The sequence below is a fragment of the Leptodactylus fuscus genome, chromosome 7 (assembly GCF_031893055.1).
Source record: "Leptodactylus fuscus isolate aLepFus1 chromosome 7, aLepFus1.hap2, whole genome shotgun sequence".
In the NCBI taxonomy this organism is placed as follows: Eukaryota; Metazoa; Chordata; class Amphibia; order Anura; family Leptodactylidae; genus Leptodactylus; species Leptodactylus fuscus.
The window spans coordinates 103,228,578-103,516,935 of NC_134271.1; the positions used below are offsets into that span (position 1 = coordinate 103,228,578).

Consider the following 288,358-nt stretch of genomic DNA (forward strand, 5'->3'; position numbering starts at 1 on the left):
GAAATACTATATGAGGGTAATATTTTAGCTCCTTTCTTATAGATCATAGATTGCCGTTTTTGGCAAAGGGTAAGATATTAATATGGATTTCATTTAATTGCTGTATAATTAAGGTGTCAAGAATAGATTTTTTTGACCATGCAGATCCGCTACCTACAAGTATGGAAGAAAATTATCACTGGCTCAGTGTTTTATCCTTGTCACAAGAAGCAGAGGTAGAGCTGAGGATCTGAGAATCCCAACAAACAGCTCCCTACTGATATTAACATGAGTACCTATGACACGATAAATTGCTGAATCACATAATGCACCAAAAGTGAATTAAAAGTCATGAAAATATTTTTCAATGACTTTTCATTGACATTTGTTGCCTTCTGCGTATATTTCAGTATTCATGAACCCTGCGGACATGGTGGAAAAGAAATACAAGGGTTTTGTGCTGTCACTTTGCAGTGTTTTAACTTCCAATACTTAATACTATATAAGTGGTGCTATCATAGTTGGCACATTTTGTATTTTCAATGCAAGGTAAAAGGTTTTATTTTTAACTACTCTGTTCTCTTGGTCCATTAGTCTCTGACATGGAAGGTGAAATATATTTGCATACAAGTATTCTGCAGTGGTCACTTAATATTGCTTTAAGTGCGCTGCATTACATTGTATAAGTTTCTAAATTGGAATGATTTTGCTGGGATACTGCAGTACATGATTTCCTGAAAGGGAAGCTTTTCTCCCCGCCCATCTGCTGGCTAGGAGCCAATGGCTGAACGCCGCCAAGAATCTGTTTTGAAAAACACAAAATGACTGCCAACGCAACCAATCATGTTTCCCCAAGGAATCCTGCAAGGTTTAGTCAGCTACATTAAGGCTTTTAAAAGAAGAAAATATAGATAGTGCATGACATCCGAAAATCAGCAAGCAGGATTAGATGATGATATCAGGAGAAAAACTGTGAGAAGACTTAGCAGCATAAAAAGATGGAAACGTAGATAGTACAATAAAGCAACACCATAGCATTGTGATGATTTGTTGTGATGGTTGACTATGGAGTGATACTTTTAATGAAAATACCTTTCTTCATCCCTATTAATCTGATACTTTGAAGGTGTAAGCTCTTCTGTCAATGACATCACTTCAGGACGGACTACAGATATCTCTTTTTCTTGCTTATAGGTTGTCAAAGATTAAATCCACAATGGCCACACATACCAGAATTGTACATTTTTCTCATGCTGCCAGCTGGGCCACACTTCTCTGGTTACTTACACTCACCGGCCACTTTATTAGGTACACCTGTCCAACTGCTCGTTAATACTTAATTTCTAATCAGCCAATCACATGGCGGCAACTCAGTGCATTTAGGCATGTAGACATGGTCAAGACAATCTCCTGCAGTTCAAACCGAGCATCAGTATGGGGAAGAAAGGTGATTTGAGTGCCTTTGAACGTGGCATGGTTGTTGGTGCCAGAAGGGCTGGTCTGAGTATTTCAGAAACTGCTGATCTACTGGGATTTTCACGCACAACCATCTCTAGGGTTTACAGAGAATGGTCCGAAAAAGAAAAAAACATCCAGTGAGCGGCAGTTCTGTGGGCGGAAATGCCTTGTTGATGCCAGAGGTCAGAGGAGAATGGCCAGACTGGTTCGAGCTGATAGAAAGGCAACAGTGACTCAAATAGCCACCCGTTACAACCAAGGTAGCCAGAAGAGCATCTCTGAACACACAGTACGTCGAACTTTGAGGCAGATGGGCTACAGCAGCAGAAGACCACACCGGGTGCCACTCCTTTCAGCTAAGAACAGGAAACTGAGGCTACAATTTGCACAAGCTCATCGAAATTGGACAATTGAAGATTGGAAAAACGTTGCCTGGTCTGATGAGTCTCGATTTCTGCTGCGACATTCGGATGGTAGGGTCAGAATTTGGCGTCAACAACATGAAAGCATGGATCCATCCTGCCTTGTATCAACGGTTCAGGCTGGTGGTGGTGGTGTCATGGTGTGGGGAATATTTTCTTGGCACTCTTTGGGCCCCTTGGTACCAATTGAGCATCGTTGCAACGCCAAAGCCTACCTGAGTATTGTTGCTGACCATGTCCATCCCTTTATGACCACAATGTACCCAACATCTGATGGCTACTTTCAGCAGGATAATGCGCCATGTCATAAAGCTGGAATCATCTCAGACTGGTTTCTTGAACATGACAATGAGTTCACTGTACTCCAATGGCCTCCACAGTCACCAGATCTCAATCCAATAGAGCATCTTTGGGATGTGGTGGAACGGGAGATTTGCATCATGGATGTGCAGCCGACGAATCTGCGGCAACTGTGTGATGCCATCATGTCAATATGGACCAAAATCTCTGAGGAATGCTTCCAGCACCTTGTTGAATCTATACCACGAAGAATTGAGGCAGTTCTGAAGGCAAAAGGGGGTCCAACCCGTTACTAGCATGATGTACCTAATAAAGTGGCCGGTGAGTGTATATAACAACCAAGTCCCTGGACTGGATATTCCTTTGTCAGCTTTTAGATGTAAACCCTCAGCATCCATTATTTATCAATTCTCCAAAGAAATACGGAATCCAGATACAAGATTCTGTGGCTACCTTTCTCCATAATTCTCATATTTGATTCTTATTCTATACTAGCCTCTGCCCGTGACTTTATCTGTGTGTTGTTGGCGTCGATGACCCACCTATATTCAGCAAATTGCTACCATCGATGGTTTGCCTGCTCTGGCGTTTCAGCAGCTCTTAAGCTGTCCTGCAGCTGAACTTGCTCCTCATGCCATGCTTGTGATTGTTTCGGCATCTCAGCAACTCACTGGGATGCCATATAATGAGCGTGTTGTTGGCGTTGATGATCCGCCTGCTCTGGCATTTCAGCAGCTGTCAAACTGGCCTCCTACTGAACTTGTTCCTTGCACTGTGCCCGTGATTGTTCCGGCATCTCAGCAGCTTGCTGGGAAGCCATATAATCAGCGTGTTGTTGGCATCGATGATCCGCATGCTCCAGCATTTAGGCATCTCTCAAGTTGGCCTGCTGCTGAACTTGTTCCTCGCATTGTGCCTATGATTGTTCCAGCATCTCAGAAGCTCATTGGGTTGCCATATAATGAATGTGTTGTTGATATGGATGATTCCCCTCAGCTCCGCTTGAGGAGAACTCTGTGACTTCTTCTCTAATAATATGCAAATACATGTACACAATGGACTGAGGGTTAGTGTGTGTTTATATACTGTAGAGAGATAACAGACCTGGCTTTATCAGAAGCTGAGATAAACTGCTGCCAAGAGATGCTTAATATAGTATATGAACATAAATTCAGAACAGTCGTGAAGCCATGTCATAAAAAGTAGTCTATGTTTCAATTGAGGTTACAATCTATCGATGTGCCAAATTTCATTCAAATCCATTCAGCCATTTTTGCATGATTGATTAACAAACATCCAAACTTTCACATTTATAATATTAGTAGGACAAACTTTCACATTTTAGGATTAGTAGGATAGGATAGGATTCTTATTTTTTTAATGTCTTTCTTTATTTTCCAAAGGTTATAACCATGTGATAGCCACTTATCCTAGAGATGTGTTGTGCATTTCACGATGCTGCTAACTGTATATACTATTCTTCTCATATGTCCAGGTTCAATAGCCCTATGAGAGCGACCCAGTGAAGAGACATATACACAGCAGTAACACTGATTTAACATTACTGACGATAGCACTCACTTCAGATGGATACCTTTGTAATGGTGGTATGGTTTAGGATGGCAGGTGTTTATCTCAGTCACTCCCTTACAAATACCTATTGCTTGAATGCATTTACATTTCCTTGGTACTTATCCACATTAACATGACATTGCAGCAACAGGGTAAGTTCTATTACAAAGTCTAGTGCTGGGTATGAGCATTTGTGGGAATTTTGTGTCCTGATAAATGGCGAGTAAATTTTCCAGTGGTCATCTGACAAACAAGCGGTTGCATATTCCATGTTGCATAACAAATTATTGCTTATCGGAAGCATATTGACCTGTTTGCATCTATCTTTTGTCTCTGTAAAAGGTTAATGCAAATAAGTGCTTATTGTGTTATCTTAGGTCGACAATGGCCCTTCCCTTTCTCTGTAATAGGACCTTTATTCTTGTGCTCCATCATCTGAAAGTCATACGTGAATCCAAAGGCAGTTCCTTTCTCCCTTTCTTTAGAATCCAAAAAAGTCATTACTTCAAGGAGTCCAGGAGTCTTAGATTTGAAGATGTGAAGCTACTGTGTTGGCCCAAGCATTTGGCCCCAGAGTTTATTTCCATTTTTTAACTTTTTGTTAATGATCCTCAGCGCTCATTGACTGGTGACTCGCCAAGCAGAGACTCTGGCTAGAACACAATGCTGCTCTAGAACTCTCAATACAGTAATCAAATCTTATGTAGGCAAAGCTACATAAGCAACTCCTTTAAGAAGAATGTTTAATCTAAACTACAATAGATGAGCAGTAAGATGTGTATTGGATTAAGAAAACAGACAGTTTTGTACGTGTTCCACCTCTTTGACACAGTGACAAACCTCTTTCCAGTTAGACAGGCTCCTGACAATGCATAAAAGAGAAAACATTTTGCTACGGGCAAATTCATGTAGCTTTGCAGTTTGAAGGACAGTACAGATTACTAGGAGTAATGGTCAGATATGCAGGACAGTAAAGATTTGCCTGTCCATAAGTGATAGATGAGAAAGTTTCCATATTTCAGGTCCCACTGAACAGAAATAAAAAGGTCACTCCACTTTAATGATTAGATATTGCAGAATCAGAAGGTGAAGGTGCACAGCGTATTCCACACGGAAAAGAGAAAGGTGAAGAGTTCAGAGAGCAGATAGTCTGAACTAATGGGAATGTGGTCTGTGCTTGTTGGCCCATCTAATACAGTTAGAGACAATCCCTTCCTCTTCCATTCCGCCAAATGATGTGAGCAAAGAAGATTATTTTCTTCTCCACTGTCTCCTCTGGTACTCAGCGAGGTGTTTTACATTTACTGATGTCACCACACCAGTCTGATGATGTCATTCTACCCCTTTAATGGGTTTGTGACCTCAGTTTTACCACAACCATGCTCTGTTACCCATGAACCTTTAGAAGTAAAATTATACTTATGCTACTACAGGATTACAAATACATCAAATACATCCTACAAATAAATCAGATCATTTCAGTGTTTTAAGAAGCTTTTTTACACTATTTTAAAAATTCCCTAAAAGCCGTTTTGCATTTTCCACAATATTTGCCAAAAAATCCCAGATGAGTATAAGATGTACTTCCTCTAATGTCAACCCTTTGCATATGCTTTATAACCACTTCACTATATGTATAGTAGGGTAAGATAATATTGGACTCACTTCAGTAATAATACTTAGAGATGAGCGAACAGTGTTCTATCGAACTCATGTTCGATCGGATATTAGGCTGTTCGGCATGTTCGAATCGAATCGAACACCGCGTGGTAAAGTGCGCCATTACTCGATTCCCCTCCCACCTTCCCTGGCGCCTTTTTTGCTCCAATAACAGCGCTGGGTAGGTGGGACAGGAACTACGACACCGGTGACGTTGAAAAAAGTAGGCAAAACCCATTGGCTGCCGAAAACATGTGACCTCTAATTTAAAAGAACAGCGACGCCCAGCTTCGCGTCATTCTGAGCTTGCAATTCACCGAGGACGGAGGTTTCCGTCCAGCTAGCTAGGGCTTAGATTCTGGGTAGGCAGGGACAGGCTAGGATAGGAAGGAGAAGACAACCAACAGCTCTTGTAAGAGCTAAATTCCAGGGAGAAGCTTGTCAGTGTAACGTGGCACTGACGGGCTCAATCGCCGCAACCCAGCTTTCCCAGGATCCTGAATGGAATACACTGTCAGTGTATTCCCGTATACCCGATATATACCCCGATACCCGTTCCAACGGTGTGCCCCCCCACCTTCACCCCAGAAATACCCTGCAAGTCCCCTAGCAATAGAATTGGGGCTATATACACCCACAATTTTTACTACTGGTATACAGTGCCATTGTCTGACTGGGAATTCAAAGAATATATTGGGAATACAAATACCCTCATTTCTTGCTACTGCCATATAGTGCCAGTGTCTGACTGGGAATTCAAAGAATATATTGGGGTTACGTGCACCCACAATTTTTACTACTGGTATACAGTGCCATTGTCTGACTGGGAATTCAAAGAGTATATTGGGAATACAAATACCCTCATTTCTTGCTACTGCCATATAGTGCCAGTTTCTGACTGGGAATTCAAAGAATATATTGGGGTTACGTGCACCCACAATTTTTACTACTGGTATACAGTGCCATTGTCTGACTGGGAATTCAAAGAATATATTGGGGTTATAAATACCCTCATTTCTTGCTACTGCCATATAGTGCCAGTTTCTGACTGGTAATTCAAAGAATATATTGGGGTTACGTGCACCCACAATTTTTACTACTGGTATACAGTGCCATTGTCTGACTGGGAATTCAAAGAGTATATTGGGAATACAAATACCCTCATTTCTTGCTACTGCCATATAGTGCCAGTGTCTGACTGGGAATTCAAAGAATATATTGGGGTTACGTGCACCCACAATTTTTACTACTGGTATACAGTGCCATTGTCTGACTGGGAATTCAAAGAGTATATTGGGAATACAAATACCCTCATTTCTTGCTACTGCCATATAGTGCCAGTTTCTGACTGGGAATTCAAAGAATATATTGGGGTTACGTGCACCCACAATTTTTACTACTGGTATACAGTGCCATTGTCTGACTGGGAATTCAAAGAATATATTGGGGTTATAAATACCCTCATTTCTTGCTACTGCCATATAGTGCCAGTTTCTGACTGGTAATTCAAAGAATATATTGGGGTTACGTGCACCCACAATTTTTACTACTGGTATACAGTGCCATTGTCTGACTGGGAATTCAAAGAGTATATTGGGAATACAAATACCCTCATTTCTTGCTACTGCCATATAGTGCCAGTGTCTGACTGGGAATTCAAAGAATATATTGGGGTTACGTGCACCCACAATTTTTACTACTGGTATACAGTGCCATTGTCTGACTGGGAATTCAAAGAGTATATTGGGAATACAAATACCCTCATTTCTTGCTACTGCCATATAGTGCCAGTTTCTGACTGGGAATTCAAAGAATATATTGGGGTTACGTGCACCCACAATTTTTACTACTGGTATACAGTGCCATTGTCTGACTGGGAATTCAAAGAGTATATTGGGAATACAAATACCCTCATTTCTTGCTACTGCCATATAGTGCCAGTTTCTGACTGGGAATTCAAAGAATATATTGGGGTTACGTGCACCCACAATTTTTACTACTGGTATACAGTGCCATTGTCTGACTGGGAATTCAAAGAATATATTGGGGTTATAAATACCCTCATTTCTTGCTACTGCCATATAGTGCCAGTTTCTGACTGGTAATTCAAAGAATATATTGGGGTTACGTGCACCCACAATTTTTACTACTGGTATACAGTGCCATTGTCTGACTGGGAATTCAAAGAGTATATTGGGAATACAAATACCCTCATTTCTTGCTACTGCCATATAGTGCCAGTGTCTGACTGGGAATTCAAAGAATATATTGGGGTTACGTGCACCCACAATTTTTACTACTGGTATACAGTGCCATTGTCTGACTGGGAATTCAAAGAGTATATTGGGAATACAAATACCCTCATTTCTTGCTACTGCCATATAGTGCCAGTGTCTGACTGGGAATTCAAAGAATATATTGGGGTTACGTGCACCCACAATTTTTACTACTGGTATACAGTGCCATTGTCTGACTGGGAATTCAAAGAATATATTGGGGTTATAAATACCCTCATTTCTTGCTACTGCCATATAGTGCCAGTTTCTGACTGGTAATTCAAAGAATATATTGGGGTTACGTGCACCCACAATTTTTACTACTGGTATACAGTGCCATTGTCTGACTGGGAATTCAAAGAGTATATTGGGAATACAAATACCCTCATTTCTTGCTACTGCCATATAGTGCCAGTGTCTGACTGGGAATTCAAAGAATATATTGGGGTTACGTGCACCCACAATTTTTACTACTGGTATACAGTGCCATTGTCTGACTGGGAATTCAAAGAGTATATTGGGAATACAAATACCCTCATTTCTTGCTACTGCCATATAGTGCCAGTTTCTGACTGGGAATTCAAAGAATATATTGGGGTTACGTGCACCCACAATTTTTACTACTGGTATACAGTGCCATTGTCTGACTGGGAATTCAAAGAATATATTGGGGTTATAAATACCCTCATTTCTTGCTACTGCCATATAGTGCCAGTTTCTGACTGGGAATTCAAAGAATATATTGGGGTTACGTGCACCCACAATTTTTACTACTGGTATACAGTGCCATTGTCTGACTGGGAATTCAAAGAATATATTGGGGTTATAAATACCCTCATTTCTTGCTACTGCCATATAGTGCCAGTTTCTGACTGGTAATTCAAAGAATATATTGGGGTTACGTGCACCCACAATTTTTACTACTGGTATACAGTGCCATTGTCTGACTGGGAATTCAAAGAGTATATTGGGAATACAAATACCCTCATTTCTTGCTACTGCCATATAGTGCCAGTGTCTGACTGGGAATTCAAAGAATATATTGGGGTTACGTGCACCCACAATTTTTACTACTGGTATACAGTGCCATTGTCTGACTGGGAATTCAAAGAGTATATTGGGAATACAAATACCCTCATTTCTTGCTACTGCCATATAGTGCCAGTGTCTGACTGGGAATTCAAAGAATATATTGGGGTTACGTGCACCCACAATTTTTACTACTGGTATACAGTGCCATTGTCTGACTGGGAATTCAAAGAGTATATTGGGAATACAAATACCCTCATTTCTTGCTACTGCCATATAGTGCCAGTTTCTGACTGGGAATTCAAAGAATATATTGGGGTTACGTGCACCCACAATTTTTACTACTGGTATACAGTGCCATTGTCTGACTGGGAATTCAAAGAGTATATTGGGAATACAAATACCCTCATTTCTTGCTACTGCCATATAGTGCCAGTGTCTGACTGGGAATTCAAAGAATATATTGGGGTTACGTGCACCCACAATTTTTACTACTGGTATACAGTGCCATTGTCTGACTGGGAATTCAAAGAGTATATTGGGAATACAAATACCCTCATTTCTTGCTACTGCCATATAGTGCCAGTTTCTGACTGGGAATTCAAAGAATATATTGGGGTTACGTGCACCCACAATTTTTACTACTGGTATACAGTGCCATTGTCTGACTGGGAATTCAAAGAATATATTGGGGTTATAAATACCCTCATTTCTTGCTACTGCCATATAGTGCCAGTTTCTGACTGGGAATTCAAAGAATATATTGGGGTTACGTGCACCCACAATTTTTACTACTGGTATACAGTGCCATTGTCTGACTGGGAATTCAAAGAATATATTGGGGTTATAAATACCCTCATTTCTTGCTACTGCCATATAGTGCCAGTTTCTGACTGGTAATTCAAAGAATATATTGGGGTTACGTGCACCCACAATTTTTACTACTGGTATACAGTGCCATTGTCTGACTGGGAATTCAAAGAATATATTGGGAATACAAATACCCTCATTTCTTGCTACTGCCATATAGTGCCAGTGTCTGACTGGGAATTCAAAGAATATATTGGGGTTACGTGCACCCACAATTTTTACTACTGGTATACAGTGCCATTGTCTGACTGGGAATTCAAAGAGTATATTGGGAATACAAATACCCTCATTTCTTGCTACTGCCATATAGTGCCAGTTTCTGACTGGGAATTCAAAGAATATATTGGGGTTACGTGCACCCACAATTTTTACTACTGGTATACAGTGCCAATTTCTAACTAGGAATTCAAAATGCGCAAGGCTCCCGGAAAGGGACGTGGACGAGGCCGTGGGCGAGGTCGGGGGAATGGTTCTGGGGAGCAAGGTAGCAGTGAAGCCACAGGGCGTCCCGTGCCTACTCCTGTGGGGCAGCAAGCATTGCGCCACTCCACAGTGCCAGGGTTGCTTGCCACATTAACTAAACTGCAGGGTACAAACCTTAGTAGGCCCGAGAACCAGGAACAGGTCTTGCAATGGCTGTCAGAGAACGCTTACAGCACATTGTCCAGCAGCCAGTCAGACTCTGCCTCCTCTCCTCCTATTACCCAACAGTCTTGTCTTCCTTCCTCCCAAAATTCCGAAGCTTTACAGAACAATAACCCAAACTGTCCCTGCTCCCCAGAGCTGTTCTCCGCTCCTTTCATTGTCCCTCAACCTGCCTCTCCACGTCACGATTCCACGAACCTAACAGAGGAGCATCTGTATCCAGATGCTCAAACACTAGAGTCTCCTCCATCTCCGTTCGATTTGGTGGTGGATGACCAGCAACCCACCCTCATCGACGATGATGTGACGCAGTTGCCGTCAGGGCATCCAGTTGACCGGCGCATTGTGCGGGAGGAGGAGATGAGACAGGAGTTGGAAGAGGAAGTGGTGGATGATGAGGACACTGACCCGACCTGGACAGGGGGGATGTCAAGCGGGGAAAGTAGTGTGGATGTTGAGGCAGGTGCAGCACCAAAAAGGGTAGCTAGAGGCAGAGGCAGAGGTCAGCAGCTTAGGCGAAGCCAGGCCACACCCGGAATCTCCCAAGATGTTCCAGTTCGTACCCAGCCCCGAAAAACTCCCACCTCGAGGGCACGTTTCTCGAAGGTGTGGAGTTTTTTCAAGGAATGCGCCGAGGACAGATATAGTGTTGTCTGCACAATTTGCCTCTCGAAATTGATTAGGGGCTCTGAGAAGAGCAACCTGTCCACCACTTCAATGCGCCGTCATTTGGAATCCAAGCACTGGAATCAGTGGCAGGCAGCAACGGCAGGACAAAGGCCGACTGCCGTTCACGCCACTGCCACTGCCTCTGCCTCTGCCTCTGCCACTGCCACTGCTGACTGTGCTGGCGATGCACTCCAGAGGACGAGCCAGGACACCACTTCATCTGCCTCCGCCACTTTGTTGACTTCTACCTCATCCTCCCCTGGTCCTGTCTTATCTCCTTCTCCTGCACCATCAAAGGCACCATCAGGCGTTTCTTTACAACAACCCACCATCTCTCAGACATTGGAGCGGCGGCAGAAATACACTGCTAACCACCCACACGCGCAAGCCTTGAACGCCAACATCGCTAAACTGCTGGCCCAGGAGATGTTGGCGTTCCGGCTTGTTGAAACTCCCGCCTTCCTGGACCTGATGGCAACTGCGGCACCTCGCTATGCCGTCCCTAGCCGTCACTACTTCTCCCGGTGTGCCGTCCCCGCCTTGCACCAGCACGTGTCACTCAACATCAGGCGGGCCCTTAGTTCCGCGCTTTGCACAAAGGTCCACTTGACCACCGACGCGTGGACAAGTGCATGCGGACAGGGACGCTACATTTCACTGACGGCACACTGGGTGAATGTAGTTGAGGCTGGGACTGCTTCCCAAACTGGCCCGGTGTACCTCGTCTCCCCGCCTAACATTCCTGGCAGGGACACGAGAAGAACACCCCCCTCCTCCTCCTCCTCCTCTACCGCCTCCTCCTCCGCCACCGCCTCCTCCTCCGCCACCGCCTCCTCCTCCGCTGTTAGATTGACCCCAGCTACGAGTTGGAAACGTTGCAGCACTGGCGTTGGTAGACGTCAGCAGGCTGTGCTGAAGCTGATCAGCTTGGGGGACAGACAGCACACTGCCTCCGAGGTGAGGGATGCCCTCCTCGATGAGACGGCAATATGGTTTGAGCCGCTGCACCTGGGCCCAGGCATGGTCGTTTGTGATAACGGCCGGAACCTGGTAGCAGCTCTGGAGCTTGCCGGACTCCAACATGTTCCATGCCTGGCCCACGTCTTCAACCTAGTGGTGCAACGTTTCCTAAAGAGCTACCCCAATGTTCCAGAGCTACTGGTGAAAGTGCGGCGCATGTGCGCCCACTTTCGCAAGTCGACAGTAGCCGCTGCTAGCTTAAAATCTCTCCAGCAACGCCTGCATGTGCCACAACACCGGCTTTTGTGCGACGTCCCCACACGCTGGAACTCAACGTTTCAGATGTTGAATAGAGTGGTTGAGCAGCAGAGACCTTTGATGGAATACCAGCTACAAAACCCTAGGGTGCCACAAAGTCAGCTGCCTCAGTTTCACATCCATGAGTGGCCATGGATGAGAGACCTTTGTGACATCCTACGGGTCTTTGAGGAGTCCACAAGGAGGGTGAGCTCTGAGGATGCGATGGTGAGCCTTACAATCCCGCTCTTGTGTGTTCTGAGAGAATCCCTGATTGACATCAGGGATAACTCAGATCACACAGAGGAGTTAGGGATAGCATCCGATCCGTCACAGCTGGAGAGTAGGTCCACACATCTGTCCGCTTCACTGCGTTTAATGGAGGAGGAGGAGGAGGAGGAGGAGGAAGAAGAGTTGTCCGATGATGTGATGGTGATACAGGAGGCTTCCGGGCAACTTCGAATCGTCCCATTGTTGCAGCGCGGATGGGTAGACATGGAGGATGAGGAGGAAATGGAGATTGAACTTTCCGGTGGGGCCAGAGGAGTCATGCCAACTAACACTGTGGCAGACATGGCTGAGTTCATGTTGGGGTGCTTTACAACCGACAAGCGTATTGTCAAAATCATGGAGGACAACCAGTACTGGATCTTTGCTATCCTTGACCCCCGGTATAAAAACAACATCTCGTCTTTTATTCCGGTAGAGGGGAGGGCCAATCGCATCAATGCTTGCCACAGGCAATTGGTGCAGAATATGATGGAGATGTTTCCAGCATGTGACGTTGGCGGCAGGGAGGGCAGTTCCTCCAGTAGGCAACCAAGTTCTCACCGGTCCACACAAACGAGGGGCACACTGTCTAAGGTCTGGGACACCTTGATGGCACCCCCTCGCCAAAGTGCCGCCACGGAGGGTCCTAGTGTCACCAGGCGTGAGAAGTATAGGCGCATGTTGCGGGAATACCTTTCCGACCACAGCCCTGTCCTCTCCGACCCCTCTGCGCCCTACACGTATTGGGTGTCGAAGTTGGACCTGTGGCTTGAACTTGCCCTATATGCCTTGGAGGTGCTGTCCTGTCCTGCCGCCAGCGTCCTATCTGAGAGGGTGTTCAGTGCAGCCGGTGGCATCATCACTGACAAGCGCACCCGTCTGTCAGCTGAGAGTGCCGACCGGCTCACTTTGATAAAAATGAACCACCACTGGGTAGAGCCGTCATTTTTGTGCCCACCTGTGTAAAGCACCCCAACATGAAACTCCATGTCTGTACTCAACCTCTCCAATTCCTCCGCATCCTCATACTCATCCACCATAAGCGTTGCACAATTCTGCTAATACTAGGCTCCCTCCACCCTGATTTCCCCCAACTCTGCTGGTTAGAGGCTCCCTCCACCATGAATTTGCCCAAACTGGGCTGTTTAGAGGCTCCCTCCACCATGAATTGGTCCAAACTGGGGTGGTTAGAGGCTCCCTCCACCATGAATTGGTCCAAACTGGGGTGGTTAGAGGCTCCCTCCACCATTAATTGGTCCAAACTGGGCTGGTTAGAGGCTCCCTCCACAATTAATTGGTCCAAACTGGGCTAATTAGAGGCTCCCTCCACCATGAATTGGTCCAAACTGGGTTTTTTAGAGGCTCCCTCCACCATTAATTGGTCCAAACTGGGCTGGTTAGAGGCTCCCTCCACAATTAATTGGTCCAAACTGGGCTAATTAGAGGCTCCCTCCACCATGAATTGGTCCAAACTGGGTTTTTTAGAGGCTCCCTCCACCATTAATTGGTCCAAACTGGGCTGGTTAGAGGCTCCCTCCACAATTAATTGGTCCAAACTGGGCTAATTAGAGGCTCCCTCCACCATGAATTGGTCCAAACTGGGCTGGTTAGAGGCTCCCTCCACAATTAATTGGTCCAAACTGGGCTAATTAGAGGCTCCCTCCACCATTAATTGGTCCAAACTGGGCTGGTTAGAGGCTCCCTCCACCATTAATTGGTCCAAACTGGGCTGGTTAGAGGCTCCCTCCACCATGAATTTGCCCAAACTGGGGTGGTTAGAGGCTCCCTCCACCATTAATTGGTCCAAACTGGGCTGGTTAGAGGCTCCCTCCACAATTAATTGGTCCAAACTGGGCTAATTAGAGGCTCCCTCCACCATGAATTGGTCCAAACTGGGTTTTTTAGAGGCTCCCTCCACCATGAATTTGCCCAAACTGGGCTGTTTAGAGGCTCCCTCCACCATGAATTGGTCCAAACTGGGCTGGTTAGAGGCTCCCTCCACCATGAATTTCCCAAAACTTGGCTGTTTAGAGGCTCCCTCCACCATTAATTGGTCCAAACTGGGCTGGTTAGAGGCTCCCTCCACCATTAATTGGTCCAAACTGGGCTGGTTAGAGGCTCCCTCCACCATTAATTGGTCCAAACTGGGCTGGTTAGAGGCTCCCTCCACCATTAATTGGTCCAAACTGGGCTGTTTAGAGGCTCCCTCCACCATTAATTGGTCCAAACTGGGCTGGTTAGAGGCTCCCTCCACCATGAATTTGCCCAAACTGGGCTGTTTAGAGGCTCCCTCCACCATGAATTGGTCCAAACTGGGCTGGTTAGAGGCTCCCTCCACCATGAATTTCCCAAAACTTGGCTGTTTAGAGGCTCCCTCCACCATTAATTGGTCCAAACTGGGCTGGTTAGAGGCTCCCTCCACCATGAATTGGTCCAAACTGGGGTTTTTAGAGGCTCCCTCCACCATGAATTGGTCCAAACTGGGGTTTTTAGAGTCTCCCTCCACCATGAATTGGTCCAAACTGGGGTTTTTAGAGTCTCCCTCCACCATGAATTGGTCCAAACTGGGGTTTTTAGAGGCTCCCTCCACCATGAATTTGCCCAAACTCTGCTGGTTAGAGGCTCAATCCACCCTGATTTTCAAAACAAATGTTGGTGCCAACCTCAACTTACTACAAGGGCCAAATTCACTGCTGGTGACAAGCTCTCCTCACTGCAAGTGCCAAATACACATGTTTCAAGGTGTTTTCCTACTGTCAGAGAGGTGGTATTGAGTGTGTAAAGTGTGTAGTTGTTAGGCTGTGATGTTGGGGTAATAGAGGGTCTTTGGTGTGTTAGATGCCCCCAGACATGCTTCCCCTGCTGTCCCAGTGTCATTCCAGAGGTGTTGGCATCATTTCCTGGGGTGTCATAGTGGACTTGGTGACCCTCCAGACACGGATTTGGGTTTCCCCCTTAACGAGTATCTGTTCCCCATAGACTATAATGGGGTTCGAAACCCGTTCGAACACACGAACATTGAGCGGCTGTTCGAATCGAATTTCGAACCTCGAACATTTTAGTGTTCGCTCATCTCTAATAATACTCTGTCCATTGTGATATCTCATTCTGAAGAAGCATTGCTTAACCTAAGATGAAAGCAACTCTTCTACCCACTAGAGACTGGTATGTGCTTCTTTGTGTGGTCAGCTTGGCACTGTATACTTTACATCCGTGTGACTACTTAGTACTGAGATCAAGTGACTGAAGTCATCTGATTCCCACTGCCACAGCTGGAAGTGAGATAAAGCAATACTTCTTAAGGGTTTCATCTGACATGTTGTTTATATCCTTTTAGTATAAAGACTACTTTGTGAACCTATGTATACACAACTCCTCTGAAAGCAGAGCCATGAGAAGGGGTTGGCAGGGTAGGCAGTTCCATATCATACCACTGGGGGTAGAGATTCAATTATTGGATTAAGAAATCAGAGCAGCTATAAATAATTGTGTACTCCCAACTGGATATAATAGCATCATTTCGCTGTATGATGGTGCCTACATGAGAGGTGACAGATAAGGATTGGAGACGAGCTGCAGGAATCGGGGGAAAGTCTGTCATCTGCTAAATAGTTTGCTCACACATTTTGGATTTGACACAGATTTTGACATATATTACACTACTGTGCATATGATTTAGGCAGATGCAAAGTAAGAATGTTTTAAAAAAAAACTGAATTAATAGTTTATTTTTGCTAATTCACAATATTGTAAATGATGTCAATGAACAAAAGAGAAATCTAAATCCTATCAATAGTTGGTGTGACCACTCTTTGTCTTCCATCAATTCTTCTAGATACACTTGCAGACAGCTTTTGAAGTAACTTTGCAGGAATATTGTTTAACTATTAGGGGGCATTCACACGGAGTAATGCCGGGCGTGTATTACAGCCGTACACGCCGGCGCTACGGCAGACTGCCGAACACTTCCCATTCACTTCAATGGGAGCGCTCGTAACAGCGGCGTTTACAAGCGCTCCCATTGAAGTGAATGGGAAGTGTTCAGCAGCCTGCCGTAGCGCCGGCGTGTACGGCTGTAATACACGCCTGGCGTTACTCCATGTGAATGCCCCCTTAACCCTTTTGTTTTTGATAGAATTCTTATTATGTAGCATGTTTCCACCCCACGTGCCCAAAACACAGCCTATTTTAGCTGTGTTCCGTAACATGAGACCGTAGCACATAGTGGGCCACAGCAAAAAAGCACTACGGGAAAAATCTCGGTGGAAAGGCACAGCTATGTGTTTCCGCTGCAGAGAAAATGCCAGGGTTTCTGTAGGTATAATGGATATGCTGCAATTTACAAAAACACAGCAGTTTTTGAAATCGCAGCATGTCTTCTGCAGATATTTTTATGTAATGTGTCAATTGGAATCTAAGCCACTTTGCAGGTAAACATGAAAGGCTGCGGTTTTTGGCAAAATTGCGGCATTTACGCTACGTGGAGCCTTGGCGTAAAGGAGTAAATAATATAAAGAAAGAACTTATTCTTCTCTCATATGCGAAATCAGTTCCTGGCTTTGGCTTAAAAAATACAGCAAAATCTGCAACAAAAACATGGCTTTTCTGCATTGCATGGTCTCACCTAAGGCTGAGGTCCCACATTACGGAAATGCAGCTTTTTTCGTTGCAGATTTTGCAGCGGTGTTTTGAGCCAAAGCAAAGAATGACTACAAAAGGAATGGGAAATACAGTCCTATGAAAAAGTTTGGGCACCCCTATTAATCTTAATCATTTTCAGTTCTAAATATTTTGGTATTTGCAACAGCCATTTCAGTTTGATATATCTAATAACTGATGGATACAGTAATATTTCAGGATTGAAATGAGGTTTATTGTACTAACAGAAAATGTGCAATATGCATTAAACCAAAATTTGACCGGTGCAAAAGTATGGGCACCTCAACAGAAAAGTGACATTAATATTTAGTAGATCCTCCTTTTGCAAAGATAACAGCCTCTAGTCGCTTCCTGTAGCTTTTAATCAGTTCCTGGATCCTGGATAAAGGTATTTTGGACAAACAATTCAAGTTCAGTTAAGTTAGATGGTCGCCGAGCATGGACAGCCCGCTTCAAATCATCCCACAGATGTTCAATGATATTCAGGTCTGGGGACTGGGATGGCCATTCCAGAACATTGTAATTGTTCCTCTGCATGAATGCCTGAGGATTTGGAGTGGTGTTTTGGATCATTGTCTTGCTGAAATATCCATCCCCGGCGTAACTTCAACTTCGTCACTGATTCTTGAACATTATTCTCAAGAATCTGCTGATACTGAGTGGAATCCATGCGACTCTCAACTTTAACAAGATTCCCGATGCCGGCATTGGCCACACAGCCCCAAAGCATGATGGAACCTCCACCAAATTTTACAGTAGGTAGCATGTGTTTTTCTTGGAATGCTGTTTCTTTTTGGACGCCATGCATAATGCCTTTTTTTTATAACCAAACAACTCAATTTTTGTTTCCAAAATGAAGCTGCCTTGTCCAAATGTGCTTTTTCATACCTCAGGCAACTCTATTTGTGGCGTACGTGCAGAAACGGCTTCTTTCTCATCACTCTCCCATACAGCTTGTATTTGTGCAAAGTGCGCTGTATAGTTGACCGATGCACAGTGACACCATCTGCAGCAAGATGATGCTGCAGCTCTTTGGAGGTGGTCTGTGGATTGTCCTTGACTGTTCTCACCATTCTTCTTCTCTGCCTTTCTGATATTTTTCTTGGCCTGCCACTTCTGGGCTTAACAAGAACTGTCCCTGTGGTCTTCCATTTCCTTACTATGTTCCTCACAGTGGAAACTGACAGGTTAAATCTCTGAGACAACATTTTGTATCCTTCCCCTGAACAACTATGTTGAACAATCTTTGTTTTCAGATCATTTGAGAGCGGGCTGTCCATGCTCGGCCACCATCAAACTTAACTGAACTTGAATTGTTTTGTAGAAAGAAATGGTCCAAAATACCTTCATCCAGGATCCAGGAACTGATTAAAAGCTACAGGAAGCGACTAGAGGCTGTTATCTTTGCAAAAGGAGGATCTACTAAATATTAATGTCACTTTTCTGTTGAGGTGCCCATATTTTTGCACCGGTCAAATTTTGGTTTAATGCATATTGCGCATTTTCTGTTAGTACAATAAACCTCATTTCAATCCTGAAATATTACTGTGTCCATCAGTTATTAGATATATCAAACTGAAATGGCTGTTGCAAACACCAAAATATTTAGAACTAAAAATGATTAAGATTAATAGGGGTGCCCAAACTTTTTCATAGGACTGTACATAGGAAGTTCTTATACTTCTCCCATCTGCTAAATCTACTCCTAGCCTTGGCTCAAAAAAAACGCAGCAAAATCTGCAACAAAAAAAAGCTGCATTTCCGCAACGTGGAGCCTCAGCCTAAGACTCTTGATTTCTGCTGGGAAAAGTGAGTCTATGTAATTGATGGTGGGTGGGCAGCCGCAAAAATTCCTGCAGCTACCATCTTGGCTGTAGCAGCTACAGTAATGTATCTAACTGTACATTAAAATACTGCTGTAAAAGGAAAAGGTATAGATTCAGGGTGGAGCAACACTTATCATTAATTCCAAGAATTCTAGCCTGAAGTTACACAGATATAAGAGAAATATTAGACTCCTTGATGTCTTTCATCCGCGCACTTCCTGCAAGTTCTTTCTTGCTCTTGACTTTATTCAAGGAAGATGAAAAAAAAAACGACTTTTCTTGAAAATTCAGTGTAATCATTTAAATTCACAATCTTCTGGAATGTAGAAATTGGCGGAATTCATTTGCATACATTAGATTTGATTTAGTGTTCAAAATTTACAAATAAATTAAGCTAGTTGAAAGTTACGTGAAAGGCAACATAATAAATTGATGATATATATATAATACCGGTAATAATAATAAATTTTATTTATATAGCGCCAACATATTCTGCAGCGCTGTACAATTTGTAGGGTTCAAATACAGACAGAAAGATACATTACAAAGAAAGTCATTTCACACAATGGGACTGAGGGTGTATATATATATATATATATATATATATATATATATATATATATATTAATATCGTTACCAAATATCAATATAAAATGTTTCAGTCATAGTGATGGCAAATCCGACCTGGGAACAAATAAATGGAGGCTCTTTGACCCTGTTGCTTGAGGAACCATTCTTAAATGGAAAAGGTCATCAGGGGCCTCTTGCTACAATTGTTTTATGTATGTAATCTTTTCTCTGATGTTGGATATGTTTTATGTATTTTAAGAAGCTGTAATAAAATAACACTTTTATGGAGATTATATATGGCTCAATGACTTTTTGTATGATGTACTATTAGTTATTGTTTGTGATGTGTCCTTTGAGTATTTTCTAGTTTACACTAAAACTTTGCTAGTTTTGAATATTGTTCATGCGTAAACGCCAGATGCTGGCTGAGACGTTGGCTACTTTGCTGTGTTTGTCATTTATTTTGTGAATTTATTTTCATGCCATGCTGTAATAGAAAAACCTCCATAGACTAAGGCCCCACCTAGTGCCTCCCAGCAAAAAAGTGCTGTGGGCAGCAACGCATCGTGCTTTTTCCTACAGCACTTCTCACAGAATGTCCACAGAGGTTTCCTCTGCAGACTTTCTGCTTCCATGAAACCTATAGGGAAACTACCGATGTTTCCGTAGATATAATTTACATGCTGCGATTACAAAAACCGCAGCGTTTTTGGAAATTGCTACATGTCTGTTGCTTGCAATTTCCCACAATATGTGAATACGCTGGAGTCTCGCTATATCAGCCCCAGATTCCTGACTTAGGCTCCGTTCCCCGAGTGACTAACGAAACAGAAGTAATAACCTCACTATACGTGTGGCTTACTACCAGCCACATGAAAAAACAAACACAATTTGGTCTCACCGGACTCAGGGTTACAGGACAGACCAGCCATCTCCTCACCTCCTGGATTTGCCCTGAAATGCAGGATCTGCAACCTTTTGTTGCCCAGTAATGAGCGTCCGTACCCAGACATGGGACGGAAACCTATTCCGGACCTGCCCTAGATCACACATAAGGCTCCGTTCCCACAGAGTAATGAGCCGCTCACTTAGAAACATAAACACGTGTCAGAGCGAGGCGCTTCAAAACAGATCCCATTGACTTCAATGGGTGCCAGCTTACGTGCGCTACCCATTGAAATCAATGGGTTATAAAGCCTCCCATTAATTTCAATGGGTAGCGCACAGGTAAAGTGGTCAGGTAATGGAGGGGGTGTACATCTCACCCAGACTACTAAGGTGGGTGAGATGAGAAAACTCCAGAAGGAGTGTTTGTTGTCAGCAGACAACTTTCGTCTGCTGAGCATTTTAGTAAATGCTCAGTATTGGGCTGGATTTTGAGGAATGGCAGGTAGGTTGGTAGTGGGACCTGTCATTCCACCCCCCTCCAGTCCACACTTTGGGGATGTTCTGGCAGCGCCTCAGCTGCAGAGAGTCTGCTCATCAAGGGAGCTTAAGAAGCCAGCTCCAGCAGCAACAAAAGGCAGAGTTTGGCTGGAGAGCCAACAGAGAGGTCATATTTTTGGAGCTGTGTCCTGAATGATTCTACTGGCTTTTGGATTTCTGTTATTCTAGGTGAGGTAACCTATTCTATGTTTAGTTAGAGCCTAGCCGGGCAGGTATTTATTTTTGTATTGTTTCCTTTTGTTGCTGCACTGTTTTTTGGAGTGAAAATAAAACTCTACCTTTGTTTTGGACTACAGAAACTAGACTTTTGTGTCTATGCCACCCCACCTAGCAACCCCAGACCCTGACATTGCATATAATGTGTCCCTGTCTTGACTGTTTGGGTCTGCACCACTCCTTCTACTGAGCTACCTTCCCCACAGTATATAGTACAATTACTAAACCTTTACATCAGGAAAGTAACTTACAATATACCCATTTTAATATTACACTTTATTAAATGATCATTACAAAACATAGGAATAAACATAGACCTATTCAATGAGCGCATTAAGTATGCTATAAATAAAAAATTCCTCTTCTTAAACTCAGTGACATGGGTTTTACTTTTTCTGTGAATCCGCTGACAAAGATGACATTTTCTAATTAGGACTATTGCAGTCATTATATTAGCTAACCACTGAAAATTGGTAATATCCTTCTGGGACCACAACTAGGTTAACCAAGATCTTCTGCAACAACTACGTATCATGTGGTGACTGGTACCAAACCTCTTTGATCATAAAAAAACAAAGATGTAAGTCTCAATATGGATGGATTTCTAACAAGTACACATTTCATGGCTATACAATCCCTTAGATACTAAATATAAAAGTGCTTACTGGTGGTCTGTCATGTTTAATCCACTGAGGACACATCGAATTTCCTTTTTTAAATTTTTGTCTTTCCAAATCCAGAAAAAACCTTGCAATTTTAGCATTGTGCCTTTCTTTATATTGTTCACTTTATGAGATAAAGTTTGTCAAATGAGGAAGGGGGGGGGGGGTTGAATATCAATTTTTTTATTTTAAAATATATTTAATAACTTTATTTACCGTATGTTTCAGACTATAAGACGCACTTAGATTTTAGAGGAGGAAAATAGGGCAAAAAATTTGGAGCAAAAAATGTGCTAAGATATTTAATAACATAAATAACATAATAATTCACCAATGTCTTTTTTTTTGTGGGATCAGGTGTACTTTTTAGTTATACCATTTTGGGAAATGTCTATTGCTTTGATCACTTTTCATTCAAATCAGGGGTGACACTGTGAATATAAGGCACATACAGGCGCTGCAGGCTTTCTGGTCTTAGGGTCCATTCACACGGAGTAAACGCGCACTCATTTTGGCAAAATACAGGTGTAACGAATACACGTGTAAAAATAAGACTCCCGTTGACTTCAAACATGTCACGTTTTTTGGCACGTTTTTTTCACGTGTAAAAAATGTCATTGAAGTCAATGGGAGTCTTATTGTTACATGTGTATTCTTTACACGCGTATTTTGCCAAAATGAGCGCGCGTTTACTCCATGTGAATGGACCCTTAATGTGCCTGCACAGCCTGTACCCTATTCCCTAACACTATGGGATGCCGCTCCACCCACCAACAGCTACATTCGGACTGTAAGACGCACCCTTATTTTCTTCCCACATTTGTGTTTTATAGTCCGAAAAATACTGTACTTTGTTTTACCTTTCTTTTAGTCCTCCTACTATCAATTTGCAGATGTTTAATAACACTATTACACCACCTGAGGCAGGGTGTTATAAAACTTCCATGATGGCATATGTTATTGTGAGCTGTCATGACAACTGTTGGTGGCAAGTTGGCAGGTCCCTTGTAATCTAATGTTTTATATTCCATAGTCACAATTGACTGCTCCAATTCGTACTATCACCCCTGGCTGTTTGCAGTGTCTGCTGTATCACAGCTGGCACCCGCCACATATGGTGCAGGCTCAGCAGATGTGCTAAGGGGTGGAAGGGGCTGCCTGATGTAGAAAACACACAAAGGTACTGTCTGGAGGACAGAGGGACATACGGCATGGGATCTGGGCACTAGCCATATAAACAGTGTCATAAAATGAACACAGTAGTCCTTTTTCTCCTCCTCCTTGCAAGAGGTTCCAGCACAGTCTCAAACATCAACCCTCATCTGAATTAGACCTAGACAATTAAGGTAACCAAACCTAGAAAAACCAAAAAAACTTTAGTAGCAGGGTGCAGTTGGGTCTAATATTATTAGAAGGGAAGATGAGATTTCATTAGACAATTAGGGGGCTCCCAATCATTTATGGATACCATAGTTACAGTGCATACAAGGTTTAGTGTTAGCTTGTTATTCTGCAGACACCAAACTATAACAAAGTATTAAGTTTTGCCAGTTTGATCTTCATAAACCTTTCATTAGGAAAATACAACATATTCATTACGATGACTGAACCTCTTCCTGGAAACTTCGTAGTGGAGTCTTTGTGGTAGGGTATGTAATATAGATGTTATATAATAAAATACAGCATAGTGTGTTTATTGGTGTCTGGAGAGTTTACAGTGGATTGTGGTGGATATCACTACAACTTCTGAAGCCGGACTGATAATGTGGAGTTATCTTGTAAATGACTCCCTAATCCTGTAGCAACTTAGCAGTAGTAGTATTATTAATACTGTATTAATATTTATAGATCAAAGAATGTGCTTCCAAACCAGCATTGCCTTGTATCAGCAACTCTCATAATGTCTTTTACTACCTGCATTATGTTTTATTCCTACTATTCCTTAATGTAACAAACAGTGATGCCAATGTAGCACTGAAGGGGAATGAAATTTCAACACAGTGCTGGACATTTAGTACTACCGTTGTACTGTGCCATGCAATTGGTGCAGTAGTTGCCCCAAAAAACCAAATAGTACTTGGACTTGTAATGGTGGTTAGGAACTCTGAGGGTATGTTCACATAGGGTTTTTTGGACCAGAACCTGAAGCAGAGGCTGGTCCAAAACACTGGTAGCCACGACTGAATGCCGGTGTCTTCAGGGCGAATCGCGAGGTGAAACGGCCTGAAGAATGAGCATCTCGCTTCTTTTTCCGGGAGACGGAACAAGTCGGCTCCCGGAAAAAAACACCTGACCGGCTCCCATTGATTTCAATGGGAACCGTCTTTTTGGTCAGGATTTTGAGGTGATTACGGCCACAAAATCCTGACCAAATAACCCCATGTGAACTTACCCTAACAGTTCTTCCAATTTTCCTCATGGTCTGGTGCAGTGCTGAGGGCCCTGTAGTTTACCTGGTGGTGATGGTGGTCTCTCCTTGGGACACATCCTAGATGTGTTAGACCTTCCTGAGCCTGATTAGAGTGCCCATGATGGTTCTGGAGGAATAAGACTTAGGAAATATGAGGTATGCAGGAACAGGGTAATTTGCAACTTTACTCGAGGTAGAACTAGGCAACACAGCACACAATCAATAAAAGTGTGATCATTATAGTATTTTCTCTGCAGGCTGCGGCTCAGCTGGAAGATGGAGCACTCTTCTCTGTGTCTCACTGGCCGGGGAAGTGTTCCACATTACTCAGTGTGCCATGACCTGAAAGGGGATCTCCAAGTCCTTAGGCTAGGTCATCATTATCAGATGATGGGAGTCCAGCCCCCAACTACCAATCACCTGTTTTCAGCACAGTGTACAGAGCCAGAAGAATATGCCTCAGTATGCTATGTAGTGGCCCTGTCATGTAATTGCAGTTCAGCTCCCATTCAAGTGAACTTCACAGTGTATGGAGCCACCTGCTATGATAGGCCATCAGTATAAAAACTAGGAGAACTAGGTGTGCAACTAAAGTGCAAGCTTTAACCAGGGTCCCTTACCCTATCCTTATAGCATATTCTTGATAGTGGCGGTTGAAACTTGAAACAGATATAACTATAGTACCCTTAACTCCTCTTATCAAGAATATGGTGAGTGGGCAGCATAGTGCCCAGCATGGAAACAATACTGGGAACTGCATGCTCTGGTAAATAGCTGATCTGCGGTGTTCCTAATTGATCTTAGTCAATCTGATCCAAGGTGAATTCTAGTTCCTTAGTATTGATAACCTGTCCTGATCAGCTGTTTAATGGGACCACAGTGTTTGTGTAAGCTCTGTGACCCCTTCACTATTTACATTGTATGCTATCTATTATATAGCGACTTTGGAAGCAGAGATGAGTGCCGATCATTGCTGCTGGAGGTGTACTAGCTGTACAGAGATCGTATAATCAGGTTGTCCCCAACCGCTGTCATGATGCTGAGGGTCCCTGACTAACTTCAGCTGGCTAGGGGCCCATTGCCACTCTGTGACCATTTTCATCTACCACCACTGCATTATAGAGCAACTTACAGTGATAAATAATTTACCTTAGTTGTGTCACTTTCGTAGATTTAGAAAAAAACAACTTTACGCTAATACCCCATGTTGAAGAAATGTTACATTTTGTTTTAGCCAAATTCAGGAATGGATATAACATATGGAAAACATCTAAGAACTTCCGATATATTTTCCATTCCTTTTTGAGCCACTCCTGACTTTGGTTCAACAAAACGCAGCAAAATGTGCAACAAAAAATGTTGTGTTTCTGCAACGTGGAGCCTCAGCCTTAAAGTCTTATGCAAATGAGGCCTGAGCTCACTCTATTGCTAATTAGGAAGGATGGGTCATAGAAGTGGGTGGATTAATTCTCACATCAAGCGGTGGTGCAGGTGATAAGGCTCTGAGTGACAAGAGCAGTGCTCCAGGGAGCTGTAAGCCTCGCCCCAGTGCACCAACTGCCTCATTTGCATAAGATTTCAAAGTAGTTTTTTTTCTCCAAATCTACAAAAGGGGCATACATAACAAAGGTATATTATTTATCACTGTATTGTGCTCTGTAACAGGCAGGGCTATAGAATTGGTAGGCCAAACCACCAAGTCCAACAGTGGTGAAAACGCATTGCCGCAAAATCTTTCTGTCTCTATTATACCTATACAGGAAACACCAGCATCTCCATAGGTTTAGTTGACATACTGTGATTTACAAAAACGCAACAGATTTTGAAATCACAACATTTCTGCTACGGATATTTTTCTGCAACGTGTGGATGGGATTAGCCAGAAACCCATCCAGTTTGCAGGTGCTGTAAAATGCTGCAGAATGAGGGGCCCCAGCCTAAAGGATTAAAGTAAAATTCCACCAAAAATCATAATCATGTCAAGAGATAATATTGGTGGGAGTCTATGAGCAGAAGAGGTCACAAAGTAAGGGTGCATGCACACTACGTAACGCCGGGCGTGTATGAGAGCCGTACACGCCGGCGTTACAGCAGGGCTGCCGAACACTTCCCATTCACTTCAATGGGAGCGCTCGTAAACGCCGCTGTTACGAGCGCTCCCATTGAAGTGAATGGGAAGTGTTCGGCAGTCTGCTGTAATGCCGGCGTGTACGGCTCTCATACACGCCCGGCGTTACTCAGTGTGCATGCACCCTTAAAGGAGCGAAAGTCTATTGTAGAGTGTCTGAACTCCTCAGTTGGTCACTCAGGGTCACATTCTCCATGCATTATTGTGACTCTTTCAAATGTTTGAAAATTTCCATTACTATACTATTTTGGTCATTTTTGGGATTACCAGATCACAGACCTCTCATCAATATCCACACCATACAGCAGAAAATACATTCTGCTGAAAATCTTCTTTAAGCAATCCCATATAGTCAGGAAGTTTCAGTGGGTCACTGGTGTTAAAGAAATCATCATTGTCAAAGTGTAGACTTCACGTGGTGGGCTCGTAAATAAGCTTGTAATGAAGATGTAGACCTCATCATGTTCAACTCATTATATAAGGTAATAATAACATTGGGCTACATATTTATGAGTGTTTATCCCTTGGGGTAATTATTTCCTTCTAAACAGGAACATGCAATTCTTTAAGATCATGTAAAAATGTGGCTGTGATCCCAGTCTTCAGAAGGAAGATCGTCTTAACCATCACGTATCCAATTGTGTCAAAATGAGCTCATTCCACTGTTTGTTCTCCACATACTCTGGCGAGCATTCAATCTCTGTAACCTCAAGCTACACATACATAGAGAGATCTCTGTGCGGGAGATGGCAGCATGGACAGCCATGCCTGTTGAGTTAGGGAATCTTTGTCATCTGTCATCCCCTAAAGAGACTTCATTCATGTTTTCATTAGCCCAAATTCCTCATTGTATACATTTTTACATACAACATACTTTAGTTTCCTTAACTCTTTTCCAACATCCGCTGTCATATTACGGTAGATGTTTAGTATTTAAATATGGCGGCTGCTCAGAAGCTGAAGAGATCTTGGGCATTAACCTTCATGAAGCCTTAGTCACAGCTAACCCAGGAGCTAATTTCCATTTTGCAGTAGATCGCCAGCCCTTGTGATCCATTACAATGACAACCAGGAACCTATTGAAGGCTCCTAAGCTTGTCACTGTATGTATCATACGGACCCATAGAATACAAGTGATATGTCATTTTAGCTGATGAATGAACACCATAAAAACAAAGCTGTAAGAAAGTTTTTCTCCAATTCCACCCCATTCTGAGAGTTTTCCAGCTGCCCAGTACATTGTATGGACTATTAAACGGTACCATGTTCAATTGCAAATTGTCACATAAAAATTAAGTGTTCAAAATGCTCTGTGAATGGAAAAATAAAAAGTTATGGCTTTTGGAGGGCATGGAGTCAAAAACAAAAATCAGAAAATAGCTGCAGCAGGAAGGGGTTAAAGCAGGGGTGGGCAATTAATTTTCCCATGGGGCCGCATAAAAAATTGAAACTATGCTAGAGGGCTGCACCACGGCAAATTTAGCTCCACCCACTTCTATGTTGATTCCGCCCATTCCCAATCATCTTCCCATGTGCCCCCACAAAGTATAATCCTCCTACAGTCACCCATACATTATATGCCCCACATTATAATGTTCCCTTCCAACTGCCCCACAGTATTAAGTCCCTCTCCTGGTGCCCCAGTTTAAACTGGTGGAAACTAGAGGGGACATGAAGCTGGGACAGCTGGAGGGGGACATTAAACTGTGGGGGTAGTTGGAGGGGGGCAATAAATTGACAGCTGGAGCGGGACATGAAACTGGGGGCAACTAGAGGGGGACATTAAAATCATGAAGCAGGAAGCAGACATTAAACCGTAGGGGTAGCTGGAGGGTGACATTAAACTGGGGGCAACTAGAGGCAGACAGGTCCCCCTCCACCTACCTCCATGGTTTAATGACCCCTTCAGTTGTCCCCATTTTAATGCCCCCCCAGTTTAAGTGCCCTCTTCATCTACCCCCAGTTTCATGTCCCGCTCTCTGTCTCTCCCCCAGTTTCATGCCCCCCCTTCCATCTGCCATCTCTGCCCTAGTATAGCATTCCCCTTCCATCTCTGACCCTAGGTTACTGAGACACACACATAGAGACAGACACATATAGACACACACACACACAGACACATACAGACAGACACATATAGACACACACACTCCCCCCTGCATCTCACATTCCCCAGTACCTTATGAAACACACCACATGTCTCCATCTTCCTGCACTGTCCTGCCGGCACTAAGACACGCCCCCTAGACATGCCCCCCTAGACAAGCTGTGCGGGCCGGTTTGAATCAGTCAGAGGACCGGATATGGCCCGGGGGCCGTGCTTTGCCCAGGTCTGGGTTAAAGTGTACCTCTAGCAAAAATGGCAACATGACTGAACTTCTGTGTAGTAGTAATGCAACCAAACCAAGGGTGTTAGGAGTGGGCGCCACTTTGCAGGTGGATGACGCAGCAGTAATCTGACAAAAGATACCTAGGAGTAACTGTTAAAATTTTACTCTTTCTTGATATTCACAGGCTTGCATAACTTGGCCATTTTATCAGCAAAGCACTTGGTTACAACAGGTACCTTTATAACAGTCTAAACAGCAGAACCATATGCAGCCTATAAACATGGTATCATACTTATGGTGTGAGGGAGCTTCATCTGCCAGCCATAAATTCATAGGCTAAGACAACATCTTTTGTACTATTCTTGGCATTGACTCAAAAACCTGCATCGAAATCTGAAACATTAAAAGCTGTGTTTCTGCAACGTGGGGCTTCAGCCTAAGTCTAAGGCCCCACTTAGTGTCCCGCAGAAAAATTGCATTTTTTTCTGGGAGTGCTTTTCACAGAAAGTCTACAGAGGTTTCTTCTGCAGACTTTCTGCTTCCATTATAACCATGGGAAAAATGCCGCTAATTCTATAGGTATAATTGAGAAGGTGCAATTTCCAAAACCACGAGGGTTTTGAAAACTGTAGCATGCCCACAGTGTGTATTTTCCTGCACTGTAGGGATAGGATTCGCTAGAACCCCATCCACTACTAAGTGACTGTAAAATGCTAATTTTTTTCCCGTAGCATTTACACCACCTAAGGCTCTATCCTAAACGGGTTTTTCAGGTCATTTTTGTACCCAATAGAGGCTTAAACACATATTGGAGAGTTTTCTGGACATTTTTCAGGTGGGGTCCCAAATGTTGGACTTCTGCTGATCTTTGATGACCTATTGTTTAAAATTCTGAATTGTTCTTTTCCTCTGCTATTCCTACTGAAAAAATATGAACAAATTAACAACAGTCACTAGGTTCACACTAGTGTCGATTGTTCGTTGTCTGGCGGACTCAATACCACAATTGCTGTATTTTGGTTATGTTACCACCACTGAATAAAACACTATCAAAAACTTGGTACTAATAAAAACTACATTTGCAGTTCAAAAATCAAGCCCTACAAAAGTTATGGCGAGAATATGGAGACACAAAGAACTGATTTGTAAAAGTTTATTTTGTAAAAGTAGTAAAATATAACAAAAAGGTTATACCTATACATATATACATACTAGCTGGTACCCGCGATTTCGTCTGCGGTGATTGTAGAAGTGGGTATATACAGGCGTGGGTAAGGTTTTCGTACTGTGTATAAGGTATGGGATATGAAATGTAAGTTTGTATCTTGTTTTTGCTGTAATTCAGAGAATACGTGAGACTTTTGTGTTGAAGTTAATTTGTATTTGAGCCGCTATATATACGGTGTTGTGAGAAACTTTACATAGTGACTTTGGGACAGAAGTATTTGAAGTTAACCCTTTCCGGCTGATGGCATTTTTTGATTTTCATTTTTGACTCCCCTCCTTCTAAACCCCATAACTTTTTTATTTCTCCGCTCCCAGAGTCATATGAGGTCTTAATTTTTCCTGGGACAAATTTTTCTTCATGATGCCGCCATTATTTATTCTATATAATGTACTGGGAAGCAGGGAAAAAATTCAGAATGGGGTGGATTTGAAGAAAAAATGCATTTCTGCGACTTTCTTACGGGCTTTGGTTTTATGGCGTTCACTGTGTAACCAAAATGACATGTCCCCTGTATTCTGTGTTTCGTTACGATGCCAGGGATACTAAATTTATATGGTTTTATTTACATTTTGACCCCTTAAAAAAAGGCAAAACTGTGTGAAATTTTTTATTTTTTTTGAAAAGTCGCCATATTCCGACAGCCGTAACTTTTTTATACGTGCATGTACGGGGATGTATAGGGCGTCTTTTTTTGCAGGACCAGGTGTACTTTGTAGTTCTACCATTTTCGGGAAATGTTATTGCTTTGATCACTTTTTATTCAAATTTTTATCAGAATCAAAACAGTGAAAAAATGGCGGTTTGGCACTTTTGACCATTTTTCCCGCTACGGCGTTTACCGAACAGGAAAAATATTTGTATAGCTTTGTAGAGCAGGCAATTTCGGACGTGGGGATACCTAACATGTATGTGTTTCACAGTTTTTAACTACTTTTATATGTGTTCTAGGGAAAGGGGGGTGATTTGAATTTTTTATATTTTTTATTTGTTTTTATATTTTTTTTCCTTTTTTTTTTAATTTTTTTTTTTTTGCATTTATTAGACCTCCTAGGGGTATTGACATGGGTGGGTGGTGTCGCGGATTGTCAGAGCGGTGGGGGTCGGCAAACATGGCTGCTCCGGAGCGTTAAAGAGAGCCTCCTGGAGTATCGTTAAGGTGAGGGGCAAAGTGGTAAAGTATATGTATATGTGATTGTGTGGGGTTAGGGGCGAGGCTGTAGAGGGCAATATGAATTTTGGGGCTTGCTATGGTCCAAAGTGTGTGAGATTGCAGAGATGGTGGTGTGAGTTTTTTTTTTTTTTTTTTTAAATGTAGATTGTGAGCCCGACATAGAGCTCACAATGTACATTTTTCCCTATCAGTATGTCTTTTTGGAATATGGGATGGAAATCCATGCAAACACGGGGAGAACATCCAAACTCCTTGCAGATGGTTTTATGCCCTTGGTGGGATTTGAACACCAGGACTCCGGCGCTGCAAGGCGGCAGTGCTAACCACTGAGCCACCGTGTGGCCCCGGTGTGAGTTTGGGTTTTGTGGGGGTCCTGGCACAAACGTATGTGCGCTATTGTGACAAAAAGTAGCCTATTGCGCAATCGGGTGTATTAACTATGTTTGAGGAAAATTTCAGCCAAATCGGTCAAGCGGGTTTTGCGTGATTGAGGAACAAACACCCAAACATCCAAACACACAAACCCACAAACATCCAAACTCACAAACTTTCACATTTATAATATTAATAGGATATATACATTATATATACATTTGGTGCTGCTGTGATCATATTACAATCTGAACGTTGTTAAAATGAAACCTGAAAAACAATGGTGAAATTGCAATATTTTCCCATTACACCCACAGACATTATTTTGTCTCCCAATACATTTTATGGAATATTAAATCAAGTCATTAGAAAACGCAATTTATCTTGCTATAAACAAGCCCCCATGCAGTAAGGCCGGGGCCCCATGGGCCAGAAACGCTGTGATTTGCCCGCAACGTTTTACAGTATCTGCAAAGTGGATGGAATTCATCCGAATCCCATGCCTTCATTTCAAACCGCAGTGCAGACACGCTGTGATCCAAAACCAGCGCTGTTTTGGAAATTGCAGAATGTCAATTAGATATACAGAAACGCCGATGGTTTTCTTGTAGATATAATTGTAACAGAATGTCTGCAGAGGAAAACTTTGTGAACTTTCGGCTCAAAGCTCTGCGAGAAGAACTGCAATGCGTCTCACTGTGGTTTTTCCCACAGTGCTTTAGCGCTGCGTTTTGTCCCTTGCGGCCTTAGCCTAATTTTTAAAAAGCAAGGATAAAATTAACCCCACCTGTTGTATTAAGTAGATTAAAGATTGTCATACTCGAAAATGAGATTCTGATGAACTGACAAGGTAACTAAATAAGGCTAGGTTCAGACCTGCATCTGATCTCCACCTTGGGATTCCGTTCCCCATTCCACTTTAGAAATGCAGGGAGAAAAGTCCTGCAAGCAGCGCATTTATCTTCACATTTTTCACCCCTTTTTGGGCGGAAACCCAGCGGACCCCATTAAAGTTCATAGGGTTCACGGGTTTCTGAAGGTAACTGCTTTTTTATACGGATTAGGTTTCTGTTTGGGGGTTCCAAACATAGGTGTGAACCTAGTGTAACAGTAGAATTTCCCCCGCTCCCCAGCTGTACAACCAGAATAATTCTGCATGTAGGGGATGCATAGTAAGACATTGCTGCTTATGCAACTCTATAATACATATGTTCAAGTTCAACACTTTAAAAAAAACAAAAACAGGGAAATTATCAAAATGAACCCATTGCAAAACGAATACACTGGTTTTTCATTTTGATAAAAAGCCCTGTATCTTCCGATTTATACTTTAGCAAAAGATCCAGATGTAAAGAAAATAATTAACACGGACCAAGAATGGCTCATCTGCAGCTAATCCCTATTGTTGAAATGATTACAATTTGACGCCAATGATATCCCAATCTCCATTTTCTCTGTGAGCAGCTGTTAAATTTGGGACTGTTCAATGGGGCTATCAACTTTTCTACAAAGATGCTATAATACTTTCATTATCTCTTTAACTTAATTATACTCTAAAGGGTCTGGATCAGCAAATACATAAAATATCCAGAAAGTGTATGTAGCGAGTGAATCCAACGCAAATTATGGGTTAGTCTAACTGTCCCCAACCTGCCAAAATGGCTTATAAACACAAAGCCCCTATTATCAGAATCAAGAGGGACTATGTTCTGCCAGTCTTTGGACACACAGAACAGCCCATTTGTGAGTTTCCGTCACTCTGTGGATTTGTAGCAAATTATACATTTAAAGTAACACAGTCATTTGCGGATATAAATAATACCTGTCCGGTCACATTGCTGCAAACAGATTTGGAAACACAAATAATTCTGTATCTAATGCCAAGTTATGGGTGTTGCCACCCAGATGATAATTATATTGGAGTCAGAGAAATTGTTTAGACATGCCTGAGGATAAGTTCAGAATGGCTTCAGAAGTGTCTAGTAGGAACCTTAAGATTCTATCGAAAACATGCGTGACATACGGCACTAGGCGTCATTGGAGGATAGTGTCAGGGTAGTAACTATGAACCCTCTTTTCTGCAGAGAATGGATTATCAAAATTATGTTTTTTTTTATTGTTTTGTTCCCAATTACTATCCACATACAACATCAAATCCTGAAGTGCTTACACTGGCCAATAGAGCAGTCCCAATAGGGACAGGCGGAATGTGAAGCATCTGGGAGCCAATGCCAAATCTGTAATGGTGCCCCATTCCCACTTTGTGCCATTCAGAATAGTGGTATATTTAATGTGATAGAGGTAACTTTGCCCCTCCCCCCAAGGTCAAGGGCCCAATGGCAACTACAACCGATGTACCCCCGTAGCTAACACCCTGCTCATCACCTTGGCATTTCTTACATAAAAGATTTCCTTTAATCTGTTTGGCTCCAGCCCTCTTCTATCTGCAGTTTTTGAGCCCAGTACTAGCTATGTGTCTTTTCTGGCGACGTACAAGGAAGGCTATGCTGTCTGCCAGCTGGTGATCTCGAGAGCTTTTCTCACTTCCTCTCCCAGACAAACTATTGCCTTCACTCTAAGTGAGCGTACTTTGACTTTTCTGGATAAGTTGCAATGTGTATTGAGGAGTAACACCTTTTATTATATGATGTGTATTATGTATTATTTAGTAGTTTTCTCCTCTGTATGCTGTAACTATGTGTCAGGAGCAGGGCTGGAGTCTCCGCAGTGCTGTACGGAGGCTGCCAGCCCACTCCTCTCTGCGCTCGTGAGTCCCCTACTTCTGGGTCTTGGGAGGCAGGCCGGAACCTCCTGAGCCAGATGGGGGACTTGCAGTTTTCGACCTATTTAAGTTAGGCTCTGGACCGCCACTGACTATTAAGTTGAACTTTATTGTCTTGATAGTAAGAATTCTCTTAGGGCGGGTTCACACCTGTACCGTCTCCGCTTTGTGGGTTTCCATATTCTGCCGACAGGAGATGGAAACCCGGCAGTCAGTGTCCACCTGTGAGCGTTTTGTGGTCTTCGCGGCGAAACCGTTTTTTTTAACTGGACACAAAGTCCTGCATGTCTGACTTTGGGTCCGGTTAAAAAAAAACAAAAACGGTTTTGCCGTGGAGACCAGAAGACGCTGACGGGCGGACACTTTGCAAACCCATTCAAATGAATGGGTCTGAAAAGTGACTGCCGGTTTCCGTCTCCTGTCCAGTTTCTCAGGCAGAAGACGGAAACCTGAAAGCGGAGACTGAGCACATGTGTGAACCCGCCCTTATCTTGTTCGCTTGTGCTCTGACCCTCTTGTTCTGCGTCTACTCCTGTTTATGATCCTAGCTTGCTTCCTGAATACCGATTTTGTACTGCTCCACCGCTCCTGTTACCAACTTGGCCTGCATGACGTTCCCTTTGGATTTCCCACTGTACTGCATTGCCCTCTTGTTGACGACCTGGACTGTACGACTATGTTTTGACTCTTTGCTGCCACCTGCTGACCACCCGCCACAACCTTCTGGATCCTTGGACCTGTACCACTACCTGAAAACACCTGCTGGTAAGAGTTCTCAGTGTCTGGTTTACTGTGGTTTGTGGTGCTCTGTGTGTTTGGTGTTTCCCAACCCATGCTGCTCCACCCAATAGTGCATCAAAGTCCATCCCCACCAGGGATTATGAACACCATTGTGGGGTTGGAGTTGGTGCCGTGGCAGGTGGGGGGGCTTTCCAGCAGTATATAGAACTGCCTGTGCCCCAAACCATAAAAGGTCCTCTTTAAAGAGGGATTCAAATGATAGACTTCCTTTAATAAAGTCATGTACAGAGTTCAAGGATGGAGATAGTTCATTCACATTTGGAATTTAGTGATGCTGGAGTTAATACAATGTATTAATATAATATACAGCGAGACACAAGAGTTAATACAATGTATAGGGATTATGCAGGAAGTATTTTTATTTTTTTTATATGTGATCTATGGTTTAATTCCTTTGCTTAGGCACATACTTTTAACTATACCCCTTATAATGGTCACCGCCCTCTTTTTGGCATGACCTGTTATTCTGTAAAGGGGTCTCCTAAGTTGTTGTTTCTAATAGTGACATCGGCGACTGAGAAAGTGATTATCCTCATGTTTGGGTTCCATTTATCTTTGCATCCCCACTGTATAGTGGTCTATTCCTGATGGAGCAGAATTCTTTTTAGTGCCAGTGTGCATATTCTTCTTTATGGAATACTATACATTATACACTCCCGCTGCCGGTGCCGCATTCTCTTCTCTCACAGGACGTCTGGGTATCAGCGTAGGCGGCGTGATGACGCTGCCTATGCTGATACGTAGATGTCTGAACCAGTGCAAGGAGAGTGGCAGCTCTCCTTGCGCTGGTTCTGAGGGAAAAAAAAAATCGCGGCGAGGTGCGGCACTGGCTACAGTACAAAATGAGCATGGATCCCCCGTTATATCTGTTCTAGTGGACGAAATCACTGCTAGGACCGTACTGTGATCAAGTCATCTTTGGGAGAAGTTGGATTTAATATGGGTTCTAAACAAGAAGCTCTCATCTTTCTGCCTTAATTCCCATTGCAAGCAGATTTCCACGGTTAAAGAGACATATGTAAGAATTATTTAAAGAGCCAGAGGCTCATGTCACATAAGGGCCATGAGAATAGCATGTGCGGAAGAATCTTATGCAGTCCAAACAGCTCCAAGGCTAGTTACTCTGAACAGCAAAAGCATTAAATATGTGAAAACTTTTTGATTTATAACCACATGCATTTTTGTGGCTGCGCGTGCTTATGTCCCTTATGTCACTGCTATTTCTTCAATATACAGATGGAAATTAGTCATATTTTTCTGTTTGTTGCAGAAGTAAAGTTGTCTTGTATTGTCTTATTTTATGTTATGCTAATATACCCTCCATGATGTGCTATCAGACCTATTTTAGTTAAAACCACCCCTTGCTGATCCTGGGGGCCTCTCTCAAGAGTAATGAAGTCCAGATGTTGGAGAGTATGGGCACTGGTATGGAGAATATTAGTGGTCTGACTGCTCATACTATACAATGCATTAGGAATCTATTGCAGTGTATAGTAAAAATCCATTTACTTCTATTACACGCTGCCTCTTACCAAACTTGTTAAACCCGAAACAAATCATGGACCTGAAGCTGAACTGGTTTGTCCAACTCCTACAACCTCATTACTGACCATCAACTTTTGCTGTTAGTGTGAGACTGGGAGTGAGAAATTGCTCATAATTATGCAGTTTTTCACTTACTTATAAGTGCAAACAATGGTGGTCGTAGCCTGGAGTGCAGATATACTGCAGCTTGGAAAAACCATGTGGCAGCACCCCAAAAATATCAGCCACTCATACTGTAAAAGGGCAGCATGGTGGCTCAGTTGTTAGCACTGCAGCACTGGTGTCCTGGGTTCAAATCCTGCCAAGGCCAACATCTGCAAGGAGTTTGTATGTTCTTCCCATGTTTGCATGGGGATACTTCGGTTTCCGTCCACATTCCAAAGACATACTGATAGGGAATGTAGATTGTGAGCCCTATATGGGAAAGTATCTGACAATGTCTGTAAAGCGCTGCAGAATATGATGCCGCTATAGAAGTAAGCATAAAATAAAACAAACAATATACTCTCTATGACATGATGCTGTTATTAATATTCCATGTAAGATTGGGTTGGGATACTATTTTACTGACTATAATATGACTGGTGTATAAACCTTGTCATATAATTTCTTTGTGGAAATGTTTCCTATAAACCACAAAATATACAACTTCCGCTCTAAGCTTATTGTATTGTACAATCATTCAAGTCCAAGTTTTTAAGTTCAGAAAGTTTGCACAGTGTGTCTATGTTCTTTCATTGAGAATTTGATCATATATGGGTTCTGTGTACGGGACAGTGGAATTGTAAGAATGACACAGATTAGTATCTGTGTGTCATCCGTGGAATGGAAGTGAATGGAACGGAATGAGCCACGAATACAGACAAGTGTAGCACCTGCTCTATATCACGGCTCCCTGTCACTACGGCCACAAAAACTATGGCTGTTTGTATGAACCCATGTAAATGCATGTGCCCATACTTTGATCTGCAATTGTTGATTCACAAAGTGGGTCAAAATTATGGTTGTGTGAAGAAGGCATAAATCTTTTTTAGGCCAGGGCCCCACGAGCTACATACGCCGCAATTTACCCCCAGCAGAAACGCCACAGGAATAATTGAGGCATTTTACAGTAAGGGCAAACTGGATGGGATTTGAGCGAATCTCATACCCACCTTACGGTAAAAACCACGGGGCAGACCTGCCGTAATTTCCAAAACTGGTACAGTTTTGGAAAATGCAGCAGGTCAATTATATCTACGGAAATGCAGCGGTTTTGCCATAGATATAACTGTAATAGAAAGTCTGCGGAGGAAAACTCCAGGAACTTTCTGTTTAAAGTGCTGTGGGAAGGACTGCGATGTGTTGTCGCCGTGGTTTTTCCTGCAGCACTTTTTGACTGCGGGTCGTCCAGTGGAGCCTTAGCCTTAAGGCAGAAGCCCCAAGTTGCGAAAGAGTTTTACATTACCTGCAAAGTGGATGAGATTCTGGCTAGATCCATCCACACATTGCAAAAAAATATCCGCAATGGAAAAACCGTTTTTGAAAATCACAGCATGTTAATTATACCAGCAGAAATGCGGATGATCTAAATCTTTTGCTGACAGATGATGGATATTCAATATCTTTGCTATTTTTTACTTTACGGAGCATTTTTCTGAAATTGTTCCCCAATCTTTAAACACAGTTTTTTGTTTGTTTGTTTTTTTTGCAGATTTTTTAACCTCTGACCATTTTTGCTTCTGAGGGACTGTGCCTCAATATACTACTCTCAAAAGTTATTTTTATTGAATAATTTTTTTAAAATACAAATGATGTTCAACAGAGAAGTGGGGACAAAAACATAGAGTGGAATATAGGGATTGAGGAAGGGAGAGGAAAGGGGAAACACAGCAAAAACATGATGAAACGGTAACAAGTCAGTACTACTTTTACAAAAGTGGAAGCAGCTAACCAATAAATTAGTCCACAGCACAATAATGGTCCCACATAGCCCGGACTGTCATAAATATGTTTGTAGATCCATGAATAGTGACAGTAAGATGTTCTATATTGTTTTTAATCCTGGCATAAAGGTCCAAATGAGATGATGGGACCATCCTCTGCCAGTTCAATGCAATAAGGCACTTTGTAGCTAAAATATGGAGGAACAGCCTGGCAGCCATCTTTCACATGGTCCTCGGATGCAGAGGGGAGATTCAGGAGATATAGCTCTGACGTTACGGTGAGATCGGTATCAAAGATCTCTCAGAGGAGTTGGCCTCTGTCCAAAACAAAGCTATGAGGGGCAGCTCTATACTATGTGATATCAGGGTCGGACTGGCCCACCGGTGTACCAGTGAATCCCCCGGTGGGCCCCAGGCCCCGACTGTTAAATCCTCATTTTACTAATGCAGATACATTGGTCGGGGCCCCCAATCGAGCACCTGACCAATGCATCTGCATTTGCCTCAGAACACAGGGGCCTCCATTAGCTGATGCTGCACATAGTGTCCTCCCGATATATAGGGAAAGTATATACCGGAGGACACGTGTGCAGCTTCAGCCTCAGCTACAATGGCTGCTCGTACTCCTGTCACTGAGCTGCTGCTCTCCTGTGAGGACCTGCTGTGCTGCCCGCACTTCCTGCTTCCCTCCCCCTCCCCTCACAGTGAGTTGTCTCTCACATCGGATCGTGTGGGGAAGACAGGAGCCGTCTCATGCAATGCTGTGCTCTTCTGGAAAATGTAAGTATATCATTTTGGTAAAATCTGTCTATGTAATATGTATCTATGTGTACATTTGTGTACTGTATGTGTCTTGTATATTGTGTAAGTACTGTATCTTTGTATACAGGTATGTATACAGGTATGTATACAATATACTACAATAATGTTTATGGGTGAGTGTATGTATGTATATATGTGAGTATATATAGTATTCATACATTCATATTAGTATATATATGACATATATGGTATCAGGGGCGTAACTACCATAGAGGCAGCGGAGGCGGCTGCCACAGGGCCCGGGCCATTAGGGGGCCTGGTGACAGCCGATACCGCTGCGTTTTTTTTTTTAATAGGCTGTTACGGGCCCTATTCACTTGCCGATCCTGGCTGGGCTGGGATCGGTAAGTGACACCGCGGGTCCCACAAATACCATCATTATACTCGGGGGTCTTTGCAGACCCCCGAGTATAATGATCGGCGGATCGGGAGAGGTAAGGGAACATAACAAACATTGTTACTTACCTCTCCACGATCCTGCCAGGCCTCCTTCCTGACGTCTCTGACGTCACATGAACCCGGCCTGCATCCCGGGTCATGTGACGTCTGACGTCATTTCAGAAGGACAGCAGCAAAGAAGACAGCGTAGGAGCCGGAGACAGGTAAGAAACAGTAATTTTTTATGTTTTTATTCCCCCGGGTCTCCGATTATTATACTCTGGGGTCTGAAAAGACCCCAGAGTATAATAACTGTTTATGGGTGTCCACAGTGGGGCATAATACTGTGTGCAGGGGCTACTATGGGGGATGATACTGTGTACAGGGGCCACTATGGGGGATAATACTGTGTGCAGGGGCCACTATGGGACATAATACTGTGTACAGGAGCCACTATGGGGAATAATACTGTGTGCAGGGACCAGTAAGGGACATAATACTGTGTGCAGGGGCCACTATGGGGGATGATACTGTGTACAGGGGCCACTATGGGGGATAATACTGTGTACAGGGGCCACTATGGGACATAATACTGTGTGCAGGGGCCAGTAAGGGACATAATACTGTGTGCAGGGGCCAGTAAGGGACATAATACTGTGTGCAGGGGCCAGTAAGGGACATAATACTGTGTGCAAGGGCCACTATGGGGGATAATACTGTGTGCAGGGGCCACTATGGGGGATGATACTGTGTGCTGGGGCCAGTAAGGGACATAATACTGTGTGCAGGGGCCACTATGGGGGATGATACTGTGTGCAGGGGCCACTATGGGGGATAATACTTTGTGCAGGGGCCACTATGGGGGATAATACTGTGTGCAGGGGCCACTATGGGGGATAATACTGTGTGTAGGTGCCACTATGGGGGATAATACTGTGTGCAGGGGCCACTATGGGGGATAATACTGTGTGCAGGGGCCACTAAGGGTCATAATACTGTGTGCAGGGGCCACTATGGGGGATAATACTGTGTGCAGGGGCCACTAAGGGTCATAATACTGTGTGCAGGGGCCATTATAGGGGAAAATACTGTGTGCCCCCATAGATTAGATTTCCGCGCGGTCTCTGTACGGAACATGTGGACAGGAAAGTAGATAATGAAGTACTTTTCTGTCCGCATGTTCCGTGTGGACACCGCACGGAAAGTACACGGACTCCATTTTAATCTATGGGGTCCATGTGCTTTCACAGCACACCGCTTGCTAATGCGTTCAGTAGTCTGTTCGGGGGCCACCATGCGGACTCCCCAAATAGATTACTGAACGCAGATGTGAACCAGGCCTGAGTGTGTAGGTATATAGTGTTGCAATCCCATCCACACATTGCAGAAAAATACATGCAGTATAGGTGTAAAAATAAAAATAAAATAAAAAAGTATACTCACCTGTCCACAGCACCCCGCTGTCCTTGCCTGTGTCTGTTCGGTCTCACGGTCTCATTTCTGGAAATTCTTTACCTAACTAGTCTCAGCGATCACACGAGGTGCAGGACTCCCAGCAAGGAGGCGCCAGTACGAGACTGAATGGACACTGGCAGCGCACAACAGAGTAACGGGGACAGATGGGTATGCTTTTTTATTTGTTTTTTATTTTACACCTCCCGCCCGGCACATGAGTTGCTCCAATTCCTGGACAACCACTTTAAGGGCTAGTTCACACGGGGAAGTTGGCAGCGGATTTTGAGGTGGAATCCGCCTCAAAATCCGCTGCCAAAAATGACTCCCAATGACTTCAATGGGAGCTGCTCGCTTCTTTTTTCCGCTAGCTAGTAGCGGAAAAAAGAAGCGAGCTGCCCTATCTTGCCGCAGATTCCGCGGCTGAATCAATCTCAGCATCTGCGGCACGAGGCTCCGGCCCATTCATTTGGGTCTAATCCGGAGCGGAATGCCACGACGGGATGCCTGGCATCTGCGACAGAATGTTCACACGCAGAGTTCATGTATCTCCGTGTGAACTAGCCCTAAAGGATTTATTCATCTTTCTAATATTGATGGTCTGTCCTTAGGATAAGCCATCAATATTACATCTACGATGATACAACAGCCAGGACCTCTGCAGATCAGCCTTTTCCAGGACCAAGCAGCTACAGGGAATAGTAGCATTTCTAGGAGCCGCGCTGTTCACTTGCCATACAAGGTGTAGCAATACATTTAGGTAGTGCACATGGTATAGTGGGTGAGCAGCATGGCTCCCGGCATGTTATTACCTTTAGACGTCATGTTTTGGTACTGCTGATCTGCAGGGTCCTGGTGGTGGGCCCCTAGAAACAATTCCACTGGTGGGCCCTAGACACCCCAGTCCGACCCTGTGTGATATACAGAACCATCTGGGGAATTACATCTCCAACATATATCTGGGATATTATGGTCCAGTTTATGAAGGTGTGGTACCATAACATTAAGAGCTTGAGTTGGGTCTTTCAGCATTGAATACAGGTAGAGCTTTTCTTAGCCTGTGACCCAATAATGGATAGTTGAGTTCTCAAGTGAGCCCTCTTTCCTACTCGACCACATATGCATGTTTAGGCGCCGGATAAGGATTGTGCCCTAGCAAAATTATATATATCTATATATGAGGCCAGGAATGTTGGGTCTGATCAAAAGCACTGGGTAGGGGCAAAGGTGGACGTGCCAAACATAGAAAAGTGGAAATGTTAGATGTTCCGATAATTGCAGTGGAAGGCAGGTGTGAGGGATAAATAGGAAAGGAGTTGGTGGTAAAGTTAGGGTAGCGAGCAGGTAGCGTAACCCTACAGGTCAGCCATATGTCTCCAGAGAAGGTCAAAGGGTCCATGAGGTTTGAAGGCCTCCCTTTGAGAGAGTTTCCAGGTGTATGGGACTAGCTTCAGCTTCTTCACCCTCCAGCTGTTTATCACCAATACCACTTACATTTCCAGCCTTTTCTTAACCCTGTCCCTGCCTGCTTCCTGCTCCATTCTATACGTATCTGTGGTTGAAAACAGTTAATTGATGGGGGTGCGGGTAGCAGACACCCACTTATCTGGCACTGAGGACTTATCCTTAGGCTACGTCATCAATATTTTTAGCCAGGAAAACATCTCAAAGTGTAAAATAAATGTGAAGAAGAATGGAAAAATCAGCAAAGATTTACATGTCAGAGCAGGAAAAGCGTGTAATAAATTCCGGGATGTTTTCTTGACAGCAATATATTTTCTCTCCAAACTCATATGTTGTGGATGCCCTCTAGTGTTCTCACAGGGGAATGATATACTATGTCAACTTAGAAAAATACAGCAGTGGTCTCCAACCTCTAGCTTTCCAGCTATTGCAGGAATACAACTCCTAGCATACCCTGACAGTCACACCTTGCATGCTGAGTATGGCAGAAGCTGAAGAGCAACAGGTTTGAGACCACTTTAACCCCTTCCTGTCGATGGCATTTTTTGATTTTCGTTTTTGACTCCCCTCCTTCTAAACCCCATAACTTTTTTTATTTCTCCGCTCCCAGAGCCATATGAGGTTTTAATCTTTGAAAATTTTTTCTTCATGATGCCACCATTAATTATTCTGTATAATGTACTGGGAAGCTGGAAAAAAATTCAGAATGGGTTGAATTTGAAGAAAAAATGCATTTCTGCGACATTCTTACGGGCTCCTGTTTTACGGCGTTCACTGTGCAGCCAAAATGACATGTCCCCTGTAGTCTGTGTTTCGGTACGATTCCGGGGATACCAAATTTATATGGTTTTATTTACATTTTAACCCCTAAAAGTCACCATATTCTGACAGCCATAACTTTTTTATACGTCCGTGTACGGGGAAGGATAGGGCATCTTTTTTTGCGGGGCCGGGTGTACTTTTTAGTTCTACCATTTTCGGGAAATGCTTTTGATTTGATCACTTTTTATTCAAATTTTTATCAGAATTAAAACAGTGAAAAAACGGCGGATTAGCACTTTTGACTATTTTTCCCACTACGGCATTTACCGTACAGGAAAAATATTTTTAGAAATTTGTAGAGTGGGCGATTTCGGACGCGGGGATACCTAACATGTATGTGTTTCACAGTATTTAACTACTTTTATATGTGTTCTAGGGAAAGGGGGGTGATTTGAATTTTTAATACTTTTTTAAAAAGTTTATATTTTTTTTAATTTTTTTTTATTTATTTTTTTTGCATTTATTAGACCCCCTAGGGGTCTTGAACCCCAGGAGGTCTGTTCACTAATGCAATGCATTACAATGCTAATGCATTGCAAAAAAAACATCAATTCTTTTGCAGGCTGCATAGACCAGCCTGCAAAAGGAAATCACTGCAGACTAGAGATGAGCGAACACTGTTCGGAACAGCCGTTCCGAACAGCACGCTCACAGCACGCTCCCATAGAATTGAATGGAAGCGGCCGGCACGCGGGGGAACAGTGTTCGCTCATCTCTACTGCAGACAAGCCGAGGAGCCTTTATAAGGCTCCCGGCTGTCATGGAAACGTGACGTCGGCCCTGGAGCTTACTCCAGGCGCCGTTGATCACAGGCACAATGGCGGCGCCCATGCGCCGCCGGGAAAATGGCACCTCCAACGTCTTTGACCATGGCGCCGGGGGGGTTAATGTCTCTGATCAGTAACACAGTAAACACCCGGCGGCTATGGTGGCCGCCCGACTCCCAGGCGGCCGCCATAGTTAGACACCCGACATGTGCCGTACTAGTACGGTGGATGTCAGGAAAGGGTTAAAAAGTGATACCATGTAATATTCAGGGACCAAATATTTCCCCAATACCATGAGTGAATAGGGCTTAACATGCACAGACCAAATAATATTACTTTAAAATGACTGGATAATACTTTTCTACAGTATTCAATAATACAACTATACTGCATAGTTGCCAAATTTGCCAGAACATTCCCTAGTTTTCACAAATGGTCCCAGAAAATTTGGGCAGGTCCCAGCCTGAAAAGGGCACACAGTTTACAAACCCTACCCAAGTGGGAAGTCCAGGAGTGGTGCAGGGGCACCTTTCACCACATCTAACAATTCAAGTTCTTAGTATTTGTTTACAGGCGTTGTTCTACTGATTCCAGTGAAGGTGAAATCAAAGATATCAAAGATAACAGCAATGATTGCTCAGGAATGGTGGGGGCTAGAGAAAAAAAATTTAAACACTTTAAACAACCCTAATTTACCAACTTCACACATGGTAAGTATGTATACTGTCACTGAATGCTACCTTACAATGACTAAATAATACCTTCATAAGTACAGTTATAAAATACTGTCACACTGTATACATTAATATGACAATACTGCCATTCTGTGGCCAGATGAAACTGCTATAGAAACACTACATTACTTTGGCCAAGTAAATCATTATGTACATGTCCATGAACCCATGATTTTCAAAGATAGTGGATGTCAGTTTTTATGAAGTCTGTAAAAAATGGACAGTCATGTGAATAAGCCCTAATAATGTTATAAAATGAGTCTTCAGGTCTGACAAATATACTGCAATAATAACCAGACCTTCATCAGACATTGTAATTTAGATTACAAATAAAGAAGACAAAACTACTTTACAATCAATATAGTCCTATAGTACAAGACACTGTGTGACATTGTAATATAGACATATACTGTAGTATAAGGAAAATGTTGTTTTTGTACCGTGTTAGCCAGTGGGTAGGAAATATCAAAAACAAAAAACTTGAAAGTCTTCAGTAGAAGCTCTCGGCTTCTTCTTCAGATATAACTAAAAACAATTTCTGAAGGCTGCATATTTATGTACAACAGGACACATAGGGATAGAATTTTAGGAGAGAGGGGGGAACAGCTCCGCCCCGCCGCCCCCTTCGTCCCGCCCCTCGACTCCACCCCCTCCTCCGGGGGGGGGGGGGGGGGGCGCTTTCTGTCGTCCGCCTCGGGCACCGAAAAAGGTAGGTTCACCCCTGGTGGGGAAGAGGCTTATTGGTATGTACAAGTAAACAAATCCCCAGTGATTTCTGTAGGATGCCATGAACCCATGTGAAAGGTTCATTCCATTCTCCAGAGTGTTAAATAGGGTCATGCACTTGTACTCATAAATACGTCTGCTCTTCTTGGATTTAAAATTCCCACTTAAAATCAGAATGGACCTTCCTGTGTCAAAACATTTCTGCAACGAAGATCATAATATCACCAGTGACATGAAAATTTTGATTTTAAGAGGGAATTTTAAATCCAAGAAGAACAGACTAGTACAAGTGCATGACCCTATTTAACACTATTATGTAGCCTGTGTGACATAGCAGGGGATCCTGAGTCTCACCACACAGCGCCACCTAGTGAGTCTCACACATGCATCACACCTCCCATAGGATTGAATAGTAACCAAATGTCCAATGGGAGGACATCAACTGTTAAAGGGGAGGAGTCAGTTTATCACTGGTTCCCATGGTAACACCACAGGCAGGAAGTTGCTGTGTGTATATGTGTGTTTTGTTTGAGGAGAATAATAATAATAATACATTTTATTTCTATAGCGCCAACATATTTCGCAGCGCTGTACAATTTGTAGGGTTCAAATACAGACAGAAAGATACATAACAAAGAAAGTAATTTCACACAATGGGACTGAGGGCCCTGCTCGCAAGAGCTTACAATCTATGAGGTAGAAGGGGTGACACAAGAGGTAGCAGGGGCGGCATTGCTTATACAGAGGTCAGACACTTTTGTAATAGAGGTGACTGTCATTACACAAACATAAAACTTTATGAACCGTCATCAGTCGTGTCCTTTTACATGTGGATGGTGCTTGGACAAATAAAGTTAGCCTGAAAAGGCATCATATCATGTGGGGTAATGTGGGAGCAGGAACAGAGGAGGGTTACATTTTGGGGATACGGAAGGGTTTACGTTAGAAATTGTGATAGGCCTGTCTGAAAAGAGAAGTGAAGTAAACAGAAAGCTTAGTGCAGGTGTCTCAAGTTCTAGACAGACCAGGAAGTTTGGGGAGCTGACATACTCCAACTATTCAGAAGATCCTGTCCCCTGTCTGCCTTGCCATCGCCCTGAAGGAAGTCAGGCATCATCATCTTGTAAGCATGAGCCTGTGGAGAGAACATTCTAGAACACGAGCTCCATAGCAAGTATCACAGGATCCAGGGGCCAAGGCCAGACCTGTGGAACATCGACTACCCTGATTATTGCACCCCTAAACTCTGAGCTATCAGGACCACATAACGTGAGGGGGGAATATTGTGTGCTATTATGGTAGTGGGCATCCTCCTATGAGCCAAATAAGAACCCAGACTCACCTTAGGACTCTACCAATGACATTTAAAGGGCTAGGCACACCTTTCATCAAATCTTCCCTACACCCCAGGCCTTTGCTGTGTCACCCGGCGTCCCCTGTTATTGTGTACAGAGGAAACTGTTTAAGCATTTGCGCCTCCACACCTGTGGAAGAGTTTTAACCCCTTAAGGACCAGGCCATTTTTTGGTTTCGCATTTTCGTTTTTCCCTCCTCACATTTCAAGAGCCATAACTTTTTCATTTTTCAGTTCACAGAGTCACATGATAGCTTATTGTTTGCGGGACAAATTGTACTTTGTAATGGCACCATTCAATATGCTGTGCAATGTACTGGGAAGCTGGAAAAAAATTCAGAATGAAGCGCAATTGGAGAAAAAATGCATTTGCGCCATTTTCTTATGGGTTTAATTTTTACAGCATTCACTGTTTGGTACAAATGACATGTTACCTGTGTTCTACGTGTCAGTACAAACGCGGTGATACCAAATTTATATAGTATTTGAAATTTTTTGATACTTTTAAAAAAATGATAAACTTTGCAAAATAGAAAAAAAAATTTGTGTCATCATGTTCTAACACCTGTAACTTTTTCATATTTCCATGTATGGAGCTGGTTGTGGTGTCTTTTTATGCGGGACAAGATGACGTTTCTATTGATACCATTTGGGGAAAGATCCGATGGTTTGATCACTTTTTATTCAATTTTTTATAGGAGGCAAAGTGTTGAAAAAAACGCTTTTTGGCTGTTTTTATTTTTTTTGCCGCTACGCCGTTCGCAGTACGGGATAAATGTTTTAATATTCTAATAGTTCAGGCATTTTGGAGCGCAGGGATACCTAATATGTTTATGTTTAATGTTCTTTAATTACTTTTATAGCTGATCTAGGGAAAGGGGGGTGATTTGAACTTTTATATTTTTTTTATTTTTTTAATACTTTTAAAAACTTTTTTTTTTCTTCTGTTACATTTATGATCAGACCCCTTAGGTAACTTGAAACCTAGGGAGTCTGATCGCTCATACTATTCACTGCAATACTACAGTACTCTGGCCATCGTCTAATAGATCTCGTGCAGAGACAAGCCTGGAAGCCTTCAATAGGCTTCCGGCTGTCATAGCAACCGATCACCGCCCTCTTGTGACGTTCAGGAGGGCGGCGATCGGCGAAACATGGCGGCGCCCATGCCGCCTGCGCTGTTTACACGCTGCGGTCGCGTTTGACCGCAGTGTGTAAAGGGTTAACAGCAGCGATCGGCTCGGGCACCGACCGCTGCTGTTAGTGGCAGGTCCTGGCTGTATTATACAGCCGGCATCTGCCGTGTATGGAGCGAGCTCAGCGTGTGAGCTCGCTCCATACATCCCCATGCGACCCATGACGTACAGTTACGTCAAGGGTCGCTAAGGGGTTAAGTAAAAGTTCATGTCTGTTTGAATGTTACAACGGTTTCTGTGTCTGACTCTGCACCGACAACATCAGGGCACCCCGAATACCACAGTCAGCACAATATAGGGGAAGCGCTCCGTGGTAACAATCCCCACCAACATTTGTGCAGCCCCTTCATCACCGTTACCAGTGGTGTAAGATGGCACAGCAAAAGTGCTGTGCCCTTGTGCCCAGAGACTGTGACAAGTCTGCACCCCGCAATTCCATCTGCAGTGTTACCGTCCATCTGGTCACCGCACTGAGAAAACACATGATTTTCTCATAAAACAAGATCCTATTATTCCTGGTTTCTGTGTCCTATCTAAGATCCATAAAATACTCGATAAGCCACCAGGAAAGCTAACAGTTACATCAACAAATTCTATTCTATTTCCCCTGTCTATTTTCTTGGAGAAAGTTTTAACTCTCCTTAACAAGGAATCCAGGTCATATCAGTTATACATTGACTGCGTCATCAGAACACTACAATAGATTCCACCTACATCTATCTTGGTAACCTACGATGTCATAAGTCTCTACTATCAAACATCACAGTGGTATAAAAGCTGTAATATGCTGACCATAGCAGGCACATATGGTCCAGTGTTACATTTGTGTATTTACTTATTAACTATGGTACTGCAAGATAGTTTTTTTCTATTTCAGGATGATGATTTCTACCTCCAAATCCAAGGGACTGCCAATACGCTGAACGTGCGCCCCCCATATGCTAATTACTATATGTCAGAAATTGAGGTTTGTTATGTCTATACTCATTCACTCACACATTGTTTGGTAAAGATACATAGATGGCATTTTTGCACGTGGGCCCTCTCGACACTCTCATCTTAATGAAACCTACCTTACTATATAGAAAATAACAAAGCAGTTATACAGGTATAGCACCATTAACATTTACTTCCAATATTTACCACTAGCCTCTGCCCGCGACTTCATCTGCATGTTGGCGTCAATTATCTGCCTATATTCAGCAAATTGCTGCTGCTGGTTTGCCTGCTCTAGCGTTTCAGCAGCTCTTAAGCTGTCCTGCTGCTGAACTTGTTCCTCACGCCGTGCCTGTGATTGTTCCGGCATCTCAGCAGCTCGCTGGGGTGCCATATACTGAGCGTGTTGTTGGTCTCGATTAACCACCTGCTCCAGCGTTTCGGCAGCTCTCAAGCTGGCTTGCCACTGAACTTGTTCCTCGCACCGTGCCTATGATTATTCAGACATCTCAGCAGCTTGCTGGGATGCAATATAATGAGTGTGTTGTTGGCGTTGATGATCCGCCTGCTCCGGGGTTTTGGAAGCTCTCAAGCTGGTCAGCCACTAAACTTGCCTGTGATTGTTCCGGCATCTCAGCAGCTTGCTGCGACGCCATATAATGAGTGTGTTGTTGGCATCGATGATTCCCCTCAACTCCGCTTGAAAAGTCTGTGACTTCTGGCTAATTTCATAGCTCTCGTTGTTTTAGAATTTTGCTACAAATTATATTTTCTTTTTCCCGTCCTGTTCAAAATGAGCAAACTGCCAATTTGGATTATAGGTGTTTTCCCATCTAATGTGTCAGCACTGCCTGGAGCAGATCAAATAATATGCAAATGCAGGTACACAATGGACTGAGGGTTAACAGTGTGTTTACATAGAGAGATAACAGAGCTGGCTTTATCAGCCTGCTGCCAAGAACAGTTTAATATAGTATGTGAACATAAATTCATAACAGTTGTGAAGCCATGTCATTTACCGGAATAAAAAAGTAGCCTTTGTGTTAATTGAAGTTGCAATCTATCTATGTACGAATTTCATCCAAAACCGTTTAGATGTTTTTGCTTGATTGAGTAACAACCATCCAAACCCACAAACTTTCACATTTATAATATTAGTAGGATGTACATCAAAATGGCTTTCAGTAGAGGCAACATGGTGGCTCAGTGGTTAGCACTGCGGCCTTGCAGTGCTGGAGTCCTGGGTGTTCGAATCCTAGGTGGCGGTTCAAACAGGAACATTGCTATAAGTGCTAGGTCTACTGGCTTCATATACACTGTGTCCTATACTCTGTAGATATACCGTATATACTCAAGTATAAGCCGAGTTTTTCAGCACAGTTTTTGTGCTGAAAAAGCTCCCCTTGGTTTATACTCGAGTCAAACAAATTATTATTATTTTTTTTTTAGGGGGGAAGGGGGTCTATGACCAGCCACAATAGTAATGTATAGAATCTCCCATAAAATAGTGAAAAAAAGAAGCTTTAAAAAGAATATAATAAAAAATAAAATAAAGGTTCTAAATCACTCCTTTCCCTATAATACATATAAAAGTAGAAAATTACTGTGAAACACATACACATTAGGTATCCCTGTGTCTGAAAGTGCCCGGTCTATTGAATATAGGGTATCTGCAGTGCTCCTGTTCCGTTGGGAAGGGGTTAATAGGAGCACTGCAGATACCCTATATTCACCCAGGCTGAATTCCAAGTGAGGGGAAAAAAAAAGTCCTCAAGCTCAGGGAAGGGGCAGACAGACAACCAAAACACCCCCTCCCCTTCCCCAGCAACTACTGCACCCAAAAACTCCGACCATTTTAATTTTTGAAATTTTCCAGTAGCCGCTGCAGTGTCTAACAGGTTTCTCCTACAAGAGACGACCACACCCCCTTCTTATGGTCAACCTCAGTGCTTTAATAGCTGACCACTTGGGTCAGCCAGCAAAACCAGGACTGGAGTATTGGCCTGGGTTTACAACAATACCTAACTCCTGGTCCCATACTCCAGCCAGTCACCTTGTAGATACCAACCACCTCAGTGGAAGATACCTGCCCTCTACCACTTTACCATCTGCCTGTTTACAATACAGTAAGGATACATTGAAGAAAAATGGCAAATATGTTTACTACTAGATACATTTGATATAAGAAAGATACATTTTATCCACAATAATAATATTAAGATATGTTTTTTGAATGATGTTTGTGTTTGGCAGCATCAGATCATGATTGTTGGTTACGTCGAGTATGTGGCTTAACATTGTCAAAGCAGCTTATTATAAAATCTCATTACCCTAATGCTGTTTTTAAAGAATGTTGGAGGAAGGGAAGTGTAATTTTCCTACAAGCAATAGTCACCTTAAATAAACTGACTTAGATAGGTTGCCGTTATAAATTCTGATTTTTTTGGTAACTTAGAGACAATGCCCATGCATTGAAGAAATGTAAGCCTGAGTTTGTCCACCAAAGGCTCTTGTTCTGCACAATGCCTTCCAGAAATAGTGACCAATACCCAAATGTCCAGAAGTTCCAGAGCAGTACTGCACAACATCACATAGCAAGGACAGAGTATTGTCATAGACAGGAAGTAGGTGATGTAGTATTACTCCTGATGTAACTGGACGGTGGAATGCATTGAGATACTTTCTCAACACTTTCTTGTGTAGATCTTGGAGACCCTAGTGTGACTATGGTGGCAGGTATATATGTATACATTTCTATATCTGCTAGTCTGGCTTTTTTTCTTTTCTTGGGATCAATAGCTACTATTTAACCCTATATGTATATGGTATGCTTGTGTGTTGTAACTAGTCATATAGCATCTGGACACTGTTATATAAACTTAGCGTTTTATACTTATGCATATTAACTAGTTGCACAGTACCTGTGCACTATTATCTGAACTCTGAAGTGTACTATATGGATTCTAACTAGAGATGAGCGAGTAGTGTTCGATCGAGTAGGTGTTCAATCGAATACTACGGTATTCAAGATACTGGTACTCGATCGAACACTACTAGCTGTTTGAAGTTTAAGGTTCGATGCAGAACCAGCGTTGATTGGCAGAATGCTATACATTCTGCCAATCAACGCTGGTTCTTCTCTTACCTTTAGAAGTCTTCTCCATGCAGCGTCCCCGCGGCGTCTTCCGGCTGGAATTCACTCTACCTAGGCATCCGGCCTAGGCAGAGCCGACTGCGCATGTCCGCGCATGACCACGCATGCACAGTCGGCTCTGCCTAGGCCCCGATGTGAATTCCAGCTGGAAGAAGACGCGAGGATGCTGCACCGGGAGAAGACTTCAAGGAGAATCCAGCCCGACCGTCACTCGTGGACTTGGTAAGTATAACTTTATCGAATTTTGCTTACCCCTGAAACGAGCATTTCCCCCCATAGTCTATAATGGGGTTCGAAATCCGTTCGAACAGTCGAACAGTGTGCGGCTGTTTGAATCGGATTTCAAACTTCGGACATTTTAGTGTTCGCTCATCTCTAATTATAACCTCATTATAATAAGCAACTGCATTGAACTTTATCTTGTGGGAGAGAAATAAATTATTAAAATGCTTTTTTTTTCCACTATTCGGGCTATTTATGGATGTGGTGATCCCTAGCTTTGGGAGTCCCATTTTTTTGCATTTTTAGCATCTATGCCATCTATACAGATCGTCATTTCATATATTGAGTTTATATAGTTATGTATACTGCTGCTATTTTATTTAACGTTCTCCACTTAGTGTTTCATCCTTTGTCTCACATACCTTTTTCAATCTGGCCTGTTTTTTTTAACTGATTGTGTATTGTGTATCCATCTTTTTTTCCTATATATCTATTGTAAATAATAAAAATATTAGATTTTTTTATTTATTCCCTTTTGCGATCAATTTTGTGATGACATTCTGTTCGTTGTTTATTGAGTTGTATAGTATATATAGATGTAGTCATTGTTTTTTAGTTTTTAATAAATTCTTTATTTGTATCAAAGATATAAACAAACAGAACAAACCATGCAAACAGGAAACAGCCACCATTGAAATAGGAGCTGGCAGACAAACTGTATAAACTACAGATATAATCATCATAGTAAGTTTAACGACAATACGATCGATATGGGAATTACTATTTATGCTATTTCTGTAAGAGTGGCATCACACAGGCAGGTGTAGTACCTGGGATTACCCAGACCAAACCCTTAGGGTAAGTTCAGATGTGAGTTTTTTGGACTGGAATTTGGCATGGAGGCTGCCTCAGATTCCGGACCAAATAAAATGCTATCTGTAACTGGTGGTGCAGTGCACTGGCATCCAGTTGTGGCAGTCCGCTCCAGATTAGGCTCAAATGAATGGCCTAGTTGGGAGGGAGGTGTCTCGAGGCAGATGTCCACAGCAGAATCAGCCGTGGAATAAACCTGAAGAAAGGGCAGGTCGACTTCAATGGGAGACAGTTTTATGAGATGGACTCTGAAGCAGATTCCACATCAAAATCCGGCCCCAAAAACCCTGTGTGAACTCGGCCTAAGCAGGGACCCAGGCTCCCGGGATCATAGTCATGTATGCATTCCTGTGGCTCTGTTTCCTGTATTTTCTGTACACGACAGTAGTCCTGCGGAGTTGCAAGGACTTCTACCATCATAGAAGACTTTAATGCTGGAAGTATGGGTCTCAGATGAGTGTTGAGCCTCAGATATATGGCTGAAATCTGGTCCATATATAGACCTAACCATGGGAAGTTGGCCTTAGGCCTCTTGCAGATGACTGTGGGCGAGATCCATGTGCTATCCTTGTTTTTCGTTGATTGCACCCTGACCTATTCATTTCCACGGGCACATGCACATGTCCATGATTTCCACTGATCAGTGTGGGGGCTGAGAGTCCGTTCTGCAAAGTACAGAGCAAGTCACATTCTGTTCAGTGTTTGCAGAATGGACTCGCCCATAGAAGCCTATGGGAGACTAAAAACCTAAGACAGCACACTGATGTACTTGGTGTGTCATCAGTGTGCCGTCCATTTTTGTGGACAAGCTAGGGATAGCATTAGATGTCACCTGTGTTTTGTGGGGTTTTTTGTGGATCTGCAAGCTAGGATCACACACTGATGGCACAATGTCCGTTTTTGTGGACATACAGCATAGATACTGAAGACACACTGTCTGCAAAAAAGGAACACTGATTACTAATTTGAGGACCACAAAATACATACGGTCGTCTGCAAGCGGCCTTATACTGTGTATTCTCATAGATTTACAATAAGAATACAATATATCACGTTCACAGAACGTAGATTGATTTACTCAACTGTCTTGAATGGGGTTTGAAGCAATCCATGCACATTTTGCAAAAACACATGAAAATTAATATTTTAAGTTGCAAAATTTCCGTTTGTTGTAAATTTAGCTTTACTATTATATCATGACTTTTTCAGATTTCTTTCTTGCTACGCACTAACATCACGTTATCTTTTTAGTTTACAGTGGGTTAAAACAGGCTTAGTGAGAAGACACAAAGGAGAAGAAAAGAATCTCCGGGCGTGTAGTCATTAACCTACATTGCAAAAGTGTTTCTGCGTTCCGCCCTCAGTGCTGGGTCATAGAGACTCCACCTGCACGTCACAGGCACAGGCACACCTCTATGACCTGCAGCTGAGCCTTCAGGCAGCCACAAGGAAGTAGTCCCATTCGTAGCTCTGTTTCTTATGATACACAAAAGCTGCCGGCTTCAGCTATCCACTATGGTAAGAGATTTCAGCTTTCTAATGTAATAGCAGAACTTGTTGTTCCTTACTGTTGTGTCTAATATTAGAGACTGTAGCATCAGTACAATACAAGTCGCTTGTAACAATCTATGTTGTCAAGATGCGATTACTAATTACATAGGAGATAATCGACTCCCTAATCCTGTGCTCACAAGGGAATTCTTAAAGGGGCCGCCTATGGTGGACCTGTGCTAATATAGTTGAGCATTGCATAAAGAACAATTACATATTGTGTATTTATTGCAGAAGGAACCACTTAATATATTAGTGGGATGGTCCTCTCATAGAAGTGTGTGTAAAAAAACTTGGAAGCTGAAATCTGTCAAAGGTAATCTGGCCTGGGTATGGTAGTGGTTTCTCAAAGAGATGTTGCTGTATTATAGTTGCGTTCTTTATAAACAGTATCTTCCTCAGTTAAAAATGGCAGGTTGATGGTCTCTCAGGATAATTGCCTTTTCTTGTAGAGGGAGTTAATTTGGGGTCAGCACAGCTGAGAAAGGGGCAGATGTAGAAATTGCACTTTGAGGTCCCTATGCTACACTAATATATATGGGGGTATATATATGCTGGCCTAGAGATATATTGCTAAACAGGCAAAATACCTTGAGAAAAAAAAAATCTATTATATATAGATATATAAAAAATTTTAAAGATCAAAATCCTATGAGTATCATCATAGTCACAGAAATATAGCATATCAAACAAGAGTAAGAATAAAAAAATCAATGCTAATGTGTTATCTATTTTATGGAATTTAGCACGTGTGAGTTACAAATTAACCCCTTCCCGCCGATGGCATTTTTTGATTTTCGTTTTTTACTCCCCTCCTTCTAAACCCCATAACTTTTTTTATTTCTCCGCTCCCAGAGTCATATGAGGTCTTAATTTTTGCGGGACAATTTTTTCTTCATGATGCCACCATTAATTATTCTATATAATGTACTGGGAAGCAGGAAAAAAATTCAGAATGGGGTGGATTTGAAGAAAAAAATGCATTTCTGCGACTTTCTTACGGGCTTTGGTTTTACGGCGTTCACTGTGCAGCCAAAATGACATGTCCCCTATATTCTGTGTTTCGGTACGGTTCCAGGGATACCAAATTTATATGGTTTTATTTACATTTTGACCCCTAAAAAAAATTCCAAAACGGTGTTAAATTTTTTTTTTTCTAAAAGTCGCCATATTCCGACGGCCGTAACTTTTTTATACGTGCGTGTACGGGGATGCATAGGGCGTCTTTTTTTGCGGGGCCGGGTGTACTTTTTAGTTCTACCATGTTCGGGAAATGTTATAGCTTTGATCACTTTTTATTCAAATTTTTATCAGAATTAAAACAGTGAAAAAACGGCAGTTTGGCACTTTTGACTATTTTTCCTGCTACGGCGTTTACCGAACAGGAAAAATATTTGTATAGATTTGTAGAGCGGGCGATTTCGGACGCGGGGATACCTAACATGTATATGTTTCACAGTTTTTAACTACTTTTATATCTGTTCTAGGGAAAGGGGGGTGATTTGAACTTTTAATACTTTTTATATTTTTTTTTTTTTTTTTTTTTTTTGCATTTATTAGACCCCCTAGGGGTGTTGAACCCCAGGGGGTCTGATCACTAATGCAATGCATTACAATGCTAATGCATTGCAATGCATTGCAAGAAAGCATCATCTCTTTTGCAGGCTGTATACACCAGCCTGCAAAAGAGAGAATTTGCAGACCAGCTGGGAGCCTTTAACAAGGCTCCCGGCTGTCATGGCAACGGGGGGTCGGCCCTGGATCATGCTCCAGGAGCCGGCGATCCCTGCCAAAATGGCGGCGCCCATGCGCCGCTGGGAAAATGGCGCCTCCGGCGCCTTTGACAGCAGCGCCGGAGGGGTTAATGCCTCCGATCGGTCCGGGGACCTATCGGAGGCATTAGAGCCGGTTGTCTACTGCTTGAAGCAGTAGACACCCAGCGGCTATGACGGCCGCCCGGCTCCCGGGCGGTCGCCATAGTTACAGACCCGACACGCGCCGTACTATTACGGCGCATGTCGGGAAGGGGTTAAACCAAGAAAAAAAAACCACTATCAGATATGAGGAAAAGTTGCAAAGCATTAAGCGGTGCTTTAGAAGTCTGTAGTTATACAATATACAGTATTTCCTCTATGCAAACAGAGCTCATAGTGGTTTCTATGATCATTTGTTCTGACTTTTGTGAACTCTGCTGAACTCTGAGATCATGTTTGATAAACTGTAAATCTGCGGCGTTTCCTATTTGTTACCGCCACAGATTTTCACCGTTATGTGGTCAGGAAATCAAGTTCGCCACAGTTGTGCCAGTAATAGATTACTGATCGCTGAGTACATCTCTGGTCCCTCTCTAGTGGCTCCCGAGGTTGTAGATTGGCCAAATGGGGCACAGGGCTTGCCAGAAAGGAAGCAGATCTTAAAGGGATTCTACCATTAAAACCTCTTTTTTGTGTGGATAAGACGTCGGAATAGCCTTTAGAAAGGCTATTCGTCTCTAACCTTTAGATGTGATCTCCGCTGCGCCGTTCCTTAGAAATACCGCTTTTTACCGAGACTTCTCCAGCCTATTTAGTAGGGATGGAGAAGGATGAAAAATACAGGAAGAACGAGAAAAGACTTTAACCAGACTGTTGAAACACTGAAATGGAAAAACCCCTTTAAGTGGCTCACATGTGATGCAACACCTCCCCTGAAATTCAGATACTAGACATATAGCAAGTATAAATGGTATTGTTAATGCCAATATCCAATATGAAAATTAAGGCCAGTATTTGCAGAAAGTAAACCAACACCATCTTACAACTTTTCACGCCACCATCTATCATTTCGATGTTCTCCTATTTACGGTATTGGGAGCAAACCTCAGCAGAAGAATGAAGGAAATATGGACCAGATATACAGACCTAAGATTAAAGACATATTCGCACAAACAAGTCCTGTCCAAGAAGCATGGTCTGTGTGTGTGGGTCTTATCTCCTGGACTGACCATGGCTGTTTGCAGATGAGTTGAATGCAATGGTAAAACAAGTAGCTGTCCTCTCCCCTAGTCACCGTTCAGCTCTTGTCTCTGAGCCGACAGGGGTGAAATAATGACATTACTATATTATTCCTGATGTTGCTGGCAGCAGAAAAAGGAGTGGACTGTGGGAAAAGGGGTGAGGTGGGTGATAGATTTTTTTTTTTCTTTCATACATTTTTTGCTGGGGCACCAGAAGGGGATATTATAATGCAGGGACCAGATTAATGGGGGCATTATTCTGTAGTGGCTACAATGGGATTATACTGTGTGGGGCTACAATGGGTCATGATATAGTGTTGGGGCTACTAAAGGGGAACTGTAGTATGTGGGGTCACTATGGGAATGGGTGAAGCTAAAAGTGTACAGGGTTGCAGGCTGGGCTTACAATACCTACATTCGCCATGGCACGATACAGGTGTACTTCATGTCAATTCAGTACTGTAGCTATTGGTCTATTCAGGAACTCGCTGCATTGCCCAGCCGAGGTCAGTCTATGAAATATGGCATGCACGTGGACAGTGTTTTCCTGGAATGGATTCAGTCATCTGAATATTACCTAAAGACTGTGCTCCAGAGTATGTGGTTAGCTCACTCTGAAACTGATTCAACTACATAGCATTAGGCTTACTGTGTTTGCAGATTTTCTTATGGCAACCTCTCATCCTCTTTCTCATGTTGTTACATGTCATAAGACTTTCAGGTCTGCCTTAGGGTGCATTCACACTGAGTAAACGCTAGCTTATTCTGAACGTAAAACACGTTCAGAATAAGCGGCGTCTAAAGCAGCTCCATTCATTTCTATGGGAGCGGGGATACGAGCGCTCCCCATAGAAATGAATGGGCTGCTTCTTTCACTCCGTGCAGTCCCATTGAAGTGAATGGGGAGTGCCGGCGTGTACGCTCCGGCATGAGCAGAGCTTGCCGTATACGGCGGCACTCCCCATTCACTTCAATGGGACTGCACGGAGTGAAAGAAGCAGCCCATTCATTTCTATGGGGAGCGCTCGTATCCCCGCTCCCATAGAAATGAATGGAGCTGCTTTAGACGCCGCTTATTCTGAACGTGTTTTACGTTCAGAATAAGCTAGCGTTTACTCAGTGTGAATTCACCCTTAGGCAAATGCTGTTAAGCCGTGCAGAGTCGTAGAATGGCACACACAGTGCCTACAAGAATCTCACAACCATAGGGACCCCAAGTGCTGCTGTTTGGACTTTGGTATGTATATCAGGGCTAAGACATTGAGATGGAAGAGGATAGGCCTCATTTCTGTCTGCGGCTTTTATAGTAACACTAAGGCTCCGTTTCCACGGAGTAACGCGCCGCGCATTCAGACACGTATACGCGTGTCAGAGTGTGAGCTCTCAAAACAGATCCCATTCACTTCAATGTGTGCTGGCTTATGGGTGCTACATATTGAAATCAATGGGAGGCTTTTTAACCCATTGATTTCAATGTGTAGTGTGTGTGAGCTGGCACACGTTGAAGTGAATGGGATCTGTTTTGAGCACTCACACAGTGACACGTGTATACGTGTCTGAATGCACGGCACGTTACTCCATGGGAACGGAGCCTCACACACAGTAAGTTCCTAAGTAATAAGAAGAGGGGTGGGTGAGTGCCTTTCCCAGGTGGGGGCATACTTCAGCACCAGTCAGAGGAGGCTATTTTAGTATTGCTTTCAGGCTCTATTCTCAGGAGACGTGTGGTTTCTTGATTTATTTTTCTTTATTAATAATTGGCACGACTTCCTGTTGTTATTAATGGAGGAGCCTTAGAAATGTCTGGCTACTCAAGAGACAAGAAGAAGCCATTATTTTAGAGTTGTATTATGATTTTTAGATCATTAGGCACAAAAGGCTAGTGTGCTGAACATTGCCTAAGGCTGCTGGAACAATGCATTCAGCTGCACAAAGAAAGCGTGTGATATGGAAGCCTGGATTTAGATAGCATACAGATCCCCAGTGGGAGACTCTCTACTTAGCTATAGAGCCGTTCCCGGGTTGCCAAGCAATTCTCTAGCTTGTGCTAACAGTGACTAGTGTAATACCAAGCGGATGTCAGGGAAATCTGTACATATACTAAAATCTCTATAATGGATTAGCAGTGACTGCCACATGCTACATGCCGCTGCAGTCTATTACATAGTTCATAGATTTATCACATATACATGTACATGCGGCATCATAAAGAAACGTTCAAGCAACTACAATAAAATGATGATCGTGCATTTGTTCTACACATAAATGTTAAAGGACACCCATCATTCTTAGATTATATTACAGAGCTTACTGATACCAATGTGAGAGGTTATAAATGTGGTAGGTGCCAGCACTGTACGTACCTGTTAGGGTCCGTTCACACGGGCACAGAGGGGGCGGATTATGGCGCGGAATCCACATCATAATCCACCCTCTCACAATGGTTGTCTATGGAGATCGCTAGCTTTCTTTTTTCCGCTAGAGGCATGTTGTAACTGTGTTACTTACCTTTCCACGCTCCGGGCAGGTTCGGGCCTACTTCTGGACGCTCCCTGATGTCACATGACTGTGTCCCGGGTCATGTGACGTCAGGGAGCGTCCAGAAGTAGGCCCGAACCTGCCCGGAGCGTGTGTCATGTGACGTCCCGGATGTCATTGAAGGTGGCCGACACCACTGAGGGGTGCAGTGGAGCCGGAGATAGGTAAATAACAGTGTTTTTTCTGTTTTTATCCCCCCGGGTCTCCGATTATTATACTCTGGGGTCTGAAAAGATATTATGGGGCATAATAGTGTGTGCATGGGGCCAGTATGAGTCATAATAGTGTGTGTAGGTGCCACTATGGGGCATAATAGTGTGTGTAGGGGCCACTATGGGGCATAATAGTGTGTGTAGGGGCCACTATGGGGCATAATAGTGTGTGTAGGGGCCACTATGGGGCATAATAGTGTGTGTAGGGGCCACTATGGGGCATAATAGTGTGTGTAGGGGCCACTATGGGACATAATAGTGTGTGTAGGGGCCACTATGGGACATAATAGTGCGTGTAGGGGCCACTATGGGACATAATAGTGCGTGTAGGGGCCACTATGGGACATAATAGTGCGTGTAGGGGCCACTATGGGGCATAATAGTGCGTGTAGGGGCCACTATGGGGCATAATAGTGTGTGTAGGGGCCACTATGGGGCATAATAGTGTGTGTAGGGGCCACTATGGGGCATAATAGTGTGTGTAGGGGCCACTATGGGGCATAATAATGTGTTCTGGGGCCATTATAGAGCATAGTACTTTGTGCAGGGGCCACTATGGGGCATAATAGTGTGTACAGGGGCCACTATGGGGCATAATAGTGTGTTTTGGTGGCCACTATGGGGCATAATAGTGTGTGTAGGGGCCACTATGGGGCATAATAGTGTGTGTAGGGGCCACTATGGGGCATAATAATGTGTTCTGGGGCCATTATAGAGCATAGTACTTTGTGCAGGGGCCACTATGGGGCATAATAGTGTGTACAGGGGCCACTATGGGGCATAATAGTGTGTTTTGGTGGCCACTATGGGGCATAATAGTGTGTGTAGGGGCCACTATGGGGCATAATAGTGTGTGTAGGGGCCACTATGGGGCATAATAGTGTGTAGGGGCCACTATGGGGCATAATAGTGTGTGTAGGGGCCACTATGGGGCATAATAGTGTGTGTAGGGGCCACTATGGGGCATAATAGTGTGTGTAGGGGCCACTATGGGGCATAATAGTGTGTGTAGGGGCCACTATGGGGCATAATAGTGTGTGTAGGGGCCACTATGGGGCATAATAGTGTGTGTAGGGGCCACTATGGGGCATAATAGTGTGTGTAGGGGCCACTATGGGGCATAATAGTGTGTGTAGGGGCCACTATGGGGCATAATAGTGTGTGTAGGGGCCACTATGGGGCATAATAGTGTGTGTAGGGGCCACTATGGGGCATAATAGTGTGTGTAGGGGCCACTATGGGGCATAATAGTGTGTGTAGGGGCCACTATGGGGCATAATAGTGTGTGTAGGGGCCACTATGGGGCATAGTACTGTGTGTAGGGGCCACTATGGGGCATAGTACTTTGTGCAGGGGCCACTATGGGGCATAGTACTTTGTGCAGGGGCCACTATGGGGCATAATAGTGTGTACAGGGGCCACTATGGGGCATAATAGTGTGTACAGGGGCCACTATGGGGCATAATAGTGTGTAGAGGCGCCATTATGGGGAATAATAGAGAGCGCAGGAATGTGGGGGGAGGGGCGGTCGGGATCTTTGGCAGGCGTCGGTTGGTGGGGGGGACATCTCAAAAGTTCAACCCTTGGGGCCCACCGTTCCTAGTTACGCCACTGATTGTGTGTGTGTGTGGTATTCTGTTCCTGTAACCGAATGTATATCAGGAAAACACATCGACAGATATCAGTGTAGTTTAGGAAACATTTCAGATCCATTTGGGGTCTGGGGATGGGGCGTACGATTGATTGATCATATGTGAAGAATTCACAGAGGGGGTACTAATTCCCTCACTTTTGCTGGTATTGAATATAAGTATATTCTTGTAAGAGGTGGAGAAAAACATAATGCATAAGGAGAAGATTTTCAAGTTTCAGGCACTGGGGCTATTGGATCTCAATGATCGTAATAATTTAAGTTCTTTTGTTTATGTGCAGAATTGGTTTTATGCAATTCCACATACCTATGGGATGTTGGGAATTAATGGACAGACACCCATTGCTGCTGTTTTATACTCCAGTCCAAGCCCTAATCTCTGATGGATTGTAACAGTTGAAGTGCAAATAAAATAGATTTACAAAGTTTGTTTCACAAGATGATTTATGGTCCTTTCACGGGGACCTAATCTGTCAATAATGAATATTTAGGTAAAAATGGGTGATTAGAATTTTTACTTGTGTGGGGTTTTTTGTGTTCTTTTTTGTTTGTTTTTGTTTTTTAAAGCCTACCATTTTTTTAAGGGATCCGTAAACTAGAATAGTACCCCAATGTCCACAAAACTGACCAAAGGAGAGCATGTCTCTAATCTTTGGACGGTTGATCTGGAAAACAAACAGACATCTGTATGTGTCAAGCAAAATCAATGGGTGGACATGCAGTTTGTGGTTTAAGAGGGCATCACACATCTATTGTAAATGGGCAGGTAAATAAGCACCTAGGGCATATGCTCACGTTGCACCAGCCACATACAGCCAAAACCCTGCAGATATGTGGGTGTGTGAAATTGTGTGATAATTGGTGGCCGCATGTAGGTAGGGTTTCAGCCATATACACACCCATTGTAGGTTTTGGTGGTATGAGTCCTTTTGTTTTTGGTGCCCACATGTTCTGATCACTATAAAAACCCTATGATTATCTAAATTTGGTTCCATAGAATCCCAACTGGTTCTGAGGACATAATACCTAGCTGCTTTCTAGACTATCCAGGCAATGTTTCACCGTCCTGTTGGGTATATAATTATAGGCAAACATGATAATGACTAGTTTAATAAGAAGAATAAAACAACCTCTGTTATCACAGTTCAGCCCAGAAGAATGATGTGAATGTAAACAAGTAATATTGCAACATTTCCTATGCTGAACTGGCAACTGTGTGCAGGACATTACACATTGTAATCTTGGTCATTACAATAACCTTGAATACTTCCCATTCTATCTCCAGAATTGTTAGCAATGTAATTGTATTGTTTTATACACATAAGAGCAACTATCTGAAAGTGTTTTCCAAGGGTTCTGCTTTTTATGCAGTGTAATGGAATAAAGGTAGTCTAACATAGAAACCTATTAAGGGTAAGTTCACATGGAGTTTTTTGGACCGGAACCTGAGGTGGAGTGCATCACTCACGTCTCCCCTCCCTGTACCCGCCCACACTCTCCTAAGCTACAATAAGCCCCGCCTACTCCCAGCATCAGTAACTCTAGCCTAGGGAAGCGGGGCCGTGCACAGCACTCTGCCGGCGTTGGAATGAGAGAGGAGAGGACAGAGAACGACGGCCCGGAGCTCTGGGGAGCGGCAGCAGCTCTGTGCAGGAAACTAGGGTTAAGCAATCGGGATCGGAATTCCATTCCTGTTCTTTTTTTAGATGGGATCGGAACCCGATCATGAAATTTACTCGATCGCCGATCGGGATCTGATCTTTTCCGATCCCGATTGCTCAACCCTGGTTGCAGAGCAATACAGAGATCTCTGGTCGCCATGATAGGAATAATGATCAATGTCACCATGTAGAGATAGCCTTAATTAAGCAAATTTGTGACTCTGTACTGAGAAGGAGCAGAAATATTAAATAGATCATTGTCCTGTACACAGGGGTGAGTTAAGGCTACCATGGGCCCTTGTATTACAATTGTAAGGTCCCATAAGGCTAAAGTTTTAAAAGTCATCTGATAGGAATGATTTGTTCATAGGAACAAAAAACAAAACGTCAACAGAAGGGGCTTTTAGTTTTTTACTTTAACATTCAAATCAATAATGATGTATACAAACAGTCTTCTGTTTCTATATCTTCATCTGGCATTTTCCAGCAGAGAATCAGAACAACAAGCATAAAGATTGTGGTGTGACCCCAGCCTAGTAGACATTGTACTGTGCAATGTCTATACATACAGAATAAGAGAAGACACAGTGTGCAGTGCCTAAATATGCAGAATGGGTAATGTATTTTCCCATATATGCGGGATTAGGAAAGTGGTACTGTTCAGTGCCCATGTATGCAGGATGAAATAACAGACCCTCCGCAATGCTGAATAGGCAGTATAAAAGTAGTGGTACTGTACAATGCCCATATAAGTGGATAAAAGAATTGGTATATATGTAGTCCTGTGAAGTGGCCATATATAGGATAAAAAGTTAGTTTCAGATATTGTCATATTTACAGAGCAAGAGAGAGGGAAACACACACACACACTTTCTCCATCTTCTTTCTGCAGTGGCTTGAAGACCTTTGAACAGATCCTAGATACAACTATGTCAGGAGTCAGCATATGTGTAGGAATGCAAATTGCAGGGATAAATCAAACTTAGAGAGTGGTTTCAGCTGCCATGGGCCCCCATGAGTCTTGGCCACTAGATGGCCCCCCAAACTGCCCCAGCTATGATTCCTGAGTTCAGATGGGTGGTATCCGTTTGCCATTCTCTGAAGCCAGCAAAGGAAGGTACAACGTGCGGCCCTCTAATAAGTTTTCTGAGTGCTCCTCAAAACAGGAGCAAAAAAGCAGAACTAGTCCTACCAGAGCTATTTCATAGCACTATGGTAAAATGGCTGGTTTCCCCTTCCCTTACTGACCCCCTTTCATTATGGGCTCTACAGCTGCCACCTTAGTTGTCTCTATGGTACTGTAAACTGTTGCCAATCACTCCAGTTGGAAAGAGGAGAAATCTGAGCACAGAAATGGCATCCCATGAATTGTAATTCTGTACATTTGTGCTTAGAGGCCTTATTAAACCATTAAAGGATGGATGCTCTATAATTTGGTTAAATGACAACAGGCTTTCATGTCAACAAAGCTGTGAAAAAATTGTTTGTTTCCTTGTAGTCTCTAAGAACTCTGCTTCTAGCCTGTGAATAAAACATATTTTAATGTCCTCCTTTTTAAACCAAACTTACTGTATTCATCTCCTTCATTTTCATTCAATTTCAGGCTTATATCTAGTAGAGACTTCACGGGTCACAGCTTCAGGTATATTCAGGCCTGGATACCTCCAAACTCCATGAAGGACAATGAAGGATGGCAATGATGTTATTACTGGATGTAGCGATGATGGAAAAACATTACCTGTGCCAGCTGCTATGGGCTTTGTGTGTCTAGAGCATGTGCCTAGTGATTCCCTAGGTCTACACAAGGACTGTGATACAGATAACTCGTCACTTGAGGTCACCAATACATGGGGAGACTTTGAGACTTTTAATGAGTTTACACCCCAGTCTGAACAAGTTCTCTACGAAAATGGACCATTAGATGAAAATATCACATCAATACCTAATGGAGATGGCTGCACTGACAAAACAGATGGAAACGCCCAATGGAATGCATTTAACCTAGGAAATGAGGTATGTGGTTGGCTAAAAACAGCAAATACATTCTTTAATGTGGGTTAGGCTCTTGGACACTCCAGATGAGTTTTGCCAAGCCAGCCATGTAGTATCATGTGCTATCTCGCTAATACATAAACAAGCTAGGTTCACTTGAGCAGAAGCCATTGTTTTTAGGTTTTCTTTGCTTTGGCTAATACAGTACAAGGGGGGTCTCTCCCACTCAGTCGGGTCAACGAAACCCAATAGCACCTTAAAGGCAATCGTTGCCAGAAAACGACCTATTTTTTAAAACAAGTTTTATGTTAAACATTTTTGAAAGACTTTTTGGTGAGGTTTTACATTTTTTTCCATGTTATTCTCTATAAAAAAAAATTCCTAAAAATCCTGTATATGCTGAGACTACCAGTTTTATGCAGGAGACTTTTTTTCAGCAGCCCTCTCGCTTATCAGCACACTGATCTCAGCTATCATGTATATAAAGATAAGATGCAGAATCCTCCAGTCACTATCAAGGATTTCACAGCTTATCTAGTGTCTACACCATGACCTCTGCCCAGGTCACAGAGTGTGCCTAGAAAACTCTCCTATAAATCTGCTTCAGGCCACTGTGCCTATGATCTGTGGTCCTGCTATAGGCAATAGCAAGTGACAGAATGTTTGTTTTTAGAATTGGTGGAATTGCAACATTTTTTGTATTCTTAAAAAATCTAGATATTTGAAAAATTAAATGCAACGTCACCAAAATTTTTTTTAAAAATGTTTAACATAAAAACTTGATCTAAACAATAGGTCATATCCTAATGGTATATTCTCTTTAACCCAATGTCAGAGGCATTGGGTTCTTCACATATGGTCCTCAGCAGAAGTATTTTGATGGTATGGAATCTGGATACCATTCATAGACTTCAGACTTCCATGAACGACAGCCTTTGTAGGGTTAGGGTTTGCTTCTGATACTGATGCTTCGGATTCTGATACTGTGTTCAGATGGCTCTTGCAGGCACCTGGAGTGAGAGAGGCAATATTTTTGGGTATGTTGTTCATGTATTGTGTACCAGTTGGGTGCAGACAGTGTTACAGTTGGATGACTAGAAGTGTGTAGCTATAAGTGGTGCGAATGTGGACATCATACCCGTGGCTGAGAGGGCCTAAAGCCCTTTTGCTAAACACAAAAACATCAGTATGGAGAGCCCTGAAATGAATAATGAAAGGGCTCTAGACATATTGGCCAGGAAGATTGTTGATGCTCAAATCCTGTGTGAGGTGTCTATGCAAGGGGAGGAATTTTAAGGAAGTCCTTATAATCAGGGGCATGTTGGAGGGGGCTTACCTTCTGCCAGAAACTTAGTGAGAGGAACACAGGACCTGCAGGGCGCTGAATGGCTGCTGGAGGTTCTTCAGAACAGTGGTGACTTCACTGGCAGAGGGTGCTACATCGCAGAGAGATGGCAGACCATAGCAGGAATCTCGCCCACCTTCCACCTCAGCCCCAGCCCACCAACACGGGTGGGTGAGGGGGACACAATGTTCTGGTACAAGGGCTGGAAGGATGTCTAGGACCCTCCTGTCATCTGCAGGGTCAAATAAGAAGTGCAGTGGGCCTGTAATCCTGAGCTGGCTGCAGGTCTGTTGCTGTGAGAGTTGGGGGGAGGGGAGGAGTAGTTTTGGCTGCTTTGGCCACCTTGCCGAACTACCAATCCAGGGAGACATTGGCTTCAGACACAGAGCTTGCTTGGGGGAGCAATGCTGCTTCTGGCATAAATAGCACATGGACCCCGTTACGGATTCTACATTGGGGTCCTTGAGCTTCATGTTACACCATTTTTCCAGGGCCAGTTGAGAAGATATGATTCCAATAAGTCACTGACTATGGCCATACATCGACATACTTAGAATATAATCTCTAGTAAATGTTATGACTAAACATAACTTGAATATTTTCTCTCTTTGTCATCTTGTTGTAGAACCGACATGAATGTGAACGAATTTTCAGGTTGAGCTTTCCAGCCATTGCAGCAGGAGATACAAATGAAGAAGTGAAAAGCCTGCAAGCACAACTGATGTCGTCTCATGATGAAAACATCTCCAAATTAATAAGGAGCCGATTATGGTAACACAATTGCTTTAGGCTCTAATATATTCCATTTGAGCCATGGGAAGTTTTACTGCAGTCATATATCATATATGCCACTTGAAAGACACATGACACACTGTCACGTGTCTAAAAGTTATTTCCTGTCTATGATGGCGCATAGTGCTTTATATGTTAAAATACTCCAGTAGTTTTCTTGTTTTTTTAATTTTTAGAGCGTTTCGATACGTGTCCTTTTTTCTCTATTGTAATGTAATCTGAAATGGAAGACTCTGCAACAGATTTTGAAACTTGTTACATGGCTTGTCATTTAAGCATATTGTCAGAGAATGGGTTAAAGACACCATTCCTAGTAGTGTTTGTCAGGGAAGGGCTTAATGTTTAATATTTGTATCCCTGATGGTTTACACCAGAAAAGGGATTAATTCCAGAGTCTGGGGTGTTTATGGCACAAGAACGGGTTTATTTTAGTATCCGAGTTTAAGGCAGAGAAAGGGTTTAATGCTAGCATCCCTGGTGATGTAGGCCTCACGTTAATTGAAAAAATCTCTGATGTGTCCAATGGGCTGTTCACACTGAGTTTTTTGCAGGTGGATTTTGATGCGAAATCCACCTGAAAAACGGCTCCCATTAATTTCAATGGGAGTCGCTAGCAGTTTTTGTTTTGATTTTATTTATTTTTTCCTGTCGCGTTTTTTTTCAGCTAGTGGAAAAAAAAAGTGACATGATCTATCTTTAGGCGGATTCCACCTGGAAAAACCCACTGAAGTCAATGGAAGGTGGAAAAAAAGTGACTTTTTTTTTTTTCCTTTGTGCGGTTATTAACACATTTTTTGCAAAAAAAAAATACTGCGTCAAAAACTGGTAGCGTTTAAAAAAAAAAAAAAAAAAAGTTTCCAGGTCCACACAGTGTGCTGGAGTAAAAAAAATAAAAAAAAAATAAACCATGTCATGCCAAAAACCACATCAAAATACTGTTTCCTAATTCCTGAAGCATTTTTTCCGCCTGCAAAAATCTGTGTGAATAGACCCTTAGGCAGAGAAGGTTCATCCTGCCATTATCCTTGGTGGTCTAGAGCAGTATTAATGGCACCACCTCTGGTAGTCTAGTGCAGAGGGATTAAAGGGGTTGTCCCATCACAAGGATCCTATCTATACTGCTTGTTAATGTGGATTTAAGACTTTTCCTAAATACACTGCTTCAGCAAAACTGCTTTGTTTGTCCATTATCCTACTTTATTCAATTCTTTGTTGACACAGCCCTTGACTTATCTGCTCAAAAGTCAAGTGATGTATCTGCCTGCTGTCAGGGGGGAGGGAGGAGGGGCTAAGTGCAGGGAGCCAGCTTGTGTATCTAGCTATTCCTGTGTCTACACCCAGGGCCACCGATAGGCCAGTACTACTGCTACTGGCATCAGGGGCCCGGCCAAATTGAAAAATGGGGGGGGGGGGGGCCCGGTTTTGGCCCGCCACCGTGTGCTGGCGCCCGTAGCAGTCATTGTATGTCCTATTTCAACTCAGATCTGCACCCAGAGGATGCAGATCTGAGTTGAAGACATACGCGGCTGAAGCAAGGAGCTGACACAGGTCAGCTCCTCGCTTCGCTGCTGCGCGCCTCTCTCGCTGACACATATGCGGCTGAAGCGAGGAGCTGACCTGTGTCAGCTCCTCGCTTCGCCGCCGTCGCTGCTACTGGCTTGTAGACGCGATGTGATCACATCGCGTCTACAAGCCAGTAGCCGGCGGCAGCGGCGAAGCGAGGAGCTGACACAGCTGCTACTAGCATAGCAGCCTGTTTGGGGGTGGGACTTTCACTTTAAAGGAGTGTTCACATTGCGTTTTTGGCCTCCCTTGCTGGAATACGTTGGAAACCAGTCACAATCAGCTCCCCACTTATCCCTGCACGGAGAACTGCAGGACCCCCTTTTTTTTAAATGGCCAGTTCTTCGTGCAGGGATAAGTTGACAGCTGATTCTGACTGGTTACCAACGTATCCCGGCAAGGGAGGCCAAAAACGCAACGTGAAAAAGCCCTGAGGATTTATTAAGAGGGCTCTTATAAATGGTGTTGGCTCTCTATAGGCGCTGTCACACGTAGCAGATTTTACCTGCAAATAGAATCTTGCGGGCGGGGGCCCAGGGCCCAGACACTTAGGCTGTATGGGGCCCCAAAATTCCTGATGGCGGCCCTGTCTACACCACATGACCTTGCTTCCTGCTATCAGATAGGGGAGAGGAGCTGCTTTCAATTCTTCTGTTCTCCCAGTTATCAGGCTAGCTAATTCAATTGTGTTCATTATGGCAGAGACAGGCAGTCTCTGTATTAACACAGAATGGAGTTGTTCCTTCCTGTACTTCATAGTCCAATGTGGGTGGAGCTACATGATAATTTGGGGGCGGAGCTAAACGGCAGGTTGCATGTGAAACTCCGCCCACCAAATGATGCAAGAAACCAGGAAGAAAGAAGATTTTACAGCAGTGAAGACTGGTGAGTATGCGACGTGGGAATACCCCTTTAATATTTGCATCCACAGTAGCGATACTTCAGCACCATGTTATCTTGGATTGGGTCTCTTTACTTTTTGGTGCACATAGCAGTGGACATAACAGCTTTTCATATTAGAAAAGTTATTATTACTTGTAGTTGTCATTGAATATATTCTACAGTATGTTCCTACATAGTGGCTTTGTTGTAGAATCTTCATGCAGCATTTCTTGAACCCCCATTCAGATAAATGAAACAATTACAGAAACTGGTACAAATCAGCAGGTATAAATATAACCTTCAGTATTGTCTGTTTTCCAGGCTCGAATGTGACCCAATGTGGCAAAGTAGTAATGGCGTGGGCACTAAATCTGGATTCGAGTGGCAGAATTCTAAGGGATGCAAAGACCTCATGAAGCTGCTTGGATCTACTGCTGAAAATGTAAATTAGATATAAAGAAACCTAGGAGATTAATGGCCTAAAAGCCCTTTAGGGCTAGTTCACACAGGGGCAATGAGGCAGATTTTGACAGCAGATTTCACCTCAAAATCTGCCTCCATACAATGGTGGTCTATGGAGTCTGCTAGCTTTCATATTTCTGCTAGCAGTTTTTTGGTGCTAGCAGAAAAAAAGAAGCCACATGTCCTTTCTTCAGGCGGATTCCGCTTGAGGAAAGCAATAGAAGTGAATGGGAGGCGAAAAATGCGACCGAAAACGCCAGCGGTTTTTTTTACAGTCCATTCACTTTAGGGGAGGGGAAAACCACCTGGCATTTTCTGAAGCAGTTTTTACCAAAAACTGCTCCAGAAAACGCTCCAAAAATTGCCTCATGGTCAAAAAAACGCCTCCTAATTAGGAAGCAGGTTTTTTCAGGACCAAAATAAGCCAGGCGGTTTTTACGTGTGAACTAGCCCTTATATTTCTTTTTCTCTTTGAAAAGATGTGTTTATTCTGGGCATGTTTAAAGAGCACCTTTCAACACTTCCACCAACTCTTTGCGTCCTTCAGTAGGTGCTGCCTCGCCGATTCCAGCACAAGGAACTTTTTTCTCTAGCCCCCACCATTTCTGAGCAATACTTTCTGATAATGTGAACACAATTATACTCGCTCCTATCAGATGGGTGACCCCAGACTTTTCGCTCTAGCCTAGGACCGCCCACCTGGCAGTGGAGCGCATAACTGTAGAGAAACTAACAGAAACAAAAAATTCCAACTGCACTGGAATCAGTGACACTCTATTTACGTAGTCAATGTTAACCCTTACCTGACTGAAGCGCATGAATGCTGCTATTTTGAGATGGATCACCATCCCCATGAGTGATTGAAAGCTTCCAGGCTTATAATTTTATTAGTTTTATTACAGTACTAGGCACCTTGTAATAGAACTATAAGTAATGTATTAGCATTGTAGTGTATTGAATTAGACCCATAGCGATCTACAAAAAAAAGTATAGAAAAGATAAAAAAAATAAAATAAATAACTGTATATACTCAAGTATAAGCCGAGTTTTTCAGTACAGTTTTTGTGCTGAAAAAGTCAGTCTCGGCTTCTACTCGGGTCATAACGGTAATTCAGCAATATCTTAGTTACAGACCCGGCATCCGGACCTGACATACAGACACCGGGACGGGTGCCAGGCCGCAGCATCGCCACGCTCATAGCAGGAGCATGGCGATGCTGTCAATTTCAAACTGCAGAAGTACTTACGGTACTTCTGTATGCCGGGTCCGGATGCCGGGTCTGTAACTATAATGGTGCCGCTCTGCTTCAGAGCGGTCACCATACCAACCGGCACCTCTGCTGTAACTTTTACAGCGGTAATGTCGGAGCTCCCTGCAATCATATGCAATCATAGATTGCAGGCATGGGGAGCTAGGACTTCTCCACTGTAAGTGTTACAGCGGAGATGCTCTACGATGTCCCGGTACGAGGGGTCCGGGTAGGTGCCACTATGCTGCTGGAGGGAGGAGAGAGCGGGTGCGACCGCTCTCTCAAGTGCGATCCTTTAGATAGGAACTGCGGCCGGCCACCGGCAGAAGCGTTGGGAATTCCCCTCAGAGCTCTTGCCGGGGATTCCCCTCTTTTGCAGGCTGCTCTATGCATGTATGTATTTTTCATTAAAAGCTCAAATAATGATGCTTTACAGGATCTAACAGCAATACTTAACAAGTTTGCCAATTTCAGACCAATATTGTATTAATGTATAATAAAAAGTTGTACAGTTTCCAATATAATTTCTGTAAAAATTTCTCATGGTTATCTAGATCTCTGCTTTCTTTCATTCCTTCTGCTTATTCCCAGTGGATATAAATCAGTCTATGGTTACGTGATATACCATCCATGGTCATGTGATGGTCACCTGTGTGTCCATCACATGACCATGGACTGCTTTGTATCCACTCGGAATAAGCAGAATGAATGAAAGAAAGCAGAGATCTAGATAATCATGAGGAATTGATACAGAAAGTATATTGGAAAATTGTACAACTTTTTGCAATACAAACCATAAAATTTGGTCTTTTACTATTTGTCTGTAGGTGGACACCAACCCCTTTAACACTTAAATACTTGATCAATAGTCAGTTTTCCTTGAGCTCCGTTTCGGTGAAGGTGGAGTCTACTTGTTATGATGTTGCTTATACAGTCAGAAAAGGGGATGCAACTCGTCTATCTTTCTGTAGCTATACCTTTAAAAGCAGAAGCAACATGGAGGACATTATACAGCAGTACTAAGCAGGTTAGCTGTGAATCAAGCTTTGGGGAAAGATTACAAACAAAATGTCCATCTGTCTTTGCTTTCATCTCCTTCAAGTTTCTACTCTTCTATGGACTTCTAAGGGGACCTTGTAACCTGAGGGGTAGAGAACCTTCGGCTCTCCAGCTGCTGTGAAACTACAACTCCCATCATGCTCCATTCACTTCCATGGGAGTTCCAAGAACAGCCGAGTAAGTATGCATGCTGGGAGTTGTAGTTTTGCAGCAGCTGGAGTGCCGTAGGTTCCCTTCCCCTGCTGTAAATGATCAGTGTGGAAAGTCAGATATTTTACAAAGTTTCTTACATTCACTGGTATTTGTAGTCTATTTGAGCTTTTAAAATGTTGCTGAAAGTGCAGCGACCATTTAAATGAGTGATATTAGCAAAATGCTACCTGAGCACAGAAGAACATATTTCTGAATACTATGTGAAGTAACGCATGTATTCCCTTGGCTTCCAATCACACCAGAGCTTTTATTTATCAAGGGTATTAAAAGAAATAAAAACTAAACTGTGGTTGTTATGGAAACAAAAAGTGCTTTTTAGACCGGCTTAATAAATCTGCCCAATGTCTCATATCTGATTATTTTTGTGTTTTTAGTCTTCCAACGATGGAGGGAAAACCAATGATACCTTAATGGATATTCAACAGCTATATGCTAACGAAAGCACACCCCCTGCTGGCAATAAATACTTAATACAGACTAAGGTGAGATGCTGGTTCTGACTGATTTTCATGATCTATAATTTTTTTTTTCAATAAAATTAATTTTGAGCAAAGTGGCAAGCACCCATCTATTATACTGTCCTCTATAGCAGTCATAGTATATTTATGATCACTGCTGTATTTTTAATTCTATATACTTACTTATACCTAGTCATTATTATCCCCTTCCCGACATCCGCCGTAATAGAACGGCGCTGCCAGGAAGGACTTCCCGCAAGAACCTGTGTGCGTACTATGCCCTGCGAGTGTCAGCCGTATGTTACGGCTTACAATGCCCTGTAACACTCGCGGTTGGAACTGGGTTAACACCAATCGCAGGTGTTAACCTCTGAGTTGCCGGCGGTCAAACATGACTGCCGGCATCTCAGGGGTTTCGGTATATAATGGTGCCCCTGCGACTGTTTCGGGGATGCCGGTGTTGGTAATGAGCAGCCCGGGGTCTGATCAGTGACCCCGGGTCTGCCCCATCAATTTCCCCTCCACGTACCTGGTTGATCCTGCCAAAATGTAAGCTTTCAGCCCCGTACGTCTACACAGGATGACAGCTTCCTGTACCCTGCAATACATGTGTATTGCAGCGTACATCTAGTTAAGCAGAGATCAGCAGATCACTGCTTCAATCCCCCATGGGGAAAGAAAAAATGCCAATTGATAAGTATGGTGGAAGAAGGGTGATGATCTTACAGTTATTGAGCTGACAATGAACAACTCTGTCAACAAATGTGTTCTAGAGTCAAATGTAAGACCCTCTCTCACCTAAAACAGCAGCAAATCTGCAAGACAATGGCTGAAAAAGAAGGTGTTGCAATGTCACAGTCAAAGTTCAGAACTCAACCCAATTTCTATGCTCTCCCCATGTTTACTCCATTTCCCTCCTACACTCCAAAAACTTGGATGGAAAAGTTCGATTGTGAGCCCTATATGGGACAGCGTTGACAATATCCCAGTAAAGCGGAGCACAATATGATGGCGCTATATAGAAGTAAGCAAAATAAATGACACTTGACAAATTTTATAAAACTTTCTAAACACAATTTTCTTTTTTTTTTTAATGTCCTGATATACAAACCATCGAATTCAACGAGGGTGTACTTTCTATTTCTCATGACTGCATGTTCTCACTGCCAGGGCCTATATCACATATGTCTGATTTTAGTGTGGCAGTCCAGAAATAACGCCATGAGTAATAAAACTGATGTCTGCGAAGTATAGTGATATACACAAGAGTTCAAGGGTAGTGTAGAACCCCATTACCATCCCTTCATCATGTCTGAATTTCCTTGTACATCGCTTACTTACAAATTAATGTCTTTCTTTCTCTTCTAGTTGGATGTTGCTCCAGGTTCCAAGAATGGTCACATTTTTTCATATCAGCTGGTTCTAAAAAAGTCTGATGTTCCATTGCCTTTTCTTACTTTTTCAGGGAAAAAGAATTTTTTCAGTGCAAACCAACTGCGATTTAATTTTTAGGCATCATCTTTGTGAGCTTGTTCTGTTATTTGTTTGGTTTTTTTAACTTTTGCATAAGAAAATCTGATATTTATACTTGTAAAATTTTAAGCAAATATTTGTTATTGCACTGTATATTCCAATCACTCTTACCAATGATATTTCTCAACTCACTGTGTGACCTAGAATTGTGTTGTGGGTATTTCAGGCCCGGTTCACATCTGCACATAGGTGTCCATTCCCCCCCACCAAATGGAATCCTAATCCACATAAAAAGTGGTTACCTTTGGAAACCCACAGAACCATAGACTATAATGGGGTCTGTGTTGTTTCCCCACAAAACATGCGGGGAGAAAAGTGCTGCTTGCAGGACTTTTCTCTCCGTATATCTCATGCGGATAGGGGAATGGAAAGGCCCTGAACGCAGATGCGGACTGAGCCTAAGTTGTAAGTAAAGCTTTGTATTGAAGACCCATTAAGTTTTCCATCTAGATGACTGGCATCTCATTCTGCTACAGCTTTACAAATACTATCAGAACGGATACCACTGCATTGTAGACTCCGCACTGCACATCTGCGGCAGTTTATAGTACATGTGCACAGAGGTGTTAAAAACAAGTGTGGAAATATGAGCATGCACCAGACTTTCAATTGCATAGCATGGTCGTGGATGTGCCATTTTGTAGATTTGCACTATTACAATATATAAGATGAAAATGGCAGTCGAATTGCTAAGTATCACCTCTGGGCACGGTTTTAAACCCAAGCGGCAGACAGATTCCTAGGTGCTGTTTCTTAGAAATGCATAGCCAGTAAGAGGTCTCTACTAAAAAGCTTACATAGCTTCCAACAAGAGGGATAGTGACACTTGCTTCTATGATGTGCCGCTAGGTGCTCACTGCTACACACAAGCTAGATTGCAAATGTATGATTACTGAGCCCCCACCCCCCATTAATCATGAGAACAGGGGTCTACATGTTCCCTGTGTGAGTGGAGTATTGGTGCACATTTGTGACTGCTGCTTCATTGACTTTCAGGGAACGGACATAGATAGCCAAGGGCAGCACTCCATCAGCCTCACAAACCCGAATACAGAGGCGGTCTCACACACACTCCATTCCCTCAGCAGACTTTTCATTGATAACTGAAGGTTTACTTTAAATGGTTTGTCCAGTTTGTTTTTTATTGATCACCTATGCCACTGATGTACTGTATGAAGAGACCGCTGTTTACATTGCATGCCCTGTGATTCATAGTGGCTGTTCGTATACGTTAGTATAGTTGATAATTACATCCTTATCACTTTCACTTCTATGAAACGAGGTTCCAATTACGAGAATTAAAAGTCATGCAGTATAAACAGTGAAGAGGTTACGTGCTGCAGCCACGTCACAGCTGATCAGCAGGGGTTCCAGCTGCTGACCCATCCTTGCCACTGACCTCTTATTGATACACTATCCTTTGGATTGGTCATTGATAAAAATGAACTGGATAATCACTTTAAAGGAGTCTGCCACCATAACCGTTCTTATTGGACTATAATATCAGTCTGAAATCTGGGGCAAGCATAAATAAAACGCTTATTTTCTGCTGCCTGATCGGTGTCACCATTTCTGTAAGATAAGCTTTGTTTCTTTATATGCTAATGAGCTGTGTTGGTGCGACATGGGCGTCACCATTGCTTACATAGCACCAATGAGCTATGCTTACCAGCGCCCCAGCTACCTGATTCTGTTCTGCTTGCAGGCTCCAGTTAAATATTACCATAAATATCAGCAATTCCCATTGTGGAGCACTGTGGATCTCTCCTTGCTTACAGTCAAAACTGAGAAGAAGTCACTTCTGTTTTCCTGAGCCTTTTCAATGTATGTACATGCTTCTTTCTGTCCAGGGTGGACGTGCTGTAACCATGAGCTTGATCATCACATGATCTGGAGACTCAGGACAGATTTTTTTTCCCACTGGAAATTCTGTACCTTTTCATTACCCAAAGATTAAAGGGGTATTCTCATTTTGGCCAAACTTGCGACTCCGTGTGGTCGGGAGTTACAGAAACTGCCGAACTATGTAACTCCTATAGAGGTAAATAAGAATCCCAATACAGCAGAGCAGAGTGAGCTATGCCGTTTACCTCTATGGAAATTGCAGAAACAGAGTAGAATAACCACGATGAGCAGCCTCTATAACTCCAGAGCACCTCAGGGAGGCAGAAACAGAGCAAGCTCCATCTTGGCCATGAACTAATGTGATGAGAATAACCCTTCAGGCTGAGATCCCATGTTGTGGAAACACAACTTTTTTTGTTGCAGATTGAGCCAAAACCAAGCTTGTTTACAAAAGGAATAGGAAATGTATAGGAAGTACGTATAGGTCTACTTTCTGCTCAATCCACTCCTGGCTTTGGCTCAAAAAACCGCAACAAAATCTGCAACAACAAAAAGCTGCGTTTCCGCCACATAGGGCCTCAACCTCAAATTTTATTTGCAAACTTCACTTGCATAGTCGGTAAATGTCAAATCTCTCATTTATGTCATACATATTCATTATTTATTTTGTTCTCACCTTTATTTCTCTATTCTGTGCAATGACAAATGTGAATTGTAAACCTGACACCAGTTTGTATTCGTTTTTGAAAGAAGTTTCACTGTTAAACTACGCACTCCTGCTTCCACATAATGTACTAAAGCAATTGTCTATGCATATGTTAATGAAGGTTTACATTAGAAGTGAATGGCATTTTTCTGTAATAAGATGTGAAATTTACATTTTTATCTTTTGTTATATATTTAGTAGAATGAACCTTGTTGGTTGTGTTTATGTATAATGTGAGGGCTCCTGGAAACTGGAATTGAAACCTGCACAATGTCACTATGCAAATAATTTTCATTGAACCATAAAGATTGTAAAATATTCATGGATAATCTGCCTCCAGGGCTGTTGGCACTTTCTCTATTTGTTCTATCCTCTGCTCCTTCAGAGACTTGCTGCTATCTTGCATACGACTATTACCCTGCATGCGACTTTGTAACTGCACTGAAGCACCATATCGGTCACTGGAAGAGTGTAGAACAAAATACATAGTCATTAATTCATTTTTAATGTAACAGCCTATTAATTCATTTACATATCTGAAATAAGATGCACAGCATTATCTTGATGTAATATTTTCTGATGAACAACTTTTTTGCACAATGATGCATATAACTATTTATATAAAATACAAATAAAACATTTTGGTAGTGTTTACTATATAAACCTGTATAAGAGAATGGATGAAGCTGTATTTTGTGGCAATACACTGCAAGTTGTGCGGATGATTGCAACTAGTGAATGTGGTTCTACTGTGGCCTGACCGACTGTGCTGAATTTCCGTGTGAGCACGTTTACAGTCGCTAGTATTGGCTAGGAGTGCTACATTTGATATATTAAGTGTTGGAAGGCAGCAAGTCACTGTGTAGTAGTCCTAGCCTAAAGGATGGTGAACCCCACTCTTTGTAGTCAACTCTGACATCGGTATAAAGTGGCAGCTCCCAGAAAATGCAAAGGTATTCCTATTGGTGCAATGATTAGTCACACCCAGGACACCAGCATAATGGGAAGGGGGGGGGATAAAGACTTTATCTCTGTGTTGAATAGCAATGCAAAGTTAATTTTTTTTTCTCCTACCTCCCTAATGTATGTCTGTGTGTGTGTGTAAAATATATATATGTGTGTGTGTTTGCATATATATAAATATACGATATACATTTGTTGAGCACCCTTTGTAGTTAGTGAGCAGGAAAGATGTGTCCTCAGTGCTGTTCCTCCTAAAATGGCTGATCAAAAACATTGACAAGTAATATTGCTATATAACCCCAAATAATTTTGCCATAATTGGTTAGGGCCAGGGGTGGAAACAGAAAGTAAAGGGCTCCTATTGAGGACAGAAGTATGGATCTTCTGTCCCACTATGCTTTGTATCAGGCCTGGTCCACATCTGCATTTGGGCCATTCTGTTACTCTATCCGCATGAAATATGAGGGGAGAAAAGTCCTGCATGCAGCACTTTTCTCTCTGCGCTTTTTGTGTAGAAGCCATACAGAATCTATTAGTCTATGGGGTCTACAGGTTTCCTTAGGTACCCGCTTTTTTATGCAGATAGGTTTCTGTTCAGGGGATCCCCAAGCAAACTCTCCGAATTAAAACCCAAATGCAGAACCGGGCCTAACATATATACTTGCATGTGTTAAAATGTTATACAAGCACATCACCCTAATATATTGCAAATAAACACATGCATATAGCAATAAGTCATAAGGCTAAGTTCACCACTGAAACCGCCAGAAGGTGGTAAAAATCTCAATAAAACTTATAGAGATTATATAAAATCCTGGTGGGAGATTCAGGGCTTTAAAAAATATATCAAATCTGAAATGTGAAATATAAAATCTGATATGCAAAATTTCAAATCTCAAATGTGAAATTTCAAATACGAAATCTCAAATGTGAAATCTAAATTCTGAAATCTGAAATGTGAAAAATAAATTCTGAAATCTCAAATGCAAAATCTAAATTCTGAAATTTCAAATCTGTAATACAAAATCTCAAATGTGAAATCTGAAATGAGAAATGTCAAATCTAAGGCGAAATTGCAAATGTGAAATCTCAAAACTCAATCTCAAATCTGAAATGTGAAATCTCAAATCACAAATGCGGAATCTCAAATGCAAAATCTCAAATGTGAAATCTCAAATCTCACATTCGAAATCTCAAATCACAAATGCGGAATCTCAAATGCGGAATCTCAAATGCAAAATCACAAATTCAAAATCTCAAATCACAAATGCGGAATCTCAAATGTGAAATCGCAAATCACAAATGCTAAATCTCAAATGCGTAATCTCAAATCACAAATGCGGAATCTCAAATGTGAAATCGCAAATCACAAATGCTAAATCTCAAATGCGTAATCTCAAATCACAAATGCGGAATCTCAAATGTGAAATCTCAAATCACAAATGCGGAATCTCAAATGTGAAATCGCAAATCTCACATGCGAAATCTCAAATGTGACATCTCAAATCACAAATGCGGAATCTCAAATGCGGAATCTCAAATCACAAATGCGGAATCGCAAATGTGAAATCTCAAATCACAAATGCGGAATCTCAAATGTGAAATCTCAAATCACAAATGCTAAATCTCAAATGCGTAATCTCAAATCACAAATGCGGAATCTCAAATGTGAAATCTCAAATCACAAATGCGGAATCTCAAATGTGAAATCGCAAATCTCACATGCGAAATCTCAAATGTGACATCTCAAATCACAAATGCTGAATCTCAAATGCGGAATCTCAAATCACAAATGCGGAATCGCAAATGTGAAATCTCAAATCACAAATGCGGAATCTCAAATGTGAAATCTCAAATCACAAATGCTAAATCTCAAATGCGTAATCTCAAATCACAAATGCGGAATCTCAAATGCAAAATCTCAAATGTGAAATCTCAAATCTCACATGCGAAATCTCAAATCACAAATGCGGAATCTCAAATCTCAAATGCAAAATCTCAAATCACAAATGCAGAATCTCAAATGTGAAATCTCAAATCACAAATGCAGAATCTCAAATGCGGAATCTCAAATGTGAAATCTCAAATGCGGAATCTAAAATCACAAATGTGAAATCTCAAATCGCAAATGTGAAATCTCAAATCGCAAATGCGGAATCGCAAATGTGAAATCTCAAATCACAAATGCGGAATCTCAAATGTGAAATCTCAAATCACAAATGCTAAATCTCAAATGCGTAATCTCAAATCACAAATGCGGAATCTCAAATGCAAAATCTCAAATGTGAAATCTCAAATCTCACATGCGAAATCTCAAATCACAAATGCGGAATCTCAAATGCAAAATCTCAAATCACAAATGCAGAATCTCAAATGTGAAATCTCAAATCACAAATGCAGAATCTCAAATGCGGAATCTCAAATGTGAAATCTCAAATGCGGAATCTAAAATCACAAATGTGAAATCTCAAATCGCAAATGTGAAATCTCAAATCACAAATGCAGAATCGCAAATGTGAAATCTCAAATCACAAATGCGGAATCTCAAATGTGAAATCTCAAATCTCACATGCGAAATCTCAAATCACAAATGCGGAATCTCAAATGCAAAATCTCAAATCACAAATGCAGAATCTCAAATGTGAAATCTCAAATGCGGAATCTAAAATCACAAATGTGAAATCTCAAATCACAAATGCGAAATCTCAAATCTCAAATGTGAAATCTCAAAACTCACATGCGAAATCACAAATGTGAAATCTCAAATGTGGAATCTCCATTTCAAAATTTCAAATCTCAAATGTGAAATCTCAAATCTCACATTCGAAATCTCAAATCACAAATGCGGAATCTCAAATCTCAAATGCGGAATCTCAAATGCAAAATCTCAAATCACAAATTCAAAATCTCAAATCACAAATGCAGAATCTCAAATGTGAAATCTCAAATCACAAATGCGGAATCTCAAATGTGAAATCTCAAATCACAAATGCGGAATCTCAAATGCAAAATCTCAAATGTGAAATCTCAAATCTCACATGCGAAATTTCAAATCACAAATGCGGAATCTCAAATGCAAAATCTCAAATGTGAAATCTCAAATCTCACATGCAAAATCTTAAATCACAAATGCGGAATCTCAAATGTGAAATCTCAAATCACAAATGCGGAATCTCAAATGCTGAATCTCAAATGCGGAATCTCAAATCACAAATGCGGAATCTCAAATGTGAAATCTCAAATCACAAATGCTAAATCTCAAATGCGGAATCTCAAATCACAAATGCGGAATCTCAACTGTGAAATCTCAAATCACAAATGCGGAATCTCAAATCACAAATGCAGAATCAAATGTGAAATCTCAAATCACAAATGCGGAATCTCAAATGCGAAATCTCAAATGCGGAATCTCAAATGTGAAATCTCAAATGCGGAATCTAAAATCACAAATGTGAAATCTCAAATGCAAAATCTCAAATGTGAAATCTCAAATCTCACATGCGAAATTTCAAATCACAAATGCGGAATCTCAAATGCGGAATCTCAAATGTGAAATCTCAAATCACAAATGCGGAATCTCATGCTGAATCTCAAATGCGGAATCTCAAATGTGAAATCTCAAATCACAAATGCGGAATCTCATGCTGAATCACAAATGCGGAATCGCAAATGTGAAATCGCAAATCTCACATGCGAAATCTCAAATGTGACATCTCAAATCACAAATGCGGAATCTCAAATGCTGAATCTCAAATGCGGAATCTCAAATCACAAATGCAGAATCTCAAATGCGGAATCTCAAATGCGGAATCTCAAATGTAAAATCTCAAATCACAAATGCGGAATCTCATGCTGAATCTCAAATGCGGAATCTCAAATCTCAAATGCGGAATCTCAAATGTGAAATCTCAAATCACAAATGCGGAATCTCATGCTGAATCTCAAATGCGGAATCTCAAATGTGAAATCGCAAATCTCACATGCGAAATCTCAAATGTGACATCTCAAATCACAAATGCGGAATCTCAAATGCTGAATCTCAAATGCGGAATCTCAAATCACAAATGCGGAATCGCAAATGTGAAATCTCAAATCACAAATGCAGAATCTCAAATGCGGAATCTCAAATGCGGAATCTCAAATGTGAAATCTCAAATCACAAATGCGGAATCTCAAATGCTGAATCTCAAATGCGGAATCTCAAATCACAAATGCGGAATCTCAAATGTGAAATCTCAAATCACAAATGCTAAATCTCAAATGCGTAATCTCAAATCACAAATGCGGAATCTCAAATGCGAAATCTCAAATCACAAATGCTAAATCTCAAATGCGTAATCTCAAATCACAAATGCGGAATCTCAAATGTGAAATCTCAAATCACAAATGCGGAATCTCAAATGTGAAATCTCAAATCACAAATGCGGAATCTCAAATCTCAAATGCGGAATCTCAAATGCAAAATCTCAAATCACAAATGCAGAATCTCAAATGTGAGATCTCAAATCACAAATGCGAAATCTCAAATGCAGAATCTCAAATGCGAAATCTCAAATGCGAAATCTCAAATGCGGAATCTAAAATCACAAATGTGAAATCTCAAATCACAAATGCGAAATCTCAAAACTCACATGCGAAATCACAAATGTGAAATCTCAAATGTGGAATCTCCATTTCAAATCTCAAATGTGAAATCTCAAATGCATTTGAGATTTCAAGATCTCACATTTTGGGATTTCGAGATCTCACATTTGGGATTTCGAGATCTTGCATTTAGGATTTCGTATTTGAGATTTAGGATTTTGCATTTGAGATTCTGCATTTGAGATTCTGCATTTGTGATTAGAGATTTCGCATTTGGAATTTTACATTTGAGATTTTGCATTTGAGATTTCACATTTGAGATTAGAGATTTTGCATTTTAGATTAGATTCCGCATTTGAGATTTCGAGATCTCGCATTTGGGATTTCAAGATCTTGCATTTGGGATTTCATATTTGAGATTTCGCATCTGAGATTTGGGATTTCACATTTGAGATTTTGCATTTGAAATTTCGCATTTTAGATTAGAGATTCCGCATTTGAGATTTCAAGATCTCACATTTTGGGATTTCGAGATCTCGCAGTTGGGATTTCATATTTGAGATTTCGCATCTGAGATTTGGGATTTTGCATTTGAGATCTGAGATTCCGCATTTGAGATTCCACATTTGTGATTCCGCATTTGAGATTTCGAGATCTCGCATTTGGGATTTCATATTTGAGATTCCACATTTGTGATTAGAGATTTCGCATTTGAGATTTCTCATTTAAGATTCCACACTTGTGATTAGAGATTTTGCATTTGAGATTTGGCATTTGAGATTTAAGATTTCGCATTTGGGATTTCGCATTTGAGATTCCACATTTGTGATTTGAGATTTTGAATTTTAGATTAGATTCCGCATTTGAGATCTCGAGATCTCGCATTTGGGATTTCATATTTGAGATTTCGCATCTGAGATTTGGGATTTCACATTTGAGATTCCGCATTTGAGATTCCACATTTGTGATTAGATTTCGTATTTGAGATTCCGCATTTGAGATTTCGAGATCTTGCATTTGGGATTTTGAGATCTCGCATTTGGAATTTCATATTTGAGATTTTGCATTTGAGATTTGAGATTCCGCATTTGAGATTCCACATTTGTGATTAGAGATGTCGCATTTGAGATTTAAGGTTTCGTATTTGGGATTTCACATTTGAGATTCCGCATTTGTGATTTGAGATTTTTCATTTTAGATTAGAGATTCCGCATTTGAGATTCCGAGATCTCGTATTTTGGATTTCGTTTTTGGGATTTCGCATTTGAGATTTGGGATTTTGCATTTGAGAGTTGAGATTCTGCATTTGTGATTTGGGATTTTGCATTTGAGAGTTGAGATTCTGCATTTGTGATTTGAGATTTTGCATTTGAGATTTTGCATTTGGGATTTCACATTTGAGATTTTGCACTTTGAGATTTGAGAGTTCGCATTTTGAGAGTTCACAATTGAGATTTGAGATTTTGCTACTGCAATACAATCCGCTTTTTCCGTATTTGGTGAAGGAGGTTGGATATAAATCACTTTGGAGATAAAGAAGAAGGGGCTTTTAGCAGCAGTGTTACCTTCTCTGGCATGCTAGACGCTAGGAGGAGTCTATCACAGTGTATTTCAGTGTGTTGAAAACTGCTTGCAGTATTAGATGCTGGAAGAGCTGCTCTGCAATTCATGATGCACTCCACAGGTAGTGTGCAGGAAACCCTAACAGGGCCAAAGGCAAAGGTGGTTGCAGGTCAACATTCCCTCTGACTCCCTCATATATTTGGGTGTCCACCCTGTCATCATTCAATACATATAGAAAATATAAATGAATAATATCTAGTATTGGAAATTACGATAACCATCAGTACATGCAAAAATAATAAACTCTGTTAAAAAATGACTGCTCAAATCCAAATACAAAAATTACTAGTGACACATGAATAAGTTTCAGATCATGGTCCTCAGTGAATTCTAAGATCTTGAGTCTATTTGGAAGTTTATGGAGACACACAAAGGTGGGGAGGTGGTGGTTTTAGATGAAATAGAAGCTTTGATATTTTATCAGATGATATATATTATTTATCTTATTCCTCTGAGAATTATTTTCTCAAACAATTCATTGTCACCAGGGTGAAGCATATTCAGGTTTGGACTCGGATGTTTAGGACTCAACACCAGGACCTCTTCAGATCAGCTGCATCCTAAGGACAAGCTATCAATATTAGAAAAATGGATAAATAATTTAAATATGTTGTCCAGGAATTGGAGCAATCAATGTGGTGAGTGGGAGGTGTAAAATAAAAAAAATAAATTATAAAAAAAGCATACTTCCCTGTCTCCAGTGTTCTGTTGTCCACCACCAGTGTCTATTCAGTGTTGTGCCAACGACTTCTTGCCTGCACATCATGTGATCTCTAAGACGAATTAGGTATAGAATTTCCAGAAATGAGGCGCCGCCATAAGACCGAACAGACACAGGTGGGGGACAACGGGGTGCTGGGGCAGGAGAGTATGCTTTATTTTTTGGCCTGGTAGCCACAGAGGTTATTCCAATTTATGGACAACCTCTGTAAAAGGGGTTGTCTGGGTCAACTTTTTGTATGGCCACTTCACTGATCCTGTAGGGGGGACATTAAAGGGGTGGCCAGGGTTATTTTTTTATGACCTATCTACAGGATAGGTCATAAATACCTGATTGGTAAGGGGGCTGACACACGGCCACATCAGGCCAGTAAATCTGGCAAACACACAGACCAAATTTTATTGAGGATGCAATCTTGCGTGAGCTTTTCTCTAATATGGTATTAGGATTCAGCAAGAGTATCAATAAGTTCTATATAAAGTTTTTTTTTTTTTTACAAGCTCTTCTTCAAGAAAGAGGAGGTGAGCAATTATTACCATCACCTATTAGTAGTGGGTGTAATAGATATATATATATATATATATATATATATATATATCTATCTTATAAAAATGAATTCTTGTCTGTCTGTCTGTACTCTAATGCGAACCAAACGACTGGATCGATCTTCACCAAATTTGGTACAGAGATACTTCAGATATTAGGGAAGGTTTAAGACGAGACTCCAACTCACTCGGACATACCGTTGCTGAGATACAGCATTCCAAACACAGTGCCACACCCCCCCCCCCCCCCCCCCTTAGCCAATACAAACCTGCAAGTCTTTCACTCATATTCCAACTGCAATACACACGGTCACTCCACATACACAACCCAACACTGATATCCAAACTGAGATACACGCATCAGAGGATTAGATACACAGATCAGCACACAGTGTCACACGCCAGAGGATTAGATACACGGGTCTGCACACAGTCCCACATACCAGAGGATTAAATACGCATTTTTGCACACAGTTCCACACACTGAAGGATTTGATACGTGCATCTGCACACGGTTTCACATGCCGAAGGATTAGATACAGGCGTCTACACACAGTTCCACACTCCAGAGGATTAGATACGTGCGTCTGCACACATTTGTACACGCCATAGGATTAGATACACGCGTCTGCACACAGTTCCACATTCCAGAGGATTAGATACACGCGTCTGCACACAGTTCCACATTCCAGAGGATTAGATACGCACGTCCGCACAGAGTTGTACATGCCATAGGATTAGATACACGCGTCTGCACACAGTACCACATGCAATAGGATTAGATACGCGCGTCTACACATAGTTCCACATGCCAAAGGATTAGATACGCGTCTCTTCACACAATACCACACAGGGGAGGATTAGATACATGCCTCTGCACACAGTACCACAAGCCAGAGAATTAGATACGCGTCTCAGCACACAGTATCACACGGGGGAGGATTAGATATGCACGTCTGCACACAGTACCACACGGGGGAGGATTAGATACGCGCGTCTACACACAGTACCACATGCCATAGGATTAGATACGCCCATCTGCACACAGTTCCACACGCCGTAGGATTAGATACGCGCCTCTTCACACAATACCATACAGGGGAGGATTAGATACACGTGTCTTCACACAGTTGTACACGCCATAGGATTAGATACACGCGTCTGCACACAGTACCACATGCCATAGGATTAGATACGCGCGTCTACACACAGTACCACATGCCATAGGATTAGATACGCGCGTCTACACACAGTACCACATGCCGAAGGATTAGATACAGGCGTCTCCACACAGTCCCATACGCCGAAGGATTAGATACAGGCGTCTCCACACAGTCCCACACACCAGAGGATTAAATACGCATTTCTGCACACAGTTCCACACACACTGAAGGATTTGATACGTGCGTCTGCACACGGTTCCACATGCCGTAGGATTAGATACACGCGTCTACACACAGTTCCACATTCCAGAGGATTAGATACGTGCGTCTGCACACAGTTGTACACGCCATAGGATTAGATACACGCGTCTGCATACAGTACCACATGCAGTAGGATTAGATACGCGCGTCTACACATAGTTCCACACGCCAAAGGATTAGATACGTGCCTCTTCACACAATACCACACAGGGGAGGATTAGATACACGTGTCTTCACACAGTTGTACACGCCATAGGATTAGATACACGCGTCTGCACAGTACCACATGCCATAGGATTAGATACGCGCGTCTACACACAGTACCACATGCCGTAGGATTAGATACACGCGTCTACACACAGTACCACATGCCGTAGGATTAGATACGTGCCTCTTCACACAATACCACACAGAGGATTAGATACACGTGTCTTCACACAGTTGTACACGCCATAGGATTAGATACACGCGTCTGCACAGTACCACATGCCATAGGATTAGATACGCGCGTCTACACACAGTACCACATGCCGTAGGATTAGATACGTGCCTCTTCACACAATACCACACAGAGGATTAGATACACGTGTCTTCACACAGTTGTACACGCCATAGGATTAGATACACGCGTCTGCACAGTACCACATGCCATAGGATTAGATACACGCGTCTACACACAGTACCACATGCCGTAGGATTAGATACACGCGTCTGCACACAGTACCACATGCCGTAGGATTAGATACGCGCGTCTACACACAGTACCACATGCCGTAGGATTAGATACACGTGTCTCCACACCGTACCACATGCCGTAGGATTAGATACACGTGTCTGCACACCGTACCACATGCCGTAGGATTAGATACGTGCCTCTTCACACAATACCACACAGAGGAGGATTAAATACGTGCGTCTGCACACAGTACCACACGCCAGAGGATTAGATAAGCGCGTCTGCACACAGTACCAAATTCCTTAGGGTTAGATACGCACGTCTGCACACAGTACCACATGCCGTAGGATTAGATACCCACGTCTACACACAGTTCCACATGCCGTAGGATTAGATACGCACCTCTTCACACAATACCGCACAGGGGAGGATTAGATACGTGCATCTGCACACAGTACCACACGCCAGAGTATTAGATACGCGCATCTACACACAGTACCGCAAGCCAGAGTCATTAGATATGTGCGTCTGCACACAGTTTCACTTACTGGAGGATTAGATACGCGCCTCTTCACACAATACCACACGGGGAGGATTAGATATGTGCATCTGCACAAAGTACCACACCAACAAGGATTGGATACTTGCATCTAAACACAGTACTACACGGGGAAGGATTAGATACAGCTTTACTCCAGGTATCCATAACAACTGATCACAGGTTTTTCACTGACATCCAAAATGAGATACACATAATCACATGACGCTTATGGACATACACACAAACCACATACAAAATACATCAGTGCAAAACTGGACAATTCTTATTGGACCACTACACAAACATAAAATGTAATATACCCGTGCGAAGCCGAGTCCTCCCTCTAGTATATATATATATATGATAGATATTGGCATGGAAAAATAAATGTGTCATCCTGTAGTGACACAATGTCAGGACCTGAGTTGTTTAATAATATTGTTGTGTATTTTCTGGTGGAGTTTGTCTGAGAATTTGAGCCGGTGTGCTGTGACATCTGGTCATTCTCTTTGCCACTGAGCTGTTCAGTTAATGGTTTGGTATCTGCCTCAGTGTATACTTGAGCTGGCTGGGTGTCTCGGTAGATGCGAACTTCAGGTGTTTGACATGGTCATTGTGGAGGATGTCAGCTTGTGTAACCTCCATTTTGGATACCAGACGTGGTCACAACCACCATTTTAGATTTCAGACCTGTGCTGGCCATGTGGTCTTTTTACAACTCACAGAGAGCTCACCCCCCCCCCCCCCCCCTCTCAGGGGGTGTGTGACCTCTCTCCAGTTTCTTCCCACAACGATTTAAACAGAAGGGTAGCAGAGTTTTCCTCCACGGACTTTGTTACAATTATATCAACTGAAACGTTGGCGGCTTCCCTGTAGACATAATTAACATGCTGCAATTTCCAAAACCGTGCTGGTTTTGGAAATCGGAGCGTATTACACTGAGGTTTTTACCACAAAGAATCCCATCCACTTTGCAGTTACTGTAAAATGTTTCCCAAAATTCACAGTGTTTGTATCCCATGGGGCCCAGGTTTAGAGGCAAAAGTAAATAGCAGGTAATGTTCAGTAAAGAGCACCCATGCAGACTATGCTGCTTGTCAGATCGGTAAGAACTCTGGCCATGTGCACACAGCAGGAGTACTGTTGGAGATTACACAATTCCAGAAGCATTATATCCAAATTTTTCTGCAGATTTCAACCTTTGTAAGGTGCTGTAACGAACATACCGTTGCATCAAAAATGTAAACTTTCCCTGCAGTATATGTAAGGGATATTGCAAAACTTAATTCACAAAGATTTCATAATGTTTTTTTCCTTTTCCTATATTGTGGATTTTTTTTTAATGGTTTTGTGTTGCTGCTTTTGAGCTCCAAGTGCATACCTGGTTTTGGTGATGTTCATAGGTCGTATTCCCCATGTGATTAATAATAGAACCTCAATAAACGTTAAGCACACCAATACCATTCATGAATGATGGGGATTCAGTGACTTATTGCTTTACCTGTAAGATCCGTCTGCTGCATTAAGCTATATGTATTCAATGCTTAGTCCACCTAGAGAACACAAGTAAAATTCTGTCACAAAGTGCAAATCATCTTCTTGGCATTCACAAAACGGATGTCACTCTATAGGTTTTAATCATATAACTTTATTGAATTAACAGTCGGCAACAATCTGTTGTAATTCTGTCCTTTAGCAGCATATTTCCATAGGAAACCTGTGATTTACAAATGTCATTACCAGCGCATACATAGAAATGTTCCAGATTTCTGCACAAAAGAAAAATAAAATAATTGTAGCCTGGATTTCTGCTGAAGTTGCCATCTAAACGCTATAGAAGAATAGAAATAGAAGAAAAGCAAATCTATACAAAGCACTCCGAATTAGGTAGCTATATAGTTAGTGAAGATGCATCCTACAGCCTCCCAGAGTCCTGGGCTGCCTTCTTTACTTTGGACTGTGCAGGCTATACAACATGAGCTAGAACACATTGGCATGTATCAGAGACTTTACAAAACTGTACATAGAGTAGTGCAGAGAAGAAAGTACAGGGATTTTAGCGAATTCCAGAGACTGGTAGTAGTTAGCATCATATGAAATTCCTGCATTTGTAGTTTGACTTCTTTTCACACAGTCTATATATGCATGCTCTTAGAAAACATTATAGAAACAGATAGCAGCAATGGCTTATATGCAGGGGACTTTTTAAAATTTACATGTCACATACACATAATGGAGGCAAAGACTTTCTGTTCTGAAGTGTTACGACACACCCAAAAGGACAGGGCTAAACATCATCTCAGTTGTGAAATACATTATATTATTGGTGATTAAAGGGAGTCCGGCGCTAGTTTTGACCCTTATGAACTGCCGACAGTGCTATCTATAGGACAGGGAGAGAAGTGTAACCATACCAGGGGTGAAGGGCATGCAGACTGCATGAATAAAAGGTCAACAAATGGTTCTGGGGCTGTGAATGCCAATGCCAAGATAGCAGCCCCTTAACGTGCAGCACCAGGGTTCTCTGTCCCAGCCCCTCCCTTCTGAGGGGCAACTACAGCATCCAATCAGGAGACTGAGGAAAGGTCAGTGCAGAGCACTGCAAATAAAGGGGTCACAGCTTGGGCATTTGCAGAGCTTGAAGGAATCTGCATAACCATCACCCCAGTACGATTATACTACTCTCCCAGGCCTTAGTTCGGAGGTGCCAAAACCGCTGCCTTAAAACAGTTCATCAGCTACACCATAATAATGTGTAACACATGCAGTTTCATGCTGGAAGCTATATTCTACAGAAATTGTAAGTGTAAATTCACACACAAATAAAACATTGCAGAAAATCCACTGCATTACACAGAATTAACAAAGTGAAGGAGACTTTAAGAAATCTCATCTACAAGCTGCATAAACAAATGTGCATAGAATACATGCAGAAACTGACCTAGGGTCAGTCTCATCAAGTAGCATCATTTTAAGGCTGGTTGCAGACGACAGTGGTCAGTGTGCTATCCGTGTGTTGCCCAGATAGCACACTGACCCATTCTTTTCTATGGGCCGGTACACGCGACCATGAATTTCATAATCCCATGTACAGACCGACGGTCCGGGCTGCAAAATATATAACAGGTCCTATTTCTGTCCTATTTTGTGGCCTGTGCTTCCATGGCTCTTATTCATTTAATGAAAGGACCCGCACAAGCACACATGCCATATGGGGCGGCACACAGGGATCATCCCCATGTGCTTTTAATTCACGGCAAGCCTGTTGCAGCACGGTTGTCCACAACTGATCTAAGTCTGCAGCAGGTAGTTTATAGACAAAACTTATGAACCCCAATGCAAAATCAAGGGCCCCCACTTACACTATGCTATCTCCAATACTGGTGTTGTAGAAAGGCCTTGGAGAACCCCTATAGCTATGTCCTTGATCTCAGTTGTATACTGTGGATTTCACCCTTTACCATGCATCCTTTGTGTCCGGTATGGTCATACCTTTAATGTTTTTTACTGTATCCTTTTTGGATTTGCACAAGAGTGGTCTTTTACATTGGGTTATCATCTATGAGAGTTGACAAATACTGTTGCATTGTAGTTAAAGAATGTTAACACATATCCAGAACATAAATAGCTCTTAATAAACAATCACCATGTTCATAGATATTAGCCAGAACATAAAAGGTTGCCTCCAGAGTGTGTAGGTAGACTGATGTGTAAAATGTACCCTAGAAATAAAACTCATGATTTCTATGACAATGACTATTGTATCAGCACCTCCAGCTAGTTAGAAAGAGCAAAGCGTCATACCACATACTACATACACACAAAAACATAACTCATACAACACATTACTAATGACTAACACAGAAAGCAATAAAGAAACTATAAAGTGAGGACAACATTATACGGTAGTTCATCATCATTGGATGGTAACTTTGCAGCACAAAGAAATGGGTGTAAAGATTGAATACTGTTCATATCATTTGCACAAAAATAAAAAAGAAGCCCAGACAACATATTAGTCATAAAATTAAGTGAAACATTATACTTTAAAAAATAATAATAAAAAAAAAAGCCTCCAACAATTTTAGAGCAATTCCAGCCACTAAACACTAACTATGGCCGTTGTAAATTCTCAGCTTATGTACTATGGACAGGACGACTACTCTGGTGTAAAACAGTGACAACTACGGAAGTGTCACAGTGTGGGATTACATGGTACAGCTGAGAAGCCACTAACTGATCATACATGGACGGCCTATCCTGAGGATTGTTCATTAATATAGGAGCCCCTTTAAAGAGTCAATAAACAATTCTTTTTTAAGTTTGTAATTGAATTAAGGGCATACGGTGGCAATTCATGTGGCCACCCACTTTCCATCTGCACCGTGGCCATGTCATGGTACCCTTAGGGTATGTTCACACAGAGCTTTTTGAAGCGAATTTTGACACTGAATCCGCCTCAAAATCTGGCTCCCAAAGTCGTTAATGGGAGCCGCTTGATACTTTTTTCCGCTAGCTAGTAGCGGAAAAAAGAAGCAAGCTGCCCTATTTTGCCGCTGATTCCGTGGCTGACTTAGCCGCGGCACAAGGCTCCCTCCCATTCTTCGGCCCTAATCCGGAGCGGAATGCCATGACTGGATGCCGGTGCAGTGCAGCAGCATCCTTTCGCAACTACAGAATGCAAATTCTGCCGTGTGAACATACCCTTAGGGTTCATGCAAACATGAAGCCTCTCTTAAGAAGCTGTAAGTGCACCATGTTCCAATGTATGTTCCCCCTATGTGACACTGTGCTTTTTCCAAGCAGTGCTATCCATGACTGAAAACTTTAGACGGTAAGGTCATATGTTGTGGAAAATCTGTGAAAAAAGATGCATATTGCATATGGGGGTAAAAAAAAAACATAACAGAAAAGCAGGCTTTCAGGAGACAGAAGAAACATGTTGCAGCAGCTTTTTTTCTACAATGTGTGGCTGACACTAAATGAAGTCTCATTTGCTGGGATTGTAAAACACAGTTTTTCACGGCTAGCACACAGACCCATTCATTTCTATAGCCCCATACACATGAGCACGTATTTTCACGGTCCAGTGTATGAAGCAGTGAGCAAACCTCAGAACAGGTCCTATTCCTGTCTGTTTTGCGGAGCATGCTCACTGGCCCCACTAAATTCCGGTGCCTGAGTGGTATACAGATGTCATATATACTTACATACTGCATAAAACAGATGCAAATTCCATTAAGATGATGTAAGCTGGAAAGCAGTGCAAAATAAGAGACCCAGAAAGCAACAGAGAATTCTGATATTGTGGCTACTGGAAATTCATGAGTAATGTTAAAAAAGTTTCAGACTGACAGTCCTGACTTTTTTTTAAATCATGGACTAACATAATGCATGATGTATATGTCATATTGAGTACCAAGGCAGGCAACTTAACCCCCAGTTTAAAAAAAAAAACAAAAAATAAAAATACTATAAAATGAAGATAGACCGTTACACAATTACCACGGTTGAGTTGTATTTGCCACCAATGAGACAAAATGTGGACCCATATTCTAGCAGGTCAGCCTCCCCCTGCATGTGGCAGATTTCGATTGGGGGGGGACGGACGACAGATTCATTTATATCTACTGTACATCATTTTATTTTATATATTGTTGTCAGATATGTAGTTTTACCAATCTTCAGATTGTCAAATCAAGAAGAAATGCTTTACTTCAGAATTTTAAGTCAATCTATATGTCACTTCTTCTAATTCAATCCTAGAAATGTACAAACAGTGCCTCAAGCTAAATATGGACCACGTATGTAGATAAGGATAGGCTCAACTCTCCCCAACTGACAGACGTCTGGGGAGAGAAGACTTGGGCCCAACTCTTTTGCAGTGAAGGGACACGTCTGGCTGGAGTACATGCGCCCTCTTTCTTTGAGAATAAGAGCATGCACGTGTATGGGAGAAGTAAAGATGCGCTGTTCATTGGTTTGAGAACCAACACGGACAGAGAGTCCATGGTTTATTATCCAAGTTCATATCGCAGAATGCAAACCAAGTACTAACAAACAATTTTTTTCACTGGGCAGAGAAGGATAACCAGCCAAGAGCTTTTCGTCTGGCACACATTGAAGTACTACATGTACGACTCTCCCTGAAACATTAAAAGCAGCCAATCTGATACTGACTCAGCATCGTGTGATGCGTTACTCCCAAGAAAATGCATTTCAGAAGACTAAGTGCATCCATTAGAGGACGGACTGAAAAAAAAAAAAAAAAAAACCACCACCTTTAAAAGGCACTAGCGTCTGCCATTTCAGTCTAGGCCAATATCGAGCATTTCTCTTTTTTACAATCTGAAGATCGTGAGAACTGTTTATATCATGTTGGAGATACCAAGATGCAAAATCTGCTAAAGATAAGCAATTCACCATCATCAGTGCTACAAATGAAAACCTAGTTTGCAAGTTAAGCAGAGTATAGGTTATATACTACATTTGGAAGTCACTGTCATATATGGGCCTAATGAATACGAGCGTTTTGTAGCCCAAACAGCCACAGAATTGTACAGACCTAAAATAAAAGTGCTCATAGACTTTTATAGCACTCATATGTACCACTTTCATTTACATAAGGATTTGGATCATTTTGTGTGTGTTTGTTTGGAAGATGGACTGCACAAAAGGATAAAGTTTCCCATTTTGAGGCTTTACCTTCACCCCTCCAAGGGATCTGTTGTTTATTGAAGATCTTATCTCGATTTTTAAATCTGTGTCACACAAATCTTGCATATCACTCCCCCACAAAAACCAGAAAGGTAAATGATGCATAACAGGAGCACCACATATTGGCACACCTTGTGCCTACACTTCTATATTGGGACTCATAGTAAAGTCCATGCACTGGTGTATATATGTATATCTATCTCACACATATAGAGAAAGACACACATTGCTCTTGTGCAATCATACTAAATACAATATATTCCATTCATGTACAAGTTATTGCACCCAAAAATACTCAAATTTCAGACGTGTCTGTAGAAATAGTACAGCAAACCAAACATGGATCAGCGACCATACCTTCAGGCTCACTGCATAATTCCTGATCTCAAGTGGGATACAGATTATGAAGACTGCATTTAGGGAAGAAAAAACAAACAAACAAAAAAACAACTTTCAGAATTAGATGGAAAAGGAGGCATAACTATTAGAGATGAGCGAACACTGTTGGGATCAGCCGATCCGAACAGCACGCACCCATAGAAATGAATGGAAGCACCTGTGACGCCGGTCGGCCACCGGCAAAGTCAGCGTCACAGGTGCTTCCATTCATTTCTATGGGAGCGTGCTGTTCAGATCGGCTGATCCCAACAGTGTTCGCTCATCTCTAATAACTATATCAAGTTCCTATAAAACACCCATGTGTGGATGAAAAAACAACAACACCGAATAAAAGATTCAGAAAGCAAGTCAAAAAGGATGAGCCCCACATGAAAATACTAATCTACGAGAAAGTCTCTGTCTTTGCACATTTCTCAGTCTCTGCTATAAAGTGTTCAATTCTTACATTTTTTTTGTTAAAAAAAAAAAAAAATCAACAATTTTCGATAGAAAGATGTACATCAAGAAATAAGTGCTTTCAAAAGACCTAAAAAAAGCGCTGCACTACTTGCATACATGCTCACTGCACGTTTGGAACGTCTACAAATGCATAGCTCGGAAAAATGTTGTAAAAAGCACAAGAAATATTCACAAGCAAAATCCGCAGGTTTCTTCTTCTAGACTGAATCAGAAGTTTAGAAACATTGCCACAAAGGAACATATCTGAGGTAGAAAAGAAGTGAAGAGATCAGATCAAAGAAGAAAAGCCAAGGACTGCCTCGGAAGTAAAGTGCCAGCATGCTAAGAACGTGTACCTGCAGGCTATACTCAGCTAATATTTGGGGTGATCTTTGGGGTATTCATATATATATGTACACTACACCAGCTTTACTACGAACCACTGACAACATTAGGGCAATTTGTGCTTGAAGGTTCATCCAGGATTAGAAAGAGAAAAAAAAATAAATAAAAAAACCCTCTGCATCTGGGAATGGTAAACAAAAAATAAATAAATCTACTTTTCTAACCCCAGACAACTCCTAATTTCTCATTGGCATCTCTAGTTCCAAGTGATTCAGTAGGCTGATATACTGGTTTTGATCACCGATAAGAACATGGCTCGCATGCCAAGCACAGAACAAGGTACACGCCATCACCAGTAGAACCACATAAACTAATAAACCTTATTACAATTCATAAATTAACAAAATAATAATCTGAAATGTACAATATCAATACCAAGAGATTGAAAGAAAAGAACATGAAACAAAAAAAAACACAAAAGCAAACAATTAGGTTTTTGCACTTCATCTTGAAGGAGGTAGTGTCCACTATATACAAGAAGTGACATCCTGCGTTGGCTCTTGTAGGTTATTCTACTATCCGAAAAAGGTTTACAAATATTGTCATCGTTAGAAAAATATTGGTTTTCTGCAGAGAGTTCACATTGCAGTTTTCTTCACATCTCCAGTTAGAAGAATATGCATAATACTGAACGACTGGAGCTAGGCAGTTTTGGATTCCATAGGCATTTATATCTATAGAAATATATCCTGATCATTTGTGCATCTGTAAGTAAAATTGCCCTTTCTGAGTTTCCAAACTTTGTTAAAATCCACTTCCCCTTTATGACCACCCAGGTCTGGCTTTTATTAGCTCGTATGATGTCAGGACCCAACTAGGATCTCCATGATATGGTCCAGATCATTCATATCTGTCCTGCAGACCTGCAAGTTACTGTTTGATGAATTATTGCACATAGTATACAGCTTCAGGGGTTCTTCCACTGTAGGCTGCATTCTTGGTGACATCAAGGAGGAAAAGCTAAAATCAGAGTCATACATTGAAGTATCAATGTCATCAAAAATGTCATCCACGGACAGATCCTTTAAGTAACTGGTGGAGCTGGTCAGTTCAAAAGAACCAAAGACACATTCTGTTCCCCTTATGTCTTGCTTTTCACCTTTGTAGCCGCTTTCCATTGGTTTTGGTGGTTCATCCATGGCAGGACCCTGGGTCGGAGTTGGGCTGATGTCCTCAACAAAATCGAGATCCTTGAGAATTGATGAAATGGCAGAAGACATGTCATCGTCTGTCACTTCCATCAGGCTGTCCAATGGATTCTCACTGGGCCAAGACTCTCTGGTAAAATCGGCGTTGATTCCAAAAGGTACGTTTAAGGAAGGGTCTAAGGAATCGCTTCCTGTGTACATTAAGTTGTTGGAGGGAATGTCGCCTCCGATAACTCCTGGCAGCTGGCCGGCCTCCTGCCTCGTCTCCTCCTGAATTTGACGTACTGTATTGGCTATAAGAACGGATCGATGCAGGTTGGGTTCAGCCAGCATTTTATAGCTTTGCAGTTTATTGAGGCACATGTTGAGCACCAGTTGCCTTTGATGACTGTATGGCATGGTTCGGTTGCAATCGTAGGCACAAGAAAAGTCGGTCATGGTTTCTTCACAATCATTCAGTTTACGCTTATGTCCTCTACCGAGCATGGGTCTGTTTAACAAAAAATAAAAAATGGAAGCATGTCTTATGTTAAGCGGTTTATCAGAAAGCCAATAGCATAACAATATAACCAACAAAAGGACATTGATGTAGCAATACTAATAATACCATAGAAGACGTGGATACAGTTTACAGTAACAAGTCAATCTATTGCATAGAACAGTAGCAACACTTGGTAGACAGGCACCAGGGGCGAATAAAGCCAAACCAAACCCATAGCCTGGCAGAGACTGATGTAGTGCTTAGAGAGGGTCACCCCTGTATCAGTGCAAACATTTAGTCAATACAGCAAAGGCTCAGGGTCAGCCGAAATTCTGACCTATAAAAACTCCACTAGGAAACCCAAACACCACTTAAAAAACCGGTTACCCGTGGAAACTCATGGACCCCTTAGACTATAATGGAGTCTCTCTGGTTTCCGCTCGAAAAGGGCGAAAAATGCAGAGAAAAGCGCTGCTTGAAACACTTTTCTCACTGCATTTTTTAAAGGGATCTTTCAAACACATTTTTTTCTAAGTAACACGTCAGAATAGCCTTAAGAAAGGCTATTCTTCTCCTACCTTTCGTTGTCTTTTCCACGCCGGCGTTCACTTGAAATCCCGGTTTTTGTCGGTATGCAAATGAGTTCTCTTGCAGCACTGGGGGCGTCTCCAATGCTGCGAGAGAACCCTCTCCAGCGCCGCCTCTATCTTCCTCAGCAACGGCCTTTTCACATGTCTTCTTCTGGCATGTGGGGGGGTCAGAATTCAACGCAACTACAGTAGCATACTGTGCATGCTCGCATAAGCGGCCACAAAAAAATGGCCACCCACATGTGAAGTCAGCTCTGCCCGAGCCGACTTGCGCATGTGTTGAATTTTGACCCCCGCCTGCCGGAAGAAGATGCATGAAGAGGCCGTTGCTGAAGAAGATAGAGGCGGCGCTGGAGAGAGTTCTCCCGTAGCATTGGGGACTCCCCCAGTGCTGTTTGAGCGCTGGGGCCCGGACCCATTGCTGCGAGAGAACTCATTTGCATACCAACAAAAAACGGGATTTCAAGCGAACAGCGACGCGGAGAAGACAACGAAAGGTAGGAGAAGAATAGCCTTTCTTAAGGCTATTCCAATGTGGTAGTGAGAAAAAAATTAGTTTGAACGATAGGATGCCTTTAAGTAAGTTTTTGGGATGGAAACCTCAAACGGAGTTCAAGCGCTGGTGTGAACACAGCCTAAGGGTGCCCTCATGTGATTTCAGCTATAGAGGAGTCACAATGCAAAGACAGGAACAACATTCCTACCTGTTGTATAACAGAGGAACAACAACCCATACAAGTCAGTGACCATCTATGGCGAAAGAAAGTCAAGTTCCACAAAGCACAAATACCATGGTGAACCAAGGCCGTGTTCACAGATGGGGCAGGGGTTTCATCTATCAGATATGAATACAGAAAACCTGGTCTTGGTGATCATAGCTACCGATAACAATGGTGCTTTCACTTTTCCAGATCAGTTTAGGCACTGCCGCCATGTTCTGACTGGCAGAGCTTTGGAGTAAGAGTGGAGACTGATTTTGGCTGGAGTCCGAAAAAAGTTACAGACTATGGCTTCAAAGAAAATTAATTATTTTTCATAAAATTATACAATTATTTATATTGTATAATAACTAGATGTATAGTTTGTAACATATTTACTTTTATGGGAATCAATTCCTGAATTTGGTTTACGTCTTTTGACTGACCATGTCAAAATCCGCCCAGAAGGAAAACTAAAGCTAAGTTCACAACTGTGTAGGAGACTCGGCCGCAGATTCTATCTAAAATCAGAAGGGAAAAGGGTCCTGCACGGAGGACATTTCTCTCCACTGGTCTCAGTATAAAACTGTCAGAAATCCAGCAGACCCCATCATAGTCTATGGGGTCCTCGGGTGTCTGCTTTTTAAGTGGACAGGCTCTGTGACTTTAGGGTTCTTCACACTACAGCCATTCAGCTTTCAGTTTTATTTAAAAAAAAACCAAAAAAAACACCACAACTTTAATGGGTATCCACTGCACGTTTCTTTTGCACCAGTTCTGACCTTTGCGCCTGGTCTACATGTCACTCAATACGATTATGTAAGGGTCACAACACACTGTTCTGCCACACAAATTGTGGGTAACAAAGAGGTATTACCATCAAAATAATGTCCACCTTGGGTAGGTGGGGATCAGATGTGTGTGCGCGCGCTATATGTAAAAGGTCTTCACAGCAAATCCGACTTGTCATTATAGAGGAACAGAATGTAGACCGTTGCATGACAGATTTCAGATTACCATGCTGTGACTGTCTGTATAATACCGGGGCTTCTATTGCAGGCCACGTACCAGAACTCACAATAGAGGGACTGGTTTAATGCAATACATTGCATAATACCTGTCGGTGGCCGCAACAATCAGCGACATTAACTCTTCCTGCGCCTTGGCCAGCTGTCACTGAGGCGCCGGAAGGGTTAATGTCACCGATCGTTGCGGTCACCGACAGGTAGTATGCAGTTCCTCCGGCAGCGCGTGAGTGCTGCCATGATCGCTGTTATCGCCATAGCAACGTGACGCCGCCACCCGCCTCAACCTCCGGGAGCTTTGCACTGGCTCCCCGGCCTGTCAGTGTTTTGCTTCGATTGCAGCCTATGACAGGTAGACTGCAATTGCAGCGCCAGTTTTATGCAATGCACTACATAATACCGGCGCCTCTGTTGCAGGCTACGCAGCCTAGGCTGCAATAGAAGCGAAAGACTGACAGGCCTGGGAGCCAGCGCAAGACTCCCGGCTGTCATAGCAACCCGACGCCGGCCCCAGAGACTCCTCCGGGTGCCGGCGTGGAGAGGGGTCATGGCTGCGCCGACGGAGGAAATGTGTTCAGGGTGAATGTGGTTGATCCCTGGGGACACCGACCTGGGGCAACCCCCCTCAACCCCCCACCCATCGCCCTGTATCCGCTGCACTGACCAGTTATGTGGTGTGTCGGGTGCACCAGCCGCCGGCATATGCGCTCCTCTTTAGCCGTCCGCGAAGTGACAGTGTGTAGGTGGCCTGGGATAGCTGCGGCGCCGGGACCATGTGGGCTGCCGCCATCTTCCTCATTGTTTCCCTGCTCTATCGGCACACCCACATTCAGCCCCCAACATATGGTGCCGCAGCCCTGGCTGCATAGCCTGCCCACACCCAGCCATGCACCAATAGAAGGTGCGTGGACTTACCAGTGCTGGCGGAATGCCAGCTTGTACAGCAGAGCCGGAGGGTTCTTTGGAGGGTCACGGTGGCGATTTGGGGTGAGTGACCCACATTTAAAGTAGCCTATCCTTCCTTCCTGGGCAATATGTCTGTGTGTGTGATATTTCAACAAAATCTGTGTGTGGTGGGCCACTGTGGAGCATATATACTGTGTATCATAGAATACTGTGTGTGGGGGCCACTGTGGAGCGTATAATATTGTCTGTGGGGCAGATTGTATTGTCTGGGGGCCACTGAGGGGCAGAATGCCCTTTAAAGTAAAAGCTTATGGGTGATGTTTGATGGCATATATTCATCCGTGATGGTTAACCTATGGCATGCGTGACAGAGAGGGATTTAACTAATAGATCTAACTTCACTGCATTAATTTCAGAGTCGAGAACCTTCAAACCTTCCTACTATACAGATTGTATTGACTGGGAGCCACTGTGGGGCAGACTGTATTGTCTGGGGGCCACAGTGTGGCATATAATACTGTGTGGAGGCCACTGTGGGGCAGATTGTACTGGGTGGGGTCCCCTTACTATTTATATCACACAGTATCCGTTTTATAACAGACATAATATAAGTACAGAATGTAATAACCTTGCACGGTCACTATAAAGCAGATCCTGTGCGATGTAAATAGTGAACATTAATTGTTCCAAGTACCAAATGCAGAGACCTTTACATTTCAGAACAAGCTCTGTAAAGCCCCATTCACATGTCTGTAATTTGTGGGTCTGTAACTTTCCACAATTGTAGATCCGCACAGTATTAAGGTTAAATTTCAATGTGGGCACTTTGTGATAATTTAGTGGGTTTTGGGTTGCAGTTTGTCAGTTTCTAAAAGGTAATTGGTATAGAGCAGTGATGGCGAACCTATGGCACGGGTGCCACAGGTGGCACTCAGAGCCGTCTCTGTGGGCACCCATCTGTGGCACAGATCATACTGTGTGGCGGCAACTGTGCAGCAGATTGGACTATGTGGAGGCCACCGTGGAGCAGATTGGACTATGTGGGGGTCACTGTGGGGCAGACTGTACTGAGTGAGGGCCCTTCACTATTTATATCACACAGTAGTGGTTTTAAAGCAGACATGTAATATGATTACAGGTCATAATAACATTGCACGCTCACTATAAAACAGACCTGTGTGATGTAAATAGTGAACAAGAAATGTTTAATATTATACCAAATGCAGTACAAAAATGTTTCTATACCTGAAAGCTCTGTAAAACCCTATTCACACGACTGTATTTTGCGGGTCTGTAACTGTCCACACTTGTGGATCCGCACAGTATTAAGGTTAAAGTGATGTGTTGGCGCTTTGCAATAATTTAGTGAGTTTTGGGTTGCTGTTTGGGCCCTCGGTCGCCATCACTGGTATACAGCCTAACAAGGGTGTGTTTTAGGGCCAGTATTATGGCCACTACACCTGGATCCCTGGTACCAGTACTGAACCCTATGGTGATCACAGTGATCACAGTTCAATGGGGGGTCCAGAATAGGGTTTTATTACACCGCCATCCAGTCAGTCATGTGATGGTGTAACCTAGTCATATGACCAGGTGACCTGCACTGTATACATGGAGTAGTGGAAACCTGCGGGGCCCCACTGTTTACTTGCCCTCTCCCGGGTTAGATCCTTCACTTGATGGCCGATACCAGATCAGTTCTTTCCTGTGAGTCACCCAGAGGACCCCTGAAGATACTTCTTATATACACGAAGTACAAGGCGCCTCATGTCTGACATTTCCTCATGGTATAAATGGCTGAAGAAGGCATGCGGCTAGAGAAATGTCAGAGTGTGAATGATGCCATACAGAAGTACCGATGCGGCTCGTGCCGTCAGTGAGGAGCTGTCTGACTTACCTCACACACAGCAGTCGGTGACACTTCCTCCTCGGTTTCTCCGTCTCTGACTGCGGCTCAGGAGCTGCCTTCTTCTTCTTCTTCCTCCTCCCTGTGTCACCTTAATCATCAGGCGACAACTTCTACAAACGGGGGCGCCAGGTCCGGTCACATTCTATCTTTACCCCCGACAGCCGCCGGGCTCACGGCTGTGTCCCCACCACCCCCCGCCCCGAAGTCCCCTCTCAAGTGTGCGCATCCGAGGGATCTGCTGCCAACACCAGGCATAGAAAGTGCGTGAAGGATACCCAGCTGATTGACGGCCCTTGTCAGGTGCGTCGTCTCTGATTGGCTGTCAGCTAGCAGGGCAGCACAGCAACTATTTTCTGATTGGTCAGGGGGCGGAGTCACGGTGATAAGCAGGCTGCGCAGTTTAGGCGACGAATGAGAAGACAGGGCGGGTACGGTGACGTCACAATAACGTCAGCACTGTTCTATAAGCCCAGACGGCGCATATGCAGACAGCGCGGTATTATCGCCTGTGCGCTGGCTGGTAGTTGGTATTAACCGCGCGTTACTTTGTTCGGTTTTGCCTATGTGACTGAGAACATAAACTATCTATACGCAGGCTACTTGTACATGGTAAAGTTAGGGCTGGCACATGGGCAAAGCTCCCGTTTAGTAGGAATGGCAGTGAATGAGGTTGTGTTGCGGTGTTGTGCCCGTAATGGTCGCAAGGAAGCCAAGAGCCAGACGAGCTTTCAGTCACGACAGGGACAGCTTCAAAGTCACAGCTCGGCCTTTAAGAAAGGCACATGCAAACAAGTCCTCGGTGAACATGGGGAACTTGCTCTAGCGCCACCTTTTGGAAGGTCCCTATAGTTCAATGCCTGGCCATTCTTTGAAACCTGGTGGCATAATATGGGATGAAAGCCAATACAGAATAGCTCCTACAAAAGGAAGAGGAGGCCATGTGCAGAGGACGGACTCAAGGTTATTGCTGGCTGGATGAGAGTTCCTAGGTGATGAGGGTCAGGAGTACTACACAGTCTACCAATAGGTACTGGACACCTGTGCTAGAATAGAAAAGGCAACATTTATTCAGATTCAATAGTTTCCTTACAGATGTTATTGATGGACACAATACTCCCAGATGCCTGGTGAAACTCCTGGTGTATATGAGCTATCGGTTGGGTGCGGTTTCTCTGGCCAGCACTCGTCGGCCTCTATCTCCCAGTTTCGGGGGTCTGCCGACTCTGGACACATTCCGACAATCACCATTAACCTTCCACTTTGCAATCACATAGGCCGCTGTCGATTTTGGGTAATTCAGTTCGCTTGCTATGTCCCTTAAGGATCGACCATTTCTGTGGTTCCCCACAATTACCCCTTTCTCAAAATCAGACAACTCTGCATTTCGTGGCATCTTGCATGCGACTAATGCCGATGCTGTTTCCTATCTAACGGCGGAAGGCGTGACGTACATCACGACCGCAGATATCTTCATTTGCATGGATGTCCAAATACTTATTGGTAGACAGTGTACATCTCAAGGAGGAGCTGGTACCTGGCGATGATGAAGTATACTATGTGATCAGAGGAGAGGAGAACCACATAGTGATACATCACAAACATCTCAAGCTGAGTAGCTTCAAAGCCTAAGGTTCAAAAACTGCTCCAAGAGTGGTGACCCTGGGGTGCCTGAACCTTCGGACTAGAACATTTCTAAGGAATTTTTATATAGCTTGTCAGATGTCTTTGTTGTCATCATAATGTATTCACATGTCACAAGAACAATGGAGGATATGGTGCCCTTTTGGGGCGTCCATTCTGAGGTCTAGGGGTGAGTATGTAGCCTTTCGACTCCTCACTTCCCTGCATCTCCAGCCACTTTGTTTTGAGCAAACATATCTCAGTACTGAACAGTGGAGAGGCAGTTGGTATGGAAGCCAGGAGCAAGACTGAGTTTTGGTGACTTTTGCAGGGCCTTTTGGATGAGAGGGTTGGAAGGTTTGTGGATGCTCATCTTTTTTGAGCGCCTGCAATAAACTGCATTCTTGTGTGGGATGCTGCACTTTTGTATTTACTTAAGTGAGAGAGAACATGTTCTCTGTCTTAGCCTACAACTACCATGATGCATTGCTCTTCACTCAGATCCTCCTCTCACCCCCCCCCCCCCCCCTTCTCTAGATACTCTAACTACTAGCCCTAACAACTTAGCTAACAGCCTCCAACCTAATCCACACCCCATCATACATACCTGTCTTCCTATCCTGGAGATCACTTTCTCCACCGTCTCATCTTCGCTTGACTTCTGCCCACACCTGCGCAATAGAGACGTTCTGTTACACATTAGTGGGAGGCCCGCTTCTTGTCCTGTTCATGTCTGCCAGTGTTTGCGCAATAGTCCCAGAGTGCTCTATTGCACAGGCTTTCCTGTAGGAATTGATGCTTTGTGCCAGGCAGAAGAAGAGGACATGAAGACAGGTAAGTATAATGGGGTGGGGGAGCATTGTTTGTTTTTTTCTTTTTAAAGAAACAGGGAAACGGATTGTCACCGGAAAATCAGAAAATTTGCCTGGGTAATTATACGCGCGTATCACATTGAAAGCTATAGAGAAGAAAGCAGCCCATTCAATTCTATGGGGAGCGCATGTATGCCGGCACCCATAGAAAGCAATGGGATCTGTTTTAACGCCACTGATATGGAACGTGTTACACGTTCAGAATCAGCAAGCGTATACTCCGTGTGAAGGGGCCCTTATTGTGATATATGCTGTCCAGGAGAACTCATCACCTATTGATCAGTGGAGTCACTCCCACTAGTTAACTTCCCATACACTCAGGGAAGAGTAATACAGCTGTATCCTAGCAGACATCTGAATAGGTTGGAGAAGTAGGGCAGAAAACTAGTGAAGGTGCGGCTCATATTTTCAGGGTTTTTTTTTTCCATATATGGGGTTTTGAGGTCTATTAAAAAAAAAAAAAATTTCATTCAGATTATTCATAGAAATTTTTGCATTTTTTGGTGATAAATAGGGTCTTTTTACATTGCCTTTTTCTTGTATATTTTCCTCATTTTAATATCTGAGAAAAGATAAACAGAGGGAAAACTTATTTTTCATACATTTTTTTTCTTTAAATACCGCACAAGTGCTACAAAAAAGAAAACAGCGTTTCCTCTTGATTATCGTAATTATTTTTCATAGTGTCGTTGGGGGGGGGCAAGGCTACAATCTTCTATGCTGCTTTACTGGTGATGTTCACCCTGTGGAGTCACTTGTTTATCTCTTCTTACCACGTCAATCCTGTGTGACCCACAAGGTGGATTGGATCATGGTATATTTTATTAGTACCTCTTTGCACACCTGATCTTCTGGATGAAGTTTTGTCTTTATGCTTTTAGTGTATACTGGAACTGTCAGTTATATCTCATAGCATAGCACGCCAGTATGTGAGGCTCAGTAGCAATACATGGTGGGATAGACAACTAAGGAGGTTTATTTGTCTAGGAAGGGCCTTACATGGTCTGAGTTAGGGATAGGTTCTTGTTGGGGTTGTAACGCCAAAGTTAGGAATTTTAGGCATCCTGTTTCAGGGCTTAATAGGGAGAGTAACAGTAGATCTATTCACCCCAACCTCACATTGAAGTGACCAAAGAATATCAGGGTTCGGGGGATATTGTCACTCCTTAGGGAGAGACCACCATATAGGTGTGTGGAGACTTGTTAAGCCTTTAGCACTCCACTTTGCAAGGAACTATGGGAAGAATATGCAAATCCGCCTTCCATGATGTAATTAGGAAGACAGTTGCTGCCTCATTGTTGCAAACCAATAGAGGGCGCTCACTGGAATGTGCAAGCCTGTCTTAAGACAGGATTCCAGTGAAATAACCCAATAATGGCTGCTCCCTTTAGCTTCATGCCCGACCTTCCAAGAGGCCTTTGTTTAGCAATGACGCTGGGATTATTACCAGGTTATAGTCTCTCAATCAAGGACAGCTGTTTCGATCTGGTTGGATCTCATCAGCCCGATGTAGAGAGGACTATAACCTGGTAGAGGTGAGAGGCTTAGACAGGGTTCGGGGGATATTGTCACTCCTTAGGGAGAGACCACCATATAGGTGTGTTGTGGTGGTCTCTCCCTAAGGAGTGACAATATCCCCCGAACCCTGTCTAAGCCTCTCACCTCTACCAGGTTATAGTCCTCTCTACATCGGGCTGATGAGATCCAACCAGATCGAAACAGCTGTCCTCGATTGAGAGACTATAACCTGGTAATAATCCCAGCGTCATTGCTAAACAAAGGCCTCTTGGAAGGTCGGGCATGAGGCTAAAGGGAGCAGCCATTATTGGGTTATTTCACTGGAATCCTGTCTTAAGACAGGCTTGCACATTCCAGTGAGCGCCCTCTATTGGTTTGCAACAATGAGGCAGCAACTGTCTTCCTAATTACATCATGGAAGGCGGATTTGCATATTCTTCCCAAAGAATATCAGTCATGTAGTGTCTGTACAGTAAGACCAATTACATCCTTTACTACTATTGGACCTCTGAGTTGGTGATTTGGATTAGTGACTCTCATTCAGTTGTTTCTATGCTTTTGAAGACATAAATGACATTTATATTGGTGCCCTATATAGGGTTACCTATGTATTTGTAACCAATTAAGATTTTTATTGCTGTATATTTTGAATTTTTTTTTTTGCTTTAATTTTCTGTCGCGTACAGAGATTGTGTTAGTTAGATGGATGATTATTAGGAAGGAGTGTTCTTCCAGGCAAAGGATTTATGGAGTCTATTCTAACCTTTCCTGCAATGAATGCATAATAATAATTTGGAGAAAAACATAATTTCTAGTACCATAGGTTAACCAACTGGTCATGGATGGTTGTTCGAGGGGGAAATGGCCTGTAGAATAACAGCATGTCCCCTCAGCCTGCTAAGAAACTATTCCATCAGGAACAATCAATGTACATTGATACCTTCTCTCCTTGCTGTGTCTTTCAATGGCCTCATCGCTTGCCCGAAGGTTAGTTGATTGATGTGTGAGGCTTTATTACAATGTTGGTGTAATATATAGTGTAGGATCTGTGCCTATACTATATTGTACTTATGTGCTGAAAATATCTTACCATGCCTCATCACCCCATGTCTGCAGTTTGAATAGCTTTATTTTACAGTCAGTTTTCAATCCACCGGAGCCCGCGGTCTGTGAATGCGCCACTTATAGGAAGTTAGCTACCAATGGTGTGGGGGGGATGGGTGCGCTAGAGGAACATATTTCTTTTACACCTAGGATAACCAATTTGCTTTTCCCAGTCATTTTCTCAAACTTATTATAGGGTCAAATGTGAAAGCACAAATGAAATACAAACAATTGAAAAAAGACTTGTTTATTAAAACATACTGAAACTACATTCATTGCAAAATTGTATGTGTAATATTACAAAGCAGGCTATGAAAAAGGCAAGATAATCCAATACTGTATAAATGCAAAAGTCAAGTGCACATATTTAACATGCGAGGGAGGCATGTGTAACGTTTGTACCAGCGCCCATACGGTCCTCAATTATTTTCCAAATGCATTTCTATTATTTTATGGAGTGTATAACAATAAAAAAAACAATTAAAAATAAAAAAACCCAGCTGATTAACCTGATTTATGGAAGACTTAGAGGCACATTTTTTTTTTCTTTACAGCCAACTTATTAACCAATAAGTCTCCATTATAGAGAACAGTGCGTCTTGGCCTTTTTCCGCATCCCCCTCCCCTTCACCCACAACTACAAGTATTTTAAAATGGAGATTAAACGGGTACCTCTTGGTATCCATATTGAACAAAACAACTGTATAGAATAGTAACATGTAAGTTGCTGCTTTGATCAAGGGAGGGTCAAACAAGGGGGGGGGGGGGGATATCAAGGTCTTCATATTTTTCATTGTTACCTTTAGTGTCCCTTTCAAACAGATGCCTAAAGCACCCGTTTAATGCCATTATAACAAGCAGGATATGCAGGGCAATATGTAATATCTATTTAGACATAATGCTTGAAACAAAAAAAATGCTAAAAATGGACTCTTGCCACAGAAATATAAAGAAAAATCCTGTACATATAGGAGATCCTTAGGAACTAGGAGGGTAACATACACTCTATAACGAATGTATAAGTACGAACCACATAAACATTTGCTCTTCTACTATATATGTTAAGTTCCACCCCCCACAAAAACAAAAAACGACAATCTGTAAACATTGTCTAAATGCACAAAAATGGATGTATTTCAGCCTGTACTTTAAGAAACTATCAACCTGTAAAATGGGGTCTTATAAATGTACTGAAACAATCCTGGCAGGAGGAATAAAAGGGAATGACTGGACATTTATATATGGTCCCACGAGTAAGGGTGCATTCATACTGAGTAAACGCTAGCTTATTTTGTAGAGTAAAATTACACTTGTAAATTTTGCTATCCCATTGACTTCAATGATATTTTTTTACAAGTGTAAAAATACGCCTGTAAAAAATACGCCTGTAAAATGTCATTGAAGTCAATGGGATAGCAAAATTTACAAGTGTAATTTTACTCTACAAAATAAGCTAGCGTTTACTCAGTGTGAATGCACCCTAAGGGTGCATTCACACTGAGTAAACGCTAGCTTATTCTGAACGTAAAACACGTTCAGAATAAGCGGCGTCTAAAGCAGCTCCATTCATTTCTATGGGAGCGGGGATACGAGCGCTCCCCATAGAAATGAATGGGCTGCTTCTTTCACTCCGTGCAGTCCCATTGAAGTGAATGGGGAGTGCCGGCGTGTACGCTCCGGCATGAGCAGAGCTTGCCGTATACGCCGGCACTCCCCATTCACTTCAATGGGACTGCACGGAGTGAAAGAAGCAGCCCATTCATTTCTATGGGGAGCGCTCGTATCCCCGCTCCCATAGAAATGAATGGAGCTGCTTTAGACGCCGCTTATTCTGAACGCGTTTTACGTTCAGAATAAGCTAGCGTTTACTCAGTGTGAATTCACCCTAAGATGCAAATGCTGTACTTTACTATCTACATTTGTGTGTGGTATCTTTGGATGTGCCTCACTTATGATATTCCACTATATGAGGTGTATTACAGCCATCAACATTGATCATTAACCTTAATGAGCACCATTTCTTTTGGCTAGATTAATGTAGATGGCTGAAAAACCCCTTTAATAAAAGTGGTATTGCCATCTACAGGATCATATTTAAAAGTTGAAGCTTAAGCTAACAAGCATTTTGACGAATAAATTTTCACTGTTGCCCAAGCTTGTTGCCCAAGTGTCAGACTACTGGGTTGGTGACATCAGTCCCTGTTCCCGGCCACCTATATTCTCTTTTCTCCACTGCGATGGACAGCTTATGAAGCAGTCTGTCAGCTCTAGAAAGTGCATTTCACTGCTGAGCCCTGATGAGGGCTAAGACAGTGCTTTATCGGTGCCCGTTATCTCTGCATGTACACATTGACCCACTCACACCCCAAAAAAGCACCAAGGAGGAGTTGGAATAAAATAAAGTGTAAATGCAATCATGATATATGCAAGATCACAGTATTAGAGCAAAAGGAAATGCTCATCGGGGAAAACAATCTGAAAGGAGGCTTCTAGTACCCTGGTCTGTCTCTAGCCTAAATACAAGGGGTACATTGGTTGGGCATGGAAGTATACAGGTTCCATATGATATGCTGAAGCATATTTGCCCACAGATGTATGTGGTCCTGTAGATCACTTGTAGGTTGGTGGCATCCCAACTTAATTGGTGAGAATTCCATTTATTAGGCAGGGCAAAGAGGTGTTGAGGTCTGGCAGAGACCTTCCTGGGAAACTCTTGCTATGAGTGGGTGGGCATTATGATGAAAAATCATAATCAAAAGCTTTGCCATAAGAGGAAACATGTGGCTTCAATATGTCCTACACATCGCAAAGCTGTTAGCATCCCTTGAATTACTACTAGGGATGCATGACAGTCACTACCCAAAAGTACTTCCTGAGTGCCTTATTATTTTAGCCCCTCTTGGGATAAGACCCCCTGTCTAGTCAGACCACATCTGTCATCATTCACATGTATCGGACCTAACTGCATTCTGCAGGTTTTGCAGCAATCTGAAATGTCTACGTAGGTGCAATATTGTCAATGAATGTAAATGCAGAGATAACAGTGTGCAGTCTACAATCTTAAGCCTGTCCACCATTCGGTCACTAAAACCAGCAAGTGGAGGATAAAGGAGACAGGAGAGCAGGTAAAACCCTTAGATGAGAAAACCCATTTAACATTACAGTTTGCATATATTTGCCATGAGCACAATGACAACTACAGAACCGTCATCTCAAAGGCAATGCTTTCAGTAATTATTGCTGCAATAAACAGGTTAAGTCACTGTTCAGTTCTGCATACTTTATAGCAAAAATTATTGGCCGATCCTAAACTGAAGGTATTCTTTTTTGGATCCAAAAATCAATTTTTAGATATTAGCAGTTGTGTCAGTGTTTAACAAAAACTGAGGTCCAATTACATGTTGGTACTACCCAATAACCATCATTTATAAAGAGATTTAAGGGCAAGGCCACAAGATGCAGTAAAATTTGGTTATGATACCCAAACTAGAGATCTCACTTTATTTATCTGCGAGCTTTATCTCATTCACCTTGTTGGGACTATAAAATGAAGCACTTCTGACTCTTCTTCAGCAGCCAAAACCACTTTTTTTTTCTAAATGTAGATTGTAAGCCCCATATAGGGATCACAATGTACTTTTTCCCCCCTATCAGTAGGTCTTTGTGGAATGGCCAAAACCACATCTTGTTGCCTTAAACACCTTTGGGCAGATTAGAAAGATTGCATGACTGGAGAACCACAGCAGTACACAGGTTGCATGTGGTATTGCAGCTCATCCCCATACATTTCAGCACCACCCACAATCTATGGATAGGTATAGTGCTAAAGATGGAGAAAGCAGCCATGTTTTCCTAACCCTTTAGGTAAATGTCATGAACCATTCCAACCAATACAAAAGGGAAGATAGATTTTGGTTGTAAATCAAACAATATGGGTGTATATATTATTGCTGGCACAAAATAGGTGCCGCACCAAAACCTCTCCCTGAGCAGAGAGCACCAGCATTAGGGATGAATCTCGCATAGGCTTTAAAGAGTTACTTCCATCTCAGACATATGGAATATGTAAAGCATTGTGGGGGGAGGGGGTTCTGGAAATAGCCCCACTAGCAAGACTACTACAGTACTTATCTATGACAGAAAACTGGTGTCCTCATCATGGTGCCTGGGATAGTCCTGCGTAACTGTGCATCACATATAAAAGGTAGTAAGGCAAATAAATATTGGATTATGGATGAAAAATACAAAACTATATGAAATAAATACTGCAGATTAGTGTACCTAGAGAAAGTTAACATACATAGATGTTATTTGTGTAACAATACAGTATCCCAAATGATGGCAGCATGCAATGCTCAAGCTGTTGCAATTCGTAGCATGCAGGGAGTTGTAGTGTCAGATCAGGGCTCATTGCAAGGCGGCCTGGCTTGTATATGAACAAGTAAATTCATAGTTTGTATCTTGATAGGTTACTTACATGACTGACAGCAGCTGGGGAGCCAGTAACTATAGAACTACAATTCCCAGCATGGGGAGAGTTATAGTTTAGCTTACAGTTTAAGGATATCTGGGCTTTAGGTAAATATAACTTACATTCTTGTGGCATTACAGGACCATAAGAAGGATTAAGGTTGACATTTGATGTAGTTAGTAATTCATCACAAAGTGCAGAAGGGGGGAATAAAACCTGACGTAGTGATGTTCTCATTTCATATACAATCTAACCTACAACAAAAAAAAAAAAGTCATTACTATATTTGGGAGAGGAGGGGGCTCTTAAAGGGTTTTATGACATTTCAAGACCAAAACCATAGCTGCCTTATTTTCAAAGACAGCGCCACCGTTGTTCACTGACAGCATTTGGTATCGTCGTTCAGCCACAGTAAAGTGGACAGGCTGGACTACAATACCAAGGGCAGTCGCTCCCTCCCCTTCCCCCTTTCATTTTCAAATACACATTTTATTGGTACTACAATAAAGAGTAAAACTACAGGATACTGAAAATATACGAGCTGGCCACAGGAGGAATAGAATGAGGGGCATTTCCAATACAGCTGCCATATGGGTTGTTACCCATCAGATTTAGACTCGAACAAGAAACCGGCCTAGGTACATGACATCATTCCATACCTATCTTAACTACGTGCCACTTCTTATGAAACACAGAATGGCCGCCGTCATATTGGTTACTACTTTCCTTCCCAGATATAACAGAATCGCTGGAATAACCTGGCAGAAGACAACTCAAGGTGGAAATGATTTTAAATTAAACCATAGTTCAGAAATACACCATCATGCAGAATGGAATATAATCTTCAAGACTCTACAAGGATCTCCACAATATGATCGATCTCATTGAGTTCTGCCTTGCAGTGAGTGGATGCAGTTGACTGAGATAAGCTCTCGAGCATATCACAGTGGCCCAGTTTAGAACTTCCCATCATCCCAGTCAGCACTGTATCAAGGTCGTAATAAGAAGTGTCAACCTCAGAAAACAAGTCTTCCACTGAATTTGTATTTCTGTTCTCCAAGCTCTCAAATATATGGTCTAATGATTTTTGAAGGTTCGCTCTATTTTCCTGGGGACCTTCCATCTCCCAGAAGCCAGATGAACTATTTTGCACCGCTTTAACAGAGGCTATAGTCGAGAACTCCGAAATTTCCTCCGTCTCTTGAACCTCTAACTCTTCGCTGTATGTAATATAGGAGTCATCAATGTGTTTCTCTTCAGCTTGGTCCTTAGAGGAACGGCACAAGATTTCTGTAGAAACAAGACGATCCAGAGGAGCTGGATGATCAGTTTGGTGTGCATGAAAAAACTGCCAGCTCCCATCTTGAGTCATTTCCTCTTGTATCTGCCTTACCGTGTTGGCGATAAGAACTGATCGGCAGAGGTTTGGTTCTACCAGCATGTGGCACAGTTGAAGCTTGACTAGTGACATGTCCAACATAGACTGACGTTCTAGAGTATAAGAAGGAAGAGTCTTTAAGTCAACCAAGGAGCCATTGATCACTTCCTGTTCGAAGCACTTTCTTTTAAGTCCTCGAGTAAACATGGTGTCCTATAAGGGAGTAGAGAGAGCGGAACAAGCATAAATTAAGGCTCTAAAATGTAGACGACTGCTCAGATTACACGAGATACACAGAAGGTTATACCAAGACAATGCACGAGTATATATAGGCTGCCAATGTAATCACAACCACTTACGTTCTAAAAAAAACCGTATACCTCTTTAGAAGGCAATTACAATGTTTTCTTCGTGTGTGTACTGCGGCACATTGAAGTAAAGAAAACTGGCAAACAACTTTGGTCCTGTTCATTTCTAGGCCAATGATAAATAAAGTCTGCACTGGAGAATGCATGCTGCTTTACAGATCCTTGATCCACGGCACAATAAAGCACTATGGATGATCCTCAAAGAGCGTTTCTGAATGATAAGGCATCAGGAAACGCCAGAGCATTAACTCTGCACTGCACAGAAAATGAAAATACACCAGTTAGTGCAAAAAATAAACAGAAGTCATACAAAATAGTAATAGACGATGGCTGCTGCATACAGAAATTGACAGCTGCTCTTATGGAGGTTTTCACACTCCCATTCAGTTCAATGGACGGCCATCTCTGCACTTGGGGATGTCATTTGCTGGACTGCCATTATAAACTTTACACACTAGAGAGAGACTAAGCCATGGATTGGGCTGGAGATTCCCTAGTAGAAAGTTATCAGTATCGCCCCTTTATAACTCCAAACTGTAGTTATTATCTTTGTTCAGCCAATTCACAGGTTACAGGGTGACATATGGCTTTGTTAATCTGATGGGGGGGGGAATTCTCAGTTTATTATTAGTTCATACTCTCTTGTAAAAAGTAGTAATACATTTATACTAGAAAGTCTTCATGTATTGCAAACAGTCTTTTCACCACTGTGTCTTTCTATTCTACAAGGACATAGACATGCACGTCATAGCCCTGGAAAATGGGAACTACAGCAGTGAGGTCTTTGAGGACCCCTGGTCTATGTTAGAATAATGTCTAGGGCCTGGTTCACATCTGCGTTCGCGAAGTCCGCTTGGGAACCCCCCCCCTCCTCCGAACGGAAACCTATACACATAGAAAAGTAGTTACCTGGGAAAACACGCAAGCCCCATAGACTATAATGGGGTCCATGTGGTCTTCGCTCGGCTTCCTGAACGCAGATGTGAACCAGGCCTTAGCAGAGCAGTGAGAAAGTTACCTGACAATTCACTGACATTTTCCAATCTTACTTATTAAAGAGGACGTTTCACAACCTCCTCCAAGTCCAACTCCACCGATTCTGACGCAGTTGGATTTTCTCTCTCTAGCCTGCACCATTCCTGAGCAATCATTTGTTAGAGTTCTATTGGGAGGCTTTTTTTAAAGGCCGATTCCTGACCAAAAAACTACGTGTGAACTCAGCCTCACCAAACTAAAAACTCCAGAATTCTAACTTTCTTTACATCTATAAGAAAAAAAAAGAAAAAGTAGTATACATGCAGTGCTAACATTTGTTACAGTTTTCTGTCAGCTTAATTGCCTGTGCCAACAACGATGCAGGGCTTGGTGACAAGAGTGCTCCAAAAGTGTACCCCCTTTCCCTTCTCATTCAATGTAAATTTGTAGTAAAAACAACATTAAGCGTAGAGACGAATGCTGTTCCTCAGTCTGCAGCATTTTCTGCATGATCGTGACAAACAGTTTTGCAGAGAGAACACAGAGGTTAGTTTCCTGCTGATCTCCTGGGCGTGGCTTCACATTCTTTTGTCCTACTGTAGGGGTGGGGGGAAGCTCCTGCTGAAGCCAACTGTCTAAGGTTACATGCACACATACGAGTGTGCTGTAAGAGCTGGACTATAATAGAGCAGGTCCTTTCCTGCCAAGTGATATTGTATAGATCGGACCCCCATAGGAATGAAGCACAGAATGCATATCATCTGAGTGTGATCCAAGTGTGTTCTGTATACAAAAGGCCTCAAACTAATGTGAAGGCCCCTCCCCTGTTAGGCCTCAACCTAATGTGCACCCATCTCCCTCAACCTTGGCCAGCACATCAGGCTGAGGCCTAACAGTGAGGTAGTGAAGGGACATAACTGATCTACACTTCTCAGTTTTAACCAAATGAAAGGCAGGAGGAATTAATGGTGTCCTTCACTAGGTTTTCTTGATTATTGGACGCTACAGGCAAGGGTCATGGACCCAGAAAATACTTATTACACCATTTTTAATTTATTTCAGGAGACAAACAACAGACATTGCTTTGTGACTGGAATTTCAGGACCCTAGTCAAGCAGCAGGTCTAGTTGAAAGCTGTAGCCTGTGGGGACATACTGTTACAAAATAGCAGGAAAGGTTTGAGGGTCCAGTGCTGAGAAATAAGGAACAAGGTTTCAGTATCTGTTAACAGATAAGCAAAACACAGTCACAGGACAAATGCATTTCCTACATTATAACCTGTCTGTATATATAAAAATAAAAAGCAAGATACATGCTTTATACAAGTTTGTAATTAAATAAAAAAAAAAAAAAAAAAAAAAAAAAAAGCCATTATGAAATGTGACAAATTGACATGTTATACTGACTTACATCAGCTCCATAATCTCAGCTGAGGGATGCTACGATGATTTCACTCAACTCAGGCTGCACTGTGCTGTATATACAAATAGCAGAGGGAAAGAAAAATACAGTGATAGAAATACTACGCAAGCGGTGCTCAAGTCTCATGCACATATACATATCCATTCTGGGGTCGAAAAGGGATGTTATAGACTGACTCCCGCAAACTCTTTCACTTTCCTATCAATAATATATATATATATATATATATATATATATATATATATATATATATATATATATAAATAAATTCACATACATGACAAAATGTAACATACAATGAGGACTGCATCATTTACTTCCAGACAACGGTTTAGACAGACACACAAAAACTGCAATACACCTACCTTACCGGTAGTGATATCACTGCATCGGCAGGCAAGTGACCACTCTGGTTACCAGATGTACGAATGTTATGTTTAGCTACCCGGAAATAGACAAACTCAATATTAGCAATACTGGGTGGAATTACAGATCGATCCCTCAAAGGATGAATGGTGCCAGGAATTCCGGACGCTTACCCCCTCACTATGGCAAGTAACCTACTGGTCTTTTCTGAGCATGTTCCTTTATGAGGAATAAGCTAATGGCTGGGCCATCCAAGTTTGGAGTTAGACCATGTGTGAGGTATGGGACATTTCCTGGACAGAAGACTGCTAAACTTGAAGGACAATTCCTATTAAAAGAAACATGGCTCAAAACACACAGTCACAAAAAGATATGTGCAATAGAGCATTATGAAAAAGAAAGCAGAATCAACATGCTCACCTAGTTTCCCATGGTATGAAGTTCTTCCTCTATCTGGTTGCAATAATGACCACCAGTGGCTGTGAGATAGTGGACGCTAGTCCACCCCTCAAACTGGCTTGTCCTGTAGGTCCCTGCCAAGTCCTACCTGGTTTAACATTCATGTTTCTCTGCTCTCTCTCCTTGAGCTTGTTCTAGGACACAACTGGGGGGGGGCTAGTAGTCAAGTGGGATAATGTTATCTAGCTAGCCTGCCACATTGTACACACAAATGACTGCCCACAGAAAACAAAAGGACCAGAGATAAATACAGGCGAATAAAGAGGTGTGTGGTTTTTTTTTTTTTTTTTTAATAAAGGGGGAGGTGTTTGAAAGAGACATTGTGAAGATTTTTTTTTTTGTTAGCACAATGGTGTGCATCACTACAGTGTTTTGTTTTGATTTTTGCTACAAAACATGGAAAAACCCCTTTAAGAAAACTCATTGCATCATAGTACTTTAGAACGTAGTCCATACATCAGATTCACCATCATGCCAGTAGTATGGGACAGTATGTGGCTGGGACACAACTATAATGCTAAGAGTTCAGGCACATATATGGACCCTTCAGACTTGTGACACTACGTTGTGCGAATCTGTATAGCTGCAGATACCAAATGTCACGGTTGTGGGCATGTGTTTGTATTACCAACACACCAAGAAAGTGCCCATCATTTCCTCAGTATTGTATGACTTATCTGTTATTTTTCCAGGTGCCTGGGGTAGTCGAACAGCCATTAAATAGGACACTTCACATCCTTATATAGATTTCCCGGTATGCACCTCAGTGCTGGAGATATATTAGTTTCGGCACTGATCTCTCCACTGGTGCCTTAAAGCCTAACGTTATTGCTAGCGAACCCAACAACTCAATGATGATGGTAGACTACAAGGTCCACCTTTCTGACAGGACCGATATCTCCAGCACCAGGGTGCATACAGAGAAAGCCGAAAGTGCGCTGAATTCAGAACACTGACACTTGTCTAGCAACATATAACACCGTACATCTTTGAGGATGTGAAGGATCCAGTTTAAAAGGTTCGCTGTTTCCAACCACAGTTTTCAAAGTGAGTGACAGTAAACTAATATATATGCCTAGGTTCAGACCTTATGCACAAGCCAGTGTTTTTCCCCACAAGTTACAAATCTGTACATTATATGAGGTGTGTAGCTTCTGCCACTGCTTGAAGAGGCTCTTTCATGGGTGTGGGCACAGGCAGTTCCATATACTGCTGGAAAGCCGACAGTACGCTGCATTTAGCGCACTGTCTGCTTTCCCGATCTGTGCCCCGGGTAAAGCGCTATCAGTACAGTAGCTCTTTACAGTCAGAAGGGCGTTCCTGACAGTCAGTCAGGAACATCCTTCTTCACAGCAGCGCCTATCGTGCTGTACAGTGTGAGCGGGGAGGAACGCCTCCTCCCTCTGCTCACAGTGCTCATCCATAGATGAGCATTATCAGGAGGGGAGGGGGCGTTCCTCCCCGCTCACACTGAACAGCACGATAGGCCCTTCTGACTGTAAAGAGCTACTGTACCGGGACCAATAGCTCTTTACCCGGGGCACAGATCGGGAAAGCCAACAGTGCGCTGAATTCTGCGCACTGTCGGCTTTCCAGCAGTATATAGAACTTCCTGTGCCCAAACCCATGAAAGGTCCTCTTTAAGGTATAGCAAACTCATGCAATACACTGATGTGAATAAAGCTTTAGGAGTATAGAAACCTTACAGAGGTAATCTATAAAATATGTACCCAACAAATAGGTTGCATATGATTTTTATGACTTGGCTCCATGTTAATTTCTTGTTTTATTAAACTCCAAACATACACAATCCATGTGTTCTATTAAAAGGCAAAAATCAGCCACTTGGGTACTATCCACATCCCCAACTAGCCAAAGCAGCTCCCAATATGACAAGTGATATCACATTTTTAGGATCTCTCTTTTCCATTTACTCTCCATAGTTTTCCTTGCTTTAAATCGCTGCTCAGTAGACAGCAATAAGTTTCGGTTTTCACAAGGCAGGATTTTTTTTTTTTTTTTTTTTTTTTTTTTACATACACAGCCAGTTAAGGAATCAGATTACATGTGACAGAAAACAGACACTGTTTACAGAGAAAAACTGCATTATGCAAGACCCCCTATACAGGAAATACAGGCAGTGAATTATTGGGCAAAATAAAGTGGGCCGCAAATCTCTCAGCTGGTAACTGCTTGGGGACCAGAAAAGTGGAAACCCACTTAAGCGGTTACTCGCAGAAACCAGCATACTCCATAGACTGCTTGTAGGACTTAAAAGTGGAATGGGGGACGGATGTGAAATGGGCCTTAGAGGTAAGGGGCTTTCTCTCCCTTATTCTAGATCACTGCTGTAGGTTACAGGTTGGTGACTTATTGAACTTCTTCAACTAAGTTGGACTAATAGTCCAACTTTATCACTTTTTAGACATTTTACTTTTGATGAGGAAAGGGGCGTGGCTAAAAGGAAACCAATAAGAAGCTGCCAAATGTTTTAGGCTAAGTTCACACTGCCGTTGTTCTGATCCATCTGTTCCATGGACAGGACTATTGTCCATTTAAAATAATAAACCAGACAGAAAAAAGCTGCCATCTTTGTTTTCAGAGTGAATGATGAAGGATGCAAAGAGAAGGTGCCGTGTCTGAATCTCTCAGCTTTTCAGTCAATTGTTATACTATGAACAGTGCCTTAAAGGGCAAGTCCATTTTTGTTGTGCAAAATTCTTCCACAACAATATCAGTATTGCTTGCCATCAGTGCCTCAACATTCCTCAGATCTGACAAAAAGGATCCAGTCTAGGAAATTCTCTGCATTAAAGAGGTTGTCCCATCTCAAGGATCCTATCTATACTGGTAGCTTATGTAAATTGAAGACTTTTCCTAAATACATTGCTTTAGAGATGCTGCTTTGTTTTCCTGCTATGTTAACTTATTCCTCCCATTGTTTACACAGAGTTTCCAGAGTGCTGCTCCTGTGTGATAGGACAAGTGACATCACTGGCTGCTCCCATCATTACCTAAAGCTCTGCTGGCAGGACAATCAGTTCAGTTAATTGCATAATTGCTAATAAAGTCTTGTCTGTTATCTCTCTATGTAAACACACAGATAAGACCAAGTTCATGTGCATATGATCTGATCTGCATACCTATTGTGATACTTCATAGTGTCTTATTCAGCCAGCCGGGAGGGAGAAGTAAAGGAAGTGAGAAGAATAGACAGCAGGCAAACTGCTGAGACAATGAGATGGGAAAACCCCTTTAAACAGCCTATACACCAATATACTGCAATGAGCCATCAAGCAAGTATATGGAAGGGTCAATGCAGACATAGTGTTTATGTGGAATAAGTAAAAAGGTGTCTAGTATGCCATGCATCATACATACATGTCAACTCATCCAGATTTCTTAGGACTCATCCAGCTTTCAGCCGGGTGAAATTTTGGGCTTTCACCCGGCTGCCGACTCATTAGTATTCACTGCTCTGTTCCATTCCCTCAGTGCAACGCATACTAATGAGGAGCTTGCTGGGGGGTGGGGTGAACCCTCCAACTCTCTAAAGATTTATTGTATGTATTTTTTTTCCATTAAGTGTGACACTGATCACACCTGAGCCACTGCCTTCATTCTACATTATGCAGAAACAGAAAACATACTGTACTATTGAAGTTTGGTAAGCTAAAACCTCCACCATTGAGAGCCGTGGCTTAGTCACTATTGTGAAAGTCTTCTCTACATCCTTAGGTGAGATCCCAAACCACACCTAATATAATTACAATTTTTTATGCAATTAATATTTTAGCTAGTAGGAAAATATTACAATAAATCATTTTAATAATACACTTTATTATCAGACTGTCACAAAACAGAGGAAGCAACAGACATTTTTGGGATCGCCATAGCTGTTAGGAGCAACACAACAAAATTTACATTTAATATAATCACTAAATGGCATAAATAAAAATTGTTTAACCAGTTCAGGTCCAATATTATTATTTGGTGGACTGAGTATATAACCGTGCCCTTTTATATAGATCACGCCCCAGGAGAAGGTCACTCCCACTTTTTCAGTGATAATACATTTTATTTATATAGCACCAAAATATTCTGCAGCACTTTACAAACTGTGCTCCAGGGCTGAGCATGACAACTACAATATAACACAGTGATTAGGTGCATGGAGTGTCCCTTTAAGCAGGGGCCCTTCTTGTGACAACACAAGGACACTCCTGATACTGTAAGACGTCCACCTTACACTGCTGCAGATAATCGCACTATAAACTGCTACAGGGTCGCCAGTACAATGGCCATCTATTCAGAGCACCACTGATGCAAGAGCCAGTTTGAACAGCGGAGGTTTCCGTAGTGACGTCACACATAGCTGCCCGATGACTAGGGAGCGAGGAGGCGCCATTTTACAATCGTCCATTGTTACATCCCTTCACAATTTCGGTTACACAAAAGTTACACGGTGCGACACTGACGAAGCCATTAGTTACCGGAGATCACGAGCCGCACCACCAGGCTCCAAACACCTAGGCCTCTCACAAAGCCTCCCGGCCCGCAGCCACCGCTTCCCTCCCCTTTTCCGACTCACTCACCGTGGTATTAGCCCGGTTCGCGGGAGAGCGGCATACACAGAGAAGGGAGTCGCGGCTCGGTAGGGAAATCACAGCGGTGCTCGTAGTCCTGCAGCCGAGTCAGGTTCCGGGGCTGCTTCCTGTCCCGCTCTCTCTGCAGACACCACGGGGTATCAGCTCCGCCCTCTTTAGCATCAACCAACTGGATGCTACCGTGGCCCTCTAGTACCCGCCCCCTTGCTTCTTTCTGATTGGTTCGGAGAATTAGGCACAAGGTTTAAAACTCAGCGGGGAGGCCGAGCCGGCTTCTGCATTACAAAGGGCCATTCTGTGCATTGTGCTGCTCCGTGTGGAGGATACACAGAAAGTATAGGCCTAAGGGGAACACCAATGGCTGATTCTTATAACTATCAGTACGTTTCCTCAGCCTTTAGGCTACTGCGACTTTGGCCATAACACCCATTATGCAACTAAAGAATACTGTATGTTAATGGAGACGCATCGCGACCCCTGTGGTGCTGCGACTGTGATTTCTAATCGCAAAGAGATTGAGCAGCGTTTGATCTTCTCGCAGCTGGTAGTCGCAGCACCCTGGGGGTTGGGATGTCACTCCATTCACATACATTAGTACATACCTCCCAACTATCAAAAGACAGCAAGGGGGACTAAATGTGCACGTGGCAAATTTATCTCCACCCCCTTCTATGTTGACCCCGCCCATTCTCATCCATTTTCCCACGTGACTCCACAGTGCCCATAATGCTCCTACAGTCACCCTAACATTATATGTACCCACATCATAATGTTCCCCTCCCATTGCCCCCAGTATTAAGTGCCTCTCCTGGTGCCCCAGTTTAAACTGGCGGAGACTAGAGTGACATTAAACTTGGGCATCAGGAGGGGGACATTAAACTGGGTGCAACTAGAGGCAGGTATGTCCCCCTTCAGCTATCCCCATGGTTTAATGTCCTCCTCCATTTGCCCAAAGTTTAATGTCACCCAGTTTAATGATCCCCCCAACCCGCCATTTGTTCCCATTTTAATGTCCCCCTCCATCTATTCCCAGTTTAATGTCCCCCTTCATCTGCCCCAATTTAATGTCCCCCTCCATCTGCCCCCAATTTAATTGTCCTCTTTCAACTGCCTTCAGATTAATTGCCCCTAAATCTGCCCCCAGTTCCCCCCTCTTGCCCAGACATGTCTCTTTTCTCCTTCTTACCTTCCATCAATCTCCGCTCCAAGCAGCTTCCTCTTTCTGTATAACACCACACTGTCCTGTAGTATCCAGAATAGTGCCCCCCACACAAGAGTCTGATCACATGGTCATGACGTCATCAATGGTCCTTTATCCCACTAGGATTTAGTATCTACTATTTAACCTTTACCCTACCCTAACAAAGTTTGTTAACAACAAAACACTTCAAGGGCGTTTCCGCAATGTGGGGCCTCAGCCTTAAGGCTAAGACCCCCACGGGCAGTAAACGCAGTGCTAAAGCGCTGTGGGAAGAACCGCTGCATGAACGCATTGTGGTTCTTCCGCAGCGCTTTGAAGAAAAAGTTCATGGAGTTTTCCTCTGCGGACTTTCTCTTACCATTATATCTATGGGAAAGCCGCCGGCATTTCCGTAGATATAATTGACATGCTGCAACTTCCAAAACCACAACGGTTTTGGAAATTGCAGCGTGTCCGTGCTGCGATTTCTTCCGCAAAGTCGGGATGGGATTCGCATGAATCCCATCTACTTTGCAGATACTGTATAACGCCGCGATTTTTCCCACGGCATCTCCACCGTGGGCAAATCACGGCGTTTCCGACCCGTGGGGCCCCAGCCTTAGTCTGATCCGCGACCATGTGCCACAGTAGGGATGGTGTGTTCAGGGTGATGAGCAGTGTTGCTCTTCTGCCACATATAGCGCTCTGCATTTAGGCCAAAAAGCTTATTCTTCCACATGTTTGCTGTGTCCCCTATATGACTTGTGGCAAACTGTAAATGGCAGTTATGTCTTTCTTTCAACAATGTCTTTCTAGCCACTTTTCCATAAAGGCTAGCTTTGTGGAGTGCACGATTTATAGTTGTCCTGTGGACAGATTCTCCCACCTGAGCTGTGGATTGTTGCAGCTCCTCCAGAATGACCATGGGTCTGATGGCTGCTTCTCTCACCAGTGCTCTTCTTGCTTGCTCTGTTAGTTTAGAGCAGGGGTGCCCAATACGTTGAGCGCGATCTACTGGTATAGGTCGATCGCGGGATGCAGCAAGGCTGCCCCGCCTGCCAGTGTCCGTAGATGACTCTCAGCCTGCGCTGTGAACAAGCACTTGCAGGCCGCTCTTAGGGATGGAGGGAGCCGGGGTGCTGCTTGTTCACAGCGCAGGCTGAGAGTTATCTACGGACACTGGCAGGAGGGGCAGCCCAAGCCTGCCAGTGTCCAGAGATAACTCTCAGCCTGTGCTGTGAAGAAGCAGACAGCAGGGATGCCTGGGCGGCCACCTCTCACGATCCGCCCGGCCCCGCCCACATGCCCCACCCATAGACACGCCCCTCCCCACCCACGGGCCAGCCCCGCCTCGGCCCCGCCCACAAGAAGTGGGTAGTAGATCTTAGGGCTTGGTCATGTTAAGAAGTAGCTCACATGCTGACAAAGTGTGAGCACCCCTGGTTTAGAGCCTCCCTCAGGCAATTAGAATCTGAATAAGAAGGCGTGATGGCTGTCGCATATCTAGCACAAATATATTTCTTGTGGGGCCCAGGAGAACTGATCCTGGTAAGGAACCCAAGGATGAGGGAGATGTATGCAGTGGCATAACTAGGAACAGCGGGGACCCATGGCGAACTTTTGACATGCCCCCCCGACCGATGTCCGCCGAAGACCCCGACCGACCCTCCCCCCCCTCACACATTCCTGCGTTCTCTGTTATACCCCATAGTGGCCCCTGTACACAGTATTATGTCCCATAGTGACCCCTACACACAGTATTTTGCTCTATAGTGGCCCCTGCACACAGTATTATGCCCCATAGTGGCCCCTATACTCAGTATTATGCCCCACTGTAGACACCCATGAACAATTATTATACTCTGGGGTCTCTGGGGTATTATACTCTGGGGACGGGTCATGTGACGTCAGGGAGCGTCCAGAAGTAGGCCCAAACCTGCCCGAAGCGCAGAAAGGTAAGTAACAGTGTTTTTTATGTTACTTTACCTGCCCTGGTTCTCCGATCTGAAAAGACCCCCGAGTATAATAATGATGTTTGTGGGGCCCACGGTGTCACTTACTGATATCGGCTGCTGCCAGGATCGATAAGTAAATAGGGCCCATTATCGGCTGGAAAAGAAAAAAAACGCAGCGGGGAAACACATGTAACGTTTGTGAATTCCTGGACGAACAATTCCCTGGGAAATGGATCAGTCGTCGTGGGCCAGTGGAGTGGCACTCACGTTCACCTGATCTGACCCCATTGGACTTTTATTTGTGGGGTCACTTGAAGGCGTTGGTTTATGCAGTGAAAATCCACAACGTGGAACACCTGGAACAGCGAATCATTGAGGCCTGTCAAAGCATTACCGCTGATGTGTTACGTGCAGTGCATCGGGACTGGGAGAAGAGAATTGCATTGACGATTAAAAACAATGGACAGCATTTTGAGCACATTCTGTGAGCTGCGTGAGTGAGAGTCATACCACACAAAAATGTCAATAACATGTCAAGAAATAAAGATATGTCAAAACCAAGCACACCTTTGAATTCCTCATCAAATTCTCTATCGATTTGAAGTATCACAACACCCCCTTCCCATTTGAAAAAGTACAGTTGCATCCAAGATGGATGCATACTGCACCTACCTCCCCATTCTCAAAGCTCCTACTTACTACAGTAGCCAGAGCTAAGAGTTTGCCTGCCAGTGAGTAAGAGGAAAGGACATGGAGAATTCTTTCTTCCCATACACAGACATCCACATCCGCTGATTCCTCCATGTACCACACAGCTCTGCTGCATTCATCTCCAACCCAACACACAGCTCTCAGGAAAGGTCCTATAAGTTACGGCAGGAAATGTTCTATCTACAGTGGAATGGGATGTGCTATATACAAAATACCATCTATGGTATTTCCAGTGGTGTAAATACCGCCATAGCAGCAGAGGCAGCTGCCACAGGGCCCGGGACATTAGGGGCCCGGTGACAGCCGCTACTGCGGCTGTCATTATACTTGGGGGTCTTTTTGGACCCCCGAGTATAATGATTGGCGGACCGGGAGAGGTAAGAAACATAAAAAACACTGTTACTTACCTCTCCACGATCCGGGCAGACTTCGGCCTAGTCGTCTGATGTTCATGACCCCGGCCTGCGTCCCGGGTCATGTGACGTCTGACGTCATTGAAGATCGACTACTTCGGAGGCTGACAGCGTAGGAGACGGGAGATAGGTGAGTAACAGAGGGGTTTTTTTATGTTTTACTCCCCCTGGGTCTCTGATTATTATATTCTGGGGTCTGAAAAGACCCCAGAGTATAATAATTGTTTATGGGTGTCCACAGTGGGACATAATACTGTGTGCAGGGGCCACTATGGGGTACAATACTATGTGCAGGGGCCACTATTGAGGATAATACTATGGGGGATAATACTATGGAGGATAATATGGAGGATAATACTATGGGGGATAATACTGTGTGCAGGGGCCACTATGGGGGATAATACTGTGTGCAGGGGCCACTATGGGGTACAATACTGTGTGCAGGGGCCACTATGGGGGATAATACTGTGTGCAGGGGCCACTATGGGGGATAATACTGTGTGCAGGGGCCACTATTGGGGATAATACTGTGTGCAGGGGCCACTATGGGGGATAATACTGTGTGCAGGGGCCACTATGGGGGATAATACAGTGTGCAGGGGCCACTATTGGGGTACAATACTGTGTGCAGGGGCCACTATTGGGGATAATACTGTGTGGAGAGGCCACTATTGGGTATAATACTATGTGCAGGGGCCACTATTGGGTATAATACTGTGTGCAGGGGCCACTAAGGGACATAATACTGTGTGTAGGGGACACTATGGGGGATAATACTGTGTGCAGGGGCCACTATTGGGGATAATACTGTGTGGAGGGGCCACTATTGGGGATAATACTGTGTGCAGGGGCCAATATCGGGGATAATACTGTGTGCAGGGGCCACTATAGAGGATAATACTGTGTGCAGGGGCCACTATGGGGGATAATACTGGATGCAGGGGCCACTATGGGGCATAATAGAGTGCGTAGGAGGGGGTTGGTCGAGGTCTTCGGTGTCGGTCGGGGGGGCATGTCAAAAGTTTGCCACGAGGCCCCGCCATTCCTAGTTACGCCACTGGGTATTTCATCAGTTTAATCAAACATTGGTAAAAGGTCTGACAAATCTTCTTTTCTAGGGTTCAATACTGGATTGCTATCTTGTATTATGTAGGTGACTTGACTCCCTTATTTACCTTATTACCATTTATACCTGACTATACCTGTATAAAGACACTTCTGCAGTTAGAATTCCTTAAACGAACCTTCCTCTGTTCACGCTCCCGCATTACCCCACAATATACAATTCCGTATCGGACTGTAACTTTATATCTCCAGGCACCATCTGCACATTAACAGTGACTGGTGACGGCTCATACAGTTTTATTTATGTGTAATGAAAGTAACCTCTATCACATAGATGCCTGGACCACTGTACAAGAAATACTACTGCCTATTCCACCCCTGCTACTTCTTTTGTCACCCCCACTCTACCTCATAGATTGTAAGCTCTTGTGAGCAGGGCCCTTAGTTCCATTGTATGAATTGACTAATACTTAGGCTACGACTAAGGAGATGAACTTCTCCAAAATGAGTCAGCCGGACGTTCCTAATATGGCAGTGGTTATTTTTGCTTGTTAGCAGCCCACAAAATTTTTTATTTTGTTTATATGTCTTCGGATTAAAAGTTACGTTTTAAGGAACACGTTGTACTGCTGCACTTGATCTAAGAAGTTCAGTACCCATATACTACAACAAAGCCATTATATACTAGTTATGGAACTAACTACACAGAAATACAACAATATGTATACTGCAAAGAGAAGTATAAATAGCTTTCTGCCAAAGCTTATTTTTCCTCCAAGAGTTTGCGCTGGAGATGATATATGTATTAAGATCATTCTAAAGAAATCACTGTAATGTATCTTATATTGTGAATACACTCTAGCTGCTGCAGAGCGAACTAAAAAAAAAATCACATATTTGTCATCTTGTCAGACTGCACGTTGTCAGTGCTGCTATGTATCATAGTATATGGCCAGCCGCTCTACAGTAACAACTGTAGTGTGCCCTCTAGTGGCAGAAGTATATATAAAAGTGTTACCATTGCTAATTGCATCTTCATTCATTCATCATCTTCTTCATCATATTAAAAGAGTTTTTCCCACTATAGGAAAATATGAGATATCACTAGAATAAATTAAGACTTCTAGCACATCCCTCAGAATAAAGGTGCCTGCACATGAATATTTGCCATAACACAATATTCCATAACATTATAACATGGTAATACCACTATATCTGAGTAAAAGGAAAATGTTCGTTGTTGTACCGTGTTAGCCAGTGGGTTGTAAATATAAAAAAACACGAAAACTTGGTGATCTTCAGTAGTTGATACCTTTTTAATGGCTAACTCATAATGATGACAAATGGCTAATGTTTCGAAGCGCAAAGGCTCCTTTGTCAAAGCAAATTTAAAAACATTTTTGAAGGATGCATATATATATATATATACAGAGCAGGCACAAAGGGTGTTAAATTTCAGGAGGAGAGGGGGGGGGTTGTTAGTAGTTGGTGAGACAATGTAAGCAATTGGTGGAGACATTTGGTAGAGACAATGTGGTAATTGGTGGAGACAATGTAAACACTTACAGGTCCTTATCAGATCACACGCTACTGTAAAAAGACATGAACCCCTGTGATGCATTAATCCCACACTCTAGTGTCTGAAACAGTGTCATGAATTTATATTCATGTATGCGCCTTTCTCTCTTAGATCTGAAATTCCCTCTCAAAATCAGAATTTTCATGTCATTGGTGATGTTGTGGTCCCCCCTGCAAAAATGTTTTGATACGGGAAGGTCAGATCTTTGTTCTTTAATAGTATGGCGATGTGAGTTCATGCGCAGTCTAAGCTGCTGTCCGGTCTCTCCAACATACAGATTTTCAGTGGAGCATTTGGTACACATAATTAAATACACTACATTGGATGTGCTGCAGGTGAAGGTACCTGGAATGTTATATTCCCTGTTAGTTTGGTATCTCTATCCTGTCAGTGGTCAGTATGTGGGGGCAGGTTTTGCACCTCTTATTTCCACATGGAAATGTTCCTGCGTTGGTTGGGGATGATAAAGAGCTACTGACCATCATATTCCTGAGGTTTGGTGGCTGTCTATAGCACAGGAGAGGGGGGTCCGGAAATATGGATGTTAGACGGTTGTCTTTTTGTAGTAGTGGATGTAATTTGCGTGTGATTCCTCTCAGCGTCTCCAGGTGGGGGTTATAAGTGACAACCAGGGGCACTCGGTTGTTCTCCTGTTTGGTATTGTATCTTAATAACTCCGATCTTGGTATCCTGGTGGCTCTGGTGATTTGGTTATCAATCGTTCTTGGATGGTAACCCTGCCTCCAGAATGTGTCTCTGAGGACTCCGAGGTGTTCTTCTCTATCTGCAGGGTTAGAGCATATGCGATGGTATCTGATGGCTTGGCTGTAGACAATGGAGTTTTTTATGTGTTTCGGATGAAAGCTGTCCCATCCTAGGTAGGTTGGTCGGTCAATCGGCTTCCGATACAGTGATGTCTCAATTTTGTTGTCCTGTATCTTGATGACTGTGTCTAGGAAGTTTATTTCCGAGAACGAGTGATTGAGCGTCAGGTTGATGGTGGGATGGAATTGGTTGAATAGTTCATGGAAGGTTTTCAGCTGTTGTTCAGACCCAGTCCAAATGATTAGGATATCGTCAATGAATCGGTAGTAGGCCAGAGGCCTGGTGGTGCAGGTGGAGAGGAAGTCACTCTCCAGCTTGGCCATGAAGAGATTAGCGTACTGTGGCGCCATTTTACTCATTGCGGTGCCAGTCTGCTGTAGATAGATACAGTCACCAAAAGAAAAGTAATTGTGGGTGAGGATGAATTTCGTGAGTTTCACCACTGATTCAGCTTTCATACCTCGCTTTTCCATGAAAAACTGGCAGGCGTTTACACCATCCTGGTGTGGGATATTGGAGTATAGGGATTCTACATCCATGGTGGCCAGGATGGTTCCATCTGGAAGGGGACCTATAGTGGCTAGTTTATTTAATAGGTCTGTGGTGTCCTGAAGGTAGCTGGCTGCATCCTTCACACGCAAATTACATCCACTACTACAAAAAGACAACCGTCTAACATCCATATTTCCGGACCCCCCTCTCCTGTGCTATAGACAGCCACCAAACCTCAGGAATATGATGGTCAGTAGCTCTTTATCATCCCCAACCAACGCAGGAACATTTCCATGTGGAAATAAGAGGTGCAAAACCTGCCCCCACATACTGACCACTGACAGGATAGAGATACCAAACTCGAACAAGGAATATAACATTCCAGGTACCTTCACCTGCAGCACATCCAATGTAGTGTATTTAATTATGTGTACCAAATGTTCCACTGATAATCTGTATGTTGGAGAGACCGGACAGCAGCTTAGACTGCGCATGAACTCACATCGCCATACTATTAAAGAACAAAGATCTGACCTTCCCGTGTCAAAACATTTTTGCAGGGGGGACCACAACATCACCAATGACATGAAAATTCTGATTTTGAGAGGGAATTTCAGATCTAAGAGAGAAAGGCACATACATGAATATAAATTCATGACACTGTTTCAGACACTAGAGTGTGGGATTAATGCATCACAGGGGTTCATGTCTTTTTACAGTAGCGTGTGATCTGATAAGGACCTGTAAGTGTTTACATTGTCTCCACCAATTACCACATTGTCTCTACCAAATGTCTCCACCAATTGCTTACATTGTCTCACCAACTACTAACAAACCCCCCCCCTCTCCTCCTGAAATCTAACACCCTTTGTGCCTGCTCTGTATATATATATATATATGCATCCTTCAAAAATGTTTTTAAATTTGCTTTGACAAAGGAGCCTTTGCGCTTCGAAACGTTAGCCATTTGTCATCATTATGAGTTAGCCATTAAAAAGGTATCAACTACTGAAGATCACCAAGTTTTCGTGTTTTTTTATATATCTGAGTAGTATGATGCACTCTATAAGGATATGTTCACACATAGAGGTCTAGATACTGGCATAACAATGGTGCGTCTTTGGTGCAAAGGCGAATATAGTTTTGATTAAAATTTTTCAATGTGGTAGATAAATGGATGTGGATTTTCAGAAAATAGGAGAGTTGACGTAATACCACAATGTGCGAAAATAATTTTGAAAAATTCTGGCTCCAACTAAAAATTGGTATATGTAGAATAGACAGTTTAAAGATATGCAAGATTTATCATTCAGCATACGCAACTGTGATAAATTTGGTGTATTTTCAGACTACCTTCCTAAATTGTAGTAAATCTGGGCTAGTATATACGTGACCTTACAGAAACTACAAAGTGGATGAGATGGTAACAAATCTTATCTACATACTGTGAGTAAAAAACAGTGTGAAACTGACGTGGTATGGATTCCAAATCCACAGCATGTCAACTTATGATTTTTACAGCAAATTTCACCGTTGGCAAAACATAATGTGAAATCTGCAATAAAATGTGTAAGTAATTTTTTTTCCTGTTTGACTTACTGTTTGGCTAGTGTACATGCATCCTAATAAATAACTGCAATATAAAGCCTATAGATAAATTGTGGGATCCATTATATTATATGTGGTCGGCACTGAGGGGCCATTATATTTGATGGGGTTATTATGCTACATATGGGGGCATTGAGGGGGCTATTACATAACTTTTGATGGAGGTTTCAAACAAAGCCTTATTTTGTTGACATGTATAAATGATCTCTAAATTGGGGGTACACGCTTGGAACATTTCCGCACTAGTTCTCTTGAAATGGTTGAGAAACATTGATATATATATATATATATATATATATATATATATATATATATATATATATATACAGTCCTATGAAAAAGTTTGGGCACCCCTATTAATCTTAATCATTTTTAGTTCTAAATATTTTGGTATTTGCAACAGCCATTTCAGTTTGATATATCTAATAACTGATGGACACAGTAATATTTCAGGATTGAAATGAGGTTTATTGTACTAACAGAAAATGCGCAATATGCATTAAACCAAAATTTGACCGGTGCAAAAGTATGGGCACCTCAACAGAAAAGTGACATTAATATTTAGTAGATCATCCTTTTGCAAAGATAACAGCCTCTAGTCGCTTCCTGTAGCTTTTAATCAGTTCCTGGATCCTGGATAAAGGTATTTTGGACAAACAATTCAAGTTCAGTTAAGTTAGATGGTCGCCGAGCATGGACAGCCCGCTTCAAATCATCCCACAGATGTTCAATGATATTCAGGTCTGGGGACTGGGATGGCCATTCCAGAACATTGTAATTGTTCCTCTGCATGAATGCCTGAGGATTTGGAGCGTTGTTTTGGATCATTGTCTTGCTGAAATATCCATCCCCGGCGTAACTTCAACTTCGTCACTGATTCTTGAACATTATTCTCAAGAATCTGCTGATACTGAGTGGAATCCATGCGACCCTCAACTTTAACAAGATTCCCGATGCCGGCATTGGCCACACAGCCCCAAAGCATGATGGAACCTCCACCAAATTTTACAGTGGGTAGCATGTGTTTTTCTTGGAATGCTGTTTCTTTTTGGACGCCATGCATAACGCCTTTTTTTATAACCAAACAACTCAATTTTTGTTTCCAAAATGAAGCTGCCTTGTCCAAATGTGCTTTTTCATACCTCAGGCAACTCTATTTGTGGCGTACGTGCAGAAACGGCTTCTTTCTCATCACTCTCCCATACAGCTTCTATTTGTGCAAAGTGCGCTGTATAGTTGACCGATGCACAGTGACACCATCTGCAGCAAGATGATGCTGCAGCTCTTTGGAGGTGGTCTGTGGATTGTCCTTGACTGTTCTCACCATTCTTCTTCTCTGCCTTTCTGATATTTTTCTTGGCCTACCACTTCTGGGCTTAACAAGAACTGTCCCTGTGGTCTTCCATTTCCTTACTATGTTCCTCACAGTGGAAACTGACAGGTTAAATCTCTGAGACAGCTTTTTGTATCCTTCCGCTGAACAACTATGTTGAACAATCTTTGTTTTCAGATCATTTGAGAGTTGTTTTGAGTAGCCCATGATGCCACTCTTCAGAGGAGATTCAAATAGTAGAACAACTTGCAATTGGCCACCTTAAATACCTTTTCTCATGATTGGATACACCTGGCTATGAAGTTCAAAGCTCACTGAGGTTACAAAACCAATTTTGTGCTTCAGTAAGTCAGTAAAAAGTAGTTAGGAGTATTCAAATCAATAAAATGATAAGGGTGCCCATACTTTTGCACCGGTCAAATTTTGGTTTAATGCATATTGCGCATTTTCTGTTAGTACAATAAACCTCATTTCAATCCTGAAATATTACTGTGTCCATCAGTTATTAGATATATCAAACTGAAATGGCTGTTGCAAACACCAAAATATTTAGAACTAAAAATGATTAAGATTAATAGGGGTGCCCAAACTTTTTCATAGGACTGTATATATATGCTCATACTGAGCTAACTAATAACAAATTTCCTACAGAATAGAATTTGTTAGTCCATTATTAATCTATGTTGCCTGAGTCAATACTACAGGAATTTAGAATAAAAAAAACCTAGATATTGACTTGGAAATATATAAAAAAAAAATCAACAAAAAAATCTTAAAAATGTAACATGTAACTTTATTTGTAAAAAAAAAAAAAATAGTAATTTTACTGATGCATTCCCTTTAACCCCTTAGCGACCCTTGACGTAACTGTACGTCATGGGTCGCATGGGGATGTATGGAGCGAGCTCACACGCTGAGCTCACTCCATACACGGCAGATGCCGGCTGTACAATACAGCCAGGACCTGCCAATAACAGCAGCGGTCGGTGCCCGAGCCGATCGCTGCTGTTAACCCTTTACACACTGCGGTCAAACGCGACCGCAGCGTGTAAACAGCGCAGGCGGCATGGGCGCCGCCATGTTTCGCCGATCGCCGCCCTCCTGAACGTCACATGAGGGCGGTGATCGGTTGCTATGACAGCCGGAAGCCTATTGAGGGCTTCCAGGCTTGTCTCTGCACTAGATCTATTAGACGATGCCAGAGGCATCGTCTAATAGAAGTGCTGCGATTTTGCTATTCACTGCAATACTGTAGTATTGCAGTGAATAGTATGGGCGATCAGACCCCCTAGGTTTCAAGGTACCTAAGGGGTCTGATCATAAATGTAACAGAAGAAAAAAAAAAGTTTTTAAAAGTATTAAAAAAATAAAAAAATATATAAAAGTTCAAATCACACCTTTCCCTAGATTAGCTATAAAAGTAATTAAAGAACATTAAACATAAACATATTAGGTATCCCCGCGCTCCAAAATGCCCGAACTATTAGAATATTAAAACATTTATCCCGTACTGCGAACAACGTAGCGGCAAAAAAAATAAAAACAGCCAAAAAGCGTTTTTTTCAACACTTTGCCTCTTATAAAAAATTGAATAAAAAGTGATCAAACCATCAGATCTTTCCCCAAATGGTATCAATAGAAACGTCATCTTGTCCCGCATAAAAAGACACCACAACCAGCTCCATACATGGAAATATGAAAAAGTTACAGGTGTTAGAACATGATGACACAATTTTTTTTTTCTATTTTGCAAAGTTTATCATTTTTTTAAAAGTATCAAAACATTTCAAATACTATGTAAATTTGGTATCACCGCGTTCGTACTGACACGTAGAACACAGGTAACATGTCATTTGTACCAAACAGTGAACGCTGTAAAAATTAAACCCATAAGAAAATGGTGCAAATGCATTTTTTCTCCAATTGCACCTCATTCTGAATTTTTTTCCAGCTTCCCAGTACATTGCACAGCATATTGAATGGTGCCATTACAAAGTACAATTTGTCCCGCAAACAATAAGCCATCATGTGACTCTGTGAACTGAAAAATGAAAAAGTTATGGCTCTTGAAATGTGAGGAGGGAAAAACGAAAATGCGAAACCAAAAAATGGCCTGGTCCTTAAGGGGTTAAAACAGGTCATTGCATTGGATTGCTTCAACTGTATACATAGCGTTAGCATGTCACATTGTTATTTACTGCATGTTGCTATGTCTATTGTGTTTGCTAGTAAATGTCCTGAGACCTAGTAGCCCCCCTACCCTCATATTATGTGCCTTTGCTGTTACAATCATTTGCTCCTTTTTTCGAAATCCCTCTGTTGATAGGTGCCATCTTCCCTAGACTATTGTATTGTCCATTTTCATAAATGTATATTTAAGGAAAAGATTACTTAGCAAAATGCCACACTTATGTAATACATACCCTGTTTCCCCGAAAATAGGTCATCCCCGAAAATAAGATATACAGTGGGGCAAAAAAGTATTTAGTCAGTCACCAATAGTGCAAGTTCCACCACTTAAAAAGATGAGAGGCGTCTGTAATTTACATCATAGGTAGACCTCAACTATGAGAGACAAAATGAGAAAAAAAATCCAGAAAATCACATTGTCTGATTTTGTAAGAATTTATTTGCAAATTATGGTGGAAAATAAGTATTTGGTCATTAACAAAATTTCATCTCAATACTTTGTTATATATCCTTTGTTGGCAATGACAGAGGTCAAATGTTTTCTGTAAGTCTTCACAAGGTTGGCACACACTGTTGTTGGTATGTTGGCCCATTCCTCCATGCAGATCTCCTCTACAGCAGTGATGTTTTGGGGCTGTCGCTTGGCAACACGGACTTTCAACTCCCTCCAAAGGTTTTCTATAGGGTTGAGATCTGGAGACTGGCTAGGCCACTCCAGGACCTTGAAATGCTTCTTACAAAGCCACTCCTTCATTGCCCTGGCGGTGTGCTTTGGATCATTGTCATGTTGAAAGACCCAGCCACGTTTCATCTTCAATGCCCTTGCTGATGGAAGGAGGTTTGCACTCAAAATCTCACGATACATGGCCCCATTCATTCTTTCATGTACCCGGATCAGTCGTCCTGGCCCCTTTGCAGAGAAACAGCCCCAAAGCATGATGTTTCCAGCCCCATGCTTTACAGTAGGTATGGTGTTTGATGGATGCAACTCAGTATTCTTTTTCCTCCAAACACGAAAAGTTGTGTTTCTACCAAACAGTTCCAATTTGGTTTCATCAGACCATAGGACATTCTCCCAATACTCTTCTGGATCATCCAAATGCTCTCTAGCAAACTTCAGACGGGCACGGACATGTACTGGCTTAAGCAGTGGGACACGTCTGGCACTGCAGGATCTGAGTCCCTGGCGGCGTAGTGTGTTACTGATGGTAGCTTTGTTACATTGGTCCCAGCTCTCTGCAGTTCATTCACTAGGTCCCCCCGCGTGGTTCTGGGATTTTTGCTCACCGTTCTTGTATTCATTTTGACCCCATGGGGTGAGATTTTGCGTGGGGACCCAGATCGAGGGAGGTTATCAGTGGTCTTGTATGTCTTCCATTTTCTAATTATTGCTCCCACAGTTGATTTCTTCAATCCAAGCTGGTTGCCTATTGCAGATTCAGTCTTCCCAGCCTGGTGCAGGGCTACAATTTTGTTTCTGGTGTCCTTTGACAGCTCTTTGGTCTTCATCATAGTGGAGTTTGGAGTCTGACTGTTTGAGGGTGTGCACAGGTGTCTTTTTATACTGATAAGAAGTTTAAACAGGTGCCATTACTACAGGTAATGAGTGGAGGAAAGAGGAGCCTCTTAAAGAAGAAGTTACAGGTCTGTGGGAGCCAGAAATCTTGATTGTTTGTAGGTGACCAAATACTTATTTTCCACCATAATTTGCAAATAAATTCTTACAAAATCAGACAATGTGATTTTCTGGATTTGTTTTCTCATTTTGTCTCTCATAGTTTAGGTCTACCTATGATGTAAATCACATACGCCTCTCATCTTTTTAAGTTGTGGAACTTGCACTATTGGCGACTGACTAAATACTTTTTTGTCCCACTGTAGCAGAGGTTTTGTTGAATTGTCTAATATAAGGCACCCCCCGAAGGAAAGACATTCCCCAATAATAATAAACCTTCTGTGCAAAGATTGTATGAAGAAAAACATTGCTGACGCCGCTGCGATACGTTGTATCCACTGTTCCCACTACTGTAGGATGAGCTGGGAGATGCCCGCTGTGCATACACTAAGCATCGTATGCGGCGGGGGGTCCACTGTCCCAGCTCATCCCACAGCAGCAGGAACAGTGGATACAACGTACGGTATCACAGCAGCGGCAGCAGCCAGCTTTCCTGTGCACACGGAGTACCGCACATAGCGTTCAGCGTTGCAGTGTTTTTCTTCATACAGTCTTTGTGCAGCAAGTACATCTCAGTGTAGCGCAGTGGTGACAGCAGCACACACAAAAATAAAATAAGACATCCCCTGAAAATAAGACATCATATTTTAGGACCAAAAATTAATATAAGGCACTGTCTTATTTTTGGGGAAACACAGTATATTCATATTAGTATCCATATGTATACAAGCACAATCCCTACTCATTTCCATAGTATAGTACAAGCCACATCAGCACATCCACGTAATATTGAACAACAGTAACTTTCATAATGATCTGCAAAATTGGATGAGATGTATTCTGATATGACCCTTCTAAGAAGGTAAAGCTACCTGTGGTTTTCCTGTGCCCTATTTCTTGTCCTCTATGAGTGATGTCTAGTCACACAGTATATCACTTCAGACTCAATAACACATACACATATATGGTTTGATTCAATTTTTTGGTGATATATAAGCAGTAGGATTATATGGGCCTTAAAGATGTTGCTTTATATGACCACTGTATGGCACCGTTATTTGTATACATGCAGTTAACAGTGGTTTGGAAGTGCAGTATGTATTCAGAGAAATTCCTGAAGAAATATTTTATAGCAGGACTAAATTCTGTAAAGTTGCAGTTGCCATTGACCCTGGGAATATATGGATTCAGCAAAGATCCACATTGATCACTTGTACTGCAAGCATTGCTTATCAGCGTTAAGCCCCTTGCAGACAATCATATTCCGTGTGCTATCTGGGTTTTTCCTGGATAGCACACTGACCCATTCATTTCTATGGGCCCATACACATGACCGTGAATTACACAGTCTCTAGTGCTAGCTTATAGTCTGGGCCACGAAATATGGAACAGATCTTATTCCTCTGCGATTTTGCGGCCACGCTTCCGCAGCTCCAAATCATTGAATGAAAGGGGCAGCGGAAGCACAGCCAGTACACGGGTGGCATACAGATGACATTCATGTGTCGCCCGTGCGCCGCCCATGCCGTTCATTCATGGCTGCCAGTGAGAACACAGTTGTGTGCAACTGGCTTTAGGGTTGTGTTGGTTCTGGGTGTGATTTAAGAAACTAAGTCTGGCTCTTAATGTTGGGACATTATGGTTATGGTGACACTGATATTCAGATACGGGGCTGTATTTGGATAATATGGTGGACTGTATTACATTCTTTATAGGGTTCTATAGAGAGTCCAGTGACAACACGTGAGTAAACACTTTTCTTTTGGGAACAGTCTGTGACTGATGGTGGTATGGTAGCACTGACTGGAGAGTGCCTGCTTGCCTGTTTGGTACCTGTGAGCCCCTTTGACATATCCTACATACTCTATTGCAAGAGATACAGGTTTGCTAATTCACATACATTTAATGACATTAAAGTCGTTTATGACACCTTTATATTGTTTCTCCTGGAATTTATTAATTAGAAGCTTGTGTAAGAAAAGAGAGCAGTGATGGATAATTACATACAGAAAAATAAATAACATAAATAGAATAAAAATCATGAACATCTCAAATCCTTAGCATTTGGACAGTTCACAATGGTTTAATTCCTATCCTGCAGTATATCTGCTATTCCAAATCCACTTTGTGTTGAATACTCTTTGTCCAAGGGTTGATCTCTAGAATTGTGAATATGAGGATAGGTACTGTCACTCCTGGTATTGATGGAGAGTTGTCTTCTCCAGACCCTGGCGGCCCTACAGATATCTTTCCTTACGTTTTCGCTGACCAATACATAGATAAAAGGATCCGCTATACTGTTTACAGTGACTAGGCAAAGAAATACAGAATAGGCTGTATAAATCTCCTCTTCAAAATCACAAAAGTTTTCGGAATTATCCTTTAAGTAGTAAGCAATACCCCGGATGAGTAATACAAAGTGATATGGAGCAAAGCAAATCATGAATATGATTATTATGGCCATAGCTAGATACTTGACTTTGGTCTTCTGCTGATCTGTGAAGCTTCCGCTGGTCTCGATTCTCTTTTTTATCACAGAGTTGGTATAAATCAGTATTAATAGTGGAGTTAAAAACCCAATGATGAACCTAGCAACATAGAAATGAGCTATGTATGATGGTATAGGCAAGGTTTCAAAACAAGTAGTTTGGTCTTCTGTTTGTTCACCATCACTGATGATGAACACTGTTGAATGAATTAGTGCCACCAAGGTGCAAAGAACCACAGTGACAAGAATAGCGATTTTTTGCCTCCGAACCCCTCTGGACTCCAGGGCATATTCCACAGCCAAGTAACGATCCACAGAAATGCAACATAAAAGCAGAATACTGATATATATGTTGTTGAAAAAAATATATCCTGTAATTTTGCAGGCCAGAGGTCCCCATTGCCACTTATGGTCATTTTTCACATACAGGATCCAAAGGGGAATGGTTCCAAGGTACATGAGTTCGCTTAGAGATAAGCTGAATAGGTACACAGCCAGTACATTTTTCCGCCATATTTGTAAAATTGTGAGCCATAAGGTCAAAATGTTAGCTGGAATTCCAATTATTAGGACAATGCTATAGAGTATAATGATGAATAGGGTGCTATCATCGTAGGGCGGCAGGCACTTTGGTGTGGTGTTGTTCAAACTCTCCATTGTAGTATGTACGTCCCATGAAGCATTGCCTCCTGCAAATTCCTGCTTCATCTTTGGCTACTGGAAAATACAAATGGAAAAGTTAGATATACAGTCATGGCCAAAAGTTTTGAGAATGACACAAATATTATATTTTCACATGATCTGCTGCCCTCTGGTTTTATGTGTGTTTGTCAGATGTTTTTATCACATACAGAAATATAATTGCAATCATATTATGAGTAACAAAAGCTTATATTGACAGAATGAGTTAGAATGAGATCCAATCACTAATATAATATACTGCAATGCTAATGCAGTGTAAAACCCCTATACTTCTATTGCAGTCTGCCTAGAGCCTTCAATAGACTTCCAACTGTCATGATAACAAAAAGGTGTCTAAGTTCCGGTTTGACCAAGGCATCAGTAGGGTCGGCGTCCACATTCAGTGCATGCACTGTTTGCGGGCATTACACTAGGTCTCTGCTGTATAATGCAATGGAGACCATGCTATTGAGGTGATTGCTCAGCCAATATAATATACTGCAATGCTAATGCAGCGTAAAACCCCTATACTTCTATTGCAGTCTGCCTAGAGCCTTCAATAGACTTCCAAATGTCATGATAACTAAAAGGTGTCTAAGTTCCGGTTTGATCGAGGCATCAGTAGGGTCAGCGTCCACATGGGTCAGCGTCCACATTCAGTGCAGGCACTGTTTGCGGGCATTACCACTGTGTCTCTGCTGTATAATGCAATGGAGACCATGCGATTGAGGCGGCTGCTCAGCTTCTAAGTGTCTGCCATAGTTTAATACCCGACATCTGCTGTAATAGTATGGCAGATGTCGGGAAAGGTTTGAGGGTGTTTCCAGCTGCACGACAACTTATTTAAGGCTAAAGCCCCAGGTTGCTAAAATGCAGCGTTTTGTTTTTGCAGATTTTGTTGTCATATTTAGAGCCAAAGTCTAGAGTGGGTTTAAGAGAAGGAAAACGTCTAAGGCTGAATTCAGACGGGGTTTTTTGGTCCGAAATTTGACGAGGAGGCCGCCTCAGATTCTGGACCAAAAATCAGTATCTGCAACTGGATGCCAATGCAGTGCACCGGCATCCAGTCACGGCACTCCACAAATGAATGGGCCTAGTCGGGAGGGAGTGTCTATAGGCTGAGGTCCGCAGCTAAACCGGCCGCAGCATCCGCCTGAAGAATGAGCATGTCGCTTCTTTTTTCTAGGAGCCAGAATAGACCACTCACTTGATTTCAATGGGAGCCATTTTTTGATCAAGATTTTGAGGTGGATTCTGCCTCAAAATCCTGTCCAAAAAAACCCATTTGAACTCAGCCTAAGAGCTTCCCTTATATTTTCATTTCTTTTCGAACCACTCCCAACTTTGGCTAAAAAAAAACGTAGCAAAATCTGCAACAAGAAAAGCTGCTTTTCTACAATGTGGGGCCCCGGCCTAAAGCGGTATTCCAGTAACAAGCAGTTACCTCCGATACAAAAGGATAGGAGGTAACTTGCTGATTGGTGGGTTTCTGACTCTTCAGACCCTTGTTAGACATGATTACACAAGTTATTCCTACATTGAAGCAATGCTAGAGGAGATAAGATATCATTAAAATGATGTCAATGAAGGAACTATATGGCAGCATATGGTGTCAATGACTCCATTCTATGAAGCTGTAGGGACTTTATGTCCCCATACTGTGCACACGGCTCTATAGTGTGCAAGAGGTTTAATGTCTTATAAATGTGCTGAATGAGGTGTAAAAAGTAATGATGAGTACTGTGATAGTTAAGTTTCTCACACAGACAGTTACCTAGAAGTGTGATTCTGAAATAACGTATGAAACTACAGTTGTTAAATTCTTATTCTACTTTGCTGGGTTTGGAAATGTTTGAGGTTATAATTTGTGTTAAAACAACCACAAAGCTGTGTATCTTCAGTATTGAGACGTGGTGTCTTGTACGTCTTATACCACATATATATTATAGATGTGGGGAGTTGTATGATATATTTTTATTGATCACCCATAGATGTGGCTGAATAATACCCAGAAATACTAGAGTCTGCTGACTGGTTCGCTGACATGCTAACTAGCTGTTTGGTGCAGTGTGGGGGTTACCATCACTCTCATTGCAATTATTTCTTTACATTTTTTCAATGTGGATTTTACTGCTGTGGATTTTTTTGTGGTTTTCAGCTTTTGCCATGCAAAGGTTGAAAGCCAATCTAGCTGTGCAGGAATAGCAGGAGAAACCACCTTGCAAACCAGTCAATTTCAGCTGTCTTTGGCTTGGACTGCTGTAGGATGTCTGCAATGGACATCCAGCAGCAGACATGTTCCATGTGACCCTAGTCTAAGGGTGCATTCACACGCTCACACGTGCATATCACATTGAAAGCAATAGGGAAAAAAGCAGCCCATTCATTTCTATGGGGAGCACACGTATGCTGGCTCCCATAGAAAGCAATTGGATCTGTTTTAACGCCGCTGATTCGGAACGAGTATACACATTCAGAATCAGTTAGCGTATACTCAGTGTGAATGCACTCTTACACGTTCAGAATCAGTGAGCGTATACTCAGTGTGAATGCACCCTAACTCTGCATTCACACGATTGAGTTTCAGCTGTGAAACTTGGTCCTCGTGTTGATTTTCCAGCTTGAACAGGGTGTCGGGCGAGGTTCTCCTAGAAATACATGATGCTAAGAGTACCTGCTTTCAGTGGCATAAATAAAGGGGTAGCAGCAATAGCTGCTGCCAAAGGGCCCGAGGCAGCAGAGGCAGCTGTGATCAGAAGTAGGGATTGGTAAGTGACATTGCGGGCCAGCAAACCCCAACAAATACTTATATCATTATACTCTGGGGTATTTTCAGACCCTGAAGTATAATGATTGGAGGGCCAGGGGAGGTGAGGGAACATCATAAAAACACTGTTACTTATATCTCCTGTGCCCTGGCAGTCTTCAGGTCCTTTGATGAAATCCCAGACGTCATGTGGGCAAGGCCAGCATCATTATGTGTGGTGATGCTGGCCTAGCTCGCATGACGTCTGGTCCAACATTGAAGAGGGCTGAAACAAGGAGGGAGTGTGGCAGAGCCCAGGAGAGATAAGTAACAGTGACTTTTATGTTTGTATCCTCCCCTGGGTCTCCTATCGCTATACTCTGGGATCTAAAAAGAGGGGCCACTATGGGAAAATATACTGTTTACTGGAACTAATCTATGAAAAAATTTAGACATGTTCTATTTCTGGCCATTTACAGAGATCAGGCTAAAAACTATAAGGGCTCCAAAAACACGGATACCACACAGATGCAAACTGGCAACAAAAAATGGCTGTTTTTCTGAACGTGCATTATGTTTGTGTGAACGAGTCCTTAGACCAGACTAATAAAAAGCCTGCAATATTCTTGGGAGGTCTGCCTTGTTTATCTTGCTGTATGTTTATGTTTGTGTTATGTATTGCAGATAGCACATTCACATGAATCATGTTTTACAAAATGTTAGCTTTGGCAAGCTTACAATTATAATAATATTGTGGAAAGAAATTCCTAAATTCCTTGTTATTCAGTCATATTATTTTACAATTTTATTATATTATCTACAATTCTAATTATTATATTGTACAATTATAAGTGATTATTAGAAATTAAAACAACAGAATAGATGAGTGTGCTCAGGAAATCATGGACAACCACAGCATTATTTCGTAGAATTATCAGTCTCACCGCACTTCATTGTAGTATAGTTTTATCATACTACATCCTGTTATCAGTGTCTATCACACAGACAATCAGAAGTACAACAACTGCAATTTCTATATGACAGCCATGTACTGAGGCTTATAGTGGTTTACTGTTCTACGCAGCACATCTCCATAAACCCTATTAAGACATCTCACGCTAACAGAGACCTATGCAGACCATTTCCATTTGTTATAGGTGAGAGACAATCTAGCTCCATTCTTGGACTCCATTTAAAGGGGTTGTCCAGAAAAAGACAGACCTGTCCATAGGTTGTGCCTACCCATGGACAGGTATGGAGTTATTAATCATGGTAATCCACTATAGTCTAAGGCCCCATGTAGAGAGCCACAAAGACTGTGGCAGAAATGCATTGTGTTTTTTTCTGCAATGCTTTTCTGCAAAGGAAAACTCTGCTGGGCTAAGGCCCCATGGGCCAGAAACACAGCGCTAACTTTCTGTTCGTATGAATCCCATCCACTTTGCTGATACTGTATAACGCCGCGATTTTTCCCACAGTGTTTCCACCATGGGCAAATCGCAGCATTTTTGGCCCATGGGGCCCCAGCCCTAAAGCCTCATGTTACGGAAATACAGCTTTTTTGCTGCAAATTTTGCTGTGTTTTTTTGCAACCAAAGCCCACATGGACACCCCCTGGATGGAATACAATCACAATTGTAAGTGGTGTGCTGGAAAAGGGCACAGACCCCATAGACTATAATGGGCTCCGTGTGCTTGCCACGCACTGCCCGCACTAATGATTTGTACGGACCCCATTATAATCTATGGGGTCCGTGCGCTTTGCCAGCACACTGCTTACAATTGCGATTGTATTCTGTCCGGGGGGTGTCCATGCGGACTCCTTCCGGATGCAATACAAGCGCTAGTGTGAACCCTAAGGCTAAAGCTAGATCTACATAAAAACAGTAAATGTCCAGCTCACCCCGTAATTGGAGACCCTATTCCTGGGCTGCTTGGATGTGGAAGGACTTGAATCCGCATTAACCAAATCACCGTAAGTAGAAGAATTCAGCGTTACCAGGTGGTTAAAATATAACTTTTATTCTTTCATCATAAAAGCATTCTTTACATGCCCTGAAGACAATAACAAGTAACTGCTTAACTATATACGCAGAATGCTTTTATGATGAAAGAATAAAAGTTATATTTAAACCACCTGGTGATGCTGGATTCTTCTACTTACAGTGATAAGGCTAGATCTACATGACCAAATTTCACCTGAGAAACTCAGTCCGTGTGTTGGTAGGGTTTACCATCCTGAACAGTATACCGGGAGTGGGACTCTTAGCATCATAGTTAACTATTATGGTAGGAGTTCCTGCCTCCCAGCAACATACTATGCTGTACCGATTACCATAAGGGACAGTATGTTGCTAGGAAGCAGGCACTCAGAGTAGATAGCTATGATGCTAGATGTTCTGCACCCAGGATGAAATTCAGAGCGGACCACGTTTTACAGGTGCCACATAGTCAACCACAACTAACAAATGCAGTGGAAATGCTAAGGCCCCACATTGCAGAAACACAGCCTTTTTGACTGCTTCGGAAACACTGCTGAAAAAGCGTCCATTCATTCCTATGGGAGCATGCTGTTCGAAACTGCCGTTTCGAATAGTACTTGCTCATCTCTAATAACCACATTTGTCAGAATATGACTGAATTACTTTCCTTATTTCAAGTTTTGAGAAATGAGGACATTCTTTTATGGTCACGTTCCAGTTACTTTATAACATATTTTTTGAGTTTAGCTTAAAGAGGACCTTTCATCAGATCGGGCACATGCAGTTTTATATACTGCTGGAAAGCTGAATGTGCGCTGAATTCAGCGCACTGTCGGCTTTCCCGATCTGTGCCCCGGGTAAAGCGCTATCAGTCCCGGTACCGTAGGGCTTTACAGTCAGAAGGGCGTTTCTGACACTTAGCCAGGGACGCCGTTCTGCCCAGCAGCGCCTATCACGCTGTACAGTGTGAGCGGGGAGGAACGCCCCCTCCCTCTGCTCACAGTGCTCGTCCATAGACGAGTATTATCAGGAGCGGGAGGGGGTAGTTACTCCCCGCTCCACAGTACAGCGCGATAGGCGCTGCTGGGCAGAAGGGCGTCCCTGGCTAAGTGTCAGAAACGCCCTTCTGACTGTAAAGCCCTACGGTACTGGAACCAATAGCGCTTTACACCAGGCACAGATCGGGAAAGCCGACAGTGCGCTGAATTCAGCGCACCGTCAGCTTTCCAGCAGTATATAAAACTGCCTGTGCCCAATCTGATGAAAGGTCCTCTTTAACATTCTAGAGTTTTGCTCAAGTTGTCTTTTCAATGAAGAAAAAACGTCTGCAATTCCTAACAATAGGGCTGATGATGAAACCAAGTTTACATAGAACTACACAGGAAATAAGTGTAAGGCATGTGTCAGACTCTATCATACTTAAAAATCTCTCTGTATCCCCATCAAAGCACTAACTAACAAGACTAGATAAACTGTGATACTAGCAAAACATCAAAACATGGCTGCCTTCTTCTTTCCGAATTGTAAAATCTACAGCAAGTCAGCGACAAATCCATATCTAAATCTGCATTCATGGCTTGTGGAATTTCTGGCATGTTTTCCGTTGTTGTTGCAGGTTTTCTGCTTTAGTACTGTATGGTCAGCAGGTGTTTTTTCTACTATGTTCTATTATTTTACGCTATGACTTACACCATTCTCCACTTGCATCTGTTTGAATTACTTACTTTTCCATTCCATTGTCTTTGTTATTCCATTACTTCCTTATTATGCGTGGGTGTGTTACATTACTGCCCTCTTTTATCCACTGAAAACTCATGGACTCAATATAAAAAATTTTAGTGGTAGGAAATAGCAGTCATTCAGCCTATGAAGATATCTGTTAAGAAGGGTCTGTGAATGCGAGTTTGGTCTGGGGCATACAGACATAGGGCATTTAATGTAATTTAGTGTATGGCTGTATTTAAAGCAAATATATCAGCACTTGCATGCTGCCCTTCATGACGACAGCATAAGGTATGACAGACATACTGAAGTTGGCATTCTTTTTAATGTCAGACAATGCTGTCATCAGTATTCATGAGCTTCGGGGAAACCTCACTTGCAATCCACTGATTGACAATTTTCTTGCTATAGACAGTAACGGGGAGAAAGCTGTCAATCAGCACTTACGGGCAAGGCAAGTCTGCAGTGCATAAATGCAAGTACTCCTTCCTCATTCAAAATGCAAGTACTGCTAATAATAAAGTGGAAATTTTAATAAAACTGGTGGTCCAAAGGTAGTGACAGAAATCAACGCACATTTTTAATGGGTTTCCAAGATCAATACACTAAAAACAAGGATTATTACCTGTTGATTACCTTGCTGCAGAGCGGCTGCTTTGGTGCTCCCTACTAGTGTCATATTAACAGCATGTGACCACTGAAATCAATCACTGGCCAAGGCGGTCACCTCTGGTAAATGTGATATCATCACAGCAACCAGGTAAATAAATATTGGCAGGAAGAACAAGGATTTGAACAGGTAAGCAACGCATAATTATATTGCAACATCACTTGCCTTTGCAGCCATTTTCTTTAATCTTAGACAACTCCTTCAATACCCTTCTTTGTACCCTTAAGCACAGGCAATCTGGTGACATTAATCGCACATAACTCACAACTAGTACTCATTAAGATGATTGTCCAGTCTTTTGAAATGCCTTACTAGGAAAACTATTAAAGGGATATTTCCCACAATAACAAATTATCACTTATCGAGGATAGGTGATATGCGTCTGATCTTTAGAGTGGTCCCACTGTAGGAACCCCGAAGACCACAAGAATGGAGGTTGCATGTTTGCAGGTTAAATGCCGAAATATCAAACTTGTACCCTGCCTTGTCATGGGGACTGTTTAGAGTAGAAGACCTTTTTTTAATACAACTATCACGAGTAGAAGAGGTTCTTCATTTTCTTAAGTACTTAGTGCATAGTGGCTGCCCATACAAAGTACTACCTTGTATCTAAATCTGAATACCATTTAGCCTTGTCTGATTGGTTAGGGCTGAATTACTGACGTTTGAGCCTATTTACATTCAGGCCTTGCTCCATTCTGATTTGGGCGCTATATTGTTTGTCATGTGCATTGCCTTCCAAATTCTGTTTGTTCTAGTCTAGCATGTTATTTTTACATACTCTGGGATCGGTAGTTTCACAGGTTGAATTCAGGTAGGGACAGTTCAGGAGTGTTTCTTTTTTCTGTCCACTGTCACTGTATCTGCAATATACCCTTTTGTGATACATTTGCCATCCACCTCATTGCTGGATCATTTCCTCCTTCCACAACTGTCAACATTCGGTTCCTCTTATCCACCGTTGATTTTGTTTCAGTGCTTTATTTTATGCCAGTGGTTCATTAATGTGCTCTTGTAAATGTCTACTTGCTTACTGATAAGTGCTGGGGATATCTGAGTATCATGAGCCACAGTGTGGAAACACAACTGCTATAGGTAAAGTTAAGTTTTGTGTTATACCACCAAGAGAAACCACAGTAATATGAAAAAAGTGTGATATATTATTTAGCAGAATGTATTAGCTATGTAGCCAGTTGTGGTATTTTCTTTAAATATAAGACACATTTTTAGCAAGAAATACTTTTACTAAAAAGTCCCTGCATCTTATAGTTCTTAGTTACCTCTTTAATGATAGGGAAGAGTGTTGGTCACACAGAGCGCTGTATATCTGCACAGTAGTCTCCCTCCCTGTCCCTACCCTCTTGTGCTAGATCATGGCAGGGCAGGGAAGGGGAAGCATTCTCCATAGTGTACAAGGACTCCTTAAAACCCCTGCCATCAGGCCCTTAATAGTGATAGCAGCTGGGAAAAACTTTCAACTCCCAACCGCTGTCCCGAAACCCAAATAGTACATTCATATAATATTATCTCCTTGCAGATTACACAGGACACATTACTCATGTGTAGGCAGCAGGGGGGATTGACTATCCCTGCTGACACTATTCTAATGAATTAATGCTAAAAGTACACTAAGTCATTAGTGCCCTCCAGGCAGTATAATGATCCTTAGTGCCCACCACACACTATAATGCTCCTTTAGTCATTCCATATAGTAAAATGTCTCATTGGTGCCTACCATGTAGCATAATGTCCCATTAGTGTCTACAATTCAATATATGTCTCATTGGTGGCCCCATACAGTATAATGCCCCATTAGTGCCAGCCACACAGTATAATGCCCCATCAGTGCCCCCATACAGTATAATGCCCCATTAGTTACTGCCACACAGCATAATGCCCCTTCAGTGTCCCGTGTAATATAAAGTCCCATTGGTACCTGCCACAAAGTACAATGCCCCATTATACTATGTGGAGGTCCTATAGGACATTATACCATGAGGAGGGCATTAATGGGGATTTTTGCGTATGTGCCTCTTCTGAGCAGCAGGTACAGACTGATAGCTAATAGTCCTGGAGGAAAGAGTCATTCTGCAGCTGAGAGGGGGTGGCTGTATGCTTTCACTACTTTTAGTTTTGAGCACCTGGCGTATATATGGAGTGTTACTAATTCATTGCACCTAACAGGTGGAGTAACACAAGGATGACACTAATGCTCAGGTTTCCATCCTTAGAGTCCACTTGAGGATCCGAAAAATGGAAACCCTATCTGCTTAAGAAGTGGTTACACACGGAAACCTGCAGACCCCATAGACTATAATGGGGTCCACCTGCTTTCTGCCAAAAGGGGCAAAGAGAAAAGTCCTCCTTGCAGTCCTCCTCTGACTATTTTAAACGGAATGGGGTCAGAGCCGTGTACTGAGACTGAAATGATAGTGTGAACCTAGCGTTAATAGTAAATTCATGATATATGACAAAAGACATTGTATAAGCACATCATGTCTTCTGTAATATGGGCAGGGTCGGGGCTTGTCCGAGTCATGTGTATGAGTAATACATTGGTGGAAACATTTTAGTAAGTCCTAGGGGAAGTACAAATTCATAAAGGGGAGATCTTAACAAGAACAACTTGTAACAACTCTACTTTTACTTAATATACAGTGGACACAAATATTTTAATTTCTCAATAATAATAGACATATTTCCTGCATATACTCTGCTGTAACATTGATCCTACATATCTACTGTGAGGATATTATAGCCATCATCTACCTACGTTTTTATGCCATGTGGTCTGTACATACAACAGAGCGGGGTTTCTCTTTTGGTATAGAACATAGTGCTACCACAATGTGTTAGATATAGCTTTACTCAGGGCTACAAATAAACCTACTAGTATATTTTAAGCCTGTGACTTCAGAAAGACTTTTTAGGGAGAAATTTCCAGTCTTACCTATCAATACAATTGAAAACTCTTGATACAAAAAGTTTGTACTTAGTCCCAGACTTACATTGGGAGTAAAACAGCGCACTAACGCAACCTTGGGTTACACACAAAAATCGCATTGCAATTGTAACATTCTTAACTATTGATCATATGGCAACCGCTGTCCAGAGACATTTATACATCACTGTTCACTATTCTGGACTGCAGTCTAGTTGAAGCTGGAAAAATGTAATACTGAAGGTTTATGGGCAGCTCCAGCCTAATGCAGCCCTGAGACTTGGCATGTAAATCTGCTACATCTGTATAAGAAAGTCAAGTGAACATAAAATAGCCTTAGAAAACACTACAAGACATATACACTAGAAGTATCATTAATACGTACCTCCTTTGGAGAATGTACCATTTCCACTTATTTTCGTTCGATTATTTTCCCTCCGTACTGTCTTATGATATTGTTCCTACAGTTCTTGAACTTGGTCTCAACACAACAGGAAGTTTCTCAGCAAAGCAGACGTACTGAATGGCTGCTCACAGCAGACGATGAATAGGACTTTCCACTTTGTCATTTTATGAACTCTCAAGACTCTTTTTTTTTTTTTTTTTTTGTTCTCTCTGTGGAGTTTCTTGATTTTCGGTTGCCTAAAATATATTTAGCTTTACTACTGACACTGAAATTTCCATGTCAAAAGTAAAGGTTTCAATGTCAATCAAGATACGTAGTAAAATAATCTGAAAAGTGAATTGTGAACTTATTATATCAAAAAGTAAAAAAAAAGTGAGTGCCACCATCCACCCCATCTTAAAACAAATATGCATACACATACATATCTATTTAGCTAGTTTAAAGGGAATGTGCCACCAAAAAATCAACAAAAATAATTTTTTGTGAAACATGTTATGTGAAAGTTTTTATGTTAAAGATATTTAAAAATTTTTTTTTTAAAAATTGGTCTTTATTAAAATATCAAAATCAATCAAACATAACACTGCTGATAACCAGATAATCGTAACATAGTAGGTACAATGCAGTAGTACAAATTTTGAATTTCATGAGCCAGTTTACTACATTACGTAAGAAAAACAACTTCCCCCTACGCCAAACAGCGGCACAACATGGGGTATTCCTGCCCCTGTGTACTGTTTAGGACAGGTGGAAATAAGTTTAATCAACTAACAAGTCTGACCTCCCCCTCCCCTATATTAGGTCAGAGAGACCTCTCCCCCCCTGTGTTTTTTTCTGTCCTGTGGACAGAGACAGGTGGATGGGGGGGGAGAGATCTCTCTCCTCCCCCTTAGAGTTTCTTAGCTTTGGGGGATCTTCGGAGCGTCCTGTGCCTGCGGCCGCGGGTCCCGCTGTGTGTCTGCAGCAGCGCGGCAGCTTTCAGCCGCATAGGATCCTTGTTTCCGGGGAACCTACCTCTTGGATTTGGTTCCCGGCGGCCGGTATTAGCTGCGCACTCGGCCGGGCCGCCGTGCATGCGCAGAGGCTCCTGGCGCCGCGTCCCGGTCTATTTGAGCCGATAGAGCTCGGATTCGGACTCTATCTGGTTGTGGCGTTCGGGGGTCCCCTCTCCCGCCTTAGGCTACCCCCCGCCCCCCCTTTTGAGAAGTTGGGGGTCTTTTAGGGGGGGTTTTCCTTGGAAGAGGGTGGGACTTGTAGAGTCCCGCCCTGTCTCCTCCCTCCGTCCTCCTCTCCTCCTCCTTTCCTCCGCCGGCCTTTATAAGTTCCTTGCTCCTGCTACTGAGTGCTTGACTGCATGCACTCAAGCTGGAACACTGGTATCCTTGTGGTATTAGGATTCTGTTCCCTATTTGCTTAAAGTTAAGGAGTTCTTTGGCGGAGGGGGAGGGGGAGTGAGGTCCCAATACAGGGTTAACCCTTGTCTCTTGCCTTCCAGATGTCGTCTTCTTCCTCTACACGGGACATCCCACCAAGGAAGTCCGCCGCTAAGCGCCGGCACCTGGCATGTGTAAAGTGCAACATCCCGCTACCTGATGGGTACGCCTACCAGTGCTGCCGTGGGTGCAGAGGTTCGCCTTCAGAAGAAACCTCTCTGCGTGATGTCGTGGGATGGGTGAAGGAGTTCGTAGGAGACTCTATGAGGAAACTGGAGACCTCCATTGCCCAGTTAGGCAAGAGACCTCGACTGGAGTCTCCACAGCTGTCCCTCCCGTCTCTGGAGGACCTACAGATTGTTGATCAGGTATCCTCTGAGGAGGAACCGGAAGAACCGGTAAAGGCTTCCTTCCCGCTTGAGAAAATCCCTAGGCTGCTAAAGATTGTCAGGGCCAGGGAACCAGAGGCTGAGTCCGGTGAGGGCCCTTCTGGATCTCTCAGGTCCTTCAGAGCAAGCCCTGAGGTAATCAAGAGGATGGAGGCGGAGTGGAAGAAGCCAGAGAGGGCGTTTAATACGTCCAGGAGGTTCAAGACCCTCTTTCCCATTGCCGAAAGCCAGTTGAGCTCCTGGGGACCACCGCCGAAAGTAGACATGGCGGTTGCTAAACTGTCTATACGCACAGTTCTTCCAGCAGAAGACGGTTCCAATCTCCAGGACCCCATGGACCGGAGGTCGGAGGGATCCCTAAGGAGAATATATGCCGCCTCTTCAGCTCAGGCCTCCGTAAGCATTGCTGCAGGGGAGGTGGTGTCCAAGCTTCGGTCTGACCTAGCCACCCTGCACAAGGACACAGATGCAGGAATCCATAGGGACGAGTTACTGGAGTCCATATCGGACATTAGTCTCATGGTGGATTACCTTGCCGAGGCCGTTTTTTAACAATCTAAATTGGCCTCTAGAGCCATGGCGTTATCCACGGCCGCAAGGCGGCCTCTATGGCTTAAACCATGGCGGGCGGACAACGCCTCTAAGTTTACCTTGTGCAGTCTCCCCTTTGAGGCCGGAAGATTGTTTGGGAAGGAGCTGGATAAAATAATGGAAGGGCTGGCAGATTCTAAGGGCAAATGCCTTCCACAGTCATTCGGAAGAGGCCACCGCTCCTTTCGGACCTACCGCCCTTCAAGAGGAACAGCAAGAGGTCGCTTCCAGAGGCGCTCGGGAGGTCAATCCAGAGGCGGCGGTCGGGGCTCCTCCCAGGAGGCAAAGAGAGGCATATGACTATCACGCCTCCATGCACCGCGCTCCCGCGGTTGTAGGGGGTCGCCTTTCCGCTTTCGCCTCAGAGTGGTCCCGACACATCAAAGACACATGGGTCCTCGACATCATTCACAGCGGCTACAAGATCAACTTCGCTACACCACCTCCAGACAAATACATCAGGACCCGCCCTCTTCAGGGCACCAAACAGCTTCATTTGGAGGAGTCCATACAGGAGTATGTGGACAAGGCTGCATTGGAACCGGTACCTATAGAGGAACAGGGTCTAGGAGTCTACTCCCCCGTGTTCCTGGTCCCAAAAGCGTCCGGAGGTTGGCGCATGACCATAGATCTCAGGTACCTCAATCAGTATATCTGCAGAGTACGGTTCCATATGGAGACCATCAAGTCGGTCCTCCCCTTTCTGCAGCCAGGAGATTTTTTCGTCACCCTGGATCTAAGGGACGCTTATCTCCATGTACCTATATTTGCCCATCACAGGAGGTACCTAAGGATTGCTGTCCGCTTAGGCGGAAAACTTTGCCATTTTCAGTTCAGAGCTCTCCCATTCGGTATATCATCGGCCCCCCACACCTTCACCAAGGTGGTGGCCCCGGTCGTAGCCGCCCTGCGTCTCCAAGGGATATTTATTGTCCCTTACCTGTACGACTGGCTCCTGAAAGCCCAGTCAAGAGAGACCCTCGCCACACAGTTGAGTATCACCGTGGCTTTCTTAACTGAGCTGGGCTGGTTAGTAAACTGGCAGAAGTCAGTATTGGTTCCTTCCACCCGGATCCAATTCCTGGGATTCAAACTAGATTCTCTCAGCATGATGATCTCCCTGCCCTCTCCGCGCAAGGAGAAGATTGGTCAAGCGGCACGACACCTTTCCCGAACCCGGAAGGTTACGATAAGAACGGCAATGAAGACCCTAGGGCTAATGTCCGCGACCATCGAGGCAGTTCCCTGGGCGTTATGGCACATGCGCCCTCTTCAAGCCGAGATCCTGAGAGAATGGAACCACAGTCCCAGAGGACTGCAGAAGCCAATCCAGTTAACCATCAGGGCCCGTCGATCACTGAGTTGGTGGTCTCATCGCAAGGATGGGAGGTCCACGGCCCAGACTTCCTGGACCCTGTTGACAACGGATGCCTCCCTTTCGGGCTGGGGAGCGCATCTGGGGGAGACCCTAGCCCAAGGTACCTGGAGTCAACTGGAGAAGACCCGTTCCTCCAACTGGCGCAAGCTGATGGCGATATACCGCGCCCTCCTAGCCTTTGCCCCTTACCTAGAGGGAAGGGCGGTGAGAGTAAGATCAGACAACCTGACGGCGGTTCACTATGTCAACAAACAGGGGGGAACCAGGTCCCCCTCACTCATGGAAGTGACAGACCGCATTTTCACCTGGGCAGAAGACAACTTATCCCAATTGTCAGCGGTGCACATCAGAGGACAGCTCAACATCCTAGCGGATCAATTGAGCAGAGGCCTAGCGACGAGAGGCGAATGGTCGCTGGATCCAGGTATATTTCATCATCTTATGGAGAGATGGGGTCTCCCCGAGGTGGACCTGATGGCCACCCAATACAATGCCAAGGTAGGGGTATTTTGCTCCCTCTACCGGGAGGACAATCCCTTGGCAATAGATGCCCTGTCAATACCGTGGAGGTTCAAACTAGCTTACGTTTTTCCTCCAATTCCAATGATTCCGAAGGTATTGGCGAAGCTCAGGCAGGACCAGACATCGGCAATAGTGATCATGCCATTCTGGCCAAAAAGGGCATGGTTTACCCACCTCATGTCAATGAGTCGAGGGACATACTGGAGGCTTCCACAAGTCCACAACCTGGTAACTCTAAACGGTCAGCTCTGCCAGGACCTGGACAGGTTCAACCTCACTGCCTGGAGGTTAACCGCACCGTATGTGGAGACAGAGGATTATCCCAGGCCGTCCTGAGGACATTGGCCAGCTCAAGAGCAGACTCTACCAACTGCAGTTACCAAAGGATTGCTCGGATTTATCAAGAGTGGTGCATAGATAGTCAGGCCGACAATTCGTCCATTGAAACAGTTCTGGAATTTCTGCAGGGTGGCCTGGACAAGGGATTAACCCCGGCCACTTTGAAAGTACATGTGTCGGCACTGTCTGCTCATCTAGGGACGCGGTTGTCCCAGAATCCTCTGGTTAAACAATTTTTGAAAGGGGCCTCTAGGCTCCGCCCTCCTGTGCAACAGCCGGTCCCGCAGTGGGACTTAGCCTCTGTGCTTCAGGGTCTCTGTGAACCACCCTTTGAACCCTTGTCTGAGGTGGACCTAAGATACCTCACACTTAAGGTAATATTATTTTTATTGGCTATAACATCCGCCAAAAGGGTTGGAGAGCTACAGGCTCTATCAGCTTCAAAGCCTTATATTCAATTTTTTCCCGACAGGGTTCAATTGCGGTTTGTCCGCGGGTTCCTACCCAAGGTTCCCACCCCTGATAACATTAACCAGGTAATATCCCTACCCTCCTTTTTTCCTTCCCCTACCTCAGAACAGGAGGAGAAGTTGCATAGCTTGGACCTGGTGAGGGCTTTGCGGATATATTTGGAGCGGACAAGCCCCTTTCGGAAGTCGGAGAACTTACTCATAAATATATTCGGTCACAACAAAGGTAACAAGGCATCCAAAGTTACCCTGTCCAGATGGATAAAGGAGGCCATCATTGGCTCCTTACAAACTCAGGACCTGCCTGTTCCTGAGTGCCTAAGGGCCCATACTACCAGGGCCGTATCTGCTTCCTGCGCAGAAAAGCATTCCCTCTCAGTGGACCAAATATGTAGTGCAGCTTCCTGGAGCTCTCACCTCACGTTCGCTAAGCATTATAGACTTGGCTGGCGCACCTCCGATGCAGTAGCCTTTGGTCAGACCGTCTTAGCTGCGGCCTGCCAGGGTCTCCCTCCCAAGTGGGGTACCTTCTTGCTAGATCCCCATGTTGTGCCGCTGTTTGGCGTAGGGGGAACGAAAGATTATGAAGATAATCTGTTTTTCCTTAGCCCAAACAGCGGCACAAGGCTCCCTCCCTTTATTTTCAGATTTACTGTCTGTAAGGTAGATGGATTATTCTTGTGACTAACACAGGGGGGGAGAGGTCTCTCTGACCTAATATAGGGGAGGGGGAGGTCAGACTTGTTAGTTGATTAAACTTATTTCCACCTGTCCTAAACAGTACACAGGGGCAGGAATACCCCATGTTGTGCCGCTGTTTGGGCTAAGGGAAAACAGATTATCTTCATAATCTTTCGATCACACTAAGGCCCAGTTCACATCTGTGTTCAGTATTCCGTTCAGGAAAACCGCCTGGGGACCCCCCCAAACAGAAACGTATACGCATTAAAAAGCGGTTAGCCAAGAAACCGCATGGACCCCATAGACTATAATAGGGTCCGTGTGGTTTACGCATGAAACTTGCGGAGAGAAAAGTGCTGCTTGCAGGACTTTCCTCTCTGTATGATTCGTGTGGACCAAGCGGAAACTATACGGACTCCATTATAGTCTATGGGGTCCATGTGGTTTTTTAGCTAACTGCTTTTTAATGCGTATAGGTTTCTGTTTCCAGGCGGACTCCTCGAACGGAATACCGAACATAGACGTGAACTGGGCCTTAGTGTGATGTTGTCTTTCTTGTTTAAGATAACAAGAAGACCATAGGTATCATTTATCTTTGAATTTATCTAGGTGTTGTCCCATTGTGGATATAGTAAACTCATAGTGCATATATATAAGTTAATTTCTTCTGTATCTCAGGCATATTAAGATCCTTACAGGCAATAGATACACCTTTAACATATAATGGAGATTCCAATAGAAATCTTTGTAACTGAAACGATGGAGGAGAGATTGACACTTTACTGCATGAGTGAACACATGTTTGAGCCTGCAAGTATTGATAGAAGGTAGTCCGGGGTAGCTCAAACATGTGAGAGAGGTCCGTAAATGACTTAAACTGGACCTACTGATACTACTGTTCCAATGTCACCAAACACCACTGTAACCACTCCTAAGCATCAATGTGGGGAATGTGTGTGTGTGTAGAAATACTGTATGTTTTGCAGACACCTGTATCAAAGAAGAATGTGAAATCGATTCCTCCAAATTCTAATAGTTGTTCTCATAGTTGATGCAGAGGTAAAGGGGAAGTAGTGGGTTTAAAGCACTTGGCCTTCAGGAAAGATCTCGTGGACGTGAATCTAGTGTATACCCTCTCTATCTGAGCCAATCTACGAGTTGACTCTGGGTTCCACCAATCTGGCAAAGCATCCACAAATGATGCCTTGTAATTAGGGTTGAGCGATTGTGTTCGGAAAAGATCGGATTCCGATCGGTGATCGAGAAAATTTCACGATCGCCATAGGAATTCTGAACACAATCTTTTTATGTGTGATCGAGATCGGTGATCTTTTCCCACAATGCTTTGCTTAGCCTTCACACTGAGTATACGCTGTATACTAAGTGTGAAAGCTCCGCTGCAGTTCCATAGGAATGAATGGAAGCAGCCGACACACAGCCTTAACCCCCTGCGCGCCGGCTGCCTCCATTCATTCGAATGGGAGGCTAAACTAAACATCTCTAGCAGCTACTTACCTCTAGAGATGGCTGCTCCGGTGCCCTCCTTCTTCTTGCCTCGCTGTGGCTTAGGAGAGTGTGGGCAGGTACAGGGCGGGGAGACGTGATGTTTCCCCTCCCAGTACCCACCCACACTCTCCTAACCCGCCCACACTCTCCTAACCTGGCAGGGAGGGGGCAGCGAAGGGAGAAGAGCAGCATGGAGCGGCAGCGAGGCAAGGAAGAAGGAAGGCACCGGGCACCGAACCAGCCATCTCTGGAGGTAAGTGGACACCAGGGGGGACTAAGTAGCCAGAGGATTAAAAAAAATCCTCTGGCTACTTTAGTGATTCACTACACAGCGTGGATTCTAACAATTGTTAGATTCCATGCTGTATAGTGAATAGGATTGCTTTTAAAATCCGATCTCCGATTAATAAAAAAATCCCATTGACTTGCATTGGGATCGGAATTGGGATCGAGATCGGGTTCGACTGAAAAATGATCAGAAATCGGATTTTTAAATTGATCCTGAAAAGTCAAGATCGGCTCAACCCTTCTTGTAATGTAAATGGAGATTGGGGGTCACTCATTCCCCTCTTTTCAAATGGATAATTTAAGACTTTTAAAGCCACTCTGGGTTGTTGATTAGCCCAAATAAATCTGTTTATCACTTGTTTAATTTACAAAAAAATTACACAAAAAACTCTAAAGGAATACATCTCATTGTATATAATATTTTTGGAAGGTTCAGCATCTTAAATATATGTATTCTCGCCTCCCAGGAAAGCATCATATGGGATATGCATTCCAAGTTGCTCGTTCTAGATTTCAGTACCTTATTTATATTTGTCAGCTCAACTCCCTGATGTGGTATGTTCTCCAATACCCACACAAAGGGGTACTAACATTGCAGGCAGTTCAGCAGTGCCTCTGGTAAGAATAAGGGAAAAATTAGGGTTTTAGATACGTCCAGTTTATAATATGAAATTTTTTAAAACAACTGTGAATTGTTCATAACCAAGATAACTGAAGCATCTGGTTGTGCACTTATAATGATGACGTCATCGTCATATAATCCAAAAGAATGTGTGACACAAAGCCAATCTGAATATCTGAGATACCATCATGGTTCTTATGAGTTGCCCCAGGGGCTCCATAACCATCATGGTGAATGGTCACCTCTGGCAGGTACTATTGGTTATATACAATGTGGAAGACTTGAATCTACATGCCAAAACTCATTGGGGGTCATATACAATAGCATAGGTACCCCCTAGTGCACTCTTTCAAATGCTTTCTCTGCATCAAGAGACAAGAACTCACTGGCAGTCCTGGACTTCTTGACAATCTACCTCAAGTTGATACATCTCCTTATCTCATCTTTTGACTATCACCCCATGATAAATCCCACCTGGTCACGTGCTATAAATTCGGAGTCACCGGCTGCAGGCAATATGCCAGCAGTCTCAAATATATTTCCAAATTGCAGTTCAGGAGTGCCATGGGGAGAAAATTTTCTGGTTTGTTAAATGGCTTTCCTGGCTTAGGAAGATTCTCTTTTGGGAAAACATCCTCCAATTGACACCACTTAAACACTCTCAATAAATAGGGAGATAAGATAGCTGTTTGGAAGATCATTAGGTCCTGGGGCCTTATGTATTGCATTGGAATTTACAACTGTTTGGACATCGAGAAGAGTGAAAGTTACACATCTAAAAGTTAATGGTCTGATATCAAGGGCTGAGACAAGCCCCTTAAGAAATCCCTAATTTTCTCCCCAGATGTTGAACTGAGCGTAATTTTCACAAATTATATAAATTAGAGTACTATGATGCAAAGACTTCTGCAATATCAGTAAGGTTTCTATTTTTGACTCCCCTTTCCTTGTGACGTCCGGAGCTCTTCTGTCACATCATTGGCCCTGGGGTCATAGCTGAAGCCTGTGATTGGGCCACCAGTTGTCACATGGGGATGGTGAGCCACGAGTCATGATACTCAGTACTCCCAGGTCAGCTTCAGCACAGAATCTAGGCTGATGATGTCACAGTAGAACCTTGGACGCTGCAAGGAAGCCCAAGAGATGTAAAGTGACTATAAGTGTTTTGGTTTTTTTTGCCATTTCTTCTGGGTCTCCAACTATTATAATCTGGGGCCTTAAGAAACCCCAGAGTATATTGCTGCAGACTTTTTAATTTGCCAAAGATGAATCTCCATTTGTTCAGTTTCGTAAAGAACAATTTAGAATATTGAGGATGAACTCTTGCAAGTTAACTAGAAACAGGTTGAGGATAACACATAGATGTTCACAGTTGATTTCAAGGAGGAAATGGTTAAGCTCAGCAGTTTTACTATTTTACCACCTTCTATCTCTTTGCTTGGGGAAGCAGCTCTCTCAGCCCTTATTCCCCTTAAAGGGGTATTCCCACGTCGCATACTCACCAGTCTTCACTGCTGTAAAATCTTCTTTCTTCCTGGTTTCTTGCATCATTTGGTGGGCGGGGTTTCACATGCAACCGGCCGTTTAGCTCCACCCCCAAATTAGTGTGTAGGTCCGCCCACCCACATTGGACTATGAAGTACAGGCAGCAGCAACTCCATTCTGTGTTACATACAGAGACTGCCTGTCTCTGCCATAATGAGCACAATTGAATTAGCTAGCCTGATAACTGGGAGAACAGAAGAAATGAAAGCAGCTCCTCTCCTCTATCTGCTAACAGGAAGCTAGGTCACGTGGTGTAGACACAGGAATAGCTAGATACACAAGCTTGAAGCCTTTGTAACCCTTATCCCTAAGGAAGGGAAGGACCCGGATCTCTGTGGGAGTTATCGCCCAATCTCGCTACTAAATTTCGATATTAAAATATGGGCCAAACTCCTTGCCCTTAGGCTACAACCCTTCCTACCGCGCCTATTAAACGAGGAACAGTCCGGTTTCGTGAAATCGAGGGAAGGGAAAGATAACTCCCACAGACTTCTGCACGCCATTTCCCTGTCCAGAAAACGTCGCTCTGATCTTGTCCTTCTCGGCGTAGATGCCGAGAAGGCTTTTGACAGGGTAGACTGGTCTTTCCTTAAAGCCTCCCTTAAAACCTTTGGTTTCCCTGCCCCTTTTATCACGGCCGTGTTTTCCCTGTACTCAGACCCGCAGGCTCGCCTGAAAATTAATGGCACATTGTCACCTTATTTCAGTATTAAGAATGGGACCCGACAGGGCTGCCCCCTTTCTCCCTCCTTGTTTATTTTATCGTTAGAACCGCTTCTTCAAGCAGTAAGGCTGCACCCAGAGGTTAAGGGCCTTCAGCTAGGCGATCAGACACTCCATGCTGTCGCATTCGCCGCCGACGTGCTATTCATAATCTCAAACCCGAAAGTAGCCCTTCCCATAATTACCGATTTAATGTCAAATTATGGTTATCTCTCAAATTATAAACCAAACCTATCCAAATCAGAGGCTTTAGTAATCTCCATCCCTCACAAAGACCTGGAGGAACTTAAAACATCCTCTCCGTAAGTTTGGAAAAATGACTATTTGAAATATTTAGGGATTCGCCTTTCCAGTAATCTAGCGGACTTATATAAAGATAACTTCCTTCCTCTGCTTAAAGATCTTCGCAAAGTATTACGCTCATACGATCTTCCCTACCTGTCTTGGATGGGTCGCAAAAATCTTATAAAATCATATGTGGTTCCTATGATATTGTATAAATTGCAAATGATTCCCATTGCCCTCCCAATTTCTTACCTACGTTCGGTTCACTCCCTTTTGAACAAATTCGTCTGGAAAGATAAACCATCTAGAATTTCTTTTGCACTTTTAGTTAAACCTAAGCAAAAAGGGGGAATCTCCATGCCTGACATTACTTCCTACTATCATGCCAATCTCCTCAATTGTTGGCTGACTCTAAGTTCACCCCATTCAGACTCTATTTTAGGGGCAATCGCTAAAGCGGAACATGGCGCGCAACTAAAAAATATTCTCTGGAACACTTCTCTCAGAACGGTGAGATCTAAACCATTTGACCTGTTGTTACAAGGGCCCTGTGAAGCCTGGTGCATACACAAATCAGCCCTAGCACCCTACCCATCAAAAGCATACCCTGCTGATTTAACACCATACCTCTTACCTTCGAAGGTGAAACCTATGGACGACTTTTGGTCTAAACTCTCGGGCAAGACGCTAGGCGAACTACTTCACCATGGTGAACCAATATCTCCCGAGACTCTCTACAACTGGCTTCCTGAAATCCCATTTACCCACTTACATCTCGCACACTTTAAAAAAACATTATCTTCTATTCCCAACTTACAAAAAATACGCAGGCCGCTCACCTTATTTGAAAATCTGATTCTCTCGGACAATCACTCAATGAGAAAATTGTCAAAATGCAAATTAGCTCTAACCTCCACCCAGTCTGAGCGAACTCCTATCTATATTAATTCGTGGGCGAAGGATTTAAATCTAACGCTGGAAGAAGATGACATTAAGTCAATTCTGTCTCACTCACACGGCTTCTCCACCTGCACCAAACTTCAGGAACTACATTTCAAGTGTTTGGCAAGGTGGTACAGAACCCCTGATTGGCTACATGCCCATAAACTCTCAGATACAAATCTTTGTTGGAGATGCTCTCTGGAACCTGGTACGCAACTCCATATCTGGTGGTCGTGTCCACTAATCTCTACCATTACGGCTAAATCCGTGATTCTGTCGCCAGCCCTGGTCCTGCTGTCACTACCCCAATCGAATTTCTCCTTGGGCAAAGCCGACTTAACAACTCACCTTATAGAAGCAGCTAAGTCTCTGATTCCCAAATACTGGCTCCAACCAATTACCCCACAAATTGCTAGCTGGAAGGCGAAAGTAGCCCAAATAGCAAGATTTGAAGAAGCTTTAAGCCGTGCAAAAGGCACTCACAAAAAATTTCTAAACATTTGGCTACCCTGGCTTCAACATAGTAACTCTGTACTGTACTCAGACCACCCTAGTTAAGCATTTACACCCCCTGATATAATTACCCTCCCCATCCCCTCCCCTCATAGTTACTACTTTTTTTTTTCTCATGTTTACCCTCGCCACTGGTGATCTAGACGGGTTTTTTTTTCCTGTACGTATAGCCAATAGATTGACCAATTTCTAGTGAAGGTAACAAATTGTGTTCTTTTATTTCTTGCCTACTATTTTTTTTAGTTGTTTATCGTGATATATGTCTTGCCATTCTTGCTGAACTGGTTTTTTACTTATGACACTTATGCGGAAAGTTCTGCTTTGTAGTACACTCATTAGAAACGTAATTTGATTTGTTTTACTTGTTGTATGTATAATACGTACAAATTGCTCTGTCATCCTCTTTGACCTTTTTGGCATTGATGTAAAATGTTGTAAAAATCTTCATAAATAAAGAATTTAAAAAAAAAAAAAAAAAAAAAGGAATAGCTAGAAACACAGGCTCGCTCCTGTGCACTTAGCCCCTCCTCCCTCCCCCCTGAGAGCAGGCAGATACATCACTTGACTTTTGAGCAGATAAGTCAGGGGGTGTGTCAACAATGAATTGAATAAAGTAAGATAGTGGACAAACAAAGCAGTTTACCTGCCTTGTGCAGGTTGTTACTAACTTTTTTTTTCCAGCTGCAGTTTGTTTACTGCCCTGCAGTAAGGTAATGAAGCGAAAGAGGGACCGTCCTCCTTGTGGAAGATGAAAGGAAAACCACACTCGCCCAGGTACAGTGAAAAGACTTTATTTTGCACAACGCGTTTCGAGCATACTGCTCTTTCTCAAGTGCATATGATCAACCTTCTTCAAGCACTAACCCTCAACTTGGGAAGGTTGATCATATGCACTTGAGAGAGAGCAGTATGCTCGAAACGCGTTGTGCAAAATAAAGTCTTTTCACTGTACCTTGGCGAGCGCGGTTTTCCTTTCATCTTCCACAAGGAGCACGGTCCCTCTTTCGCTTCATTGCCTTGACGTCTTGCAGGCGTTCCTTCCAGCGGCTGCCCGTGTCCCTGTTGCTTCCAATATTATACGTCATAGAGTTGTTGTGTCACACACAACTCTTCCAGGTGAGCGGCCAATTTTCTGCTTACCTACCTTTCACCCATCATTTCTACACATTGGTCGGCTCGGTGCCCCTCTCTCTCTGCAGTAAGGTAAGTCTTCTTTCAGCTTTCCCTCTGTGTTTCAGTGTAGAGACTAAAAGCACTAATTTCTATTGCTATGGGCTATCTGTCAACTTCACAGCCATAGAAGTCTATTCACCGCCATTATGGTAAGATAAAACCATTTTTTTTTTATGTCTTGCGGTTTTTCAATGTGCATTTGATTCCTAAGTGTAGACTATGTGCTGTGAACCTAAAATATGGGTTCATATACCTATGTACTACCTATGTACTATCATTACTTAAAGGGATTCTACCATTAAAAAACTTTTTTCTGTGGCTAACACGTCGGAATAGCCTTTAGAAAGGCTATTCATCTCCTACCTTTAGATGGGATCTCTGCCGCGCCGTTCCTTAGTAATACCATTTTTTACCGGTATGTAAATTAGTTCTCTGGCAGCGATGGGGGTGGGCCCCAGCTCTGAAAATGCGATGAGGGCGTCCGGTGCAGGATCCTGTTCTCGGGCTCTGCTGGAGGAGGCGGAGTCTAAGGTCGGACCTGAATGGAGACTGGTGTGGAGCGATCTTAGACTCCGCCTCCTCCAGCAGAGCCAGCGCTGATTGGCCGAATTCCGTACTCTGGCCAATCAGCGCTGGCCAATGCATTCTATTAGCCCGATGAAGTAGAGCTGAATGTGTGTGCTAAGCACACACATTCAGCACTGCTTCATCACGCCAATACAATGCATTAGCCAGTGCTGATTGGCCAGAGTACGGAATTCGGCCAATCAGCGCTGGCTCTGCTGGAGGAGGCGGAGTCTAAGGTCGGACCTGAATGGAGACTGGTGTGGAGCGATCTTAGACTCCGCCTCCTCCAGCAGAGCCAGCGCTGATTGGCCGAATTCCGTACTCTGGCCAATCAGCGCTGGCCAATGCATTCTATTAGCCCGATGAAGTAGAGCTGAATGTGTGTGCTTAGCACACACATTCAGCTCTACTTCATCGGGCTAATAGAATGCATTGGCCAATCAGCGCTGGCCAATGCATTCTATTAGCTTGATGAAGCAGAGTGTGCACAAGGGTTCAAGCGCACCCTCGGCTCTGATGTAGCAGAGCCGAGGGTGCACAAGGGTTCAAGTGCACCCTCGGCTCTCCTACATCAGAGCCGAGGGTGCGCTTGAACCCTTGTGCAGCCTCAGCTCTGCTACATCAGAGCCGAGGGTGCGCTTGAACCCTTGTGCACACTCTGCTTCATCAAGCTAATAGAATGCATTGGCCAGCACTGATTGGCCAGAGTACGGAATTCGGCCAATCAGCGCTGGCCAATGCATCCCTATGGGAAAAAGTTTATCTCACAAAAATCACAATTACACACCCGATAGAGCCCCAAAAAGTTATTTTTAATAACATTCCCCCCTAAATAAAGGTTATCCCTAGCTATCCCTGCCTGTACAGCTATCCCTGTCTCATAGTCACAAAGTTCACATTCTCATATGACCCGGATTTGAAATCCACTATTCGTCTAAAATGGAGGTCACCTGATTTCGGCAGCCAATGACTTTTTCCAATTTTTTTCAATGCCCCCGGTGTCGTAGTTCCTGTCCCACCTCCCCTGCGCTGTTATTGGTGCAAAAAAGGCGCCAGGGAAGGTGGGAGGGGAATCGAATTTTGGCGCACTTTACCACGCGGTGTTCGATTCGATTCGAACATGGCGAACACCCTGATATCCGATCGAACATGTGTTCGATAGAACACTGTTCGCTCATCTCTAGTAGAATCCCTTTAATAGGTGAATATTTGCTTATTGCTCGCATGATGGTGTATGCTCTAAGGCATCTTGTTGTAAGGTTATGTATATCTGCACTGCCGTCAGTACGGGGTCCTCCAGCTAGGAGCCTTCCATTTATGGTGTCATCTCCTCGGTAAAGGAGTGCATGCAGATTTCTGGTAAGATTCCCTCTCCCAGTTTTCATAGAGGTCTTACTTACTGTAGAAACAGGAGCCCTAGTGGCTCAGTCCGTAAGGTTATGGACTTGCATGCTTGAATCCACGGTATCCTGGGTTTGATCTCAGTTGCACTTTTGTATTTATAATATGATCAAATTAAAAAAAAAAAAAGTTAATAAGGTCCATCTGGCAGTACTTCTGGTTCTCATGGTTTTTAAAACTTCATCCTGGACTCTGGCTGCTTGAAAATCTCCCTCCTCTAAGGTGGGAAAAGATCATATCAGCAGCCCATTAGCTATAGGTGACACAGCAGGTTTCCATCCTAACTGCCATAGGGTACTGGGTCTTATGTCACAGTCTGCAGTTGCAATCCCTTGAGCCATATAACACATGCGGCCTGCAGAAGGGAAGTCTGAGGCCTGGAATCACAACCTGCTGGGCCTGGAGCGGCTCCATCTCAAGGGCTGGATGTCCATGGTACAGCTAGTCTGGACCCTGTTGACCACAGATACAGCCCTCTCCGTTAGAGAGCACATATACAGGAGATTCCCTTAAGGGCAATGAGGAATTGGATGGAGGAAGCTGTGTCATCCAGCTGACAAAACCTCAGAGCAGTCCAGGTCAAGCCAATTTAGTTATTCTTCAAGACCCGTCTTTCATCCAGGTGGTGTTCCATCTTGAGGACAGGATGTCCACGGTCCAGCTAACGCCAGACCCTGTTTACTATCAATGCCTCTCTCTAGTGGAGAGCGCATCTAGAGAACAGTTCAATAGGAGGAACGTGGAATTGATTGTAGAGTCCACAGTCCAGTTCTCCTGGACCCTGTTGACCACTCATGCATCCCTCTCTGGTTGAGAGTGTCCACGGTCCAGCTAAGGCCAGATCCTGTTGACTACCTATGCCTCCCTCCCTGGAGGAGAGCACATCTAGAGAAGTGTTCCATAGGAGGAACGTGGAATTGAATGTAGAGTCCACGGTCCAGTTCACCTTGACCCTGTTGACCACTGATGCATCCCTCTCTGATGGAGAGTGTCCACGGTCCAGCTAAAGCCAGACCCTGTTGTCTATCGATGCCTCCCTCTCCGGTGGAGAGTGTATCTAGAGGAGATTCCCATAAGGGGAATGTGGAATTGGAGGGAGAAAGCCATGTCATCCAACTGACAAGAACAAGAGCTGTCTGCTGGGACAAGTCAATTCAGGTATCCCTCAAGACCTGTCTTTCACTCAGGTGGTGGTTCCATCTCAAGGACGGGATGTTCACGGTCCTGCCAGTCAGGACACTGTTAACCACTGTTGCATCACCCTCTAGTTGGGGAGCACATCTAGAGGAGATTCCGGTAAGAGGAACCTGGAACTGGTTGGATGACCATGTCGTCTGAATGGCGCAAGCTCAAAGCAGTTCGCCTGGCGCTCTGGCATTTTGATTCACTTCTCTTCGGAAGAGCAGTGAAGATCCGACTAGGGTCCTCTACATTCAGGGGACACCAGATCACCATCCCTTAGGGAGTGGGATCTCATATTCTCTCGGACAGAGAAGAATCTGACGCATCTCTCAGCGGTGCACATCAGGGGATCCTTAAACATTCTGACGGATCAGCTATGTCGAGGCCTCACAGTGTTGGGCGAGTGGTCCCTCAATGAGAATATATTCCACTAATTCAGAACCTGGTAACCCAGGGAGTCCGGCTCTACCAGGACCTGAAAAGATTCAACTTGACGGCCTAGAAATTGACCAGTTCTTATGTGAACATAAGAACTCATGGCCGCAAAATAGCGCCGCGTATACGATCCACGCTCCCATTGAAATCAATGGGAGCGTGAACGGCCCGCAAAAGCTCACGTGGCGTCTACGTGCCACATCACGCGGCACGTAACTCCGTATGAACTCTCCCTAAGAGTCCATCCAGAAGACCTTAGTCTGCTCTAGAGCAGCTTCTACTACCACGAGCTACCAAAGGATTGGTAGATTTTTTTCAAGAGTTGGTGTTCTGAGAAACAAGTCTCTCTCTCCACCACAGAATCTATCTTAGAATTTCTCCAGACCGGCCTAGGTCAAAGGGCTTACTCTTGCCACTCTGGAGATTCATGTGTTTGCTTTATCAGCTTGCCTAGGCAAACGCCTATCTCGGGAGCCTCTTGACCCTTTTTTCCTCAAGGAACAGCTAAGCTACGGCCTTGTGTGCAGGCCTCTATATCGTAGTGGGATCTGTCTGCGGTCCTTCAGGGGCTCTGTGGACCTCCGTTGAGCCTCTGCAGGAGGTAGACTTTAAACTTTTGTCCTACAAGATGACCTTCCTCCAGGTGGTCACTTCTGCCAAGAGAGTTGGTGAGCTCCAAGCTCCGGCTACACTAACCTTATCTCTTTTTTTTTTTTTCCAGATGGGGTGCAGCTGAGAGTCCTTCCTGGTTTTCTACCTCTTTGTCCAGATGTATAAAGGAGGCATTACCTGCCTCCTTCAGTTCTCAAGGGCTCTCTGTCCCAGAATGTGGGCGAGCCCACTCCACCAGGACGGTTTCTACCTCTTTGGCAAAAAGATGTTGAGTTTCGCTAGAACAGATTTGCACTGTTACTACCTGGAAAGCTCATTTAACCTTTTTAGACATGATAGGTTGGATTGGCATAGTTCGGAGGCAACTGCCTTCGGACGTTCGGTCTTGTCAACAGCATGCCAAGGGGTCTCTCCCTAAGGGGGTTACTTGCTATATCCCCATGTGTTGTGCTGCTGTTGGACGTAAGGGGAATGTAGGATTATATAGATAATCTGTTTTCCATTAGTCCAAACAACAGCACAAGCTACCCTCCCTTAAGCTCTATTGCTATATGTTCTGAATATTTTTTGGAATGTGTTACCTTACTTTATAACTAACACAGAGAGGGGGAGGTTTCCCTGACCTCTTAAAGGGGAAGGTTGATTAATTAGAAGTTCCACCTGTCCTGACAGCACACAGGGGCAGAAATATCCCATGTGTTGTGCTGCTGTTTGGACTAAGGGAAAACGGATTATCTACATAATCCTCCATTCTTTAGCGATCAGCTGGTTTCTGCTCAGAGCAGACATTGCTATGTGTAAGGAGCTCCGGCTCTGAAACGCATCAGCGAGTCAGCAGGTCACGACATCACTGTCAGTCTGGTATGTTCATATGAATCTTTTTAAACAACGTTGAATTTGTTTTTTGCTCGATGTCTGTGTTGAGGTTTTTTTATGGGACCAAATGTCCCTATCTATTAAAGGCTAAGATAGTTTGAAACCTCGATTAAAACATAAGCTACTTTTTGTCCCGGTAAATGACATGGCTTCACGGCTGTTATGAATGCAAATTTCACATGCTGTATTACATTGCTCCTGCAGCAACCTTATCTCAGGTCCCAGGGCTGTTATCTCACTGTGTAAACACACACTAACTCTCAGTGTACCTACATTTGCATATTATCTGATCTGTTCCAGGAAGTGCAGACAAACTGACATGGACAAACACCTTTAATCAAAATTGTCAGTTTGTCAATTTTAAACATACGGGGGTTAAAGAAAATCTAATTTGTTGCAAGCGAGAGCTATGAAGGTAGCCAGAAGTTACAGGCACAGTGCAAAGAACAACTTCAGTGCCAGGCCAACTTGAGAGCTGCCGAAACACCAGAGCAGGCAGATCATCATGCCAACAACACGCTCATTATATGGAGTCCCAGTGAGCTGCTGAGATGTCCGAACAATCACAGTCATACTGCGAGGAACAAGTTCAGCAACAGGACAGCTTAAGAGCTGCTAAAATGCCGGAGCAGGTAAACCATTGACGGCAGCAATTTGCTGAATATAGGCGGATCATCCACTCCAACAACCCGCAGACAAAGTTTCGGGCAGAGGCTAGTGTCTTTGAGTCTTGTGTGTTCCATGTCTGTACCTTGCTTCCTCTAGTTTGTTTCTATACTGACTTATGTTCTTGTGGTTGTTCAAGTCTAGTTTCTTTACAGTTGCCTTCACCTGCTGTTTCCAGCTCAGCCTTGTTAAATTGCTGTTCTTGTATTGTACATGTTATGGACTACTATGGTTTACATTCAGAATACATTTAGGGACATTGATGGTTAGTGGTGACTGGTGTTAGAGCCAGTATTCACAGATAGGTAATAAATGGAAATATTCAGTAAGAGTTAGTTAGGACCAGTTGCTCTATCTACTCCTTTATTATTTGCTTCTCATCGTCCATCTCCATTCCTTGACTGTGACTATCACCTCCTACTTGAGCCTTAGACCTGGTTCATATCCGCTCGGAGACCCCCAAACAGAATACCGAACACATTGACAAGTGGTGAGCAACCATGGTATCTGCACAAATTATGCGGAGAGAAGTACTTCATGAACTACTTTCTTCTCCGCACGGCTCGTGCGGACACTGCACGGAAGACACACGGACTCCATTATAGTCTATGGAATCTGTGTGCTTTCATTGCTCACTGCTTGTCAATGCATTCGGTATTCTGTTTGGGGGGTTCCCATGCGGACTCCCCAAACTGAATACAGAACACAGATGGGAACTAGGCTTTAGTTCCTTATCTGCACCATGCAGTTTTTCCATCTATTAGTGAGCTGTATTGATATGTGTTTCATATTATTGCTGTTATGACTCTTTGTTTGTCATACCACTTGGTCTCTTCAAACAACTGTCACAATGTTGTGGGGCCCCAACCAACTCCAACTAGTAGCAGGCCCTCTACCACTTCAGCCATTTCATGGTCATATTGAGATGTAATATTACATGCAAGTCTTTAAGTTGAGTGGGTAACCAATGTATGGATGTGCAGGGTCCCTAATTTTGACATCCTCGCTATCATATGCTCTAATAAAGCTTACAGGCAGGAGTTATGCTGATGAAAGAGATGCTTTAAGCCAAGAAACATCAGTCATATATAATAGTATTCAGTGGATTTAACGTTTTTTGTGCTGTATGTTATTTGATATACATACTAATGGACAAATGCTAGCAAAACCCTTGGACTACATAACAAATGCTATGGAAAAAGTTTGAGTTCATCTAGGTTAATCCAATCTCTTTATTAATAAATAATCATATAGTAATCACAGTTTGATATATATAACAAACCACAAACTGAGTCAACTTCCTATTCATGCATTGAAGGTACGTTATAACTGGTAGCTGGTTCATCTAGGCTGATCTTAGTTTCACTCTAAGGAAAAATCGTTGACACCCACATGGCCTACATATAAGTCAGACAATAAGATGTGAGCTTGTATGGATAAAATGGTAAGAAGCTCTTTTTTTTTTTTTTTTGAGTTCATACATGATGCCCTGGCAGAATGATATATAGAATGCCATATACTGTGCCTGGTGATTTAGGCTACTTGTACTGTATAATATGTGAAGTTCAGTCATCCACTGACATAGTGTACAGTATCTGTAAGGATGTGGACAGTATCTTGGGAGGTGTAGTGGTAAAATTCCAAAATTCTGGTTACTTGTATTATTGTACTATTTTTGGTTCCTATGAACAAAAGAGGGTTGCTGCTTCAAGAAGAATGCAGCCATTTCTTCTAATCTTGCACAAACCTTTAAAATGTGTTTCATCATAGACAATACCTTTCATGTGGGATCCTGTAATTGCTATGAGGGAATGTATTGTTTGAACCCATACCTATGAACCTATACCAGACCTTAAAGGTTGCTTGCCATAGGTAGCAGTTGACCAGGCTCTCACTTGAACATCAACTATTTCTCCCAACTTGCCCTCAGCCAAGTTTACTTGTGTTCTCTGTAGTGAGAGGGGAATAAGATACTGCCAAATACATCTATTGGGGACCCTATGAAAACAAAGCAATCCATTCATCTAATCTACATGGACAATTTAAGGTTTACCATTATATTAGCAGACCATTAAAAAGGCTTTGTGAATCCGAAAAACCGAATAAACAGAAGTAAAATCCACAAAGCAAATGTGTCATTTTGGAAATTATTCAACACCAATACCACTACTTTGGAGTCATCTTAAAGATTTTTTTTAAAGGACATTTACAGAGAAAGTAAAGAAAATAGGTAATATTGTAGTGGAGAAAGTATCTTATGTCCTGCATGAGAAAATGAGAGCTATAATTTGTTTAGTCTCTTAAAGAAACTGTGTCAGTGAATCAAGTACTAGTGTGGATGCATGGCCAGCTCTCCATTCACTTCTATGGGGTTGCCTTTAACGATTGATAGGTTAGGAGGCGTTCACACTTGCACCCATGTCCTCCCACTGAGTCTCCGTCCTGTTCCCCAGAGAAACTGCATAGGGGATGGCTTCCCGGCAGTCAATTTTAAAACCCATTCATTTGAATGCAGTTTTAAATGTCCTTATGCAAGCTCTCCAGAGGCAAAAACGTTTTTTTTTGGCTGGACACAAAGTCCTGCATGTCCGACTTCCTAGTACTATATGGCAGCCATTCAGATGGTTTGAGTATGCCAGAACGAGTGCTGCTGCTTGTCAGGTCCAACTGAGACCCTCCTTCCGTAACTTTAATATGCCCTAATAAAGCAGTTTCCGAACATATCTGTACTAATCTATTGTTTGTCAGCCACCGAATGTCTCCATTTTTGGATGTGCCCCAAAGTTCTAAATATGTCAGGTCACAGAGAGTGATATTTCTTAAGAAATCATTTAGAGTTGGCCGATGATCAAACTGCAAACAATTCCCCTCCTAGTTTTGTGAGCAAGGATAGATGACAGTCTCTTGGGAAGTATATTCAACTCCTTATATCTGAGAAAGCTCTTAGATTAAATTAACTTTGACATCTCAATTTCAGTCTTCAAGAGTTCAGTTTCGCCTAAAAGAAATAGTGTTTAGCTTTAAAGATCTTCTTATCCAAAGGCGTAAATTCAAGGTGGTGGGTCTAAAAATATCCATAAGAGAAGTGCACCCACCTACTATGTTCAGTGAAGTCTATAATATCAGTGTGTTCTTATGAGGCCTTGCAGCTATAGGGGGTGCAGCAGTAGCAGTCACTACTGAACTGTGGACTCTTAGGGTTCCCTATGCCACATAAAATATACTACTATTCTAAATGACACAAGGTAGATAGAGGTCCTATTGCACAGTTTGCATTGAGGCATCTGCAAAGCGTATAGCAAAAACCACAACACCTATTAGTCATAAAGCCAAAAACAAATATATCTTTATTGAAAACCAAAAAAAAATTACAGTAAAATCAAGTGAAAATAGACATGGATGCGCTTCCATGGTAAAAGATACATCATGGTGGTAATAAATACAAATGTAAAGACAAAAATGCAGTAAAATAATCAAAGCTTGCAAAGCCAAGTTCACACAGTGGATAGAGAAGGGGGTTTTGAGGCGGACTGATGCTGGGGATATTGAATGTGGACAACTGGCAGAATCTCTTATGTCATGGATGCTGAGGCAGAATCAGACACAAAATCTGCAGCAAGACTGAGCAGGACACTTTTTGTTACAGCATCCTGAAAAATAAGCATCCTTGTGATACCAATGGGAAGCAGAATCTGGCTGGAATTTGGAGCTGACACTTTAGGGTCCATTTACATGGAAGAAAATGGTGAGGAATTTGGTGTGGAATTTTCCATGCTGAAAAAAAAGCCTCCCATTGATTTCAATGGGTTCTGCTAGCTTTCATTTACACTAGCGGAAAAAAAAGCTAGAGGCACCCATTGAAGTCAATGGGAGGTTTTTTTTTTTCAGCGTGGAAAATTCCACACCAAATTCCTCACCATTTCCTCTGTGTGAATGGACCCTTATAATGTCTGTCCTGAGGTCACTACCCCAACTTCTTTAGTTTTTAGGGTATCTGCAACCATGGAAACCAATAGACATATTTGGAGTGATGTGTGTTGGAATCCCTTATATCAAGTGTGGTCCTTCTCTCTCTCACTTTAGCTTCATTTATATATGTATCTACACACCCTATGGGGTGTCCTATATTTGTGTCATGGGGTGTCATGAATTTGTCACTGTAAGTGCAACATCAAATGGCGGGGATTGAACTGTTATAAGATGCACATTGGATTGCTTTGAGTTATTGTATAATATATATATATATATATATATATATATATATATATATATATATATATATATATAATCATAATTATTGTGATGCATCTGATGCCCGGGCAGCTGCTCAACACTGTACTTTATCTATTTATTGGTTACATACAATATAGCTTAACACTAACTGTATTAGACCTCATGTTTCACCATGTATTTTCTTGAGTTTTTCTTTTATTATGTATCACTAGATTGCTGGAGGGAGGTACATGGATTAGGATTTTTTGCTGAACTCCAGCATACAAAAGGTTAATCTGAGACTATTAAAGTGGTCATACACTTTAGACTTTTGCCATCTGATTGACTCTGGGTTCACACCAGCGTTCAGTCTCCGTACTCAGGTTTCCACATCTTCTGCTGGCAGAAGACAGAAACCTGTCAGACTGGGTCCGACCGTGAGCGCTGGTGAGCGTGTTATGCTCTCCGTGGCAAAACTGTTTTTTTTAAACCAAAGTCCTACATGTCCGACTTTGTGTCCGGTTAAAAAAAAACTGGTTTCGCCGCGGAGAGCACAAAACGCTCACCAGCGCTCACGACCGGACACTTTTCAAACCCATTCAAATGAATGGGTTTGAAAACTAACTGCAGGTTTCTGTCTCCTGCCCTGTTTTGATATACATATTTAGAAGCATCTTTTCATAGAAATTGTAGCATATCATATGTGTGCTATGGTAGGTTTCATATTTATACCTTATTAAGGCCTTATTCACATGCTCCCATTTCATGTATGCATGGGTCATCATATTTTGTGGATGCCATATATACCCAATCATTTCAATGTGTCTATTCAGATGTCATGGATTCATCACATCAATAAAAGTCTATGGATCTGTGAAAAAAAATGGATGAAATAGTATAATACCCCTTAGTGGCTTCCATACATCATAATGCTTACAGAGTGCCCCAAACAGTATAATGCCCTCATTGTGCCCCCCATACAGTATGATGCCATATTTGTGACCTCAGTATTAAAGTATACATATAGCATCTAGCAGTACACTAAGGGGGTGCTCACACCTAGGAATTTGGCACTGAATTTGAGGTGGAATCTGCCTCGAAATCTACCTGAAATTTGCCTCCCATCCATTTCATCCATTAAAATGCCGGGAATGGTTTACCTGGTGCTTCATAACATGCATCAGTGGATGATATGGCCAACATCCACGGCAGCTGGCACTGTATCATCAAGGTGTGCCACCTGGGGGCTGCATTTTGTTTTTGGTCATGCCAACTTCTCTGGATACCATTGGTCAATGGCTAGTTAAATAGTGGTAAGGCTCAACATCTTGTAATAACCCCAGAGGAAGTAGAAGCAAAAGGTATATTGGGAATCCTGTATGCTGTTGTTGCTGTATCTCTGAATAATTACTGTGTTTTCTTAATAATCATTTGCACTTGCCATTTATTGGAGTATTGCCGCTGTTTTACTTCCTGCAGGCTTTCTGCACTTTACTGCATTTTTGTTCATGCATTTGTGATTATTACCACCATGATACACCTGTTACCATGAAAGTGCATCCATCAGGGGCATAGCTATAGGGGTTGCAGCAGTATCAAGTCGCAACTGGACTCTGGACCCTGAGGGGCGCCCATAAGCTCCTTTCATTATAAAATATAGCACTATTCTAAATGGAACAAGGTAGATAGGGTCACCATTAAAGATTTTGCACTGGTATAAGACACCTGAAGTTTTGTACACTTATAAACTGGCTGATTCCAATGCCTGTTGGCGATGCCTGGATGGAATGGGCTCCTTCTCACATATATGGTGGTCCTGCCCTAAATTGACTCCCTTTTGGTCCGAGGTGGAGTCAGTGCTACAAGTGATCAACGGTTCACCCTTCACACTCACCCCTACTCAGATTACGCTTGGACTACCTAGCCCCTGCATGAGACCCTCTAGGAAGAATCTGAGAAATCATTTGCTTTCTGCTACCAAACTTCTGATGCCACTTAGATGACTACAAACTGAACCCCCCTCATGCGCTGAGTGGTTAATGAAAGTATATGAGATACTCAGATTCAAAGAACTCACGAGTCGGTGTACGCTCACCAGGGATAAATTTCTCAAGACCTGGTCCCCTTGGTTAGCATTACAAAATTGTTCTCCTCTCTAGAAGAGTAACCCCCTTGCCTTTTCGGCGAATACACTGTCCTTGAGTCTATACTGACACTGTATATATGCACCCCCCCAACCTCCCCCGTTCATATGTATAAAAAAATTATTTACAAAGGGATGTGGTACACACCCTCATCCCAACAGTTATTTCATGACTCTTTTTGTTACACATATTGTCACTGTATTCTCTAACTGCTATGTTATAATCAAAGAACTGATTAAAAAAATAAAAATAAATTTGCACTGGGGTCCATGAGCTTGAAGTTACACATCCAAGTCCATCCATATATTTTTAAATTATATTACTGTAGTTTTTATTTTTTTTAATTTTATTTCAGGAAAGATGTACTTGCATTTTCTTCACATTTGGTATTGTGTCCCATTTAACTGTTGGGTGTTCTGATTATTCTGCAAGCTGATGTCCTGACACCTTATAAGGCCAATTTGTCCATCGGTTTAATGTCCCTATAGCTAAATTAGGCTAAATTCCTCCATACACATGCAAGTTTGCATGTCCTCCATACACAAGCAGCACTTTGCTCTCCACATGTTTCCTTAGGTAACTGCTTTTTTTTATGAATATACGGTAGGTTTCCGTCTGGGGGGTCCCCAAACAGACTCCCCAAACGGAAATCCGAACGCAGATGTGAACCGGGCCTTAGTTAATTTTGTATAGTGGGCACCGCTGACTGAATTAAACTATGAGGTGCATCAAGACCATGCTATGTTTAAATGCACAAAACTAAAGAAAAAGATGCAGGTCTTTAGAGGACGCACAACCTAAATAGTGAAAAAAAATAAGTAAATCTTTATTGAGTATGTATTTGAAAAAAACATTTAAAAACAAGCAAAGGAGCACATGTTAGGATAGGGAAATGATTTTGGGTCTATAATAATTACTGTAAATTACAATTTAGCTGTCCCTAAAGTGCTATTCCTATAATATAATAGTGATTACAAATATGCCATCTGAAAAATATAATATTGTTTTTTCTGTTTATATTTTTCAGATGGCTATTTGTAATCACTATTATATTATAGGGATAGCACTTTAGGGACAGCTATATTCACATTTCATCTAGCAAACAGTTCATATTCAGATATAATTATTATTAGGTAGGGAAATTATATGAAATCATTTCCCTATCCTAACGTGCTCCTTTGCTTGTTTTTAAATGTTTTTACATTTCTCAAATACTTGCTCAGTAAAGATTAACGGTATTTATTTTTTCATGCGTTGGATTGTGCGTCCTGCATCTTTTTCTTTGGATTTGTGCAGGGTTGTTTCAGTATAAAATCAAGAAATAGAGAATATCTGCCCTGACGCAACTTCGCACTGTCAAGACCCTGGTTCCCCTTTGTGGTGAGTTTTATTGCTTTGCTTCAGAACATTTTTTTTTTATTTCTTGCTAAATATATACAAAAGCTGTCTTGTTCATAGCTAATGTAATGGTCTGACCTGGTACCTCCTAAATGAAGCCAAGCTGACTAACCAAAGGGCGATGCCTTATATGAGAACAGGGATTCCTTTGTTTTAAGAATTTGTGGCATTACTAATGGTGGAGTTTAGATTAGCAATATGCTGTAAATGTATATTGTGGGGTAGCAGAAGGAAAATCTTAAAATGCTGGACAAAGATACTGCCCACAGGCAAATATTAGATAAAAATTGTATTTGGGGTTAAATGAAAGGGTTAAAGGGAAACCCCTATATTATAATCCCTACTAGGGCATTTTTGACTGAGGATAAGGCCCTATGGTTCAGAAATTTTTTTTATTTTTTTTGGGTGTTTTTTTGTAAGCCAAAACTTGGAGTTGCTACAAAATAAATGAAAATTATATAGGAAGCTCTTATACTTCTACTTTCTGCTCAATCCACTCTTGGCTTAGTTTCAACAAGTGCAGCGAAATCTGCAACAACCACAAAAAAGGTTTTCCACAACCTGGGGCCTAAGCCTTAGTTGAGGAAGTCAAGATCGTAGCCATTAAGGTTCTCATAAGGCTCCAGTACACTACAGAAATGGTAACCAAAACGGAATATTCAATACTAATAATGCAACCACAACGCTACTGTATATCAAGAAATCACAATTTTATTGTAATAAACAGCCAAACATATATTAAAGTGTGAGAGAGGCAGGGGTTGCGGTAATACAAAGCCTCGATTACTTAATATATCAGGATCTCAATTAATAAGGTCAATAAAATAACACATATAATATATATATATATTTTTTTACAATTAATACATGTAAGAATGGAAATATAATAAGTACACAAAAGTCTTTACAATTCATATATTCCCCCCTACTATTATTATAGTACTATTGTGAGTTTACTGTATGGAGCTATTATGTACACACTTCATGATAAGGATACTATAATTTTCTTCTTCAAATAAAAATTCATGAGACATCCCACATTTTTGACTGAAGGCCTCCACAGACTTTATATGATATTTAAAATGATATTACTATATACGTATATACTCGAGTATAAGCCAAGTTTTTCAGCACAGCTTTTGTGCTGAAGAAGCCCCCCTCGGCTTATACTCGAGTCAAGCAAAAAAAAAAAAAAAAAAACATTAGTGAAATAGTGAAAAAAAGAGAAGCTTTAAAAAAAATTTAATAAAAATAAATAAAATAAATAAAAGTTCTGCACTGCAGATACCCTATGTTCAGCCAGGCTGAATTCCAAGTGGGGGAAAATAAAAGTCCTCAAGCTCAGGGAAGGGGCAGACAGACAACCAAAACACCCCTCCCCTTCCCCAGCACCCAGCAACTGCTGCATCCAAAAACTCTGACCATTTTAATTTTTGTAATTTTCCAGTAGCTGCTGCATTTCCCCCCTCGACTCGAGTCAATAAGTTTTCCCAGTTTTTTTGTGGTAAAATTAGGGGCCTTGGCTTATATTCGGGTCAGCTTATACTCGAGTATATACTGTATTTTTGCAGACATATGTTCAGGAAAGCATAAATTCTCTGAAGCGATTTTGACAATTTCATGTACACAGACATGCACAATCCAGGATAGAATATCACTCAACTTGGGATATGTATGTGTCCCTTGGTATTCGAACTTTTTTCACTTAACAACGTTTTCCTCTTCTCTGGTTCTGTTTTCTAGCTACAAGGCTGCTAATAATGTGTTTATGAAGATCTGATAGTTCCTTTTGGTTTTTTCATTCTGGACTTGTTTGTGAATCGTTTCTACGACTTAACATCTTTTTAGTCCTGCAGTTCCTCTGCTATTATAAATTTTGTTGAATCTGGTCCGGTCCAGTTAACTCTGTCCTAGTCTGGTCTATTTTACTATAGTCAGGTCAACTGGCCCAATCATGTCTGGTTAAGTCTGGTCTTGTTCAGTCAAGTCTTGTTGAGCCTTGTCCTTCTGGGTGAGTCTGGTTGGGTCCAGTGGAGTCTGCTATGTCAGTTGCCTAAATTTTGTTGTAAAAGTGGTGTAATTGTTAATGCATACCTTATGTCAGTCGATGTATTGGTTGCCCATCCATCACAGAATGCAATACAAAATTATTGCACTCAACCACAAATTTATCCATAGCGCTGTGCTCCGCTATATCTCCTCTTTCATCACTGTCTACCACCCTAACCTTCCTCTTCGTTCTGCCAATGACTTTAGATTTGCAACCTCACTTATCTGAACATCCCACTCTCATTTCCACGACTTTTCTCGAGCTGCATTGGTGCTTTGGAATGCTTTACCCCGGACAATCCGATTAATCCTCAACTACAGCAGCTTTATTGTTGTGTGCGGAGGTGTAGAACTATAAAACCTTTTATCCTTCTTCCTCTGATCCTCAGATCCTGTCCTCTCCATCTAGTAGTTACCCTGCACTCCTTGCATTTAGTATCTGTTTATTCACAGATACTGGCTGGTGACGGGTTCATACAGCTTCAGTTACAAAACTTTTTCTATTAAAAGATGGCTGGACCATTGTAGCAAACAAGCCCTCTGACCTCTTGTGTCCCCCTATCTCCTCATAGAATGTAAGCTCTTGCGAGCAGGGTCCTCACTCTTCTGTTTGAAATGTTTATTTCTTTGTCACATTGTAATGTCTCATACTGTCATGTTCATGTGTCCTCTAATTTGTACTACAGAATATGTTGGCACTATATAAAGTTATTATTATTATTATTATTATTATTAGAGATGAGCGACTAGTGAAATATTCATTTCGAATAGCCCCTCAATATTCAACTATTCGACCGAATATCGAATCCCATTATAGTCTATGGGGAAAAAATGCTCGTTTCAGGGGAAACCGCAATTCGACTAAGGAGAGTCACCAAGTCCACAATGACACCCCAGGAAATGATGCTAACACCTCTGGAATGTAACTGGGACAGCAGGGGAAGCATGCCTGGGTGCATCTAACACGCCCAAGTCCCAGTATTACCCTACTATCACAGCCTATCAACTAGACACTCCAAACTCAATATGGAAAGTGGAAAAATACTTGGAAACCTTCTTTCCTCTACATTAATATGGACAGAAACACAAATTTAAAGCTAAAGAAACATCACTATGCACCCCTTTAAATCACTTTGCCCATGACAACCACAGATGGCATAGGCAATGGGAAATCCAAAAGCCCCCACCCTTAACTGTCATTGTTTATTCGTGTGTGATGTGGTGAGACTTCCAAAACTTACTTTTCTGGCCCTTCATGTGAGCCCTTCCAAATTAAGTTAGAGGCCCTTAAGCTGAGCTACCAGCAGAGATTGAGGCCCTTGAGGTGACTTGAGCCTTTTACCAGCATAGTTTTAGGCCCTTTAAGTTAGTTCAGCCTTGCACTAGTAGAGTTTTTTGCCCTTTTGGTGAGTTGAGCCTTGCACCAGCAGAGTGGTAGCCCCTTTAAAATTGTTAGCCCCTAAAACGGTGGTTCCAAAACCATCACTCTCATTGTGTTGGATTGATGCAGTGGATTGGACTGAGGACCCAGACATTGACCTTGATTTTGATTGTGAAATTGATAACATTTTGGCATAAAGTCCTGGGGGTAACTTATTTAGAGGACCGCAAAGGTGGAGAATTGGCTGAAACCACTACTACCAGTATTGGTCCTCTAATATCAGACTCTACATTACCTCTACAGGGTTCTGATCAGGTGTTAATTGTCCAAACAACATGCTCCAGTACTTTAGATGTAGATCAGAAACCACTTCCGACACAAGCTTCACCATCAAGCTTCACCATCATCATCCTGCTGAGATGGAGCCAGTAAAGGAAACCTTGCCTTCCAAGGCATGTTCTGGAGCTGCGACTGAGCCAAATCTAAACACAGAGTCCTTTGGAACTGAACAAAATTCAAAGTGTCAAAAGACTTTAGAGACTGGCATCACAAGGCTGACAGACCCAACTCCAAATGCTGCAGCACAAGCAACCAGCAGTCAGACTAAGATAGTCTCTTCTTCAAGTAAGGCACAAGATTCTTTGGGGTGAGTAGAGCCTTGCACCAGCAGTGTTTTGGCCCTTTGGGTGAATTGAGCCTTTAATCAGCAGAGTTTTTGGCCCTTGGGGGTAAGCTCTAAAACATTAATTTTCAATCCCTTGGGGTGAGCCCTAAAAAATTATTTCTCAGGCCCTTGGGGTGAGCCCTAAAACATTAATTTTTTTTATTTATTTATTTATTTTTACCATTTTTTAACAGTGAAAGTGGTGGTGTTGGAGGAGGAGGACGAGGAACTTGTGTGCTGGCACAGACACATGGAACTGTGTCTCGTCAGTACTGTGGACGGGACATGCTGGTTGCGGGTCCACAATATCTGCTATCCACCCTAGCATAGGTTGCTGGTGCTTGGGCCTCGTCAGCACAGCACCCTGCACCCTGCTTGATGTTGTGGTACTGCTGGCTGCCCCTCTCCAGTATATAATTGGATCCGCAGTCGAGCTACTGCAGCCTGGATCCCCAGCTGGATTTCCACGTCCCCGTCCTCGTCCCCTTGTGCTACTGACGAGGGGCACTGCTGGCAGCCCCTCTCCAGTAGCTGGACTGTGGACTGGATCCCCAGCTGGATTTCCACGTTCATGTGCCCGCCCCCTTCCCTTGATGCTACCCTGACGCATCTTTGACAGGTTCAGTGTATGTACACTGTTCCTGCAGTGTAGCTCTGAAAAGAGCTGTTGTATACAAATGTTTTCCTGCCTAGCAGAAGCTACAATCTCTTTCTAACCCTCAGTACAATCTCTCCCTATCTCACCAAAACGCATCTGATGCAAATATGGCTGTCACTATTCCTATAAATCCGAGGTCACCTGATTTCGCCAGCCAATGACTTTTTCCTATTTTTTTTTTCAATGCCTACGTTTTCCTGCTTCCTGTCCCACCTTCCCTGCACAGTTATTGGTTCAAAAAAAAGCGCCAGGGAAGGTGGAAGGGAATTCGAATTTTCACTGCATTTACCGCGTGGTATTCGATTGGAGACGAGTATCTTGAATACCTTAATATTCGATCGAATATCTACTCGATCGAACGGTATTCGCTCATCTCTAATTATTATTATTTTGCAACATAAATTATGCCACGTTTCGATTTTGAAATCTAGCATAGCTCCTAGTTTAACTCAAATTTCAGTTCTGGCACTTGGCACAGGCCCAAGATTCACCACAATTTTTAAAGATAGTCACCAGAACTCAGCATGTCAACCCAACTGAGTAGACTAATGGGTTAAGGTCACCTGTATCAATAGTGTTTCCTGATCAAATCGAATCCAGTTTTGTACAGTCAAATTGTACAAGATTTAACCAGTCGTTCAGTTGATTGTGGTTAAGGCATGTTCAGTGGAGTCTTGTCTAATTTGTTAGTCTTGTCCAAACAAGATTTCCCAGTGTATTTACATATAGTCCAATGAAGTTGAGGCAGGTCAGTCTTGGCCAGTCCAGTTTGGTTGCCCTACTGCTTCCATCAAGTGGCCTCTGGCCTAATGTTTCCAGCAAGAATTGACTTTGTCCTTTGTGTTTCTTGCAAGAGTTGTTTTGTGAATTTTCATTTGTGATTTAGTTGTGAATTTTCATTTGTGATCTAGTTGTGTTTTGGACCAAGCTTGATCTACAAATACTATTACTATTTTCTGTGAACTCTCCAAAAGTATAAGCAAATGCCCATAGGTGATTCTGAATCATACACTTTCACACTTTCCCTCTCCTCTCTTTTGAGCACCCTCATGGCATCTGGTGTCCTTTCCTGGTCATTTGCAGCCTCCTGGGTGACATCAGCATCAAAAATATTGGATATGCTTTAAGTATAGGTACATAGGAGTTTGTGGCACGATAACACAACAAAATAAGCATTTAATCCTATTAATATTATAAATGTGAATCCTATTAATATTATGAATGTGAAAGTTTGTGAGTTTGGATGTTTGTGGGTTTGTGTGTTTGGATGTTTGTTCCTCAATCACAGCCAAACGGCTGAATGGATTTTGTTGAAATTTCACACACATAGACATGTTGCCCAGGAAGGGGTAATAAGCTACTCTAATTATGGGTCACTCACCCCAAATCGCCACCGCGACCCTCAAAAGTTCTCTCCGGCTCTGCTGTAGGAGCTGGCATTCCGCCAGCCCAGGTCTTTCCGTGCACCTCCTATTGGTGCATGACAGGGTGTGGGCGGGCTATGGAGCCAGCGCTGCGGCACCATACGTAGTCAACATGGCGGCAGCGCGCATGCTCCAGCAGCCGCTGCCATCCCAGGCCGCCTAATCACTGCCGGCATGCCGGCCGGCTACTCAGGACCGGCAGATGTTGCGGACTACACACCATACACAAGGTGAGTCCAGCGGGATGGGGGGCGGCCGGTGTCCACAACGATCGTCTCCATTAACCCTAACGCCGCCTCACTCACAGCTGACCTGTCCTGATGTCCTCTGCCGGTGCGTGGGCGCTGCGCTGCTCCTTCTCTGCTGTGTTCCTTCTCCGTGTCAGCACTCGGACCAAGCTCTGGGGCCCGCATCATGTTCCTATGGCAGCCGGGAGCCTTGCGCAGGGTCCCCGGCCTGCAGCCTAGGCTACGTGACCTACAATAGAAGCGCTGGTATAGCATAAAACCGGTGCTTCTACTGCAGGCTACGTGGCATAGGCTGCAGTAGGAGCGAAAGACCGACAGCCCGGGGACCCTGCACACGGCTCCCGGCTGCCATAGCAACGTGACGCCGGCCCAAGAGCGGAAAATGAACATTTCAGCGCTGGTGGAGGAAATGCCGTCTCAGTCAGGTTAATGTGGAAACATCGTTGAGTCCCCCATTATGCAAAGCATAGCATAAAAACCACACTGCTATTGTAGCCTATGCATTGCATAACACCGCCGCTTCTATTGCACCCGATGCTACGTCACTTGCAATAGCAGAGCCGGTGTTATGCAATGCATTGCATAAAACCGGCGCTTCTATTGCAACCTATGCTACGTGGCCTGCAATTGAAGCATCGCTATTATGCAATGCATTACAATGCATTAACATTGTAATGCATCGCATTACGAATCACACACCCTGGGGTTCCAGACCCCTACAGACTACAATAAATGCAGAAACAAAATTTACACAAACATGCACAAAAATAACAACCTCCAACAAAAAAACCAAAACCCCACTTTCCCTAGAACACTTTAAAAAAATCATTACATACTGTGAAACATACATGTTTCGTAGGGACTAGGGGCAGCGCTGACGAAGTCGCGGGTACTGCTAGTACTAAATACAACTGTACAACATTGTCAAGGTTCTCAGTAGACATGAGCACACACTGCACTATCACGTGGTTTTTTGTTTTTTTTTACTCTTTTTAAAGAGAACCTTTCACGTCCCCTACCATATGACAGATTATATACTGCAGTAAAGCTGACTTTCAGTGCACTGTCATTTATGCAGTTATGAGGTCAGAAGCCAGAGATATCTGTGCCATTAGTTTCCGCTACTGATTTTACTGCATTGTCAGAGGGGCTGACCTCACAGCTCAGTGTCATTGCTTGTCAGTGATCAGGTTCTCTTTAAAATGACAATCTCCATATATTATTCATTTTATACACAACTGTTGTATTGCAAGAAGTAATGGCTTAGGTCTAAAGGCATGGCAATCCAGTAATTAAACCTTTTCTTGATACTAATGTAAGCAAGCTTGTCACTATGTAAGCAACAAAATATGCAGTTTGTCATGCTTGTCTGCCTAGGTTATGGCCAGCATGGTCATTGTCATCATAATCATCTCCAAATAAATAATGGTCAACCTCTTCCCCTTTCTGTGGAGTTTCAACATACCCTCTACTTTCACATCAAAAGCCTCTTCCTCCTGCTCCTCCGCAAGCCCAGGACCAGTATGTCCCATACCCGTTTCCTCATCCTCCTCCAGTTCCTCCTGCATATAATATTGTCTTGTGCAAGTCCATGATTTCCCCTGTTGACTGTTGTGAAAGCTGTTGTTCTTCTTCTGTCCTTTGTTGCATGACAAATGACATCACTGATGCTACAGGTTTTCATACTAACAAATTTGGTGGCCTCCTAAGGGGATGACCTACTTCTCTCATGAGCCTCCAGTGGTGGACTTCAAATTAACAGTGTCCCTGTGGTCTGCCTCATGTAATGCAATCATTCTCTGGCTTATGATGGTCACAGCAAAAGGTAGTGCAGTGTTTGAAATGTGGAATTCCAGGAGTTGGTACGTTGCAGATGAAGCAGTGCAAGGTCAGACTGTTTGTTATTTTGTCCAGCTCCACTACAAGGGAATTGCTAAAATGGGCAGACACATTTCTGCTCTTGTGTTTATAAAATGGCACCTCGCCAAGTTTAGCACAGGTGCCATGTTGGGATAATTTTTTTCTTTAGCCAACTGCATTGCAGACAAAATATTCTTACTATTTATTCTGGCAACAATCCCCACTTGTATTTGAGAGGAAACATCCAGTGGTACATTTGCTGGCAGTGCTTCACCTTACACCCATTGTGAGAGAGAGTGAGTGGGAACAACAGCTTGACCTGGTGAAGTTGGCAGCTACTAAAATCAGGAAATACCATCCAGTGGTTACTAGAGACACTTCTAATCCCTGGAGTAGTGTTGCTGTTGCCACCTATATTTTTAATTTTCCTTGTGGATAGCGTGGCAGTGCCACGGGTGTTTTCACCTCCTCCTGTACTTTATTCCCAACCTTTGCCCTGTCTTTTTCCAGAAAATGTACTACTTTTATTTTATTTTGAATAGTATAATAAATTCGGTAATTAATCTGGTTTAGAATTGGCAATATCACAGCAAATAACTAAAAATGCACCACAGTGATATGATAAATTTACTAATTTACAAAAATGTATTTCAGTGCACTAATGTGGAATGGAAAATTTGGTAACGAATGCAGTTCAAAAGTGGCAAAACTGCTGGAAATAATAAACACTTCTGCGGTATGATACAGAGTACTATTTTATGGCTACCAGTTATGGGTCAATATGTATATAGTACTTATTGACCCATATACATTGTATATAGTGTAAAATAGATTAGTCATTTGTAACTTGGAAACTAAACTTATTAAATTTTAGATCTTATCTGGTTAGTAATGCACTAGTTCATCTATTTCTGCAGTTGTGCCTACGAGAAGCCTGTCTATGAGACAAATACTTGTATTTTAGGCAAATCTTCTTTTATACATATACAGATGTAATAAAGTCAAGTTAAATTTTTCTGCAGCTGTTTATTTAACTCATTAAGTGTCAAGTTAAGGAGGAAATAGTCAATTTATTATCATCAGGTGGTAGGCAGAAGATGCTGGATCATTTATAGGTATTGATGTGCAACACTAAGATCCTTTTCCCCCTCCTTGTGCAATGACTACTGCACATGATGCACAACATATCATAACATCCTCCGAAACTCTACTACGGTAAGAGCTTTATAGTGTGACAGATCTTTATTTCCAGGAAGAAGACGTGGTAACTGACGTGTGTCTTGTGTATAGTACAGCACCAACAGGCACAGGGAATTCAATTTTTCCAATTTTAAAATAAACCAAGTAGAAACCTTTGAAATGTCATCATTGGTTGTCATCACCAACCACAAATGACAGAAACAAGAAGTGAAGAAAGATCATACAAGGCGTCAATATTTTCTATTTTAGAACATAGTAGAACTCTCCTGATTCCTCCAGTTTTTTAACTTCTTCTCCTCAGTGGTTGACGTTGAGTCCAAAGATAAACCATAGTAGGAAGATTTATATTTCCCTCATGTTGACATTGAGGACATGACATTTTTCACTAGAATGGCTGCTGCTATCTAAGTGGTAGTCATGGTCTTGCCTTGTGGTTTTCCTTCCAGTGGTAATATGGGTAGAAGTAGCTGGCTAAGAATGTATTGACCACTGTATTAGACTAGGACATACTTGATATAAATGGACTGGAATAAATAGCCTGTAACATTTCTCACTAGCACCTGCCCACTCGCTTACTCACTCACTCCATTCAGAGTTTGAGATCTACAACAGGAGCAGCAGCAGAAGTTATTGGAGTTGAACACCATTGTTTTTCACTTTTTAGGTCTCATCACTCCATTATTGTACCCCACAGATCGCAATGACTGTCCAGTAAGGATTTGCTGTAAGAAATGTTATAAAACTTGCTGAAATTAGTATAAATTTCCTGTTCCTGCATATGTACCGCCATGTTGTCTTAAATGGAGTTCTTATGGACTCCAAAACAAGGGAGGTACTTTATTCAGATTCGCCACTATCTGGGAGCCATGGAATACCTTTTGGATCACAGATGTGGCCTGCAATCTATCGTATTGGCCCTACAGCATAAGCTTAGGAAATTTGCTATTTTAAAATCTGCACCCCTCCCTATGTACGCTTCCGTGTCCATGTCATATTGCTTGTTTCTGGTTCTTGCAGAATATCTGTGTTGATGTTGCTATTGTTCCAATGCTAAGTGAATCCTGAATAGATATATTTACTCATCTGTTGGGGTCATTGGGTTTGGCTTGTGTTCATTCTATTTTTATGTCATCTTTCCGGGGGATGTGCCTTTCTGACTTGTATGGGACAATGTTAGTTGCTAAGACATATATGTACTTTTTTCTGTTCTTTTTATTTTGTGAAAACTTATATAAAACATAACTTAGAACCTAAATAACAATACAGAAAAAAATAATATAAATAAAAAAACAACAATTTGGCCACTTTTTTGGTCAATAATATTAAAAATTCAGCGCTGATTCTCTGCAATAAAAAAAATCAACAGCAGACATATCCTGTGTAGAAATGAGTGAACCTATTTGCAATGAACTGGTTTGTCCCACAAGTTTTGTTTTTTAAGAAGAAGAAAAGGAAAGGAGAAAAATCAGACTCTCTGGTCTAAAAGGGCTTCTAGAATCACCTAGCAGGGGATAGGAGTTGAAGGAAACACTTGTGCTATGGTCACGTCATCCACTGTGCAAGTAATAACAATAAGAATGTGGGTGGCAGCAGAAACACTACTTTTGGGGCTGGCAGCGCTGTCAGCAGCTGCAGGATTGTTGCTTCCTGTGAGTGAAGATTAAGTCTTTGATCCACTGGAAGCAGAGGCAGCTGTGAGCAGGAGTAAGTAAGGCCGCCGGGCTGTGGCAAGAGTATTTGTTGGACATACCCCAACAAGTACTGCTATTATTATAATCTTCAGTGGGCCCAGGGCAGCCAACCCCTCTGCATCTGATCTAGCAAACTGGTCCATCATGTTTTAATATTCCATACTGCTGGTGCCACAGAAAGTCAACAGAAAATGTCCTCAAAGAGACCCATGCCATTACTAGTTCCAATACCCACACCATTTTGATGTCACGTCTGCTCTAATAAAGGGATAATACTTGGTGACTTTTTATAAAATCAATCCCAATCGCTTTTCAACTGGTACAGGACAATTTTTTCATCAAATTCTTTGGTTGCCAGTGCCATCATAACAACCAAATAAAAGAAGAAATTCCACCATTGCTCCTTCTAAGGGTCCATTGACACGGAGGAAAATGGTGAAGAATTTGGTGTGGAATTTTCCATGCTGAAAAAAAAGCCTACCATTAATTTCAATGGGTTCTGCTAGCTTTTTTTCCACACCAAATTCCTCACTATTTTCCTCCGTGTGAATGGACTATGCCGGGTTCACATAAAGGCATTTTATGTTTTTGGAAAGCCATTTTTTCATCATAAATTCCAACCAGGCGCACTGCCACACATTTTTTTGTTCAAAATAGTATACCCATTGCACATACAATTTTGGAAAACTGGCTATTTTTTTTTTTATATAAAACCATTTATTGTTCCAATATATCCATATGTGTATGAACATACTATGGTCAAGCAAAACAGGATAATTTTCAGAGCTTTAATTCTTAAAAAAAAAATTGTAAAAGAAAGTGGCAGCGCATGATTACACTAGCATTTCATATCTACTGCTTACCTTTGTTTTTCTCATGGACATACATGTCAGACACTTTGACATAACTTCAGCTATGTTTGTCTTAGAGAGCTGGGCATGGGCTAGATAGAGTCCTAGGAGTCCTGACAGTGCCATAAACTATGCTTTAAGCTAATTTAAAGAGGACCTTTCACCATATCTGGGCACAGGCAGTGTTATATACTGCCAGAAAGCTGACAGTGCGCTGAATTCAGCGCACTGTCGGCTTTCCCGATCCGTGCCCGGTGTAAAGCGCTATTGGTCCCGGTACCGTAGCGCTTTACAGTCAGAAGGGCGTTTCTGACCATTAGCCAGAGACGTCCTTCTACCTCGCGGCGCCAATCGCGCTGTGCTGTGGAGCCGGGAGGAACTCCCCCCTCCCGCTCCTGATAATGCTCGTCTATGGACGAGCTGTGTGAGCAGAGGGAGGGGGCGTTCCTCCCCGCTCCACAGCACAGCGCGATTGGCGCCGCGAGGCAGAAGGACGTTCCTGGCTAATGGTCAGAAACGCCCTTCTGACCATAGAAGAGCTACGGTACCGGGCCGTAAGCTCTTCACACCGGGCACAGATCGGGAAAGCCGACAGTGCGCTGAATTCAGCGCACTGTCAGCTTTCTGGCAGTATATAACACTGCCTGTGCCCGGATATGGTGAAAGGTCCTCTTTAAGTGTGTGATGAGCTTACTTGTCTCGAAAAAAATCTTTGGCTGGAACCATCAAACGAGAAACAAATCTTCAGAGGTTCGCCCATCTCTAAACCAGTCTAAGGCTGTGGCCCTCACTTTGCGGAAACATAGCTTTTTTGTTAGCGATTTTTCTGCAGTTTTTTTTTAGCCACAGCCAGGAATGGATTGAGGAGAAAGTAGAAGTATATACAGTATACTTCCCATTCTTGTTGTAGCCACTGTTGGCTAGGGTTGAGCGATCGTGTTCGGAAAAAATCGGATTCCGTTCGACGATCGAGAAAATTTCATGATTGCAATCGGAATTCCGAACACGATCTTTTAAGGTGGGATCGAGATCGGTAGTATTTCCCACAATGCCTTCACACTGAGTATATAGTGTATACTCAGTGTGAAGGCTCCGCTGCAGTTCCATAGGAATGAATGGAAGCAGCCGGCACACAGCCTTAACCCCCTGCGTGCCGGCTGCCTCCATTCATTCGAAAGGGAGGCTAAACTAACATCTGTAGCAGCTACTTACCTCTAGAGATGGCTGCTCCGGTGCCCTCCTTCTTCTTGCCTCGCTGCCCGCTTAGGAGAGTGTGGGCAGGTACAGGGTGGGGAGAAGTGACGTCTCCCCTCCTAGTACCCGAGATTGGACAACCCGTTTAATGGGTTAATAAATGCACCCAAATACTTTTAGCAGTGTTTTGAGTGATTTCTAGCTTTCTCTGGGAGCTCCTGGTATCCTCTGCATTTGTCTATGTGGATAGCTTCCTGCTGTCTTAGCCTACAACTGCCATGATGCATTGTATTTCATTTGGATCCCCCTCTCACTTCCTCCCTAGCTAACCCGCGGACTACTAGCCCAACCTACCTATCTAACTACGAGGGGAGTTCAATCAGGGCCGGCTCCAGGTTTTTATGGGCCCTTGGGCGACAGAGCCTCAGTGGGCCCCCTTGTAAAGGAGGTGGGGGAGTCGAGACACTGTGTGTTGCAGATGAAGCGAGTGACGTCACATAGGAGTGTGGCGTCACCAACGCCATACCTCCCAATTTTTAAAGAGTAGAAAGAGGGGCAAAATGTGCGGCGCACTCTGCGCGCCACGGCAAATTTGGCTCCACCCACTTATGTTGACTCTGCCCATTCTCATTAATTTATCATGTGCTCCCACACAGTATAATTCTCCTACAGTCACCCGTAAATTATATGCCCCCCCTCCATCTATCCCCCAGTTTCATATACACCCTTCCTCTGCCCCCAGTTTCATGTCCCCCCTCCATCTCTGCCCCCAGTTTCATCACGTTCTCCCCCTTCATCTGCCCCAGTTTCATGTCCCCCGTCTCTTCCCCAGTGTCATGCTGTTCCACCCCCCCAACTGCCCCAGTGTCATGCCGTCCCCCCCTCCATCTCTGTCCCCAGTTTCATGCCATTCTCTCCCCACCCCCTTCATCTTCCCTAGTGTCATGCCATTCCCCCCTCCCCTTCATTTGCCCCCCAGTTTCATTGGGCCCCCTCCATCTCTGTCCCCAGTGTCATGCCATTCCCCCTCCCCTTCATTTGCCCCCCAGTTTCATTGGGCCGCTCCATCTCTGTCCCCAGTGTCATGCCATTCCCCCCTCCCCTTCATTTGCCCCCCCAGTTTCATTGGGCCCCCTCCATCTCTGTCCCCAGTTTCATGCCGTTCTCTCCCCACCCCCTTCATCTTCCCCAGTGTCATGCCATTCCCCCCTCCCCCAGTTTCATGGGCCCCCTTCATTATGTTCCACCTTAATAATTAATACAAAAAAAACACTTACACTCACACTTACACTCACCTTCCATCGCTCCCCCGACGCTCCTCTCTCCGCTCTCACTCCATTCACATAAGCAATTAAAGCAGGACCTGTGTGTGAGATCAGTTCCTGCTTTAAAGCTGCGGCCCTACTTGCGTCTGTAGGCGCGATGTGATGACGTCATCGCGCCTACACACGCACGCCGGGCCACAGCTTTAAAGCAGAAGCTGATCTCACAGCTCCTGCTTTAATCGCTTATGTATTTAATTCAGCTCATCGGCGTCCGTCTGACGCCGATGAGCTGATATTGGGACAGGCAAGTGCTGGGGCGGGCAAGTCCCGGGGGGCCCCCAGAGGCTCTGTGGGCCCCGGCACTTGCCCGACTATGCCGTGCGCTGACGCCAGCCCTGAGTTCAATGTATTCTCGGTATAGGCATGAAGGAAAAAAGCCGAAAATTCTGAATAAATTTTATTTTTCAATGTAGTTCCCCATAACCTCAATACACTTGTTTGATCTGGAAACTAACTTTTCAATACCCTGTAAAAAATAATTTTCCTTTGTCCAAAAAATTGTGCGTTAATTGCCGCCTTCAGCTTTTCATCATCAGAAAAACGCTTTCCACAAAGATCTTTCTTGAGGTTGGGGAACATAAAGTAATCACTGGGGGCCAGGTCTGGGCTGTAGGGTTGAGGGTTGATTTCTTCAAAACCACAGTTTTGCACAGCAGCCTTGGCAACACGCCCTGTGCGAACTGGTGCATTGTTGTGGAGAAGCAACATACCTGCAGTCAATTTTCCATGCCTTTTCTCTTTAATTGCTTCCTTTAAATTACGCAGAGTGTTTGCGTAAGATGCGGCAGTAATACTAGGACCTTTTTCTGTGTACTCAATAAATAAAATTCTATTTGAGTCCCAAAACCATGTGGCCATGAGTAGGGTTGAGCCGATCCTGACTTTTCAGGATCGATTTTAAAATCCGATTTCCGATTATTTTTCATTCGAACCCGATCTCGATCCCAATTCCAATCCCAATGCAAGTCAATGGGATTTTTTTTATTAATCGGAGATCGGATTTTAAAAGCAATCCTATTCACTATACAGCATGGAATCTAAGAATTGTTAGAATCCACGCTGTGTAGTGAATCACTAAAGTAGCCAGAGGATTTTTTTTTAATCCTCTGGCTACTTAGTCCCCCCTGGTGTCCACTTACCTCCAGAGATGGCTGCTCATGGCCCACACTCTCCTAACCCGCCCACACTCTCCTAACCTGGCAGGGAGGGGGCAGGGAGTAGCGTGGAGTGGCAGCGAGGCAAAGAAGAAAGAAGGACCGGGCACCGGACCAGCCATCTCTGGAGGTAAGTGGACACCAGGGGGGACTAAGTAGCCAGAGGATTAAAAAAAAATCCTCTGGCTACTTAGTGATTCACTACACAGCGTGGATTCTAACAATTGTTAGATTCAATGCTGTATAGTGAATAGGATTGCTTTTAAAATCCGATCTCCGATTAATTAAAAAATCCCTTTGACTTGCATTGGGATTGGAATTGGGATCGAGATCGGGTTCGAATGAAAAATGATCGGAAATTTGATTTTAAAATCGATCCTGAAAAGTCAAGATCGGCTCAACCCTACTGTTGGCTTTGGCTCAAAAAATGTAGCAAAATCTGTAACAAAAAATCTGCATTTACAGTGGCCTCAGCCTAAAAGGCTGTGCAATGGATTAGAGCCTATGGTTAAAAAAATCTAATTACCTTTGACTATCACCAAGAAGCATCTATAGGGGTGTAGAATTAAAATATGCACTAGGAGCTTGTACATGAAGGGACCCATAGACTTACCTATATAGTAGGTGAGGAACACTGTACTGATTTTACATTGGGGCCAGGGGCTTCACATTAAAGTTAAAACATTTCTCATTACTTATCATTACTCATTAAATTTGGTATATAAATTTAAAGTAAAACACATTGTACATCTCACATTATTGCACCTTTCTGGTACCATGACATCACTAGTCTCACCCAGATGTTCAAGGCAGCCTTACACCTTGCCTCTTAGAAATGCATTCATATTTAGATAAGGCTTGACATTTTTCATTGGGACAGGAAAAGTGCAATCTATATTCTATATGTATTGAAGTGGGAGGTCAAGTCCATGAGTGCTGGATTAGAGTCACACAGGAATTCTAAGTGACCATTCTGACGGCTCTGAGATTTCTTCTGTGACATAGTTTTGCCTCTACCAGAAAGTGATTTTGGCAGGATTGCAATCAGGAAAACAGGAAACAACTTGAGTAACAGTGATAAATGTAGAAATAATAGCTTGCAAGGTATTTGATCTGCCAATGATATAGACTCTTGGGCTACAGGAAAAGGAAGCAGGATGTAAGAAAAGGCAAGGAAATGGGGGCGGGGTGTGCTTGAAATCAACAACTAATCTTAAGTCATTTTAGTTGAAGAATGTTTCTCCTGTAGTTTAGAAAGAGATACAATTGTAGCATTTCTGAAACCCAAACTAGTATATTTGCAGTATTTACAATGCTACATATTTCATATAAAATTGAAAGTCATAGTATTGATAAAACATCTAAACTATCAGAGTGCATGGAAACCTTGAAAGGCAGAGAAGAGTTGGATATTGTGATCTTATTTGAGGTTTTCGTTCACCTTAGGTATTTAAGGGCTTGTTCTAGACCTTCCCTAGCTGACAAGCTGTTGGTGACCAGGTGATTGTTATGGGTCCAGATTATAAATTCCGTGAAGGAAAGCTGTGGGCAGTTGCACATTTCTCCTGTAGCGGTCATTGTAGAAGAAATGTATTTCATGATACCAATTTAAATGAGTGGTAACCATCTAATACAATACTCCAGGGCAGGAGCTGAGGTCTGTAGTGTTTTTCTACTCTGGTTAATGGGAATCCCAGAGGACTGTCTTCTATAATGTCTATCTGCTCTAGTAGGACTAGTAGGCACAGAAGTCACAGGAGTATATAGGAGTAATGTGGATAAAATTTGACAGACAAAGAAAGAGAAGAAAAGGAAAAGATTGAAGAAAAAAGTCTTATATATTCTTGTATGCACGTTTGGTGAATAAAACCATCCAACAACTCCAGAATGGCTCAATGAGGTTGTATCTATAGATGAGCGAATAGTATTTGATCGAATACTACTATTCGATCGAATACTCGTATCGGTCGAATACTACGCTGGAAAATTTCATTGAATTCAATTCAAAAACCTCCTCGTGCTCCTCGTCCTGCTACTTCCTGAACTTGGAGGGTCCAATGTATCAAACTTTGGTTTCCATAGAACCCGGAACAACATTCTAGAGATGAGCGAACAGTGAAATATTCGTTATTCGATTTGAATAGCCGCTCAATATTCGACTATTCGAACGAATATCAAACCCCATTATAGTCTATGGGGAAAAATGCTTCGTTTCAGGGGAACCCACAATTCGACTCAGGAGGGTCACCAAGTCCACTATGACAACTCAGCAAATGAAACCAACACCTCTGGAATGCAACTGGGACAGCAGGGGAAGCATGTCTGGGGGCATCTAACAAGCCCAAGTCACAGTTTTACCCCACCATCACAACCTATCAACTACACACTTTCCACACTCAAAAAAAATTCTATCAAAGTGGGAAAATACCTGGTAACCTTCTTTCCTCCCAAGTTGGATGGACAGAAACCCAAATTTTACTCTAATGAAATCTTAACAAGCACCCCTTTAAATCACATTGCCTATGACAACCACAGATGGAATAGGCAATGGGAAATCCAACAGTACCCTCCCTGAACTGTCATTGTGGGTGTGTGTGTGTGTGTAATGTGGTAAGACCTTCCAAAATTCACTTTTCTGGCCCTTAATGTGAGCCCTTCCAAATTAAGTTAGAGGCCCTTAAGCTGAGCTACCAGCAGAGATTGAGGCCCTTTAGGTGACTTCAGCCTCTTACCAGCAGATTTTTAGGCCCTTTAACTTAGTTCAGCCTTGCACCAGTAGAGTTTTTTACCCTTTGGGTGAGTTTAGCCTTGCACCAGCAGAGTGTTAGCCCCTTTAAAATTGTTAGCCCCTAAAACGGTGGTTCCTGAACCATCACTCTCATTGTGTGGGATTGATGCAGTGGATTGGAGTGAGGACCCAGACATTGGCCTTCATTGTGATTGGGAAATTGATAACATTTTGGCATAAAGTCCTGGGGGTAACTTTTATTTAAAGGACCGCAAAGGTGGAGAATTGGCTGCAACCACTACTAGCGGTAATGGTCCTCTAATATCGGACTCTACATTACCTCTACAGGGTTCTGATCAGGTGTTAATAGTTCAAACAGCATGCTCCAGTACTTCAGATGTAGATCAGAAACCACTTTCCCTTCCGACACCAGATTTAACCAAGCTTCATCATCATCATCATCATCATCATCATTCTGCTGAGATGGAGCCACTAAAGGAAACCTTGCCTTCAAAGGCATGTTCTGGAGCTGTGACTGAGCCAAATCTAAACACAGAGTCCTTTGGAACTGAACAAAATTCACCAGCAGTGTTTTTGGCCCTTAGGGTGAGTTGAGCCTTGCACCAGCACGTGTTCCGTAACATCAAGCGGGCCCTAAGTTCTGCGCTTTGTACAAAGTTCCACTTGACCACCTACGCGTGGACAAGTGCATGCGGCCAGGGACGCTACATCTCAATCACGGCACACTGGCTGAATATAGTTGAGGCTGGGACCGGGTCACAAACTGTGGTGGCCTGCCTTGTCTCCCCGCCCAATATTCCTGGCAGGAGTGCTGAAACACCACCCTCCTCCTCCTCCGCCGTTAAATCGACCCCAGCTACGAGATGGAAACGCTGCAACACTGGCGTGGGGAGACGTCAGCAGGCTGTGCTGAAGCTCATCAGACCCTTAAAAACTGGATTGAGCTTATATAGCATGACTGAATTGCTGTGTTTTCCACTTAGCTTTGGGGGGTACAGCATTAAAAACAGGTTTGACCATACATGGACTGAATGAACGGCTGTCTCCCACTTAGCTTTGGGGGGTACAGCATTAAAAACAGGTTTGACCATACATGGACTGAATGAACGGCTGTTTCACGCTTTGGGGGGTACAGCTTTGGGGAGTACAGCATGAGAAAGCTGGATGTTGCATATCTAGACTGACTGAATTGCTGTGTATCCCATTTAGCTTTGGGGGATAGACCCTTAAAAATTGGATTGAGCGTACATAGCCTGACTGTATTTCTGTGTATCCTACTTAGGTTTTGGGGGTACACACCGGAGATATCTGGATTTTGCGTACATAGCCGGTCCTAATTGCTCTGTATCCCTGTTAAGTGTTTGGGGGGACACTGCCTGGAAAGCTGAGTTGAGCGTACAGAACTGGACTGAATTGCTCTGTATCCCTGTTTTGGGGGGACACCGCCAACAAAGCTGGGTTGAGCTCATATATCTGGATTGAATTGCTCTGTATCCCTGCTAGATGTTTGGGGGGACACCGCCTGCAAAGCTGGGTTGAGCGTATAGAACTGGACTGAATTGCTCTGTATCCGTTAGGTGTTTTGGGGGAACACCACCTGCAAAGCTGGGTTGAGCTTATTTATCTGGACTGAATTGCTCTGTATCCCTGTTATGGGGGGGACACCGCCTGCAAAGCTGGGTTGAGCTTATATATCTGGACTGAATTGCTCTGTATCCCTGTTATGGGGGGACACCACCTGCAAAGCTGGGCAGAGCTTATTTATCTGGACTGAATTGCTCTGTATCCCTGTTATGGGGGGGGGGGGGGGACACTGCCTGCAAAGCTAGGATGAGCTTATATATGTGGACTAAATTACTCTGTATCCCTGTTTTGGGGGGACACCACCTGCAAAGCTGGGTTGAGCTTATTTATCTGGACTGAATTGCTCTGTATCCCTGTTTTGGGGAGACACCCCGTGGAAAGCTCGATTCCTCTCCCTGCAGTGTATAGCTCTGAAAAGAGCTGTTGTTTTTCTTCCGTTTTTCCCTGCCTACTAGAAGCTATATAGCCCTCAGCAGATCTCTTTCTCTCCCTATCTCTCATCGCAAATGTCACGAAGATGGCGGCCGATGTTCTTATAAATCAGAGGTCACATGTTTTCGGCAGCCAATGGGTTTTTTCAAGTTTTATCACTGCCTCCGTTGTCGTAGTTCCTGTTCCATCTCCCCCGCACAGGTATTGGTGCAAAAAACGCACCAAGGAAGATGGGAGGGGATACAAATTTTTAGTGCGTTTGCCATGTGGTATTCGATTGGAAAAGAATACTTCGAATGGCGTGATATTCGATCGAATACCTATTCGATCGAACGGCATTCGCTCATCTCTACAACATTTCCGTTTTTCCCATAGACTATAATGGTATTCGATATTCAATCGAATACTACTCGCTCGTCTCTAGTTGTATCGTCCTAATCCTACTTAAGGCTAAGGACCCATGTGGCATAAACACTGAAACATTTTACAGCCCTTGCAAGCAAAAAAACTTTCTGTGAAAAGCGCTGCAGGAAAAGCAGTGATGTGTTGCCACTACGTTTTTCCTGCATCACTTTTTTTGCTGTAGCTCGCTACATGAGACCTTAACCTAAAGCCCAGGACCCCACATGACTTAAATGCCACACTTTGCCCATGGTGTAAACACTGCGGGGAAAAATACAGCGTTTTACAGTGTCTGCAGAGTGGTAAATCTAGAGAATCCCATCCACACATTGCGGGAAAATATGTGCAGTGGACATGCTGCAAAGTGCTGCAATGCCGGCGTCTGATTGTAAGGATGGAGGACACGGTCAGTTGGATGCGGTGTAAGGTGTTGGCCCTAGAGGGTGAGGGTCTTAAGAGCTTATTAGAGCTATTTTAGTTTGGATGGATATCATTATGAATAAGGCACAGAACACTTATCCTGGTTTACCTGCTCAACATCTGACCATGAAGAGTATCAGTGGCTGGTGAAGATGGGAGAAAGATATGCCACCCCAAGATACTATGCTATGGTTTTCGACAACCAGTGGTTCTGGTTTTGTCTTAGAGGATATGACAAGAGAGCACCTGTATGTGCCTCACAAATAGTTTATGGTGCTGAAAAAGTCGTTTTGAAGAGAAGAGATGTCATCCAGGGCTATGATTTGGCATATGAACAGAGTGGTATGCATCTGAGGCAGTAAGAGCCCATGAGCCTTGCTTGCCATAGTCAGGGAAGAAAGAATGGCATACATAAAAGTATGGTATATACAGGCAAGGCTGCACCTGCCATGAGGCAACCTGAGGCTACAGGATCAGTGCAACCTCCTCTTCTACCTCTAGAGGACCCTTCAGCATTCTTCAGTGTCCATGCCATGGATGCAAAAGAAGAGGTCATACGCGAGAGCAGCAGACATCAGTGAGTAAAACATTGGGTTCACTGCTAGCTGTTGAAATAATTGAATAGGTAGTGGCTGAACTCATGCAGTACCAGGGGAGGCTAGTAAAAACAACAAGCAGTTACACTCCCTTATCTTGGGTGTCCTTTTCTCTTTTATCTTAGATGGTCACTTCGCCATCCTCTTCAGTCCTCTTCTGGCCTGCGTCTGACATCATGCCCCCCAGGGTCATTGATGTGTTTGAGCCTCAGTAATCACATGGGTAGCTCTGAGCGTCATGACATCTTGATGCTCTAGCAAGCACTACATGACCGCTGAGGCCTTTGGGTGATGTCAGACAATGGCCTAAAGAGTACATCGAGTATCACCATATGCTGCGAAGATGCCCAGCAGAGGTGAGGCAAGGCGAGTATAAGTGTTTGCTATTTTTTTTTACTCTGGGGTCTGAGAAGAACTCCGAGTAGGATAGTGTGTCGTCGATGACAAACCCGAAAAGGCTAAGATATCACTGTGTTGATGGCAACATGAATAGGGAAATATACTATGTGGGGACCTAAAAAGAGACAAGACACTGGGGAGTACTTTTCTATAGGTCGCCTCAGGCAGCAGAGAAGCTGGGACATTATTAGAGATGAGCGAACACTAAAATGTCTGAGGTTTGAAATCCGATTCGAACAGCCGCACACTGTTCGGCTGTTCGAACAGATTTCGAACCCCATTATAGTCTATGGGGGGAAATGCTCGTTTCAGGGGTACGCAAAATTCGATAAAATTATACTTACCAAGTCCACGAGTGACGGTCGGGCTGGATTCCCCTTGAAGTCTTCTCCTGGCGCAGCGCCGCCGCGGCGTCTTCCGGCTGGAATTCACTCTGCCTAGGCATCGGGGCCTAGGCAGAGCTGACTGCGCATGCGCGGGCATGCCCTCGCATGCACAGTCGGCTCCCTGCTCAGGCGTCGGGCCCAATGCCTAGGCAGAGTGAATTCCAGCCGGAAGAAGCCGCGGGGACGCTGCACGGAGAAGACTTCTAAAGGTAAGAGAAGAACCAGCGTTGATTGGCCGACTGTATAGCATTCTGCCAATCAATGCTGGTTCTGCATTGAACCTTAAACTTCGAACAGCTAGTAGTGTTTGATCGAGTACGAGTATTTCGAATACCGTAGTATTCGATCGAACACCTACTCGATCGAACACTACTCGCTCATCTCTAGACATTACAGTGGGCAAAAAAGTATTTAGTCAGTCACCAATAGTGCAAGTTCCACCACTTAAAAAGATGAGAGGCGTCTGTAATTTACATCATAGGTAGACCTCAACTATGAGAGAAAAAAAATCCAGAAAATCACATTGTCTGATTTTGTAAGAATTTATTTGCAAATTATGGTGGAAAATAAGTATTTGGTCAGTAACAAAATTTCATCTCAATACTTTGTTATATATCCTTTGTTGGCAATGACAGAGGTCAAACGTTTTCTGTAAGTCTTCACAAGGCTGGCACACACGGTTGCTGGTATGTTGGCCCATTCCTCCATGCAGATCTCCTCTACAGCAGTGATGTTTTGGGGCTGTCACTTGGCAACACGGACTTTCAACTCCCTCCAAAGGTTTTCTATAGGGTTGAGATCTGGAGACTGGCTAGGCCACTCCAGGACCTTGAAATGCCTCTTACAAAGCCACTGCTTCGTTGCCCTGGTGGTGTGCTTTGGATCATTGTCATGTTGAAAGACCCAGCCACGTTTCATCTTCAATACCCTTGCTGATGGAAGGAGGTTTGCACTCAAAATCTCACGATACATGGCCCCATTTATTCTTTCATGTACCCGGATCAGTTGTCCTGGCCCCTTTGCAGAGAAACAGCCCCAAAGCATGATGTTTCCACCCCCATGCTTTACAGTAGGTATGGTGTTTGATAGATGCAACTAAGTATTCTTTTTCCTCCAAACACGAAAAGTTGTGTTTCTACCAAACAGTTCCAGTTTGGTTTCATCAGACCATAGGACATTCTCCCAATACTCTTCTGGATCATCCAAATGCTCTCTAGCAAACTTCAGACGGGCCCGGACATGTACTGGCTTAAGCAGTGGGACACGTCTGGCACTGCAGGGTCTGAGTCCCCAGCGGCGTAGTGTGTTACTGATGGTAGGCTTTGTTACATTGGTCCCAGCTCTCTGCAGTTCATTCACAAGGTCCCCCCGCGTGGTTCTGGGATTTTTGCTCACCGTTCTTGTGATCATTTTGACCCCACGGGGTGAGATTTTGCATGGAGCCCCAGAGTGAGGGAGATTATCAGTGGTCTTGTATGTCTTCCATTTTCTAATTATTGCTCCCACAGTTGATTTCTTCAATCCAAGCTGGTTGCCTATTGCAGATTCAGTCTTCCCAGCCTGGTGCAGGGCTACAATTTTGTTTCTGGTGTCCTTTGACAGCTCTTTGGTCTTCACCATAGTGGAGTTTGGAGTCTGACTGTTTGAGGGTGTGCACAGGTGTCTTTTTATACTGATATCAAGTTTGAACAGGTGCTATTACTACAGGTAATGAGTGGAGGAAAGAGGAGACTCTTAAAGAAGAAGTTACAGGTTTGTGAGAGCCAGAAATCTTGATTGTTTGAAGGTGACCAAATACTTATTTTCCACCATAATTTGCAAATAAATTCTTACAAAATCAGACAATGTGATTTTCTGGATTTGTTTTCTCATTTTGCCTCTCATAGTTGAGGTCTACCTATGATGTAAATTACAGACGCCTCTCATCTTTTTAAGTGGTGGAACTTGCACTATTGGTGACTGACTAAATACTTTTTTGCCCCACTGTATGTGTGGTTTCTTGACCATTGAATTGGTCTTTGAATGCAGATTGTATACCTAGTAATGGACGTGTTGAAATGCTGTTTTCTTTGGATCGGTTATTTCAGCACTATGGCTGTTTTTATTTTAGGGGCACTATTTCATAAGGCTGGTACTTTTGTTTGGCAGTCTTATTTATAATTTTGTACACTCTATGGCATTATTGCTAAGGCAATGTATAGCACTATTGTTTTTAAGGTTAGTCAGTATTGCTTGGATAATACTGGACTGTTAGTGTTTGAGATCTGTATAGCAATGTTTTTGGGAACTGTATAGCACTGTACGGTACTCTTACTTATGGTCAGATCATTCATTTTGTTCGGCAGCAGGAGAGCGCATAACGGGTTCATGTCCACCATGGTCATAAATGGACTCTCAATAGTAGAGTAGGTTGCCTTTTTTTTTATCAATGAATATATTCAATCTAATGTCATAAAAAATTTCAGATAAAAATCTGGTTATAGTTTTGGTTCGTATTTTATGCTACGCCGGGGTGCCTGACATATTTGCATGTTTTGTATGGCTCCTTTTTCTTAAATACCAATAAATCCTTTTTGTGAGTTCAAGCTTATACTGTGAACCTTGTACTCTGAACAGGTTTTTCCAACTAAGATATAAGATCTTTGTCCCACCGCCATTGCAAGATATGTAGGTGGTATGTTTGTTATAAGAGCACTCAATGAGTATACAGTAGATGAATCTTTTTCTAGAGAAACTGTGGTTGAGTTAACATAAAAATGGGCAATTTCCTGCTTTGTGGCTGGCACTCGCTTTTGTACAGACATTCACTTTCGATTTTACAATTTGCAATGAATTTCCTAAAACTAAGTATAAGGCAGTAGAACATCTACATCTACTTCGCTGTAGAGCAACAACTTTCAGTTTTCATGGTTGGTAACTTTGTACCAGATAAGTAAAAATTAAGGTCTTTAAATGTGGTCCACTATGGTAGAAAACCACAAGTTTCTTTTATGCTTTTTAAAATTTTAAACACTCGGAAAATTTGCCTGTGTTGGGGAAATTCACATGCATGCTTTTTATTTTATAAACACATGGCGGTTATGTTAGAAAAAATAATGTGTTTTTTATTTTATAAAACTTAGTCCTTTTTGGGCTTATTTGTGGCTGTGCATGTAGTTGAAAAGAATAGGCCATCAATGTCAGATACTGGATAACCCCTTTAACAAATGGAGATTTGTCAGACTACAACAGGCTGGGTGATTATTTTGCATTTTGCTAGCTCCATACGTCTAGATAGTATGAGACATGTAGGGATAAAGGAAAAAAATCATCTGCATTTATAGTAACCAAAAAGACTGCAGTTGAAGCCGTAAGATTACATATATTAAAAACCATTTTATTTTTAAAATTCCTTACATGAAATCCAAGTCCACATTCCTTCTCAAAGTTCATAAGGATCACCACTTATTATTCTCTGGGATCTGAGGAGAAACCAGAATATAATAGTGTTTTGTGGGTAGCAAACCCCAAAAGTTTCAGGTTGAATCCAGTTCTGTCCAAATCGGTTCACTCATCCCTAATAATGACTAATATATTGAATGTGCAACCTTTAAGGAGAAAAAAAATCTGAATGTCCAGTGATAATAGCCAAGTTGATTGTGATATCATGTCATGATGCTGACTTGATTTTCGATCAGGTTTCAGCACATTGGAACATCAATATGAAATAAATTGAATATCTACAGAGGTTTCTCTTATTTTAGTATGACCATAAAGCTCACTTGGATCTCCATGAATCGGAGAGCAGAAACTTTCAATGGAACCAAACAGAATAGTCTACAAGTTATTTGTCATACTGACTGTGATGTCACAATGATGACATTTATTTCCACCAATCAGAAAGCAGCTCTGCCCAAAAGAACCAAATAGAACCACTTCTTTACTGTGATGTTTTACAACAGCTTGGGATTTTCCACCAATTAGAGAACATCACTGGGTATACATAGCAGTTGCCCACTCTGCTCAACCTTGGATACTATCTTATGCTGTAGCCTTTGAAAGAGTAGATCACAGAGGCAAGAGAAGAACAAGGAGCAGCAGAATATCCAGAGTTGGTCTGAAGTTACCAGTTCACAGGGAAGTAAATAGTTCCCTTAGTAAATATCACCCTGTTTTTGGTTAAAAATGTTGTTACACCAATCTGTAGATAAAGTGACAGATGACGATTGCCTTCCTGTATAATACAGATGCTAGTAGGAGAGGATAATGAGGTGAGTATTGGGGACATGTATGCAGTATTATTCTAATAAGATTTTTCCATTACCATTTGGAGAGAATATCACTGCCATGATCAGCCAAAACTTCACACACCTCTGCCATCTTACCTCTCTTCTCCAACTTGTTTTCTCTTAATAATATTATAAAGAATTAATAATCATAACTTACTCATGTGTAAATGGACTGAAGCATAAGGGATACATGATGCTGGAAAGGCATTATTTCTTTATTCCAGAAACATCATTCTTGGCCATGGGCTGTACCTGGTATTACGGCTTAGCCTCTATGGACATCGTTTTTGAAGGCTAAGGCCTCCTTCACATCTGCGTCGGTAATCCATTCAGAGGATTCCCCAAACAGACTACCAAACGCATTTGCAAGCGGTGTGCAGTGAAAGCACACGGACCCCGGACTATAATGGGGTCCGTGTGCTAGCCACGAGATCTTCGCAGGGAACATGCAGACAGGAAAGTACTTCACAGTCTAATTTCCTATCTGCATGTTCCGTGCGGGCAGCGTGCGGCAAGCACACGGACCCCACTATAATCTATCACTGCACACCACTTGCAAATGCGTTGGTAGTCCATTCGGGGGGTCCCCATGTGGACTCCCCAAACGGATTACCAAATACAGATGTGAACCAAGGTTCAAGCAGGCCCCACGTAGTAGGCAGCAGCGAAAAAGTGCTGCGGGACAAACTGCAGAAGAAATGCTTTGCATTTTTTTCCACATCACTTTTCACAGAAAGTCCGCAGAGTTTTACTGGAATCTGCACACTCTATTTTGTATAGGACAAATGGTTTTTGCCCAGTAGCAGACAAATTTTTTTTTTTGTTGGGTGGTGTTATCTACATGTGGGATATATGGCATTCTCCCACATTTGTTATATATTTAAGCTAGATAGTTTCAAGCTTCCCTGGGACTCCATCTTTGCTGTGAAGCTAACATACAGCACGTCTTTTACTAGGATCTTTGTGCTTTGTGTTGAGGAGACCTGACACTCGATGTAACCATCCTCTGTTCCCTCTGTATTCATATACTGACCATTAGCAAAAATCACTTTCTCTGACTTACTTTGGTTAAGGGTTAGAAAAGAAGTTTCTGTTATTGGTCATATGCCTAGTTTCCCCAGAGTCTATACACCATACATACTTTGATGTACTTGCATTAATAGTAAATGCAGTTTCAGTACTTGCAGTTTGCTTTTCTTCAGTGATGGCACTTTTAACCCTTTGTTGATTTTGCTTTTTTTCAGCTGGTTCATCCTAGCTTTCCAGACGCTGCAGTCAGCTTTTAGGTGTCCTGTTTTCTTACATACAAAACACTCTTTTCAAATGACTTTTATTTCTGCGTAGATCTTGGGCTTTTTATAAAGGTTTCTGGTTTAGATGCCCTATCGCTGCTTATTCTCTCTGTTTTCCACTTGTATTCATCTATAAGCTTTCCTCTGACATACTACAGTGTAAGTGCATTATCTGGACGCACATCTAGTGCGGTTACAAGCGTATCATAGCTTTCTGGAAGACCGCTTAATAGTAGCGCAGCAACGGGAAAATCTTTGAGAACTTCTCTAATACCATGCAGGCACTCTACAATTTGTAAAGTGTTTCTTATATAGTCCTGCATATCACTGTTCTTATTTAGCTTAGTCTGGTATAGCTTTCTCATTAGATAGAGCTTATTGCTGAGATTTCTCCTTTCATGCACTTTCTGCAGCTGCTCCCACATTTCTTTTGCAGTGTCACGTTGGCATACGCGTACAATCTGATCATCATCTATACTGAGGGATATAGTGCTTTGTGCTTTCTGATCCTTCTTTATCCAGTCATCTGTTACTGGCTCAGGTTTCAGCTCCTGTGTGTATTTCCATATAACTTTTCTTATCAGCAGCATCTTTATCTTGAATTTCCAGGATTGATAGTTCTGATTATTCAGGTCTGGCATGGTGAACTTCACAGAGTTGCTGCTGGTGGCCATCTTGGTTCACTGTTCTTTGTGCGGAAAACACACAGACCATTATAGCCTATGGGGTCTGTGTGCTTTCATAAGCTCACTGCTTGTCAATCTGTTCGGTATTACATTTGGGGGTCCCCAAGCGGACTCCCTGAACGAAATACCGAACGCAGATGTAAACCAGGCCTCCGTGACCATGTGCTCTCCTCTATGCTGCAGTGTTTGTTACGGAGAGAAAAGAACTCCCTGGTTCGCTACTCTGGCCCCTTCTCCTTTTTAACAGGGCTTTATTAACAACATAACAGTATCCCTAGAGACAGAAGCTCCTTCAGTAATAAACATATACACAGTAGTTCTTGCAATACAGGCAATAATAAACATTATTCCAACACCCCCCACTCAACAACTACATATCCAATTAGTCCCATGGTGGCTCTGAATTCTTCAGACTAGACTCTTGGCAATGTCTTTGTCATATCAGCCACCATTTTGTCAGTTTCGCAATAAACAAATTCAATTATGTCACGTTCTATCAAATCACACAGGTGTGGATGTTTAACGTCAGTATGTTTGGTTCTTGCATCAATCTTTTCTCTGCATGCAAGTTTAATGCATCCTTGGTTGTCTTCATAAGTCATTGTAGTCTGAGCTGATGGCTTGCCAAGATCCTTTAACAATTGGTTAAACATAAAAGCAGTAGTTGTTGCAATAGGTGAAATTTACCTTCTGAAATTTGCATTTCCTGGAGTCCGGAGGCAGTACACACATATGGGATATTATCCTCCTAGATACAATTAGAAGAGACAGGTTAACAAGCAATAGTCATTAATTAAACAATTAAGTCCCTCCTATGAGAGGAGCCCCGCCCTACTCAACCTCAGTATATTACCCAAGCAATAAGCAACAAATAGGGTGGGCATGCTGTACTGCCTCCGGACTCCAGGAAATGCAAATTTCATAAGTTAAATTTCATCTTTCCTGTTCGTCCGTCGACAGTACACACACATGGGAACTTACAAAGCAATACTACTTGGGTGGAAAAAATTTGTTGCTTCCTTAAATACTACCTGACCGAAAGTCGAACCCCTCAGAGGCCATTATGTCCCATCTGCATTGTTGAGATAGGCGTATAAATGAATGACCATGTTGCTATTTTGTAGATTTGTACAAGAGTAACACGGCCAAACTCTGCCCTGCTGTAGAACGGCTAGAGTAGAGAGCACCCCCACAGGTTCCAGTGAGGGTTGTTCTAAGAGGTCATAACAGATCCAAATGGAGTCTTTGATATATCTTGTGTTGAAATATATCGTTATATCATGTTGATCTGCTGGCTTTGCAGCCTTTAACTCTGCTAAACAAAATTAAACGAGAACACGGATTCTGATTCCCAACCTTGTAAAAAGAAAAGAAAAAAGAGTCCTGCCTCTTCTAAGGCATCAAGAGAAATAAAAATACTGAGGTTGAGTAGGGCGGGATTCCTCTTATAGGAGGGCCTTAATTGTTTAATTAATGACTATTGCTTGTTAACCCATCTCTTCTAATTGTATCTAGGGGGAAAATACCCCATACTGCCGAGGGGCGAACAGAAAAGAGGCAATAATACACATTCCAACACTCCCTACAGGTTCTCCCAGTTTAATGTCCCTCTTCATCTGCCCCCACAGTTTATTGCCCCTATCATCTGCTCTAACAGTTTAATGTCTTCCTCCATCTGGCCCCACAGTCTAATGTCCCCCTCATCTGCCTCCCACAGTTTAAGGTCTTCCTCCTGGTAACAAACAAAATTAAAAACATTGATACTTGCCTCTTCTCACTCACCTGCTGCTGTCTCAGAAGTCTCTGCTCCCAGAGGCTTCAGTGAGCTGCAGGCGTGATGTGAGTGACATAATCACATTGCACCTACAGCTCCCTGGACCATAGCATACATGGGGGACACTGTGGTGAGGCAGGAGCTGTCTGCGGAGAGCTCATGCTTCACCATTATATTCAACAGTCAGTTGAATCAGTTGAAACCGGGACATTCCTCCACTGACTGGGACAGCATGACAGGACCCAGAAACCAGGACTATTCCGCTGATTCCGGCACATTTGGGAGGTATGCATATGCAGTCTGGCAATTAGCAGTAAACTGGGGGTGGTACACTCTCATGTAATAGCCTCCTTAGGTTGCAAACATACACTTTAGCATACATATACACTGTCCATCTATAACAGTCATGGCATTTGGAAGTTAAAGGGGTTTTCTGGACAAAAACATTATTTTAAAATAGTCTGTTAGTACAATTAAAGTTGTATTCCAAACTGGCTTGTTCACCAACCTGCACGGTGCACGTTCTGTTCACGTCCTGGTTTTCTCAGTGAATTGGTGGGCGGGGTTTCACTTGCTGTCTCCCAGACAAAGCCAGCTCTGCTATCTCCCTTCATAGCAGTACATGTTTGCAGTCAGTAATGAGGGATGGTTGTAAATAAATTAGCACAGTATCACTGGAAGATGCACAATATAAAGCTGATGTAGCAGAGCTGTATTCAGTAGGTCATGAGAATCCCAAATTTACATGTAACAGGAACAAGAGTCAGCTTGCAATAAACTTTGTTTTAGGTCTGTGTTTACATACAGAGGTAATGGACTCCCAATCTCGGTAATGGACTCCCAATCTCAGCAAAATTCAATTAGCAGACTGATAACTTGGAGATAAACAGCTCAGAAATACAAGCTGCTCTGTGTCCTGAGCACTCAGCTGCCCTCCCCTCCTGGAGCAAGGAGCTACAGCACTTTTCCTTGGCGGAGAGATAAGATCATCCCAGGTCTGTGGTTATGGAACCACAGTGTAAACAATGAAGTGAATAAATTAAGATAGCAGCAAAACAAAACAGTTTTGCTTAAGCAATGTATTTAGGAAAACTCTTAATTCCACATAAACTAGCAGTATAGATAGGATCCTTGAGATGGGACAATCCCTTTAACCCCTTAAGGACCCGGCCATTTTTTGGTTTCGCATTTTCGTTTTTCCCTCCTCACATTTCAAGAGCCATAACTTTTTCATTTTTCAGTTCACAGAGTCACATGATGGCTTATTGTTTGCGGGACAAATTGTACTTTGTAATGGCATCATTCAATATGCTGTGCAATGTACTGGGAAGCTGGAAAAAAATTCAGAATGAGGTGCAATTGGTGAAAAAATGCATTTGCGCCATTTTCTTATGGGTTTAATTTTTACAGCGTTCACTGTTTGGTACAAATGACATGTTACCTGTGTTCTACGTGTCAGTACGAACGCGGTGATACCAAATTTATATAGTATTTGAAATGTTTTGATACTTTTAAAAAAATGATAAACTTTGCAAAATAGAAAAAAAAATTTGTGTCATCATGTTCTAACACCTGTAACTTTTTCATATTTCCATGTATGGAGCTGGTTGTGGTGTCTTTTTATGCGGGACAAGATGACGTTTCTATTGATACCATTTGGGGAAAGATCTGATGGTTTGATCACTTTTTATTCAATTTTTTATAGGAGGCAAAGTGTTGAAAAAAACGCTTTTTGGCGGTTTTTATTTTTTTTGCCGCTACGCCGTTCGCAGTACGGGATAAATGTTTTAATATTCTAATAGTTCGGGCATTTTGGAGCGCGGGGATACCTAATATGTTTATGTTTAATGTTCTTTAATTACTTTTATAGCTAATCTAGGGAAAGGGGGGTGATTTGAACTTTTATATTTTTTTAATTTTTTTAATACTTTTAAAAACTTTTTTTTTTCTTCTGTTACATTTATGATCAGACCCCTTAGGTACCTTGAAACCTAGGGGGTCTGATCGCTCATACTATTCACTGCAATACTACAGTACTGCAGTGAATAGCAGAATCCCAGCACTTCTATTAGACGATGCCTCTGGCATCGTCTAAGGCTGCATTCACACGGAGTAAACGCTGGCGTTTTTTGTGTGTTTTTTGCACATAGCGCCGCGTTTACGCCGCGTAGCGTCGCGTTAACGCCGCGTATACGCCGCGTTAACGCCGGGCAACGCCACCGCTAAATAGCACGGCGTTAACGCGGCGTATACGCGGCGTTAACGCGACGCTACGCGGCGTAAACGCGGCGCTATGTGCAAAAAACACACAAAAAACGCCAGCGTTTACTCCGTGTGAATGCAGCCTAATAGATCTCATGCAGAGACAAGCCTGGAAGCCTTCAATAGGCTTCCGGCTGTCATAGCAACCGATCACCGCCCTCATGTGACGTTCAGGAGGGCGGCGATCGGCGAAACATGGCGGCGCCCATGCCGCCGGTGCCGTTTACACACTGCGGTCACGTTTGACCGCAGTGTGTAAAGGGTTAACAGCAGCGATTGGCTCGGGCACCGACCGCTGCTGTTATTGGCAGGTCCTGGCTGTATGATACAGCCGGCATCTGCCGTGTATGGAGCGAGCTCAGCGTGTGAGCTCGCTCCATACATCCCCATGCGACCCATGACGTACAGTTACGTCAAGGGTCGCTAAGGGGTTAATGGGTTAATAAGTGCACCCAAATACCTTTAGCAGTGTTTTGAGTGATTTCTAGCTTTCTCTGGGAGCTCCTGGTATCCTCTGCATTTGTTTATATGGGTAGCTTCCTGCTGTCTTAGCCTACAACTACCATGATGCATTGTATTTCATTCGGATCCCTTTCTCACTTCCTCCCTAGCTAACCCGCGGACTACTAGCTAGGACAACTTACCTAGCTAACTACGAGGGGAGTTCAATGTATTCTCGGTATACGCATGAAGGAAAAAGCCAAAAATTCTGAATAAATTTTATTTTTCAATGTAGTTCCCCATAACCTCAATATACTTGTTTGATCTGGAAACTAACTTTTCAATACTCTGTAAAAAATAATTTTCTTTTGTCCAAAAATGTGTTCTTAATTGCCGCCTTCAGCTTTTCATCATCGGAAAAACACTTTCCACAAAGATCTTTGTTGAGGTTGGGGAACAGAAAGTAATCACTGGGGGCCAGGTCTGGGCTGTAGGGTTGAGGGTTGATTTCTTCAAAACCACAGTCTTGCACAGCAGCCTTGGCAACATGCCCTGTGCGAACTGTTGCATTGTTGTGGAGAAGCAACAAACCTGCAGTAAATTTTCCATGCCTTTTCTCTTTAATTGCTTCCTTCAAATTACGCAGAGTGTTTGCGTAAGATGCGACAGTAATACTAGGACCTTTTTCTGTGTACTCAATAAGTAAAATTCTATTTGAGTCCCAAAACCATGTGGCCATGAGTTTTTCGGCCGATGGAGTGACTTTGAACTTCTTTGGTGGTCGTGCTCCTTATATTTGCCACTGCTTGGACTCCTGCTTGCTCTCAGGATCATAATGATGAACCCACGTTTCATCTCCGGTAACTATCCGGTCAAAAATACTCAGCAGATTTTCACCACAGAGCTCCAAAAACTCCCTACAGCACTGGACTCACACTTGTTTCTGAGGCGCGGTGAGCAATCGCAGCACCTATCTTACACGGCCTCTGACAGGTTAAGATGGTCATGAAAAATAGTATGAATGGTACCCACGGATAGCAGTCATTTCTTCTAACATTTTGACCTTTATATTGGCATCTTCAAGTATAAATGTCTCAACTTATTTTGATGTTTTCCTCAATAGTGGCACTAACTGGCCTGCCGGTACCGGGGTCGTCTTCAATGCTTTCTCTACCCTGTTTAAACTCACGACCACTTTTGAATGGTGGATAATGAAGGAGCAGAATCTTGATAAAACAGCCACTATCTCTTTGTGGATGATTTTCGGGGTTTTCCTTGTTTTGTAATGAATTTTATCACAGTGCGATGCTCAATATTTCGCAACATTGTTGCTTCAGTCATTCTGGTCGTCTTTCTCCAAGGATATCTCGAAAAGTAATGATGATAATGAAGTCCAAATTTGTATTTATACCCTCAGGGAGGTGTCATTTGACATTGAGATAATTAAAAACCTTCACTACTAAATCACCCCGATACGAGACTACATTGAACTCCCCTCGTAACTCAGTCCCCCAACCCCCTCCCCACCCCACCCCACCCCACCCCATCATACTTACCTTATCTTCTTGTCCTGGAGATGACTTTGAGGTGCTGTTGTCCACTCTTCTGCCCACACCTGGGACCTGGAGCTGACACCTGTGCAATAGAACGCCAGCAGAAGTGAAGAGAAGCAGCGGGCCTACCATGCAAATGCAATAGAATGCTGCTTCTCTTTGCTTCTGTCGGAGTTCTGTTGCGAACAAGTAAGCATTATTGAGTATGATGGGGATGGGGGAGGGGAGAAGAGAGAAGTACTGGTTACACCTGTCTCCAGAAACAGCAAAATGGAATGTCACCAGGAAATCAGAAAATGTGCCTGGGGTGGTCACATGGCTGCTCCAGGTATATGGGTAAATATACACTTTAAAAAAATAAATAAATTAGAAGTTAGGCGGGCGGAGGGGGTTTAGCTTGTTGTTAAAGTTTTAGTTTATGCCGGACAACCCCTTTAATGCCTTAGATTTATCATCATGTCTTCATAGACCATTGTGAGTAGATGACGCTCTGGCCACATGCAGCAGCTAAAGTGTGTGTCCACTGCCCTATATACATGATAAACAGGAATTGTATCTGCTGCTCCATTTTTCCCTTTCTGCAAAGCCTTCCTGGAATGAGATTATTGTCACCTGCTACCCTCTTGTGATCACAGAAAGCACTGCTCATGTAAAACATATCTCATCCAAATGCTTCACTCGGGTTCTATTAAACTCCTCCTTCTGTAACACTAAAGAAATGAAGGCTTGGGTCACATTGGAAGTATGGGACCTTCCCCCTTGTCATAAATATACCTTAAATAAACACAAACAAATGCTATTGAGTTTCAAAAGAAAGAAACCAGGTGGCACCACTGTTTCTCATGTCCATCATGTCAAATACCCTTTATAATATTACCAGCATGGAGGGGAAAAAATAGACTGCTGCCCAGATTGAGACAATGGTGCTCACTGAATGCAAAAATATCAGTCCATATATCAAAAAACAAAAGAAAAAAGTATCAGGGCACTCACCACCAGCGTCTTAAAACCAGGATATCTTTATTTCATCACCTTTAAAATATTGCGCATAATAGGAGGTTGGTAGCATGGAGCATAACAGCAACGACCGTTTGCACTGTAGTCTGTAATAAGATTGTTTGGTGATCATAAAACTGATGCTGTGCAAAGTGAATAGGGAAGGAGTCACGGTGCTCACAAAAGCCCCACAGTAACTTCAAAGAATTGAGCAACAGGGGCCCCAGGTGTTGGACCCCCACTGATCTTTATATTTCTTAGATTGTTGGGACCCTGCAGATCATCTGTTTCCCAAAGCACGCAGCTCCCAGTACTGGACTGCTCACTCATCATATTATTGATAACTGCAGTTGTGGGTACTATAGCTGTATCTTTTTCAGGTATCTGAGATACTGCTGCAGCACCTGTCACTGTCAAAAATTTGCTGTGGAGAGGGGGAGGCAGTGAAGGAGGCCCCAGACTAAAGTTTGCACCCAGGCCCACAAGACTTTTGTTACATCACTGTATCTGTTACCTTAGAGGCCCAACCCTCAGGGCCACAGGGCTAACCTGCACAGGAATTCCTCATCATACCTCTACCATGCTGAGCCGCCATACAGTTTGTATGTTTGAAAATATTGTTTCAAGATACATAAATAATTCAGACAACTTCTCAGGCTTATATTGGCAGAGGATGCATGCCAAAGTAAGCAAAGCCTATAACCAATTGGCAAAAGTCTTCACCACCCTGGGTTTCCTAACCTCACTTTTTCCAAATGTACGTTCCTTATCAACTGTTGATCTGGGAATATTAGGGACCATAAATCTACAAACTGCCCTCTCACGATTTTTTTCCATCGTTGGATATGTGGGTACTTAAGGGTTACACACTATAAAAATAAGCATCCCTAACCAGCAATCTTGGATTACTGTGCAAGGAGTTCTACCTTAGAATTTACACAACATGGCTTTTAAAACGTCTAAGGCTAAGTTCACACAGAGTTTTTTGGTCAGGGTTTTGCCATTGTCAAAACCAGACAGGAGAGAGTGAGAGTTTTTCGAGGCGTTTTTCGAGGAGTTTCCTGATCTGTTTCCTCTTGGGATGTGGTCATGAGTTATATACCAAAAATACTTCCGGTTTCTGACCAAAAACGTGAGCAGGAAAAACCGTCTCACACTGGCTTGCATTGAAGCCGTGAACCGGAAAACGCTCAGGCTTCAAAAAAGAATGAACATCTCGCTTAATTTTTGCCGCTAGCGGAAAGAAACGCTAACAGAAAAGACTCAGAAGCGTTTTGTATACTTTGAATGGTGAGTCGTTTTTTGGTTCAGAGTTTGGAGGTGGATTTCTGCCAAAACCCTGACCAAAAAACTCAGTGTGAACTTAGCCTCACACATCACCACCTGTAGCAGAAGAATGAAAGGACAAGGCTTGAGAACAAGCCAAGTCACCTGATGGAATGAGGACGGGTTGAACCAAACGTACAGGGAATGAAGGCAGTGGAGCAGGTCCAGGCGCCAATGTTGCCGGGGCAGAGGAAACATTGTGATTTGCCCTGGGTGCAGATTGATCGCTCTGCATCAGTGACCGCATGTGCCGGCAAATCGGGTGACATAGAAGGAGAGCACGACACTGACAGCCCATGCTCTGAGCTATGATAACGACTCCTAGAAACTGAGCGGCTGCGAGAACAGCGGCGTCCTAATAATGGGCCCGACATGAAACATGATGTCTATGATGATGGCTACCACATCAAATGGAAGCTGAATAAACCCAAGAGCTTCTGTAGGAGCAGGCTACAGAGTATCTAGAAGTATGTGAGGAGTACGAGTTTTGTAGTCTAATTCAAAAAAATCCTCAACACTGTCAGGTGCCATGCTCGGAGATGCCACCTCTTGAAAGAGCCTTGTCCAAATGAGATAGACAGGTATATGCAGCAGTCCATTTCAACATTGGAATGCATTTTTTTTCTTTTTCTTTTTATTTTTTTCATTATATATGTAGTCTTGTAGATAGTTTATTATTACTTTCATGTGTATCATGTATTCTAAAAATATATTTTTCAAAATCTTCCTTACTGATAACCTGTATTGGACTACAAAATAATGGATGTTCATTGTAGATGAAGGGTAACATAGCAAAATCAATAAACCCCCATTCTGGTATGTGTTTTTCAGCATCTGAAGCAACTCATCCAATCCCCCACCCTATCCTCATATGAACTCTTTGCAGATTTCCCATAAGACATACCTGTAACTATAGAGGGCGTAGAAGTGGCAGGCACACCCAGGCCCTAGCGCTTGAGGGGGCCCAGGTGTCCTCCTGGAGATTTTTCAGTCTGTAGGTTACACACATGCAACTACTCTGCAGTCAATGCTCACTTGAATCCATCATGATTGTTTACTTCTAAATAACCACTAGATGGCAGACAAGACTTGATAAAGGTCTGTTTGGCCTTTTACCTTGGAGCTTTGATGCAATCCTTGCACATTAGTCAGAGTCAAGCCCATTCAGATGCATAGCATTGCACTTGTAATGTGTTGCCATTTACAAACATATCTTAAAGGGTACCTCCAATTGAGCAGTCTTGGTGCTCTGAGTGGTGACTGTCCCACTCTGCCATTGAGAAGACCTGGGTGATTAAAATAGTGCACAAATAAACTGTTCCCATCTTGGTATGCAGAATAGGACTTACAATGGTCTGAGCCCCTGAGCTGTAATTGTCATAGGACCTCTACCAGCCACCATAGTTATAATGCACCTGAGCTGAGTCAAAACATTGGGAAATTTACCATGGTGGCTGCACCTTACTTCTAGCCTTAGATAAAGGCATTTCATGTGCACAATGTCACATCTATGAACTCTTTAGGTACCATCCAGTCTAAATAATATGTGATTTCTGGGCTAAACTGGACTAAATGGACCTATGAGAGGAAATATGATGGCATTCCTGTCTGGGGTATTGTGATTCTTTAATTAAAGGGGTTTTCCAGGCAAAAAAAAAATTTTTTTTAAAAAAGGTCTGTTAGTGCTATCAATGGGTTAATAAGTGACCCAAATGCCTTTAGCAGTGGACAACACGGTGGCTCAGTGGTTAGCACTGCAGCCTTGCAGCGCTGGAGTCCTGGGTTTGAATCCTGCCAGGAACAACATCTGCAAGGAGTTTGAATGTTCTCCCCGTGTTTGCATGGATTTCCTCCAATTCTACAATGACATACTGATAGGAAAACAAAATGTACATTGTGAGCCCTATATGGGGCTCACATAAAAATAACCCATAAAAAATACATAAAAACGAAAAAAAATGCCTTTAGCAGTGATTTCTGGCTTTCTCTGGGAGCTCCTGGTATCCTCTGTATTTGTTTACATGGGTAGTTTCCTGCCTACAACTACCATGATGCATTGTAGTTCATTCAGATCCCCCTCCCACTTCCTCCTTCACAACTGCCCCTTGTTTCCCTAGCTAGCCCCAGACTACTAGCCCTACCTAGCTAACTAACTCCAGTCCCCCAACCAGATGACTTTGAGGTGCTGCTGTCCTGCGATATAGAACCCTGGCAGAAGTGAAGAGAAGCAGCGGGCCTACCATGCAAATGCAATAGAATGCTGCTTCTAGCAGGAAGAGACGCTCCACAGAAGAAAAGTAAGTAAGCATTGGTGAGTATGATGGTGGGGGGGAGAGGAGTACTGTGTGAATGAGCCCTAAATAGACAAACCAGTTTGGCTGTGAAAGGGGCTCCAGCGGTTTGGATGCACTGTTTTAGTACATACACGTATTTCTATGGGAGGTATATGATCTAATGCATGCAAAGAAGTCGACATATGCAAAAGGTCCATAAAATTGTAGCAATCTGCTGACTGAATTTAGCTGATTTAAATCAGAGCGAATGATTTTGAAGATGCAAAGTTTCCTTGGCAGAAGGATTCAGTTAGGAAGGATGTAACTTCAGCAAAAATCCAGGTGTCCTAGTTCTTATGATCTCACTCCCTGTCATCTACTAAAGTTCATCTATTTTAGTTTAGAGCATTGTTATATATTGTGTCTTTTGACTTCTATATTTAATAAAAAGTAATCACTTTGCTAACTTATCAGAACATAGAGAACATAGGAAACCAAGCACCTCTTGTAGCTTGAAGGCTGAGGAAGTTGGGCTCTACAAGAACATATGGAGATATGCATCTCTATATATACGGTTTCTGTAAAGCTAACCATATACATACTGCTAAATTTGCTTACAATCTGATGTAGATTTACAGTGGATGGTGCCTCCAGGTAAAAATGCCTCATGTCTATGGCAAATTTTAAGTTGCCCATTTTCATTACATTAGAGTCAAACCAATTTTGGAAGAATCCAAATCGTTGGCTTGTCCGTAAATGTAGGATTTATTTATTTTTTGCCATATCATGGTTTCCCCAAACAGGGACCGTAGAAGTGTAGAACTGTAGGTTACTGCCCATGTCCCAGCTATCAGGTCATCGACTACCTCTCTCCCATCATCAGGATGTGTTATGCAGCAGCTAAGTACTGGTTTCTCAACAACAGTTTCGGCAGTGGCATAGAATTACTGCCATCAGATATCTATGGTTAGTCAGGACCCATTTTAAATGAGATCCGCAGCACAGATCTCATCACAGAAGGCCTCCCTTGGCACTAACAGATGGCACTGAACACCGACCTCCAGTTGGGCTAGAAGCATCACTGGTCTCAGGGCATCCACAAGCAGTTTGCTCTGAAATTCTACATCGCTTAACACCTCATACAGTGATGCATCGGCCATGGCAGTCCCATCCCGACTGAAGGGTCTCCTATCATCAGAGACTTCCTTGTCTTCCCTTTGGATGCCATAGAGTTAGCAGCAGAGCTTCTTCTTGGGGACATATTTCCTCCTGCTACCACAGCTAAGGAGCCAAGGGTCCTCATAGTCATAGGGTACTGTGGACATCCAATTCTTTCAAAATGGTAGTGAAGGGACTACAGTCTTCAGCAATCACTGTCCTCAGAAACCAATGTACCACTCATCTGGCCAACTCAGCCACACCACTCCTGTCCTTTGCAGATCTCCTCCCAGGGCACTTCACAGTCATAAGGATAGAGACACACGAGAGAAACCTCTCACTTTAGACTTCTTTACTATTTGGTAGTTGTAAATGCAGCAATACAACAATTGTAGGCAGAAGTAGCAAAAGCCTTTCAAGGACCTTGGTTACAGACACTTCGCTGATACAGGAGAAGTGATGTCTACTGCCTAAAACCTGTTCTACAGCTAGTGGGTTTCAACTGGTGTTTTGGTTACATGAACTAGAACCAAATCAGGGGCTGCCAAGGTTCTTCTTCTTTTTCTTCTAAAACTGACAGAACCGTGCACAGCACCCCAGAAGCAGCATGGTGCTCCTTCCCTATCCACTGTACAGGCTCCTCCTCTTCCTTCCCAGCGAGGAAATGTGGCCTTAAATTACATGATACAGCTTATCATGGGTATCTTGGGCTACTCCTGACCTAAGTGGTTTGTACTGCAGGAGAGTAACACACAATTTTGCCTATGGTGCATTCTCAGGTGCAACTCTGTTCTGCTTAGCTAGAGCCTCCAAAAACTTCCCAAATCAATGGCCACATGATGATCTGCACAAGTCCAAATGATACCCATCTAAATGTTACACAGTGCAAATCAATATGCAGTACATGAATAGCTATGGCTGGCATAAGCCATGTCACTGTGTGTCGAGGCTTCATCTTGGTCAATCCGAATGGACAGTGAGAACTGCAGCTGAATCCATTCCCTGTCTTGAGGCAGGGCTGCAGTTTCCAGACGCCCCTGCTTCAGAGCCATGCACTGTAGAGGATGTAGGGTCTCTCTCCTGGACTTCCACTGATCAGACACTGATGATCTATTCTGTGGATAGGTGATCAATAATAATAATCATTCATCATTTTATTTATATAGCGCCAACATATTCCACTGCACTTTACAAATTGTAGGGTTCAAGTACAGACAATACATTATAGAGTAATAGTCACTTCACACAATGGGACTGAGGGCCCTGCTCGCAAGAGCTTATAATCTATGAGGTAGAAGGGGTGACACAAGATGTAGCAGGGGCGGCATCAGAGCTAGCATTGCTTATACAGTAGAGCAGTATACAGTAGAGAAGCCGTTTATGTGATAGAGGTTACCTTTATTACATATAAATAAAGCTGTATGAGCCATCACCAGTCAGTGTTAATGTGAAGATGATGCCTGACCAGTCCGATACGACATCATATCCTGTGGTGTATGCAGGTGCATGAAGAGAGGAAAGTTCATTTTAGAGATTCTAATTGTGGAAGGGTTTAGATTAGGAATTGTGATAGGCCTGTCTGTACAGATATGTCTTTAGTTTGTGCTTGGAGCTGTAGAAATTGGGAGTTAATCTGATTGTCCAGTGTAGAGCATTCCAGAGAAGTGGTGCAGCTCGGGAGAAGTCTTGGATTTGGAAGTGGGAGGATCTGATAGTAGAGTATCCATTATGCTTAGATTTCAGACAACCCCTCTAAGGTGTGCATCTGTACCATCTTACAACATTGAAAAGGATTAATAGAGGCCATTTGACATATGCAAAGACCCAGATCCTGACTACCTCATAAGACACTAGTATTACAAATGACACATGATCTTGGAGGCCCCGCTTGCAGATTTTGAACTGGGGTCAATGAGCTCCAAGTTACCTCTAAGTTAGAACACCTTAAATAGTTATAATAGGTAAATTATTATAGACTATATTGCCGTGTCTGATAAAATAAGCAACATGTGCCTTATTAGCAAGCACTGGTCTGCACAAAGAAATGGTCTTCATGGTGGATAAACTGTAATTGTCTGCCTCACTGTCCATGACATTCCTCATGCTCAGCTGGATTTGGCTGACACTGGACCTAATGTTAGGTTTCTTAATAAAACCTTGCCTGATCAGTGGAACATTTCCATCCTCTGTGTACTCAGGTGAAATTCTCCACCTCTCCGTCTGTATTTTTGTCAATTATTAGCTGGTTTGTAAATACCCATGAAGAGCATGTCTGTTGCTGTGGTATCTGGGATCTTGTGAGAACATTTGCTCATTCCAGCAGTTTGCTTAAACCATTGCTGAAATTATCTCAATGGTTGAGCATTTAACGATCTGTCTTTTCACGGACATCTCTTCTCTACTGATAAAAGATTAATAGGTGGATTGTTCTCCTCCAAAATATCATTGGACCCAGACCATATTACATTGCATAAGTGTAACACCTTGTAGCCCTGGGGTCATGCTTTGTATCAATAAATAAATGTGTAGGTGAAAGGTTAAAGAGGTATTGCAGATGGGTGGGGGTCTGACCACTGAGATCCTTATTAATTGGGGGTATTTTGTGTCCCGTTTTGAATGGAGTGTTGGTAGAGCTAGGCTATCTCCAGCATTCCAATTGATATGAATGAAGTAGCGAACATGATGCCTGACTACAAGCTACATCTGTATCAGCAGTCGGACCCCTGCTGATCTACAAATTATCCTCTGTTTTATGGATAGGGGTTGACTTGTGCAGATGAGAATATCCCTTTAATAAAGATTCTCCTAATCTTAATATACTTTATTAAGGGAGGTTAGTGATTTTAAAGATTTAGTGATTTTAAAGATAGAGCCATCATTGGGAAAAGTAATTTTTAACCAATCACATCCTTGCATAGCCTTTAGAAAAGCTATTCCACACCATAAAGAGTAAGGGCGGGCTCAGCTGTATCCCCTTGTAGATTAAGTATATCAAACATATATAAACAAATACTCATTGTTCATATGGGTGCAGGCTTAGGGCTCGTTCACATCTGCGCCAGTTCTCCGTTCTGCAGGTTTCCAATTCCTGAACAAAACAGGGGCAGGACACGGAAACCTGCAGGCATGTTTCAATCCCATTCATTTGAATGGGCTTGAAAAGTCTCCGGCCGTGTGCGCCGGTGAGCGTTTTATGCGCTCTGCGGCGAAACCATTTTTTTTAAAAAAAAACTGACACAGAGTCGGACATGCAGTACTCTGTGTTCGGTTTAAAAAAAAACGGTTTCGCTGCGGAGCACATAAAACGCTCATGGCCGGACTCGGCATGATGGGATTCCGTCTTCTGCATGCAGAGGACGGAAACCTGAAAACGGAGTTCAGGCGCTGGTGTGAACTCAGCGTTACATCATAATAGATCAGAAGACAAGTGTCTTAGCAACATTAATATCATAGGACTGCTAATGGCGAATAAGTACAATGATGAAGCTGCTAAATAGAGTAACCAGAAAGAACGGAGTTACATACCCATAACAGTGATATGTAAAAGGGAACCAGAAGAGAACGCCCACTGACACCACATGCAGCTTTACTAAAGAGGACTGTTCATGTCCTCAGGCACATGCGGTTTTATATACCAGCTTTCCTGTTATGTGCCCCTAGGCAGGAGATATTGGTACCGTTAGTTTCGGTATCAATCTCTGCCCACTGTCAGAAGGGCATTTCTGACAGTTTGGCTTAGCTGTGAGGAACACCTCCCCCCCCCCCACTTTACTCGTCCATAGCCCTGTACGATCAGAGGGGTGTTCCTTACCGCCCAGGAATGATGCTAGGCTGTGAGGAATGCCCCATATCCTCGTACAAGGCTATTGTCAGTAATTTCAGCTAGACTGTCAAGAATGCCCCTCTGATGGTGGACTGACATTGGCGCCAAAACTAACGGCATCAATATCTCCAGCCCGAGGGCACATAATGGGAAAGCTGAATTTAGCGCACTGTCGGCTTTCTAGTGGTATATAAAACCGCATGTGTAGGGGAATATAAAAGATCCTCCTTATGTGATTTTCTCACTGAAAGTAAACTTTTATTTACTATCCCAAGCTGTTCCTCCGAGACTCCATGAAAGGGACATAATAATTGCTGTATGATGATTTTTTGTGATAAAATTTTGTCATACATCATTTTAAACACATTTGGTATTCTGAAGTACCAAAAAGAATATTCTTTTTTCTGTGATATGTGGACGTATTTTTGGTGTAAACTAAGGCAACAAATAAGTGCTACAATAGACAGTACTAGCATCAGTCGCTATTGTAACTTTGGTGCATTTGAAGGCTTTCCAGTCTAAAATTACAGATAAATAAATTGGGTATAATTTTTGAGGTGCATCTGAATAAATGTGAATAAAATGAGACTGTAGTGTAACAACTTAATGAAAATGACCCTTGGCATATAAAATGTGGGCTAATATATGATTAGAGTCATGGCTATACTGTTAGAAAAGCCCCACAAGACCATTATATAACAGCGTTACAGGTTATGTCAACACATGCTGCAGTCCTGGATGATCTCTGCTGGAAATGCTATTTGAAGTCCCATACCAACAGCACCCAAGTTATGTGTAGTATGCTGAGATATCCTGAATATTTACAGAAACGCTGATCTGTTTTCAGCAGCTGTTGCCCCTTGTTCAAAGTTGTCTGTCTGCTAGAACTGCAAGTTCTATTCCACTACCAGGAAGAAACTGAAAACGTCTGACTTCTTCTGAAAACGGTGTACAATTAAAGCAAAAATATAATTCACCCCAAGATATCAGTCATTTATAAAATACATCATTTACTGCCTTCTTTATGTTTGACACTGAGATAGTAACAGAACTAGAACTGTTTACAGAGTTTCTTAAGTTAATGGAACTGAGCAGTAATACTACACACACCCTTCGTATCATAAACGCCATGAGTTTGCTGCAGTGGAAACGAAACAGCAAAAAACTGTTGCATTTTATAGTCCTTGCAAAGTGAATGGGATTCTGGCTATTCCTATCCACACATTGCAGGAAATAATCTGCAGTGGAAATGCTGCAATTTGAAAAACACCTACATTAATCACAGCATGTTAATTATACCTATGCTGGCAGTTTCTGTATAGCTATAATGGAAGCAAAACATCCGCAGACTTTCTGTGAAAAGTTTCCTCTGCGGTTTTTCCCGCAGCACTTTTTGGCTGCGGCCCACTATGTGGAGCTTTAGCCTAAAGGGGTATTTGCAATTTACTGACTCATGGCATCATTTTATTACTGATGGGGTCCAACCTCTGGGATATTTAGTGGTACTGAAAATCAAGGGACTGCAATGATGAGAGTCTTTTTCTGTACAATGGGCACAACTGGATAGTGGATGGCTCTTTGGGGAAAAACAGTAAAGGGATCACAGGGCTAAAACAACTAGTAAAGTGCCAATATGTTATGTGGGAAAAACTCCTTTAAATGATAGACAATAGTTAAAACTGGAGTGCATATCAGAATTCTATGGAGACCATCACAGGGATGTCGTTGTCGATGACTCAAATTAATATGCGCTATATACATGTAGCTATATCACCCTAGTGGAGGTTGCCATTATGATATTGGAGGAAAATTTTCCTGCTCTGCTGGGAACATGGTAGAATCATCATATTTTAAAATACTTCCAGAGTATAGAAACAAGTTAAGAAGCCCAAGAGCATGGTTTGTGCTTCCATGAATATGTTTGGAAGTGGGGATATCTGGCACCAGCGAAATATACTGGGCAACCCTCTGCTGAAAACCTCTTACATGTCTCATCCCCATTCTGCAGTGGAACTCCCATTGCACTGCTGCACATATCTGGAAACTGGTTGGTTTGCTGTTGCATCTTCTGTAAAGTTCAACATGTTGTTCAACTGCAACCACTGTCTCCTGTGTCAATTCCTGCACTTACCATCTAGAGCCCTTCAGACTAATATCATCTCACACAGTGAAGCTGAAGACTACCAACAACACAAAGTGCCCTGGGGGAGCCCCCACTGCTATCAGAAGCACTGCAGGCCCCCTCAGCATTGTACCAACTCAGGAGATGTATTGGAGGAGACAATTGAGTGTCTACTGGCCACTAGAGATGAGCGAACACTAAAATGTTCGAGGTTCGAAATTCGATTCGAACAGCCGCTCACTGTTCGAGTGTTCGAATGGGTTTCGAACCCCATTATAGTCTATGGGGAACATAAACTCATTAAGGGGGAAACCCAAATTCGTGTCTGGAGGGTCACCAAGTCCACTATGACACCCCAGGAAATGATACCAACACCCTGGAATGACACTGGGACAGCAGGGGAAGCATGTCTGGGGGCATAAAAGTCACTTTATTTCATGGAAATCCCTGTCAGTTTGCGATTTTCGCAAGCTAACTTTTCCCCATAGAAATGCATTGGCCAGCGCTGATTGGCCAGAGTACGGAACTCGACCAATCAGCGCTGGCTCTGCTGGAGGAGGCGGAGTCTAAGATAGCTCCACACCAGTCTCCATTCAGGTCCGACCTTAGACTCCGCCTCCTCCGGCAGAGCCAGCGCTGATTGGCCGAAGGCTGGCCAATGCATTCCTATGCGAATGCAGACTTAGCAGTGCTGAGTCAGTTTTGCTCAACTACACATCTGATGCACACTCGGCACTGCTACATCAGATGTAGCAATCTGATGTAGCAGAGCCGAGGGTGCACTAGAACCCCTGTGCAAACTCAGTTCACGCTAATAGAATGCATTGGCCAGCGCTGATTGGCCAATGCATTCTATTAGCCCGATGAAGTAGAGCTGAATGTGTGTGCTAAGCACACACATTCAGCACTGCTTCATCAAGCCAATACAATGCATTAGCCAGTGCTGATTGGCCAGAGTACGGAATTCGGCCAATCAGCGCTGGCCAATGCATTCTATTAGCCCGATGAAGTAGAGCTGAATGTGTGTGCTAAGCACACACATTCAGCACTGCTTCATCAAGCCAATACAATGCATTAGCCAGTGCTGATTGGCCAGAGTACGGAATTCAGCCAATCAGCGCTGGCTCTGCTGGAGGAGGCGGAGTCTAAGGTCGCTCCACACCAGTCTCCATTCAGGTCCGACCTTAGACTCCGCCTCCTCCGGCAGAGCCAGCGCTGATTGGCCGAAGGCTGGCCAATGCATTCCTATGCGAATGCAGACTTAGCAGTGCTGAGTCAGTTTTGCTCAACTACACATCTGATGCACACTCGGCACTGCTACATCAGATGTAGCAATCTGATGTAGCAGAGCCGAGGGTGCACTAGAACCCCTGTGCAAACTCAGTTCACGCTAATAGAATGCATTGGCCAGCGCTGATTGGCCAATGCATTCTATTAGCCCGATGAAGTAGAGCTGAATGTGTGTGCTAAGCACACACATTCAGCACTGCTTCATCAAGCCAATACAATGCATTAGCCAGTGCTGATTGGCCAGAGTACGGAATTCGGCCAATCAGCGCTGGCCAATGCATTCTATTAGCCCGATGAAGTAGAGCTGAATGTGTGTGCTAAGCACACACATTCAGCACTGCTTCATCAAGCCAATACAATGCATTAGCCAGTGCTGATTGGCCAGAGTACGGAATTCGGCCAATCAGCGCTGGCTCTGCTGGAGGAGGCGGAGTCTAAGATCGCTCCACACCAGTCTCCATTCAGGTCCGACCTTAGACTCCGCCTCCTCCGGCAGAGCCAGCGCTGATTGGCCGAAGGCTGGCCAATGCATTCCTATGCGAATGCAGACTTAGCAGTGCTGAGTCAGTTTTGCTCAACTACACATCTGATGCACACTCGGCACTGCTACATCAGATGTAGCAATCTGATGTAGCAGAGCCGAGGGTGCACTAGAACCCCTGTGCAAACTCAGTTCACGCTAATAGAATGCATTGGCCAGCGCTGATTGGCCAATGCATTCTATTAGCCCGATGAAGTAGAGCTGAATGTGTGTGCTAAGCACACACATTCAGCACTGCTTCATCAAGCCAATACAATGCATTAGCCAGTGCTGATTGGCCAGAGTACGGAATTCGGCCAATCAGCGCTGGCCAATGCATTCTATTAGCCCGATGAAGTAGAGCTGAATGTGTGTGCTAAGCACACACATTCAGCACTGCTTCATCAAGCCAATACAATGCATTAGCCAGTGCTGATTGGCCAGAGTACGGAATTCGGCCAATCAGCGCTGGCTCTGCTGGAGGAGGCGGAGTCTAAGGTCGGACCTGAATGGAGACTGGTGTGGAGCGATCTTAGACTCCGCCTCCTCCAGCAGAGCCAGCGCTGATTGGCCGAATTCCGTACTCTGGCCAATCAGCACTGGCTAATGCATTGTATTGGCGTGATGAAGCAGTGCTGAATGTGTGTGCTTAGCACACACATTCAGCTCTACTTCATCGGGCTAATAGAATGCATTGGCCAGCGCTGATTGGCCGAATTCCGTACTCTGGCCAATCAGTGCTGGCCAATGCATTCTATTAGCTTGATGAAGCAGAGTGTGCACAAGGGTTCAAGCGCACCCTCGGCTCTGATGTAGCAGAGCCGAGGCTGCACAAGGGTTCAAGCGCACCCTCGGCTCTGATGTAGGAGAGCCGAGGGTGCACTTGAACCCTTGTGCAGCCTCGGCTCTGCTACATCAGAGCCGAGGGTGCGCTTGAACCCTTGTGCACACTCTGCTTCATCAAGCTAATAGAATGCATTGGCCAGCGCTGATTGGCCAATGTATTCTATTAGCCTGATGAAGTAGAGCTGAATGTGTGTGCTAAGCACACACATTCAGCTCTACTTCATCGGGCTAATAGAATGCATTGGCCAGCGCTGATTGGCCAGAGTACGGAACTCGACCAATCAGCGCTGGCTCTGCTGGAGGAGGCGGAGTCTAAGATCGCTCCACACCAGTCTCCATTCAGGTCCGACCTTAGACTCCGCCTCCTCCAGCAGAGCCAGCGCTGATTGGCCGAATTCCGTACTCTGGCCAATCAGCACTGGCTAATGCATTGTATTGGCGTGATGAAGCAGTGCTGAATGTGTGTGCTTAGCACACACATTCAGCTCTACTTCATCGGGCTAATAGAATGCATTGGCCAATCAGCGCTGGCCAATGCATTCTATTAGCGTGAACTGAGTTTGCACAGGGGTTCTAGTGCACCCTCGGCTCTGCTACATCAGATTGCTACATCTGATGTAGCAGTGCCGAGTGTGCATCAGATGTGTAGTTGAGCAAAACTGACTCAGCACTGCTAAGTCTCTGCATTCGCATAGGAATGCATTGGCCAGCCTTCGGCCAATCAGCGCTGGCTCTGCCGGAGGAGGCGGAGTCTAAGGTCGGACCTGAATGGAGACTGGTGTGGAGCGATCTTAGACTCCGCCTCCTCCAGCAGAGCCAGCGCTGATTGGTCGAGTTCCGTACTCTGGCCAATCAGCGCTGGCCAATGCATTCTATTAGCCCGATGAAGTAGAGCTGAATGTGTGTGCTTAGCACACACATTCAGCTCTACTTCATCAGGCTAATAGAATACATTGGCCAATCAGCGCTGGCCAATGCATTCTATTAGCTTGATGAAGCAGAGTGTGCACAAGGGTTCAAGCGCACCCTCGGCTCTGATGTAGCAGAGCTGAGGGTGCACAAGGGTTCAAGTGCACCCTCGGCTCTCCTACATCAGAGCCGAGGGTGCGCTTGAACCCTTGTGCAGCCTCGGCTCTGCTACATCAGAGCCGAGGGTGCGCTTGAACCCTTGTGCACACTCTGCTTCATCAAGCTAATAGAATGCATTGGCCAGCACTGATTGGCCAGAGTACGGAATTCGGCCAATCAGCGCTGGCCAATGCATCCCTATGGGAAAAAGTTTATCTCACAAAAATCACAATTACACACCCGATAGAGCCCCAAAAAGTTATTTTTAATAACATTCCCCCCTAAATAAAGGTTATCCCTAGCTATCCCTGCCTGTACAGCTATCCCTGTCTCATAGTCACAAAGTTCACATTCTCATATGACCCGGATTTGAAATCCACTATTCGTCTAAAATGGAGGTCACCTGATTTCGGCAGCCAATGACTTTTTCCAATTTTTTTCAATGCCCCCAGTGTCGTAGTTCCTGTCCCACCTCCCCTGCGCTGTTATTGGTGCAAAAAAGGCGCCAGGGAAGGTGGGAGGGGAATCGAATTTTGGCGCACTTTACCACGTGGTGTTCGATTCGATTCGAACATGGCGAACACCCTGATATCCGATCGAACATGTGTTCGATAGAACACTGTTCGCTCATCTCTACTGGCCACCACTAACAACTACTACACCCCTTCCTCTGGTTGCCGGCATCAGGATGGTGCAGATTCTTTTCTTTGCTACCTGGTCACTCTGAGGTTCTTCTCACCCACATTATAAGTGTCCATTCACGTGGAGTTTTTTGGCAAGGAAAAAAATCTGCTTCTGTACTTAGGAATTGGTTTTTCGAAGCATTTTTTGAGGCATTTTTATTTATTTTTTTTTCTTCAGCACAGTGTATGGACCTTGAAAAAACGCTAGTGGGTTTTCCATTGCGGTTTTTGGCAATTCTACGTGCAAATATGCACCCAAATCCACAACGCCGATTTTCCGCCTCCCATTGACCGCATTGGTTTTTGCAGGCAGAATCCGCCTGAAGAAAGCTTTTTTTCCGCTAGCAGAAAAATTCTGCAAGTGGAAAAATAAAGCGAGTAGAACCCATAGAACTCTATGAGGAGGCGTTTTTTTCCACGTATATTCTGACGTGGATTCAGTGTCAAAATCAGCCCCCAAAAACTCTGTGTGAATGGACCCTTACACTATCAGTAAACAGTCACATCTTTTCCACTCCCACCTTTCACTATAGCAGTAACTAGTAAATGTTTGGCTGTTTAGATGGACCAGGACCTTCATCTTATATTAATAGCTATTTTGCCATTTCTGGCCACCTGTGTTCTCATGGCCTGCATGAATAGACTGATATAAAGGAACTGTCTTGAAATTCATTGGAGAAATGCAGGTTATTAGATGGTTCATGAGTGCAAATGAAGCAGAGTCACAAAGATATAGATTTCCATGCATTTGGGGGCTGAAACCCCCAGTGATCAATTGTTACTGTAGACTGAAGATGGAAGCAGCTAGAACATTCTCCCAGACCAGCCACTACTTGAGAAATATTTCATTGTGGTAATTCAAATCCCTCTGTCTCCAAGAGCAAAAGCCACAGTAATGGTTAATAAGGGGAGTTCCAAACAGTCACTATTCATGACTTGGTAACCATGCAGCCACTGGTGCCAGGGGGATATCAGTATAGTGCCAATGTGGCCAGAACCACTCTTCCTTCTTACTGCAGCCAACGTGCCACTCCACAGTTGGAGTGGAAGTTTTGTCCAGACACTCTGTCCCTCTTGATCACTTGGAAGAAGGACACACATGACACCAGGCTTCACACTGTATATCCTCCTTACTGCAGATATTATAGTATACAGGTTTTCACAAGGATAAACCTCACAGTACGGTGTAGGTCTTTGAGCTGCAACAATGCATGACTCGTTTACAGTATCACAGGAAATGCTCCACCTGCCACCACAGGTCCAAGGCCCCCACTCAACAAGTGTACATTGAAGGGCTTTGGTATATTGATCTGGCTGAAATCTTTGGCATAGATGTCCTTCTGCTTGCTCGCCTGGATTTGTAAGATGTTGCCTCCTTCACCTGGCTCTCCTGAAGTGACTTGACCTCCTGTTTCTAAAAGCTGTCTGTCTGTCTTGCCCCCTACAAAATGCCAGAATGAACCTTAGCTACTGACCAATCTTCTACCCTGGTTAGTTGGTGTAATGCCTGATGTCAAACTAGCCACACCATGGAATAGAAATCCACACCTTCTCCCATGGTCTACACCAATAAAGGTAACTAGTGTTGGGCAAAACTTGTGTGATTCATCTCATGAATATTTGAGAGGTTTGCTTGCCAGTTTAATATCAGGCTGAACTTGTCCAGTCCAAACCAGAATAGCCATGATACGCTGGGGTCCCTTTAGACCCCGCAGTATATGGTAAGTGGAGGCCATTGATAGATGTATAGACATAACAAACAGTCATACTTACCTCTCCTGGGCTCTGTCTTGGCATCCAGTGCGGTGTCCCCATCCTTTCTTGTGCCTTAGAGGTCCCATGCTTAGATGCAAGTGGTTGGGGACCTACATAGGATGCTGCAGTGTAGCCCAGGAAAGGTACGTATGACTGTTATGTTTACTGTATATGACTCTCTGGGGCCTCTGCTTATTATATTCTGGGGTGGTTTGAGTATATGAGTGGCACAATTCTTAATAAGGATAGAGGTTTAACCCTTCATTGTACAATGAAACAACTGCACAAGGTGTGCCTCCATACAATGTACAACTACAGTATATTCATAGGATATACCATAAATGCCTGATAGATACAAGCCACGGGTGAATGGAGAGAGGCCGAAATTCAATATTAGGGTAAGGTCCCATGTTGCGGAAATGCGGTGTTTTTCTGTGTACATTCTGTTGCCGTTTTTTTGAGCCCAAAGCCAGGAATGGATTTAACAGAAGGGAAATGTCTAAGAGCGTCCTTCATATTTTCCATTTCTTTTCAAATCACTCCTGCAGCAAAATCTGCAACAATAAACGCTGTTTCTGCACCGTTGGGCCTTAGCCTTACAGAAGTTCTAATGTTCTGTATTTGGAAGGCAAATATGGCGCATCCAATGGATATAGCAATAACTGGCTTTAAAGGACACCTGGATAGGGCTTATGGACAGGGGTAATGTAATATTATCCTTAGGTTCCTCCACATGATCATGCAAATTTTTAAAGCAGAAAAATACAATATAATCTTTCTTATACTGTAAAATATTTATTAAGTACATATTTGCCTCCAGAAGACTAACCTTGAAAATTTCCAGTAATAAAAAACTCCATATACTGCCTATGTTTGCATTTTGCTTGCCAACAGCTGTATTTGGACGATAATATTGTAGCACGCTGCTTTTCCACGGGCATCCCTTGTCATTGTTTAAAATACATGTGAAAATACCTCCTCGAACAAAGCAAGGAAATACTTTTATTGTGACACCTTAAAATGCAAAAGCCCGTCTGGGTTACACATGGGGAACATATGCCAGCAGCAAGTCACTATGAAATATAGATAATATTTCTTCTTTTTAACTACAAGTCATTCTCTCAATGCAGCCTTTGTTGTCTTGACATTTACATGCTACGAGTTAATAATGAAGCTGTGAGGTTAATTTTATCATGTATGTCTCTGTTGCTAAGGAACGAGGCTCCGCTCTGGCTGCGGCCTGCGCTGTATTGGGTCGGATGGTGAAAACACCGTGTAACTGTGACTTTTGTCCAAAGTGACCCAAATGGATCTTACTGTGACCTTCACATTATTGATTCGCAAAGACTACACTAAAGCTTTGTACTAAAGAACCATTGTAATAACAATTGTATCTCTTCGACATAGTACTGTGTATCACCATATACTATAGTCATTGCTGTATATGGACATCTGAATATCATTTTCATATGTGGACAGAGACGTAGCTATATAGGGATTGCAGTTGCACTCGGGCCCTAATGCTTTAAGGGTTACAAAGACCCCTGTGCCGCATGAGGCTACAGTATTATAAATGACACATGGCAGGAGAGGGCCAGGGACTTCTTCCTTTATTTATTGCCTTGAAGGTCCATCTTACAGATTTGTCCTTTAGGCCAATACCTCCACTGGTTCTGTGGTGAGTGGTAAGAAATGCTATGGACGGCACTCTGAATCTATTTATATAATACACATTTAAGGACTTACCAGCCATTTTATAAGCCTAAGTGACCCATTGCTACTTATGGAGTCATTTTGAGTTACCACTCATTATTGATGGGTTACTCTACGTTGGGTTCACACCAGCGTCTGGTCTCCGTTCTGAGATTTCCGTCTTCTGCCTGCAGAAGATGGAAACCTGTCAAACTGTGTCTGGTGTGAGCGCCGGTGAGCGTTTTATGCTCTCCGCGGCGAAACAGGTTTTTTTTTTTTAAACGGGACATAAAGTCCTGCATGTCCGACTCTGTGTCCGGTTAAAAAAAACTTTCACTGCGGAGAGCATAAAACGCTCACGGCTGGACACTTTTCAAACCCATTCATTTGAATGGGTTTGAAAAATGCCTGCAGGTTTCCGTCTCCTGCCCAGTTTCGTGCAGGAAACGGAAACCTGAAAGTGGAGACCCCGGGCGCAGATGTGAACGAGCCCTGAGCAGTATAGTAATTCTGTGAATAAGTGTGTTTGATGGTTTTAACTTGTGAGATTGGCCATAGTTAAAGTAATTATGACCCATTCTGTTGCTACCGCTACTAAGAAGAGTCCATATCTCTATGTCTAAATGTATACTTAGATATGTAGTGCATACTGTGCACTATATACACTATACATATATGTCTAGTATGAACACATATGCCAATAACTTAGTAAATAAGGATAAACTGATTTGTTGAAAGGCTAGTCTAAATTTGCGTTGATAAATAGGGATTGCCTTACAGATGGCTACAGATACAGTCATGACTGTAGGTGTTGGACACCTAGTGTGTATGGAACGGAAATAATTTAGGTTAGAAGAGTGACTTAAGATTAAAAAAAAATGAATTAAATTTCTTTCCATTCTTTGAAAGTAGAGCAGCATAGATATATATGTTAGATACATCCATTGGAGTCTTTGTACGCATACCCTTACAGATAAGATGCAAAAAGCCACTGAAATACCTTCTGTAAGGGCAGGCCATCATACTGCAGATGCGCCTGGGGGGGGGGGGATACACCGTATGTATATTTTTTGCAAAACTTTAGCTCCCTAGTGATTACAACTCAAGAACTACCATTTTAACCCTTTAAGAAATAATGGAATTACTAGTCTTACTTTGCTACCGTAATTTATGTTATATAAAAATGTCTTTAAAATACCATTCATACCATTAAATGTCTTAGACATGCTCCAACTTACATCTGTTAAGGTCTCTTGGAGTGACAGCATTATTGTAGTATGACATCATATTCCTGTGTTCATAGGATGAGATCCCCACCTGCAAAGCCAGAATGTCTCATTGACACCTACATGCTGAGCCAACTTCCTTCCATCAGGCATTGTATGAATCATATCTACATTTACTATTATCCACTACAGATTTCACATGCCGCTTCCACTATTGCAAGGAAGGGAATGTGATTAATATACACAGTGACTATTGTATTTGGTTCACCCTGTACGAACATCAGAAAACTACTGCACTCAATAATATACGGTAGGGTGTATCCTGTGCCCAACTTCTTGAGCCGCCATCCTTAGTCACCACTATGGTGACCATTATAACGCCCACAGTTGCCTTCAGTATTGATAATAAACTGCTGCACAACTATGTGATATTGCTGTTGAAAAACTGGATGATCATAGACAACAGATTATTTGACAACTTGAGAAAAAGTAGGCTATATTCTGGTAATTTAATGGTTAAAGAGAGAAATGCTCTTTAAGTGATCCAGTTCTGCTCATGAGACTCAGTTTGTCATCCATTTAGATTTCACAACAGAAGTACATGAATATGTAACAAACTGGTGCTTGAAACAAAATGTACAAGCACAAGGAGGACCTGACATGACAATTACAAGTATATTTTTGGTTTAGCACTTTGTGCATTGTAGAAAACAAAAGAAACCTTGCCTTAGTGTATCTCTGTTTGCCCTCTATTTCTGTATCACAAGGACATAAGACACTATGTGATACTACTTTGGTATAGTGCAGTTTAATATGGTGTAGCTCAGTGTAATGTAGTTTGGTATAGTGCAGTTTAGTGTAGTGTAGCATAGTTTATTGTGGAGTCGTTTAGTATAGTGTAGTTTAATAGACTGTGGTTTGGTATAGTGTAGTTTGGTACAAAGTAGTTTAGTATAGTGTAGTTTAGTAGACGGTGGTTTGGTATAGTGTAGTTTGGTACAACGTAGTTCAGTATAGTGTAGTTTAGTAGACGGTGGTTTGTTATAGTGTAATTTGGTACAAAGTAGTTTAGTATAGTGTAGTTTAATAGACAGTGGTTTGGTATAGTGTAGTTTGGTACAATGTAGTTTAGTATAGTGTAGTTTAGTAGACGGTGGTTTGGTATGGTGTAGTTTGGTACAATGTAGTTTAGTATAGTGTAGTTTAATAGACAGTGGTTTGGTATAGTGTAGTTTGGTACAATGTAGTTTAGTGCAGTTTAGTAGATGGTGGTTTGGTATAGTGTAGTTTGGTACAACGTAGTTTAGTATAGTGTAGTTTAGTAGACAGTGGTTTGGTATAGTGTAGTTTGGTACAACATAGTTTAGTATAGTGTAGTTTAGTAGACGGTGGTTTGGTATGGTGTAGTTTGGTAAAATGTAGTTTAGTATAGTGTAGTTTAATAGTGTAGCATAGTATAGATGGTATAGTGTAGTAGGAATTCTGTAGTTTGGTACAGTGTAGTTCAATGTAGTGTAGTATAGTGTAGACTAGTGTAGCATAATTTAGTGTGGAGTAGTTTAGTATAGTGTAGTTTAGTATAGCATAGTTTGGTAAAATGTAGTTTAGTATAGTGTAGCATAGTATAGTTCGGTATACTGTAGTTTTGGTAATACTATAATATGGCACAGTGCAGTTCAATGTAGTATAGCATAGTTTAGTGTAGCATAGTTTGGTACAGTGTAATTTGTTATAGTGCAATATAGTGTAGTTTAACTTGGTATAGATTAGTGTAGTGTAGTTTGGTATAGTGTAGTGGGAATACTGTAGTTAGGTACAGTGTAGTTCAAAGTAGTGTAATATAGTGTAGACTAGTGTAGCATAATTTAGTGTGGAGTAGTTTAGTAGAGTGTAGTTTGGTATAGTGTAGTTTGGTACAATGTAGTTTAGTATAGTGTAGCTTAGTATAGTATAGTTTGGTATACTGTAGTTTTGGAATACTGTAATTTGGTATAGTGCAGTTCAATGTCGTGTAGTTTAGCGTAGTCTAGTGTAGCATAGTTTGGTACAGTGTAATTTGGTATAGTGCAATATAGTGTAGTTTAACTTGGTATAGTTTAGTGTAGTGTAATTTGGTATAGTGTAGTTGGTATAGTTCATTTTAATGTAGTGTAGTTTAGTTTAGTTAGTTTAGTACATGGTAGTTTGGTACCGTGAAGTTTAATGCAATGTAGTTTAGTGTAGCATAGATTAGTATAATGTTGTTTAGTACAGTGTAGTTTGGTACAGTTTAGTTTGGTACAGTGTGTTTGGTACAGCGTAGTTTGGAATAGTGTAGTTTGGTACAGTGTAGTTTGGTACAGTGTAGTTCGGAATAGTATAGTCTGGTACAGTGTAGTTTGTTATAGAGTAGTTTGGTACAGTGTAGCTTGGTACAGTGTAGTTTGGTACAGTGTAGTTCGGAATAGTATAGTCTGGTACAGTGTAGTTTGTTATAGAGTAGTTTGATACATAGTAGTTAGAATACTGTTTTTCTATTATGCTGTTTACTTTTTGTTTCCTTCCTTAATTACTTTTAGATTTTCCCTTTGGAATCAATTCTTTCATCTTTTCATTCATCTCAAACATGGCTAAGTCAGCATTTCCACCTTCATGACGACTTCACATTATTTATATCATACTGTAAGTGTGTGCAATCTACATATGTAATGTGCATGCATCTATGTAATACATCTCATAGGCACACTGTATGAAACGGATATGAGAGAGAATTTCACTTCAATAAAAAAATGAATTTTTACATTGCAAGCTGTTGCCATCTGGTGCATTTCATTCAGAGAGCAGATTGGTACATTTGTGAGGATTTAATAATAAAACCATTCATTTGGTGGAAACAGAATTAATAAAAATAGAAATCAAGACATGAAGGAGTGGGGGTGGGGAGTTAAAACCAGGATCCCTTATTTTTTTTGGAAATGAGAGCATAGCTATTATGTATTTAAAAGATAGAAGTTCTAGCCACTAAAAATTTTAGTGAATAGAAAAGTGTTACCCATAGCAACTAATAAAAAAGTTTTGTTCCATTGACTGCTATTCAAAGTGGCCATTTTTCTGTACCAACATTAAATCAGTTGATTTGTGTTTCACTTTATAAGAATTCTCTGACTGGGCTCGCTCTGTTGTAATATATTGGCCACATTTTAGGATTCATATCATGGCTACAATATTTGTATCCCCTGAGCTATTACTGAAACAAACCTGGACCTCCAGTGGGTTCCGTCAGTATCTAAATATAGTTCAGTAAAACCAAACCAAGCCTTAATGCCATTTCATGGTTGAACAGTGACAGCAACTTTACTTACAGTGCTAGTCTCCATGACAGATGAATGAGGCAGTTGCCTGGGTATCAGACAGACATATAAATAATAAAGATACTATAGAGTGTCAATAAATGGGTTGTCCAGGAAATAAACCAACCCATGTGGAGGTCCAAAAAGCATAGTCCTCTGTCTTCAACAGTCCATTGTCCACAGCCGGATTCTGTTTGGTCTTGCAACGGTACCCGACTGTGCCACACTTAACTGCTGAGATCAGTGGCCTCATTGGTTGCTGAGAGGGACCAGTGACATCACTCACATACGTCACTGGTTCCTTACCATTGACCACTGAGTGCACCAAATGGCACAGCACTTCAAGCAAGAAGGCCCCAGCTGAGACCAAGTGGACACCTGGACACTGGTGGCAGACAATACAGCGCCAGGGACAGATGAGTAAACATTTTTTTCCATTAAATTTAACACCTTCCCTGGCCTACATAGAGGTTGATCAAATATCTGGACAACCCCTTTAAGGGTGAAGCCCCACGTTGTGGAAACACAGCTTCTTTTGTTGCAGATTTTGTTGCGTTTGTTGAGCCAAAGCTAGGAGTGGACTGAGCAGAAGGCAGAAGTATAAGAATTTCATATATACTTCCAATTCCCTCTGTAGCCATTCTTGGCTTTGGCTCCAAGAAACGCAATTAAATCTGCAATAAAAGAACTTCCACAACAGGGGGCCTCAGCCTAAAGCTTACTTAGGTGGACCAGACAACATCCATCATTCAACATGGAATAGAGATTATGTCCATTACTTACCGTGTCAAGGAAATATTTACACCTGGCAGGAGATACTACCATGTGTGAAGGGACCTCACTAAATCCTGTTTATGCAGTGGAAGGGCCAGTTTCCAGGAGAGGAAAAAAATCATTAGGACCCAAATTTTCACGCACCTAAACAATCACACTTTCCTAAACTATTGTGGAGAACTAGATATTGAGTTATTGAATGTCCCACTATACACCAGCTACATATTGTAACCATGACCAAATGAGTCTAAAAATGTAATGTTTGGGCTACTGAATGTACTGCTAATAACAAGTCCCAGTTATAGCTTTCTAACCTGACCATCAGGGACTCAAGACTCCATATTTAAGGACACTTTGATCCAGGGTTTTTATACTGACTGCTGGATTGGAGTCAGGAAGGAATTTTTTCCCTGCAAATGGGGCAATTGGTATAAGCCTCATGTTTATTTTTTGCCTTCCTCTGAATCAACACTGTAAGGGACTGTAAGGTTATAGGCTGGACTTGATGGACTGATGTCTTCATCCAACCTCATCTACTATGTAACTAACCCAAATTATTGGCAGCATTATGCACCAAATGGCAGTTGAATAGAAAAATGATTTTATTAACAAAGCACATCTACTTGTACTGTATTTGAGTAATGGATACCAACTTTATTACCTATTTCGTAGTTTTGTGGACACTGGGTGGCACTGTTTTATGACATGGAATAAAACCCAAGATAATCATTGTATCTTCCATTTGTGTTCTTACAAGTTAATGCTCAGTGCCGTGCATAATCTTTTACTTTGTGGTTGCATCCCTTTAATGAACGATACTAGCTTTTATTCAATGTAGTATATTCTAATGGAGATAGCAAATATTTGCCTGCTGCCTGCACTCTCTATTCTTTTTATTCTTCTGTGAATGTAACGTGTAGATGTGTAAACATTCAAAAAACATTTTCCCTTTTAACATTTTGAGGTATTTTCTTGCTTGCTTTTTGGATGTTTGTAGCAGATATTATATAAACTGGCTTTTGCCTTTGCACACACTGTGTACACTCGGAGCAAGAAACAAATATAGTCACGAGTCATTACTGAGAAATTATCCTTATAGTTCAATGTCATTTAAAGAATGCGGGAAATGGACCAAAACTCCACGTGTGAGGATGAATCCTGCCACTGTTTAAGGTGTGGGGTCAGCTGCAAGAATTTGAACTTACATACAAGCAATGTCATTGGCATGAAACAGAAAGGTGCTAGAACATGAATGTGGAAACACTGTTATTCAATGCAAAGAGGGATAGAACAGGTAAATTTCCAGAAAAGACAAATTCCGTAGAGCGCACTTGTGGGTTTCTATGAAGATACGGCCAAATTTGGCTGGTGGTACGAACCAATAACACACCTTTCTAGGCCTCTACATAGGGACTATATTATGAGCAAACAAATGGTATTACGTCCTGAAAAGGCCCACACCTAGTATAAAAGTACCTTACAACAACCACATGATCTGCCTGTATTTAGTCTATGGAGACTAAATACAGATAATTTCCTCTAGTGATGATACAGGACTAGAAAATTACTGTATATCAGTAGGGGAATGAGGGACTTCTAGGACCTTGATATGGATTGTGTGAGCTTGTCTAGTATGGCCAAAATAAAAAATGCTGCGTAGCTGTGGAGGTGCTGGACAGCCCATCTGATCTAGTAGTACAAGGAACTTTCTGACTTAATAGGAGGGGGTGTTAGGGGGAGCTTAGATCAGAATTTGCTCTAGGAATGAAATGATCTTTATGTAACACTAGTATTTCTCTCAATTACAATTAACAAAGCAAAATTCTTGACTCCCTGGGACCCTGAAATGTGTGGAAGGAGTTATATACTCACAAATATTGGTATTCCTCTGTTGGTTAGTCATAGTTCCAAAAGATTTTGAGTGAGGTTTAACTCAATCCAGTGTATGGCAGAGCATATGGCTCTCAATATGTTTTACTGAGAATCCCATTGTGTTAAGGTAGTGGAGATTATCTTAAATATATCAAACACTTGTAATCCAAATACATTATATTAATATGCATAGAACACAAGTATTGTCTGTTGCTGAAGTTGAGTCTGCAGACACACCATTAATATTAAGAACACATTGACCATCAGCAATCAGAGAATTGTCAGGTCTATCAACATGTTTGCTTATCCCACTCACTTAAACAGTGTTATTGCTCTCACTTATCTACCATCAAAGTTCTGCAACAAGAGGTTCCTGGAATAAGCTTTGTTTGTGAATATAAATAGACATGACAATTATTGAAGACTATGTTGAGAGATTAAGAGCCATATTCTCACCATTCATGTTGTAGGTGAGATGGAAAGTCCGGTATCTCTCTGGTAAGAGTAAGGGAGACGTTTTGTATCAGATAGGATGATGGATTCCTGGAAGGCAGAATAGCTGACCCTCTACTTTGACTGTACAATAAATCAGTTACGTAAGGAAGAGTAACACTAACTAGAGGTGATAAAATGATTATTAGGACAGAAACGGAGTTTGTATGTTCTCACCGTGTTCCATGTTTTTTTTGGGGGTACTCCAAATTCTTACCACACCACAAAGACATATCGGTAGGGAATTTAGATAGTTCTCCACTGTCTCATACAAGGTGCACAATCTATTAAAGAGCTACAGAATATTACAGCACTATTTATGTAAGAAAATTCAAAATTCATAATAAACTCATTCAAGGCACCAAACTGTCTAAGATGAGCAATGGTACACCAATCTGATTGATCTTTGAATGTAGCTTGACAAAAACCCAGGGAGTATTGTGGAGTAGGGGAGTTAGTGGCTGCCATACAGTGCCCCTCATCCCAACACCCAATTGGGAGATCATATTTTTGTAACCCCTACACACATAGAGAGAACATACAAACTCCATGCAGATGTGTTGCCCTGAGGGTCCATTCACATAAAGGAAATTGGTGAGGAATATGATGTGGAATTTCAGTGAAGAAAAAAAAAAACCTCCCATTGACTTCAATGGGTTCCTTTTTCTGCTAGCAGATAGACAGGACAGTATTTTATAAAATCTGGTTCAGGAGTGAATCTGAGGAGACCAGTAGAAGATTGGAGTCTTCATCTGAGGTAGGGCTATGCCCAGCTGACAACTTAGAGCAGCCAATAATTCAGACTTTGCACAGATGGAATGCATACAGGGAGAGTAGGAGGCAATGTCAAGATCTTCATTTAGGCCTTGAGTTGGCTTTGGCAAGGTCATGTAAAATGCAAATGAGGAGCCTTCCAATTGTTATCCAGCAGTCTGAGGGGTACATTGTTAGTGGATGTTCCCTGACAGAACCCGCCAATTTCTGCAAGTAGATTTCAGGGAGTGTTAGCACTCTAAGTGCACCATGGAAATTTTAGCAAAGTTCCACCTCGTCTGGGATACAACATTCCACGATTTTTATGCTTGCTATGCCCTTTTTTGACATGGATATGAAATGTGCCTATCATGCCCCTTTCTGATAACATGCTTGACACATAAAGAACAGAACACATATAACCTGACCAACACCCTGGGAAACATGGAGACTTTCTTCTGGGTTTGGGAGATTTGCCCTATCTTTTGGGAATAAAGGAGGTTACCCCTTTTTGCAGGAGCCTCTTGGACTTTTTGGGAATAGAATAGTACTCTTCTATTGTGGTTCTGCTCGAGTCTAAAAGGTCTCCAGATAATTTGGCAGTCTTGTTTCAGAAGTGATATAATTCTTTGGTGGTTTCAAGGTAAACACATCATGACTGAACAATGAAGTCCGCAAAACTGGCAATATTGGACAAAAATTTTGATTCTGAACAATTTTATTCTATAGTTTTCAATAGTGCATATTTTAGACATTTTCCTGCTTTGGCATTCTCGTGACAGCAGAATCACCTGTATTTTACTGTCAGCTATTAAGATTTATTATAGACATCTTATTAGTTGAGGCTTTTACTGCCCCAGGACAACAAGGATTTTATTTAATTTCACCATAAGAGCTTTTTGTGTTCTTTTGTGCTTTTATTTGGATAAAGGGAAGTTGATATGTGCCAAATCATTAACCCAGAGAGGAAGTTGCCCAAAGGTTCAGATCACTGGGTATGCTGTAAAACTTTTTCTATAAAGATTTCTCCAATGTAAGACTGTAACACATGGTACAACCTTTCAGGTTACTTAAGGTTAGGTGATGATCGTGTCCAGAGATGGTCTTATCCCTTTCCTATAAATCTTACTTTTCCATTTCAGAAGAGAGGATAGTTCATGATAGCATGCCATAAATAAATGGAAAGTATTCTCCTGTCTTTATGGAAACTTCCATCAGTGTTTAGGGCTGCATATAATAAAACTGTGTGGGCTTCATGTGCAGCCATACTGACTTTCTGCATCACTTTAGTGTGTGCACAATGCCTTAGTCCCAATGTCTGTGAGTTCTGTTCCTACCACTTTTTAGGAGAGCGTCACACTCCTGTACAAATTTAAATAGACACAGAAGGCAAAGAGATAGCACCCAAAATGGCCAGACCAGATATATAATACGTTTTTCTGTACCAGCTGCCTAACTCTTCTTTTAGCTAGTTTAGCTATATTATGGCTTGGGTGCCTAAATTTCCCCTTCTGTCTCAGCAGATGGCCAATGTCTTTCCCTTATTTTTTTAAATTGCAGTTATAACTTGTTTTTATTACAGAAAAATAATTGTTATAAAAATTAAAAACTAATGTAGTAACTAAACCAGTAATGCAGAAGAGATACTAGCTAAGTGGTCCATGCATTGCCTCCATTAAGAGAAATATTAGTCGATACGGTCACAGATATCTATTAGGGTGCATTCAGATGGAGGAAAATGATACTGAATTTGGTGTGAAATCCGCGTCAGATTCAGCGCTGAAAAAAAAACCTTCCATTGACTTCAAAAAGGAACCCATTAAACCCATTGAAGTCAATTGGAGGCTTTTTTCCAGCACTTAATCTGACGCGGATTCCACACAAAATTCAGCACAATTTTCCTCCATGTGAATGCACCCTTAGATGCCCATAAGGATATAGAAAAGACCACTCCAAAACAACTGATTGGGACGAGCTAAATTCTCCTTTACACCAGGCTTGCTATAATGGCAAATGGCTCCCAGACAATTCTGCTACTGGCCAACAGAGGGCAGCATTAAACAGAGTTTGCTGCCTGGTGCATGTTTCAGCTAGAAGACATTTGCTGTATGAAATTGAACACCGTGCATTAGATTGGTTGGCAGCCTTCAAGCTTGTACTCACTCCCATTTTCAACCAAAGGCAATTATATAATTACATTCACTGTCCTTTCCCCAAAAAAATGCATTTTACATCACTATTCTATTCCAGCTTCATCCTGCAGGGGCCTGCACATAAGCTGCATTCAGATAGGCATGGGGACACATTGTGAAATATTGGGGCTATTTTACTAATGCTGTGTAAAATAAACACAGCATGAACTTACATGAGACTAAAGAAGCAACAAATTTATCACAGGGTCACAACAAGAAACACGGGAGGGTTGTTTAGCTTTTTCTGTTTCTGGATTCTTTTCAGATGTTTCTTGATCTGTACCTTTACAATATGTAATAATAGTGTTATTACTCACTGACAGTAAATGGACATCATGCCGGGTCATAGAGCAAAGTGTACTTTCCAAATTGGTGCCATGTAGGGTTGAGTGATTGGGTTCGGGAAAGATCGGATCCCGATCGGCGATCGAGCAAATTTCACGATCGGGATCGGCTAGAAAATGATCAAAAATTGGATTTTGAAATCTCAAGATCGGCTCAACCCCACTGTATATATTATATACAATTAGGGTGGAGCGATCAGGATCGGGAAAGACCGGATCCTGATCGGCGATCGAGCAAATTTCACAGTCGCGATCGGAATTGAGATTGGCTGGAAAATGATTGGAAATCGTATTTTAAAATCGATCCTGAAATTTCAAGATCGGCTCAACCCTAGTGCCATGTTGCTTAGTCCATGGAAAAGGTGAACTACAAATGGCATACATTTTGATAGTACCAACCCCAGAATTAGAATTGAGCAAACTGGTTTATTATGAGCCAGGTTAGTTTTACGAATGTTCCAAAAATCATGGGTTTGACCAAACCTGAGATTTTAGAGGTTCATCACCCACAAATTATTATGACAACCTGTGGTCTAAAGAGAGGTATAATAAATGGAGACCCGGGGAAGTGGGGAAAATAATAACAGTCATCTTCACTTTCTCTTACGTCTCCTAAGCATAGAGTTGGGTGTTATCTGTCATGTATCCTGGGTGATAACAATGGTCCTAGGGCACTACTGAGTCTTGTGATTGGGCCTCAGTGGCCAAGTGGGCCATGTCAATGTCATGACACTTTGACGCAGAACCAAAATGAAGGAGAAAAAAGATGAAGTCCAGGCAGTAATCATCAAGGATGAAAAATCTTTAATTGAAAACATGTTAAAAACTATACAGCACATTTACATTAACGCTAAGTTCACACCTGCGCTTGGGCTTTTTTTCTACTGGTCCGCTTGGGGATCCGAAAAATGGAAACCCAATCTGCTTAAAAAGTGGTTACCTGCAGAAACCTGTGGATCCCATCCCATAGACAATAATGGGGTCCGCCAAGTTTCTGCTTGACAAATACAGAGAGAAAAGTCCTGTTTGCAGGACCTTTCTCTTCGCATTATTCAAGCAAAATTGGGGACAGAATCTCTTAGATGACTTTTTTATCAAGTATCAAGTAAGTTAATCCTTAAGTACTATCATGGTGTCTATCACAATGACACGTGTATGACAGTGGTGTATGATAGACACCATGATACTACTTATGGGTTAAAGGTGTGCTTATTCTTCAAACTTACTGCCTGGTAGGCTTGAGCCGATCTTGAAATTTCAGTATCGTTTTTAAAATCCGATTTTCGATCATTTTACAGCTTGCATTGAACCTGTAGCATGTCAATTACTGCTGCTGCTTCTGCTGCGGTTTTCAGTCCTTGCATTGTAAAGGTTGAAAGGTAGGTTAGCCGCCCAGAAGGGTTGGGTCCACTATGGGATGTCTGCTATGGACATTCTGCAGCAAACCTGTCCCATATGTAAACAGTGATGTGCAGATGACGATAATAGAGCTGTTCAGTACATGTCTATACAGCTTATATGGACACATACAGTCCCAATAATTGCTCTATATAAATAGAGATCAGTTAGCGCAAACATGTTGTATTGCCAGTCTGTGTTCATTGATAGTCAACTTACGTAAATTCAGCCCTAGAATTCTTGGCTTCCTATAAACTATCCTTAGTGTGTGTCTGAGATAAGAAAATTAATTTCTAAACACCGCTGGAGATGGCCACTGATGTAAATGGAGACAATCCCTGTGCAGTGCTGGAGAATTTGTAGTCACTATACAAGCAGCAGGAGATAAGTAAAGCAATATTACTTTTAGCACTGAATTCTCACTCGAATTGCCTTTTTGCAGGTGTCTGGGTCAATTGTAGAGGAGTAAGTGACATGAGATTTGGCTCGGGCCCTTTATATGCATATTAAGGTGCTTACAAACGTATTTGACTAATTACGTCGATAAACGGAGCAGAAGGTTGGGGATCAGGTTTGAAGTCACAAGTAAATTATTAATGGAAAAGACACCTGGGAAAGAGACCTCTTTTTATTCTGGTGCATGTGAGCTATGAAGTACAGCACAGGTGGTATTCTTAAGATAGTGCGTTCAGGTTTCATGCCTGTTATACCTATGTCGTATAGAGGTTTCCTGTTTCAGTTTAGACTTAAAGACAATGTGATCCTTTGCCGCTAAGCAGAAACAGAGCCTGATATTTTGTATCTACGCTGACATATAGGAAACCTATTGACAGGCAGGAAACGGCCATCCCTTTCAGGAGCAGGTTATCTATTTCAGCAATATGTCAGCCAGTCCATTATTGCATTGTTGTTGGGTGATTTATTACATCTTATGAATTTTGTTTGGTTAATGTCTTATGGAGTTATTTGCCATAAAATAGCAAGGATCATTCATTTAATTTTATTTAGCAGAAGTTTATTACTAAGGCAACTTGGACTCTCTATTTAGCAAGGTAGGCTAGGAATTGTAGTCCCAAGGCTGAGTTCAGATGGTCCAGAGATGCCTCAGATTCTGGACCAAAAAAACGTTAGCTGGATGCCAATGCAGTGCACCGGCATTCAGTCATGGCACTCTGCTCTGGATTAGGCCCAAATGAATGGGCCTAGTCAGGAGGGAATGTCTTCAGGCAGACGTCTGCGGCTGAATTGGCCGTGGCATCTGCCTGAAGAATGAGCATGTCGCTTCTTTTTTCCGGGAGCCGGAACAGACCATTCGCTGAAAAAAGAAATGACAGGCTCCCATTGATTTTAATAGGAGCCATTTTTTTGGTCAGGAATTGATGCGCATTCCGCCTCAAAATCCTGACCAAAAACTCCATGTGAACTCAGCCTAAGAAAGTGATGCATAAGGATCCTGTACAACAACCATGGGGGAGAAAAAGGAAACGGTGAAAAAATGCTGTTGCCCCCCGGTCCTGGGCCCTGATACATTACTCTGTAATACCCAAATAGCCAGCATGCCTCTGCTAACATGGTCTCAAGAAGGTAAAGGTAAGGTACAAAATAGGTCATAGTAGGTTGCATCCAAATATTCATTTTCCATCTTTTGTTTTCTTTACTGTTTATTTAGTCGCTTACATTCACACTGACTGCCATTTGTTGAGAATTTGCATGAGGAAAATTAAAATGACAATAAATCTCACCAAGGCCGGATGAATGAACAGGCAAATATCTCTCTTCCCTTTCATATTGACAATGTGATTCATCAGGCTGCATAGAATATGAAGCAAACAGAGAGGATAAAATGGAAACCTTGAGATCAGATAACTACACCTGCAAAACATTAGTAGGGCAGATACATGAGATGGTAATTGTCTATAGATAGATGACATCTATACAATTTCCAGTAAAGACTAGATATAAACATAATCAATCAACTTTCTCTAAAGAGCTGGCTAAAAACATTTTCTTATTATTCCTGACCTTACAATGTTTTTTTTCTGTGCTGCCAAGGGTAAAATAATGGCTGCCAGACAGTCAGACACCACTAGATGGGTAGGGGGCCAGCCAGGGTATGAAGCCAACTAGGGCACCAACAAGCCATTCTACTTGTCCCAGGGTATTTAGATATAGGAACTGGTCAGCAAACTCTATCTCTGTCCAGGTAAAGTAAAATCTAGTCTTGACTTTGACCTCTAACACCTTGGGGGAATACAACTGGAGGCTAAATATCCATGGCATCCTATTTCCTTGACACCCATAGAGCCATTAGACATTCATGTATTGATAGCATTTGCTACTCTTACAATGTTGTAGAGTCATGTGAATTGAGACAACATGGCACCTACCGTTATGTTCTTCGCTTACTAGTGGTAATTGTTGTTCACATTATACATTTACTTTCCGTCTCCACTCATGTTCTGCTTGTTGCATTTCACTGCTGTTAGAATAGGACTTATAGTTTGTTACTTACACAAGTAGCTACAGTATGAGATGCAAGTTTGGAGAAGATGGTAGAGATAAATACTGCATTGGTTGACCAGGGTCATGTTATTTTCCTTGGATGGTTTCCATTATGTATGGATTATTCTCTCACCATAGGAGCCAGTGTTTGGCTGCAGCAATTACGTGTATTGGAGACGCACAGTAAACAGAGACTAGATGTTGGACCTTAGACAGTAAGGTTTCAGTAGGCGAGTCTTTTTTTTTTTTTTTGCCAATCCTACACTTTTGCATATCTCAGAAAAAAACTGACAATAATTATGTATTTTTTCCCATTGGTAGGAGAATTGATAATGTACAACCTACTATGAAGTATACATGCAACATACTAACCAATATCTAAATTGCTTTTTGGAAAGAGAACACAAACCTAGCACCGCACGGTACCTAGCGCATTATCACGTGACACACTGGGTAATGTTATACAAATGTAAGTGAATAATGACCTCCAGATGCTGTGATATAGTCACAGCACCCCAAAGGACATATATATAGTGAACTGGAGCCCAATGCAGCAGCAGATCTCAACCATAGATAACGTAAGAACCACAGTATATAACAACAAATCCAACAGATCTTCATGGGAGTGCAGAAAAAGAATAAAGATCTGCACTTACCCTCCAAACTCTTGATAAATTCCTTTTATTGTAAGCCTTTTCACACAACGCGTTTCGGAACATCACCCAGTTCCTTTCTCAAGTGTTCAATACTATAAACTCCTTTTTGGGAACATCCCCCATGTGCACCCACACTACATCATAGCGTTCCCTCAACCTCATTACCATCAGGCACATTGTTCTACATAAGAACCAGCAGAAACCCCCCATAAAGAATGTGCTATAATATCACCCAAAATCCAGGCGTGTGCAGTGTCCCTATAATGGTGTCCCTGTGTTCTGTCCTCAAACTTCTTACAGAAACCTGTGCCAGCATACTGAAGGCTATAGGGTTATTGTGCGTTGTGGCCATACTGGTGTGTAAGTGCTAGTGTAGGGATCCTCTCCTGTCACTAGGCCTGCGTTCCTCATCTGCCGAAGCTGTTGCCTGACTTTGCAGCTTGCAATTAACAAGAGGTGATATTTAAAATACCTTTGTGTGCTGAAAATGATATGTCTAAGGCACGCAGACACACGTCTGTCTCATAAATCTAGCTGGGAACAAGGTGATCTTTAACAAAAAAAAAAATAGTATTTTAAGAAATCTTTTGGTTATATAAGTTTGCTGATATTCTGACTCAGCCAAAAAGATGTTTACGGGGGAACAAACTGTGCAGGTGTCAGGACCCATGTGCATGTAGACAGGTGCTCTCATCATATTCAGGAATAACCTCTCAAGTAATATAGATCTAGGCACCAGTTTGTTAGGACAAGTTGGATAGACCACTGGGAGATACCTGAAACCCTGAATATCACTTGAGAATAAAGTAAACCGCTATGAATTGGCCTAAAACAGCAATTGGCAAAGCGTGTCTATTGGTACAACTTTCTTTGATTCAGTAGTTCCTGATAATACATCCTGTTCAGGGAAAGTGGTAAGACAGGGTGGAGGAGAAGAGGAGGATGCAGCTGCAGTATCTCTCCTTCAACATGGAGAAAGAGGATAGAAAAGTGCACAAAATATACAGGTTGGTCAAAGCATTTTTGGCTGCACCACATATAATGCACAACTACAACGGTCTGTGGTAGGCAATTCCTGTGCAGGATATTTTACAACATATGGGATGGACAAGAGGTGATCCAAAGTACTGGTATTTAGTAAGCTGTCATGAGAACTAGGCACTAAGTATGTTCACAGAGGAAATACTACAGTACTGCGGTTCTGAAGCTCAGATCTTGTTTTTTTATGTGATTAATAAGCTACTGATATGTGCACCAAGTATATCCACAGTCCATCCCAAAAAATATTGTTTTGCCATATGATGCATCAGTAAGTGTCTGGATTAAGGTTGAGCCAATCTTGAGATTTCAGGATCGATTTTAAAATCCGATTTCCAATCATTTTCCAGCCAATCCCGATCGCGAAATTTACTCAATCGCCAATCGGAATCCGATCTTTTCCGATCCCGATCGCTCAACCCTAGTCAATGCTTCTCTATGGGAAAAGTCACTTTAAGGGTGCATTCACACTGAGTAAACGCTAGCTTATTTTGTAGAGTAAAATTACACTTGTAAATTTTGCTATCCCATTGACTTCAATGATATTTTTTTACAAGTGTAAAAATACGCCTGTAAAAAATACGCCTGTAAAAAATACGCCTGTAAAAATACGCCTGTAAAATGTCATTGAAGTCAATGGGATAGCAAAATTTACAAGTGTAATTTTACTCTACAAAATAAGCTAGCGTTTACTCAGTGTGAATGCACCCTTAGGGTTGAGCCGATCTTGAGATAACCTCCGACGTTGATCCCACTGTAAAAGATTGGGATCGGAATTCCAATCGTGATCGTGAAATTTACTTGATCACTGATCGGAATCTGATCCCGATCACTCAACCCTAGTCTGGATACCTTTTTTTTTTTTTTTTTATCACCAATGTGTTAGACCACATTCATTACCAAATTCATACATCTAATTATTTCTTAGGGTATTGCCAGACCAGACCAGTTTTTGTTTTTTTTAAATGTAGATTGTGAGCTCGATGTAGGGATCACAATGTACATTTTTTTCCCCTATCAGTAGCTTTGTAGCATGGGAGGAAATGCACACAAACATGGGGAACACCCAGGACTCCAACGTCGCAAGGCTGCAGTGCTAACCACTGAGCCACCGTGTTGCCCCTAGCCTTAAGAAAGACTGTTCTTCTCTTACCTTTATTATTCTGACCCGCACTGCCATTCTTGAGGAATTTCTTCTTTCTTCCTTATGCAAATTAGTTTTCTTGCAGCACTTGAGGCGGTTCCCTGTGCTGAAACAGCAGTGAGGGCGTCCCCAGCACTGCTTGAAAACTCTCCAGTGACGCCTCTGTCTTCTTCTCCACTTCCTGTCTTTTCTCTCGCACGAGCCCCTTGTCTTGGTCCAAAAGCATCGACGGCACATGTCCGTCAGCCATTTTCCTGTGGCCCATTCCTTGTGATGTTTGAGAGCAGGGGAACACCTCCTGTGCTGTGTGAGAACTCATTTGTATAAGGAAGAAAGAAGATATTTCTCAGGAAGCGCGGCATGGATCAGAATAATAAAGTTAAGAGAAGAATAGCCTTTCTTAAGGCTATTCCTACGTGTATTTATTGTACAAAAGGGTTTGCAATTAATAGAATCCCTTTAAGGTTTTGGGAGATGTGGATGGCAGTCATACTGGCAGCCCTGTTGGCTTTCACCAAGATTTTCTAAAAACAGAATGACTAAGAATAAGGTCACACAACAGGCAAACTAAGCAGAATTTCTAAAGCAATGTTTAAACCTTTAAAGAGGTTTTCCAGGTTTTGTTATTACCTATCTTTAGGATCGGACTTCAGTTGAAGTTCAATGGGGGTCTAACAAGGACCTCCACAGATCAGCCATTTGACATGGTAGCTGTGGTCAGGCCATGTGTTGTCACATTCATTGGTCACATGCCCTGTGAAATGAATGGGCTGAGCTGCAACACCAAGCACAACCACTATAAAAGTGTATGACTCTGCAAAGGTCCCATGTAGCGAAAAAAACAGTGGAAACGCATCACATTTTTTCTGCAGCGTTTTTCATTTTCACAGAATTTTCTTCTGCGGTTTTCTGCCCCTATTATATCTATACAGAAGGCTCCACATTTCCACAGGTATAATTAACATGCTGTAATTATTATTATTATTATTATTATTATTATTTTATTTTTTTTTAAATGCATTTTTTCCACTGCAGATTCTTTTCTGCAATGTGTGGATGGGACTAACCATAGACTTTGTAGATACTGTAACATGCTGAGATTTCGCTATGTGAGACCCTGGTCTTAAATGGGTTTTCTGCACTACATAATTGATTATCTATCCAATTTTAGATCGGCAGGCACCACAGCCAATTGGTCATGTACCCCTCATTTTTTACCACAGCTCCATACTTTTGGTAGCAGTTGTGCTTAGAAATACAGCCCTAAGTAGCAATTCAGACTATACCAGGCATAACCGTTACTAAATGTATGGATTCTGGTAAATAATTCATAGGAGATAGAAGAGAAGTTTTTATGGGTAGAACGAAGTTGCAAGTTAGCTTGTATCTGTGAATAAGATAGGAAATGTAGAATGGATTGGAACTGGGTCAGGGGAGGGCCCATACTCCTCTATTATCCAGAGTAGAGATCTGCTTTCCTTGGTGATAACAGTTAGTCGCCAGGGATTTGTGAAGCACACACCTTACGTGAGCTATTTTAGGACAGTAAACCTCAGTATTGATAACCATCACCGTAGGACAAATCCTAGTCTGTTTATTTCCATAACAGTTTTGTCTCTTCTCTAGTATTAGATATTTAAAGAGAGCAGAATGTATTTTAAGTGGCGGTAAGTGGTTTAAGACATAAGAATTATCTCACCCGTGGGCAAGAGGAAGAGAGAATTACACATCAAATAATACATGTACAAAGCACATTGTCAGTGCCCGAAGCCACAAGCATTGTGGGAACCACAATAACTCTGGGAGAGGATCTCAATGGAACATTTGTTTTCACAAAGACAATTATGCATTTCCAGTGCTTGGAGTCACAACTGACTTTTACATGGTTTTCTTTCCAGGTGGCAATTTAAACACAGGCATAACTCATTCACCTGCGCAGACGTGAAGGTATGCAGTCCTATCTTAGAGCTCATAGATATATGTCCAGCCTTCTAGCCATGTGGGGTAGTACAAAATGGATTGAGGGACACTTTGGAGTCAATTTTACATCTGTTGGCATCAGTTTTGTCGTCAGATGCCTGGATGCTAGATAGGCATGAAGGATCCAATGTTCATTACCCTACCAAATCCCTTTTAGGATAAAACAGCAGCATAAATTTGTAACTGGTTCTTCCCTCCTGTTTTCTCACAAGCAAGTGCATGGTCAGCTTCTATGGTATGCAGGGGTGTAACTACCAGGGTAGCAGCAGTAGTGGCTGCCACAAGACCCGGGACATTAAAGGGCCCGGCAACAGCCGCTGCCATTACACTTTTTCTTTTTTTAATATGCTGTTACCGACTGGAGTAACTCCAGCCAGTAAAGGGCCCCATTTACTTACCTCTCGGGTAGGGCTTCGAGCCTACTAGTTTGATGTTCCTGACATCACATGACTGGGGTAGACAGACAGACACCGGCGGTTTGCTTTTAAAACCCATTCAAATGAATGGGTTTTAAAACTGACCACCGGGAAGCCGCCCCCTATCCAGTTTCTCTGGGGCTTAGGATGGAAACCCCGCAGAACAACACAAGACGCACGGGGGCGCAAATCTGAAGCCCTCTAAAACTGATAATCTATCAATCAGTACCAGGGCCTGTTTGTTCTTGATATCAGAGATAGAACTGGCAACCAGACCTCCACCGAGCGCCAATATCCTTAATATGCAAACTATATGTCGTAGTAAAAGCTACAAAAGCATAACATCACGAACAAGATATCTAATAGGAAGCGACATGCATTACATTTTTATGTAGATTACCTGAGGTGTTTGAACTTGCTCTTGCATCGAGGTTGCTCTAGAAGGAGCACAAATATGTTTCCTTATTTTTTCAAATCAAAGGGAGTATACCAAAAGTAGTTTAGAATTTTGGAATGTAAAATATGCCATGATGGAGACATTTTTGGGTTGTATGAATACACATGAGGATTACAGATACACTGTATAGAGGAAAATATTACGACACAGTTCTTTATTCAATTAATTCAGTTGTTTCAGCATCCATCGTCACCCATGTGGAGCTGCCTTCGCAAACGTTTGTGAAAGAATGGCTTGTTGGCTATATCTATGATGTATACTAGAATTCTAGCGTGTACTAGGATGTCATCATTACAACACATTAGAGTATAGGAGTGAAGGACTCCAAATGAAAAAATGGCAGACAGCGCTGGTCCCATCAAGAGGATCTTTTATTATTGGTAGTGACATCATGATTTATACACTTTAGAATGGGATTGTATCCAGAAACATGCGTCGTGTGTCACTGCCACCAATAAAGGATTCTCTCCTTTATTGGTTGTGTTTGTGACTGCAACCAGTAAAAGATTCTCTTCATGGGATCAGCCTGCCATTTTTTCAATTGGAGTCCTCCTATCCTACCTTCTAATGTGATGATTACTGGCATATGGGATTTTCCATTACGTTTTTCTGGCGTCTAACTTCTACCTGGGTCCTGTACTGTGCCTTTCAGGCAAATTCAAGGCATTTACCATAGTTATGGGGTCTCCACAACTGATATAGGTGAGCATATTACTACTCTCAGTACTTTGCACGATTGTGTAATTTACTGTATTACACGGTTGGCGCCTGGCGATGTATTTTTATTTGTTTCTTGTGGCTTATAATTGCGTCAAATCACTCTGTGACATTTCTTCCCTCCTAGGTATTTCATGATCAGCTGTGTGTGGTATTATTGAGAAGTGGAAACATTTAGAAACCTCACCAAATCAGCCATAAAGTCAACCATTCCGAGTTACAGAGTAGGGTTACCGAGTGCACATAGGCACATAGTGCCTAAAAGCCGCCAACGCTCTGCTGACTCGATAACTGCAGAGTTCATAACCTCCTCTGCCATTAACATCAGCCAAGTGTTCTGCAAGCTTCATGGTGTGGGTTTTCATGGCTGAACGACTGAATGCAAGGCTTACATCACCAAGCACAATGCCAACCACTGGATAGAGTAGTATAAAGCATGGTACCGCTGGATTCTACAGAGGTGGGAAATGTGTTCTGAGCAGTGACAAATCACACATGGCAGTTTGGTGGAGGGGGGATAATGTTATGAGGTTGCTTTATAGAGCTTGCCCTAGGCCCCTAAGATGATTTCTATAGATCAGTGATTTCCAATCTGTATATAGTTATTCCCAATCTTTACTGGCTACATATGAGCAGTTGATCATGACATATTTAATAGTGATTTTTTTTTATTAGTATTCTAAGAAATGAATTGTGAGCCAATATTAAGTTGGATAGAATTAATCTTCTACTTGCTCTGAGATAAGTGGTGAGAATGTATGTATTGTACTTCTGCTACATAATGATCTACTCAGTACAAACAAGTTCCCTGGTTGATAAGGAAACTGAGTGCTGCATTGGTTTCTTTTATTGCAGTGATATACTCATAAAAGTAACCTATTAGTTACCATGACTACATATATTCCGCAGGCTCCGATACTACTGATTGGCTTCCCTGTATAGTCTACAATAGTAATTCAGACGGTTATGGTGGAAACAGTCTATAGACATGATGAGGCCTGGCTCACATATAGGCCTAGTACTGTACCACTACTGCTGTACACACCAGAGACATCATGTGTGCATATTTCTGGAAACTGTATGCTCTTCAGTGGAACAGAATATAATAAAACAAATACCCTTTCTTTAACATGACACATCTGGATGCTGGATAGAACTAGTGCTCCATGAATGGGTCCACCCTCAAAGAAAATGGGAATATTCTGACCCTTAATTTCCTTGTATGTGTTAATATTTGCCTATGGTTCATCAGAGATCTATATATATCTCATGAATTCCCAGTTATTCACTCTTTCTTTCCGCCTGCCATCATCCACATTCACTGAAGGCTTCTAGATCCAATATACTGTACAACCTGTAACGGGGACCTCATCTATGATAGTAAACCTGTGCTACCAAACAGATTTGGCACGGGGCCTGATCTAGGCAGACTCACTGTTTGTTTGTTTGTTTGTTTGTTTTTTTCCATTTAACCCCATATGGGAATATAGATTTATATGGATCTGCAAGATTTCACTTCAGGTTATCTCCTAAGATGGTTCTGGTTTGTTAGTTGCTGACCAGGCAAGTCAGGATTATGGTCTAGTGCACCACAAAAGCAGGAATAGTGCCTCATCCCAGTGGACACTACTTAACTTGTTTCCTTTAATTTTATTGTGTTATGTGCCACTGTGTATATGCATATTGTTTTTCTATTTGTTTCCCCTTTTAATTGTATGTTATGCAGCTTCCCTTATTTTAAGTTCTCCGTATTGGACCCTTACTCTCTGAATACTTCTCTAGTGTAGAGGACATCCCTTGCCAGTCATTGGCCACTGGGTAAGGTGTGGAGGAATAGCAGGAATACTAGGACATAATTCAGACATTGCAGATTATATCCAAGCAAGGCAGGCAGACTAAGACATAGTCCAGACATAAAACACACAAAGATAAGTGTCCAAAGACTTACAAACATGACTTTGGCATCAGAGAGAAACATTATTCAGATATAAAGAAAGGAGGTTAGAATGCATGCATTGAAACAACAGAACATGAATTGAGAAAATGCAAAGCCAGGAACTGGCAGGAGGAGGTTTAGCAGGTGCGCGCACTAATCCTTAAAGAAACAGGAGCCCTCATACAAGGGTAGCTAGGCTACGAGGACTGCTGGGAAAGGTAATATGCAGCCAAGTGCAGAGTTACCACTTGCTACAATGGTAGTTTCACTCTTGGCTACAATCAATATCTGTCAAGGTTACCCCCATTGGCAGTAGCTTGTATAGCAACATATGTCCTACTATTTGGTTTTGACAACATTATATGTTACTTTTTAGTCTCATTGTTTCTGTATTGTAGCTCTTGCATATACTTCATAGGCCATTGCCATTTATAATGAATGTACTACCCTGACAAGTTGTGTCTTTAGACTCCACATTTCCATAAAGTGGCTCAATACCACCTGTGAATTTCAAGCTAAGCCATGTGGAGACCTTCTACACTAGACTGACACAATGCTTTGCTGAATCTTCTATAGTTTAGTGAATGTTTTAATCCTGCAGTCCTTGCAACTTTTTACAAAAGCAGTAACAAGAAGAAAGGTTTATGCTGACTATTCCAGCTCACTGCCACTGCTTAGCTGAAATCACCGCCAGAGACGTGTTCTCATGCCGCCTATTACTTCAATGGATGCACAAATATAAGGGCTCATACATGTGGCTGTAGTAAGGCTCAGTTTTTTAGATAGCTCCATAATGGAGGAATTTATTGTATATTTGTATGTCTGATTTAATACAGAGCCCTACAGCTTTGTTTCTGTCTAGTCCTACAATATATAAACCTGACAGAAAGAAATGTGGCATGTTTCACTGGACTCAGTCTGTACTCTGTAATATCTTTGTACACACAGAGTCCATTGGCAACTGTATGCGTCCATATTAAAGAATGTCACACAGCCTCCATGCATTGTATGTAACAACATTTATATACAGCGCATTATCTCTGCACTCGATTCAGTATATAACACATAGAGCCTTAAATTTATAGATTATGTACGTTATAGTTATCTATCAAAGCACTTTAAGTATATTGTTACTGTAACTGATATCTTAATATTTATTGTAATAACTGATACAATCTTTAGGATGCCTTTAATGTACCGCATGTCTTACATGCACTTCTATTTCTACTTCTATTTCTAACAAATATAATACTAACAATGACCGACTGGCACAGTGGGATAGAGGGCCCTGCCCGCGAGGGCTTACAGTCTATTAGGGATAGAGACAGAAAGTGAGGGGAGAGACTTTTCAGATGGTGATGTGGAGACAGTAGTGTTATTGGAGGTTGTAGGCCTTCCTGAATAGGTGAGTCTTCAGGGCCTTCTTGAAGCTTGTGATTGTGGGGGTCAGTCTTATGTGTCTTGGTAAGGAGTTCCAGAGTATGGGGGATGCACGGGAGAAATGTTTAAGACTGTTGTGTGTGGAGCGAATTAGAGCAGAGCGGAGTAGGAGGTTTTTGGAGGATCTGAGGTTACGTGTGGGCAGGTAGCGGGAGATTAGGTCAGAGATATATGGAGGGGACAGGTTGTGGATGGCTTTGTATGTTAGTAACTTGAAATCTATTTGCTGGGTAATGGGTAGCCAGTAAAGGGATTGGCAGAAGGGAGAGGCTGATGAAGAACGGGGGACTGGAGCGGGGGCAAGAGTATGCACTGGGAAGCCATGGAGAAGAGTGTTACAGTAGTCTAAGTGGGAGATTATGAGGGCATGGACTAGCATCTTTGTAATTTCAGGGGTGAGGAAGGAGTGCATTCGGTGAATGTTCTTGAGTTGGAGGTGGCAGGAGGTGTTGAAGGTTTGGATATGCAGCCTGAAGAAAAGGTCAGAGTCCAAGGTTATCCCAAGGCATTGGAACCATGGAACTGAGGTAAGTGTGGCTCCAATAACTTAACTCTATCTTTTAGATACTGTACCAGTGACTTCGTAATGTTCTTTTTTTTACAATGTATGTAACATATGTATAACATGTAACTCTCTATTGTTTCCCCTACTGTATTAATATGTTTATTGTATTTCTGCAACAAACTCAAATTTCGTCACGCGACCCAGTTCTCACACTCAAAATGACCAGTTATCTGGCTCACAATGGATATGGAAACACTAGCTTTGTGACACAGGCTCATTTCTAGAATTTCCTCAAAAGGACAGTAATGCAGACCAGTAGCAATGGAGATCCAAACGGAAGGCCCAAATGTGTGTGAAAACATTTCTTTTATACAAGAGCTTTCTCACCCAATCTGACCACAAGTTCATAGGTCAAAACTGTATATTGACCCAAAGAAACACTGCCTGCTACACAGTCAATGGGCAAGCCAGATTTGCACATTTTAACATCATACCACCTTCCTTCCAGAAAAACAGACTGAGGTAGACAGAATGACTCAAGTGACAGTGTAATATCATACATTGCAATAAGTCATCATTATATTCAGCAAAATACATGTCAAATAATGTACAATAAGATGTATAAAGCACAAGTAAATATATAACATACTTGTACAGGCCAATTTTGGGTATGGACCTCAACTAGTCATCACCCACTTAAAGGGGTATTCTCACGTTGCATACTCCCCAATCTTCACTGCTGTAAAATCTTCTTTCTTCCTGGTTTCTTGCATCATTTGGTGGGTGGGGTTTCACATGCAACCTGCCATTTAGCTCCGCCCCCAAATTAGCGTGTAGCTCCGCCCACCTATATTGGACTATGAAGTGCAGGCAGCAGCAACTCCATTCTGTGTTACATACAGAGACTGCCTGTCTCTGCCATAATGAGCACAATTGAATTAGCTAGCCTGATAACTGGGAGAACAGAAGAAATGAAAGCAGCTCCTCTATCTGCTAACAGGAAGCTAGGTCACGTGGTGTAGACACAGGAATAGCTAGATACACAGGCTCACTCCCTGCACTTAGCCCCTCCTCCCTCCCCCCTGAGAGCAGCAGATACATCACTTGACTCATGAGCAGATAAGTCAGGGCTGTGGCCACAAAGAATTGAATAAAGTAAGTAGTGGACAAACAAAGCAGTTTTGCTGAAGCAATGTATTTAGGAAAAGTCTTACATCCACATTAACAAGCAGTATAGATAGGATCCTTGTGATGGGACAACCCCTTTAAAGCCAATATCTGGAAGGTGATGATTTCTACGACCTTATAGCTCTGTCTACATCTTCAAAGAAATGCAGTGCGTCAATATCCTCATCTCAATGCTACTTAAATTCTGTGTACCCCCTCACTGCAAACCAGATATGATTACAATGAAAGAAATTAGTTTTAAAACAGAAAACAACAGTTTAACAGCGCCCAATAGCAACCTCACATTCTTACAATGCTCCCCTATTTCACCATACGCATTTCATGTTGTGATTGCAGGTTTCATTGTGATGAGAAATACAAATGACAAACCTGATGTGAGATGTGACTGGGGTCACAATTCCCATTGTCACCCAACAGGACAATGAGTAGGCTGCGCCCTCAAGATATAACTCAGTCAATCTACTTCTCGAAGACAAATGCTATCCTATCAACATTTTTATTGCAACAAGATAATGTGCAGAACAGATATATAAGTATATTATACATCATATACAGATATAATAGTAAAAGGGACATCCCCATTGGAGGAAACACTCTTACATGTAGATCACATTGGTGTTTGGAGATGAAGTTCTAGCATAGACTGAAAGGCCTCTTCTCGGGCATTGTAGCCACCTAGACTTATTCTTTCATCCTGCACAAGTATTACAACGAGATCCTTCATTTTTTTTAATGGTTGTTTCCCTTTAACCAACCATGGACGCGTCAGATGAAACCACGCAACACTGCATTATCAGCTGTATGGATATTCTAGAAGAACCAAGTGGCCGCTAACTGTCGTCAACCTTCTGTGTTTCTATGTCTTCTCCATGTTTTCCTTTTACACCCTGCAGCTGTTCATGTGAGCCGCAATACCAAACTCTAATTATAACTTTAATTCCTAAATATTGCCATAAGTATGATGCAGATTACTCGGTTACCAGGGACTTGTGCTTATAATAGCCGTGAAAGGAATCATTATGCAGCTTCTCATGCATTAACTGCAATACAAGCCTATCATTTAGTCTCAGATGCTGTCTGCCCCGTAATCTATCTGCACTGTAAATCGTCATATGCTGTTGTCTTCTATTTGTGTCTGGTCTTATCTCCTCCTACATCTTTGCTTGTCATTGTTCATTAAATCTCTTTCTGTTGGACATTCACATTGCTGCTAGTGTCATGGTGACATTTAAAGGGCCTGTAGAATCAAAAAGAAGGATTTTCATTTGGATATTGAGCATGTTTATCTTGGGGGATGTTTTTCTTTGTGAATAAATGGGGAAATGTTCATAATCTTTACACAATATACCAGATTTTAACTCTGAACAAGTAATAAGTTGTAATAATGCAACATCCCAATGGATACTGCTTATACACATGGCATATATTGTCCATTTTATTGTGTCCGTGCCACTATACTGTATGTTGTTTGCATGCTTCCTTATACATTCCCCTATGTTAAAGGGGTTGTCCCACGTCGCATAGTCACCAGTCTTCGTTGCTATAAAATCTTCTGTCTTCCGGCTTTGTTGCGTCATTGGTGGGCAGGGTCACATATGCAAAGCCAAGCGGCGAGATGCCGATGACCCTGCGTGCGCGCTCATAGACCAGTCTAGCCTTCACAATGTGAATACAGACCCGGCATCCGCTGTAATAGAGAGGCGGATGCCAGGGAGTGTAGACGCCGGCACAGATGCACAGACGCCGGCACAGATGCCAGCAACATCACTATGCTTCTGCCCTGCATGAAGCCAGCAGCGGCAGAAGCGATGCTGTTATTCCCCCCCCCCCCCCCCGGAATAGCAGCATTGCTCCTGCCACAGCTGGCTTCATGCAGGGCAGAAGCCTAGCAATGGTGCTGGCCTCTAACCCTCCCCGGCATCCGCCTCTCTATTACAGCGGATGCCGGGTCTGTATTGGCGGCCCCTTCCCCCCAAAGGGTAAACTACCCCCCCTCCAGGCTCGCTCCCGTGCACATAGCCCCTCCCCCCCCCTCAGAGCAGCAGATACATCCAGATGAGATAAGTCAAGGGATGTGTCCCAAAAAAATGAGTTTTGCTGAAGCAATGTATTTAGGAAAAGTCTTACATTCACATTAGCAAACAGTATAGATAGGATCCTTGTGATGGGACAACCCCTTTAATGTTGTTCCATTGGGGATAGAGGCATACCCTTCCTTTTGGAAGACCTACATTCTACTATAACCCAAGGTTGGATGGGGAAGGGGTAGAGACTTTCAGTCACTTCATGGCAGTCCATTCCAGCCACTAGAGAGTGTGGATGTGCATGGAGTTCCTGACAGTAAGAGCCATTGATTACCTTTATAACTTTTGCTGCCCTGAAACAGGGAAGAATAATTGCGGTCAGCCTACAGAGAGAAGAGTGAGAAAAGGTGCCAGTTTGGAGGAGAAGTTGAAATTATCCAGAGCTTTACAGTTTGGTCCCTGCATCCCCAGAGGTTAGACAAGGCCTCCTTAGGATTTATTATTCATCCCCAATATAATAGGAGAGGCTACAACATAGAAATACAAAATTTGTAAAAATCTGACAGTAAACTTAGACATCTATATACTGGGCACCCCTTATTGAGACAGACAACCTACAATGGAACTCCTATTGCACTACTGCACCCATTGCTGGTCTGTTTCTTCAGTTCTTCCTGTTGTTAAATGGATTGTCCCATCTCAAGGATCCTATCTCTACTGGTAGCCTATGTAAATGTAAATTGAAGACTTTTCCTAGATATATTGCTTTAGAAATTCTGCTTTGTTTGCCTGTTTTGTGAACTTATTCCTCCCATTGTTTACACAGAATTACCATAACCACGGACCTGTGAGATAGGACAAGTGACATCACTCACTGCTCTGCTGGCAGGACAATCAGTTCAGCTAATTACAGTTTGTTGATAAAGTCAAGTCTGTCATCTCTCTATGTAAACACACTTAGTTTCTTCTCTACAGGCATGTGAATATTAACTGATCTCCATAAGTATTGTGATACCTCAGTGTCTGTTCAGCAAGGGGCGGGATACAGGAAGTGAAAAGAGACAACAGGCAAACTGCTGAAACAGTGAGATGGGAAAACCCCTTTAAGAGGCAATTTCTGTCTCCTGAGTCTTTCCTACACTTATCTACCTACCTATACCTGGACCATCAGATGAGTATTATAAAGTTTTTCTCCCTTGCAAGAATTTTGTTTCTGGTAAAGAATACTTCTGTAATGCAGTGCCATAAAGCGGCACTACACAATGGCCTATGGAGGGGTTAAGGCTCCATACGAATATGCCATGATAGCTTCCATACAAAATGCAATGACAAGAGATGACTGAGGAGAAGAGGACAAGATGATTCCTGTACATGAGTGATTACCAATCTGTGTCTCGCCACAAGTAGGAAAAATACAATCTCCTGAACAACCTGACGGTCTGCAGCTGTCAGGGCATGCTGGGAGTTGTAGTTTTGCAAATGTCTCAGCTGTACATACTGTACAGGGTACATTAGACCTGGATGTTTGCATTTCCGTGGGTATACAAATTAGGATAAGATTGATGGTTCACATCAGGTCATCACAATCTAGACCTATGATGTCATCGGCTGCTGTCTGTGCTAATAAAAAATGATTGTAAATAAAGAGCAGATGATAAACTGTATGATGTGACCATAACTGAGATTTTACATTAACCCTTGGCCTAAAAAATAAAAGAAAGAACAGCATTTGGTGATGTTTTTTCAACTAAATTTATTTTTAGATTTTGTAAAAGTCTGATATAGTTTATGTTATGTTGGAAATGCAGCAAAATATTAAAGATTTGTACAGTAATCAGAATTATAGCCTTCACCCAGGGAAAAAAAGCTGAATTTCAGACTCTCTGGCAGACGCAGCCGTGCCACCGTGGCTGGGGTTTTTGTCCCCAACTACAGTTCACTCCTACCAACCAGTCCGCATCTATAATTGTTGGGAGATTTCTCAGTTGTGAATGGTGTATTCCTGGTGGAAGCCTTTTGCTTCATTTGGCTGTTTGTTGCATTTGTGATGGACATGCCATAAAAATTGTTCCTGCGTCTACTGTGCAGTCCTTGAAAATGGAAATCTAGTCCAGTCTGGCCCTACGTCTTCCTGTTCCATGAGCTGTGTGAACTTGTTTCCCACATCCTCAATAGAAGATGGAGAGGAAGATGCTGGAGAGAGTATATCTAGAAAGAGTATGAGAGTATTACAGCTATCTACAGAGAGTATGAGAGCCTTATACAGAGAGTATGAGAGTCATGCCTCTCTTGGTTATGGTATAGGTTGGTAGTTGGTAAAAAAAGGAATTGCTCATGGTCTTCGAGGATGGTGAACCAGCATCTCCAAAGAGACACCATTCTTGCTTATTCACGCCTCTGTGTTTGCAAAGCTAGTCCTAAGGGTGTATCCATATTAAGTATTGCTTTACTGCATATTATTGGAAGGAGTTTCACTGTATAGCCGCATTCTCTAGTCTATTGATTGGACAGTATTATTTAGTCAACTGACTTGCAGTGTCATTAAGGCAATTGTACTTTGGGACTGTATGCATTTTGAGAACTATATAAATATATTATTTGGGTGCTATATGGTAGCAAAAGTTGGGTATATTAGTAGAGGATACTGCACAGTGCTTCCTCCAACCTAAGGTTATGTTTGTATGGCACTGCTGGTGCCAGATCTGCTATTCTCAGTGTTATAGTATAGCAATGAATATCAATACGGAAATATTTCCTTTTGAGGAATTAAATGTGTTTTTTCTCAGTCTCTTCTTTCTGGGGACATAGGAGATTTAAGAGCCTATAAACAATTTTGAGTCGTGTAACAAAGTACACCCTAATCTCTTCTTAAGACAAAATGTTCGTGCTTATCCAACCCCTAAATCACAGGTCTATTTTCTTTAATCCTTGTAGTTAAGGTGCACTGTAAATCTCATGTTTCCAGGTGAAATTGAAGGGAAATTATTATAATTACAAAAAGAAATGTTTATTGTTACTTTTACTGCCCCGTAAATAGGGAAGCGCAGCTTTTCTATTTTATGTGTGCCTGACTACATAAACTCTGGCAACTGTATGTCTTTAAGGAGCGTATTACAAGAAGCCATCATTCTTTGGGTCATTTTCTTCTTCTGTCAAGATGTTAAAAATATCAATTGACGCTCGCTTGGGAAAACTAGATAGCAATTAATATTTCTACCATTGCCAAGGGGGTGATTCACCCCAAAATGATGAATAGCTTATCTGGCAGGTTATGTAGTATTACATATGTCCACTCAGGGCTGGCCTTATGTTGGTGTTCCCCTCCATATGATGTATAAGTATGGCTGCTTCACATAGCATTGTGACTCTGCATTCTACATATGCACTAGGAGGATCCATAGGGTTCCATTCACAGATAAATGCCAACTCTGATGTATGACACACTTTACGGGATAGGCATTCAGATTATGCAGAGCCTAACTAAACCAAATATCAGTTTCGTACGGCATGGTGCTCAAATGACAGTGTCATACAATGGCCAGATAACCGTTCTATACAGTTGATTAAATAACAATACTATACAAAGCCACTATCACAAGCTCAAAAATATAATAATTTACGCTCCATTCAGATCATGTTTTTTATATTTTGTATTTTGTATTGATCCCTTTTGTATTTTATGTTTGTCAAAAAAAGGAGGAGGATGCTAGGCTGTAAGGTCTGCCCTTCTGACAGTGGGGAGATATTGGTGCCGAAATTAACAGCACCAATATTTCTAGCCCCGCGGCACATAATGAGGCAAAGTCAACAGAGTTCTGAATTCAATGCAGTGTTGGCTTTCTACTGCACATCATTGAGGACATGAAAGATCTTCTTTTATGGATAGCCATCTGTTTGTATATATTTTTTTGCATCTGTTAAATGAATGTGCTACACAGATGTAAAAAATGTCATCTGAATGGCGCAATAGACTGCAAAGGCAATGTTTACAATTGCACTGGAGTCACAATGTCTGCCTGCAATTGGCAAATGAAAAAATCCCGTATGGACGATTGTTTTGTCTGCCAGTTTCAGTTTTAAAATGACAGACACTTAACAGGCCCCAGTATAGTAACTGTATGTAAATGCTATTGTAGCAGTACATTTGTCCATTGTTCTGGTCCATAAGCGTCAACACCACCATACGCATGTATACCACCATACATACAGTGCTCCAATAGCATCTCTCTATATAAAGTACTTTAGTAACAGTGCTGCACAATGTCAAAATATTAGGGTGGCCACAGACAGCAGAGGGCCTCTATGCAGGAATATGTCATATGTCATAAATAACTTATCATAGAGCAACCCCCATAGAGCACTAGCATAAATATAGGGATCACAGTAGTCCCAGTTGTGATTGTGCCCATAAGCTAGGGGGACCCACATATTACTCTCAACATTCTAGAGCTGATTAAACATCTTTGATCCTCTGATTTCCTTTGATGGCTGGCTATCTGTGTATTATACTGTAGATGTATTACCCCTGTTCCCTGGTGCACTGGAATGAGAAAATTTATGATACATAGCGTTCCACTGTCAGTAAAGAGAAAATTATCCTTTTAATGGCATAAATAGCAGATGTCAGCAGCATACAGTCAAGTAGGGGAAGGCTGTGGCACAAAAGGGGGCAAAATAACTATGTGGGGACACCAACAGTGGTTGAGAATGATGGGAAGCTTGTGTCTCCAGACACGTTGTAAACAAGTCTTCAAGGCTGTCTGGGCCCAGATAGAGGAGGAAAGGGAAATGTACTGTAAATGCTAGTAGAATGTATAGATGGGACATGGCTGACAGTTGTGTGGGAAAAATTGCACAATGGGGGCCAAGCTGAACATTTACGCAAAGGCATTAGTTATGCCCCCTCAACAGGATGTTTAACAACATTAGCAGGTTTGTCCACATAGCTATGAAGTGTCAAAAAGTAGGATTATAAACTTCATGTAAAACATTATATGATTGAGAATTTACCTTACAAGGGTACGTTCACGAACCCTTCAGCTCATACGGCAGGAGGAAAATGTAATAATGCAATTTCATTTATGAAAAAACTTAACTGGCATACAACTGCCCGAGCCAATGTATATATCTCTTTCAAATCAAATGATTCTGCATATTTAAGTCTTAATGGGGTTTTCCGGGCAAAAAATATTATTTTACAAAGGTCTGTTAGTGCTATTAATGGGTTAGTAAGTGCACCCAAATACCCTTAGCAGCATTTTGAGAGGTTTCTAGGTTCTCTGTAGCTTCTAGCATCTTCTGCATTTGTTCACATGAATAGCTGGGTAGCTTCCTGTTCCGTTTTCCTACAACTACCATGGTGCATTGCGCTTCACTTAGAGATAACACACTAGCTCTCCCTCTCACGCCCTCCCATCTCTTTCTCTCTCCCTCACACCCCCTCCCTGTTTCCCTAGCTAGCCTACCCACTACTAGCCCTTCCCAACAAACGAACTCAATCCATCCTCACCACCCCATCATACTTACCTGTCTTCCTGTCCAGATCTTCCTCCTCTTGGCACCTTGATGACGTTCTGTTTCCGGAAATGGGAAAAAGAACATCACCAGGAAAATATTAAAATGTGCCTGGATCATTTCCGCAATCTGGGTAGATAAAGGTTTTTCAATTGCAAAGAGAGAAAAAGTAAACCGGGGGCACTCACCCAGGGCGTCTGTTTTTCTTAAAAGGGATCCTTTATTGTGACCTCCATAAAATCATGAAGCAGGGAGAGAGACAATGCATTAACAAAGACTGGCACCATATGTTTCACACCTTTGTGGTGCTTTTTCAAGCCTTATCCATGCTAAACATTGTAAGGACACACCAAGCGTTTATATGTACAGCTTGTAACCCTTAGTATACTGTGTAGTTCAGGTTTTCAAAGTGCAAACAAAGCAGCCAATAGAGGGTTTTGTTTGCACTTTGGAACCGCCCATTTATTCTAACTCCTGCTACTAGACTTCAGATATAGTTTTTAGTGGAGTAAGTAAGTTAGAAGGTAGACTGGGGGAGGGTTTTTAGTTTAGTGTAGAAGTGTCAACCCCTTTAAATATTGTATAAAATGTAACACTTGAAGGCACTGCAAAAATATTTGCAATAAAATTCTAATAAATCTTACCTTGAAGTTTGAAGAAGTGTCATGCTTCAGAATGAAGGGAAGATGCTGTAGGCTCTATCGGGTCCCTTTAATGTCTCAGCAGGAAATGTAGCCTTAAGAACTTTCCTTCACTTTTTAACATAGTATTACAATATATGACCTTGGTCAAGAATTTACATGTAAGGGAGGGCTTACCTGTACTTTTACCTAACACATTTTTACATTGGGGTTGTACAGTCATAGCTGTGGTGCTGAATCACTAGCTCTTACTGTTGCAGCTCTCAGCTAATGGCTTCCAACCTATGATTCTCCAGATGTTGCAAAACAGGCTCTGAGGCTAGGACATACGTTGGACAACATGGTTTTAAACTGTTCAGTCTCGACAAGAAAGAGTTAAAAGAGCATTTTACAGAGGACCTTACTAAGGATATGTGTTCATAGCTGTAGGATTCAGAAGGTTTAACAGTATTTCCAATTGCACACAAGTTGTTAGAAACTTTAAGGAGATGTACAGGGTTAGAAATATGTGTTTCTTACAAAAATAGTGGCACATCTGTCCATCTGGTGTTGCAGTATGACACACCACCTGTGCACAGGTGTGGCAGTGTTTTTGGAACTAACCATATTTTTCTAATCCTGTTCAACATCTAAGGGTCCATTCACACAGAGGAAAATGGTGAGGAATTTGGTGTGGAATTTTAGCACTAAAAAAAGCCTCCCATTGACTTCAATGGATTCCGTTGCTAGCAGAAAAAGGAACCCGTTAAAGTCAATGGGAAGCTTTTTTTCAGCGCTGAAATTCCACACTAAATTCCTCACCATTTTCCTCTGTGTGAATGAACCCTAAAGGGGTAAGAAACTTTTCAAAATTTTACGCAGGAATGGAAAAATTGTAGATGACTTTGTGCCTTACCATCACATATTTTCTTTCACAGAAATTTCTTTTTTCAAAGTCACACGGTGGCTCAGTGGTTAGCACTGCAGTCTTGCAGCGCTGGAGTCCTGGGTTCGAATCCCAACAGAAACAACATCTGCAAGGAGTTTGTATGTTCTCCCCGTGTTTGAGTGGATTTCCTCCCATTCTACAAAGACATACTGATAGGGAAAAATGTACATTGTGATCCCTATATGAGGCTCACTATCTACGTTTAACATTACATTTTGGGGCCACACGGTGGCTCAGTGGTTAGCACTGCAGCCTTGCAGCGCTGGGTCCTGGTGTTCAAATCCCACCAAGGGCAAAAAAACATCTGCAAGGAGTTTGTATGTTCTCCCCATGTTTGCATGGATTTCCATCCCATATTCCAAAAAGACATACTGATAGGGAAAAAATGTACATTGTGAGCTCTATGTGGGGCTCACAATCTACATTTAAAAAAAAAAAAAGAAATTTCTTTTTTCAAAATGAAAATTTTCTCTAACTTTTGAATTGTAAAAGTTGCCTATTTTGCTCCTTCTAAGGTGGGATAATGACTGCCTTGTTATGACTTCTGAAGCTGCCCACATAACAGATTAGCTACTAAACAACCATTACTTCTCCCACCAACAAAGCGCCAAACACACTGACAGATTGACGGATTGGGTCACAGATTGATGGATTGGGTCACAAGTAAAAACAACAATAAGATCTATATTCCTGATCCTAAAAAGGATGGGCAGGTGAAATAACTTCCCTCATGATGATCAGTAAATGGTACACCTCATTGACCATCCGCAGACAAAGGTTCATGTTGTAACTGGTAGGAGTCTGCTTGCTCCCGGACATGATGTCACTGGCTGCTTGCAAGTATTTACGATGTGCCAGCGCACATGAAATATTAACCAGAAGATAACCTTCAGTTATGAGCAAGCTGATATTCCTCACCTTTAAATTATGCAGATACATAACAGACGTGCTTTATCTAACCATCGTCCTGCTTTGTTACACATGACATGAAGTCAGGTATATGGAGCAATGGGCTTGTTCCTCCATGAGTAAAATGGCCAACTAAATGTCTTTTGATTCCAAAGCTTCATGACTCAGGATTGACTAGACTGTCTACAGACAACTATTTGCTATCATACATTTCCAGCTGTCTTATAGACTTTCTACTCTTTGCAGAGGTGTAACTTGAGTGGGTTCAGTGGGTGCAATGACTTAGAGCCTTAGGGGCCACCGGCATTACTTATGTTGATTGTAGCTACTATCTGGCCAAAGGTCAAGGGGGCTCACTGGTTACACTCTCCACACTAAGGGTCCGTTCACACAATATAACGCGGAGTTGATTCTGACACGAAAACTTGTGTCAGAATCAAGAGCTGCAAAACAGAATCCCATTGACTTCAATGGGTTCCGTTTAACGTGTGTAACACATTGAAATCAATGGGTTAAAAAGCCTCCCATTGATTTCAATGTGTAGCGCGTGTAAGACGGAACCCATTGAACTCAATGGGATTCTGTTTTGCAGCGCTTGATTCTGACACGAGTTTACGTGTCAGAATCAACACCACGTTACATCATGTGCACGGGCCCTAAAGGTTGAAAAACTTTATTTGATCTCTTTTCTGATTTTCAGGGGTGTAGCTATGGGTAATGCAGCAGAAGAAGTCTATACCAGCCTTGAACCCTGGTGGGGGCCCAAAGATCCCTCTGCCACATAAAAGATATCACTGTTATAGAATGGGGCCCCATTACAGATTTTGCACTCGGGCCCAGGAGCTTCAAATTACACCTCTATTCGAGAGATATTGTGGATTCATTTTAAACATTGTTGCCTATTTTCAGAACTCTTATAGAAGGGAATGGGGAGAGCTGCACATGTGCAGCAAATATAAGATAGGAGGTCAAAGGACCCCCGTTTTAGGCCATCTGCACACAATAGATGCCAAAGGTGATTCAAGGATTGCTATCCAAGAGTCATCCTTGCTTTTCAATGGCCCATACATCAAATTGAATTGACCAAGCTGCAAGTACAGGCAAGTGTAGGACCTGCTCCGTATTTTGCGGCTTTTCACTTCGACTCGGATTCACAGCCACAAAAAAGACGCAAAGACGAGCCTGTGGTAAATCAACGCTGGTTCTGCAGCAGGCTCGTCCTTGCTAGTCGGAAGAGAGCTGGCTGCTTGCTGTTACGAGGGAGCTTACTTTTTCTCATAGGAATGAATTGACCAGCGTTGATTGGCCAGTGTACAGCATTTGGCCAATCAACGCTGGTTCTGCTGCAGGCTCATCTGTGAGGAGGTGGAGTCTAAGATCGGACCACAATGGAGACTGCTGTGATCCGATCTTAGACTCCGCCTCCCCACAGACGAGCCTCCGGCAGAACCAGCGTTGATTGGCCGAATTCTGTGCACTGACCAATCAACGCTGGTCAATTCATTCCTATGAGAAAAAGTCAGCTCCCTTGTAATAGCAAGCTGCCAGCTCCTAGCAAGGACGACCCTGCTCCAGAACCAGCGTTGATTTGCCGAATGCTATACACTGTATAGCATTCGACCAATCAACGCTGGTTCTGAATCAAATATTTACTGCGAATAGCTAGTAGTGTTCGATTGAGTACGAATATTTCGAATACCATAGTATTCTATCGAATACTCGCTCAGCTCTAGTAATTTTGTGTGAACAAGATTTAAAAATGAATTCTATGTGATAAATGTTATCTTGTACTCAAAAATAGGTTTTGTGACAACAATTAATTATGTGCATACATCAGAAAATAATTTAAAATATGCAAAGTAAACAGAAGCACAAAGTGAGTTTTGTGCATTCTGTGAAAATTATTTCTGTGATGACAAAATGAATGATGTGCTCATATAACATATTTCTATGAGCGCAAAATAAATTCTTTGATCATGAATTTTTATTGTGACACAAAACACATTATGGACAAACAGCACTCCATACTATAACAGGTTTCACACCTACTATATGATATTTTAAGGAAATCTGACCTGGCGTAACAGTGACAGAATATAACTTCCCTCCCCCCCTTCATTATAGACCTTGCCACCATTGCCGTGGTGGACCTGTATCAGTTGTTCCGACTGTTGACTCTGTTACTTTTCCACACCATCGAAAGGGAACAAGGTCCTGCCATACATCTCTGTGACCCCGAATAGCAAGAATAAATATATGAATAACTAATAATCGATACAACAACAAAACAGTGCAAAATTGGGAAGGAGGGCCATCTTGACTAGGAGCTACGTGGTCCTCATCCTCTTGGAAGGAAGTATATCCCCATAATTTGTATGACCTGGACCTACTATAGATAAGTCTGGGACTCCTATATGACTGCAGGCATATCTGCATATGAAAGCAAGGACAATACACCTTGCTACACTACATATCAGGAATCCTGGACTAATTTCCAGTAAATTAAAGCTTCTCTATAGTCTGAAGAAATGGATGGTTGGATATTGGCAGGTTTGGGATCCTAAACTCTGGGCTATAGTGGTTGGTTATTGGCCCTATCACATGGTGACATGTTCTTTTACATACTAATATCTTATGTGGCGGAGGGGCTGTTTTCTCCCCTCAATAATCAAGGCCCTGGTGCTGCTAACACTACCCCCTGTAGCTTTGCCCATTCAGAATAGTCAGAGTAGATGCCATCTACTGAAACTTTGCTTCAGATGAATGGAGTTCTGCAACAATTTCGGCCACATTTGACTGTACCCTTATGGTCCAGTGAAACTGGTCTAAGATAATAGAGAGGGGAACATAAAAGAAATCAAATTCCTAGGAGGCAGGAGCTGTTTATGGCAGCCTGTACTCTGGGAATGAAGCAGAAAGGCAGCTGTATTGTGAAAGGCAGGGGTCATCAATCTTTGGGCATGAACTTCCGCTTCCCTGCATGCACACTTGCTTGTATGTTCTTGGAACGCGTACAGTTATGACTCCACAATTTCTGGAGGGTTGAACATTGCTTATCCTTTATGTAAGATAATAGTTAAAGTTCTATGTCCATCAGAAGTGATAGTGTGTATTTACTTCATAATGGGTGGTGGTCTGATCTCTGGAATCCCTGTCGAGCATAATGCTGAGTTCACATGGAGTTTTTTGGACCGGATTTTGATGTGGAAGATGCCTCAGAATCCGCCTCCAAAAAACGCCTCCCATTGTCTTCAATGGGAGCCATTCACTTCTTTTTTCTGCCAGAGGTTTTTTCCCGCTCACGGAAACAAGAAGCGAGCTGCCCTATCTGGCCGTGGATTCTGCGGCTGATTCAGCTGCGGCGTACGTGGCACAAGACTCCCTCCCAACTAGGCCCATTCATTTGGGCCTAATCCGGAGCGGAATGCCGTCACTGGATGCCGGTGCACTGCAGGAGGCGTTTTTTGGAGCCAGATTCTGAGGCGGCTTCCGCATCAAAATCCGGTTCAGAGAACTCTGTGTGAACTCAGCATAAGGGTCCATTGACATGGAGGAAAATGGTGAGGAACAAAAGGCTAGCCGAACCAATTGAAGTCAAATGGAGGCTTTTTTTCAGCACTGAAATTCCACACCAAATTCCTCATCATTTTCCTCCGTGTCAATGGACCCTAAGGGCCCGTTCCCACGAAGTAACGCGTCGCTCATTCTGACACATAAACACGTGTCAAAGTGAGCGCCTCAAAACAGAATCCCATTGACTTCAATGGGTTCCGTCTTATGCGCGCTACACATTGAAATCGAAAAGAGGCTTTGTAACCCATTGATTTCAATGGGTTACGCGCGTTAAACGGAACCCATTGAAGTCAATGGGATTCTGATCTGAAGCGCTCACTCTGACACGTGTTTACGTGTCAGAATCAGCGCCACGTTACATCGTGGAAACGGGCCCTTACAGTGCTCTTAACCCACCTGATGAAGAGGGAACTTCAACACTGCTCCATTAATGGGTGTGTCACATTTTCCTGCACAGGGTGGGGGGGTGGGGGGGTGAAGGATGGGAACATTCCTGCAGTGTCTGTCACCCAGCTTTCCTAAACTATGGTTATAAAACCTGTCTGCTTATGAATATTTGCTATTCAGAGTTACTAGTAAGCTGTGTGATAACTGGAGCTGTAAGAAATACCCTACTGTCTGTAACCCAACTTTCCCAGGAACAAAATAGCTAAAAAGTATTGATAGAAGCGGAAATCGATTTCTGTTTGCTGTTGTTTTTGTTAGTTTTGTTCTGAGTATGTTCAGAGGAGTGGTCCTTTAACCTGCCATTAACCACCTACACTTTCTCCAGAGCACACTTCACCTTAAGGGCTCAGAATTTACAGCCAAACAAATATTTGCAAATTAGACAGAAATATGTAACGGGCGGGTCTGGACAGTTCCTCAAGAAGAGGGTTAATCTACTGGAAGTCTGCAGCTTCCTGTCCAATCATCAAGAGCAATCGCTTCTTTATTTGAACAAAGTATGAGCAGGGGGGAAAACAAGCGGCCGCTTGCACGCAGCGAGCCATTGATATTACAAGCCTGCTGCAACAAGATACTTTAATCTCATAGCGTATATTAAGCAAGTTAAAGTGACTTTAGTGTCTATAAGGACGCTCTTGAGGTTCCTGTACTCGGAATTAGCTCAAATGATATAAAAGACTGTTCAAATAGCTACTAGATTTCCTGCCCCTTCCATCTGGTGCCGCTTATCTGGAATTGGCAATATCAAAAAGATTTTTAAAAAATCCAACCTGTCCAAATTGTCCATGGATCTTATTGAAATCAATATTGTCTACCAGCAAACTCTCAAACAATTCTCATGTGTAGAGCTACCTATGTGTTCCCCTGACACTTCCATTTTTGCATATGCCTGCTATATCCATGATATAATTATGTGGAAGGTTCTTAGAGTCCTGAATTGTTCTGTGCCTCTGTTATTATCCCTGGAAATGTATGAATAAATTGACATATAGCTGAAGGCATTGCCCTTGTCAATAGCTTGTGACCCTGTACCGTCTGTCTTACTAGGGCCAAGGTCAAGGGCTATTCTAATGGAAGACATTACATTTCTCAGAAGGATTTTTCTGAACTTTCTTGGAGTCCTAAATGTTAAATGCTTCACGATACATTCTGATGAAGGATCTGGGAGTAAGTCACTGTCATACGCCTATTTGGAATTCAAGAATCCGAGAAAGCTGGATGAAATTTTGCGTGATTGATGAATGTGTTACATAGGTCATTGGCTTCTAAGAAATATCTGAAGACATCTAAGAGAAAGAAATATGTTATATGTATTTTAACACCGTGTTATGTTAAGGGCCACCGTTCTGCATTGGTTAGTTTTTGATATATAGCAGCAGCCATACATGTTTGCCATCTTCAATCTGATAACATCCAATGGAAGCAGTGGAAAAATTGTCAAGTGAAGTAATTAGCAACTATTTATTTAATGCATCAAAAGGATTGGAAGCTCTGCATCAGAAAACCTGGGCACTAGCCACTTTACAGATTCATTTAGAGATTAATCTCTGCAGAATTTTATTCCTAACTAGATTGAAAATATATATTAGTGTTCAAGGACGGAGATTCACCTTAAGAACTTAATTCTATTCCAGCCATAGTACATTCTCCATGGCACACAATAGTCAGTACAGACAGGAGAGAGCATAGCAGCTCTGCAGCCTAGACTTTGGAAATCTCCCCAAGAACTATCTGATCTTGCATACATTAGTGCCATCAAATCCGTCACGTAGTGTGACAGACTCTTCACATGTCAGCAGCCGCACACTCTCAGCATGAAGCACATTCCTCTGGCACTCAGCTCGCGCTCCCTCTTCAAAGAGGGCTACATTAATGTAAATACATGTCATTCAAGCCATAACAGTTTAGAACTGAGTCGTCCAAGTTTTAAAAGGTGGTCCGCTTACATCTTATAAATAGAGGTAGGACTGCTGCAAATCCATCAAGAAAGCTGGCTTTTGATTGGGCTAGGAACTAATGTCTCCCAGCAAAATGTTCTTTCTGCTTGGCTATTAGTCACAGATTCAGGTTTACCTAAATGCCATAGATTTCTTTAAAAAACAGATATAATTCTTTGAGTTGTCACTGTCTTCTACGGCTAGGACCATCTTCTTAGCTATGTTAAAATACATAGGCGGATTTACTAGTCAGGGCTTTTTTCATAGTTAAGCTATACAAACTGATTACTTGAAACTAGCAAATTTCTAAAATTCTAATTTGTCAGATTGGATTTGGACTGAATGTATGAAATTGCTGCGATTGTACTGAAAAGTAATTTATTTACCTTCAGAGACCAAACATATCCTAAACCACACAATCCATCCCAGCCAATAACAGTTGTAAGACAAGACCTACTTTCAATGACCAAGAGTTACAAGTTAGATATCTCGCCATAATTTTAAGTGATTTTTTTTTATTTTTTATGTAGATTGTGAACCCCATATAGGGATCACAATGTACATTTTTCCCTATCAGTATGTCTTTGAAGTATGAGAGGAAATCCACACAAACACGGGGAGAACATACAAACTTCTTGCAGATGTTGTTTCTGACAGGATTTGAACCCAGGACTCCAGCGCTGCAAGGCTGCAGTGCCAACCACTGAGCCACCATCTTGCCCCGTTTTAAGTGATTTGTGCGGATCAGAATCCAAAACTTTTGGGAAATCTATAAAGAATTTGATTTGTACTGAATGAACTCGCTTATCTCTATGAATTACTATATATGTTCTTACATTGTTGGACTTGGATTCCTCAGGCCCTCGAGAGAAAACTATTCTGAGCCCCCCACCCCCCGCCCCCCATCTCTTCACCTATAAAAAAAACCGTTGTTGTGCCCAATTTTAATGACACGTTGTATCCATATTATCATTGTACAAAGAAGGAATATTATCCAGTTAATCTAATAGGATACTTGTCATTGTCATTGACTTCAAAGGGGTTGTCCAGTTTTTTTTACATTGCTGAGCAATCCTCCGGGCCAACCTCCATTCTGCACATTGGTGGAGATCTTGAATGAGGGACCTTTTATTAACGCACTATGCTCCCATAGGATCTGGCATTTCTCATAATTTGGCTATTTACTAAATTTGTCCTAGTGACAGATATGTTGCCATGTACTCAATAATTTTTCTTGGGTCAAAGACCAGTGAAGTATCTTTGGTGGCCACCAAGTTTTCCAGTGTCCAGTTTGGAGGACCTCTGCTGTATCATTTTTCAAAGGGAATATCAGGTTTATCAGAATTTTGTTATAAACTATTTTTCTTATTATTTAACATTTTTCTTGCTTATTTCCTCTTGACTGAACACACCTGGAGTTACCTGCTTTTCCACAGACAGGTCTAGGGTCTGAATACTAGGAATTTGATGGACGGATGAGTGGAATGAATCTGTCTGGGGCTTCTAAGGTCAAGCTAATGAGGTCACTTCATGAACCGTAACTGATCCAAATAGATGAACAGTGATAAATTAAGTCTACAAAACACATACAAAGTGCAATGACATCCCTAGTCCTACCCGCAACTGGTCATCTAAAGAAATAGTGCACTAAAGTGAGGCAGGTTAGCCACGTTTTATGTGAGAGTTCATTAATTTGAGAATTTCTTGCTAAGTTATGTTTATTTTAGGTAGAATTTTTTTTAAGGAATGGAATTAAATGCAGGAAAACATATAGAATTGGCTAATATACACAAAACTACTTTTACCGTAATATGTATAGACTAAAGTTTACTAGTCTGGCATCAGGGTTGCCCTCATTTGAGGCATATTTTCTCTGTGTACATTCAGAAGTCACTTTATTAGGTACCTTTGTAGTATTGGGTCATCCTTGTGCATAATGTGATAGCTTCACTTATGGTATATCCACACAGTAAGGATAGCAATTTGGGGTATAACTAGACTCCATAGCACCCTATAGCAGAACTATGACTACCCTTCCTCCACACCACTTGACAACAGGTAATAAGGAATAAAAGATGTTCTCCGATTGGTTGCTATAGAAAACTAAGAAAGGTTTTATGTAAAATAGTTTTCATAAATTTTGCCAAGTCTTTATCTGAATGTGGCCCCTCAGCCTCTGGGCCCCCTGGCATGTGCTATGGCTATAGTTATGCTCATGTGCAAAATGCAATATACAATCATCCACATTACAAGGGTCTACTGGACCGAGATATGGCAATTGTACAGGGCACAATGCAGCAACTCAGTGGGGGAGTGTGGTGAGAATGGAAGTTGTATTTGTCTGTTACTTTCTGTTGAGTTCATGGTGGCTTTAGGCATCTACATTAAAGACTGTTGGGACTCAAACTCCATTCTAAGCCTAGTGATGACTTCTTAATTGTATAATTAACAATAAACATACATACACCGTTTTCTGGCTAAAGCTGAGATTGGCCACAGCATTTATTAACAAGTTTTATAAATAACCACAATTTATAAACAGTAAACAAACAAACAGACCATCTCCATGCCCCACCTCTTCCATCTTGACCTTTGACCATATATTGCCCTGCTGCTCGCCCAAACTTCCTCCAAGGGGCATGGACCTCCCGCCATGGAAGAGGAGGTGTACCACCTACACCTCCCTCTGACCAACCCCACTTGCCAGAAAAAACGCTCTCTCAATGCCCTCTCTAAAACCTGCCAATAAAATATCCAAACCTATCGGATTAAGATGTATGCCATCACGGAGCAACAAATTTCCATTATCCCCCTCCAGCTCCCTATGGCGAATTGCAACACCACCCAAGGCCTGAACATGCCAGGACACCCGAAGATTAAGAACTCTCTGGGAACGCTCCAAAGTGGCCATGTCCCTAGCACCCCTCCAGTATTTCCGCGCCACCACGTCAGACCACACAAGGATCACTTTACCAAAGAGGTGAGCAAAACATATGAAATCCAGTTTAATGATCGCTATCAAGTCACCAAGTTTAACTTTCCCCAAATTATTCCCCCCGCATTGCACCAACAATATAACTGTACCCGACACCAAGCGACTCATAACCACGACCTGCGGCAGGACAGCCAGCCAGCGGAGACCATGAATGCCACACCATTGCACTTGTGCACCTGCAATGCCCAGACTCGCTTCACCAGGGTGCACCAAGGCTCTCCGTTCGGCCCAATAGACATACGAATTTCCCACGATTAGTACCGGAACCAACCCCGCATCTAAAAGAAGGAAAAGAACAAAAGGACATAAGGGGGGAGAACACAACGAAGACAAAAAGACAGCAATAAAAAACTCAAATCCGGTCTAATGTATGACCAGTAACAGTCCGACCGCCATCTTCCCAAACGCTTCACTTGTTCCCGATTGAGGCCACAAACATCCGCCATAGTCGCAGCACCTATACGAAAGGAATGAGACCCAAAATCAGAAGGGTTAAGACTGAGGGTCACCAAACAGGACTTGAATACCACGCAAAACTGAAATCTAGTGAGGGGGAAAACCGACTGATGCACAAAGAAGTGATCACCACCCGCTACTTCCAAAAAAGAACCCACAACCTTCACAGGACAACACTCAGAACCGATAGCATTTAACATGATCCAACAGCCTCTCCCATACACATCAGTCTTGGATCTACGCACGCACACCTTAACACTCGCTCTACACCAAACCACATCCTTATCAGACAGACCTCCTTTACCCGCTGAACTAGGCGGAACAAGCTCACCAACACGTAAAGCACCAAAGAAAGAGCAAAAGCAGCCCAAAAAAGTCTCACCTCATAGCAATCCTTACAAACCACTTCAGCCACCGCAACCAAGCGCTCCAACAACTGCAGTGAAACTGGCCTACACATATCACAACCCACTCTTTCTTTCGACCAGCCCTTCAAAATCTGCCGCACCATGAAAAACTTAGTCACATCTGGACGTCCATACAGCTTCAGCATGAAAGCCACTCCCGCCATGCTCTTTTTGGCCACCACTGCCGACACACCCTTGAGGCGCAAGTGGCTCAGAAAACCCAAAGTAAGAGCCAAGAGGCAGCCCTCCTCCGTGGGTACAGAACCGCCAGAGAAAGGAGGCCATTCACTCCACGCTTTCTCATGACACTTCCACGTAGCCGACGACACCGATCCCCGAAGCAAACCGATCAAGTATCCTCTACTATCCTCCATAAGTATGCTGGGCACTGGATTCCTTCCACCTCCGCCATCGGCAACAAAGACCGAAAAACCTGAAATTGTGAACGAGACAGCGCATCAGCAACGGAATTATTTACCCCTGGCACATGCCGTGACCGGAACCAGATGTTGGCCTGCAGACAACGCAACACCAGATGTCTCAACAAAGCTAAAACCTCCAGAGAAGACGTTTGACCATTAATCTCCTGCATGACTGACATGTTGTCCGACCAAAAACAAACCCTCCAATTGCTGAGACACTGCCCCCAGACTTCCACCACTACAATTATGAGAAACAACTCAAGTAACGTTAAATTACGTATCAAAGAAGAAGAACGCCAAGCAACCGGCCAAGAACCTCTACACTAACTATTCCCGCAAACAGCGGCAAAGCCATCACTACCCGCAACGTCCATAAATAAAGCAATCTCCACATTAGATAACTCATGCGACTGACAAATCGCCTGACCGTTAAAAGCTAACAAAAAACTCTGCCAAACCAACAAATCGTCACGTAAAGGACGAGTGACCCGTATAAAGTGGCGAGAAGAGACACCTTTTGTCGCCAAAGACAATCTATGACAGAAAGCCCTACCCATAGGCAGGACCCTACAAAAAAAATTAAGCATACCCAGAAGGACCTGCATTTGGTGCAAAGTCACCTTTTTGGCACACACCACCTCATCAACCACACCTTTCAGATGGGACACCTTATCTTCAGGCAAACAAAAAAATCATCCGCAAGGAGTCAATCTCCACCCCCAAGAAGGACAACCGGACCCACAGTCTTGTCAGGAGACAAGGCGACGCCAAAACGCTGCATAATCTGACCAAAAACACCTAACAAAAAAACCACAAAGGGGAGAATCCCTCGATATAACAAACAAAAAATCATCAAGATAGTGAAGAACAGAAGAATGACTCGTCTCGTACCTCACTACCCACTCCAGGAAACAGCTAAAAATCTCAAAGAAATGACAAGATATCACATATCTACAAAGACCTTGCCGGCTAAACTACAACCAAGCAAGTGAAAACAGTCGGGGTGAATAGGCAATAAACGAAAAGCAGACTCGATATCCAACTTGGCCAAGAGAGCCCCATGGCCAGCCCTCCTAACCAAATCTACCGCCCTTTCGAATGAAGAATAAGACACTGATGACTCCTCCCACAGAATACCATCATTCACTGACTCACCTTGCGGGAAGGAAAGGTGATGAATGGGGCAGAATTTGCCCTTCCTCTTAGGAACCAAACCAAGGGGAGACACCTGCAAATTATGAAATGGCATCTCATCAAACGGGCCGGCCATCCGACTCAATTCCACCTCCTTCATCACCTTTTCCCAAGCCATAACGGGATTCTCAACAACCAACTTAAGGTTAGAACTCAGAACAGCAACCGATGATGGAACAAACGGTATAAAGAAATCAACAGAAAAACCCTCACGCAACAGGTTTGCCTCCTGCCTCTGTGGGTACAAGTTTAGCAACGGTTCCAGAACCTCCTTTTTCACCAGGGTTCTCAGGTGCACCGGAAGAGCCCACTTTGGCGAATTGTTTTCCCCTACGGGAACACTTAAGGGCTTGGTGCGCTCCACCGCAAATGGAACAGTCGTGCCTAAAATTGCAGGCCCCAAAAAAACGGCAGTGACCCTCATTGTAGAGCCAACAAGAACCTGTGGCCCTGTGCTGCACTGATCCCTGGGACCGGCCTCCCCCTGCAGGTCCACCAGGAAAGGGACGCTGCGACCTCTGGGAAAGAATCAACTGCAACCATACACCACTCGCTTTGGTGGCCCAACCAAGGTCTGGAGTCATCACCAAATGCCGCCTAAACTCCTCATCATAGTGCCACCAAGCCGCACCTCCGTGCAGCTTGTAAGCGCTATGAATCGTATCCCAATAGGTAAAGAGCTCCGGCCCCCTCTGAGGAGTATGTTGACACAAGATATGTGCCATAATAGAGAAGGCCTGTATCCAGTTGCCAAAAGTTTTGGCAACTCGAGGCTTCGTATCAGAACCTTTCTCAAACGTACCCTCTTTATCGACCGTAGCTTGATCCGTGGACAGAAGGGACCAAATATCAATATATTAGCATTTCACGATCTTCTCCCCGATGTCCGCTGGCACATGCATGCCAAGCGGTCCCGCCCCACAGAAGATTGAATCACGACACGTCAAACCTTGAGGCAAACCCACGGGTGGAGCGGAAGTCACTCCGGACCCTGTAAGCAAACCCGGGGTGCTACCTGACCGACTGCTGGAGAAGAAGCTCTGGAACGGCGACGAGACGAAGACCGAGAAGGACGCCTTGAGCCACGATGAGAGGGTTCCTTCCTTCCCCTGTTAGACCGCCGACTCGATGCCCGAGAAGGAGACCTGGAGTAACACCTCCTAGATAACCACCTCCTTGAATCTCCTCGACGACGACTGCCACTGCGACCTCTGCGGTAATGAAGAGAATCCCCCTGCTGTCGATGGTCACCGCAACCACGGTCGTCATGACGGCGATCCACTGGACCTGAAACAGACAATGAAGCAGATGCAGGACAAGGGGCATGCAGACACAAAAGACGAATGTAAAGGCCTGGATCTTCGGACTTCTTCACCTGACGGACCGGCTCCACGACCAAGCAAGAACCGGTCTTCTTCAGGATGTCTTCCAGCCAGCTGGTACCCTCCAACTGCAGCCTGGCCAACAGCGTCTTCTCCATCTCGTCTGCCATGTTCAAGGTAAGTTGACATGACACGCAGTTCCTCTCACCACTTCTCCAAATGGCGGAAGGTGGAGCCCCAGACAAGTGACCTCAGTTTTATTCAGAAGGCTCCACCTCCTGACATGTGACACCATGTCATCACTTTCAAACCATCACAACCATTACAGTCCTATGAAAAAGTTTGGGCACCCCTATTAATCTTAATCATTTTTAGTTCTAAATATTTTGGTATTTGCAACAGCCATTTCAGTTTGATATATCTAATAACTGATGGACACAGTAATATTTCAGGATTGAAATGAGGTTTATTGTACTAACAGAAAATGTGCAATATGCATTAAACCAAAATTTGACCGGTGCAAAAGTATGGGCACCTCAACAGAAAAGTGACATTAATATTTAGTAGATCCTCCTTTTGCAAAGATAACAGCCTCTAGTCGCTTCCTGTAGCTTTTAATCAGTTCCTGGATCCTGGATAAAGGTATTTTGGACAAACAATTCAAGTTCAGTTAAGTTAGATGGTCGCCGAGCATGGACAGCCCGCTTCAAATCATCCCACAGATGTTCAATGATATTCAGGTCTGGGGACTGGGATGGCCATTCCAGAACATTGTAATTGTTCCTCTGCATGAATGCCTGAGTTGATTTGGAGCAGTGTTTTGGATCATTGTCTTGCTGAAATATCCATCCCCGGCGTAACTTCAACTTCGTCACTGATTCTTGAACATTATTCTCAAGAATCTGCTGATACTGAGTGGAATCCATGCGACCCTCAACTTTAACAAGATTCCCGGTGCCGGCATTGGCCACACACAGCGCCGCACCTCCCATGAGGCGACCTGAAGCGAGCGCTTCAGGCGGCGCTATGCCAGGGCCTCAGGGAGGGCAGTATTTTTGCTAACCTAAGCCAGTCCAGGACCACAAGCTGTCCTGGACTGGCCTAGCACCGAGCGGTGGTTTGGGGAGGCCACTGGAGCAGCGCTGCTCCAGCAGCCTCCCCTCATGCTCAGGCAGAGAGCAGGCAGTCTCCGGGCCTGCTCTCTGCCGGCGAATGGTGCTAAGCCCGGCGGGGGGGGGGGGGGGGGGGGGGGCGGCTTTCTGTAGTTCGCCTCGGGCGGCGAAAGGGGCAGGTTCACCCCTGGCCACACAGCCACAAAGCATGATGGAACCTCCACCAAATTTTACAGTGGGTAGCAAGTGTTTTTCTTGAAATGCTGTTTCTTTTTGGACGCCATGCATAACGCCTTTTTTTATAACCAAACAACTCAATCTTTGTTTCCAAAATGAAGTTGGCTTCTCCAAATGTGCTTTTGCATACCTCAGGCAACTCTATTTGTGGCGTACGTGCAGAAACGGCTTCTTTCTCATCACTCTCCCATACAGCTTCTCCTTGTGCAAAGTGCGCTGTATTGCTGACTGATGCACAGTGACACCATCTGCAGCAAGATGATGCTGCAGCTCTTTGGAGGTGGTCTGTGGATTGTCCTTGACTGTTCTCACCATTCTTCTTCTCTGCCTTTCTGATATTTTTCTTGGCCTGCCACTTCTGGGCTTAACAAGAACTGTCCCTGTGGTCTTCCATTTCCTTACTATGTTCCTCACAGTGGAAACTGACAGGTTAAATCTCTGAGACAACGTTTTGTATCCTTCCCCTGAACAACTATGTTGAACAATCTTTGTTTTCAGATCATTTGAGAGCAGGCTGTCCATGTTCAGCGACCATCTAACTTAACTGAACTTGAACTGTTTTGTAGAAAGAAATGGTCCAAAATACCTTCATCCAGGATCCAGGAACTGATTAAAAGCTACAGGAAGCGACTAGAGGCTGTTATCTTTGCAAAAGGAGGATGTACTAAATATTAATGTCACTTTTCTGTTGAGGTGCCCATATTTTTGCACCGGTCAAATTTTGGTTTAATGCATATTGCGCATTTTCTGTTAGTACAATAAACCTCATTTCAATCCTGAAATATTACTGTGTCCATCAGTTATTAGATATATCAAACTGAAATGGCTGTTGCAAACACCAAAATATTTAGAACTAAATATGATTAAGATTAATAGGGGTGCCCAAACTTTTTCATAGGACTGTACCTCACCAGCCCAACAGTCCCTGCCCCTTTCCCTATACGGTTTAGGGGCTTCTATATCTGCCATTCACTTGGATCAGTGCCATGATGAGGAGGCTTACATTGTAGATATTGGTGATATTAGTTCTTATGGGAATACCATATGGTAAGGTCCCATGACCCATGGTGATTGGGGTGTCCTTGATGGTGTAAGATGCAGGTTTAAGGACTCAGGAGACACCTGGTAATGATGCAAAGAATTCATGGCTTTACTATAGTATTCAGCAAGGCACTTCAATATTTGGCAGATAATCTTCCAGAAGATGGAGACACAGCTTTGGACACCAGGGGGCTGGAGCAGAAGCTTACAGATTGTTATCCCTGCGTCATCTAGTGTATTTCAAGGTCTCTCTAAAGAGTGCACTCTGTTTCTCAAACTTTCTCTTCAGTTTCACAAAAATTACCTGCAATTGCCCAGTTGTAGGGTGCAGGTACAAAAAAGGTTGCTGGACCTGACCAGAAATTTATAGGCTCAGTCGAGGCTACGAGGCTCTTTAAAAGTTCTAAAGCTTGAACCGTTTCCACACTCACTTTCATAATAATACCTGCAATGGGCCACCCAGCTTGTCCGCCTACGGGGATGTTTCATTACAAGTGGTGATAATGAAACATGCTACATGAATATTGCTTTCAACAATATGCTTAATTGTTACCCAATACCATTTCAGAAGATGGAAATATACTAAGAAAGGTTACAACACAAGACAAAAGCTAATATATAATGTCTGTGAACGTGTGTTTTTCTATATGTGTGTCTTGTAATACTGTACGTCATGTGTAATTTTTTGTGTATGTGGCTTAATTTGTTATTAGATGCTCTGATGTGATGGATATTCACATAGTATAATCCACAACTTTATATTGACATTTACTGAAAATGTTATATTCATTTTTGAGCACCATTCTCTAGCTATGATATAGATATACTGTACATAGAAAGTTAAAGATCTTTGTACATACATCAATACAGTAGTTCAAAGCTGCATTCACAGGTTTTCAGACTTCAGAGCTGAAATCTCACACCATTTCCTGCTTGTTTACTGTATCAAAAGAGCATGTTCTAATAATTTGAATTCTGGTAAATATTTAATAATATGTCCTATGTGAAGTCATCTCTTTGCATTTGCATTCACATGTCCGCCCGTCCTAATCCCCAGAGAAACTGCATAGGGGACGGCTTCCCGGCGGTCAGTTTTAAAACCCATTCATTTGAATGGGTTTTCAAAGAAAACCGCCGGTGTCCATATGCAGCCACTCCATGGGGAATCCAGTTTTATTTGCACAGACACAAAGTCGGACATGCCGAACTTGCGGGCGGATATGGGCCCTAAGCTGTACACATTTCAATAATCATAGCAGGTTTCAACCTAACCTACTCTGAGATTTACCCTTAAGGGCCTTTTCACATGACTGAGTTAGTCCCGTCCATGGAAAACAGTCCATGTTTGCTCTGTATTACCCAGACGAATCTCAGCTGTTTGCATAGGAGTCACTGCAAAATATGATGAGATCCCAAACAGCCCAATTTCTACATGAATGACCTGACACAATGCTATCATATCATTACTGTAGCGATCAGGCCATTCAGGAGCTCGCTGCACGTAACTGACTAGGATGCAGTGACTCCTATTCACACGGCCCAGTACAGACCAGGAAATAGAGGCGACGCATAGACTGTTTTGCACGACAGGACAGTGTCATACCCCCAGCTATCAGCTGGAATGTACTGAAGATCCTTTTAGCAAGAGTTCGATTTTTCCTGCAGCACCACCAGAAGAGAAATAAAGTACAATATTACACAGTGTCAATAAAAGACAAAGAAACTGAATTATTGATATTGCTGAACGAATGCCCATTCTCTGATAACTCAAAAATTATACTTCTATTTATTGGTCATTTTATCTTTTTAATGCTTTTTTTTTTATTATAATGTCACTGCAAAAACATGTATACGTATGTTGATGTATGTTTGACTCTTTACCTGAAATACCCCGCAGACATACTTTTGACAGTCATTACGGCTACTATAAAGGGACTGCAGGACTCCACTCTTCACTGATACTGTAAATGAGATGGCACCGAAGCAAACTGAGCCGGGAAAAAAATGAGTGATCAGCCACATGAAATAGCACTTAAGTAATGCACTTGGAATATGACCCGTTACTGAGACACAGCAGAATGCCAGCTCTTAAACTTTGGATGGGATAAAAATGTTTTCCCCACAGGACTGCTCTGAGGCATTCGTAGGTCTATATGTGTCATCCCCCGGAGTGACCTGTTGACAATTGTGTTTGTATCATTAATCCCATGCGTCAAGCGTTTTATTTTTATAATAGTATTTTTCTTCCATGATATCACAAGGTGCCGTCTGCCCCCATATGCCCACCCAGAAGCATGAGGTGAAGATTCCATTAATGTCACAAGTTTACTGCTGTTCCATATTTAATAACTGCAGTATATAAGTGCATATTTCAGTTTATGTAACTTTCCGCTCTTCTACTGCTATATGTTCCTTTTGCTATGATGTGGCTGCAAGTGGTACAGATATAGCAGTTACACCTTATCCTGGTTCTTGAGGGTACCTAAAGACCCTTCCCCCACATAGGGATACACCGGAATTAAAAATGGCACAGTGTAGATAATGAGCCTTATTAATATTTTGGGGCTCAGGAGCTTCAGGTTACATCTCTTGTCATTTAATGCATAGTTAGAGAATGAATCTACATGTGAATTATAAATGTTATGTCTGCCTTGTGTGATAAAAGAATGAAAGAGTAAAAATAACATATTGGTTTGTGTATGCAGAGCTATGTGTTTCCATAGTTACAGACTACAAAGTATGTCTAGTCTAATCCTGTAGTCATACTCTCTTCCACCTATTCCCTACATCTTGATAATGTATATATGGATGAAATGATAACAGTCCAACCAAAGGCTTAAAGGGGTTGTTCCATCTCAAGGATCCTATATATACTGGCAGTGTTTGTAAATTGAAGACTTTTCCTAAATATATTGCTGCTTTGTTTGCCTGCTATGTGACCTTATTCTTCTCATTGTTTAAACAGTGTTGCTATAACCATGGACCTATAGGACAAGTGACGTCACTTACTCACTGCTCTGCTGGCAGGACAGTCGTTTAGCTAATTGCAGTTTTGCTGATAAAGTCGAGTCTGTTATGTGTCTATGTAAACACACAGATAACACTGAGTTCATTCTCTACAAGCACCTGCATATTATCTGATCTGCATAAGTGTCGTGATACCTCATAGTGTTGTTCAGCAGGCTGGGAAGAGAAATACAGGAAGTGAGAAGAAGAGACAGTAGGCAAACTGCTGAAACACTGAGATGGGAAAACCCCTTTAACTTGAAGTTCATGGGCCTTAATGCATAATCTGCAAGATGGCCTTTAACTACTAGGTTCCTTTCATTATAATGATGTATTGTTATGCTGAAGAGAGGTCACAGGCACAACTGGTACGCCTGCACCTCCTATAGTTTCATCATTGGAGTCCATCTATATCTGACCACAATTAAACCATCTTAGCCAATTTAACGATAAATAAATTGTATCATCTCCAGTATCGCTGATGGAGGCCAAGGAAAACGAGCACAAAAAGAGAATTGGTCACCCTTGCTGTTTTTGTTCTAAGTATATTGACATTTCATATTATCCCACTTGTAACACTTATCCTTCATATTCCAAAAAAAAATTCTATAAATGTGTACTCACAACAGATTCCACCTGCTGCCTGCAGAGACTACAATCTGTACAACATGATAGACTGGTTTTGTATTTCAGAATCTGTAGCATAAATCTTCAGGAAATCAACTACATGAAAATACTATTTTTT

General features: G+C 42.6%; 4 protein-coding genes across 7 annotated transcripts; 1 reads left to right on the forward strand and 3 right to left on the reverse strand.

Moving 5' to 3' along the window:
• Positions 1–2,905: 2,905 nt before the first annotated feature.
• CDCA4 (cell division cycle associated 4) lies at positions 2,906–123,179 on the reverse strand. 4 transcript variants are annotated; one of them, XR_012717253.1, is made up of 3 exons: positions 115,223–115,595; positions 112,724–115,055; positions 2,906–2,918 (listed from the first exon to the last, which is right to left on the reverse strand). XR_012717253.1 is itself a non-coding variant. In XM_075282694.1 (3 exons), the coding sequence occupies exon 3, from the start codon at positions 115,047–115,049 to the stop codon at positions 114,309–114,311; it is 741 nt and encodes a 246-aa protein (XP_075138795.1). In that variant the 5' UTR covers positions 115,050–115,055; positions 115,223–115,465; positions 117,596–117,770; the 3' UTR covers positions 110,819–114,308. The 4 variants fall into 4 exon arrangements, 3 of the variants coding, with proteins under 3 accessions (XP_075138795.1, XP_075138796.1, XP_075138794.1); XM_075282694.1 differs by lacking the exon at positions 2,906–2,918 and adding an exon at positions 117,596–117,770 and having other exon boundaries at positions 110,819–115,055; positions 115,223–115,465; XM_075282695.1 differs by lacking the exons at positions 2,906–2,918; positions 115,223–115,595 and adding an exon at positions 123,028–123,179 and having other exon boundaries at positions 110,819–115,055.
• CLBA1 (clathrin binding box of aftiphilin containing 1) lies at positions 65,607–75,513 on the forward strand. Its single transcript, XM_075282687.1, has 5 exons — positions 65,607–65,998; positions 67,948–68,093; positions 70,881–71,001; positions 73,918–74,025; positions 75,370–75,513. Exons 1-5 carry the CDS (start codon positions 65,669–65,671, stop codon positions 75,511–75,513), a joined length of 849 nt encoding a protein of 282 aa, XP_075138788.1. The 5' UTR covers positions 65,607–65,668.
• On the reverse strand, positions 96,593–104,049 carry LOC142213976 (SERTA domain-containing protein 2-like). Its single transcript, XM_075282619.1, has 2 exons — positions 103,867–104,049; positions 96,593–98,759 (listed from the first exon to the last, which is right to left on the reverse strand). The coding sequence occupies exon 2, from the start codon at positions 98,753–98,755 to the stop codon at positions 97,925–97,927; it is 831 nt and encodes a 276-aa protein (XP_075138720.1). The 5' UTR covers positions 98,756–98,759; positions 103,867–104,049; the 3' UTR covers positions 96,593–97,924.
• A 16,939-nt stretch (positions 123,180–140,118) lies between the features above and the next one.
• On the reverse strand, positions 140,119–151,810 carry GPR132 (G protein-coupled receptor 132). Its single transcript, XM_075282683.1, has 2 exons — positions 151,681–151,810; positions 140,119–141,270 (listed from the first exon to the last, which is right to left on the reverse strand). The coding sequence occupies exon 2, from the start codon at positions 141,259–141,261 to the stop codon at positions 140,149–140,151; it is 1,113 nt and encodes a 370-aa protein (XP_075138784.1). The 5' UTR covers positions 141,262–141,270; positions 151,681–151,810; the 3' UTR covers positions 140,119–140,148.
• Between the last annotated feature and the right edge of the window lie 136,548 nt (positions 151,811–288,358).

Excerpts from the sequence above, each read along its gene's own strand:
- GPR132 (XM_075282683.1), bottom strand. The coding sequence starts at position 141,261 with ATGAAGCAGGAATTTGCAGGAGGCAATGCTTCATGGGACGTACATACT.
- LOC142213976 (XM_075282619.1), bottom strand. The coding sequence starts at position 98,755 with ATGCTCGGTAGAGGACATAAGCGTAAACTGAATGATTGTGAAGAAACC.
- CLBA1 (XM_075282687.1), top strand. The coding sequence starts at position 65,669 with ATGAAGGATGGCAATGATGTTATTACTGGATGTAGCGATGATGGAAAA. Across the intron at positions 68,094-70,880 it reads TTAATAAGGAGCCGATTATG|GCTCGAATGTGACCCAATGT; the intron begins GTAACACAATTG and ends TCTGTTTTCCAG. Across the intron at positions 74,026-75,369 it reads AATACTTAATACAGACTAAG|TTGGATGTTGCTCCAGGTTC; the intron begins GTGAGATGCTGG and ends TTTCTCTTCTAG.
- CDCA4 (XM_075282695.1), bottom strand. The coding sequence starts at position 115,049 with ATGTTTACTCGAGGACTTAAAAGAAAGTGCTTCGAACAGGAAGTGATC.